The sequence below is a fragment of the Aythya marila genome (genome assembly GCF_965140915.1).
Source record: "Aythya marila genome assembly, chromosome: 5".
NCBI lineage: Eukaryota > Metazoa > Chordata > Aves > Anseriformes > Anatidae > Aythya > Aythya marila.
The window spans coordinates 48,220,197-48,508,554 of NC_139046.1; the positions used below are offsets into that span (position 1 = coordinate 48,220,197).

The 288,358-nt window shown below is 40.4% G+C and overlaps 5 protein-coding genes across 9 annotated transcripts; 3 read left to right on the top strand and 2 right to left on the bottom strand.

Moving 5' to 3' along the window:
* Positions 1-566: 566 nt before the first annotated feature.
* Positions 567-34,010, top strand: CAPRIN1 (cell cycle associated protein 1). Of its 3 annotated transcripts, XM_082760726.1 has the most exons (19): positions 568-795; positions 1,094-1,296; positions 10,705-10,767; positions 12,081-12,167; positions 14,572-14,810; positions 14,920-15,002; positions 16,942-17,079; positions 18,308-18,360; positions 18,447-18,533; positions 22,803-22,958; positions 23,879-23,987; positions 24,447-24,508; positions 26,177-26,287; positions 26,815-26,964; positions 27,167-27,317; positions 29,257-29,451; positions 30,647-30,747; positions 31,633-31,696; positions 32,768-34,010. In XM_082760726.1, exons 2-19 carry the CDS (start codon positions 1,096-1,098, stop codon positions 32,830-32,832), a joined length of 2,115 nt encoding a protein of 704 aa, XP_082616852.1. In that variant the 5' UTR covers positions 568-795; positions 1,094-1,095; the 3' UTR covers positions 32,833-34,010. The 3 variants fall into 3 exon arrangements, with proteins under 3 accessions (XP_082616853.1, XP_082616852.1, XP_082616854.1); XM_082760727.1 differs by lacking the exon at positions 18,447-18,533 and having other exon boundaries at positions 567-795; XM_082760728.1 differs by lacking the exon at positions 26,177-26,287 and having other exon boundaries at positions 570-795.
* A 5,626-nt stretch (positions 34,011-39,636) lies between these two features.
* NAT10 (N-acetyltransferase 10) lies at positions 39,637-63,971 on the top strand. The gene is made up of 28 exons (XM_082760425.1): positions 39,637-39,834; positions 40,207-40,298; positions 40,863-41,034; positions 41,364-41,486; positions 42,172-42,233; positions 43,009-43,123; positions 44,416-44,523; positions 45,333-45,466; positions 45,841-45,934; positions 46,230-46,328; positions 46,862-46,998; positions 47,513-47,637; positions 48,050-48,200; positions 48,664-48,760; positions 49,532-49,648; positions 50,583-50,684; positions 50,798-50,872; positions 51,291-51,407; positions 51,595-51,728; positions 53,639-53,687; positions 54,299-54,392; positions 54,480-54,590; positions 55,684-55,856; positions 56,374-56,493; positions 57,461-57,559; positions 57,953-58,026; positions 60,447-60,530; positions 61,708-63,971. The coding sequence occupies exons 1-28, from the start codon at positions 39,727-39,729 to the stop codon at positions 61,799-61,801; spliced, it is 3,060 nt and encodes a 1,019-aa protein (XP_082616551.1). The 5' UTR covers positions 39,637-39,726; the 3' UTR covers positions 61,802-63,971.
* Positions 63,972-68,208: 4,237 nt separating this feature from the next.
* On the bottom strand, positions 68,209-209,223 carry ABTB2 (ankyrin repeat and BTB domain containing 2). The gene is made up of 17 exons (XM_082761993.1): positions 208,175-209,223; positions 121,249-121,395; positions 118,345-118,555; positions 92,904-93,056; positions 87,443-87,608; positions 83,955-84,044; positions 83,366-83,467; positions 81,655-81,751; positions 80,340-80,475; positions 78,263-78,489; positions 77,365-77,543; positions 76,213-76,318; positions 76,001-76,103; positions 75,232-75,322; positions 73,349-73,417; positions 72,320-72,433; positions 68,209-70,960 (listed from the first exon to the last, which is right to left on the bottom strand). The coding sequence occupies exons 1-17, from the start codon at positions 209,034-209,036 to the stop codon at positions 70,763-70,765; spliced, it is 3,051 nt and encodes a 1,016-aa protein (XP_082618119.1). The 5' UTR covers positions 209,037-209,223; the 3' UTR covers positions 68,209-70,762.
* A 24,149-nt stretch (positions 209,224-233,372) lies between these two features.
* CAT (catalase) lies at positions 233,373-252,551 on the top strand. Its single transcript, XM_082761681.1, has 13 exons — positions 233,373-233,591; positions 237,875-238,046; positions 238,835-238,945; positions 240,401-240,531; positions 241,382-241,486; positions 242,355-242,480; positions 243,961-244,152; positions 245,169-245,321; positions 246,594-246,732; positions 248,285-248,415; positions 249,021-249,128; positions 249,822-249,908; positions 250,397-252,551. Exons 1-13 carry the CDS (start codon positions 233,526-233,528, stop codon positions 250,460-250,462), a joined length of 1,587 nt encoding a protein of 528 aa, XP_082617807.1. The 5' UTR covers positions 233,373-233,525; the 3' UTR covers positions 250,463-252,551.
* A 12,630-nt stretch (positions 252,552-265,181) lies between these two features.
* ELF5 (E74 like ETS transcription factor 5) lies at positions 265,182-282,856 on the bottom strand. 3 transcript variants are annotated; one of them, XM_082761210.1, is made up of 7 exons: positions 282,786-282,856; positions 278,695-278,821; positions 272,710-272,943; positions 271,416-271,466; positions 269,684-269,830; positions 268,462-268,657; positions 265,182-267,869 (listed from the first exon to the last, which is right to left on the bottom strand). In XM_082761210.1, exons 2-7 carry the CDS (start codon positions 278,816-278,818, stop codon positions 267,773-267,775), a joined length of 849 nt encoding a protein of 282 aa, XP_082617336.1. In that variant the 5' UTR covers positions 278,819-278,821; positions 282,786-282,856; the 3' UTR covers positions 265,182-267,772. The 3 variants fall into 3 exon arrangements, with proteins under 3 accessions (XP_082617336.1, XP_082617338.1, XP_082617337.1); XM_082761212.1 differs by lacking the exon at positions 272,710-272,943; XM_082761211.1 differs by lacking the exon at positions 269,684-269,830.
* Between the last annotated feature and the right edge of the window lie 5,502 nt (positions 282,857-288,358).

Here is a 288,358-nt window from a genome sequence, read left to right on the forward strand (position 1 = left end):
GTACTAAACTTGGCTCAACGTTGGTTAGCCCCTGGCCTGCTGCAGGCAGCGATGTTTCATTTTCCAATTGCCTCAGTAAGGAGCTATCTTTCCAAGTTTTCTTTCACTTCTCAAAAAAAAAACAGGAAAAATAAGGAAAAGAGGAAAAACCACTTCAGCGTGGCTTCCCCAGCCGCTGAGGCGATTATCGGCTGCTGGCCAACAGGTCAAGGTTCACACAGCTTTGGGTCAAGGGAGTGTAACGTGTAGGGATATTTCAGTTTGTTGCGCTCGGGGGCTGTGCTTGGGGAACGCAGCGCCGTGTAGCGCTAATCCCGGCCCAACGACCGACCCGCGGCCGTTAACGCCCGGTTGACTCCAGCGGCCCGGCCCGTGCCCTAAGGGCGGGAGCTGTGTGTGTGTGTGAGGGGGTGATGGCGCCCGGGGTCCTCGCCGCGCCCCGCCCCGCTATTGTGTCCGGCGCTCAGGCGCCCCAGCGCGCGCCTGCAAGCCCCGCGCCAGGCGAGCCGCAGGGCAGGCGGCGCGGCGCCGGCGGGCTCAGGCGTTCTGGGCGGGCAGCCGCGGGCGGCGAGGACCCGGCGCCGCTCGCTCCCGGGGCCGCCTGCCTGACGCGCTCGCGTGCGCGCTCCCGCCCCTCTCTCTCTCTCTCTCTGTCTCTGCCTCTCTTCCCCCGGCGGCGGCGGCGGCGGCGGCAGGAGCAGCGCGGGCGGCGGGGCCGGAGTCGGCTGAAGCGGCCATCCCCTGACAGACAGCGCGGCGCACCCACACCCCTGGCGCGGGCCGGTCACGCACACGGTGAGGGGACTGAGGGGGTTGGGGGGAGGTGAGGCGAGGCCGGGCGGTGACCGTTGGCTGGGCGAGAGGCCGCCCGTCACGTGACCGCGCCCGCGCGCGCCCGAGGCCGTTCAGCGGCGGGGGGGGGGGGGGGGGGAGCGCGCGCGCGGCAGGTGCGGCTCCGGCTCCGGGCTCGTGCGCGCGCACTGGGCGTGGGGAAGCGGCGGCGAGAGCGCGCCCGCCCTCCCGCGTGTCCCCTCCGGCGGCCCGTTCGCCCGTAACGCGCGCCCGCTTCTCTGCCTCGTTCCCTCCCGCACAGAGATGCCCTCGGCTACCAACAGCACCGCGGCGAGCAGCAGCAGCGGCAAGGCCGGCACGGCCACCGAGCCCGCCCCGGCGGCGGCGGCGGCGGCAGCGGCCCCTCAGGCGTCGGGCGGCAGCATCACCTCGGTGCAGACCGAGGCCATGAAGCAGATCCTGGGCGTGATCGACAAGAAGCTGCGCAACCTGGAGAAGAAAAAGGTGCCCGCACGGCGGCCCCCCCCGCGCTCACCGCCCCCCTCCCGGCCCTCACGGCGGGGTTCGGCCCCCGGGGCTCTCCCCCCCCCCCCCCAGGCCGAGGGCACGCGGGGCCCCTTCCCCAGCCGTGTCCTCCCGCTGCCGGCTCCGGGTTGTTCCCGGCCTCGCCCCCAGGGGCCGCCCGCTGGAAGGTTCCAGAAGGGCGAGCTGCTCTCTCTCGGCCTTCCCCCTTCCTCTTTCGGGGGTCCCCGGGCCCCTTTTCCTGGGGCTCCCCCCGCCTGGGCCCTGCTGCCCCCCGGGTTAACCCCCCGGCCGCTCCCCCTCCTCCTTTCACCGCAGCGGCCGGGGGGCGATGGGGGGCGGCGGGGGGGCCCCGCAGGCTGCCGGCGAGACCCCCGTGCGGCGCGGTCCCTCCCCCCCCTTCCGCCTTTTGTTCGCCGCGGCGGGGCCTTGCCCGGCGGCTCCCCCCTTCCCCCCCCTCCTTCCCCGGGCCCTGCTCTCGCTGCCGCCTTCCCCCGGCTCCGCTCCCCCTTCCCCATCCCCATCCTCGTCCCCTCCCGGCCTCGGGGCGAGCGGGCGGCGCTGCCGGCCCCGGGGCCGCGCACATGGAAGCGGCAGCTAACATGGCGGCGGCGGCCCCAGCCTCAGCCTCCCCGGCGGAGCCGCATTGTGCCAGCTGCCTGCACAAAGCCGGGGGCCGCCCGCGGCTCTCAGCTCGCCCCTGCGGGAGGCTGAGGTCAGCTGGAAGCGGCCTCCGAGCGGTTATTTATAGAAAGAGCCGCTGCTAAAGCGGCCGGCCTCGGAGGGTTCGAGGTTGTGGTAGAGGAGAAGAGAATAGAGGGTGCTGGAGCTGCTCGCGATTTATATGGCACCCGCTCCGTGTTGTCAGGTGAAACGAACCTCGGAGGGGTTTCCAACCTACAGAGCATGAGGTGTCCGGCAGTAAAATACTACCAGACGCATAGCCTACAGACTTGTTTAAAAGCACTGTGTTACTAGACTAAAAATTGGGAGCACTAAAATAAAATTTTAGGCCTGCGCTGAGGCCCTATATCTCTTTCTTCTATTAACAGTGAATAGGAGCAGTTACTCTATTAATTTTTTTTACCTAGCCCTTCAGGTTCTAGTAGTCTAGACTGGTATTCTGTATTTATAGAAAGCAAAACCATTAGCCTGTACAGGTGAGTCAAAAATGAAGAAATCCATGCTTTACTTTGTAGCTGTAAATCTGCATGGTGTGTGGTTTCTCACTTAAAAAAAAAAAAAAAAAAGTTGGATTTCCCTTTTCTTCAGCAAACAAAGCAACAAAAAGAAGCAAGCCAGGAGCTTTTAGATAAGCTTTAGAATTGGAAGATCTCTTCTTGAGCCTTGTCTGAACACTGTTGTGTATATAGAGGACAAAATATTTTTCTTAGTGCATGCAAATGTGTGCACACAGAATAATTCTGGTCCTCAACTTGAAAAAGAATGCAAATCCTTCAGTCCCAAATGGTTTAGAACAATCGACTTCCACATCCAAAAAACAACAACAAAAAAAACCTCAGGAAATAGTCTTCTGTGATGTTGAAAATCTGTATTTTTAAAATAAAGGTCTTCTGATCTATTTTGTGGCTTGGAAGAAATAAAGAGGATAAGCACACTTACTGGTGTGCAAGTCAGCTTTCCTTTCTAGTAGTGTTTTTATTCACCTTTTAAAATAAATAATTTATACCTAATTTATATTTGGTGTAGCCATTCCCTTTTATTTGAATGGACCTTTTGGATGGCTTCTATAGTACCTTAAGTTAGAAGGATGTGTGGAAGGCCATTACTCCAGAGAGAATGCAGTGAAAATTACTGGTCTCATTAAAGCCCTAGGTTTTTGTTATTTTTTGTGTATCTGTGGCTGCTGTCACTATGTTTTTGTAACTATGGTGTCATTGCAGGTATATGCAGGGAAAATGCCTTTTTTTCTGGAAATGGCTTGAAGGAAGATCTTCTATTAAAATTACTTAGAGCCTCTCTGTAGGGAGATTTGGTGTTAAACAGTGTGACACTAAAAACAGACAAACAAAAAGCTAGGTCTTTCTTTAAAAAAAAAAAAAAAAAAGGAAAAAAAAAGTGGTAGGTATTCTCTTAGAGAGATGAATGAAAATTCAAAGATTTCTGTAAGTCATTTTGGCTGAAAGCATTCTGAAACTTACTGGAGTAAGATTCTAATGTAAACTCTGTCATAATCATGGGATAATTTTGCTTAAATACATCAAGATGAATTTAGTAATTTGTGGACTTGAGCTTGCCCTTTAGTGGGGGAAACAACAGTTCTTTACTAAATCATCATTCCTTATTAAAGAGAACATCAAATGCTTAAAACAAAACTTGCTGTACACATGGACTTCATTAATTTTATTGTTACTTGATAAATTTACGCAAGTACACAAATTCGTTCTCCTTTATTTTCAATCTTTTGATGAGAATGTCTTTTTTGGGGGAGATAAAAAAAAAAAAATCAGGAAGAAATCTTTCTTCATGAAAGACTAGCTTGCAGAAAGCTCCTGCTTAGCTGAACGTTTAGTTCTTTGTGAGCAGCTGATAACAAAGGCCTGTAGAGATGATTTTGAGGGCTTTATTTTTGAGAACAAATATAAAAATATATTTGACACTACAACGTGCTTCTAGTGCACAAAAAATACTATGTAAAAAGTACCATCTTAGCTCGTAAATGATATGTGCAGCTTTTGGTTAAATACAGGTCATTCTTTATGAAAAAATAGAAAGATGGAAGTAAATTGTTGTAATGTTCCCTTTTAAGCTCTGAGGATAAAATGATGTGAAGGGAAAAATACAGAATTCAAAATCATAATACTCCTGAGTTCTGTGCTGTTTTTGAGTATTCATAAATTAAGAATACTAAATTCTTAGTTATGCTTTTTTCTTTTTGTAAAAGAGACCTTATTATTTTAAATAATTAGTCTGGTTTGTATTAAAAAGGATTAGGATAAGTTGAATTACTGTTCCTAAACGTATATAGGAACATGGCCTGAAAATGTCTGTGCTCTCTTTATATTTGGAACTGATAGGAGTGGTACTCTTGTTTTTTTCCTCTGTTCTTAGATGAGTAGATCCTTTCCAAATGAAGCTGACTGAATGTAGATCAAACTCTCACGTCTTTGTACAATGGGGAATGAAAAAACAAAGAGCTGTTTGATTTCAGCTCAAATAATATAGCATGAGTTATATGAGAACGGTTTTTAAAACCAAATGTTCTGTAAGATGGACAAAATGCCTCATTTGCTAACATGTTTTAAGGTATGGGCCAGTGATCACAAAGGTTATTCTTGAGCGACTGCACATATGAAGTATGTTAGCTTGAGCTACCTAACATGAGTTGGGCTTGGTGTATTCAGGTTACAGTTGTGAAGATGGGGCGCTTTAGCTGTAGATGGTAACTTAAGATGCAGTTGCTTTATCAGCTTGTCTCTGAATTCCTGAATAAGTAAAATTGAGACCGGGTTAAAAAACTAGCACTTAAAATTGCCTCTGATGTTATTACACATGAACTTGCTTTGGAGCAGTAGTTGGGTATTTCAGGTTGATCTGACTTAAGAGGCAGCTGTCTCCCCATTCAGTGAAGTGTTGGATTAACAGCTAGCAACCTGTAGCGAAAGCTGAGATCAGTTTTCTATTCCTGTAGGTGCAGCTAGTGATAGCAGGAAGGTGCTGTGTTCCAAGTTACTTGTCAGCGCTCCCAAGTGCTTTTGCACCGTTCCGTGGGCCTCTCGCATGTTCAGGGCTTGTGAGTGTCTCTCCAGAACCTCTCCTTGGAAACCTGGTTCTGTCAGTAGTTTGTCCTCTGAGTGAGCCGTTGGGTTTTATGGCATCAGATCAGCCCTAGGGGTAGCCTACATTTGCAGTGTGTGTAGGTCCTGTCCTGTTAGGATGGAAGCAGTCACCTCCCTGTTACTGGCATGGCACCACAGTCTTCTCTCTGCAATCTAAATAACGCTTGAGGGATGCAAGGTGTATTGCTGTTCCCAGCAGTTACTGTGGTCTATCACTGTTACACGCTGTTTTTTAAAGAACGAATTCTTTTATCACCTCCTCTTCTCCCCCCTTCTACCCCCACACATGTAAGTTGGTTCTTCTGGAATGCTGATCTAGAATTTCCTTTAGAACAAGTACTGCTTCAGAAGGGTCTGGTTACAGTCTATGCTGGGTTCAAATCTCTCTTCAGAGAGGAAACAATTTTGAAAGCAAGGAACCATAAAACTCTTTGAAACTGTATTGAAAGTCTGAAACTTTCTCTGAAACCTCTTTTCATACCAGTTTTGGATAACCAAGCTTCATCTTCTAAAAACCGAGCAGATTTATCAGTGAAATTATTTGGTGTTTGGTAGATTTTGGTTTCAACTTACTCCATTTTTTTTTTTTGAACCATTTCATATAGCATAGGGATTATTTCTGTTAGCAAGTTCTGTTAACTAGGTTTATGTTGACCCTTAGAAGCTGTCTAAGGTCTTCCAGTTGTTCAAGTCCTGCTGCTGCTGACTTGATGCTTTGCTTTTCCTGTTCTTTCAGAAGGAAAAGATAAACAGAATGTACCGGGAGAAGGTTGTACCGGTGGTGTTGTTTCTACACTGCAGTAGGGGTAAAGAAATAAAGTACTGTAAAGCAAATATGCAAATAGAGTGTATTGATAATGTAGAAGATGAGACAAAAGTAGGAACTTTTATAGCTTTATTCACAAATAAAAGCCTGTGTTGTGGAGTTTCCTTGGTGTTGTAAAAGCAGCTCATGTGGAACAAAATCCAGGTCTCCTGCAATATAGACAGCTTATTTATTAATTCATAGTGTTTACATAGGAAACGGGTAATTTGGAAGGAGAATATACATCCATATGCAGTTGACAGAGCTTTTAGGAGTTTCACTGATTTGTGACTTAACTTATTCCAGGTAACTAAGAAGCAGGTTTTCTCTTTGTCAACTCATTTGCATTTGAAAGTTTTCAAAGAATGCACAGTTCTGCATTGCTTTGGGATGGAGTGGGTCCCGCTCCTCACTGTTCTTACATCTCTTATCACTATACATGTTTGGCTGGATCAGGTTCCTGACCCAGCTGTCAGTCTGGCCATGTTGGTGTGTAGGCAGGGCTAACAGTGTGGCACCCAGAGAAGGAGAACACCCCTTTTGTGATCAGTCTCGGCTGGAGTAAGCTGATCATGAGGCTCCTGTCCTGGAATGGGCACATATCGTTCACTTCAAGCTTGTCTAATGTGTCATGGAGATGCTTTTTTCTAAACTGTCAGACTTAGTTTTGGGCAAAAAGAATCATAAAAATGCTTAAAACTGTTACTTCAAAAATTATTTGTTTTAAAATGAAGAGCTCTAAGCATGCCTGTTTTGGAATACTGGAGTACTTCATTACCTCTCTTTGGTTATAAATCAAGACTGAGACAGCTTCTTGGGACTTCTGTTAGGTGTGTATATATAATTTAAAGTATGTATATTATATATAAAATATGTAATAAAGTGAATGTGAGAATTGTGGGATGTTTTTTGAGAGATTTTGAACTTCTGTTTTTCATTCATTATACCATTCAATTATTTCACATTTTTCCTTTTTTTTTTCTCTCTATTTTTCTGAGGAGGTAGGAAGACTGATTTTTTTGATCATTTCTGAACAGGCTTTGCTTGGAAGCTAAGCTGTTATGTGACTAGAGAATGATGGTGGGGGAAAATAAAGTATAATGTGCAAATGTAAAAGGTTAACAAAACTGAATTTCATAGCTTGGCTTTTTTTGGTCGAGTGGGAGAGGTCTAAGAGCTGTGTGAAGTTTTGAATTTTCTTAATTGCTTAATGATGATTTAAAAAAAAATACATGCAATTTTTGAGGTATCTTTGAAAACAGACTTGAAGTAGTCATACCACCCCATCTTTTCTTGGCTTGTAGGGAAGTGTGCATTGCAGTGCTTGCCTCACTGGGTTGAAGAGTTTACCCTCTTCCCTTCCACACTGCAGCTTGTCACGTACAGTTGTGCTGATGGAACTGGTATAAACCATATCATTGAAATTATCTGGTTAAATATAGTGCCTCCTCCTGCTCCCTGCACCCCCCCCCCCCCCTTTTTTTTTGAGGGTTATTTTTAATCAGATCATTCCAGTGATCCGGTTTATAGCATAGCACTGAAAATGACTGTAACAGCACAGCTGAGTGGTCAGGCATTTTGAAACTAGTGTCATGTAACTGCACTTCTTTCACTTCAGGCTGACATTTTGGAGGCAGTTCAGGTAATGAGAACCTGAATCTGAGGGGAAGGTAACTGTTACCATAGAGAAGTAACTCAATTTTGGATTCCTATTAAAATAAGATACAGGGTTTATAGTTAAACAGCTAACACCATCATCTCCCTGCCTTCCCCCAGCCCAAGCATGTAGCCTGTATGTAGTGCTTTTCTCCTAGGGACCTCCAAAATAGTTCAAGAATCTCAGTGGAAAAAGAGCTGTAGCATGTTGGTTTTGTCTGCAGAACTGGGGTCTGATGACTTGTGAGCTGTTTAATAGACAATTTATAAATTCACTTTGCCACCTGATTTTTTTTTTTGTGCTGGTTTAGCTTTTATGCTTCATCATGAGTAAGGGTGAAGTTGTGGAAGGGGTAAAATTAAGAAAATCTTGCAAACGCTGCAGTAGGTTGCTAAGTGGGAATTTTACTGCAGTTATTTCACAGCACTAATGCTGCTGTTATATTGGTGTTAGTTGACAGTGCAGATTAAAAAGAAAGCTTTGTGCTTCCTTAATGCTTCTGTGTAGTGCAACATTTTGATCTTACTGTGTCTTTGGGATGATAGAAAAATGCTTACCTTGGCACTTGAGATCTTTCTGATAACGTGTAATGAACTGCACATTGACTTTGTCCTCTGCATTGCAGCTGAAAGGGATTTCCTTCTTTTGCTTTTCCTTTTCTGATAGGGACGTTCTCAGGGAAGAAAAGGTGAAGAGAATTAGCTGCTCTGCAGTTCCTAAAGGCTAGAAATAGGCATGTTATCCTTTGCCTTTTAGCTGATAGAACCGCAGAATGAAAAACAGATGAATAAAGAATGTACGTTAGACTTTAAGATATTCAACCATTTAAGAAAAGCTTGTATCCTATTTGAATAGGTTATTGCAATGTGCTTAATCTGAAGATACAAGCCATGCTGAAGTAAGGCTGTGTGGAAAAACTATGCTGAAACAATTGTAGTAGTCAGGGGTATTTTCATCTCATTCCTCCCCTGTGTCCCTAGCCAGCAAAATAGATTATGTGAGTGTTATGCAGCATTATTTTGCAATATGTTTTCTTCAACAATGCTGATCTAAGTAGTGTTCTTCTATATTTTGGTGTTCCATCCTATTGGTTTTACTGTTTCGATATTTTATGGGCTTGTGTTGGAAATTAGATCACTGAAATTGTGTTTTTTAAGGCTTTTTAGTAGACACTTTTTGAACAGGCTGATATTAGCAGTCAAATTTACTGTGCAGCCTCACAAACAATTGCATCAGTGTGACTGAGGGAATGGTAAAACTGCAGCATGGGGGTAAGTGGCTTAAGCAAATAAAAACTTACTGAAATATGTTTGTGATGCCAGTTTAGCGTAGGGCTTAAGCCACCTTAAGCAGAGAGCTTCAGTTAACCTGGCTGGCATTGCAATGTGGCATTGGCTTGTGTGAGCTCTTTATCCTGCCTTTTCGACTCTTCACAGCTCAGCTAGGATCTCTGAAATCATGAAAACTACTACTTTTGGTATGCAGCAACATCATAATCTATTTTAAAAGAAGACAGTATGTGGAAGAGTCAAATGCCCTTATTTCGTGCTGTGGTAGATTTCCAATATGCCGAATGCTTTTCAGAGTCATTTTTAATGTATTTCCAACCGTGGCTGCTGCATTTCACAACTGTTGCAGTGCTAGTGTCTGTCTCCAGCATGAACTTCCAAGTAATGTATTTCTGGAGTTCAGGAAGTTGTTCTTTGATTTTGCTTAGGCCTTTATTAACTCTAATGCAGTGAAAGACAAAGTAGTAAAAATGTTAAATGTGTAAGATTTTCAAAGAAATAAATTGCTTTGTCTGTGGGTAATGATCAGAGGACCAAGTTGGGTAATGTGGTTCTGTGTTTGACTAAGTGATGCTGGGCATCGAGTAAGATGAGCTTTGTTGTTAAACTGTTTCACAGACTTAAGCCATTCCCAAAGGTTGATCGTGAGCACAGAAGGTGAATTAGCTAGAAAAATATCAATGAAATATTTTAACTGAAATGTCATGAAGCAAAAGAAGTTAGAAGAAAAAAAAAAAAAGGAAAACAATCAACTAACTAACCATCCAAAACTAAGCCACTGCCACCACCAAAAAAAAATAAAATCTGTCATTCGGTGACAAGTATAAACTCGAAAACAGTGGTTGCACTAGGGTTTTAATTCTTTTACATTCAGAAGGAAGTGTTTCTTTTTGTTACATTGTTGTTATACTAGATTGGAAAGATAATTATTAAGGACTCATGGTAATGCTTTCAATAAGATCAGGGCAAGCTTCATAAAATTAAAACCAGTTTTGATGTAGATATAGTGAAAACTTAGAGATTAGTGGGAAATGTTATCCTTAAAGACTTTGCTTCCATTCTAAGACCCTTAAAACCTACCCCTGTAGATCCTTTGTCACTTAGGGCATCCATAAGTTTTACCTGCTTTTGGTAAACTTGTCAGTGTTTTGCATGGTTTTGTATTTAAGCAGATCAGAGAACTGTTCCTGTTGAAAATTAACCTAATGATTCCCTTTCTTTTTTTTTTTTTTTATACTGAAAAAGAAAGTCTTTTTCTCCTGAAAAAGAAAGTCTTGATGTTTTTAAGCTAAAATATTCCAGAGCTATTAATATGAGTTGTGTTGGTGGGCATTCTTGCAGAAAGGATTGGAAACTATTTTAAATTCTTTGTGACTATCTTAACTGATGCCAGCACAAAGAATTAGAGCTCTGAATTTTATTAGCAGTGGCTTTTTATTTTTATTTTTTTTTTTGCAGTCATGTTTTTGGTATTGTAGTGATAGAGTGATGATAAGCTCAGGCTTAGAACTCTGTTCAGCTCTCTATCATTAGGACTAAAAGAAATGTACATTGAGAGCATTCTCTCCGTAAGGAGAAATGTCTTTCCTTAGAAATTAAGACTGTTCAGGAAGATGTATAGCGATAGTCCAAGCAAACAAGATTAAAATATTTGTCTCTTGGGAAAGTATTTACATTTTTAACCAAGTAGGCAAGTTTTCTCAGGTACGATTTGTACATGACAGTTGCATGTTTTGTGTAATAAGTTACAGTCAGTGTTTACTGTAATTTCTTAACAAAAGTAGAAGAAGCAGTAACCTGATTTTGCCTCTTTGTAATATCATTCTTCTTCCTTTTCAGAGTAAACTTGATGATTACCAGGAACGAATGAACAAGGGAGAACGTCTAAATCAAGATCAACTGGTAAAAGAAAAAAATATACTAACCAGATCTCTTGTAAAGTGTTTAGCGATGGTGGTGGGGAGGGAAAGGATGAATGAATTTCACTTTGTTTCCCTTGTTAAAATCTGGATTTTTATGAGTTCTAACTTGGATTCAGTTTCTTAGTGCTTACAACACCTCAGTTTTTCTGTTAATACGAAACTGAAAGAATCAGTAGAGGAATGTGTTGTAATGCTTTGTTATGCTTGTTGAGGTTAGGTTGTAAGTAAACTGTGGTGAAAATTGGCCTATGTTATAACCTAGTACTGTTGAAAGAGCTAAATGATACCTTTGAGGTTCTCTGGACATCATTCTTTTCTTCCCAGAAAATGTTCCTAGGGAGAACTTCAGGAGCTTAGTCACTTGGTGGTAACTGACAAATATCATGCAGTCTAGTTACAAGGGTAGCATGGACTGAGTTCTGTAGAGCTCTCATAAATAAGCTATGTCAGTGTGTATCACAGTTATCAGTGCAGCAGATATAACACTAGGTAAGCTGGGCTTATTGTACATATGTGTTTTTTCTCCTTGTTGAGGCTGTTTCTTAAAGTAGGTTATTGCAGAGCTCAACTCAGCAGCTATTTTCCAGTTGTAATAAATATGAAGCAAGTATCAAATTAAATTTGGTTGTATTATGCAAACATGCATGTTGATACTAAAGAGATTACCAGATGCTTGGTAATCAACAATATTTTGTTGATGATTTTCAGCGCTGAAAAGGACTAAGAAAAAAAATGTACTCTTCAGCAATTGCAGCTGCTCACACTGCAAGAATTAGCTGCTTCCCTTGGTCCATGTGATCTTTTTATCTGTCTGGGCTTCACGAATGATTTTTTGTCTGTGCCAACTGACAACTGAAATATCACCAATTTATATATTTTTATTTTTTAATGGTGTTAATGAAGTTATAAACCATGAGAAGTTTTCTGTTTGATGAGCAGGAGAGATAACTGAAATTGCTCTTCTCCCATCATGATCTTCTCCCATAACAGGCCTGTCTGTTAGTTTTTCTCAGAAACTGTATAAAGTCAAATCTTAAATTATATATGTCATGCTTGTGAGCATATAAGATGCATACATTTCAGTTTACTTACCTAACAAGTGCTGAAGATGTACAGAAGTCTCTTCCATATTTTGGATGGTGAAAGTCAATACTTAAGTTTGATGCAGTTCCATTCAGAGATAGTTACCTTTTTAAAGCTGGCTCACTTAGAAATTAAAAAGCAGGAAATAGTTTGTTGGAAGTGTATACTTTGTTCTATTTCTGATGGGTTACTTTTTTTTTTTTCTTCAAGGATGCAGTGTCAAAATACCAGGAAGTGACAAATAATCTGGAATTTGCTAAAGAACTGCAGAGGAGTTTTATGGCTCTGAGCCAAGACGTAAGTAAAGTCGTCCGATGTGGGCTATAAGATGCAGTGTGAAATGTGCTTTAAATTGTCTTTTGCTAATACTAGATGCATTAAAAACCTCTGTTAACGGAAGACAAAATGCTCGGTATCTGTATGTTTGGCTGTTTTCTCTTACTGTGTACTAGCTTGTATCGGGTTTCCTGAAGACTATTCCTAAAATATTTCTTCTGAAGGACTGCATAAAGATACGACAACAAAAATAACATGGCAATTTTCTGATAAAAGCTAACTGTTGAAAACAATGTGATCACAGAAGAGGCCTGCGGTACAACATTGTAGACTGCTTACTGCCAGTAGTAACAGTTTCTTTTAAAAGAGTGACTTCAGAGGTCTGCTTTTTTCTTTGGCAAGTGGCTGAGAGTTCTGCTTTTTTATATTACTATATATGATATCAAGTCTTATCAAATGAAAGGCATTGCAGTTGCATTGCAGTTCTTTTTTTTCAAGATTCATGCAGTCTTATTAATGGGAAATACAATCTTGAAACTTAGCCTATGCTATAGTTTAAGACTAAAATTATTTTCATAAAAGATAAGTTAATTGAATACTAGTAAAACAGGTAGACTGCAGCTGGTGTGTCATTAAGTGATGGTGTGATTAGGTTATAAAATTCAATAGACAATTCAGTTACATGAACAGCTGTGTTATTTTCCTTGTGACATGCTTCAAACAAAAACTTTAGACCTTTGCAATATTGTTGCAAGGAAGAATTCTGAGCAAGCTGAAAGCTTAATCCATCCTACAAGCTTGGAAGATTCTAAATGTAGTTAGAGTTGATGAGTTACAGAAAGAGCAGCAACACTGGTCTAACAAGTCTATTTAATTCATGAACCAAGCTATATGATAATTTTAAGGGCATTAGCATCCTTGCATTATTGGCTGCTTTCTGCGTTAGATTTGGTTGTAAATTTGTAGGCATCTAAGGCAAGCCATTTCTTTGCTTTTCTTGTGTCAGGTTTCCATGTATGTTTATGGAATGTTAGTAAAGAAGAACTTTCTTTCTCTGACAAGTCTGTCCTGAAATATTTTCTTGGTCAGCTGACTGCTAAAAGAAATGAGTGAATCCAGGAGTAACAAACTGATATTTTGCTTTAAAGTTTGCTTGCGTTTTTTTTCAGATCGGAGTTAGCTCTTACGCAGTTGAATATCAGATTAAGTTTTTGGCTTAAAAAAATAAATTTAGATGCTTCAAAATGCAAAAGTTACTATCCCAGATTACATTTCTTTGGAAAAGACTGTTAAAATATTGTGTACTTGCAGAGACCAAACTGAGTTTTGGATGCTAGAATTAGGAATAGAAGAAATACCCTGTGGGTTCAGAACAGTAATGCATTTTAACCAGTACTGTGACAGTGGTTGCAGAAGGTATTATGTAAAGTAGTACTTGGCTGACTGTTATCTGTCATCTGTTCCCTTCCAGCATCCATCATCATCAAACTGAGTAGAAAATATATCCCTTCCTGTTCCCTTTAGTATCTCTGGACCACTTGTCCAAGGTTTTGTTCAAATCCTTTTTCTAAATTTGCCGATAACTGCCTCTCCCCAGCATTTCATGGAAAAACACTCCATGAGTTACACGCTCCCGTGGGGTGTACAAAACAAGAGTACTCTTGTTTATCTGTTTTAAGCTGATCTCCTAGTAGTTTCAATAAATGCCTCCTACTATGATGCGATATGGTAAATAACTACTTTGTTCCTGTTATCTGCTGGCCTTTTTGACCTTTATAAAAGAAAACAAAATAATCTGGATTGCCCATACTTCTCCAAACAGTAGAGCCTGAAACTTGGTCTCTGCTCATAAAGCAGCTGCTCTATTGCATTAATTGAGTTGCCCTTTTCTTGTACCTTTTCTACTTGTATTTCCTCCCTGAGTTATGGAAGCCAGAAGCTGTAAATAGCCATAATGTTCCTTTAAAAGGTACATTTGTACATTCTTGCCACTTTAATCTGTGTCAAAATCATTTTCTGTTTATAGAATAATTCATAAAGGAAGCAAATAACAATTAGCTGGGCTTGTTTCATGTAACACAATGTCTGAAGCTTTAGACACTGTAACTGCAGTTGCTTGACTAAACTAGTTATAAGTCACACAGAAATACAGGCTTCAAGTAAGAATATGATAAAGACCCAATACAATCCAAGGTTTGTGGCATTGTTTGTAAAATTTGCCTTAACTTTGGGGCTTTTGATTTTGCTTAAGAGGTATTTCTTATACTTCACAGATTATTCTGCTGTAATGTTGAATTGATAAGTGGCAGTTCGATACCAACATCCATCTTTATGTATCAATAAAAGACATTTCAAGTCTACATTTTCCCTTGAATTCACTGCATTGAAGTTGAAACATGCTGAATTCATTTTTCTTCTTGAACAGATCCAGAAAACAATAAAAAAGACAGCTCGTAGGGAACAACTGATGCGAGAAGAAGCTGAGCAGAAGCGTTTAAAGACTGTACTAGAACTGCAGTTTATTTTGGACAAATTGGGTGACGATGAAGTGCGTAATGACTTGAAGCAAGGATCAAATGGAGTACCAGTGCTGACAGAGGAGGAACTGACAATGTTGGATGAATTTTACAAGTTAGTTTACCCTGAACGAGACATGAGCGTGAGGTAAACTTACAATAAAGTACTTTCCTTTGTAATTGTCAGTCAGCTGACGATATATTTATACTATGATAATATAAAGGCTCAGTAAGAAATTCTGTTACTGTTTTTCAAGGTTGAATGAGCAGTATGAGCAAGCATCTGTTCACCTGTGGGACTTACTGGAAGGGAAGGAGAAACCTGTTTGTGGAACAACCTGTAAGTATGTTCTCTTTATTAAAGGGGCAGTGCACCAAATTTATGTTTGAACTAAAATAGCCTGATATAAAAGAACTTAAGCAGTTAAATATCTTTCCAGCTTTTTAGAGTAGCTACTTTTTCCCGAACATTGTCTGTACTGTAACAATAATTGGAGAGTGAACTTACGATGTAGTGTATCTGTATTTTTGTCCACTGATACAGCATTATTCAGTATTTAGTTTAGTCTGTTCTTGCTGTTTTAGCAGTATTCTACTGCCATTGAGGCTTGGTAGCAATTCTTTGTTTTCTGGAAACGTGTGTGTGTGGACCAGGAGCTTAGTCAATAATACGACCTAATATATAAACTGTCCTGGCCTTATTTAGTGTGCTGTTCAGCTCTCTGCTGTCCCCTCCTACAGATGCATTTTATTTCTGTCCTAGTTTCATTAACTCTGCAAATTGGGGCATGATCATTCACATTGCATTTCCGCAAGAAAACAGTCAAATTTCCACAGATACTTAGCTTCTAACATTAGACCTTAAGAAAATGGCTCTGATAGACAGTTGTTTCTTGTATTGTAGGGAATTTCTGAGGTTTTTAGCTGGAAATAAATAAATAGCAAAATTTTAGGGAAGATTATCCTTCTTTGTAGGTAAAATGGCTAGCAACTTTTCTTACTTGCTTTTTAAATTTCCAGTATTCCTTATTATGTTACAATAATACAGAGCTGTTGAAAGAGTTTTTGTTCTCTTTGTAGAAAATGAAATAATGGCATTGCAGTTGTTATCTAGCCCACTTTACTGAGGAATGATACACAGAAGATTGTAAAATACTGTGTCTTTAATTAGTATAAGACTCTGCTTGTTAGTGGCAGAATACAAAACCTCAAACCATTTATATTGTTAAAATGAAATTTTGTGAAGAGATACCAGGCTATTGGGTTTTTGATTAATATAACCATTTCAGACTTAGAGTTCTTGCAGAACAAGTGATGTTGGATTTTTATGAGTGCCAGTAGATGTGTAGTGTATACGTTTTTAGAGAGAGACAAAAGAGGAAGGAGAAGGTATGGGGAGTAGTTTTGGGAGAGAGACTAGGTATGTTCCTTGGAGGCCTTGTCATTTTCTTACTGGATGAAGTTGGGCTTGGCATTACATCTGGACCTCAGGATGAGCTTTTAGTCCTGTCATTGGCAATATTACTACATTCTGTGCTCTCCTGTGTGTATGTATTGATTCATAAAGTGACCAACATCACTTGTGAAACACGCATTGTAAATCTTCTGTTTTGAGTCTATTTTTTGTTGGACTAAACAGACAGTATTGCTAACTTTCCAGTGTGGTTATACTGATTTGTTCTGGATTGAGATGGCCTTTGTATGAAGCACTGAGTGTAAGTTTGTGCTTGTTTCTCTTAAAAAGCCTGTTCTGAGCTGCTTACCTCATGGGAAAAATTTTTGTGATGGTGGTGCCAAATAATTAATTTGTACTGTTACTTGTTTCTATAAGACATTGACTTACAGTAAGGTTTCTTAGTTGGGAAATTGCAAAGAAATCAAGTTGAAACTTTTCAAAGTCAAAAGTGACCACCGATACAGAAGTAATACAAGTGTAATCAAAAATATAAACTCTACACTCACTTCAAAGCGTTTCACAAATCTTCTGAAGAGTATTGTATACTTCTAAGGTTCTTCCTGCCCTTCAGATTTTTCTGAAGTAAGGTAGAATACTTATTAAGGTAGATTACTTATTCATTTTAATATGATCTAGTAATGCAGGCAGTAGTTCTGTAGCAGTAGCGTCTGTGGACTAGATAGACACAGCAGCGTCTTCATAGCAAAAGGTCAATAAAATGTCCATGGTATCTTTGGGAAGAAAGGAAAAGGGTTAGTAAAAAGACGAGAATTAGAATTGAGTGCCTGTTCATTTTTAACTTTAAAATTTTTCCTTTTCCCAGATAAAGCCCTGAAGGAGATTGTTGAACGTATTCTTCAAACTAGTTACTTTGATAGCACCCATAACCATCAGAATGGGTTATGTGAGGAAGAAGAGGCAACACCCACACCTGCAGTAGAAGACGCTGTAGCAGAAGCTGGTAAGAGTATGAAGATCCATTGTGACTAGCATGTTTCTGTTGTAGTTTCTTGTTGCTTTGGATTCATCAGAATGATAAAATTGAAAATGTAATTTTAAGTGCAAATGGCACTTCATTTTTTTGAAATTCTTCATGCATACTAGTGTCTTGAATAGAAATGTAGTTATGTGATGATCAGATACACAAACAGCTGGGCAGTGTATATCGGAACAGTTAGCCATTCATTTGGCCCTGCTTTCAGCACTGACGAAAGAAGAGCAGAGCTGTGTTTCAGAAGATTTCTGTAAGAGTGTCTTATGTCAGCTACTTTTTTGGAAAGACCTTAGATCACTAAAGTCCTTTCTGATGATCACATTGTAAAATTTCCTTAGTCATCCACAGGGAAAGGCTTAAAATTCTAACTGTGGAGCATCACGTGAGTGAAGGAACAAAGTCACTTGATGGGACTTGCTTCTGAACACATCCTTCAGCATTTGCTGAAGAACCCCAACTAGAATGAAATGATTTGGAAGCAGTGTTAAGCAAACGAAAATTATTTCCAACATCTTTCCTATTCTTTTTTTCCTATAGAAATTCATGTTATGAACACTTACAAATAAAATTTTGTTTGTGGCATTAAAATAATCAAAGATTTAAGTTCTGGTTGCCAGAGGCTTTTCTGCTTTGTGGTGGTTCTTCCGCCAGTTAGTCCTTTTTTAGAACGCAAGAGCTTTTGAAGCCAAGAGTATGTTTACATGCTTAAAATTCGAATATGTTCTGGAGAAAATTTGAAATTTGGGGTAACTGAATGTAATTCTTTGTAGTAAGAATGCATTTTTTAGTTCATTTTCAAAACTTTGAGGATCTTTTTTATTGCTTAACTCTGTTAATATTCTGATACTTTTTATTTTCTTCATTTTGAGACAGAAGTTTATTTATAGCATCAGGTTTGTTTCAGAGCCCAGCAGATACTTAATGGAACAAGGCAGTGATATTGAGGTTCTGATTTTAGACCCAGTAGAATCCCATACCCTTTGTTATAGTAGGTTTCTAATGTTAGGTATTAATATGAATCAGGTGTAAATGTGTGTCTTCACTCTTACACCTAGCTGTAATTCCTGTGAACTAGTCATTTGTAGCACTTCTTTAAAGTAAATTTTTTTTTTTTTTTTGGTAAAGAAAATCTAATCTGTAATGTTTTGCTTCTGTCACATAAGTGGTGGGTGGCTTTTTTTTTTTTTTTTTTCAGAACCTGATCCAGCAGAGGAATTTACTGAACCGACTGAAGTTGAATCGACTGAGGTATTACTCATTGGAAAGACTGTCATTTTATATAGCTGTAATGCCACTTACTTTTACTTTCATACCCTTTCTTATTTTTATTTTAGTATGTAAACAGACAATTCATGGCAGAGACTCAGTTCAGCAGTAGTGAGAAGGAACAGGTAGATGAGTGGACAGTTGAAACGGTTGAGGTAAGATCTTGTGTACTGCAGGTAAAATTGCAATCCCTGTTTCCACTGAATCACAATTCATGACAGGTTTTAGTACTTCACCCTATCTCCCCCAACATGTATAAAAAATATATATATTTAAATAGGCTTGGGATGGCTATTCATTCTTCAATGGTATATTTAGTTCAGGAGTACTTAAAATAAAAACTATGCAGCCTGGCTAAGCTTGTGGAGATCTTGCTTTATTCAGTAGTAGCTTGTATGGGAAAATGGGACTTAAGTCTTAGACTTAAGAAGACTTGAGATTTGAAGACTTTTTTTTTCTAAGAGACTTTTGTTGCAAATGTAGAACTTAGGTTTACCTGCATAGCTGCTGACAGCATGGCATAGTTGTGTGTTTCCTTGCGCAGTTTCATGGAGAGCAAGCTGAATTTTAATACCTGTTCCAGATTGCGTATACACATAATACAGCATTAAAATATGCTTCTATATATACATCTCTGCTTTCAAGAAATACAGTACTTGACATTGTTTAACTCGTTGCTACCTTGCAGTTGAGTGATTGTTACTCGTGATGTTTGTGGTACATTGCTACTGGGATCTATTCCCAGCTAAGTAATTCAGACTCAGCTGTGTGTTCAAGTCGATCATTGTTATAGTAGAATTTGTGTCCTTTGTGCACTGGAAAGGAAAAGTCTCATGGAGTCATTCAAATCACTGGTATATTGGACTTTGGTTTGTGTCTGTTAGAGCCAGTTGTAAGCAACATCTTCCAAAAGCTGGAGGTTTAGATTTTGGTTCACCTTAACTTTTTGCAGCAGGAAATTCCAGATGATCACTTTTTTAGATTTCCTCCCCTTGCTTTCTTCAGCCTTTTAAAGTGTTGCACTGGAATGAGAATTCATCATCTCTTTAAGGGGTGTAAAAAAAAGGGACCATTTTGAAATGGTGATCTGTTCTGCCTGGTTTTAGTTTGTTTGGCCAAAATTCATATATTAGGGTGTTGGAGACCACTAAGAGATTTAATAATGCTTAGGATGGGTGTGAGGCTTTTATTGTTAACTAGACACTAACTAACATTGCTACATGTGAAAGATTTTAGTAGTATTTTCTCATAGTATTCCATTCCCTCACATAAACATGCTGTAAGGCATCACTGCTATTGAATATGTTTCAAGAAACCTCTTGTAAAGTAAAGAAACACTCCAAATAGCACACAAAAGAGGAATGCATATTTGAGGTATTTGTACTAGACACAATAGTTTAATGTTGAGGCTTGCTTGGCTTCAGTCTCTCTACCCAATTTAAGTCTGTGTTTGTACCAAGTGTCCAGAGTAGCTCAGAGGTTCAGTTCTCTGTAGTTCCTAAGGTAAGTAGTACGGATAAAGACATGATAGTATAGAAAGTGTTGTTATGATTGGAGCCTGGTGTGCTTCCCTCTGCTCTTCAGGTGTAAGACTATATATTGCACAGGTGAAAAATCTACCTCATGGGAATGATAATACGCAGTAATCGTATTAGTATGGTAAAATCATTGTAGTTTTGTATGAGACTGCTTTCAGAAACTCAATTTTCATAGCCCTTTTAGTCAGCTAAATCTGTGTTATATCAGTTTTGTTGCTGTAGAACAATACAAAGCAGTAAGAATTAGATATTTATCTCTCCTTTTTGTCTGAATTTCTTGTACTTTGTTTAAGTGAGAAATTTAGAAAAATCTGAAGTTGAAGACTACTTCATAATTAAGAACTTTATTTTCCCACATTTAACTCAAAAAGGGGTAATTGAGAACAACTGTCTTTGGAATGACTCTTGCTGTACTTGCTGGTGTCAAAATCTCACTCCTTCTGGAGAGAAAGAGAACTGTCCTTAGGAAAGATGATTGTATATACTGTATAGTTTTTCTGCGCCTCAGCTTACAGTAGCTGTGGTGGTATGAATGATAGCTCTTCGTTTTGGAAGCTGATAGCATTCTGAAAGAGAGAACTTATATTGATTTCCATAATTGTTTATGAAGAGGAAGAAGGCTATCACGAACTCATTTTTTCAGTAACTTTCAAATAGACACGATATATTCAAGTTCTCAGTGGTATGTTTATAGTTTGAGAACTGACAATATCTGGCATGACACGAGCCTTCCATAAGTTTTTAACTAAAGAACTTGCTTGTGAATTCTCGAAGTGTGCTTCTTTTTGAATTATGTGGTGTTCTAATTTTGGTGAAGGTGTCCTTTAATGGTAATAGTGTTTTTTCTTTTTTCCTTTCTCCCTTTGTACCAAGTACCTGAATCTGTGTCTGCTTATATACAAAGTTCTTTGAGGTTTAGGTTACAGAACATTGGATGAATGTGTGTGTATTTTGTGTAAAACTGGAAACTGTCCTATGATTGTCAAGAGCAGGTATTCATTCTGGCTGACTTTGTGGTCCCAAAAATGTTTGTTCTTTCATCCCCTTCTGTTGTTGGTTGCCCACTGGCCTTCTTGGTTAGCTCTGCCTAGTGAGCAGCTGGGCATACAGTTTGAGTCAAATACTGCACTGCAGAGGGAGGTTCAGCTCTCCTAAAAGAAAAGTTTCTTCTTGATGCTGCCCCACTAGGAATGAAGGGAGATATGTGATTGTGTAATAAGTTTCTGGGTGCTTTTTAAATAATGATTTTTATTTTTAAATAGTCTCTCATAGTTTCTCATGCAGCAGACTGTTAGAAAGCAGTTAACTTCAGACCTACCAGAGCTGTTGTGCTTGTTAACAGCCTTAGGGCATACTTCCATGGGAATTCTCAAGAGCTTCACTTTGTAGGGCTAGTAGTAGACATTTGGATATGAAGGGAGTCTTGAAGATGAATGTAGGTTGTGGTTGGCTTTTACTGTTGTTCAGAGATTTATCTTTATTATTTTTTATCACAGATGGCTAGGGATTTGGTAAGGGGAAGATCTACAGGAGTTTGTCAGGCACTTAGCCATGTAAATGTCACATGAGCAATGTGTGTATGATCAAGGAGTCAGCATGTTGAAAGATGCTTAAGGTTTCTTTTGAGAAGTTGAAAAGTAAATACAGACTTGAGAGAGTTTAAGTTTAAAGTCTAGATCTGTGATTATAGAACTGGACTAAAGTAAAGGTTTCATCATTTATCATGACTGCTGTACAAAATTAGTCTATTGCCGTTATATTAAACCAGATGTTTTACATAAATTTAATTTTTTCAGACTTAGATGCATGTATGCTAATTTATATCCTGTTCCACCGTAAGTTTAAGCCTTGCTTGCTTATCTGGAGGATGATTATTAATTAAACTCTTAGGATCATGGGATTAGAAAAACAATGGTCAATTTTTGTGACAGTTATCTTCTTAAAGGACAGTTGTTGATGTAAATGCAAATTGGAAATGGCATTTCTGTATTAGGGGAGTTACCTGAAAAGCAAAATTGGTTCAAATTGCAGAAATGCTACTTCTTGTGCACCTCAGCCATCCTTGTAACTCTTGGCTTTTGAGCTATTTGATGATGGCTGTGCTTAGATTTAGATGTTCACGTTCAGCTTCCCTGATTGCTTTGTTATCTTCAGCAAGGTGGTATGTGAAAGCATCTGTTGTCTTCTTGTTTGCACATGACATGCTGGAATATGTCTAGTAAATCCTGTCTGCTGTGCTATGTCTGATGAAGCTCTTACCATCTTTCAGTCTCAGCTTTCTTGCCTGCTATGAGTTGTACTACTTCTGGGCTTGTCTTGCAGTCTTTCCACCAGACAATGCTACTTGCTGTTCTCAGACCATAAATCAGTTTAGCTAGAATAACGGTTGTGAAAGACATGGCCATGAAAACTTAAAATTCTGTAGTCTTAAGAATGATCCGCAAGTTCAAACTCTGTTTATATTCACCAGAAAAAAAGGTAGAAGAAAACAATTGTTTTCCATGTGTAAATATTTCCAAAACTTGACTTTTCCCTTTATTTGAATTGCTAAATGTTGATAAATACGAGATAAATTGTCGCAAATTCCGTGCTTAAAAAAAAAACAACAACAAAAAATTAACATAGAACAAATTTTTGTTAGCACTTTAAAAAATGGAAAATAAGAGCAGATGGAAAGCAAATAGAATGCAGTCTAAGCTTTCTAATCCTGTGAATTGCTTAGATCATGTCTGTAGGAGGATATAGGATTTTTCCTTCAAGAACACTAGTAATTACGTCCATAATGAATACAGTGGTTCTTGTAATTTATGGCTATTGTCTCTTTTTTTTTTTCTGTGCATTGTTATCTTAAGCTGAAATTTCAGTTAGATGCTTGTTTCTTACTAGGTTGTAAATTCACTGCAGCAACAGACACAAGCTACATCTCCTCCAGTTCCTGAACCTCACACGCTCACTACTGTGGCTCAAGCAGATCCTCTTGTTAGAAGGCAGAGAGTACAGGACCTCATGGCGCAGATGCAGGGCCCATACAACTTCATGCAGGTATGACGAACCCACTGCAGTACTGTGAAACTGGAGCCAAAAAACGAAACACACAAAAAAAAGCACTTGCAGGCTTTTAATCATTTAAAGAGCCGCTGATGTTTGTTTGAAGAGTATGATGGTCTTGCAAACCTTATGGTGCTGTATGACAATATTTCATCCAAAGCCAGCAAACTTATTGTATTGCTATGGAAGTACAATTAGAATGCTATTGAGCTTTTCAGTTGTGTTTGTAGTAAATCTGCAGAGGACGTGGAAAGTCGTGGACCACTTAATTAAGTAATGTATGGTGCCTAAGTGAGACTTGCTATAAAATACCTCAAGTTCGTTTTAAATTGTGTTATGAAAAAAATCTGCAACACCCAAAGGGAATACTTTTTGGGTGGCTTCTTGAAAGTTTTTGAAACAAAAAGGTTTCCTGAAGTTTCTAGTGTCTTTTAACCTCTAAAATTCAACAACTAGAAATGCATTGGGAAGTACGTGAATGCATTTCTTCTTACTCCCTAAATAAAAACTAAACTTCACTAATAAATGAAGCATATACTTAAACTTGTGGTTTTGGTGTGTTTTCTGTTTGTTTGGTTTTTCCTTGTGTGTTTTTTTTTCTCTACAAAGAAAAATGCTAATTTAGGGTAAAGAATAAAGAACCACATCACCTCCTATTCTACCTGGCTATTAAAATCTGCCTCTATTTATATCAGATAAACTCTAGTTTTTGTATTTGGACTGAATTTTCATTGTGTTAAATACCTTTTGGAATTCTTAGTATTGATACAAGTTTTAAATGGTAAAATTAGCTGTTGGTTTGTGGACTAGGTTTCTTTTCTTGTGACCTGCTCATTTGTGCATTTGAACACTTTATCTTTTAAAAATCCAATAACCTAAATTTGGTTTTTCTGTTATTATTTTTTTTTTCCCAGGACTCCATGCTGGAGTTTGAGAACCAAACACTTGACCCTGCCATTGTATCTGCACAGCCCATGAATCCAGCACAGAACTTGGACATGCCACAAATGGTTTGCCCTCCAGGTTTGTAATGGTAAATCCTAAACATAAATACTGGGGAAGCCTGCAAGTCGTCTGTTAGAAATGCTTCAATTACGGCTACATAGTGAAGGGATCATTGCAGCTAATATTACAGTACTGTTCAGGTGTGTTTTTCTACAAATTTGGATTGTACTTCTGAGGCATACTATTTATACACTTCCAATCCTCCTTTTTGTTTTGAGTTGGAACATTTTAAATGTTTTTAAATAGGCAAATTAGATTTTTGCCTAGTCTTTTGGAAATACCTGGAGTGTTTTAGATTACTGAAAAAAGTATTTGTGTGGAAAATAAATGGGTATTTTGAATATAGTTTTTCCATGCTAGAGGGATAATCATCTCTGATGATGATGTATCAAATAACTGAATTTAGATAAGATTGCAATGATGTTCTGTAAAAAGCTTTGATTGTACTATATAATAAGTGAAATTATTTCATTTCAGTTCATACTGAATCAAGACTTGCCCAGCCTAACCAGGTCCCTGTGCAACCAGAAGCTACGCAGGTAAATTTGTAGTAAATTTACAATTGATTTTAGTCTTAATTAGTGCTGTAACAGGATATAATTCCAAACTACAGCAGAAACTCAAAGGTGAAATGCAAAGGTTTTTTTTAAGATCTAGTGGAAGAACTGTTTGGAAAGCTGCTTTGTGTAGTCCCACTCTTAAATACATGTAGTTGAAGGTTTCTCTGCATTCTGTTTGAGACAGATTAATAATTTGACACGCCAGTCTTTGCCTAGTAGCTTTCTCTTCTACGTCAGATATGTGGTATGCAGTATTTTTTAATATAGATAGAAGCAAGTTACTATTTATTCATTTATTTGCAGCAGAAATGCAAAGATCAGAATCACTTGGTTAAAGGGCAGTCTGTATCTGTTTAAGTGATCAAAACCAGATTTTACAGATTAATTGCATAGTTCCTGTTATTTTTGTCTTGCTCTGTTAAGAATTAGTCCCAGTTGCTTGCTTGGAGTATTTTATACTGGAGTTGTAGAGCTGCCAGAATGAGTTTGAATGCTGTTTTCAGTTGAGCTTTCCTGCAATTCTTTTTAAAGTAGGATTAATTAAACTTGGTTCAGTAATGTATATGTGATTTATTCTGCCTCTCATTAAGATGTGCAGTTTCTTACTGAGTTGCCTAGTGATTACAGAAATTCCTGACTTGGTATTAAGCACGTATGGCATCTCTGAGTATTCTGCTGATCTCAAGTAATGAATCTGATCCCTGTAGGTGTGTGGAAGCTAAAAGAAACAGATGTGTATCTTAAGAGTAATGACAGTATAAATGGCTGGCTTCATCTTTTAGAGATTAGCTCTGAAGCTTTTAAGTCACTTGTTTGTGTAAAAGCAGGAATATGTTTTCTTCTTTTTTCTTGAGAGTTTCCTCTGTATGAAAATGCTGAAATGCTAGTACTTGTGCAGTTTCCTTTGTTTGTAGATGTAGAATATCTTTTTTCATCAGTTCTCTCTGCCCTAGCTTTTTTTGTTGTTGTTGTTAAGTGTTCTGTAACTTACCCCTGTGGATTTTTTTTCTGATTTTCCTTGCTTCAACTAGTGCTGCCAATGATTCTCTCAGCAGTCTTGCAAGTGGTAGCTAAACTCAGTTCTTTTTAATATTCAACAAGACGTTCTGAACACGCCAGTAACTCAGTATCAATCAGTTGCCTCCTGAAGTCCTCAGTAGCCTTAAATGTAAAGTTTGCTGCTTTGTTAGTTTTCACTTACCCTGTGTAGGAGACCATAGGCTGTAAAAAGAGCAAATTCAGTCCACTGAATAACCAGTGCCTTTTCCATTTCTGTATGAGTTTGCCGTTCTCCCATATAAACTTACTTATTTTCCTCTCACTCCCTCATTTCCCAGGTTTATTGTAATGGTAGTTGTGGTTGTGTAAGGAAATTCTTCAATTAAAGCAAATGTCCAGCTGATAAAGAAATATTCACAGAATCAAATTTGGCAGGCGATTGGTGGCATGGCATGTCACAGTATGTTAAGCTGAGGTAGCTAAACCTCTGCTCATTACAAAGTACTTCATTTTTAATGGTTGTAAAGTTGTGCTGGAATAATTATTTTTACTAGAGAAAACTATTCATTCCAGAGTTCTGTGATATTTTTTATAAAACTCTGTGTGAGAATCAGCTGACTTGGGGGCATTTGGGGTTTATTTTGTCAGGTTCCCTTGGTTTCTTCTACAAGTGAGGGATATACAGCTTCCCAACCCATGTATCAGCCTTCTCATACAACAGAGCAACGGCCACAGAAAGAATCAATTGACCAGATTCAGGCAAGTCAGATTTCACAGAGGTGGGAAGGACTATGTTTGCAGGTGTGATCAAATGTTCTTCTGTGGTTTTTTGAAACTGAAGCTTGGTGATTTTCAGTTATCTACTGATAGGGCTGTTACAGTTCCATATAAGTTCAAAATTTTGAGCCTGTCTGTGACCAGAAAGTCAGTCCTTTATAGGGTTGTTAAGTTACTAGATTGTCTGTTTAGTTAGAAGTAACATGACAACATTAGCATATGAGCATCCATGTTATTAGTTTAGTTTACACACTGGCTACTAGTTAGTCCAGAAACCTGTTCATTTTGCCCCCTTTGTTTTTTTTTATAATTGTGTTTCAAGTTAATGAGGAAGAAGTCTGTTACATTTTCCCTCTCCCATTATGCCGTTGTGAAAGAAGCTGTTCAGCTGATGTAGAAAATGTTCGTTTGCTGGAGTGAATCCAGTGCCTTTCCATTTTTTTTTTTTTTTTAGTGAAGTTTTCACTACTATTCAAAAACTGCTAAAATGTCGTTTGTCTATTTATTAGGCTTCAATGTCACTGAACGCAGACCAGACCCCGTCGTCATCATCACTTCCCCCTGCATCCCAGCCCCAGGTTTTCCAGGCTGGATCTAGCAAACCTTTGCATAGCAGCGGAATCAATGTTAACGCAGCTCCATTCCAATCCATGCAAACAGTAAGTAGCAAATAGTTTTTGAATGACTTTATTTTGGTAGTCATTCCTTTTGTTGTTGTTACAACATCGGAATTGGTTATGTAATTGCAAAAATGGTCTTTGGTTACTCACATTTCTTAGTCTTGCATATTTCTTTACATGATCCAATGAGGGGTTATAAAAAAAATGCATTGGACCAGAAAGCTATCTTCCTATATTATAGGTATTCAACATGAATGCACCTGTTCCTCCTGTTAATGAGCCAGAAACCCTTAAGCAACAAAATCAGTACCAGGCCAGTTACAACCAGAGTTTCTCCAATCAGCCACACCAAGTAGAACAATCAGATCTTCAGCAAGAACAACTCCAGACAGGTAAACTTATTTTAGAGAAAATAAAAATGCTGAGAGTTTTACTAGATCAGATAATCAAGGCTGTGAAGTCCTAAGAGATACAGCAAAGCATGTCACATGTTCTCACATATACCTGGTCTTGCAAAGCTGCCCTTCACTGGGCAATGTCTGACTTCTGTTACTTCATTTTGCACCCCAATATTCTGTCTTGGTTTGAATATTGAGCAGGGGTTGAAATTCAATATTTCTCCAACTGTCAAAGTAATTTTGCCACTTGGTTCAGTTATAAATAGAATTATAAATCACAAACAGGATTAATGATTATTTGAAAGGTGAAAGCAGTATAGTGGAGTCCTTGCTCTGCTGATATTAAAGTTAAATGTGCCAAAGAAAAAGTTCATTGTACTAATTCAGATGACAAATTTTAAAAAATAAATGGTAAGATAAAATTGTGAGCAAATATGGACTGGTTCTCAGAGATGGTGGAATGTTCACAAAGGTCTAGAACCTTCTGCAAAAAAGGTTAGACAGTTGGAATATAGCAGGCAAAGTGGTTTCCAAGTTAGTAACTTAAGAAAAACAACTATAATACAAAGTCTATGTACAAAACTATTCTCCCAGCCTTCCTATTACTGCTTTCCACTCATAAAATGTGTAGATGCAGAGAGGGATTACAAGTGAAGGACATTGGAAAGAGATGGCAATGGTGAAGTGCTAACAGCTACTGGAGGTGTGGAGTAAAGGAAAAATGTGATCCTTATTCTCTGCAACTGATTATCATCATGAATTTTGTCTTCCTTGCAACCTGGGATAGGGAGGTGGGTAGATGAGAAGAGGGGGAACCAGATTTCCATTGTTGCCTTGCACTTTGTATGGCTCAAAAAACAACAACAACAAAACACCAAAAACGGAGTCTGGGGAACAGTACTGAAAGTGGGCCATGCGGTATTAAGTGCTTGTCATTCTGTAACATTTAAGTAAGTGTAACTGTTGACGCAAAAGAAATACAGTGCCCTTAGAATAAAACCCTGCCCATTGTAAAACCTCTAAAAAGGATGACCGCTTCATGCATTCCTCAAGAACAGAAAGGAAGTTGGAAGATCAGAGAAGTTCATAGCACCCTGTGGCTGAGTGAGCTTGAACTACAGTCATGCTCCCTGTTGAATGATGAAGTCTTCTTTTCGTGTATAGGAAATAGGAGGGGGACTTATCGCTTAAAATTGAGATCTTGCTTAAATATTTGTTGTCAAGCTGAAGTTTTGCAGCTGCTTCACTCTTATATACAGAATTCCACTTTGTGTTGTATTCCTAATCCATTTCTGATGATTGCTGTGATACAAAGATGTGACAAACATTGTTCCCAAGAATCAGACAGTTTTAAGCTATCTATGCTGCTTTTGCCTTGTGATTTATGTATCATATAGAAGGAAAGGATCCCCCCATCCTATACAGCCAAAGCGGCCTCTGTGTTAGAACGTTCCCACAACCTCACCTGTAGGCAGGACAGCTATGCCTAAGAGAATTTATTTAGTGATTGCAAGTATTTGTTAGTGGCCCTCCGCTCAGTTCAGAGGGGAGGAAGTTAGAGACATGGGCTAACTTATTCACATTGGTTTTTAGAGTGTGTGTGCGTGGCTGATTTTTTTTTTAAAGGGTTTGAAATAGCACAGGAAAACTTTACCTGCATTATGAATACTTATTTCTGAGCTTACAGTAGAGACTATTTGACATTGACTTAACCCAGAAATGGCAGACAGCTGATTTATCTTAATATTGTGGGATGGCTGACTAGTAAGCTCAACACTTAATTGTGCAGATTATTTTTTTTCAAATGGGTAAGCATTTATTGATGTGTACAATGGTACTTCAAAGCTTTGAACGTTGAGTTAGAAGGGGGTATGTGTGGGAGCATAAATACTCAGCCTTTATGCTCTGCTTTTTCCCCACTTGAAATATATAGTGGTTGGCACTTACCATGGCTCTCCGGACCAGACCCATCAAGTGGCAGGTAACCACCAGCAACCTCCCCAGCAGAATACTGGATTTCCACGGAACAGCCAGCCTTACTATAACAGTCGGGGAGTGTCTCGTGGTGGATCACGTGGGACTCGCGGCTTGATGAATGGTTACAGGGGACCGGCAAATGGATTTAGAGGTAAACAGCTTAATTAAACTCTCTCATCTGACTTTTATCTGGTCCTTTCTGGAAACACTGCGTCAAGAAACCATGTGTTATAAAAATGATGGTAGGTCATCTGTGCAAGCTGTTTATACTTGTAGTAAATATTCAGTTTGTTTTGGCTTACTTAAGCAGCTCAAATTTTAGATGCTTTGTTAGGCTTCCTACTAAGATGTAAATAAAGAAGCCTTTTCCCTGTTCTGTGCTTGAAGGCTTAATGTGTTTGACGAGGTATCTTAAGTTGTATTGCAAGCATAAACAAACATGGAAATATCCAACAGGATGTTTCACAACTATCAAGTGATGAATTCAGACATCAGTTGGTATTTCAAAAATGTTTTTTTTTTCTAGTCATGGTAGAAGTGGTATACTTTAGAGTTTCATCTTGCATCTTATTGAAAATGGGCTTTATAATTCAGAAATACAAGAACAAAAGATCCCAAAGTCATTATTCTGAAGGAATTAATAGGAGTGGAGGAATGATACTGGATTTTTGGATAAATAAGAACAATTTAATCAGATATTGTGGCACTTTCAGTGTTGCAGAGATGGCCGGGATGTGTGTTAGAATGAGGAAGACGTTGTTTCCTTGTTTGGTTTTCTGGGATTAGACTTGTAAATATAGCACTGAAGGCTGTTTTTTCTTGCTCTGGTCTTGTCCTCTCATGTGGTTGGAGAGTAGAGAAGAAACCTGTGTAACAGAAATGCAATTGATTGTAGTTGAGAGGAAGCGTTCACCATTTGTTTGCTTGGAATTGATCTGGAATTCTGAGTTTTGGACTTGGGACTGAAGCCATCCTTGGCCATACTTCCTGGCTTTCAGAGTATTCGCTCTGGAGGAGCTTGAGTTGGCTGTTGTGGCCTTGCAGGTCACAGCTGTTACGTTTAGATCACAGTGTTTAGCTGTGGGTTGAATGTTATCTAAATGAAACCTCAAATTACTAGAGAAACACATTGAATGGTTATCTCCTCCTCATTCTTACTAGATAGCTGTTCTTGTTACTTGTAATAGTACTAGCACTGATGCTGCATAGAGTTGCTTAAATTGCAGGTTAAACAGTGCTTTTTTTTTCTCTGAGAATTAGGTAGAAAGCTCTTAAGTTTTTCTTTGTGGTAGCATAATATAATAGGTTATTGTTTCTAAGTGAAGGATGTGCATTCTTTTCCATAGGAGGATACGATGGCTACCGTCCTTCATTTTCCAACACTCCAAACAGCGGTTACACGCAGCCCCAATTCAATGCTCCTCGAGATTATTCAAACTACCAGCGGGTAAGCTACCAGTATGTCACGTCAGTCTAGAAGTAGAAGAAAAATACATGCATCAACAAAAGCACTGATGCAAGTCAATAAGTGAAAACATTTCCCTGTGACTTTTTTATTTCTAATGAAGACAAAAGTTTTAGATACTGAACAGATATTTGGAAATTGCTGAATTGGAGATGGCTAGTTATAATTGGGAAGCCGAGTGATTTTTGAAGTAGCTATAGCAAAGTTGAATGAATTATAAAGAATTCTCTTAAATACAATTATCATCACAACTTTGTGAGAAAGAATGATACTTAAAGAACATAAATCCACTGAAATCATCTTTTCAAACTTGTAAGGGACTGTCTATCTTCTGCAATACTGATTTGTTACTCTGAAATGGATATAAAATTTCAGTGTTCTGTAGGAAGTATGCTCTGTCTGCTCAAAGCTTAGTCTGACAGGAAAATATCTGTCTCTGCATTATCCCCATGCAAATATTCACCAACAAAGGAGAAGACTAGTTTTGATCCTACCATTAGAATGTCAATTCATTTTTTGACTGGTCCTTTATGGAAACCCATCTGTTTGATCTGTGTGGAGTTGGAAGAAATCAAACACTAAACAGTTCTGTTCGCCTTTATTACTTATATTGAAAAAATATTCTGTAACTGGAGAGAGGATTTGTCATTGTACATTTTTATTACAGTTGCTAAATGCTAGGAGGACTAAGACTTCATTTTCCTCACATGAATTAAAGCTAGTAAAATGCTGTATGTTGAAGTTACAGGTGTTGCATCAGTGCAGATTGTTGTAAAAGCTCTTTATTTCACTGATGACTATTAACATCCTGAAACATTATACAATATTTGTTTTATGTCATAATGTTTTTCCATTTTTATACTTCAGGATGGATATCAACAGAATTTCAAACGTGGCTCTGGACAGAGTGGACCTCGGGGAGCTCCTCGAGGTAATTCCTGAGTAGTGTATACTTGATTTGGGCTAAATGGAAGCTTTTGATCCAAATTCTGAACTTTTGTATTTAAAAAGCAGCCTCAGTCCTTATTCAGCAGATCACAATTGAAGGATAAGCTTGCTTTCCTCTGACCTCATAGTTGACCCTGCTTTGGAACATGGTCTTGTACTTGTAGAAAACATCCTGAGGTCCTTTCTCACTTTAATTTTACTATGTAAGGGTATGGAAATATGTTGTCCTGTAGCTTGTTAGTGTCTGCTATGTGTACATCTGAGAAAACAGCAAAATATTTATCGTAAGGCTGTAATTGAGCTTACATGTTTTATTTTTCAACGCTGTTTTCCACATTTTTTTTTCAGTAGATACTGGGTGATAAGATTGTCTTCTGCCTCCTGCAGACATTTTTATGATAATTCAGGTTGAATTTTGAAGAGTTCTGTCCTTGACCCTCTTGGTACTGAGGGCCCCATAGTGTGGAACTGTGGCCTGGAGTTAAACGTTGCATCAGGCTGTGGTGAAGCTGAGAACATACTACAGAAACCATAGCTATAAATGAATAAAAGTCTTGAGGTTCATTGTCAGAGATGTGCAGGCAAGCATGAGAGGACTTCACCAAGTGACAGACAGTTCTCGTATATTGAGAGTGCAAGCTACAAACAAATCCTTTCTTAATGAGGGACGGAATGAATGGAAGTAAAAATGTGATTTAGTTAGCTTGCAGTATCTATATTCAAACACTTAAAACAAATAAACAAAAAAAACTATTGCCTTGCATTACTGCAGAGTTTCTTGTTTTAGTTTTCATACCTTCATGACATATTTTTTTAAATTTTTCTTGAAGTTAGTGCGGCATAGTGGTTCTGGGAAAAAAAGTTACTGGGCTGAAGTTGCAAACTACAGACAGGTTACATAATGCTGAAATTTGATTTAAAGGCGCTTTTAGAACCATATATAGCCTAGATACACACCAGGGACTTCTTACCCAGTTTATACTCAAGCTTTTAGGATTTTTTTTAACAACCTGACTTCATGCATAATTCAAGTGCTTTTTTATATTTTTTCTAGGTCGTGGAGGGCCCCCAAGACCAAACAGAGGGATGCCTCAAATGAATGCTCAGCAAGTGAATTAAACGAATTCACAGGATTACATGAAACGCCAAAACCACACTGGCCAGTGTACTATACATGTTACCAGAAGAGTTATTATCTATTTGTTCTCCCTTACAGGAAGTTTGTTGTAAAGGGACTATTTTCATTACCCATAATGACAGGACTACAGTTGCCAGCTTTATATTACCTGGATATGGAAAGAAATGAAACAACGTTTACTCTGCATGTTCTGTCCTAAGCATCATCTTGAGCCTTGCACATGAGATTCAGATTCCTCACCCTTGCTAAGAGTAAAGCAAAAAAGGCAATTTTCAGGGTGATCCAGTCTCCATGGTTAACTGAAGTGGCAGGAAAAAGCAAAGACTCACTTCTGACATTAAAGTGATGCAACAAATTTTGGATATAATCTGCAAATTCGTAAAGATTTTCTGTGGTGGCAGTTAACAAAATCTAATGTTCCCATGAAAGGATTGAAAAAGTGAAGTGTGGCTTGATAGAGCAACTGCATTTCAGCTTTTTCGTATTAAATTGAAGCACTGAACAGTTCAAGATGTGTAGTGATGCATATTTCCCCAAGTAGGCTTATAGCCAGTTTTTGACAAAGAAGAAGCACCCTTAGCTACAGCACTCCTCATCACCAGGGCCCTGTTTACTGTGGCTAAGGATTTAAGATCGCTTGCATAACTGCTAATGTAACTGTGTAATTTTTTAAAAAAAGAAAAAAGCTTTGATTTGGCACTTCAACAAAATTTTGCAACAAATGTGAGATTTAACCTGGATGGCCACTGTATATTTGATGTGAAGTATTTAGATATCTCTTTGAAACACATTTAAGTTTCTTTGATAGCAATGACTTTTGTAAGGATTGGTACTCTCTATCATTCCTTATAACTTGCACATTGTCTGTCACTAATACTTGACCTTGCTGTATTATCACCTAAATAACTGATGCCGGTACTGATGGAAATCTCTAATGGATAATCATAACACTTTTGGTCACATGTCCTTTTTGTCTTTCCTGCAGCCTTGAAGGTTTTAAGAAATCTCAAATGCCCGCTGCTGCTGCCCTTTTAATTGCTATCTTTTGAAAAGCACCAGTATGTGTTTGAATTGATTTCCCCTTTTAAGGGAAATGACAGCCAGCAGTTACAGTTCTAATGGTATAAGCAAGACAAATAAAACATGTTTATAAAAATTGTATCCTGGAACACTGGTTTTCAGCGACTGAAACAAATTTAAAGTAATGGGTTGACATTTCATAAGGTTTTTTCACTGAAAAGATTTTCTTTTTCCTGAATAGATGTAAACCTTCCTCCTGTTTTTCTGATTTTATTTGAATATCTCTTGTGACTTCTTCTGGCAAACTTTTCTTTTTATGGAGACTTTCCTTTTCATCAAGGCAGCAATGTATAGAAGAAATGGCATAAGACTAGGAGCTGGAAATAACCAAGTCTTATTCAAGTTTTACTGCATACTCGTAGTATAATCTTTGGAAAATCACTTGTGCCTAACTTTTGTGCACATGCACTCTCTCTGCAGTGGGGAGAATATATTGATAGCTGCCTCCATAGAGGTGTTGGTAGTTCTGTTGCATTTATAGCACATGCAAGAAGAAAAGTGCTATAGTGCTCATCAAATAATTTGTGTGTGTGGAAAGGTGAAATTAAAGAACAGCTACCTGTTGTATAACTGTTATATACAAAACTGAAGGTTGTTTTCACTCAGAGGTTCACTCAGAGGGCCATTTCTACTTTGTATCACAACCGAACTTTCTGAATTTGTAGTCAGATTTTTGACTTCATTGTGAAATAATCTGAAACTCCATATAAATAGGTGGTAACATCACTTTTCCTTGTTGCGTGTGAAGAGCACAAATGAGAAATGTTTTTACTGAGAGAAGTGAAAAGCTTTTGAAGACAATACTACACAGCAAACATCTTGAAACAATGCTGATGGTTAGAAGCGCAGCAGTTTTAGTCAAGGCCTAGAAACATTCCATACCAGTATAACGATATAACCTGCAGTCCGGTAAGAAATTGCTGTTCTGTGTCTTTTTTAGGAAGCTATTACTGAAATAATAGTCCCAACTGTTTTTTTAACTGGAAAAAAATAAAAGATGAACCTTTTAATGCTGAACTGACATAGGAAAATAGTGAATTCTTTTTTGTTTTGTGCATCAGCTTACTTTTAAATGGTTGGTAGAACACAAGCTATTCAGCCTTTTCTATTGCACACCAAATGCGAATTCAAAAGCTAATTGTAGTTTGATAGTAAACTTGCAGCGTACTGAATTAAAGACCACTGAATGGATCAGAACATTCCAGTTAAGTTTTTTTTTTTTAAAGCATAATTTAAATTTATTAATAAAATGTGGGTATCTGAGAGGCCTCTTATTTCAGGTACGCAACCTTGTGAGCTTTTCAATGTATGATAACGGTCTTTAGAATAGCTGCTCTGCTGTATGCTGATAGAGGGAGATGTGTTTTAGTAATAACTACAAAACAAGTACTTAATACATGTTTGATCTGGGAATTTGCACTGATTCCTTTAATCTCAATTCATGCAGCTAATAAACAGTATACTGAAAAATTGCTTTGAGTCACAGTGTGGCGCACAGATCCACAAACTGGTTTTCTGGCCTGCTCAGGGGGTTCTGTTTGTCAGCCTAATGGTTAATTGTAAGGGTCCAGATTGTTTTCTTCTCTGCTTGATCCACTGCAGTGCGAGTGTGGAGCTATGCATTTTAAAGAACTATATTTAGAGAACTAAAAGAGCTTTTAGATATCTTCACTCCCTAACTTTAGTTCAAGATCTGAGTCACATTCAGATCACAAGCACTCCTAGATAACTTTAATTTGAAAAAGATCGTCTTTAGAACAATGACTGTTATAAAAAGTGATGATACTGGGGTAAAAAGGGGGGCAGTTCTGGCTTAGTTGTGTTGCAGAGTCCTTTCTGGATGCCGGGGGGGGGAAAGGAATTTATTTCAGTGAGCGGCTGCTTTAGGCTTAGCTGGCTTTAATGCCTGTGGTTGTAAAGAGTTGAGTGAGTGTAGTACACTCCTTCTGAGCAAGTATATAAGCACATTGATTGTCCTCTTCTGGTGGTTTTACTTGATTCTTCTGTGAATTAGTCTCCTGAGAGCATAACACGCTTGTAATGACTGCCTTTCATAGAGTCAGCTAAGAGAGATACAGATTTTTATTTTTGGCTGGGGCTTCGTTAATATTGGTAGGCTGTGATGATATGCAATGGTATGCATTTGGGAGCTGACTTTTAGCATCAGTGTCTGTAATATAAGGATTCTTGAGTAAATCATTTACAGATGGCTCCAGAGTTTCCAGATGTTTCCACCTAATGTTACTCTGGCAATCTTGGATCCTTTCTAGACATCCTATAAGTTTTAACTCAGAAGTCATGAGTTGCTTCTCATACCCGAGGACACTTTTTTCCTACTTTTTACTTAGTTCTCCGTGTGTATGGGCTCTCTTCTTAAGAAGAGTTCACTAGTACAAATTTTGTATTTTGCTGTGGAGTTAGTTGAAGACTTAATCACTATTTTCTTTCCAAGATACTGTTTCATGTGTAGCAATATCTGAAGCACTGAATTCTGGTGGCTCTAAACATCATCCAGAGTAGCTGCAAGAGTAATGTTGATGACTTTTAATAGCTAGTAATGTATTCTTCTGGGACTTTCTAACTTTCAGAGAATTCACGACCTTGAAAGTATGTTGTATCAAACTGTTCTGCATATCTTATTAGGTAGATTTTTTTGATTGAATTACAGGTTACCTTCATACATGTTGTCTTTGTAGAATGAATCGAGCTTCCTTCTCTCACCAAATGGTACTCAGTAATTTTTCTGGAGAGGGAAAAGTGTTCAAATGGCTTTAACCCTAGACAGACGTTGAAAATAGGATTACTGCTTTCACGGTATTTACTTCCTGTGATTAACTGCAAATGGGACAAAAACTCTGTAATCCAGTAGAATAAGGTACATAAGTAATTAGAGGAGTTTTGATCTTCCTTTCCTTTATTTGAAAGATCCTGGTACTAGCTAAGCTGAGTAGTTGACTTTCACTTCTTTGCAAGAGCTATTCATTATAAATGCTCATCTGAGACATGTGTTTAGTGTCAGTGGACAAAATTGTGCTGTTCAGATTCTAACATCCCAAGTCTGCTGTGGACAGAAAGGGACATGAGGAAGCTGCTTATTAACCAGCCCTGTTAATGAGGCTGCCAGAGTTGCATCTTGAAAAACGAAGATTCTTCCTGTCATGCATGCAAAACTGTTCTTAAATGAACTGAACGCAAACTCAGGTACATGAAGTTACAGACTTACAGATGGAGTGGAGGAGGAGGTTTGCAACTATATGAATATGTCTGCTTGAGTCTTTCAGGTCCTTGTACCTGTTTATACAGTACTCTGCATCTGCATTGGACATGGATGGAATTTTAAAGGTTTTCAAGCATTTGAGCTAGCACCATTGAAGTTCTACAGATGGGGCAGATATTCACCACTGATTGACCTAAAAATCAGTGCGTCATCTGAAAAGCAAGCAGGAAACGATCCTAAACAATAAAATATTCATTTTGAACTTGGAAAGATGATTTTTTCTTTTTAAAACCTGGGCTTAAATACAGTTATGATTGTCCTCTGGAACATTGCTGGAAACTCGAGCACTGCAAAATTGTGTGGTTTCCTTGTGATTCTTTCTGTAGGTGACAATATCTTCGTTAAAGCTTCTTTGACTATGCCATCACCATATCAGCATCTGAGTGATCAGTCTCATACTAGTCTTGGGTCTCATATTCAGTGGCAAAACTACATACAAGGATCTTTAACATTAATTTTGAAAAATTAACATTGTTAATGTTTATTTAACATCAGGTTGACATATCCTGTACTCGTGAAGGGTAAACACTTTTTTGTTTTCAGAAGGAAAGGGGGATGGTTTTTCAAAATCTCCAGTTCGCAATTCCTGCTTTCTCTTGCATTCAGATGGGTTTTCTTCCAAATCAGTACCGTTTCGAGGAATAAAGCTTTCATGCATTTTTATAAGCACTACACTTGTCTGCTTAGGGACTGATACTGAATTTAAATCATCTAACATTTAAGAAGAAATCTAAGCTGATGAGAAGGCTCCAGTGGACTTTTAAACTTTATGTCCTTTCTTGTGTGAAAGAAATCCCTACCATCACTTGCTTCTATGAAAACTTAAAAAGTAGCATCTTGGGTTTCTACTGTATTTCTACAGAGTTTCAGAAACTGGACATCCTTGAATTTCTACTGTGATTTGACAGAGCCTCTGATAAATAGGAATTTCTGATGATAAACTAATTTTCTAAATGGTTTATTTAAGGGAAGAGGTGCTATTCTATTCATTTTCTTAAGCTTTTTGAATATGATGCAGTTGAAGTTATTTGTGGCTCTGTAGATGTAGCCTTAATGGAGGGAAGGTAAACTCCCAAAATTCGCATCCTGAAGCCAGTTTGAGTGGTGTTAAAGAGAACTGTGTTAGCAAAACTAAAGTCTAACTTAACAATTGTAAGTAGTTTGTTCTGAGTGAAGTTTATCAGTTAGCTTTTGCTGCAATTATCATCCCTTTAACTTTAGAAGTTAGGTTACTTTCCTCCCTTTTAATGTTCATAAAATAATCAGATGGATGTAACTAGTTCAGTTCCAACTATGGTGTCCTATTTCTCCTTTGTATGAAATGTGCTCGAATACCTGATAATGGATCAAGATTACACCTGATTTTTTTGGGGATCGAGATAAAATTTTACTAATAATCCATTACATGTGTATTAAATAAAAAATATATTTTTAAAGCTATTCAATTTTAGAATAAATTTTAGTAATGCATCTACCATAAAGTAAGTTTTCACAATTACATTTTAGTTAATTGTTAGGTTCAAATTTTCTGATGGCCTTAAACATACTTGTATGTGTCTGCAGTTCTTTAACTCTCCAAGACAAATTGGTCCATGGCTTATGTAAACACTTGAAAAATAAATTATTTAAACGTTTTATGTCCTTTTAAGCAAATATTTCATACCTATACCTTAAGGACTTGGTTTGCTCCACTTACATTGCATGGGTGGTTTTGTCTCAGTAACTGGGGTCACCTCACCAGGAATTGTTTCACAGCCTGTATTATTTTTAATTCAATAGTTTTGTCATACTTTTGCTATACTTTAAAACTTAAAATATCCCAAAATACATCCCCTGGTATTAAACACATTTTTCTATCATGTTATCTGATTATTAAACTTCATTAATTATTTTTTTGGCAGTCTTAAAAGCTAAGAACAAATATGTCTATGCCCAGAGCCTGGTTCAGCTTTGGTAGGGGAGGGTTAAGCGTCCAGCTGTTAGGGTAGGGATAGTCGTGCTGTCATTTTGAGAAGGAACACAGAGTTTCTGCGATCCTGCAGGGATTGGAACCAGCTCAGAGCCACGAATTTTCGCTTTGCAACTTGTGATATTGTATGGAAAACTGCACCAGCTCTGGCTTTACTGCACAGCACAGCTTCAGGGCTACGAGCTGCTTCAGACTTATTGGGATTTCACACTTCGGCAGCACAAAGCACCCCACCGTGCCCCCGGGCTTTGCCCTTTTCACGTGCGTTGCGTTTTTATTTCGGACAAAAGCGGGGCGAGGGCTGCAGGCCTGAGGCGCTGAGGGCGGCTCGAGGCCGAGGCGCGCGCGCAGGCGCTCGGCGGGGGCAGCCCCGGCGCCCGGGGTCCTTTGCCGCGCTGCGGCGCGCGCGCGACCCAAGCCGCGCGGCTCCCACGTGGTGCGGCGCGTGCGGTGGCCGTTGGCGCCGGGAGAGCGGCCGTTGGCCGACCGTTAGGGACCGTTGGCGGCCGCCTGAGGGGCGGCGGCGGGGGAGAGGGGGGGGCCGCCGCCATGCAGCGCCGCAAGGTGGACAACCGCCTGCGGGTGCTGATCGAGAACGGCGTGGCCGAGCGGCAGCGGGCCCTCTTCGTGGTGGTCGGCGACCACGGCAAAGACCAGGTGAGCCCCCCAGGGGATAGCGCGGGCCGGGGGTGCGGTGAGCGTGAGGCTCCCGACGGCTGCGGAAAGGCGAAAGCGCTGGAAATGATTTCGGAGAATTGGTTGTTAACCGTCTGCCTGAGGAGCCTGCGAACGTTACATAAAAGCAATTAGAGGCAAATTGGGTTTATTTTTATTTTTTAATGAGGTAGAAAGACGTCTCGTTGCCTGCCTGGCAGGAGCTTGCTCTGTCCACCCGTACAGTTTTTCTCAAGCCGTGCCTTACCCAGTGAGTCATCTTGCAGATGTCACCGCAGCGCAGCTTGGACCGGAGGTACCCGGTAGCAGTCTGCCACTAAACCCCATTCTCTTTGTGTTTCTGTGCTTTGGCAGGTCGTTATACTTCACCACATGTTGTCTAAAGCGACTGTAAAGGCCAGACCCTCTGTCCTGTGGTGTTACAAGAAGGAGCTGGGCTTTAGCAGGTAAGATGCTCCTCATGTCTCGTGCTGCAGTAAGTGCCATTAGTGCTCTGTGTGAAGCAAAAGCTCTGCGGCTGGTCTGCGCAGTAGGGGTTGAGCAATTCGGTTGTCAGGAGAAACAAGATCTATTCTTGAAGGAGTTACAGGAAGTTCAGTTTTCCAGAATTGAAATTTGGCTTCAGTAATACAGTTGACATCAGCATGAGGTACTGTGTAGGAGTCAGTACAGATTAGGCATTGGAATTACTTTAATTTGAAAAAGGGTTTAAAATTTTAATTCTTAGATTTGCATGCATCCTTACAGTCTGGGCAGAAAGTCAGAAGGGAAGTGTTACATCAAACTACATGATTACTACCAAGTGGTTTCTTGCAAAAACAGCTGTTGTTCTTGTGTGACTTCCACCGCTTTGGGCTGAAGGCACATGGGAACATACCACGAATGCAGCATGTATGATACAAGATCCTTGGAGGCTGAGCTCTGAATTCCAATTAGACTTTGAAGTAGGATTTTGAGCAGTCTTCACAAACCTTTTCCCAAGAAAATTTCTGTATAATTTTGTTTTCTAGCCACCGTAAGAAGAGAATGAGACAACTACAGAAGAAGATTAAAAGTGGAACCTTGAACATAAAACATGATGATCCTTTTGAGTTATTTATAGCAGCCACAAACATTCGCTACTGCTATTACAATGAAACTCATAAGATCCTTGGTAACACTTTTGGCATGTGTGTACTTCAGGTAAGGAATTAAACTTTTGACATAACACCATTATCAGTTACTTTCAGTTTAAAGGCTGCAGGAAGGTTTAAAGTTTCAGTTTAAAGGCTGTTTGTTGCTCCTGTTATTTAAATTATGATGTTCTTTTGTATCTTTTATGAGTTTTGCAAGGATGAGATAGCCTTGTTGGCAGAATTTTAATGGGAAATGGGTTAATGCAAATATTAAGTTTGAATCAAACTTTGAGAAACTATGCATTTAGATTTTCTGTTCCTTTCAGTAGATGCTAATTGCACTAGTGAATTCTAGGCAACTTTGAAGTGTTTTTTTTTTTTTTTTGTATTTCCTAGGATTTTGAAGCCTTGACTCCAAACCTGCTAGCTAGAACTGTTGAAACAGTAGAAGGGGGCGGAATTGTGGTAATTCTCCTCAGATCTATGAACTCGCTGAAGCAGCTCTATACAATGACCATGGTATGTTCAGCGTAACACATCTGTTCTACATAGGCAGGTTCGGCTGGTGACTTAAGGGGTTATTTTTTTCTTTCTTTATGGGCTGTGGTCTTTCTGTCATTTTTCCAGCTTTCATTTGTTTATCATTGAAGGAGTCTTGTGGTCAGGCAGTTCTGCCAACAAGTGTAACTATGTTCTTTTGTTTCATAGTACTTTGAAAAAGTATTTATACTGTTGATCCATGCAAAAAAGTTAAGTGACAAACATGTTTTGCTGTTTTGTGACCCAACGCTATGCAAGATCTGCTTCACAGTTCCTATATATTTCTAAATATGATCTGTTCACCCTGAGCATACTTACCCCTAAAGCAGGAACAATTTCTATTAGTAACGATGCTAGTAGGGGAATTAAAGCAACGGACTTTTGTCTTAGTATGCCTTGGTTGTTTGAAGCATTCTGTATCTGGCAGAACTGACTTTTAAGTCTGGAAGAATACGTAAGACCACTGTGAAGAGTATTGGTGGGAAAGGTACACTTTAAACCAGTATTTGGAAAAAGTGGATGTCTCACAGCAAATAAAACTGGGGAGAGAGGGTGTGGTCCACAGGAGTGGAAAAGGTGTTGGATTATTCCATCAGTAATAACCTTGTACATGTCACGGTTACCACCTTTCCTTCTCCAGACTGACTTTTTCGTTTTGTTTCAGGATGTGCATTCCCGATACAGAACAGAGGCACACCAGGACGTGGTAGGACGGTTTAATGAAAGGTATGTTATTGTGAGTGTAAAGCATCTCGGCTGTGTGCTCAGTATAAGTTGTTGTTGGAGAAATGTTATACAAAATTTTGGCATGATGTTACAAGGGATGTGCAAAGGGGCCCTAATTTTTAAAGTATTCTGAGTCCTGTTCTTGGAATGCTCTGTAGCAATGTATGCTCCACATGACTAGTAAGTCAGATACCTTTGACGTTAGCTTGAAAGAGAAAACTGCTCACCGCGGGGTCTTTTCTGTAGTCTAGAACTTTCTTGTAAAGGTGTTTTCTTTCCTTTTGATGTACTGAATAGGCAGCTCTTCTTAACTGAGCCGTATCTATCCCTAGCCATTGAAGAAATGCAAAATTTGTTCTTTAGCATACAGGTGGTGGTTATGTGGTGTTAGAAGCTAGAAGGATGAAGAAGCAGCCGTAATTGACCACAATCTTTGGCGGTCTGCATGTGTCACAATTGCTGTAGATTCAAGTCTTAAGCTTTTATACAGCTGCCTCCCATTTAAATGCTGGGAGTCACTTTCTAGCTGTTTTAGGAGATTGTCTGAAATAAGCTGTCTTCATTAGAGGCGTCCTGGTAGGTGGATGTCTGTTCTGCATGGACCATCCTGATTCTATGGTAAGAGACGCACAGCTAGTTGTGTGAACTTAGCTCAGCTGTAAGCAGCTCTTGCTGTAAATACCATGTTTGGGGTTAGAAAAGAGAGTTAATTAACTACGAAAATGAAACAATGTTGGTACTGCTTTTACTGATTTGCCTTTGCTTGACTGCTCAGGTTCATTCTGTCTCTGGCCTCATGCAAGAACTGCATCGTGATTGATGATCAGCTGAACATCTTGCCCATCTCCAGTCATGTTGCAAATATCACGCCTGTTCCACCACGGTCACAGGTCAGTAGACTACATCAGCTAATTTTCTTTGAGAGAAACTGATCTGAGTAGAACAGTGTTAAAGAGAGGAAACTTTTCACCCTGATTGATATCAAATAATGGTCTTGCAAAGCAGATGAAGAATGATTTGCAAAAAATATACCTCACATGGGTGAAGTACGGGAAGCTGTCTTTTCTTTCCTCCTCTTTTTTTTTCCCTCAGCCTTTTTTTGTACTTGCCTGCGTTTATTTATTTTGCTGCATTGCCGTTTAGCCTCGTGAGGTGGAGCTTAACTGCTGTGGTTGCTGTTTCAGAAGAGCTTAAAGAGATTTTAGGCTGATGGACAGCTGGGAGGAGACAAATAAAAACACATTTCAGGGCCTGGAGAGTGAGAAAACACTCGGGGGAAAAAGCCCCTTACAAGTTCAGGAGACACCTGGTACCTCAGAACTGTGGTACTTACTTCAGTTTCGGACTGAGTTATGCATGTCAGATATAAGAAGGCATTCACTGAATACAAGCCAGACATAGAGCTTGCACTGTTAAAATGCATCCCTTCATGACTTTCAATTGTAGCTGAAAGTAAAGTGGTGTGCAATTTAAACAGAAATATTTGAGCTTTTGAACTGATTTGTGTGTCCAAGGAAATAACATCATTGATTCTGTCAGAGACGCTAAAAACATCTGAACAGAACACTGATGTAAAAAAACAAATAACAACCACTTAACATTCTAACTATGTTGGCAGTGGCACAAATGCTCATCTGTTGGATGGGTAAGCAGATGCTTTTGGTAATCAGTGACAATTGGCAATTCTTTTGTGTCCAAGTTCATTTATTGGCTTTGAAAATCCTGACATTAGCTTGAAAACTGATCTGTTGCTACAGTAGTTTTGCCCCCTAGTAGTTTTCCAGTATGCACCCCATATGACAGGTATAACAAAGATCATAACATTCTGGCATACCCTGAAGACTGAAAAATGAATTAAATTCTTTAGAAAACTTGTTCAAGGTCTCTTCTTCCTAGCACTACCATTATCCAGTTACCATCTACTGAAAAATACTTGACTTTTTTCTTCCAAACTTGGGGAAGCCAGGATACCTCTTGTGTATTTCTCTTGAAAATGCATTAAAGTCAGTATTAAATGCCTGTCTGTCCATTTAAACTTTTCTGTCTCTAGGGAGCATATTCAACTTGTTGTAAGTCTTTCTTTGAAATATCTCCCTGCCTGATAAAAGATATCACAAGACATCACAAAGGTATAATTGTGCTAAGGTGTCCTTTATTAATCTTTTAAATACTGTATTTATAGGAAGATAGCCTCCGGCCACAAGACTTGGAGTTGAAAGAGCTGAAGGAGAGCTTGCAGGATACACAACCTGTAGGAGTTTTGGTGGATGGCTGTAAAACCCTGGATCAGGTTGGTGTGGTGCTTAAACTGAAGAAACTGTGCATTTGACAAGTCAGTGTAGGTGCAGATGTTTGTCTCATTTTGCAAGTAATCATATCTGAGAGTATGAACATTGATGGGGGTTGTTTTAGGGAGAAAGCTGCCTTGAAATTAGTTGGACAGGGTAGCTCAAAGACAGTATCAGTGATTTTCTTTATGAAGTTGAGAACAGTGGAAGGACTAGAATGGAGACAGGAAGCTGATCTGGAGAAGTCCACATTTCGTCTATAATCCTCATAATCTATATCAGGTTGTGTTGTGCCCTCATTCCTGTCTCTGACACTTTTCCTGCTGTCATTTGAGAATCACTGACTAGTGCAAATCAAGGCCCTACAGCAATTTCTTTCAGAGTATTCACTGAGAAATTGCAGGTTGGTGTGGAGGCTCCCAGACCTGTGCACTGCTTTAAAACCCTTTCATAGTAGGCCTTCTCACTGCCCAGGTATGTTCATCCTCCTCCTCTGGTATCTCCCTAGGCATGTACATCATCCTGTTGTACTGAATATATTATGGGATCAGTGTCATGAAAGTAGTAATTGAGCTGTATTAGTTGTTATCTTTGTTTTTACCTTGCTAATTTCAAGAACTCACTGGGTCAAGATAACTGCTTCTTTCATTATTCATCTGGGATTTAATGTTCAGCTTGCCCATGTTGTCTTTTTCTCCTTCCTGTTCTAAGGAAAGGCTGCCTGGCATTAGTGGTAGGTCTAAGTAAATAAAGTTCTGAAAGCAGTTTAACAACAGCTGCTTTTTGTTTTCTACATTTTTCTGATCATCAGGCAAAAGCAGTTCTTAAATTCATTGAAGCCATTTCAGAGAAGACTCTGAGGAGCACTGTGGCATTAACAGCAGCCAGGGGACGTGGTAAATCTGCTGCTTTGGGACTGGCTATTGCTGGAGCAGTAGCTTTTGGGTGAGTAATGTGCCCCATCTCCAAGTTTCATTTGCATCCATGAGTTTTAAAAAAATGATGACCAGATTTGAATATATTTATAATTTCCAGACCTACGTCCTTCCCTTTTGTTGTTCTTACATCTTTCATTTGCTACTTAAACAAATGCTCAAGTTTTTCTGTTTTATAGTAATCAGAACTCCTCAGTCTTTAAAAATCAATTAATTACTCATACAAAAGTGAAATAAGTATCTAAGGGAACCTGCTGTGTTTTGGTAATTAAGTAAAATCAACCCCGCATATTAAACATATATATACTTATCCTTTCTGTGTATATGAAAAATCTCTTAGAAAAAAGAGTTAAACTCGTGTTGTTTTTTTTTTTTTGTGTGCAGTTACTCCAACATCTTTGTCACATCTCCAAGTCCTGATAACCTTCACACTCTCTTTGAGTTCATATTTAAAGGCTTTGATGCACTGCAGTATCAGGTAAGGAGAGCAAAACATTTTACAATATTTACTGTGAGCCTGAAAGTGGCTCACAGTACACTTGTATATACTTATTATAAGTCAGGAAAATCAGTTTCTTTATATGTGAAAATAGTTTTTAACAGGAGTAAATAATTCCTCAGTTCTCCTGCTTCTGAAGATTTTGTTACAAGAATTTTTATGTGTAATTTGAAAGGTCAGGACACATGTAGCAAACTTATTTTGATGATAATGGTAAACAATGTTTTTCTTACATCTTGGCCTGTTAATACTGTTTAACAATGTTTTCTTTCAGGAACATCTGGACTATGAGATCGTTCAGTCTTTAAATCCTGAGTTTAACAAGGCTGTTATCAGAGTGAATGTGTTCAAGGAGCACAGACAAACCATTCAGGTAACCAGCTTTGTTTGCACACTTGCCTTTTTGCTTTTTGTTTGTAATTGTTGACATTATTGGTTGCTGTAGTTGTTTGCATTTAAAACATGTTAATTTTATGTAATATGTAACTATACTGATTAATTTTGCTTTAAGGCAGACCCTCTTTTTGACATGTGAGTTTCACAAAATGTTTTAGTTCTTTCTGTGAATAACTTGTAGGTTACAAAGCCTCCATGGTTATCGTGTGTTCCTTCTTGAAACTAAAGGAAGGTGAAACAAACAGTGAAGGAAGAGCATATGTTTCCAGTGATTAGGTTTCCTATATTTTTGTGGTCTATCCAAAAAAGTGTCTGTGGAAATGTTTAAAACAATATGTGTTACCTAGCCCTTGGTAGAGAACATGCACCCTCTGCCATGGGTTCTCTTATCTGTTCATGATGAACAGGGAAAACAAACAGCTTTTCGGTGCTCCATCTCTGCCAGTTTTGGCCTTTCCCTACATCCCAGAGCTGTTGTTGACAGTGATGATATCCTCTCATTCCTTACAGTACATACACCCTGCTGATTCTGTGAAACTGGGTCAGGCTGAACTTGTTGTGATTGATGAAGCTGCTGCCATTCCTCTCCCCCTGGTGAAAAATCTGCTAGGCCCTTACCTGGTTTTTATGGCTTCTACAATCAATGGGTAAGGCTTGAGCACCAGCTGTCTACCTGTGAAAGCAGTTGTGCGAGTGCTAATGGACTGTTTCGTATCTACAGTGCTTCTCTTTTTACTGCGCACTATCATAATCAGGTCATGCTGATACCTGATCGCATGGAACTGCTCTTCAGAATAACCAGGAGTAGGAGTCGGTCGGTGCTTTACTTTTGGTTCCACTGCAGGTTCATTGAGCATACACACCTCTTCTGTTCTGCTGCAGGGAGCATGCAGATAAACATTCTGTAGTCTGTTAGGAGACAGGGAAGAGTGCCGCCTTACTTCCAGTATGCTGAGCGTAAGAAAGTGACAGAGGAAGCTGCTCTGTCCTGCATGTGCAAGAACATCAAGAGGCAACAATTCTCAGAAATGTCTGGGGCCATTACAGGCTTCAGAATGTCACACAGCTCTGGATAGCAGCATAGTTCTCTGTTGGAGCTTCCCCATGGCTCAGGATTGCTTTTTAGTTATTTGCTTCAGGCTTTTGTCTTCTGCTTTTCAGATACGAGGGTACTGGTCGATCACTGTCTCTGAAGCTTATTCAGCAGCTCCGGCAGCAGAGTGCACAAGCCCAAGTCTCCATGACAGCAGAGAACAAATCTACAGCTACAGCTAAACTCACCTCAGGTACTCAATTGTATTCTGGGCTGCAGCGTGCAACCCTGATCCGTGGTGCTGCTGCCTGACAAGCCCTATGTGTGTCCCGTGTGTCCATGTACTTTGCAGCTGTAGGAAGGTAGTGGTTTGGGAAAATGAAGGAACTCTTTAAGTTTTTTCCTCATGATTTTCAGATGTAAAGTCATTTAGAGGATAACAGCTATGCAAGTAATGATTGCTGTACCTTCTTCCCGATGTTATATGAAGAAACAGGCTGTGAAGGCTCCAGTTAGAGCAGTTTCTTCTCAAGTGTCTTCTCTTCTGTTCAGATTTGGTGTGTTTCTAATCCCTCGGGAACTGTACATAGGACAGTGATCCTATTGGATTCTTTGCTAGCTGTAACTTCCCGTACTAGAGGTTCTTCTCTGAAATCTGTTTGCAGCTCGTACATTGCACGAAGTCTCCCTCCATGAGTCAATCAGATACGCCCCTGGTGACCCTGTTGAAAAGTGGCTGAATGATCTGCTATGTTTGGACTGTCTCAACATCACCAGAATTATCTCTGGCTGCCCGCTGCCTGAGACTTGTGACCTGTATCCTTACTCAAATAGTGTATTCTGATAAAATACATTGCTTTCAGGTGAAGGATGCTTTTCCAAACTGATTAGTAGTGGCTTCTCAGGCTATGACATGATTACCTCAGTGCACGATCTTTTGGCGAGAGACCACACTTCTGGAGCTGAACTGTTACCACTGCCTTGTAAGACTGGTGGCTTGTGTTACCAGGACATTACCAATGCATTTTATTGCAGAGACAATCCTAAGAATGTATTGAATGCAAGGAAATCTTGGTTTACGGATGAGGAGTGTGAAAGATAGGAGCACTATGCAGTCATTCTTACTTGTAGATAGAGCTGTAGGCTATAAGAACTTTAGCCAGCATATAGCCTAAGGCTGCATGGAAAATAACACCCCTAAACCAACAAAGAGCTCTTTTTCTTTTTTTTTTTTTTTTTTTTCCCCTCAGGAAAGTTGTTTCCTTAACCCTGTGTTTAGATATTATGTAAATAGAGACACACTTTTTTGTTACCACAAAGCATCAGAAGTTTTTCTACAGAGACTGATGGCCCTCTATGTGGCTTCACACTACAAGGTAAAGCTCATGCTACTTCTATCAAAAGTCCAGCTTGGAATTTTGTGGAGGGAGCACTGCTTGTTGAGGGCAGTCTAATTTCATTGGCCTAATTGAGATTTTCTGGACAGCTTCAGTTGTATTTTGTTACATACAGATCTGTATTCTCCTGAGAAGATTTCTGCCTTAGCCTTAGCTGAGTACACTGGATTTACAGATATCTAGAATATTTTAGTCTTGGGAAATCCTGGAGACTAAGTTCTAGATGATCCTGCAAGTTTGTTGGGGTTCATCAGTGATGAACCCTCTACTGTTCACTTCACAATATTTCAGTAGCCTCAAATTAACCAAAAGAGTAGTATCATTGTACTTTTGATAAAAGTAATAATTCATCTCAGTTTCAAGACCATGGGTGACTATTAAATTTGGCTGGTGAAGGCATTAAATGGTGAAGTAATGAGTACTAAAAGTCTGACACTTCAAAAAATATTTTAGATCTGGTAGTAGAGGTAAGTAGCTATGTGAAAGTAGAAATGTCAGTGTCAGTTCTACACATAGAAGAGCAAGAGATTTCACTTGAACAAAACAGATGTTGTCTGGTAGTACAACAGCCATGAGCTGTCCTGTGAGGAGCTTCATCCATCAGTACAGTACTAGTTCTAAGTCCCTTAATAGCCATAAATTGAGAAAAATGGAGGAATGTGTAGAAGTCAGCTACTAACACTATACAGGACTTTGAAGCTCTTCTCATGGAATAATACTTGAGCTTTCTGATGTGTATTTGCCCTCCAGAACTCTCCCAATGACCTCCAGATGCTATCTGACGCACCTGCCCATCATCTTTTTTGCCTTTTGCCTCCTGTTCCACCTACCCAGAACTCATTACCAGAAGTACTTGCTGTTGTCCAGGTGAGAAAGCGTCATATAACTGTGAACTGTTCAGTAATGAAGCAGTGATACACTGTGAGACATCAGTGTACTGTCTAGGAGTAGATGATATCTTCAGGCTGTGTTTTTATGTGCCACAGCAGTGCATTAAGGCTGTTGTTTTTTTTTCCACTTTTCTTTTGTTAAAACTAATTGCTCTATAAGTATATTGTGAAGCTAATCCCTTCATATAGACCTTCCAATCTCTAAAATAGTCTGTGCTGAGAAGCCTTCTGAGGAGATGAATTAATGGTTCAATAAATGACTTTCTCCTCTCATTTCAACTTCATGCTAAGGAGGGTTGATTCACTGGTTCATTCTACTTATTCTGTGTCTCCAGAATTCCTTTTATTTGCAACAGAACTGCAAAAATACAAATTCCTCAGATACAGATGTTCAGAGATGTAGAAATATTTCAGTCCTTGACTGTTAGATATCTGACTATATGCTTCCTTCCTTAAGAACATAGATTCTTAATTATCTGTGTTCAGTGCAACTAGTTAAGTCAACTATTTCTTAAAGGAAAAAAAAAAAAAAAAGCTGTATTTGACTCTTAAAACATTATCCCTCCCAGTATTTCTCTTTATGTTTGCTGCTGACAGACTGCAGAAAACACTTACAGCACATTGTATGCTTTAGTCTCTTCAGGCCTCTGTTGCACCGTGCTGTAGTGCCTGCTGTGCCAGATATACCTGGCTGGCTCACTGGTGTGCCTTTTGAGACTGCTTGTAGGGGTAGAGCCTGTTGTTTGGCTCATACACGTTTGTTTATCATGTTGCAGAGTAGGGGTCAGGTGACATGTCAATACTGCATAGTGGTCTCAGCAACTGAGGATAAATTTTGTTTACGCTGTATTGGAGTGACTCTGGGATAAAGCACTTTGTCTCCATTCACAGTCTTCTGCCTTTTCTGTCAGGTGTGCATGGAAGGGGAGATTTCTCGCCAGTCTATCATGAACAGCCTTTCTAGGGGAAAGAAGGCGTCTGGTGATCTTATTCCCTGGACCATTTCAGAACAGGTGAATAATGTGGCTGTGTACTCACACCCACACCCAAGACGTCTTTCAGCACTACTGCTTATTTCCAGGGCACCCTTCCGTGTACTTTAAATTGACTCTTGTCTCTTATGCAGTTCCAAGACCCGGACTTTGGCGGCCTCTCTGGTGGGCGTGTTGTTCGTATTGCAGTTCATCCAGATTATCAGGGGGTAAATATTTTGAAACCTATTGTAAGTAGTCAGCAGTGGTACCACGAGAGAATGGCTGTACAGGCAGAGCTAAGTTCTACTTGGCCCCGTGTACAATCAAGATCCAGTGACACTTTCTATGAGATTACCAGATGTTCACACTGGTGTTTGGTATTTTCAGAGTGCCAGAGATAATCAATGAGAATTATTATACTGTCTTGAGCTACCGACTGAGCTCTTATTGTGCTTTTGGTCACCCATCAGGGTCTATAGTTTTCTTCCCCATGGAGTTCCTGTGTAGTAAACAAAATGCATTTTTGCAGTGGCTGAGTAATTTCTAAACGGGTGATTGTTAATGGAATTTTAAGGGGAAAAGGTTGTCCTGCTTTAAAAAATAGATTTATCTCTTTGCTTATGTAGCATTGTTCATAATTCACAGATGGGCTATGGCAGCAGAGCTTTGAATTTACTGCAGATGTACTATGAAGGCCAATTCCCTTGTTTGGAAGAAAAAACAATTCAGAAGCCAAAAGAAATTGCAACTGTAAGCAGTGAGGTATGGAACTCAGTACATTTCTTGTATTTTCTGTTGTACTAAAGCTGTCTGCTTCTCACTAAATCTCAATATTGATTTCTCTGTGTAAGGATGAAATATTTGTATTTATTCTCTGTACAAAATATGAGATTTAATTTGCAAATTGCCATGAGGAATGCTACTAACCCACTTCCACTTTCTCTTTCAGACTGTTAGTTTATTGGAAGAGGTTGTGACGCCCCGGAAAGACTTGCCGCCTTTACTTCTCAAACTAAGTGAGAGACAAGCTGAGAGTCTAGACTATCTAGGGGTATCATATGGCCTAACACCAAGATTACTCAAGTAAGACCTTGTTCTGTTTAAACCCAGTGCAAAAATATAACTATATAAATAATAGAGTATCTGTAATTTGTAAATGATATGTAGATATAGATGTGGGTATTTTACATATCCATATCTTCCTCCTCTCTGCATGTTTCACTTGGTTTCCAAATCTGGGCAGCTCCAAGCCCTCTTCTCCTGCAAGGTCTTGTTTTGTGCAGTAGGGCTGAACCTAAGCACTTAATGCATTCTTCAGAGTAAATTTTCCTCAAACTGCTCCTGAGGGAAAACCCATTCCCTTCTTGATTTTCTCTGTGACCCTTCTGAAGAGTTAATTAGCTTTAATTGATCAGTTTTCCTAGGCTAGAGAAGAACATCTCTAGTAAGTAGGAAGTTAAATACTCCTTCTTGTGACCTGTAGAAACTTGAGCTGCTGCTAACTTCAAAGTTAGTTGTTTGTTTCCTGCCTTCTGTAAACACTTGCCAGTAGCAACTGCATCTACTTCTCTCTTTTTTTTTTTTTTTTTTCTCACCAAGGAGGAAGTGAATTACTGCAGCAAAAAAATCATTTATTAAAATTTTTAATTTTTCTCGACATTTCAAATTATAGTTCTGTATTAGAACTTAAAATTTTATAATAAATGTTAACTGTTTTTAAATATTATGAGAATCTGTAAAATATCTAGGTTTTTCAGACTTTCTCAGTGTGGTAAGTGTGGGAGAAAGTTTCAAAATAATGCAGAATTGTTTCTGTTACTAGCCTAACAGCAAAGCAGTCATTTATCACCTGAAACTTTGCTCCCTTGCTGGCTTATCCTTGTTTGCAGGGGACCATCTTACAAAAGATGAGATTGAGTCCAACAGAAGACCCAAGGAAGCCAGTTTGTGACTGACCCAATCAGAGCTGTTAGACAGCTGTGTGCAATTTGGCATTTCAGACACAGACTGTAGGCTGTTTTGTTCCATGGCAAGCATGCAGCAAAATTCATGCCAAAATGTGATGGTGAATTGTGGAAAAAGTCTTAATCTCTGCAAATTGTGAAGCAAATGGTTCAGATTTCTTTACTGAACAATGTCTCTCAGGGCAGAGGATGAGAATAAAGTGTTTGACTACTATGTTTTTAAAATTATTTGTCTGTTAGATTTGGTGGGATAGATAAGGAAGAATAGTGGGGTAAGGAGAGGCTGGGATGCATGTATAGGGCTTCCTGCTAAAATCTGCCTCATCCTGCACAGCTGATGGGTAGTCATCCTGTGGCCTGCGGAGGTGGGTTGCCAGTGACAGTTGCTGTGGGGCTTGGCTTCTTTCTTTTGTCTAGGATGCCATATATTTTGTCTCACCAGTTCTTTTTATTACTAGTCCTCCTTTTCCTGGGCAAAATGAATTGTAGTATCAGTTCACAATGAAGATGCAAGAAGGAAAAGGAGGATGGAGAGGGATGTTAGTAGGATTTTGCAGGTCAGATTGCGATTCTCTCTGGTCCACCAGTGATTGTGTGAAACCTGGAATTTGCCAGGGAAAGTCAGCATTCATTGTAGTCTGAAGTAAACTGTAAATCCTTCAGACCTTCCCCGGGGTATACTTTAGGAGTCTAGTATTTGTGATCAAAATCAGTTTGCATTTTTTTAAAGGAGGTCCTGGAAACATGCTGAATTCAAGAGTTCTTGTGTCTTATCTGTTAGTCTTTGAAAGCTCATTCATTTTCTGTTTTCACAGTCATCATTGTTTCACTCCTCAAATTTAGAATCTCAGTCAGTTTGATTGCTCTCGGAACTTCCTGTCAGTGGTAAATTTTATTAGCTGCTGGGGTAGTGCCTACCTTTCAACAGTTGTTATTGTGCAGTAGATAGATTTTATGTAACCACAAGTATTACTACAAAATCAACAGCTCCATAATTCTCAGTGTACTTTCTCTTATCCTTTTCCCTAGGTTTTGGAAACGTGCTGGATTTGTGCCAGTTTATCTAAGGCAAACACCAGTAAGTAGCATACTGTTTCTGAATGAAATCCAGCCCTATTGAAATCACTGGGCATCTTTTCATTAACTTCTGTGAGATGTGATTTGGGTAAAAAAATTTCTGAGACTACATTTGGGGTTTGTTTTGTGTTAATTTTTGTTCTTTGGTGTTTCAAATTTTAGGGTTTTGAATGTGGTCCTCTGAGTAGTTTGCACTTAAAAAATTATAACAAAGGTGCATCTGTTCAGTGTTGTTATTGGTAAAATATGCAATTGGCCCTTGAACTGAATGCTGTTGCTTTCCCTAGGTGTTTACCAAAAAAAGCACTAGCTGTTACAGTACTGTTGGAGAGAATAATTTGTCCCTTGTCATCCCACTTTCCTTTTGTTTTTTTGGCTCTTGAGCTATAACTGCGATTTGCAACACTGGTGAGTGGTGGTTATCTCAAGAAGCCAAAATCTCTCAGCACTGGGATTTACCAAATTATAGAAGTTCATCAGCTTATATTTGGTGGTGGTGATCAGTAGCAGTTGATATATGAGTTGTTGGTTTAGAAGACCCTTGCCTTCTTCAGTTTAGCATAGAGTATACACAGTTCATGGAGATGATGGGAAATGTATCTTCATTATTAGAATGACCTGACTGGTGAGCATTCATGCATCATGCTGAAGATGCTGAATGAAGAGGAGTCTGAACAGGAGCCTTGGCTTACAGCTTTCTGGAAAGGTAACTGAGCTAATGCTAGAAAAATATTCTGGAATATTTATTCTAGAGGTCCACAGGAGTCATTTGTTTCTTCATCTTGTCCTGTAGATTTTAGGAGGCGCTTCCTTTCTCTGCTTTCCTACCAGTTCAGCACGTTCTCTCCTTCGTTGGCATTGAATATTCTACAGAACAAAAATATCAAACAGCAGTCACAACCCCGTGAGTACCCTGGCTCATATATTCATTTAGAATGCAATTTAAAGTCTTTGTGTAGGTTTATCAGAGTTCTCAAGCACATGCATGGTATGATGCTTCTTGTGAGGTGCCACGAATTGTTCTTGGTGTTTTGTTTCCATCAAAAAAAAAAAAAAAAGCTTGTATTTTTGAGTAAAAACTAACAGGACATTTTCTGCCAATTAAAAACAGGTAGTGGTTTGGGGTGGTGGTGATTTTTTTTTTCTGTGCTTTTTTTATTTCAGTCAGAGATTTAAGTACTCCAAAATTAGAGGGCTCCTAACTCTGGCAGCTAAAGGCACGACAAAACAAAATCCAGTGAATGAATAAAGAAGTCTACTAAATCCAGTATGGAGTTAGAAGAGAAGCTTTGAGAATCAAAGGTCAATAGGCAAAGAAGCTAATTTAGGATCTTAGGGAGAATGTTGTCATCAGAAATTTGGAAATTCGAATTATATGTCTTTCTAAGAGAAAGGCTTTAGTTAACTGTGTGTTCTTTGGTCTTAGTGCAACACTTGCTAGGGTGAACACACAGGTAGTAACAAAAAGGGCCAGATAAGGCAAATACAACAGTCCCTCGTGGCTTAGAAGTCCTCTTTAAAAGCAAACTGATGTCTTCTCAGTAAGCCTAACAGAGGGTAGTCCTCTTGAGAGAACTTGGTAATCTGCGTTTTGTGGGTTTTAGTATCTGTCTTGGTGAAAGAGGTTTGGTTGCTGCTACAAAGAAAGTTTTTATCAGCAAAACCAGTGTAATCCATTGAAAGTCTGAGCAAACTGATTCCCAGTTTTCACTGTTTTTAGTTTCTCTGGCATGTTTGAGTTGATAAGCTGGTCTGTTTTGACAGTTGCAATGTTCTTCATATGGTTATATTTCTGTCTGAAAAGACTTGGAATAACCAAGCCAGTCCTAGTAGCAGTGTTATACCTAGTGAGTTGAATTCTGAAGTGTGTTGGAAAGTGAACTTCAGGGATAGCAGTTGGCCTTCAGTCAATGATGTGAAAAAGGAGTTAGTTAAATAATGAGATCCTAGAGAGCTGTGAAGAACAGTCTTGACAGTGATGTCTCTTTATCATTCAGCCATCAGCCGTGCTGAATTAGAATCTGTTTTCATCCCATATGACTTGAAGAGATTAGAGATGTATTCTCGCAACATGGTGGACTATCATCTCATCATGGATATGGTACCTACCATTGCCAGGATGTTTTTTCTCAACCAGCTGGGTGATATCTCTCTCTCAGCTGCACAGTCGGTATGTATCACTGTGAGAGCAAGCCATGCTTCATCTCTTTGTACTTTTCTGCTGTCTCCTAATTTTGGATTAGATTCCCATTTCATGTCATTTTTAAAAAGAAGCCTTTGCTTCAGTTGATTTATACTTTTGTGGTCCTCTTTATGATTTCTCCTGCTTGTGTTCTAACTTTAGTGCTTGCCTTGAATAAAATCTGCAGAGATCATACTGTTGCATGTTCAGTGAAGTACTTCATGTGTTTATAATATTGTGTGAACTACGGCTTAAAAGCACCTCAACATCTTTTGGTTCTTGAGCTGTACCTCAGGAGAGAGGTATTCATTTGCACTAAGTATGGAATGCTGCCAGCTGACATAGGGGTGTTCAGTGCATCTGAGTAAAGCTTGAGCTTGTACCAGAGGAGCCTTGTATTAGCTGAGTAGAGCAAGGACTTGGTAAAATGTCAGGGACATAGAAGATACTATGTATGTAAGTGTTTGCTCTAAAAGCCTCTCTAACTGAAATGTCATTTCCTCAGGCCCTTCTTTTAGGGATTGGCCTACAGCATAAATCTCTGGACCAACTGGAAAAGGAGGTAGAACTGCCCAGCAGTCAGTTGATGGGCCTCTTCAACAGAATCATCCGCAAAGTAGTCCAGGTAATTGCATCATGATGAGCTTTGCCTTGGGTGTATCAGACCAAAGTATAATTCCAGTACTGAGCCTGATGCTAGTAGAAAGCTGAATTGGAATTATGTATCTTTAACATGTCCACAAAAATTGACTGTAAACTTTGTTTGTAAGAGGGGAAAATCCTAGTGGAAAAAGCAGGTATTTATGGCTTTGATTTATATTGTGTTTTCCCAAATAAGAGTGCTAATGTTACGTTTTTAAGTGTTGAAATGATCCAAACCAAAATGCTGAACATACAGCTAGTGATGCCAGCTGAACTTGAGACATTTGTTTATGATGGTTCACTGCATTGACAGCATCTCTGCCTTTGTTTGCTTGTTGTTTTTTTTTATATCAACCAAACAAAAAAACTTTCTCTACTGTCATTTAGAGGTGGACCTAAGTCTAGTGAAATTACTGGGAAGTTTTGGGTCTATTTTTTCCCATGGTATCTGCAGTAAAGCGAGTAGCGTGATGAGTTACTAAGGAAAAAGACAGACATAAAAGTTGCTAGCTGCTTGCAATCACTTGTGCAGCCTATTGCCTCTAGTTCTCAAGGAACAGAATATGTTAGCGAAGGTTCTGTGGTGTGGCATAAGATGTTCATTGGAGAGATGCTATGCTCTGCATAACACTTAACTACAAATGTTCATCAAATCAGCGTATTGATATAGAATGTTGCTAACTGTGAGTTCTCTCCATTTATGCAAGTGACATTGTGTGCTGTTTTTATTTTTATACCTTTAATGAATGCTATGTGTAATTCTGCCTTCAGGAAGAAGCTTTGAGCTTTTTATTTTAGTATGATGGAATGTATGCATCAGAAGTAAACTGTGAAAATATTCGCAGGGTTACAAGAGTTTCATGGGGACAACCAGCATTCATTACTTATTTTTAAGCACAATTGTAGAAGAAACACTGAGTCTTACATGTGTTGGTTTATTTCATTTTCAGTTGTTCAACACTGTCCAGGAAAAGGCTGTGGAGGAACAGATGGTAGCAACAAAGGATATTGTAATGGAACCAACAATTAAATCTTTAAATGATGATTTGGTAATTATGAACTTTCTTCTTAATACATATATAAGCACTCTTCATGGAACTCCTTTGAGCATAGAAGCCTTGTAATCTAAATTTTCTTGGATTAGAGTTGTGTGTCACCTCTGTCACTATGTGGTAGTTATAAAACCAGCTTTTGCCGTTACATTCTTAGTCATGCTTTGTTAATCTGCCATATGGATTTTCACAGAACCCACAAAGATTTTGGAGTTATGCATTACAACTATATATATATCGATTACATAAAAATGCAGTTACAGAAAAAAGCTTTGTAGGATCATCTAGTATTTGTTTTTTCTCTTTAGTGGGGAAACAAGTTTTGCTTGTATTATATGATTACTGTTGCAGTCAGAACTTAATGCATCTGTTCTGCTATCCTTTTTGTAGGAAGAAGCCGCAAAGGAATTCCAAGAAAAACACAAGCAAGAAGTGGTGAAGCTAAAAGAAATGGACCTTACACAGTAAGAACTCATCTGTATGAGTGTCAAATCCACTTTTCCTCTGGTATCTATTTGAATGCTGGGTCACCAGCACTAGTACATCTTGCTGAGTCATGTGCAGAAGGCTGTAGTCACAAAATGATGATCTCACACCATCGATAAGTGAGAAATAGCAGTGTTTCTTCAATGGTAGCCACGTGGGATAAGCATATGCTGCTACTCTAATGGAAGTGTTAGATATTATGTGCCTGATAGCCAATAATTGTCTTGATCAGCTCTGCTAGCAGTTCCTTTGTTTCATACTCGCAACATTCTTTCCAGTATGAGTTAAATTCAGTAACAGAACTTATCTGTTCAGTGTCATTCACCCGCTTAACTCAATACATGAACTATTTTCCTGAAAAGTGTGTCATAGTCATGAATTTTACTTTTTGCCAAGCATGAGGTTACTGATGCCCCTTTTTGAACAAAAAGCAAAAGACCACACCCAATCATCAGTGAGATCTGTCTTTGGAACCATAGAACTGAATTATTAAAGTTGGGGCTGGTTCATCATTGCAGCACTGCACACAGCAGATGTGGAAATGCCAGTTCAATTCTCAGTACCTTGGACATGGTCTTGAGCACTTTATTTTACTTGTGTTCTCCTTTGTCTTTTATTTAAATTACTCTTATTGTGGCAAGAACTCTTACTATGTATCTATAGGGCAGTCTTGATCCTGACTGTGTATGGTATGTATGTTGCACATGTAACTTCTATAGTTCTGTAATTTGGAGTAATGAAAAAACTGCCTGGCTTTGGATTGTTTATAATTTGACAGTTATTGTGCTTCTAGGAATGGTCATTAGTTTCCTCAAACCAGGATACACAGGTCCTGTTGTCTGCTGTCCAGCTTTTCTGTATTCAGCTGTCTTAAACTCAAGTAAAAATTAGTACCTGGCTAATGTTAGTATTCTCTTCTTTAATAAGAAAAAGAAACCCCACACATAAAATACCCCAAAACCAACATAAAAGAACAAGAGAGAGCTTCCTTTACTAACTGCAGCGTGAAGATGCTTTTAGCTGTTGTAGAGCTGGACAGTTTGTAGAATACAGAATTGCCAAACCAGCAACTTCCTTGAAATGTCAGCAGATGTCTCTCTTTCTGGGCCAATGGGAGTTGCACATGCCACTGTGATCCTCTCCCTTTTCTCTCTAGTTTGTTAGATCTGAGAAAAGGAATCTTTGGTCATCTCATTTGAGGGTCAGACAAAAATGGATGTGATTTGAAGTTACTTGTAAGTCAATCACACTAGGAAAACAAGATAACCAGAACTCCAGAACTTATAAAGAATTAAAATTCTAATTACTAGATTTGATAGTATGATATACCTGTTTGTGATTTTGGACTATGCTCCTTTTTTTATTTTATCCAGAAACAGATTCATGTTCTTCTTTATAAGGAAAGAGGGACAAAAATCTATTTTGAACACTTTTTAATACAGGTTATAGAAAGCTAATAGAACAGACAGAGCTGTTTGATGTCCAGTGTTGTTTCACCTTGTATAACCAAAGATTAATCTAATCTGAATCTCTAAGAACTTGAGATACAGAGCAACCACTTAGCCTTGCTATGTGACTGCTTTGCCTAGTTAAATTTGTGTTATTTTGAGGGTACTTGAACATAATGACAAGAACCACAACACATGAGTTTAGCTGAATAGCAGTTGCTGTTTTAGTTTCTTTCCAAAAGAAACCTGCAGGTCTTCAGTTTTTCCTGGATGGATGCAGAAAAACTACCATTCAAGCTTACTGCTGGCTAAGAGCAGCTGCTAATTTACCTTTCTGTTATAAGCCGTTGCTTTTTGCAGCCTCTTCCTTTACTACCACAGACATCCATCTCCTTTGTGGGGGAGGAAAAAAAGAAAAAGCAATCAACCTTTTAGAAACAAAATCTATATAGTGAATATAGTTCTGATTGTGTTTGTCAGTCTTAGAGCTGTAATGTTTGAAAGTGTGTGTTTTAGGAAATCTAGTGGGCAGAGAAGTATACGCCACTGCTATGGAAACTAACACCTTTGTGGCCTTATTTTTTACATTCATAAAAGATATACTCTGTTAAGCATTCTGCTTTTCTGATGAGAAGCTTTCATAGAACAGTTTCGTGATGTTTACAATAGCAGATCCTGAGAGAGCTTCATCTGCTATTGACCAGCTTTGGATGAAGACAATTGTTGGTTGCTATCGACCTAGTTCAGATTGAGTCTGCTGACAAAGTTGTGACGAGCTGTCGTATCTCTTTGCCAGTCTAGTTTTGTATGCATTTCTACATACTGGTTTTGTTGGGTGCTAATGCAGTAGCTTTGTTTGAAGTATACTGTGTATCTGACAATATAATCACTTTTTTTCCTGCTTTGAGCTGGCAATTTTACTTGAATTTTCCTTTACCCTTTTCACTTAGATATATTATCCGGGGGGATGATGAAGAATGGAATGAGGTGCTGAGTAAAGCAGGACAGAACGCTTCCATCGTCAGTGTGAAAAGGTTAGGGAAGTTGAAATACTCTACAGTCTCTCTTGTCCTGCTAGCTTTACTGCATTTTTTTTCCCAAAAGGGTGAAGCTGAAGAGCTAATTCAGATAACAATGAATGTAATGTCCTTAATATTTTCCCAGTTTTCCAGAGAAATCAGGGTATGAGCATTCCTCTAATGGAGAGTGCTTCTGTGGCTTGTGTGTTTGTTGCTCTAGATTATAGTCTTGTCTGCATATAACTCAATTGCTTATAGCAACTCTTTCTATTGACGTGGTTAAGTCTTGATCTTGGCCACACAAATTGGTGCTATTTCTCCCTGGGGACACTTCTAAAGAACAAACTCATTTCACATTACTGTCCTGTTGCCTTGGGGGCTAGCACCGGGTGGAAGCCTTTGATAATCCCATTGGAGAAAATAGGAATTCAGTTACAGAGAGTTCTTTCAAATTTGAGTTTAAGTCTGTAAAATGCTGAGTGTGCCTTTCTGCAGTTCCTTCCTTTTCATCCATCTTATTTCTTTTACCTGGCCCAGCATGGAGTGTTTCCTCACCTTTTCCTTGGGAATTTATAATTGGGACTTGGCCTGCTTGCTTGTTGCCCCTTCCCTTGGTGTCTGAAGGTTGAAGTAATTATGTGATGTTTTTTGCATCTCTTTTCTACCTTGTGTGTATTCATGTTCTTTTCATGAATGCTGGAAGCTGAGAGTTTCTAAAAGCCTTACAGAAATGAGAGAATCTCATCAATGCTTATAAAGATTGGAGCCCTGTCATGTTTGCTGTACTCAGAATCTAATGCAGGAAAAAAATTGTATACTTAAATTTACAACTGTCAGTGATAATATTTTTTCTAGTTACTCCAACTTCCAGATGCCTTAAATGAATTGCCTTTAGGAGACTTAGTCTTGAAAAGCAACAACAAAATGCAGCTAAAAATCAAGATCTCATGGGATTCAAATTGGGTTAAAGAATCTCAAGACAGTGGGAAGCTAGGCCATACTCTTATTCATGCTTTCTGTAGCATTCTAAATGACCCAAGAAATTGGAAATATTTTCTCTCAGTCACTTTCTCTGGGAGGCCTTGAAGCAACCATTTCTACATAGATCCTTTCTGCTTTTTACAACAAGATTTTTGCAGCTGGATGGGCTTCCCAGTGTATTTTAAACAAATATTTTGTTCCTGTTTCCCAGTGAGAAGAAAAGAAAACTAGAAGCAGCAAGAGGACCCAAGCAACAGAAGAAATTTAAGAAGACTAAAGATATAAAGCAGAAGTGGAAGAAATGACTTAAAGACAATCAGTGAACTTGAATTAACAAGTGACTGGTCTGTACTCAAGAAGTACTATTCTCCTTTCAAATCAAAAGGCTTCCTTTTTTTTTGGGGGGGTGGGGAATGGGACAGGGGGGTGAGAGCTAGGGAAAAAGAAAAGCCTTAGAGGCACTTTAAAAATGTTTGTATTAAGGGAAGTGCAGTGATACTGCCAGGAGACAGTCTGTGGAGATTTTTTATGAAGTGTGATTGCAGAGCTTGAGTGAGGCACTGTGCAACACACTGGGATCTTATGAGGGTGCCTTAGCAACTACAAAGTTTTCATTCAGACAGGAGAGATCAGTCTGTAAACTTCATTGCTTCATAGTTGTTGGTGTCTTTATTAAAAAAAAAGAGTGGGCAAACGATAGAAATGCATTAGCCTGTGGTATGTGACTACATTTTAGCATTGCAGTACATCTTGATATATTCAGCTACTGATTCAGTAGTACTACCATTCCTTTGTAGCTCAAGGGGATTTTCAGTGTGGGCAACAGCTCACTTTTTTTAATTTGGAGCTGATTATTCAGTGAGCTCTAACCGTGTTGTCAATGATGTAGTCTTTGCTCACAAGAATTCAGGGTATACAATGAACACTTCTATTTTGGAAGGTGGTGTATAGTTCCTACTTACTGTGCTGCTCAAGCAGCTGTAATAAAAGGCTCTTTTGCATTCACACTTGCTTACAAGGTTTCAGCATTTCCATAGCTCAATAATTTACATTTCCTAGTTCTCAAGCAGGATAGGATGATTAACGGGTGCTGTAAGAGTGGCTCTGGCTGTTGTGTCTCCCTTGCAATCTGCTCACCTAGGCCTACTACTTGACTTTGTTGGAAAGCTTTGTGTAAAGGTTGCCAGGAAATCAGCACTATCATACTGACACCTGGTCCTAGTGATCTGCTTTTCCAGTTCAGGGGCCAGTCAAGCAGGTAAGTTTCAGCTCTGCTCTTTGGTGGTTCCTACTTGGCAGTGAAAATGTATGAGTCTAGAGTTAGGACTTTCTGGGACTGCAGTGCTCTAGTTCTGGTAGCTCTCAGAATCCAGGGGCATCAAAACCATGGCAAACTCTGACACAGAACCATTCCTGCCCCAAACCTTGCTGCCCTGGTGCATTAGCTTGATGCTCCAGCATAAAGATTTGGAAAAGAAAGGCTTACCTGCAGGTGATATGTAGCCATTTTCTATTTGTTTGTAGATCTCAGAGCTCCTATTTCCAGTAAATCTCTGAAGCACCAATTTTTTCTCAGTTAAAACACACTACGTGTTCTCTAGGAAGCTGTTTTATGAAGCATCTAAGTAAACATGAGCCTTGCGCAGCACAGCCTTTATATATACCTTTGGTTAACAGCCCACTTTGTGAGTCAGCAGCAGCAATACAGCCCCCATGCTGGGGGCAGTTAAGCCCTGAGATCTACAGCTGCAGCTTCTAAAGGCTTAATGAGGAGCCCCGTTATCTCCCAGCTGTGCTGAAAGAGTGGCGCTGGCACCCTGCAGCAATGATGTGGTGGCTAGCTGCACTGAACAGGCTCTAAAGAAGTTGTGAAAAGAGCAGACAGGGAAGACACAAAGTATGAGGTTCTTCACAGCTGCCTGGGAAGTTGTCAAGAAGAAAAGGTGAGTGTAAATTCTCTCTTTTTGCTGTTATTGTTAACAGTGGGACAACTGGTAAGGGGTGAAGAGCCTCCTTGCTTTAGGGAGTCTGCTGGATGTTATTGTCTAGTTGTCTGCCTGCCTTGGTCCTGGAAGAGACAAACAAGCAAGCTGTTATGTGGGACTGGGGTTAGTGCTGGAGCCCTTTTGGGGGACACTCCACAGCCAGCTGAGAAAGAAGCAGTTCTGTCGAGCATTGGTAGCCCAGAGGGGTGCTGGCTGGAAGGCTCTTCTCTAGTGGGGATCTGCTGTTTCAGTTGGGCTGGGGAAGCCACATGTAAGAAAAATATTTCGTATGGTTACCTGTAGGACTGTGGTTTTCCAGTGGCTTGTTTAGTTCAGTAAAGAAACCTCTGGAGTTGCTCACATTTGTCTGACGTATTATTGTAATAAAAGATAATTAATTTTTTTTAAGATTGTCCCAAGTTGGTCGCATCCTTTAGCTCTTTCAGGGAGGGTTTATAAAGATGCGCTTGACATGGTGGTCAAGTAAGAAACCGGTATCAAATATTTAGTGTGTGGTGTCTGGATAACATTGGCTTGCCTACTTTATTATGCTCAACACTGAGGGATTCAGCTGTGGTCTAACAGGCTGCAAGTCGAAGCTTTCAACGCTTGTAGAGTCTCTTCAAAGTGTGTTGAAACTTAGCACTGATACAGTACCAGCAGTTATTTCAGGTTCTGTGTGAGTTGTTGGTTTGTTCGCCTGCATGGTAGTGTTTTACTTGCTCTGGGTATTACTATCTAGTAGCTGACAGTATCTGAAGGCTTTTTTTTAATTGCAAGTTAGTTGTGATAATAAAACATTAATTCCTTAAGATGCAAACTACAATGCATGTCTGAGAGTGCTGCTAAACTCTAGTTCTAATAATGGGCTCAAAAGTAAGGTTTAAGAGAACTTGTGTTATAGAACAGCCATGTGTTAAGGCGCAGAAATTGGTTTGTGTTTCTAACGGCTAAATGGGGGATCAAGTGATTAGGAAGTTCAAAAATGTTTTGTGTTGCTTTTTTTTTAACTGAAAAATACTTCAAAGTGTCTATTTATTTAAAAGGCTATGCTAAATAGCTATTAATCAGCGTACAAATTGACTGTCCTCTGTTTCTGCTGTGACCTGTGTGGTCCTGGGGACTCCCCTTTACTTGGGGTTGTGATGTGAAGCTGTTCCATGCACCTCAAGCCAGATGAGGTGGTTGGCTGTTTCAGGAAATACGGCGTCACGCTAGTAGGCAGCAGTCTTGAAAACCTTGATGCCTGTCCTACTGGCACTGTCCTGGGGAAAGTACATTTACTTACACAGGAGCCAAACTGGCAGCGTGTCAAAATGAGCAACGTTCGGTGTGTTGTTAGAGCTTGGCAGTCTGTGGGTGCTCAGATGGTGGGGAGAAAGGCATGGGATACCTTCAGAAATAAAGGCAGATTAAGAATGGTGGTGTCATCACGGCTGTTTGTGTGCTTTTTCTGCAAAAAAAATCTGCAAACCATTGCTACTAAGTAGTGTGAAGTAAAATAGGAAGCTGGCATCTTCCCCACTCAATTTGGAAGCATTTGTGTTACGTAGGAGGTGATCAATGAACATAACTATGTAGTCTGGCAAAAATTCTTGTAAATTATCTGTAAATCAGTGTGGAAGGTAGTGGGCAAAACTAAACTGGGTTCTTCAAGCAAATCAGGATTTTGATATTTGGCTGACATCTTCATTGAGCTGCCTCTGCTGCTTTCTGTCTGTAATAGACTGTAGCAATTTCTGCTTTGTTATCTGTGAACTCAGTGTCCTTTAGTTGTAGTAAAAGACTTGAAGGATTTGAGCTTCGTGTTTATACTTGTACTTCTTAGGCATTATTAATGACTGTGCCCCTCCATTCCAGAGTGGGAGTTTGTTTAAACAGAATTTTGCTACTTCTACAGAAAATGTATGTATTCAGAGTTGAACCATTCTTTGTCAAGTTTTCCGTGTATGTTTTATGATTTCTGGCAGCTTTTTGGATTCCTCTGTCTGTTGATTGCCCTTTGAAGAGCAAAATGGAAAAAAGCCCACAAATACTAAAATAAGTGAGGGAGGTGGATATATATATATATATTTATTTTTAATATGTCTGTGCTTTAGATCAGTCAGGTTGTGTTAAAATTCCATCTAGAGTAAGGGCTAGTTGAATGCAGTCCAACCACAAGGCAGGAACACGTGTCTGTCCATAGCCAGCAGCACACTAAGAGCGTCGCAAAACGTGAGCTGAGAAGAGAGTGGGTTCTGCATCTTTAGATTTTAGGGTCTTTTGTGTGTTATTTGATATAAGTTTCCCTATGGTGAGCTGGTTCCTGTTTATTGTGTATGCAGGATCCCCTACAGAGGGGGCTGTGTATACTTGGTCTGGTGTACTGCTGATCGCAGTGCGTGCATTCATCCAAAGGCAAAGCCAGCTCGGCTTCCTATTCAGTGGGACAGCTCTTTGCCCAACCCAGTAACCAGATGCAGTAGTGTTTCAGGCCTGTTTCTAACCCACAAAGTCAGCTTACAGCCTTTTTCAGTGCTCCTGGGTTGCTGATCTAGTGCCTGTCACGTTGCTGCGCGTTCACTCTCCTCTCCTGTGCCCAGTGAGCTTGTCTGCCTGCAGTGACCGAGTGCTGCGGCTAATTGGAGGCAAATCGGGAAGCCGTGTATAGCTGAGCAGCTCCCTGCAGGTGGTGGGTAGATGTGACCTAGTTGTCAGTGGAATCATCCTGCTTGCTCGGAGACCCGTGAGCTATTTTGACAGCTGGAGGGGGCTGACCTCCGAGAGGTACCTGGGAGGAAGAGAACCAGTGGTGCTGAGGATCCGTACTGCTGCAGCAGGCTCTGTGTGCAGGGGGAGGTTTGCCTGCCACAGCTGTGGTGAGGTGCGGGGGGGCTGTCCGGAGAGGGTGAAAAAACAACCTCTAGTTGGTGTGCTGGGTATGCAAAGGCTGAGGAGGGAGAGAGGCGGTGAAAGGCACCGGCAGCTTTCTCATGGCTGAGCTGAAAGTGGAGTGCTGTGTGAAGTCCTGGCTAGTGAGCTGCCCGTCCAGTGGGCTTTTGGGAAGCAAAGAGCTTTGACTATGCACTCCCGCTGAACAGTTTTGAAGTGGCTTGCTTGTTTTCAAGTTATGACCAGTAGGAAAACAGACAGCACTGGCACTGACTCTAGCTCTGGGACTGGGCCAATCTGAGTTGCTGTGGTTAAGGCCTTTTTCCCTGCCATGCTGCAATTTTCATCATGCAACAGAAGCTTTTTTTGTGACCCCCTCTTTTGCTTGGGCAAATAGTGCTGTGAGGGCAATTTCTATTTTCTTTGCTGTACACTAATGGATCCCTTATACTCAAAACCTCCTGGGGAGCTGAGTCTAGCTTCTGAGTCCTCTTTCTCTGCTACAAGCAGCGGTGACAGCAGCTTGCTGCCCCGCTTCCTCAAGGGAGTCGCCTCTCTCCTTTTTCCTCTGGTGTCTCCCTGGTGGTCCCTGTTATGGCAGGTGCAGGAAGCACCGTCTGGCTGCTTGGGCAGCATTTGGTGAGGGCAAAGGGCCAGTTGGTAGCAGCACTACTTTAGCTGGTGCTTGCCTGCTGTGCAAAGGCTTATTGTAAAGCAATAAGGTTTTACTTTAGTCTGAAAGTCATTGCGCATGATCAGGCAGATGTGTAAACTCTGCTTCCTCAACTCCATGAAGTTATTGTAATAATGAGCAGCAGTTTTGTGCTTCCCAAAGCAAACTCTGCTACGTTACTTTCTAGGACTGCGAGGGAGGGGCAGTCCTGCATAAAATGGAGGTGGTGTGCAACTAGTTTCATGACAAATTTCTATTTAATCTACTTTTTAGACGGAAAGTGCTCCAAAGGGAATCCTAGGTCTTTGTTTGTATTCCATGATTCTTGAGAACAAGTCAATGTTTGTACTGGTTGGTTTCCAAGCATGCTGGTGTAATGGTACAACACAAGAGGAAAGCACCCCTCATGTATCAGTCCCAGCAGACTTCTTTCAGGTCATGTAAATCAAATGCTAAGAAGGGCTCATGAAGCTAATTTATTGTAGAGCTGGATTTCAAGTTTCGCTGCACCGGGGAGGTATGCCGCACAGTTCCCTTTGTTCCCATGTACAAAGGTGGGAAAGTGAAGGAACGAAACAACCACGAGTAGACTCTGGGCAGCCAGGTACAGGTTCTGGCTGTATTAATGGCTTCCTCTGAAATGGTCAGAATTAGCATCCTAAGAAACCAAGTATTTGAGTCTTCCTGTAGAGATGCACTAAATCCAGAGTTACAGTTCAGGCATTATTCCCAAACTCTGTAGGGGTCTGAAAGATTTATGGGGTAAACTTAAGAGGGGAAAAAAAAATAGTTATTTCTGGGTCAAATTCTTGCCCTGTCAGCAAAAAGAAACATCTATTTGTCTGACCTCATAGATAAGTAAATGCCCTTGCTCTTTACAGCCTGATTTGAGTGGACCGCTTTCTGATAAGCATGATAACAAGGAAGAGATGAGACCATAAATGGGTCTAGCAGCTTTCTGTTCAGGTTTCCCATGTCCTGGCATTACTGAAGTCACTGGCTTTATTAACCAAGGATAGGGGGTGAAACACATGCAGCTGTGGCTGCCTCCGTACCCTCCTCTTGGGGAGAGCTGTGCGCCTCTGGTGTGCGATGGTCACCGTGAGTTCTGAAGGGCTTCCTATGACATTGCACGCCTGACTGCGTGTGGTTGCTAGCATGCTCCTTTGCGAAGCAGCAGGCAGGGTGCTCCAGCCACTGCCACTTCAGCCCTCTGGGGTCTGTGGTGGCTGAAAAGGAAGCCCCAGAGAGGGCGTCTGCATGCGTGAGGGACTGAGTCAGGTGTTTGTTCTGAGGACTGTGTGGATACCTCCATGCTAACTAACAGTCATCTTAGCCTTATTGTGTGTCTGTGCTGAACAGGGGAAGAATCCTAGAATTGGGATTTTTCTCTGCTGCTTTTTGGTGAAAGGCAGGCAAACTTGTGTTCTCCGTAGCTGAAGTGTAGTAAGTTAAGCTGATTAGTTCAAAAAATGCTTGAGCCCAGGAAAGGGAAATAAATGCCTCTTTATCCCTTGCTTTAAAGCATAATATGAGGTACATATACCAGAGCAATATAGGATGGTAAAACTGCAAGCATCTTTTCCACAGAAGTTTTTAAATGTGGTTTTCTCATTGTTAGAGAAGCGGAATAAATAACAGCAGCTGTGTTTTTTAAAATTACGTTGTTAATAAAATCCTGGTACATTTACATAAATGACAACATTAATGTACAATTAACAAAGCATTGTAATATTACAGCAACAAAGGAGGACCTACATTTTTGTACAGATAGCTGGAGCAGCTACTTGAAAATACCTTCCAAGATAATAGAGCCTTTTGTGGTATTTTTCAGGCAGACCAGTGATAATCTTGAAACATCTCTATGGCTTTCTGATAATAAATAGGGTTATTGAAGCTGGTGATCTTCAAAAGTGGATACGTACCTAAAACACACATTGGAGTGTGCTCTGACCAAGGTGTCTGTCAGATTACTGATCCTAGAGGAGTCATTCTTTGCTTTGCATGCAGTTTGCCTCTGATGCAAAGCAGCGATGTCACATTCTGGTGAATTTGTTGGGGATTCTGTAGTTCATTTTCCTTCACTTCATCCAGTTAAACTACCTCTATGCCTTGCATTGGAGATTGTGCCCAGCTGAGCCTATTTCTTCCAGTGTGTTTAGTTACAATACTAACGGTTGAATTCCTAAGAAGCAGTAGTTTCCCAAATGAAAACTTTTCTTCCTCTTCCCTTTTACCCATCTGTAACCAATGAAGGCATCTCAGCACATGCTTTTGGGGGGTGCTTACAAAGATTGATGGGAATGGCTGATGGTCTTTAAAGCTATTGGTGAGAACAAGGTGTGTGGTAAATGTATAAAATAACTAACTAGCTTCCTAAGGTTGGGCTTTTTTAAGAAAAGGAAAAAAAATAAGTTGCCTCAGACAAAACTGTATCTTGAACTATCTATCTGCTTTTAGTTCTCTAAGTCAGCTAGGAGAAGGTCTTTAAAGAGTCCTTCTTTAACAGAAACATGGCTGCTGCAAGCAAAGGAACAATGTGAATCTTGAGTGTTCAAGTTGAGACATCTTGTTTTGGTGCCGCAGCCTGGGTCTCGGACTGCAGCCTACCTCTAGGCAGCAGGCGGCCGTACGCGGTCTCCCCTGAGGTAGCCTATCTGTGGAAACATCACTGCATGGAGAGAGACTAGAGGTCAGGGCTTGTGCTCCCAACTAACTCCAGAGCGAACAAAGTAGCAAGCTGTATGTTTCTCATGGTCTTAGGGAGACTTTTATTGCTATTTATGCAATTGGACAGTTTTTCAGCATAGTGATAGCTCCTACTACACCTGAGTCTTTTAGCAAGCATCTCTTAAGATGTCAGGTCTCACAGATAATGTTCACAATCTTTTTTTCTTTTTTTTTAAGGTAAAAGTGACTTGGACTATCAAACCTTTATAGTGAAAGGGTAGGCAGTATTTTTCTTTCCTCAGACTGGATCCAGATTAAACAACTAGCACAGTGAAACCATATTAAAAAAAAATAAAGTTTTCTCCCCACCGTGCCCCAGCTCAGTTCTTCTTACTAGGCATAAAGAGTGAGTAATTCCAGAGTTAGTATTAGTTTCTACACAGCCTCATACATCTACAAAATCTCTCTCTCAAGGTGCAAACAGTTGAGGGGAAAATTTATGCTGGAGTCTCTTGCCATGAGCGGAAACTGGTGTTTATTACTGCAGTGAAGTAGTCTGTGTACACCAGCTTCTGTGTTCAGACAGATGACTTGTTGAATGGGCAGTGGTCCATAGGATCAGCACACTCCTTCTATGCAGCCTTTTTACAAGTAAAACATGAATGCGTATGAACTAGGTGGCCGTTACGGTGTGCAGACAGACACTTAAGACTACATATTAGGTGTTAGCTCTAGGTAAATTGCCTCACTTCTCTACAGCCCCACGATGTGCTTTGTGTGAATGGCAGTGTTGATCTCTTCGGTTCGGGTCTTCGCTTGCATCCTCCGTTCTTGTTTGTGCTGCCTGTGACAGTGTTATTCTCCGACAGTAGTAGCACAGAGAAGCCAGCTCCCCGCCGTCAGTGGGACAAGGCGCAGTACCCTTGCTGGCGGGGTATCTGTTGTAGGGGACTTCCAGCAAGAACTGATGACTCCAGAAGGCAAACAGGAAAGCCACGGCTTTGCCCGGTGGTGCACCCCAGTGTGGTTTGAACCAGTGCTTCTGCCGCTGCCTTGTTCTTGCCTCACACCCTCGAGGTGACGTACACCGAGTGCAGGCGGCCAGCCAGGGCTGTCTGCAAGTCCCGCAGAGGGTCCAAGCCTTGCACTTTGCTGTTCCTGCTGTAGATCAGCTGTTTGAATGAGTCCTGTTCTAGAAGAGAGCTCATGTGTTTGAGGAAGAAGCCTTCACAGAAAGAGGCTAGCTCAGGTGCATTGTGAATCTGCAGAAGAGAGTAAGATCAATTAGCTTTTTCTGTATGGCATCGACCTAAAGGACATGCCTGGGCCTCAGACAGAAAAAGGACAGTGATAACTGTGGAAAAGCACGAGGGTAGCACTGGTGGTGGCTGGTAATTTCTTTTGATGCTTTTTGCAGGCACAGGTGTGAGCAGAGAGGCATTCAAGCTTTTTTAATTTCTTCCCCTGATGGCCTGCTGTTGGCAGAGCCGCTCGCCTGCAGTCCAGTCTCTTCCTCTTAAAGGAAGAGAGCAGCTGGCTGATGAAGTGGCCAAGATACCTGTTTTGCTGTGCAGGCAGGGAGCTCGTGCTGCAACATAAAATTATGTGCTGCCAGATGGCGCACACAACTCATGGCAACAGGAATACGGCTCCTAGGATGCGAGTCTGACTGCTACAAAAAGGAGCTGAATGCAGGAGAGTGGGGGTAAACGTGCTGGGGGGGATTCGGCAGTGATCCGGTTCCCTTTGCTTCAGAACCTCTGGGGGAAGCTCAGTAATAGGAGAAAGATGAAACTTAGCTTCAGTATTTAGGAGCGCTGTGCACACACAGGTTCTGGGAGCTTTGTGCAAATGGTGATTTAATAAATAGTACTGAAGACCAGGTGATGAGAATGCTCCTTTCTATCTATTGCATATGGTTACATTTTAGGTCCTCGAACAGACCAGCCTGAGTTCCACAGAAAACATGGCCTGGCATGAGAGTCAGGAATCAAAAAAGATCAGTGTACCACTATGTGCAGAGTAAATATGCACATCGCTATTAGGTCATCTTTCTGCTCACCTTTTAAGGGGTCTGACCCTACATCTATCAAACTCCCAGGAATGGCAGACTATTTCCTTTAAGATTTTATTAATAATTTGGGTTAGGTTATTTGATATAGAGGTGAATATCTGTGTCACAACACAGCTGCTATTAGTTCTGGAGCTGTAAAATATGCGCTTTAGCGGTAGGAGTGCTGGGAAAGGGTTTGCTACTTAATTGCTGTACTGTGATCAAGTGCCCCTACTGCTCTGATAATTTGAATCTCTTGGGATTTGCTGGATGATGATGATGCTGTGTCAGCCAGCTAAGACCTCTCTACCTGCTCTGTAGGGTTCTCTCATCAATTTCATGCGTGACTGCTTTAGACAGAAGAACATACTGGTGCTGTGTAGGACTGCAGAGGCTGGAACCTTTCTATCTGAAAGTAGATCATCTCACTCGTGGCTGTGGTTGGGGCAGAGTTACCAGCATAGCAGGGATGCGCTCTACGCCCATTGTGTTTGGTTACCAAAATGAGGCTGCAGAAACACGCATGCTGCTTCATTGTGATGCTTAAATGAGACAGTTTGGCACATACCTTTGCATATTTATAGATGTTAACAGAGTTCTCCATGCTGATCGTCTGGGCACAGAGGATTTCACAGTGTCTCTGGAGGCCATCCAGTTGAAACAGGCTGGCAGCCGACAGCAGCTATTAGGACAAGAGAGGAGCTATTTGAGATCATGAGCCTTGAAAGGTTTACGGAGGGGAGACAGAACTGATGATTTCCTTTCTGAGTGGTCTGTGACTCCCTGGTTCAGCAGCTAATCCTTGTGAAGGAGCAGAAAGGCCGCTAGATGCCCAGCAATGGGCAGAACTCCACACTGAGCAAAGGCGTGCTTCTCCTGAAGGAGTGCATCTGTACTACTTTTTGTCCCTATGACAAAGGAGAACTAGACTGCTAAAAGCGTGCTTTCCTCAAAAGAAAACAAAGCAAACAAACAACAAAAAAAACTAATAACCAGTTAAGCGTACTCTTTAGCAGCAAGCTTTAATCCCACCAGACTGCTCATGACTGAACAGCATTACTGTAAGGGGATCTGTCTGTAATGCGAACTTGCTCCTAGCCTAGTCTTTGCTGTACCATTGTCAGCTGTGCAGAAGTGCAGCTTGAAATCAGCAGTCTGTCCATGATCTCTAGCCTCCTCGTGTTTGGCCTGCTGTGAGCACTGGGACTATCAGATCAGCTGCACTTTCTCTGTGCCACACCCTCCCCCCAACCCCCTCACCCCCCCCCCCAAAAAAAAAAATAATAGTGTACGACCTTATGGCTTCCTTCTCCCAGAAAAGAGAGGACAGACAAAGGAAGCTTCCACCCATCTCTGAGTACCAAAAGCACTTTAAGTGATGTGTTGTGTGTTCTTTTTTTTTTTTTTTTCCCCAGCGTATCATGGACATAATTTAATCAGTAGTTTTTAGTTCCAAGCAACTGTTTTGAAACTTTGAACTCTTTTTAAAGTGTTAAGTATACTCCTGGATTGAAAGTGTGTTGTTAGCTCCCAGATTTTTCCTTTCAAACCATTGACACCCCAGTGCACTTAGCAAGACTGAGAAGAAAACACTCACCTCTAAGATATCAGTGGTGGGAATTTCCATAGATTCTGTTCCTCCATAGTACAAATACTGCATCAGCATCTGAAATGGGAAGAAGGCCAGGCATGAGGCAGTTATCGCTGAAGTCACAAGGGGCTGTGAATGACTGCGCTCCCCTTCCTGCGCAGACAGGAATCGCATGGCTTGCTGGCTGTTGCCTCCACTTCTGGCTCTTTTCTAGTGTTGCAAATCTGCTGCTTTCTAATACCCCTTTCTTCCTTGGTCTTTGAAAAAGGCCCTGGTGAGGATTTTAGGCTGAGAGGGTGACAGTGTGTCTCTGAGCAACATGAATGTACTTGCAAAAACGTTCTTTGGATCCTGGTTTGTAAAGCCTTGCAGGCTGGTCACACACAGAGCTGCCAGCTAGCTGGAGCACTCTGACTGCCATGCCATGAGCATGTGTGTCAGGGACCTCCCAGCCACTTGCCTCCCCTGCTGTGCTTGTAATCAGCTTCCAGGCCTCCCCCTCTCCCCACCAGGGCCAGAGGAAAAAGACTAATTGTTTGCAGGGAGAGAGTCAGTTTTGGCTCTTTGATCTACATGTGCGCACCCCCAGCTAAACAATTACTCTTATCTGGGGAATGGCGTGATTTGGTATTGGAAAGTGAAGTCACTCCAGTGTCCTGGGTGTAGTGGAGAAGAGGTATGGAGACTATGCACTGTGCGCTTGTACCAGCAGTGGTAGCAAAATTAAGATTGTACTTCTAAATTTTTTTACTTGAGTAACGGAAGTACAGGGAAGGAAAGCTGCTTTCCAGCAGAGCCCTGAGCAGAACCTAGGTCTCCAGTGGCTCAGTTCACTTCCTCCTCCTCTGCGTGCTGTAACTGAAGTTGCTGTAGAATGCCATAACCTCCTTAACTTGCCTGCTTTTAATTACCATCAAATTGTCTAATTCCATGAAGTATTTCACTGGTTTACTTTTTAAATTTGTTGCACTGTCCAGTGAAGCAAAAGTTTATCTTCAAAAACTTTTTGATATAAAAAAATGTAAGGAGGCTTGTTTAGTTATACTTACTTACATTTTCTTTCTTTTGTCATGGCCTGAGCTGCAGAGTTTGTGTGTCTCTCACCCAGCACAAAACTTGTATAGCCCCTTCGAAGTAGGACAAAGATATTTTACCAGACCACTTCCATTTCCTCTATCCAAGATGCCACTACTGCTGACCAAGAGCTTTGTATGCATCACAGAGAAAAAGGAAAATTCTCAACCCTACAGTGAAACAGTTACACAACCTGTTCTGCACTTTGGATTTCCCTGTTCTGTACCTTTCTTCTGAATTTGAAATGCAGACCTGGAAAGCCGGAATAACTTAACTGACATGTTTCACAAACTTGTTTTTTTTCCCTGGGTGTGTGCTAAGTAACCTACCATCTCTTCATCATGAATGAAACTCCCTTAGGTCTGTTAAATACAGAAATGTCATAAAAGCAAAGTGAAATTCTCAATCTTGAGCCTTTCTTGAAAGGGGCACACCACTGACTTCTGATAATCTGATTTGAATTAGTATGAAGCCTGGCAATCCACCTGTTTAAGTAAGTTTACTTTTTGGTTAACAGAGTGTGAAATTGTGCCTGGGAACATCTTAAAAGTACAAAATTACTTTAAGTAGAAGATTTGCTTCTCTTGCTTTATGGAAGAGTCAATTGCCTAGTAAGATGACAAAAAGATATAGGGTGGAAGGTTGTTCCTAGCTGAAAAGCTTTGACAGAGATCAGAAGACACCTGAAATACAGACAGGTAGAAATTAAACCTGTCTCTAGCTGTAAATTACCTCTGATATTAAGCCTTGGTCCTCTCATCTTCAAATTATGTAAGAAGATGAACAGTAAAGAAGAGGGAGGGTAAGCTACATACCTTGAAAATGTTGTATTTCATATCGCTAATTTCAACAGTCTTGCTGCCATGGCTGTCATGTTCCGTTTTATTGGTCATTAGGGTCTTAAACCTGAGAATAGTTTTAACAGAATTCTTTATTAGTACTTTGCAAACTCATTGCCTATTGCCAAACAACTTAAGTAAGGTGAAAATAAAGATCCTTCTCTGTTATTGTTTGTAAACAGACAACTGAAACATTTCTTTCTATCTAATGACAATTACTTTGGAACTTCAGGGACAAATTAACCTGGAAATTGCTGGAGTCTGACTCAATCCCATGTTATAATTGTGGAAAACACTGTTACTTTACCAGGAACAGAGAAAGAAAGTAAATAACTACACATGTACCAGGTCAGGGGTGAAATCTCCAGGAAATGGGGAGCAATTACAGCTCCAGCTAGCAAACTGACCAGGAGAATGGAGAAGTTGTTGAATGGCTGGCTATGTGCATTCCAGCTACTGCACAGGTTCTTAGGGACAATTGCTGGTCAATTTATGTCAATAAAGCCCTGGGTATCTTTAATATATACTAAGAGTGGCTCAAAAAACTCATCTGTACTCTCTGCTCTTAAGATTAGCAAAGATGGTTTGGCCTGATCCTGCAGACCTGAATTACAGTCCGTACGTAGTCCTAGTGTTAGCAGCTGCTTTGCTACAGTGCGTGATTCAGAGCTAGTCACACAAATAAGGGAGTAAAGGGCCAAACCTTCCTCTACCAAAACGTACTGAGCTGTGGAAAGTGACTCACCTGTTAGATGCAGTAACCAGCAGGACTTTGTGTGCATAAAATAGCTTTCCTTCTACTAAGAAAGTTACATCAGACATTTCTTTATTGTTGAGAAAGTGAGGATCTGTTAAGGTAAGAAAAGAAAATGAGGGTGATTGGTTTTTGAAATTATGGATGCTTTTTTAAAAAAAAAAAAAATAGCAAAAGCTTTGCTGTTCAGGTGAGCATCTTACCAAGGCGTGCTGGCAGTGTCTTTCGGATTTCAGGAATACTGGGTATAGGACTGCTGCCATAGCAATGGGTGAAGATGGACGCAAGCTGCTGATTGATGGAATCATTCTGTAAGGAGGACAGAACAGGTATCATCAATTGGCACTTTGCTCTGAGCAGGTTTCAAACATACTGTAACAGTTCACTTGAGGTTTATAGCAACAGTACCCTAACAAGAACAACCTCAGAACAGAGGGACTAGCACAATCTAACACAAGTATGCTCTGATAGACACCGCAGTAACAGTTTACAGGCCACACTGCTGAGAAGAAGGGTAGCCCTGTCAGCAAAAGCTCATATTTCCACATGCTCTGTAACAGGTAAGCCCAGAAGCACGTTCTCAGCAACATTTGATTTATGGTGCCAGTTCATTGTCAGATATTGAGTTCTGGTTCCTAGTTTGCAATTGTTTTTCGTTAGCCAGATATACCTCTTGCTTTAAATTAAAATTATAGTTACGATGTATGTTGTAATGACCAATTATGGAGGCATCAGGGCAGTATATACGCCTCAGCATCCCCCTCTGTGCATTTTGAATGCGTCCTTTCCAGTCAGAAAGCAGGCACCCCCCTTCTTGTAATACAAAGGGCAACAGCCTCTTGAAACATGGTAGAAACAGGATGAACTTATCTGGAACACGGGACAGCTAAATTACAGACCATGGATAAATACATCCTATGCATGCCTTGAAAAGCAATGAAAAAAGAGTCCTAGGCAACCTTTAAATAAGAGAGAAAAGTAGAAAGAAAATGTTGCTGAACAAAAGCATTGTTCAGAAAGCTCCTGGAAGATACTATTGAAATAACCTGACTTGTCCAGTACTGCATTGATAATGATTCTTGTTGTAGTCACATTGTTTCAAAAAACAGTTACTGAACTAGACTTGAACAGAATAGAACACTTCTATTGAAATTAATACCTATATTCTGAGGGCTGCTTGTATGATTCTCTCTGCTATATGTGAATTTAGATGGATGCTGTCAGGGCCATCATACCATAGCTTACAGGGACGTTGCATACATGTTCGTTTGTTTTTGGTGTGCCCTGGCTTACACAATAGCAAAAGACATGGCTGGACTGCTCAGTTTTGATACTGTTACCAAAGTTATGATTACTTTGCTGGTTTTGAGGATATCAAACATGAGCTGCAACCCTTCATTAACCAGTTCTTCATTGTAGTCTTCTTCTTTAATGGTGACAAATTCCCGTAAGAGGGTCTGTACAACCGAGTAGCGAGACTGGTAGAAGGTTGTGCGTAGGGACTCGATCCACACATGGAGCTTCCATGGGACTCCTGCAGCCATAACGGAAAGAAAGATGATGAACACAGAAGTGAGTGAGTAGACACCTCTGTTAGTAGATACTAGCGCCTAGCAGCACTGAAGTAGAGCGTTACTTATTTCTTTACAGTAGATGCATTAAAGGTGACTGAGCAGGGTCACTGACAGGTTAAGTGACTTGTCTACAACAGCAGAGGACTGGTACCAGGACCACAAGCTAGAACTTGCTGCTGATCGTTAAGGGCCAGAGACTCCCTGTTGTATATTCAGCTTCATCAATAGTCAGAGCCACAAGTCAATTTGAATGGAACTTGTATGAATACCTAACCCTGCACAAAGTGTGAGGTCTCTTCTCCTAGTTGCCAGTAACAGTCTAGACACACGAACTTCAAAGCTTCTCTTTCCTACCTTTAGATCAAATCTGCTCTTTCAGTTTAAACCACTTAATCTCTGATGTTATCTTTGTTTTTGAGACTGGTCTCTCTAACACAGACTATCTGATGAAGGGATGTGCCTCTTGCTTTTGGTTATCGGAAACTGAGGGTCCAGCCAAAAATGATGGACAAACACTTAAAAATTTAAATTACATATAGCTGTTTCTTCCCATAAACTTAAGGTAGATCTGCAGTTGGGGTTATAGACTAAATGTAATGGACAAAGGAAAAAAGCTTTTCATTCCCTGAATGTGAGAACAACACTTTAAAAAATAGTAATAATAAAGAAAACCCCTTACCAAGTGCCCTGAGCTCCATGGTGATGTCTACGTAGCCGTGCTCAGCACTGTAGTACATGGCCTCCTGCAGGGCCTTCATTCTGGTTTTGCATAGCCTGACTTGTCCCTCGTTGGAGCTGCCCTGGCTGGAGGTATCGCTCTCCACCCCCTCAGCTAAAATCTCCTCCAGTGAGAGGACATCTCCCTTCAGTTGCTGGGGCTGGGTCAGGAGCTTGCGCAGAACATTCCTGAGGAAGAAAAAGTATCATTTATGAATAAATGGAATGGCAATAATTCAGGCAGGACTGTGGTGATTTAAGTTTAGAGGTCTAGCTTAGCAAATAATTTCCTTCCCAAAGAGTCGGGGTTTGACAGACATGTGGCAGATACAGAGATGCTTTAAGGTGCTTGTCCTTCCCCATCCCTCCAGCTAGAAATTGATGCCCTGGAAGCAAGGACAAAAGAATGCAATATGCTCTTGTACCTTAGCAGAAACAGGGCATGTTTCAGAGCACTGGGGGCAAACTGATTTTTATTGCAGTCTATACTTTGGAACACGTATAGAAGAAGCGCACTTCCTTCTGCCAGCTCTAAGTGTGGTAACATCCTAAGGCCTGAAGTAAGAATTACCAAAGACTGTCTGGTAGAACCCTTGCTGTTTCCCCAAATGACCATCTTCAAGCACTGTTCCTTTAGTCAGACTTGTTTCCTGTATCAGTAAATAGAAACCATAAAAAATGATCGTTCTGCATCGCTAAATCCAGAGAGAATTTTCTGGTTTGGAATTTCACACAGCAGTTGCAAGAAGGAGGCTTTCTTGTGTCCAAACAGTCACTTTAGAAAGCTTGCATCATTGGTCTTCCTACAGACAGCTGGAGCCATCTGCAACAGACATTCCCCATCCCAGGGAGTCCACCAGAAATACTCGGCTGTGACACTGAACTGCCGCTAGCTGGTGCTCTCTTTGCACCCACGTTACTCCATAGGGCTAAAACTGGCTAATTTTGTGCTTTACATCACCTTCCCCTACCTGACAGGAGAATAAGCCTTGGCTTTCAGTTTGCGTGGTTGGAAGTCCCAGCGGATTGTGGGAGCGGAACGGGGCTGGGAACAGAGTGGTGTTTGTGGAGTTCTCCACTGTAAATAACAGCATTCGGCTGTTCCAGCTTCACTGAGTTTGGGCCTCATTTGAACTGGAGATGTTTTTGCTGCTGTAGCCAGATGTGTGCTGTACCTGGAGGTGCAGTTTTGGCACTACGGCAAAGCACATCTGTGCACAAGCAAGATAGCTGCTATTTAGCCTGTTGCTAGAAAAGCAGGCTGTAATGCTGCGAGACCCTCTGGATATCACGTACCCCAGCTACATGGGCGGTTTGGGCCTGTTTTAATTGGCTCATTGTGCTGACATTTTTTCCAGGAACAAAAGGATTTCTCGATGAGTTTTTAAGTAATGTCTTATTTCTAAACAACCACCCTGCAAAGCAGGGGTTGAAAGCCCAGTCTAGTTTTTCAGTGTTTAAAATGACTGATCTCTTGGTTGGTTATCCAGAAACCAGAGATGCAGCCAACTGAAATCTGTAGTAGTTTATTTTTCCCACCTCCTTAACGTGATTAGGTTCTGTCTTAGCATGTGAACTGCTATTTTATGTTTCTAACCAGCCCATAAGTGGAACTCACATTGCCACAAAGATAGTCCAGCAAATGAGTGAAAAAGCAAACAAAAACATTTCTTTTGCATTTTGTGCTTTTGACTAAGATGTAGTCCCTTTTTTCAAAGTTATTGTTACTAAAAAATGAAAATCTTGCATACTTTTTTTCCCTCAAAGTGATATAACAGAAAGCATCTACCAGTTTAAAGATTCATTCAGTTCCCCCAAATGCTCACAACCAGTACTATCTACATCAGAATCAGAATAACCTGAGATACTGACCTGCCCAAGAAAAAAAATGGTTGCTATCAGCAGAGCCTTAATACCATCTTCTGAACTGCACGCCCAGGGATTAGTGCATAAGACACGCAATACAAAGTCAGGTAGGAATACCTACAGTGCGTTAGCCTTAGGCAAAACCACTCTTCTGAGCATGAATGGAGCTTTACCTGTGCCCGTGCGCAGCTGAATGACTGAAACAATTCATGTCTTCGTGAAGCGATGAAGACATACTGTTGACTTCCAGCATGCTCAGGAGGGGATCAGCACCCCTGCTTAGTAATAAGCTGACCAACTCGTAGTTCCCTAGGAAACAATTGACAGAAATACAGTGGTGACTTTCAGCATAACATGGGACTGTTAGCAGGCAGGCTGTACTAGCAACTTCTGTGCTGACAGCTAGTGCTTTCAGAGCATCCTGCAAGCATGCGTTAGGCTTCATAGCATCTCTGAGAGGGAGAAACAGTCACAAAGCAGCCAACCTATGTAAGAGTGCACAGCTAGCTACAGGTAGGAAGAGAAATTGGTCTGGTGCTTTCAGTACGCACAAGCAGAGTCTCAGCTGTTCAGTTGCTGGTGGGTGAGCTTAACAGAGAAGGTCAGAAGGCAGCTGCTGTATGCTGCACTTGCTGACCACAGCTTCTATAAAATCACCTTGCAGACAAGATGTGTTGGTGCAGTTCACATTCAGCTGGGCCTCTTTTCCACTGTTTTCATTATAGTAGTGAGTGGTGGCAAGAGACCTAGCACAATGTGTATCTGTCGCTGGGAAGGGAAGAGGCCATTTTTTTTTATCCCTTCAGTAAAGCTCGGAGCAGAGTAAAGCAGAGACTCATCTTCATGAAGACACAAAGATGAAGCAGAAAAAAAAAGGCTAGAAGTGTTGAAAAACAACAGGTACTTTTAGGCTAGCACAGACTTGTTCATAGAATGCTAAACTTCTCTTATGACAGCAAAGTAGAAGAAATGTAGAATTTTACATTTAATAAATTAATAAAACAAATTTATATAAAAGCTATTCTTTCCCTAGGCTGAATTTAAACTTGTTGATTTTTGCATCTGGAAGTTATTTGGTCAGAGACATGCCTAGGCTAGACAGTAGCTGTTTTATCTTTCTTGACAGTGCCCTGTGCAAAGGAGTTGTTTTAGCTTTACTGTGGAGGCCACTGGCAGGAGATGAGTGTTGGCACTACTGGCAAAAGCAGACAGTCGTTCAGTGCCCATCAGCTCCTGCATGCAATAACTGCTGTTAATCAATGCCAGTGCCAACCCAGGCTGGGTTTCTACTGGTGGTTTATAAATTAAAAAAATGCTGGCTCTTTAGTATCCAGCTCGTGGATACTGAACTTGATATCTTTACTGTATCCACAGTACTTTCAAAATGCAGTGAATCCTAACATTTTACAGATACCTGACCCACGCATCAATCAGTTGTGGTTCTGTGGTAGCAGAAGATGGAGTGTGCTGAGGTTGTGCATAACTTACCTGCTGCTGAAGCCAGTTGGAGCGGGGTCTCAGCATAGTTGTCTTCTCCACTGTTGACAGCAGAGCCCTCAACATGGGCACCAGCATCCAAGAGCAGCTGCAACAGACACATTAAAGACAAGGAGTTGAGAAAAGAACAATTTAGGAAGACTTAACAGAAGAGGCTGTGTGTAAGAAAAGAACACCAGTAAATTCATAATGAAGAGTGCATGCATGCAAAAGGAACATCTCAAAGGCTAAAGCAAAGTGTTGATTGCAAGGCAAGTTTCTCATGCATTTCTTTAATCAGCCTAGGGCTAAAGCCTCTGCTTGAATGTCAGTTTAGAGACTTCTCATTTTCTGTTGTTTTACTGTACTTTGAATTGTGAGTTTATGCTGGGAAAAAAATCTCATCTGGCAGCTTGAGGAATATATTTTTTCTTTTTTTTAAATCTCATTTATGAATCTGGATTTGCTATTGTAATTTCCCAGCTCCAAAGAGCTCTGCAATCAGAGCTTCTCTTGAGCGCAGGGAGTCCATCATTTGGCTTCATGCTGTGTGCAGGAAACAGCGCACACCTTCAGGGAGTTAGCCCTGGAGGCCAAACATCCCCCTTGGTCTCTCGGCCCCATGGAGCCTGCATAAGGAGGCCCTGGCAGCCTCAGTGAGTTGCCACACACAGAACCGGCTTTCTTTGAACACAACGAGCTACTCACAAGGGCAATTACACATCTCCCAGATGCAGGGGAGAAGGCTACACGGCGGTGAGATCTCTCACGGCTGAGCAGTGCGGGCAGCCAGCAGCAGGGCACCCAGACAGCACTGCTTCCCCATGCGGCCCCGTGGGTGCCGTCCCTCTCCCCTGGCAGCAAAGATGAGCGCTGGGCTCCTGCCTGCGGCAGAGGCTCTTCCACTGAGGGTGGGTCCAGATGGCTGTTGTGTAACACTGTCATGACTGAACAGCTTCAGCCATCCCCGGTTGACAGTGGCCTCGGCACTAACAGCACATACATTCACACTGATTTTAAACCTGTTCGTAGAGCTTGACAGCTGCCCACGGGCTGGTTTGTTTCTCTTGAGATGCCAACTACTCCATGCAATGACCACAGGGCAGACCTTAACTGCAAAGGTAATTTCATACACAGATTCCAGAAAGCATCATCTACCCTTTAAGGAATGGTTGCCAAATGAGATTTTTTTTTTTGTAATCTTTATAAGTTTTAAACAAAATAAGAGAAACAAACACTGTGGGTATGCAGTCCAGCAGGAGCTTTGATATACCTGGCTACATCTCCTGGGAGAATCACTCTTACCACACCTGTAAATTAAGGCTGTCCAACCTTTGTAATACCAAAGGCTGTACTGGCAATTTGCCAGGTGGGATCTAATCTTTGTAATTATTTACAAACATACACAAACAAAAAATGACTGTATGCAACCTCTATTTGCTTACATCTTTTTTTTTTTCTCTTTAAGCAGAAGGCAAATTAAATTAGCAGCTGCTGACTACCTGCTGTGATTAGTTTTGAGATCCCCTTGAAGTTTAGGTAGGATTTCTGGTATTTCATACTGTTCTGCTACTCCCTGCATTAATTGCATAGAAAAGGGAGTGGGGCAGATACTCGAGCCACCTGGCAGTGAGGGTGCTGCTCAGCACTCAGCTCAGTGCTGCCCGCCAGTCCCTCAGTGTCTGCCTTAATGGTTCCCGACCGGAGGATCTCCGCAGCTTACCTGCACAACCGAAATGTGCCCATGTAGTACAGCAAAGGTGAGAGCAGTCCAGTGCCGGCTGTCAGGATGGACTGAAGGGTAGCGCGGAGAGGTGCTGGGAACCTGGGCAAAGGAAACCAGGTAGTTATTAACCATTGCAGCATATCTTAAGACTTCTATGTAACTGGCTTTTCCCTTTGTAAATGACAGCCCCAGGGAATGGTACCTAATGTCATTTAGAAAATGCTGCCAGCGCTGCTCACTCCGTCCAGTCCCCTGGGCCTTTTTAATGGGCTCGCTGGTTTCTCCTAGTGGCAGCTCTTTCAGAAAGGAAGCCCCTTTACCCGCACCGTGCCTATTAGGCTTGCCAATGCCAATCATAATTGCAGCCACTGAGCGCTCCAAGATATCTTGACATTTTTTCTCCCCCTCCTAAATCCCTGAAGCAGTGATTTATGAAAGAAATGCCTTGCTTTGAGTCCAATGTAAGAGCTTCCAGAAGGGAAGACTTCAGTTGCTACAAGAGATTTCATAGTGATTTCTTAGCTGCTCTTGTTAATTTACAGATCAAGAATGAATAATTTTGGGGAGAGTTTCCTCCATTACTTACTGGGATGTCTAAATTTGCTCCGGCATCTATAAGCATTTGGACCATAGCTTCATCTCCAGCAGCACAGGCGTACATTAGCGGGGTCATACCCTTCAGGAAAAGAAAAAAAAACGTTACCTTTCTATACCTTGCAACAGTGAATCTGTCATGGACACTGAGTTTGAATCTCACAGTGTGTATGTGTGTGCAGGCATGTGTAGGGACAGCACACGCACATGTTGAAAACATTTTGGTTTCTGTGTAGAGCTGGCACAGGAAAGCAATGTGGACAAAAAATCAGGGGACAAGACTGAAAGAATACAAAAGGATCACTGAAAATCCCAGCCATGTATTGTCCACAATTCTTGAGCTTTCCAGAGGCTGCCAAAAAAGAAATAGCATTTCTTGGATCATTTGTAGCTAGATGAACTGAAAGCAGAAAACAACACAAAAGTATGCAGATGAATTTATTTGGCAACATATCCCCATTGCTAAAATCCTATTTGCCACAATATTTCAGCATTTCAATCCCATAAATCTGCCTCTCTCTTTCTACTTAACCAACAAACTGTGACGGCTCAGAGATGAATTATGAGAGAAATGAGCCTTACTTACAGAGCTAATTTCAGGAGTAGCCAAGGACAGAAAGGAAACAGCCTAGTAAAATTCATTCCTGCTCACATCCTACAGCATTTCTCTTTGCCTAATTACTTTGTTTGAATTTTTCACAGGTAGCATTTCTGCAGTGCATTGTGTATAATATAACTGCACGAACTGAATGAATAATACAGCTTTGTCTTTAGACAGCCACGTATCATAAAATAGAAGTAAAGTTCACAGAAAGGAGTTCTGGTCCTGTATCTGCAAAGGCATCTTTTCAGAACAGCCTCAATTCCTATCCTCCTGCACCTGAGACAGCCGTATGCACTTGCAAAGATATTTCAGGGGTGGGAGGGTGGGTGGGTTTGGTTTTCTGGGGCTGTGAGAGGGAGACCAGCTCTAATATAGACAGGTAACATGAGAATCCTAAACTTGAGTCTGCAGGCACAAGCCCGTACTTGCTGCCACGGTCAGGGTTCTAAAGCTACCAGGTTAACATAGATGCATTTTTTTCCCCTCCTCCAATATCAGCTTTGCATCCCCTGCTTGCCAGTCAGTATTCATAGGGAAGAAGAGATTGTTTTCCTAACCCTTCAGATTGCATGAAACCAGGGAGCTGCTTCATACCAGCTAGAAGCGAATACAAGGAAGGTCCTGCTCCAAGTTCAGGTTTCTGAAGCTGTTCAGAGTTCTCTCTCTCTTGAAATTTGTGTACACACACAGATGTGTAGAAATGGGTCTGAACACAGACCTTAATGCTGGATATACTCACAGTCTGGGAGCGATCAAAACCTGAACCTGGATATAAAGGCTATATGCTAAATTAGTCCAACAATTCCACTTGTAGGATTTGCAAAAAACCTTTTGCTGTAGTTGCCACACAAGAGGCAGTCACACCTGTTTGCAGTGACTCAGTGCTGCCTGCTTACCGTGCACTGTTTGAAAAAGACTCATTGTGACCAAAGGAAATCAAAATACATCAACTGAGTTTACCAGGTGCCAGTGTCCAATGTTTTATCCTACAACGGGACATATAGACCTGCTTTCTATTGCTGTGCCTACATCAGTTATCCCTGAATCGGGCATACTGGCATTACAGGAAGGGGAAAACAAGCTAGCTGCAAAGTTCAGATGGGGTTTCATATTCCAGTTACGTCAGAGTTCACTGCTAAGAGTCTGGATTTAATTCTCTGTGCTTGGTAGTGTGATGGAGGTTGCTTCGGAATCACTGATGGGGAGAATTTCAGAGCAACTCTGTCTCCAAAGAGAAGTGTGTTGCCCTCCTTGATCGCTACCAACACGCTGTTTTGAAACATGGGAGCAGCACTCTGCAAAGGCAACGGAGCGGCCGGTGTTGTACGACCCCCCTTTTCACAGTAGGACTGGCTAGAAGAAGACAGCAGAATGATAACAAGACCATAAATAAGTGACACAAGTGATAAATAAGGTCCTCAACCTTTCCAGCGAGTTGCCTACAACGCAGGGTCCTTATGCATAAAAAAGTGAAACAGCTGGCTTACTGTAGACAAGTAAAAAATGTCCCTCAGTGAGAACTGATTGGCTTGGCACCAGTGCCAGGATTCTAAGGTGCACAGTGCAAAATACCAGAGCAAGAACACAGCAGTTCTGCTTTTGGCAGAACAAAAGTCCTTAGGTCTACATAAGCCAAAACTGCAAAACTTAAGAAAAAAAAAAAATAAAGGAAGTAAGTGGCAGACTTACTTTATTCATAATATAAATCTGCCACCAGTGTCACTTCAATAAAGTCAATGTCAAGGGCACCTGTGAGTGCCCTACCTCTGTGACCACAAAACTCGTTATATGGGGTATGTAAATAAGGCAACTATGTACCTAAATGGAAGCTTGTGCAGGAGCAATTCTGATCGTATTTGCATACATATTTCTACCTCCTTTTAAATTGCAGGATGGTAGAAAGAACCATGGAAGATGTGCCAATTTCAGAATTTGGTCTGAAATGTCACAGCACTAAAGCACAGTATCACACAGCCTATGAGAAAACCTCTCTACTTGAACGTAAATTCTTCCTCCTGATAAATATCCTATTGTTTCTGAGACATGACAGCTCATTCTCGTTGCTGTGACAGCTATAACGAGTGTTTATTTGGGGGAGGTGTTTTTTATTATTTTTTTTTTTTTTTAGTTAAAAGCTAATTCAATGCATTGAATTATGCCCCAGAGAACAGACTCTGCTGTTACTTGATGGGACTGACAGCAGAAGCAGCCAAAGACTTACCAGACTACGAAGTCCCCATACTTAAATCTAGCTGAGCAGGGAACACGTAAAAACAAACAAAAAAAAGACACATCGGCACACTGAGCTTTCAGCAAAGCTAATCCCAATGGATACCAATGCCACTGGGGTTCTCTGTGCTGTTTCCTATACCAAACTGTACCGAGAACACACAATTCACTTCACATGGGCAACCTGAAAGCCATCAGACAGCAACACCTTTTGGTCGCTCATCACTGACCCAGACAGGATTTCAGCTGTTGAACCAGAAGAGAGTGTCACTGGCAAAAACCACTTTGTTTTGACATAGTCTCAGCATTAAGACAACATCAGACTTTCCATTTGCAGCCAGCATATTAACCTGTCTTCCATCAGTGTCTGAGACAGGCCATCCAAGGAACAGCCCTGCATTCCAGCTGATAAAGAAACAATTCACTCTAGGCTTTGACTGGCTTTTCAGGAGGTGGCATGAGGGGGGACTTACTTTTTTTTTTTTTTCTTTTAAGAGGTACATTCTCAGAATAAAACACCAGATAGACTTAGAAAAGACACTAAGAGGCAACCAATGCTTAAGATTTCGCACATTGACTTGCTACACAGAAAGGAAAACGCAATTTGGTCATGCAAAGAATTTTTTGTGTGTGTGCGTGTGGCATACCTGATCATCCATGGTGTTAACTCCATCGGGTCCTAGCGCATCTATGGCTTGATTGATCAGATCTGTCCTTCCGCAGTTTAACATTCGGAAACCCAGATCCTGCTGGAATTTTTCGGTAGCAGCCTTAGCATCCAGTCTCCGGAAGGAACTAAAGCAGCATTCAGGTCTGTAAAGGATAAAATAATTTCTGGCTTTTGGTCTTTTTTTTTTTTTTTTTTTCCATGTCTCTCTCCCTGTCTCAGAAATCAGGCTTATTTAATGCCATAGTTTTTACCTAGTGTATACTTTCCCCACTGTGTAATCATTTCTGAAAAATCTGTCTATCTTCAATCATATTGGAGATAGAAGTTTTTGTTCTTAAAGACAGTAAATTCATGTAAATACTGAGAGAAGAGAGATGAGGCCAAGCAGAGGAACTTCACTGGTGCCCTTAAAGGCAGAAAGAAATCCTTATTCCTTGCCACTTGGCCCATCACTACAAGGGTAGCTCTGGACCAGGCACTGCTCGTGCCACAAATTCATCAGCAGAACAGCAAAGAGATGCCAGGATATGCCCGTTCTGAAATGGGCACTGAACACCCACGGCTTCTACAGCAGTGAGGTTGGCGTGGTGGGAGAAGGGTCACGGGATGCACACCTGCAGCAACCAGATTTCATCAATTCTGCTTCTTGTGATAAATAATTTTTTTTTTTAATAATTAGCTATACATCATTTGTGATATCACATTGTATATCATATCATGTAAATCATATATATCACATCGTAGTCCATCAAACATACACAAAAACATTCTAAGAAGGACAAAGGTAGAAAGAAGGTGTACATATACATAAAATATCAGTCAGCTGATAGTACCAGGATGAAACAGCTATGTTGTCTGACTACCAGACTATTATTTTAAAATAAAAGATATTTCTAAAATAAGATAATGATCCTTATTCCTCAGTTTCTTTTCTGGAGAAAAAAAAAATCAAATTCAAAATCAAAAACAAACCAAACAACCAAAAAGTCAAATCAAAATTACTCTCAACTCTCTTCCAATGCCTCAAAGGAAGTACGCTAACATTTCTATGAGTTTCTATTAAATCCTTATCCTCTAGCTGACTATCAAACAACCTTTATCTCATTTGGAAGGAGTTCAGAGATTACTGTAAATCATCTGGTTATCTGCTGAGAGACTTCTGAATTCCAAACCTGGAGATCTATCTCCCTTGCTGAAGAAACTTTCCCAAATTGGAGGCGTTTCCTATCTCAGCTGAGCGTTGATATGGCCAGCCCTTTGATGTTATTTCAGGGTGAGTGCCTCCTCTACTCGTTGTCTGGTTTTCAGCACAGGCTCTTGTGCGAACTCTCAGCGAGTGCAGTATTAGCCTGCCAAGTTCCTTTGAAAAATGAGACTCTTTCAACAGGGCTAACCTCTTCTGGAAACTTTGTATGGCCTGCCAGATAAGTAAAACACTCATCACTTCACTTAGAAGACTCAGGATGAATCTTATGCAAGTATTAATTCAGCTGGTCATTTTGTATGCTTCTGAACTTGCATTGATGACAAATGGTGACCAGATGCAACGAACAATATGCTGAGTTAACAAAACTCACTCCCAGCCTGGTGACCGGTCACACTGCACATGGGAAACCAGCATCTCACCGCAGCTGCTCTCAGAGAGGAACTACACCAGGGTGCAATTTGGGGAACAGTCAGCAGGGAAGCAGAGTGACAGCCCTGGAGTCACCAGCTCTTTGGAGATGCATCTGTGAGCAAATGTAGCTCCCAGGCAGCTGAGTGCAAGTATTTGATGGGAAGACAAGATCTCTGAAGCACCCAGGTACTAGCTTAGGACGCACAGAGCACAAGATGACAGGAAGGTAAGGCTTACTGTTAGACATGCACAGGTTCTCAAGCTAAGCTCACCAATTAATAGTCTCGTTCTGTCAAGGTAATTGGTACAGTATCACAATGCTACAATATTTTATAATTACGATACCATAGCTGTATTATAATAATCATAATTCTAATGCAAACAAGTGAAATAGAAAGACTTTATAAACTTGAAAGCCGTTGAACCTCAGAAAATAAATGAAGTTCTTAAAGAGATGGTACCTGTCTGTGCACACTGTTTCTGTTTTACTAACAGGCGCGATTCCACTCAGTGCTATTTACACACACTGGTGGAGCAGGGGGACATTTCACTGCTGAGCCCTGCTGAGCGAGCAGCAAAACAAAGCAGTTGCTTGGAGCTACCAGAGAGACAGGGCAAAAAGGTGGGCTGTAGTGCTTGGCGGCCTGGAGCTGCCAGCAGGCAGCTGCAGGCAGGCAAGTTCAGGTGCAGGAATTTGAAGTTCTGTGGGCTTTACTCCTGGGGCACAGCCTATGCAAAACTTCCCAGCACAAGTTTACTACACGCTTGCTGTTCTGCAGTAGTTGCTCTTGACAGCGTGCTCGTCTACAATCGAGGCAAAATCGCTTTTTATTTTAGAGTGTGATAAAAGTTAGAGCATCCTCCATGAGCCAGCGGGAAAGAGCTCACAGATGCACCACTGCTGTGCAGCAGCTGTACCCACAGCAGGTTTTCCATGCGTGAGTTGTTATCCTGTGGAGGAGAGAGGCAAACCCTTGCATGCTTCCTAGGGTAAAGCCTGTGCTCAAGCAGCTGCCCAGATGGCAGCTCCCAAGTGCTCTGAGCTGTGCCTGGGGATAAGTGGAGAACTGAAGCTGGACTGAGGAACCTGGGGGTGGCGCAGAGCCCAGATTGCAGTGAAGGGAAGGGGGCTGAGGTCTCAGTTTGGGACAGGATGGCTCAAAGAGGTAGGAGCAAGGAGCCCGGTGTGCTCCTTGGTCTTCACAAATGAGTTGCTCCACGCAGGGAAGCTATTGGTAGTGAGTGATTTAAGTTTGGCCTGCAGAGAGGAAACGATACAAAAAATAGTGTATGATAAAAGCAATATTAAAATTATATTTAAGTAGGTGGAAAAGAAACAAAGCTCTCTGCAATCTAGCATTTCCCCACTTACATTATTATTTAACCAGTAATAGGTGAGTACAGAAGATGTTTATAAATCATGTGGCAAACAAATTGAGAGCACCATATTTGAAGGCTTTATCCACTCAGACACAAACAGTAGCTCAGGATAACCATGCTGCCCAAGCAGTCTGTGTCAGAGAAGAGATATTAGAGGTCGACATTTCAGGTTATCCTAACTGCACTTTGTTCTTCTGCACAGCTTCTCTTTCAGGGATTTCAACATTCCCTATCTGATGCATTGCTGCTGCAAGGAACTATCACTACAGGACTTTGAGGCTGTGTGTCATAAAGAAAAGCTATTTGCAATTTGCCTGTTGCCACACAGCTAGCCAGGGATAAATTTGGCTTCCGTTCCAAGATTTCCTTTCCCTTAAAAGTGTTGTAATTGCTAGATACAGATGACTGCTTTACAAGATGATATAACAGGCACTTGCAAATGAGGCGCATCTCTCTCCTCATATTTTTTCTGTTAGTTTAATTCTTTCATGCAGCAGAAAGACAATGTTTTTTATCTCATGCCACACATCACAGAACTTCCTTAGGCCTCCCTCTGAAAATAATACTCAGGCAAGACAGTTCAGAACAAAGATCTGACCAAGCTTAACTTGATCAACGAAGTTAAGCAAGGCCATCTTTCCTTTTAGCTCGTATCAGAAGCAAAAACCAAAACCCAAATCCCTGCCTTCTTTTTTCTCTTTCCCCCTCCCCTCTTTTTTAAGGTAAATGCATCTTTTTTAAGGTATATGATCTATAAATTAAGGGACCACCTGTGTTCTGTATGCTTATGTGCACAAAAAGAAGCGCAGAGATAGAGTGGAAGGTGTGGATTCAGTTTTGAAAGGCAGCGTCTTTATAAAGGTGAGATCAAAAGAAAAATTATGGAACTGATTGGAAGTGCTTGTAATGAGTTTAGTTTTCTGTGGTCCTGTTCAACAGAGAATTTCAAAGGTTTTGGCAAGAACTAGGCACGTATGTAACATTAGCTTAGCCCATATTAACTGGCACCTACCATCCACACATAAACCTGAGCAACTCGTGCTTTACTTGACACTGAGCACACGTATACTGGCAGAGTAAAAGGAAAAGAAACGTGCTACAGGCTCCTGGCCTAAGTGCACAATTCACGCTTTGTGGACACGAAGCCCAGCTGCTTCCTTGCAGTTCACAGAGTTCCCACGGATCATCTGTTTAAGTTGGCTTTTAAAAAGACTGGCAGCACTGTCAGCCAGGTGCCACATCTGAGGAGAAAGGCGGCAAGTGGCAGCTGAGAACAGGACCAGGAGTCGGCTGCGGCCGAGGAAACATTCGGAGAGCCGCTCCTTCCTGCCACTCGGCCCTGAGGTACCAGCTCCCAGCAGAGACCCAGCGGGTCCGCAGCGCTTTGAGCTCATCCACCTGGCTGACCTGACGGGAGCAGCACGGGCAGCTACAGGGCAGATGTGGCGTCAAAGGGCACCACCTTGTAGCTTCCATAGCTGTGTCGCTTTGTCCCTTTAAAGTGCAGCTACATGGAACAGTCTTAGCCTGAATTATCATATCTGGCAGAGTCAGAAATAGCAGACATGCCACAAATGAGCTTGGAGCAGAGTTCAGTCATCTAATTGCACCAGCATACTTGCCAACTAATTTAGCTTTGCATTAGGTTTTGTGGCTAAGTAGTATCCCTCATTTCACAAATGGGGAGACAGAGATGTAGCAAAAAGCAAGAGCCTTCTTGGCTGCCAGGAGGTAAAGTAAAAAGCAACAAAAACAGATGGAGGACTCCTGATTAAAAGCCTCTCGTTGCTTCTCTTGTTCATGAAAAAGTATTCTAATAGAAATAATATAGATATCTCTTCAGCTAATCATTTCATCACTTAAGAGCGTGATAAAAGTACTATTCATTGTTATTAACGTGTCCAGCCCACTCATTTAACCCACAGTTAATATGGGGTGCAAAATTCATTTGAGAAGCAAGAATTTACCTTGCACTAATGTTCAAGATATAACTCTGATATCAAAAGCAGTGTTAATGAGAGCAACTTAAAGAGACTACAAACACTGAATAAAATATCTATGATGTGGTAATGAACCAAGCTAATTATAAATCCCTGTTCAATCCTTGTGAGTGGAGGAGGATTTTAAAAAGGTGCTTATACTTTTCATCAAGGTATCTCAGAAAGCAAAGAATTATCTTGTAATTAAGACCAAGGCATAAATGAACAGACACTTGTATTTCTATCTATATCTCATTCTTCCTACACAACTTTTGGCATGACAAAATCCTTCTATCCCAGCTGCAGCATTTGGCCAAAGCTCCTTTATCTCTGGAGCACTAAGAAGTTGGGCACGTGTTGCCCATGTAGTATTTTGAGATCCTGCTGTCATGAAATACAGAAAGAAGAACAATCTAAAGGTTACAATTACTTCAGCTGCTTATAAAGCTCATTCCACATACTTTAGCTGCCGGGGCTCGCAGTCCAGCCCAGGTAGGAGCAGTCTGGCTGTCTGCCTGATGTCGTCACTGTCCACTGTCAGACTGCGCCGGTGCTCAGCGTAGGTGATAGCTACTCGCATCCACTCCATCAGCGGTGGGAGAAGCATGAAGGGTCTGTGTAAACAAGGAAAAAAGGCATCGTAATTAACATCAGCCTGATATCTGCTCCTGAGAATCAGTGGCACACTTCACTGCTTCCTGGGCCTGCTTGGAGGAGGCAGAAGCAGGTAAAACCCATCCTGCAGAGGCAGACTCCGTCCCTCTGCTCGGCAGGTCGCAGCAGGTGAAAGAACTGGAACTGCTCAGCCCTGGTTATCTGAACTGCTTCTTATCCCAAACGGGGTCGTGTCAGGACATGTCGGCTTTGTGCAGCACGCTGCGCCCTGCGGGAAGCAGGCCCATACCGAACACAAGCAGCCTGCTGCTGCTAGTAGCTGGGCTCAGTTCCCCCAGCCCAAGTGGCCAGTGTGTTATTCTGGATCAGAAGTGCTGTCATCTCACCTGTGTACCTCCTATAGTACTTCCGCATAATCCAAATGCACAGGCTGCTCCACCCCTTACCTGATATCCTTGATTTTTAAAAAATATGGTTGATTATTTGACACTTCAATTGAGCCAGGCTATTTCAGTGCTCCCTCCTCTGATCTTTGTTATATTGTCACTATCCGGTGGCTTTTCACATTCTGCATTTCTTACATGCAGAGCTCCAGCCTCTGTTTTTGCACAACTGACCCTTTGAGACCACTGCAGAACTGTTGCAGCTTTGTTTTTCTGCCGTCCTCCCCAGCAAAAACAGTTGACATACTTTGGACTTAGGGATGAATGAGTAGAATCAAAGAGATGAGTAACATGGAGGCATTGCTGGGGAAGAATACCTGCATAGCATCACAACAAACTGTAAGCAACTTGCAGAAAAGCAATCTAGCTGCCCCTAATTTGTACAGCACCCAGTACAGTGAGGTTTTACTCTGCACGAGAGATTGTAAGCAATATAAATAAAGCAATATAGATAAATATAAAATAAAGCAATATAAAGTAATAACAATCGCAGGCACAGTCATTTTGGGCTAGTTTATGAAGAGTCACCCTTTGCTCCTGTATGAATGAACACAACACTGAAATTACACAATAATATATGGGTATCGTAATGCTCTCATACCCAATATATCTCATCTGTACTCTCGATACACAGTCAGAGTGACCTACTGTTTGCTTGATTTTTTTTCCCCAAGGATACCTGCCACCACGATGCAAGGCTCTGAAGTCCCAGCTGTAATTGAAAACACCTTTTCCCATTTCTGGTTATGAATTTATTAATGCTGAAAAAGCCCCTGTCATTTAAGCATTCAAAAGAAAATAAGTGAGGGTAGAAGATACCAGTTCCTTTAGAAAGTTCAGAGAAAAAAGATGCATACCAGAAAATATAAACTGATTTTGATATTCATGAAAGCAGCAGAATCCATGAAAGGCATTTTCAAAGCTGTGCATCTGTGCGCGCACACATACGCGAGCACAGTAAGAGTAAGCGGTGCCGATCCCATTAGAAACCATTACATCAATAATGGGATTTGTAGGCAGAACTGCCTTTGTATGGCTTTGAACAACCTTCAGGCTGGAATAACTCTACCCCATAAAATACGTGCTGTTTCCGTTCTGCCAGTTGCAAAGCACACTGACAAGGTGCCATTTTCTCTTCTCTCACACAGCCAAGTGTGCTGTTTTTCCCTCTGCTCCTTCCCTTCTCCTGAGTAGCAAAGAAGCATCTACAAAACCCCAGGTCCATTTAAACATCTGATCAATCCTGGATTGCCAGTGCAAGGGTGTTCTTAACAGGGCTTGGTCCTTCTGTGTCATAGTTTGCTTCTACATCAAGCAACCAAAATACTCGGGCTCCTGCATTCTTCACTTTGAAAGCTACCCAGTAGCTCATCAGCTGGAAGACCTTGGAGCTCAGCTTTAATTCCCCAACCCACTTAGGCTTTCTAAGTGCCCCAGATACGCAGATGAATCACTCCAGCCAATATGTAGCACAGCCAGTTCAGAGTTGACTGACTCCCCTAAGGGAAGAGCAGCAATCCCAAACAACTCGTGCTTGGGAGATGTATTCAGCAGTCAGAGAACTTCAACCTCTATCTGGCCTGCAGCAGAGCCAACGTAACACTAAGCACTGAAGGGGGGAGCCTAAGTTCTGGATCTGAACTCTCTCTGTACTCAGCAGAGCCTCTAGTAGAGGATTCAAAGCTCCCCGCATGGCGAGGACAGAAAGATAGGCTAAAAGCACCACAACAAAATACTCAGGAGCAATGAAAAACTCACCTTCCAAGCGACCGTATCTACCACGTTTTGTGGCCATGCTCAGTGTTGCTTTTCAAGCCACATCACAGTGTCCCTGACACTTTCATGCCAGGAACATCGCCAGACTGAACCGTGTCGATCCAGCACAGTCCTGATCATCTTATCAGGTAATGAGCAACCTGGTGATCTGCAGCAAGAGTCTGTGCTCAGCCAACAGAACATACCTTCGTGTCTGCACCAGAGATAACACACACCACAAAGAAATTTCCTTTCTGTAAAAATTAGCATGTGCCAGGGTTATAAGTGGCTTGCATGCACAAGCAGACCTGAAACATGCAACATGAAAACCTGGCTGGGGAGGAAAGGGAAGGAAAAAGATGATTTTTTTTTCTTTGTTTTTTAAAATCACAATATTTTTTTTTCCAAAGGCTTTAGAATTCACATCTCAACAGACTGCTTACTTATTCTGTGCCCAAAGGAGAGCAGATTTTAGGTTGTAATAAGAAGCGTCAGGAAGGATGCTTTTCTCTTGCTGCTATCCTAATCTGTCCCTGTCCCAGCACTCACATTACTGTGCAGGTTGGATAAATCATTATTCTATCCGGAGTGACTTATAACGACATCAGTTTCTACTTTGCTGCAGAGGCTTTACTTCTCCAGAAAATGTTGAGCTTGAGGATGGACTTCCCACTCTTCCTCCTGCCCCCTCCTTTTATCCAGCCATCCCCTTCCTTCACGCTGTGCTGGTCGGCCTGCCAGCAGGAACACCTCCGTGTTACTTTGCTCACTGCCGGTACCTCCGATGAGCTGTACTACTGCATGATCTGAGCAGAGAGAGAAAGATGCAGGTCAGCTGAAGGAAATGCCAACGCTGGGTTGCGCTGCACTACGAAAATAAACGCAATTACTCTTTTTCTAGAAAATACATGCCATTATCATCCCTGTGGCCCTTAACCTGGGCTTCCATCTGCCTCTAGGGAAACCCTGATCATTTCACAGTCTGAGAAGCACTGGAGGAGGAGGAAGGGGAGAAACCTTCATGGAAAATTAACCAGGAGATGCCGCAAGCTAAAAAACGAATTTCTATCTATGCATTTCTGTCCGCACCATGTTCTGTACTGTGCATTTTCCTCATGATTTTCTGACATTTAGAAGCATTTGGCAGCTCATTAAATTCTGCACATGAAGTGATCTGGCCCTGGGATAGTCCCAGTGGTAGTTCACTCTTTTCTCACACAGTTTTCTGTGAAGAATGCCACCGTTGCTTTGTTCAGCTTCTTGTCATTAATTGTCTTGTAAGAGAATAATGCCACACGTAAACTGGGAAAGTACACAGCGGCAGAAAGTAAAATGGACACTCCTCACTTACTGCATGCTCTGTAAAGAAGCTCAATAATGTCTGATGCCATCATGAGCTATCAATATTTTATCCATAGGTTCTCTGAAATTTTCTCCACTCAGAACTGGACAGCCACTTCATTCCCAAGGGGATCAGGTTGGAGATGGGCGAGATGTGCTCTGACAAAGAATGGAATCTATTGTTGGTGGTTTTTTCCCCTCATTTGAACAAAAATGCATTCTTTTATGTAGACATAATCAAGAAGGATGGTGGCAGCAGCACTTGGCAGAGAATTTACAGCGAGTTCATTTGTTGAAAGTGGTTGTAGCTTTTTCCTGGAAAATGCACTGCACTCATTTGATTAGAAATTGCCTAGGAAACAATTGGCATGTGGAGAGATCATGTGTGGCAGTCCTTGAGGATATGCTGTGGGATCACAGACTTGCAGTGTTAGGTCATCCATCACAAAGAAACTAGTCCCCAAAGTGAGCTCTTCGGAGGACTTTTAAGAGCCCTAGGGCCAAGGCATTTTGGCAGAGGGACGTTAATTGTATGCAAAAGAGGCAAGACCTCTACAGGAGTAAGAAGATTATGCCATCTTTTCTCCCCTCTTAGCTGAATGCTAAGAAAACGCAGTGGGAGCTCGACTTTCAGAGGTGAGGCACACCTGCCACCTCAGATGGAAACAGCCAGCAGTCCCACAGGGAGCAGCCACCTCGTCCAGTCCTGCCTCCTGCCTCGAGGTTCCAGCGACAAGACTGCTGAAGGCAGGGGGAGTGGGGGAAGGAGGAGACATTTTGCCTGTCGCCACCTCTCTTCTCCTCTTGTGCTAGTTCCCAGCCGCCTGTTTAGCTGCAGCAAGATGAAGAGGGGGCCAACACTGACAGCAAAAGCAATGCAGACAAATTGTCTTCTAACATATGAAAGAAAATATCCTAATGGCTGCAGGTGAGAATGACAAAATTTGTCTCTCTTGGCAGCCAGAGCTGGTCCTGAGGCACTCACGCAATAGCCTCCCATTGCGTTGTTCTGAATGGTTTGACAGAACAGCTTTTTCTTCCTTTCATCCACAACATCTGCTCTATAAGCCCCCGTTAACATTTTAAACACATCCAAACTCCAGCATTGCAAAGCACATCTAAGTATCAGAGCACACATCGTCTGGGTAGGGTAGGCCGTAACAACTCATCCCCATCTGATTTACTGAAACTACACCCAGGCTACAGGTACAGAGGAATCCCAAAGCTTTGGATCATTATTTTTTGCAAGGAACTGAGAAAGGAACAGGGGCTTCAGTGCAGTGCAATGAACTAACGTTTAAGTTTAATGCTAGAACCAAACTCTATGGTTCAGTCCCATTTTACTCTAAAATAATAAACCTCAAGGTCACCAACACAAACTGATTTACAAACAGCCATAAAAAGCTCTATCCCAGTCTCACCTTTCTCTCTCTTTTCGTAAAGGAATGAACTGAAAAGTCACTTTGCATGTGTATACAAAGAGAAGGGAGTACTGAGACAAGCAGGAGCACTGGGAGTGACTGAGTTAAGGGAAGGCCAAGTGGGTTTTTCATGGCTTTTTCCTAGCTAGGGAACCTGGGAGACAGATGTAGAATGAGCAGAACTGTCTAGGGGAAAAAAGGTGGGAATCAGACCGATCTGCAATTAAATGGTGAATCATGTAGGAGGCTGGCTACAAGATGCACTGTTTGAACTTTACACCCAGATGGAAAAACCCCAAGTATAGCAACAGAGTCCAAAAGAAAACAGAGTAAGGGCTGATTAATTGGAGAAGGCAAAGATTCTGAGGCAAGACAGAGTATCCAAAACCAAACCATGTAATGTCAATGTGGAAAACGGTGGTGTATTTACAGCTTGGATTCTCCAACATTAAACCCCTCTTCAAGTTGCAGAAAAGAAAATTCTCTGGGTATGTAATTATATGTGAATAAAATAACAAGATAAACACAAAATTTGTGCTCCAAAACACAACCAGCTTAAGACTGGAGCTGTTCCTTTCAGATTCAAAATATTTACTGAATTTGCAAAAAGCTACCACATTTACAGAGAAAAGATAGAAATTACTCTGCTGGTTCTGATCATCTCAACTAATGCCACGTCTTTCAAAGCAAACAGTCCCAGATATTCACAGAAAAGGAAAAAGAAATCTTATCACAGCCAACTGGCCCAAAGAGAAAGTTTTCTTCTCAATTCCCTTGAAACAATGATTGGCCCAGGTCTTACAAGATAAAGAGTTCTCAAATTTTAGTGGATCATTATCAGGCTGCTAAGGTCTTGGCTTGGATATGCCATGACACTAACTTCTAGAGTTTAGTGAGTTATCCTTCAGCCTTCAGACACAAACAGAATGAATAACATCTGGATGATATTACATTTATTGGGATCCTTTCTCCACTGAATCTGCCTTCACAATTTCCTCTGCTTTTAGACCATAAAACGGTACAAGAATAGTTTAAATCTAGAAATGGCAGCTCTGATCTTTCTTAGCAATCCTAGCAACCACGGATAACATTTTTTCTGCCCTTGTCTGCAAACTGCACTTACAAATGAAGTGCAGCAGACAAGCTTTACTCCACGTTAGCTGGAAATCAAAGTAAAAACTAAATTCAAGCTTAACAACAACAAAAAAGTGTGAAGAAATCATTAGGAACTCACTATGAACCTTAAAAGATCCTCAAGTCTATGGTTTATTATTTATCGTAATTGCATTTTATAAACTGTTTTAACAACAGGGAGAAGAATCACTTTTCAGTCTGAAAACAAATACTTCTGCTGCTCTAGAATGAGCAACGTGTACTCTAGAAAAAAACACATTTGTAACATCTGTGAGTTGCAGCAGAAGGAATTCTTTGGTTTACAGACAGATGTAAAATAATTAAAACCAACTTAAATCGTATGTAGGTGACGATAGGAGTCAGATAGATAATACATGATAGCTTTAAGTACAACAGTATGGTCATAGTGATGTGGTCAAGGATGTGACTTACATCCATCTGCCCCCTCCAAGCTCACACAGAGCTGTTTGATACCTGTCACTGCCAGTAACCACCTCAGCAGAGATGCGGGGGAACAGAGTACCGCTGCTTCTTCTCTTCTGGTTCCTCCTGAGTCTTCAACATCCTGAAATTCTCCATAAGCGGAAAGGCACTACTGCTAGCAATCAGGCAGATAAACTAAGAGGTGAATTCTTGCATGATTCTGGACCTAATTTCAGTCTTAAACTCAAATTAAAAGACAGCTGTATGTTTAAATTCCTTACACGAAGATCGGATGTAACTATGAGGACAGACTTGCTGTTACACCTGCTGAATCTCACGCTACTTACTGAAAATGGCACTTGCCAACAAGCTGTGCATGTGAGCTTACCTCCAGCCAAGCAGTGGTCAGTTCTACACGTCTCCTCCTAAGGACCTGGCTCTAAAATCTGCTCTCTGACCAGCAGTGAGCTTCCTCACACTGGCATTGAGACACGGGCCCTTCGCACAACAAGGCAACGGCTCTGGTTGGATCAGGACTTCTGGATGAACTGCTCCTTCGCATCGTGCCTGTTAAGCCCTTCCCAGGTCATAAAAAGAAGGTGGCCACCCTGGTCTCCAAGCCACCCATTTTGCCAGAAGACCTAATCGTGGCCCAGCCCTTTCAGAGCGGCTGCTGGGAAGGAAGCAGCGCTTACCTGGACAGGTAGGGCATGGGCATGGGCACACCTCCGCTGCCCCTCGGGCCCGCTGCAGCCAGCAGCAAGGACGCTTCAGGTCTGCCTGCCTCTCACACGTGCTGCTTGTTGGTTTTGATGTTACAGTTCAGCTTCCTACAAGCCCATGTGGCCTGTGCTTAGCTACACAGCAGGTCACAAACTGCTTCAAACTGTCCTTAAAAATCAATTTGTGTGGAAAATCTTAAAAATTCATTTTGTGACCTTAAATGTTGTGTTTTTTTTTTTTTTTTTTCCCCCCTTCCCCTGGGTTCTTCTGGGTTATTCACTCAAAGGGGCCCCAGGGAGTTTGCAGAATGACCAGAAATGGCCATCATGTATTGTTCCACCCCAAACCAGTTTGCCATCTGGGGCCCCACACTGGGACCCACCCCAAACGGACTGGCTGAGGAGACCCTGCCATGTGGTACGAGCACAATTCCTGCTGCAAAAGAAAACACTGATCCAGTTTGGAGCACAGCACGCATACAAACTACATGCATTAAAGAAAAGAGCCTGTAACAGCATGCTATGCGATAGGCAGAGATAAACACAGGCAGCAAGCCAGAATGGGTTGTCTGTTATTCTTGGATTAGCCTTGATCTTGTGGCCAGAAAAACCAAGAGGTAACTCCTATGGCTCATTCCAGGAGCTAGGCTGGCAAATTAAAAAAAAAAAACTAATAATAAAATAAAATACTGTGCTACCTGCAAGCAGATTTATCTGGGGTCACTGTGGCTCTTCACTATCTAGTGCTGCGACTCCTCCATAATTTTTTTTACCCATTATAGTTAATTCCCACAAGCACTAGTAGGATTGAGATAACAGGCCTGTTAGTTATGACTTCAATCTGATTTGCCAACATGCATATGTTAAAAACATATGCTGATTCTCAAGCCAAAACCAATCTGCCAGATTCAATCACAGAACTAATTTTCAGGGCCCAGTTGTAAAATCCTGAATGCAGAGCATTGCCATGCTTATGAAAACTGCCTGAAGCTCCCGAGTTGCAACTGTGTGAACAAAAAGCCAGGAAGAGAAATATTTTTGTGCAGTTCTGGAATACTCAAAACTGTTTAATTAATTACAACTGCAAAAGTTTGCTTTGCTAAACAAAGACAATCCTGACCAAAGCAAAGGGTTTTCACAGTAAATAGGGAAACGTTTCCATTTACCTTACAGCACAAGCCAAAACCTAATTAATATTTCAAAAGACAAATTTTCAAACACAAAATCACGTTATATAGAGGCTAAACATTTCAAGACTAAAAGATGACTCTTTTGTCTTCAGAACAATGGAAAGGTTGATGAAGTTTTTATTTTTTAGTTGCCTGACTGATGTTACACTTCCACGTCACGCTACTGTGAGCACAGCCTTCGTGTAAATGAAGCTCACCTGATGCTGACGTCAGTGTTTTCCTAATGAAATGGCTTTTCACATTCCTGCAATCTGAGAAGTTCCAGAAACTAATTTGGCATGAGGAACACACGAGCCCTGATTTTGGAGCTCTGTTAGGTACGCACCAAAACCAGGTATCCACTCCACCCAGTAGTGTAATTATGTAACTCAGGTTCCACCCGCTGTACTACGATCACAGAGGGTCTCACTAAATAGCCACAATTTCAGAATCCATTTTCTTGAATAAAAGGCAATCAAGCCCACAGGGTGTAGCATTTGTGAATGAATAGGCAGTACTCATCTCAAAGTCAGTGCCAGGTAAGACGCATGAGATAGGTCATTAATGAAATATTATAAGGAGGAATACCATCATAGATGAAATAGATGCCATTGTGGCATTCTTTAATTATTATTTTGCAAGAGAACACCATTTTGTCTTACTGGAAAGCTGTTCAATGACCATATTGCACTTGTATCTTCAAAGGGCTTCAATTTTGTGCCTCAGGTCTTGTCTTAAAATACTGAAAAGAGCTGCTGCTATGCAGAAATGAAGAGTCCTGTGACACCCAAAGATGTGTGTTACCACTGGTGAATGAATGTGTTTCTATGTGTACTGGAAACCGTAATGAGTTATATATTTTTCATTTTGCCTTAGCTAATTATGTAAATGGCACTACATCAGTTTATAGATACGGTAAGTGTAATAATAGCAATGGAAGAGTCCTGAATTTAAAGAAAACAACTAATTTGATCGAGGTACAGTCATTCTATGCCAGACTTGTGGCATAAACACTTCCATTATGTGTTTAATATTGCGAAATCTCCTAGTTTCAAACTCTTCCTGCTTATATAACCATGATTTTATGGTCATATCAATGGATATCAATGAACCCAAGTGGCACTAAAAATGGAGGACATAACTGCTTAATTATGAGATTCTGATAGGTGAACATAACTGGTAGAGCTCAAAGTCTTTTGGTTTCCAAATATCCTAAATTTAAAGCATTAATGCTTTCAATTTCAACATGTGGAGTTGCAGTGTTTCTCAGCAGATGCCATAAATTCCAGCTATTAAGTTTGCTTTCAGCATGGTTACTTAGATATGCTTAGAACTGCAGCTGAGCAGTTGCTTGTTTTGACTGTTGTTGTGTATGAACTCTCAGTAAATGTCAAACACTAATTTCGTGTTTCAGTACCTCAACATATACCTGAGCGAGATTTTTCAGCAGAAAATAGTTTGCTCTAATCAAGAACAACGTAGACAGCACATATCTAAAGTTAAACTAAGAGGATTTTTCCACCTTGGGTATTGCTAGCCTTCTGCCATCTCTACTGGATCATTGTTCATTTCAATGAATACTGAATCACTGTTGAAATCAGCATACCTTTCTCTTAGAAAGAGGTCCACAGATCCAAGTCAGATGTTGTAGAGTTCCCACTGGAATGAATTTATGTGCTACACACCTGCCATAGTTGACAAAATATGAACTTTGTCAAACCTGTTCTCTAGTCTGTCAAACACTGTCAGCTCATAAAGTTAACTCATTTGACTGCTCTCTCAGTTTTTCCAGGAGGACAACGTTGTCCACGTATGCTTTGCAGAATCTAGCAGGTAACTTGCATCTATTCCTCAAAACACACACATTTCTTTACCAAAAATTGGGGGAATCTTCACAAATTACCATCTTGCGAACAAGAGAGATGTAAAGGCTCTTACCCTCAAATCTTGACACAGTCGTACGTGCAGCTGCCGGCACAAATAGTAGCACAAACAGGCAGCCAGAAGCATGCACTGTGGCATAAGCAATACTTCCTACAGAGCAAGTTGTCATACTACCAAAGCTTTGTAGCTCATGTACTCTGAACTACAGAGTTGCAGATTTTATGCTGAGTTTGCAGATGACTAAGTAGAGCAGTGCAGTACAGGCTTGGAGGTAGGTTAGAAAGCCCAACTGTCATCCAGCTCTCCATACCAAGGCTATCTTGTATCCCATCTCTCTCTCTATAAAGGCACACTTCCACAGTCTTATATAAACAGATCAGATAAACATTCTAATGGAGGGCAGGAGAACCACGTTTTCCTATACACAGCTAAAACTCGCTCTTGTAACAGGTTCACCCTGCTTCATTTTGACCACTGTGAAGGGCGCAGCGCTGTGGCTACTGCAGGAACAGAGGGACTCCGAGCTGATAGGGCATAACAAAACATCGTGTTCTTGTTTCTAATACCAAGTTACAAGCCTATTTTTTTTTCTCCTTTTGGCACTTTTAAAACTCTCCTGTCAGAAAGCAGATCTAGAAACACAAACATCAAAGAATATGTTAAAAATAAAAAAGATAAACATACATCAACTCTAATGCCAACTACAATGTGCACAATTATTTTTCTTCAACTTGTTGAAAAACAAAATTATCATTCAAAATCTTTGCCTACTCTACACTTCATTACCTGTTGCTTGAATAAACCTTTCTGTCAACACCCAGTGCTCTGCATCCGAGGTACAAAGGAACAATAAAATGTATGTGAAAGATGGGAAACAGAAGTCTTTCTTCACAGACTTCTTTACCTTGAAGAAACAAAATTATTTGAGAAATAAACTAGTTTTCACTTGCCTTTCTTCACATCAGGTACTTCTGAGCCCTGACTATATGGATAAAGCTGTACTTAGCCAAAAATCTAACACATCACTATACCAGTGTGAACGAACCTTTCTACGTGTAGTCAATTTAAGTTATCTTGGTCACTTACCTTTGAGCAAAGGTTAAGCCTACTGAGTGTCTCAACATTGAGACTTTAGTAGACAAAAAGAGGTTCCAGAGTCAGCTAATTAAACTATTGTAACTTCTCTTGTATAAAGAAGAATGCCCAGATGGAAAGTCATTTAAGGAACATATGTTTCTGTGATGTTCTAATGCATTAACTCTTCAGAGAGATCCATCCTGAAGAATTTGGCAGTCACAACAGGGAACTTAGCACTGACTGCCTGGCACAGTGCTGCACAGAGGTAACCCTTAATCACACAGTCTGGATGCTGGAAGCAATATAATTGCAACAAGATGCGTCCTGAGCAGGTTATGTGAGTCCTGTTATAATTTCATGCTAATGTGCCTATACCCCTCTCAGATAGCTTGCCTGTCTTCTAGTGTTGTCTCACAGACAATTCATCCTTTCCTACTAGCGATTCTAAAACACCTGTGTCAGAAGACCCCATATTTCTCTGGAAGGATGTGTTGCATTTCTGAAGGGAGCTGAAGAGGTGAGGAGTGGCTAAGTGAAATACTTACAGTAGAAGAGTTTTCCAGCAAGCCTGGGAATAAAACCATACAGTTTCTGCCTCTCTTGCATGTTCTCTAGCCTTTATGATTTACTTTCTAATCCATACATTAAAGAACTTTAGGTGAAGATTTCAGTGGAACTGAAGGCCCCAGCACTTTGACTCCAGACAGAGAGTACCCCTTTTCAGCACATCACTCCAGATTTATGCTGATAAGCAGTGAGAGCAAAACATCGTTCAGCCTCTTTCCTTTCTGAGCAAACACGTTAGACCAGCATGCATTGTATCAGCACATGGTTTTTTAGCCCCAGAAGAATCCACAAACATGAGAGAATCCGCTCAGACATGTAACTCATTTAAATGGGATTTGTCTTGCAGAGCAGACAGGCTTTTAAAAACAGTTGGTTCAGCACTTACTGTTAAAACACTTGATGAAAACAGTACAGCTTAGCATCATAAGTGACCATCAGGTCATGACAGTACACGCACTTGCAGCTGTGGGACCAGGAAGAGCAAACTGCCAGGGTCTCCTTTAAGAAGGAAACAATGCAGAGACATTCAATCTAGGATTACCCCGGGGAAAGCTTAGTTTCTAATCTCCACGTGGTCAAAGAGAAGAATGATTGTTGCTATTACCATAAATTATACCCAGAAACATTTACTCTTCAGGAGAACTTAGCTCTTAGGTCTGTGTTGCAAAGATGTCAGCCACAATAAGAGAGAAAACCCCTACAACCTGCCAACCATGGCTGCTGCATAGCCAAAGCTCAGAATTACGTCTTTATTTAGCATGGCCCTTGTTAAAGCACCAGCTAACTCCTTCCTCAGGAAACAGGCAAGTTCTGCACGTCAGTAATTTAGTCCAATAGGAAATAATATTAACTTCAATTGGAAACAGCAATTACTGAAAAAGAAGTAACCTGTTGGCTTTTTACCATCCTTCTTTGCAACGTGTTCAGAACCTTTCATCCAGAGTTACTGCTCTGTATTTCTGTGAGTTACAAAAGCACTGCAGCTGTATCACGACACTGTCTTTTAAGAGCTATGTCTAGTAAAAACGGAGACAGGCTGATATTAAATGACGGCAAACCAGCAAGGATCAAGTAGAGAAATTTAGACTCAGTCGTCTCCCACTTTAATGGGCAGCCACTGTCCCAAAGCTGGAAAAAGAAGCCAGGAGACCTCACGTTATTCATCTCTGTATTTCTAAAATGCCTTTTTAGTGAAACATGCCGTAACAGTTCTGTTCTAAGTTTCCTGCATTACTGCTCCCTCCTTTTTCGTGCTCATTTGCTGCTTAGTCTTCTGATCATGAAATAGCAAACAATAAACAATGCACAACACAGGGTGCCCACAGGCACTAAAGATTTCTGTTTGTGCCAGCCCTGAGAATACAAGCAGCGAAGTTGCCAGGCTCTTATTTTCTTGCACCTTCTTTTTTATCTGAACAGATGGAAACCGAAGCACAGAAGCCAAGAACTTAACATTGAAATCTTTACAGTAGTTACAGTAATTACTGTAGCTGTAGTTATAGTAATTGCAGGGTGGTAGCATACACACACACACACTATCATCTCTTTGTTACTAAAGAGAGCCAAAGATTGTCTACCTAGTTTTTAAACATTTTTACAAACGGGGGATATTTGCCAGAAATGGCTTAGGTCAAAGATGGTCTTTCCAGGGATTTTCTGCAAGCATTGAGATCTACTGTAAAACACCTATGAAAGCAGGAAAAAGCACTTTTCAGAAGAATCTTTTGTAACTGCCAGGACAAAGACTGTCAAATGCCTTATTACTTCTCTAGGTAGGTGGTAAGGCTCGGCTACTGCCTGCTGTCTAACTGAATAGCCAGTTCTCAGAAACTATTTCTTGATACCTATCAATGACTGTGAAGTTAGCAGGCTGACACACACAAAACAACTTTAAGGGACAAATACTGCAACTGGAACCACAGAACAGCTGAGATGGACAGCACTTGTGGAGATTGTTTCACCCAAAACCCCTGATCAAGCCAAGATCCACTAAAGCAGGCTGCTCAGGGCCGTGTCCAGTTGGATTTTGATTACTTCCAAGGATGGAGACTACACAGCCAACGTGGGCAACCTGTTACAATGGTTTTATCATGGGAAAAAAAAAAAAAAAAAAAGCTTAATCATGTTCAAATAGACCTTTCTGTACATATATTCCAGGTAGTGCCCTTGTTCTTTCACTGGGCACCAATGGGAACAGTCTGGCTTTGTCTTTGTTCCCCTCCTACCAGGTATTTATAGACACCGATAAGATCTCTCTGAGCCATCTCTTCCCCAGACGAAGCAACCCCAGCTGTCTCAGGCATGCTTCAAATGAGAGAAACTCCACTCCCTTCATTATCTTTGTGGCCCTTTGCTGGACTGACTCCAGTACATCCATCTCCCTCATGTAGTGGGGAGCCCAGCACTGGACCCAGAACTCCAGGTGTGTCTCTCCAGTGCTGAGCAGAGGGGAAGGATCCCCTCTCCTCCTGCTGTCAATTTTCTCTCTAATGCAGCCCAGGATGTTGTTGACTGTCTTTGCAGCAAGGACCTCCTGTTCCTTTTCTGCAAAGCTGCTTTCCAGCTTGTCAGCCCCCAGCATGTACTGGTCTTATTCCTGCCCAGATACAGGATGGGATGGCATTTCCCTTTGCATAACTTAACCAAGATTCCTGTTGGACCAGTTCTCCAACTGCTGAGGTCCCTATGAACAGTCGAACAGCCATCAGCAGTATCAAGGCTTCTCCCAGTTTCATATCATCTGCAAGTCTGCTGAGGGTACGCCCTGTCTCGTCATCCAGGTCATTAATGAAGTTATTAAACAGTATTGATCCCACTATCGACCCGTGGGGTATGTCACTAGTGACTGACCTCCAGCTGGACTTCACAACGCTGATTACAAATGCAATGAGCCCAGCAGCTCAGCCAGCTCCCAAGTGTACCTCCCTGACCACTTGTCTAGCCCATACCTTATCAAATTTGTCGATAAGGATGTTTTGGGAGACGGTATTGAAAGTCTTACTAAGGTCAAGATACACATCGTCCAGTGCTCTCCCATCATTTAGCAAGGCAGGCATCTCATCATGAAAGGTTACCAGGTTGGTTACACACGATTTCCCCTTCATAATCCATACTGACTACTCCCACTCACTATCTCGAGTGATACACAATATCAGTATATTTTGAAATGGGTTCCATGTTTTTTTGCTCCTTCCCAGGGTCTGATATGAGGCTAACTGTAAATCCCTCCTCACTGTAAATCACATAACAAAGCACAGTATAACTCTCACTGGTACTCCACCAAACCAAACTACACAGTCTCATGGGAGAAAAGGGGAATGACATGAAGATTCTTCCATTTTACTTTCCCTTTATTTGCCCATTATCGTTTAACATACATGTTTTTCCTCTACTGCTTTCTCCAACTTTTTCGTTGTTACAGATCAGCAAATAGATAGGCAGGATTTGCATTTTGGTGTAAAATGTTAGATTGGTGAAGGCAATGAACTCCAGGAAGAGCTCCCAGGGATGTCAGTTCTTTATGCAAGAAACAACTGCTTCTTACAAATCCCTCATCTCTGATAGTTCCACAGCACTCAGTAAGCACATCTCTTCTGATAAATCTTCCTTGTGTCTTACCTGAGGGAATCACTTAGCTTGAAAGAGACCTCTGGAGATCATCCAGTCCAACCCTGGATATTCACAGCCCTGACATTCATTCAGTTTACATACTAATACAGTATTTAAAAATCACTTGCAGCTGCACAAAACATATCAGATATTTTTAGTTACATTTTAATAAAGTAGGCACCTTGATAATTTACCGCCAATCTTCAGATACGATCAGCAAATGTAGTTCATGCGACTCTCAGAGACTCTGTCAGTAATTCCTACTGGAGTGCTCCTCATTTACCTCCTGCATCCCTATTGTGTCAGATGAGCTGCGGCCTTTTGGGATCAAAGGAACATAATTGCAAATTGTTGAAAAGAAGCTCAGAGATAGGGTGGATTAGTAATGACAAGAAATATGAACATTTGGCTGGCATGGAAGCAGCACCAGATGTTGCTGCAGTATCTATCTATACTTCCAGTTCTCTGGCCCAGTGTCCACCCATCCAGGCTTCAGAAGCACAGTGGCCCTTCCAGTTGGGGAATCAGGCGAGTGCATCTGTTTTAGATTGTACTGCCAGCTTATCTGCTTACAGGTGGTTTTTTCTAACTATCAAGTCACACATTTGCACCTGGTAATCTTTTAGGTGACCTGTCCCCATGTATGTTTGTATCTATGACATCTGAGACTTTGCAGATCCTTTCTGATAAATTGTCTATCTATTGGAAACCAATGCACGTTCAGCAGCAAGGTTTCAAGACAGCCTAAAAGCCTGACTTTTTGGCACACAGCTTCAGATACAACTATTAAAGGCAAATATTTGTTTCACTGTAGATGCTCTTGTTTACCTATAATGCTTTTCCTCTGTGCCAAGGCTGGCATAGGGAAGCAGTCTCTTTACTCTTCGTGAAGTCTGCTGTGTACTGTTCAATTTGGTATAACAGTGAGATTCTTCTTGCGATTTTGCAGAGATTTTAAATAACCTCTGTTTGTACCACACCCCTACTCTGATACAGAAGATCAGAGGATACAGGCTACTTTGGAAACACCCTAGTAACACTACAAATTGCTTACAGCCAGTAACACGGCAGAAAGGCTAGTCTACCCAGGTGTGAGATACAGAGTTAAAAAAACAACAACAAAAAGCAGTGTTTGTTTATACAGGCAACATAAAAGACAGAAAAAGAATCTAATTCAGAGTAGACTGTATTGCCAGTTTCAGCAGTTACACTTGGATGAATCTGATCCTCAGGGTTAGCAATTAATTCCCTTCACTACTGGCAAGGTCACCTCACTTTCCAATTTTACAATCTTTGAACTATAAAGAAATGAACAATTAAAAAAAAGGGGGGAGAGAGAGAGAGAGAGAGAGAGAGAGACTTAAAAATATTCAAATGACAGACACAGGCAGGAATATTCCCTGAAAGCCAAATGTAAGTACTGTTACCTACTGACTTTTAACTAATATGACTTGTTTTTAATTCACTTCATGTGCCAGTGCTATGGTGCTCAGGGCATACATGTGTACGTATATGAGCATACATAACACATGGAGTAAGAAATATGACAAGTATTTATTTTAGATCCCTCTTCAGTCTTTCAGTTAGGACTTCATGAGCTCATACGTAGCATGAGATGTGACTCTGTTCAAAGTCAGTAGTTTTTAAATGTTTCTGTGTTTTGTTCTGGCTAGATGTTACTGCTGTAATGTGCTGTCACCATAAAAAGCAGAAAGGTGAAAGCTGTTCACCACAAGCATGATAAAGTTATGACTCCTAATAAATGATATAAATTCAATTCTCAAAATTGTGGAAGACGTTAAAATATATTGTGTAACTTTTTAGTATGGGCATAGCACATATTTTATCGTGCCTAAGGTCAGGAACAGCGCTGCCAACAAACAGTTAATTTTAGTCAACAGATGCATGTTGTTTGTAGCTCACTGGCCTCTGAAGCAAGGCCATTCACTCAATCTTGCTTGTGAATGAATATCTCAAAATCACAATCAAGACTGAAGTTAAATGGTCTATGACTCAAACAGGCAAAAGTACATGGTAACAGCCTCTCTCCTGAATGATAGTGAAGGAAGCTGGTCTTATCCGTTTATAGTCTTCTTATTCTTCTATTAAATCTACCAAACTAATCTTTCATCAACAGCAAATTTGCTCTTTTCCCCCCTCTTCAAAACAAAGAAAAACATATTTTTATGTCTACTCTAAACAAGCAATGCTATAATGGCACAATTCAATTTAAGAGTTACTTCTGTTTTAAGTAACTCTGTTACTTTCTGTTCTATTTTAATCAGTATATTTATATCTCAATAGCTCTGGGGGAAAAAGAAAAAATAAAAAAAAAGCAATGCGACTATGGCAGTGGGACTGGAATACGTTCACTGATGTGTCTTTCTAAAATCAACTTGTTGACTTCTGGGATTTAAACACTGTTAATCGTGAGTGTATGATTATAGCATCATGCTCTCTCAAGACAAATGCTTGAATCAGGGTTTGCTTTTAATTAATTCTTTATACCTAGACTTAACTGTAATCAATTCCAATCAGTCTGTATGTACACAATGAAAGTAAGCATGTCCATACACTATATAGTGATAACCTGGATATAGTGAGAGTCTGGATCACAAATTTCAAGATTCTGTCAAAATCCATCAGCTTTTCAGGCCTGAGGACAGAGAAGGGGAAAAAAAAAAAAAAAAGAGAGAGAGAAAAAAAGGCAAATGCCCTGACTCAAAAAGCCTACTTCTGTGTGTCTCTAAACAAGCAGAACAACAAACAAGTTGAACTACAGACAATAACCTTTACAAGACATACTCACACGGGGCTGCATCCCTATGTCAGAGCTAACAACCTGCAGCTGTGACAGGCCCTGAGCTGAGGTCAGACTTGGACCCAGCAGTGTGCACTGTAGAGCAGGATGCTGCCCTTAGTCTTTATGGAGGATACCAGACTTCAAAACAAGCTAAAGGGACATTTATCAGAAAACTGGTTTTACAGGGGAATGGCAGTAAGTCTTTCATGTGTTTAGTGAGGCAGCTGTAGAGAGAGCAGAAAGATACTATGATCTCCCAGAGAAGAGAACCCAGCACTTATTTTCTTGCAGACCTTTGCAAAAACACAGCTCATTGAACCAAGCGTATCAAGTTCTCTTCCTGATGAATCATGGTAACAATAGAATATGGCTGTAAGAGACAAGAATTCAGACATAAATATATAAAATCTGAATTAGGAAAGGCTAGGCCACAGATAAATCTAAAAGACAGACAATGATGTAGCTATTGCACTTAATAAAATTCCATAAACCTGCAGTTTAAAAGAGTAGAGGGGGAAAAAAGCCTCATGACAGACCAGTGAGAGTCTGGAAACATCCATCTGGAGAAAAGATTTGTCCTGAAAAGCCTTAGCTGAAGCACTGAAAGCAGTGATGTGGAGAACACAGCTCAAGCAAACACAGGTCTCAGCAGCAGGCTCTGCAGGTTATTCCTGATTTTCCTTCCTTCTCTGCCAGTTGGGTGCCCATGCAACACCAAGCAGGACTTTCTGGAGATAGTTCTCATTAGCAACTGGGTTGTTATTATTCTCTTTAATATGGATCGATACTGCTGTATAAATTGATCCGTGTGATCAAACCGCTCGTGTCTCAAGCCATTCCAGAATGAGCATGTAGTGTCCCAGGCATTTTCTGAGCAGAGGGGAAGAATGCAGCTAATCAAGAGGGAAAAAAATGAGGACTTTAATTATTTCTAACAAAGCACCTAGAGATCATCAAGAAAAAAAAAAAAAAGGTACTAAGTTAAGATCAAAGGAATGCTTTGTCAAAATAATAATAAAAAAAGAGATGAGAACATCTTCACCAGATACTCACTGGGGATTTAGGAAAAGCCATAGCACAGGATTTCTCTATTTGCGTCAAACACTGCAACGCTCTTGATAAGGAAACTAAGTGAGAAGACCCTTGAAAGCAGTGCTCTAGCAAAGCACAGGCACAAGCTACTTTGAGATTATTTTTTTCCCCAGTAAAACTGAGTGGCATTTCTCTGATGTATCTGAGAACAGACTGAATTTTGCAAAGTATGAAAAATAAAATAGGGCCATAAAGCCACTGCCCCACTCAATCCGGTTTGAACATGAGTATCTGAATCTGAAAGCATAATAGGCTCAGGTTACCATCAATAAAAAGGACAGGATCTTGAGACTGTACCAGGAACTATTAACATAGACCTAACCCTGGTTTCCATGCTAGCCAGAGTAAAGTTGGATTATATATCACAAGACAAATATCAAATGTTTTATTTAATGATGATTGAAACCAATAAGCCAAATATTGGATGAATATAGCATTTGAGCAAACAGTGCTCAGAAATGGCATGAAAGAGCTACAGTCTTCCTCCTGGCAGCTTCAGATGCGTATGCTTTCCCAACAGATTATGTTTTAGAGCAGGTGTTGCTGGAAATACAGCACAAATAAAACACAAGTAGATAACTCATCTCCTTTCTGCCCTGCTAACATGACTCAGGAGAGTAGGCACGAGCCCATTTCTCCTGCTTGAGCCTATTGAAGGAGGATTTGCATGCTTATTCATGGGTCCTGAATCACATGAGGTAGCAAGGTGTAATGGGAGCACTCTTGTTGAAGTAGGAAATTTTTAGGTCGCTTTTGAACCTTGTCAATAAAAACAGCCATCCAGCTAAAAGCAGAATGTGCAGCAGGCTTTCTGAAGGATTTCATGCAGAAAGGAAGCAATCCTTTGAGTGATGCCAGACTTGTTTACAATCGCTTCACAAACCAGAGTCCTCTCTAGAGAAGTAATAAAATCTGAGGCAAGTATTCTAGACCCCTCCACAGGGAAAAGAGAATGAAACTTTCCCTTTTCTCTTTTCTTATGAGGTGGCCCCCTGTGTGATTGCAGTTGGCTCCTTGCAGTGTCCACAGCTTTTCCAGCTGAAGAGCTGTGAATTTCCATCAAATTGGCAAGCCCTGAATTTTACTGTTGGCAGCTGACAAATTCTACATCAGCCCTGGAATTTCGCTAGTGTTTTACTGGATTTTCACCAACAGTCAGATGGGTACAGTCAGTGTGCTTCTGCTGATATAAATTGTTTAATACTCACTGATATTTGGAATAAAATGATGCACCAGCGAACTTAGACATGCAAAACTTGGCATGTCTGCAAGTCAGATAGCTCAGAAAGCTCTGGTGTGACCGGATCCATGAGCACTGATGAGCAAGCCTAGAATTACCTTTAGATCATTCTACATATCAACAATATCAGCAATAGGAAAACAATTTATTGATGTTTAAATAGGGTAGCTGGAACAGGAAGAAGACTAGCCTAGTCACCAAACACATATGGATAATAAGCGACACAACAGGAAGCAGGATCCCAGGATCCACCTTTTTTTTTTTTTTTTTTCCTCCCTTTTCTTAGCTATTAGGGTCATACTAAGTTTCCTACAATAAATGCTGTGCCCACACGATAATCTGTGCTTTTTAGATCTTGCATTCAAAAATAGAGAGGATGAGGGCAATGACTGGCCTCTATTTCTAGCTTTAAGGCTGGTCTGCTGCCCCGTCAATTAATCTTGGGTAGACTAGTCCACCCAGCTGTAAAATGAGACTAGAATATTGACCTCAATTTGTGCTCTACAGGGAGAAGACAAACACTCCCTATGATAACTATCACTGAGAGGGCAATCTTGCCTGGACACACCATTAAAAATCACACAAAAGCTTTATATTCCACTCAGGGAAAAAATGAAGGGAGAAAGAAACTTAGTTTACCTTTGGATGGCCCTTCTCAAGTCACAGTATCCCAAACAATGCCAGCAAACATGCTCTGCTGCTCTGGGACATGATCTCACACTGCAGAGTGCTCCCAAACTCAGCTAGCCTGACATAAGCAATGGGAAAAAAAACAGCAGAAACAGAGCGGAGAGAGGGAGTGCCACACGTCTGCTCACTCTCCATGGTCCAACAGCACATTGTCTGATCTCTGGCACAATATACACTATGATTCCTGAGAAACTAAAAAAAAAAAATATATATATATATATATATTTTTTTTTTATTGCCCAGCAGAGAGACTTTCTGCAGCAACAAAGACCGATGTGCTCTCTCGTGGCTTGGACAGGTTCTTAGCCTTCAGGCAGCCAGGCTACTGAGTAAAGCTGCTTGATCTCACCTTAGGGTCTAATTCATTTGCCAAAGTATTGCACAAGTGGCACTTTACTTGCAAAACACTTCCTCAGGTGGCTCACCTGACACCAAACGGCAGATAGCTTACTGCCCATGCAGCAAATGCAGTTTGGGGTTCCAGGTGGGTCACAGTTTGGTCATAGAGTCAGCAGCTACACATTCATTGTGGAAACGTTTCAAATGTTTTGCTAAAGATAGCTGGTTGCTTCCTGTCTAGTTCTGCCTCAGCTCATTCTTCCACTTCGGTGTCTTTGCCTGGAGGTAAGTGTCAGAACCAGACGAAACCAACAAAATTCCCAGAGTTTCAGTCTACTGATATCCCAAATCATTCATCCACTGGAGGCCAAACCAGAAAGGTTCTCTATCTGCCAAGCTCTAGGGAGATGGCTACATCCACGCCATTCCTGCAGGACTCTACAGATCACTATCCACAATTCGTTAGTTGCCAAGGTATTTAGTGAGGATAAGGTACATAACCTCTATGAGTTTAAACTGGCTCTGTGCATTGGGGTGCTTTGCATACCTAACTGCAATACGTACGTTTTCATGCTTTGTATAGTTTGCTGCAGGATATGTTCAGAAGCTTGGCTAGGTTTTTAAAAACCCTTTATGGCAGCCCAGGCATGACAGCCTCCATTAGGCATGGCTTCAGAATTTGAACTCTACACTTCCCTTCACATTGCAGGGAAGCACAGTAAAGGCCTTCCAGCCCCACAGACTCATGATTTTCATAGCTCTTTGCATCACAGCGTGACACACACAAAGCTCACATACAACAGTCAAGCAGGGTGGACAGTGGGCTGTCTGGTCCATCACTGCACTGCACAACTGCAGTTCCTACTACATGGCTTTGAATCTGTATGGCTCACAGATGTAACCAAGATCAAGACAGGGTTTTACCAAGCCTGCAGCTCAAACAGCCGTCCCTCTCTTTGCTAAACTTCAGACTGGTATTCAACGATGGTAGATTTATACAGCAGGCTATGAACCAAATCACAAGCAAATGCAGAATAGGTCAGCATTACTGTCCTTGTTTGTGACCGAGATGTTTTTCAGCAGAAAACAAACTAGGATTGCAGCATACATCACAAGTATATTCCAGAGAGGGAGCATAAACACACAAAAGAGTTTGCAGAGTCTGCAGCTGATTTAGCACAGCTCAGTAAAGAGTAAAAACTGGGCTGCACAGCTTTGCCAATGCACATTAGGTGGATCAGTACTCTCATCTATTTAGCCATGAGTCTGGCATCTCACATGCAGCCTCAACCATCTTTCCTCTTTAGCTAGGAAACTGTAAACTGTCTCCTGCATAAAGTGCTGCCAGCAGTATTTATCCCACTGGCTGTACTAAATAATGTGCACAGAGGTCAATACATTAAGACACATACGCATTTGGGGTAAACGAAAGGTAAGATTACATGTTCTTCCCTAGCATATTGGGCAGTATTAAGTTCATTTCCAGGTTTCATAAACTTTACAAAGCCAATTATTTAACCTGATAGTCCTCAAATTCTGTTTTTTCTTCCCTAATACCAGTTTTTGCTCCATTTTAATATATCCTCTTTCATTTCCTTTACAGCTAAATACTGGTCAGAAAAAAATGGCAGAAATTTCCCTTACACCAGCTGTTATAGGATCTAGTGCAGATTTTAAAACAGAATAGAGTTGCAGCCTGCATTCCAAACAAACTCCGGTAAACCATGTGAAAAGCATTGTTTGGGAGCAGTTGGAGAGATGACTGCGCTCCTGTTAACTCGTTTATTACCCTCTGTGTACAAAACAAGTAGCTGCAGTAACATCATCATACTGCGAACATTGAAAAGAGCACAACACAAAATAGAAAGTTTAATCTATGTTTCTGACACAAGCTGCTTATCAGCTTCAGCTGCACAGCTGTGGAAACTAATGGTACAACTTTACAGAATTTGGCACCATGAAAACTAATTTTTTGCACAGCCTGCAAACATTAAATGCAAAATAAATCGTCTTACACTAGGGAGGGCATTTGATTAAGATTAGCTACCATACTGCTGTTTCTATTGGGGGAGGATCAGACATAAGCAGAAGTAAAACCTTTTTTTTACTCCGCAAAACAGTTTTGCTCCCAGACTGAGACCTCAAAGTCACTCTAGTACAAACTACGATGAAGTACAGAAAGACAGTTAAGCAACCAAGAGAAAATGAAAAGCAACCAGTGGAGGTAGTTACACAGACCAGCCACATGTAAAATATTTTGGCAGAACAGAAAACTTAGGGGTGACAGCTTTATACTTCTCTCCTTATTTGAGGTTTTCCTTAAAGTAACTTACTGAGCCTGCAGTTACAAAGGCTGCCTTTTGTCCAGCCTGTTTTTCTGCACTTCAGCCTGAAAATTCAGAGCCTTAAAAGAAGACAGTTCAGTCGACTGCTTTTCTCAGGAAGTCTTCTCAGTCCTGACTTGCCAGGCTCTGGCCACAAAGCCGTCAGCCACAGCTTTGGTGGTGGTGAACACCTGGAGGCAGGCTTGGTGCAGGCCAGTGTAGGGCTGCATGAGATCTGAGGCTGACTTGCAGCATCAGAAACAAAGAGGGCCAGGATACAGCCATCTGCCTGATGTCCAGCAGGCTAAAAGAAATCTGAAGGTAAACTAGCATAAGTACTGGCTAGTGTTAATCAGAAACCAAAATTTTCGGTTCAGGTAAGATTTCTGAAATAAATACATAGTTCAATATGCATTTCAAACTGGGTAAACGTAAGTCCTGAGAGGCCTGGGTCTCTCTGCAGGATGCAACTGCAAGGCAGCCAGTTATCAGTCTGCCTTTGAGCCGAGGAGCACAAGGAGCAGGATCTCCCTGACCTGTCAAAGAACTCAACTTGTGGCCAGGGCTCTGAGGGCTCCTAGGCTCTCCGCTGCCACCCGCCTGTCAGGCAGGCTGCCAAGTTGCTGGGCAGGAAGGAAATCAGGGAGGTTTCTAACAGAAAAAACATCCCACTGGAAAATTTCTGACCCACTCTAATAATGAGCCTACTTTCAGAGTCAGGTATGATGCTGGAAAAAGGCAGGGCAACCCACTGCATTTTCTGTTCAGTTATTGGCTTCCTATATGAACTTCTTTGTGTACCATACACACAGCATCAACTGAAGTAATCATTACGATGGTTGGTCATAAATCCCTTCAAAACTCTGCACAGCAAATGACATTCCTGTTCCTGACAATGATGAATTGTTAATTGGTGCTATTCAGAAGGTAAGATTTTCTTTGGTAAGGTCTTTACTGCTTTAGGCAACCACATGTACTTTTGGCAGTGTCTCCAGACAAGCCTCGTTGGCAGCGTACAGTATATGCCTCGCTCGGAAAGATTGCATGAAAAAACAGCTCACTTTCCAGTTCCAATTCCAAGGCTTCGTAAACTTGGCAAGGCTGACAGCATAATCTGGCCTGACTGCAGGAATAACTGATGCCTGATAGGTAGCATCCTGCAGAACTGCCAGCGCTGCTCATACAAACACTGCACCTCTACAAAAGGAGACCTTAGCCTAACTCCCTGACCACTGAGCTCATCAGCCCACGTACCGTTCATTGTTCAGGGTCATTCTTGGAGGATCGAGGTTGGGGTTCTCCATGGACTCCATCTGAGGACAGCGCAGGAAGTAGTAGAGGGTATGGAGAGCATCAGGAGACCAGGAGATGGGTTGCTGCTGCCGCGTTTGCCGAATGGGGCTCATGCCTGGGCGGATGGTGTTCAAGCACTGCATGTGGTGCATTGCTCGTGAGACCAAATCACCTGCACAAGGAGAAAGAATGCAAAAGCGTCTCTTTACTATTCATCCATGGCCCTCTTAAGTACACTCTACCAGCTAAATGAAATCTCTCATAGCTAAGAGAAACGCCCTTTGTGTACCAATACACTTTTTCTTTAACTAAGCAAAAACCTGCCCTCAAACTGCCACTTTTTGCAGTTTGTTGTAAGGGAAATTTTGTTGCCACTTTCAAGTGGCAAGTTATCACTTAGAGATTTAAACTCCTCTCAGTCACCATACATTCAGAACAAGAGCTTTACAGTGATTTTTCCATCCTGTTTTAATGATGTTTTTCTTCTATTTCAAACCAGGTATTAATGTTTCTTACCTGCCTACAAAACTGATGATACCATTATGGTATCAGAATGATTTTACAATCAATTGCCTGAGCTGGGAGCATAGCTTACACAAGGCAAAGCCAGAACCACGAATATAAATATTTTGTTCTCATCTCCAGCATCAGTATTTTAGGTTATGAGATTACTCCCAATTCTTTCAACTGGGTTCTGAGGTTCAGGTGCCTGTGACTAATTAATGATACATTCAGTATAGAAACCCCTTCTCTGAGGGGTCTGATTTTCTCCTTCTCACTCTACCTGCAGGTTTCTCCAGAATAACAAGACCTGACTCTCTTATTAAAAAGCCAATCTTTATCATGCTGGCTGTCACAAGCGGCTCCAGGAATTTGCCCCTGAGCCTTGTAATAAGTGCAATCCAGGAGCTTTCAGAGCTGCTCAGTCCTCTTGGTCTTTGAATTTGAGCCAAACTGCCTCTGTTTCAGAGTACTGGTGGACTTGACAAGGCCTTGAAAAAGGCAACCTGTGTTACACCGTTTCTATGAGTAAAGAACTTTAAGGCTGCAGATTCATAAAAAGTTCACAGAGCAATGACCCCAAGACAGCAGCTATGCAGGGAGTCTTTAGTCACATAAAGCTGACATTTGTGTAATATGCTTGCTTTGGGCACACCCTGTTTACTCTCCTTTTATTGTGGTGCATTACAAACTCCATGAGCTTTGCAATAAAGGCTCCAGACATTACATCTTTGAGTAGTGTGACTACCATACCACCGGTCTGAATGATTACTATACATAGCTAGGGTCTATTTTTTCCTTGGGAGCATCTTCTGTTGCTTTATGCTTTACAGTCCCCTAAAACTCTCACAGGAAATGTCTGTCCATTGTGTCCCACAGCTACAATACTGGGAAAGGATGGAACTGAAATAGCCACCCCATCTCAAAGCTGGATCCTGAGAAAGCACCTTGAACTTACCCATGACGATATGAATTATTCGCACCTCCCTCTGAGATTCTTAGGAAGCTTTTTGTTCTTTTATATCACAGCAAGACTCTAAATTTGCCAAACAACTTCCAGCTGAAACCCTGAGGTCCTAGTGTTGCACAGGCGAGGGAGAAACCCCCACAAAGCTCCCGTATGTCTATACAACATTATTAGTGGTTCAGATCAATGAAGTACTAAAAATCTCTGTTTGCAGTGTAAAGTTGTGCCACTTGTTTGGTGCATAGTATGTTCAAGGACCCACTTCAGAATGCAAAAACCTTCCAACACCTCCGCCTTTCCACTTCAGTAGCTCCTGACTCTCTACAATCTAAAAGTTTTACAAGAATGTTGTGAATCCTCTAGCATCGGTACTAAACACAGAAGCCTGCACAATTATAGAAGAAATGCATCTGGAATTTAAATTTTCAGCACAGAATAACGTTCCTTCTCCTTTGCACACTCACTCTCTTTATTTTTTTGGCAACAAGCAGCAACATTAAAAAAAAATAAAAAATCAGTAGGCAACTGTATCAGGAGATCTATTCACTAGATGTAATGACCAAGTTGGCCAAAGCAGGCTGGGGGAAGAGAGAGAGAGGAAGCTGTATTCAATCATAGGCCCATGCTACAAATGTTCTCTTGTGTTCCAGGATAAATAGAGGTGTGTTAAAGGAATTTGAAAACCTCAAATTAAGGCAGGTTGCAAAATAAATGGTGAAACCCACAAACTCCTTGCTGGCCCCTGACATTCATTAGCATTCACGTGGTAGAGACTAAGAAAGTGATGCCAGCAGAAACGTTGCAAGGGAAAAGTAGACCGGGAAAACACAAATCATTTTTGTTTACTTTAAAGGGGCTTTGTGAGTAGTCTAGGAATGGAACATTTCATTTGGTTACCATTAAAAAAAGTTCTGAACAAGTTTTTGTTACTGAAGTGCTCTCAGATTTTTTTTTTCCCCTCCACTTTTTGTTTTTAAGTAACCAAAAAGCTTTTCCTTGAGTATCCTGTACCCTTGACATTTCCACTGTGTAAACTCTAAAAAAGGAACCCTCTCAGCCATCTGAGGGAGGTGCCACTGCTGTGGTCCACAGAAGTCCAGGAAAGCCTCCAGAAGTATCTAGGCAAAAGCATCCATCTTCTATTGGCACTAGTACCACTACCTACCAAAAGGCTAGAAAAAACGCATCTTATATACATTAATTAAGTATAAAGTAGTCTAATGAACCAACTTCATTTTCATAAACGGCACCATGAGACAATTAAATCTTACACAACATTGGCCACATACTCCTCACACTGTCAACAATGGCAACGCTCCCACTGACCTCAATAGCAGAGGGACCGGCTCTCCTGCTTCATTGAAAGAAACCCACATTCAATTACAACTGAAACTTACTCAGTTCAGAGATGCTTCCAACGCAAGTTGCCAACAGAGACTGCTCTAGAGTTCGGAGCTCCAGCTGGGCGTAAGCATCAGCCCGTCCATCGCTGCACACAGAGCCGTCATTGTAGGGGCTGAAGTAGGCAGGCAGAGACAGCACACCTGGAGAAGAGAGCAAGGAAAGGAACAGACCTGTTACAAGAGAAGTTACAGGAGCGGAAAAGCGAGTCTCCGTACTGATAGTAGCGATACGGAGCTGAAACACGTTTGCGCCTTAGTCAGGGGACTCGAGGTTTTTTGAACAGTTCAAACAAAATCAAGTAGTGCTGTAAATACCATTGGAATGAATAGAACACGGCAACTGGGCTCCAGGTAGCACAGATGGGTGTTTCCACAGCCCGTAAAAACTAGAAACAAATTGCAGTTGAGATAAAGCTACATGAAAAGCGTTAGTGAAGTCTCTAACATTGTTTATACAACAACTCAGCTGTGCACACACAGGTTGCCTTTGAACAGCTGTATGTAGATTGCTAGATATAAGGCCTGATTTTCAGAAGTGTGGAAGATAACCTCAAGTCCATCTAGGGTAAATGGTAGCTGCAATCTTTGCAGCTCTGAAAATAAAGCCAGGGGCTATGCCAGTTCTTTGAACCTGCATGCAGTTTCAAATGTGCAGACTGTGGTTTCTACATGCGTGAACCTTTGGCTTTGCCAAACTACGCCTACAAGTTTTGAGGTTGACTGTATTTTCATCTCTGTAAATGACCCCTTTATCAGAGATAGATTGGAAGGATAGTAACATTGCACACATGCAGTCACTGTACACGTACCCCTTCCATTCTGAAGGATTTTATCTTGCATACATGAGCACTAATGCACAGTAACCAAACACAACTAAGGATTTGCAAACAGTTTTCTGTCATTATTGGGACCTCGTCATGCTTTGTGCCTGTCCTTACAGCTCATTTGCACTGGTGACAAATTAGAGGCTTTTTGGGTGAACAGGCTGGGAATGGTAGTGACAACTGGGGAGAGTACAAAAAACCCCTGAGATACAGCTTCATGTTGATGTGCAAGCTGTCTCTAAAAGAGGCAGCCATTTACTTCTCCCCAGTCCCACTTTTCACCCCATAACTTTGCTTGAGCACAGCAAATCTGCAGCCCCATTGCAAGTCAGTGCCACGTAGATCCCCCAAATACAATTTTGCCTCCTCTGCTTTCCTCACAGAAACTCATTAGTTGATCTGCTTTTCTTCCAATTAGTGAGCTGAATGGTTTTACCCTGTGGCCACAGGACTGCTCGGAGTGGCACAGAGGGGAGAGGGGCTGTGACCTCTGTGGCTGTTGGGAGGCAGGGGGCAGGGACACGTGACCAGGGCGCGGGTGGGAGAGGGGACCTGCTTCCTCTGCTGGCGTCCTGATGAGCCACAGCGTGACACCACATCCACAGTGCAGGTGGACTCTGAAAAGCTTTTTGGAGTCCACTCACCCAGAGTTCCTGTATCCTGGTGTTCAGCTGCTGCCACATCATTAATTACAATTTATCCCACAATTGCAGCAACATATCCTCGAACTAAATTTTCTGTGATGTTAGACAAGGATGCTTACGGCCCCTTCTGCCTGTGCTCTTACCCTGCTGCATCCTGTATTTTGGATTTTTCCACTTTGATCCGCACAAAGCCATACCAACAGCTTTCAGGTTCGACCTGCATTTCCTTCCCACCCTCACCTCCTGACCCCGGCTCAGTGTTGGATGCGGAGATACTCTGCTCAAATTGCAGCGACCTCCTGTCACGTAGGTGCTCTGCAGTTTTGTCAAACAAAACCCTTGCCAGTTGAACTGCAGCGTATTGGGCAAGACCTTTGTTTCTTTGTCTTGATGTTTTCTTTGAAATTATATGCTGAATTGATCTCTCCTACCCTTTTCACATCCTCCTTGCATCCTGCTCGGTGGCAAAGCCAAGGACTGCATCAAAAACATCCTGGACATTTTGAGGATAAGGGAATGATTTATCCTGTTGTGCTTCTTCACTGTACTTCACTGTTAGTTAATGGAGAAAACTCTGCCAATGCCCTCTGTAACCTGAATAATTAGGAAGTCGAGGCTTTAAAAGCTAACAGAAGCGATGCATGCAAACTAGAAGAGCTTGCTAACTACACTGTAGCCTCCTATACAGAGCCTAAGCCACTTCCTTTTCCACGTTAAAGCTATGAAAGGATGTTTTAAGACATATGGATTGAATTTATGGCAGAGGGAGAACAAAAATAGACTGATTTGTCAAAAGTTTCAAATAGAGGCATATAATTCTACAGAGGCGAAAACAGAAACTGGCAGTTACGTTATTAAACCATGCAGAGCTAAAAAATGGTGCACGTTTCCTCTGCCAGCCTGCCTCACTTGGTTCCATTTTCTAAAGAGGAATTAAAAATCAAGGCTTGCAGACTGATTTAAGTTGGCTCACGTAGGAAACAACACCTTCTCAGTTTTTCAGTTAATTGTTTGCCAGGTGCTGTGGGTAAGACGAAAGAGGGATGATTTATTTACTTTTGGAAAAATTGCTCATACGAGACAGTCACGGGTGAGATTTATGTTCTCACCTGCCGTGGTACGGCTGAGGAGTATCCCCAGCGTACCAGGGAGCAGCGAGGAAGTTACCGAGACTCCAGCCCCGTGCCAAAGCCCAGTGATGTCACCAGGGATTTTCCCGGGGACCGCAGTGGGGGATGAATCAGGCCCTGCTTACCTAAGGCCTCGCAAAGGCTCACCAGGTCGGGCAGGTCTTGGTAGGTATGAGCAAGCCTGGGAAGGGGAAGCCACACCGCTCCCTGCAGCGCTGGAGGCAGACTGAGAGCAGTCCCTGGGCGGGCAGCAGAGCAGAACCGTACCCCACAAATTATTACTGAAGAGCTTTATGTCCCTCATCTCGCAGCACGCTGGCCGTGATTTCTCTTCCAATATATTGCCAGTAACTGCAGAGTTGGAAAAGCACTATGCTTGCTCTTCAGATCAGAAATTCAGGCACAAGGACATCTGCAGTCAAGCTTTGACTATTGGTATTATAATTAGGAACAGGACTTAAGTTTTAATACCAATTAAAAAAAAACTTTGACTGTAAAAACAACTGCACTGTGATGACTACTCGTACCCCAAATGGTGTTATCAGCTCTGCTCCCACCCAAACCAAGCAATTTGTAAGTAAAAGGTGTTACAAAGGTATAAACTGTAGAGGCAACTTCTACTTCTGTCTGGCATTCACATTTCTGTGTTTTTATATTTGTGGCAACGCTGGTTTTAATCACGACTAACTAAATAAGCAAAACTATAATTGAAATAAATCAATTCATGTCTAAACACTCTCTTTCTGTTTGGAATCACGTTAGAACTGCTGATTTACTTCCTGAAGCTCAAGAAAATGTTTTCTCCACAAAACAACAACGTGAACCAGCACCTAATTACTGTGCAGGAATGAGCCACTCAGGCATGCACACCACCGTTCTTAGAGCATTTTCTCTGATGTGGGTTACGCTGGGTTATATCTCAGGCTGTATCCTGGCATTCTGGTCACAATTTTTTTTTTGTTAATTACCCAAGATTTTCGGTATGGATCCAAGCCCAGGTGAAGTTAGTGAGCGCCTATTAATTTTAGTGGGCCTTAGATCAAGCCTCAAGAGCACAAGCTAAGAAGTCACCTCTGTAGAACGGCGTGAGGCAACACCCTGCAGCAGCCCGATTGAAAGCACGTTTGTAGTGCCGTGATTAAGGCACAGCTGGCTAACAATTTGTTTCTGGTATTTCCATAGCCTTTGAAATAGCAGCTGGAAATAAAGGCATATTTATTCTACCTCAGTTAATATATGAAACCGGTTCATGGGCACTTGCTGTCAATGATCTTGAAAGGCTTCACAACTGGGTAAAACTCCAGTTTAGTGTTCTTTAAACTGAAATCATTTGGCTTGCCCAAAGATTTTGAAATTGTTGTCTGTAATTTGATGCTAACAAGATATTAAAAAACAGCAACTGAAAATATTTCTGAAGTCTCACCTGGGTTCAAGGAAGAAGACCCTTCACACTCTTGGACACCTTTGTGCTTTAACAGTTGCTGCAGTCCTGCTGCGAGCTTTGCCTACGAGGTGACTGCCCATGAGCAGGGCTCTGCAACGTGCTGCTTGCTCTCCCTAAGCTGGGCAATTGGTCCAGCCCTCGAGCAAGGAACTTTCTGTAAGGAGCCCTGGTCCAGCTCAATGTCCTCTGATGATACCGAAGCTGGCATTAACTTCTGCTCTTTGGATACCAAACCACAAGGAAATGCAAAGACTTCTACCTGAGTTTTATTTTGAAATTTGAACGTTTAAAAATTAATTCAGGTAAGGTTTTCCACGTTATCTTCACCCTTTATGCTGTTTGCACATTACGTTCATGAAAAAGGACTAACCATCATTTTTACCCTGCCGTAGTCATTTTCTCAATGCTTTCTCTACTTTAATCTAAATCCTTCATGCTGGGACACAACTTCCTAACGATTAACACATCAGCCGTTTGAGGTCTTTCAAACACTTACATGATGTCTGGAGGTTAAGATGGGGCCACTCAAAAGTGGCAAAGGGCCAAGGAGGCTTGTCTGGAAAGTACTCCAATTCTGCTGTCTGGGATTCCTCACGGAAACTGCCCAGGGTACTAACTGTTATTTCAGAAAAGTGCAACTCAAAATCTCAAGAGCTGCCTGTATTCACAATAGGTTAGGTAATGAATTAGAAACATAATTAGGACAGGGTCATACACTGCAAACTACCAGGCCAGAAAAAGTGCACTTTCCCCCCCCCCCCCCCCCCCTAAGATAAACATAATTGAGCCTATGAGACAATACAATGTGCATTGATTTTTCCCTTTGGCCAGAACAAAAACAAGTTCTATGGGCAAGCATTCTCTTTGTGTATTGTGTTTGCATTGCACCTAACAGTGGGAATCATTACTGATTGCTACCACAACACAAATTGGTATGGGAGACGTGTATCTATTTGACAAAAACAAAAGCCCTCAGAACATGAAGGTTCGTCTTTAATGTTATAGATTGTTTCTAAAGGCTCCTAATGCAAAAAGCCATGTATGTGAAATCAGAACTACTGTGAATATGCTACAGAAATGTCTAAGGAAACCAAGCGTAAGGGAAAAAAAAGTCTCCAAAAAAAAAAAAAAAAAGTCTCCAGCCTCCAGCATCAACATACTTTTGCAATGTTTGGCTTGTGATAAATGCCGTAAGAAACTTTCTCAGAGGTGAGAATGATAGCTGCTCCCAATGAACTGAGCTGTGATTTAGAAGACCAAAATTTTGAAGGCAGACAGCAATGACCTGACTGTACTGAACAGCCAAATCCCACTCGTTTCAATGGACCTGGTAAAAACCTCATCCAACTGCAATTGCAGTTTCCCACATTGGAATTTGGCTGTGACAACAGGCTGGCTGTCACCTTGCACAAAGTCCTATAATTCTTCATGAGGAAAGCCTTGAATGCTTCTTGCCATTTTTTTTGTCTCCCATTCTATCAAGCAACACAATGCTGTGCAGTTCCCTCTTGCCAATCAACTCAGTACAGACCCAGAGTACAGAGCACCACCTAGAATTAATGCCAATTCCTGGAGCTCTCTATTTTCTCCTTGCCGAACCACCATTCAACTGCTTAGAAAGCTCATCCTTCCCTTGTTTTATGAAATAAGACAGGCTTATCCTGACAGAATATAAACAAACAAATAACAACAACAAAATATGAAATAACAGGCAACCAAAGTGTTTCTGATATCACATACCCAAATCTAAACACATCAGGCTATATAATCAAGTACAGTCATGCAATAGATGATGAGGAAGACTTGTGATCAGGAAACAATATGTATAATTGCTAACATATAGGAAAATAATACAGTGCTATAAAGCAGGCACGCATCCCTTTCAGTTTGTCTGTCGGCAGTACGAAAAATCAAACACAGTTGCTTGTATCTGCATCCACATTAAACAGCAATACCGTAATTGAAAACAGGAGGAAAAGCAGAAGGGGGGGAGCTTCAGCACAGAGAGAAAAGATCTTTAAATCTTCTGCAAGTGTTCAGCTGAGTCTCTCCATTGAAGTGCTGCTGTCCTAATGGCATAGTTCTGGACAGCTCTGATTGCTTCGCAGAGCCTTCACAGGAGCTAACTTAGCTCATTAACTTTCATCACTTAACTTTAAGGAAACTTCAGAGCTAACCCAGCAGGAGATCTGACACTGCCTGTGAGGACCAGGACTGGCACACCTTGGGTGCACTGTGGCAAAATCACCCAGCTGTCAGTTGTGCCTAGCTGCAGAGCAGCAGCCCACCTGGCACCAAGACCAGCTGCAAGGCTGCACAGCAGGGAGAGGTGAAAACAAAAGATGAGGTACTGGGCAGGGCTGCATGAAGGAACTTGGACAACACCCGCATACAGCATCTTGGGCTTGAAACTCGAGCACAACCATTGCTTGCCTGTACTTCAGGAATGTTACCAGAGATGTGTTCTTAAAACATGCAGTCTGGTCCTTGCTGTTCCTCGTTGTCAGCAGGCATTACTTGACTTCAGTATCAAAATGCCCCCAAACAGAGTTTTAAAGCAGTTTTGAAGTTGCAAAATCCACTTTTCTGGGGTCCAGGTCACTTCAATACCTTGCGTCCCAAAGCCATGTGAAAGCAGCAGAGCTCCCAGAACTACAGGAGCTCAGACTCTGCCTTTCTCTGTACACTGACGGGGCAAGAGCAGAAGCCTACTATTACCACTACTACCAATCCTTAAATGTTTCCTTACTCCTAAGTTACTAACTATATTCATAAGGCCCTTTCAAACATGCTACATACTTTGCCTCACTTTTGCCATGAAAATTATGGAATTGGGATGAAAGTTGGAGGAGAGAAGGTAGGAAGTATCTACATGAACTACTACATTTGAATTCAGCTGTGACAGACAGGATTGCAAATGACTATAAATGTAGGAGAAAGGCCTGGGTTTAGTACTGAGTCAGTATTTATTGAGTCATTAATCCCACTTCCATATCCCTGTGGTCTTCTGGACAACCACTAACCTGGCCTGGACCCAAGCGCTTAATTGAACATGAGCTCAAGGGAACATATCCTAGGCTTATATTTTAATGACTGCCAAAAAAACATAGCAAATTTTATCTTTAGCAGCAGCAGCGTACTTTGGAAGATAAAAGGTATCGGTGCTTTTATGAGCTGGTGATTATCCTCATTTCCATTTCTTCACTGGGGAAACAAGAGACAAAAGAAGGAGAAACAACTTTCCAAACTCATGCATCAGAACCAGGGCTTTGTGAGATCCAAACGGCCCAGTTCAGAAACCCTGTGGCATTAGACTTTTCCTGCATGAAATTGGCCAACACCGAGCCAAATACGAAATACAAAACCAGAATCCTGTGCCAAAATAAATGAACACAGTCCAAGAGGCAGAGAAGACTTACCATTAACTAGTTGTGTAAACCCTGACCAACCAATTTAGTCCATCTTGGTGTCCCAGTTCACTTACCTGTGAAATGGGGATATTGCTTTAGTCCTGCTAAGGGCAGTCTGACAGAAGCAGCTTAATTGCTTCATTTCTCCCATTTTACTCCTTCATCCTACTCAACACTTCAGCAGTGTCCCCATTTCCTCTGTGTGTCAATAGCATGCCTTTTGTCCCTTAGCAACAGCACATCTTTCATTTACATAGCCCCTTTTACCTTCAGCAATCCCACAGCCCTGAGATGCAGCAGCTTCCGAGATGAAAGAACTCAGTACTGTGACGATGTGCAATGCCACCTCGGTGTGGCTTATGGTACAAGAAGAGAAGCTTTAACTAAGTGAGAAGGTTAAGAAACGTAAAATGGATTTTAACCTAATAGGGATTCTGGTGTGGATGTAATGGTGGGATGGTTATTCTGGCAAATGTAGCAAAAATGCAGTTCAAAATAATAATAAAAAGAAACAATATACGAAAACCTAAACCAAACCAATAAATAAATATACGTGCCAGGTAAACAATGGCAACTCCAGAAACACTAAATCATTTAGTACCATTACTACAGGGATTAGAAAGCTTAGGAGGAAGAGTTTACTATCCCTTTCTCTACCACCTTGGAATTCCTTCCATGTCCTCAGCTTAGATGCTTCTGCAGTAAAACAGCTTCACTTGGAGTAACCAGTGGGAGGGCAGCTTAGGCCTAACAAAACTGCAGGCACTAGCTAGAGACCCAATACTATCTACAATACCCTCTTCTAAACCATTCCTTATTGTTCACTGTCCTTCCTGAAATATGGTCTTTGAATCATGCCCAGTTCTCCAGATGTGGTCTGACTAAGCTCTTTGTACATGCCATAATGACCTCTCTTTATTTGCGTTCAATTCTTCTATTTATACATCCCGTGATCTGTATGCTTGCCAAACACAAAGAGGATAGTAAATTTATATCCACTGTCACTCCCAGTTCCTTTTCTTGGGGAATATCTAGAAAGAGAATCTGCCCAGGACAGTGCTCCAGAATAACTTGCTTCCACTGTCAAACAGTTTCTCTGGACAAGAAGGGCTTTTTCTCCCGAGCAGAGGGCAGGGCAGATGTGGCTGCTGTAGAACTGGCAGTGTGAGCAGGGCATGGAGCGAGGGCTCAGGCGTGCCTCCCCGGGCAGGGCTGGTGACTGGGCAGGCTACAGTGCTCTGCCAGCCTGAGGATGTTGGCCTGCATGGCACCCTGTGGCTCTTGCAGAGAAATAGCTTACTCTACGTGATCGCTGCCCATGAATGTCTTTGAACAGGTGAGCCTTTGGCCTGATAAAATCTGCCCTCCTTAGACTCTCCTGGCTGTAGTAAACGTGCCATTAAAGTAAAATTTTAGAATCTGTGGTCACTTAATAAACATGAAGACTACAATTACATTGGTTAATGATTTCAAATATCAGAGCTGCTTATTACATGTGCATTTTAAAAGCCATGAGGAAATAGGAACTCAACAGTAAGCAAACGACTGCTCCTAAAGGAAAGGTCTCTCTTTACATGAGTCAAGGGTTGTCTCCATTAGCTGCCAGCAACACAGGCCCTCTGATGCACGGCTGAGCAGTTTTGATTTTTGCTAGGGTGAAATATGCATCTGTCACTCAGCATAAGATTAAAATTTTATCTGAGTGAAACACAGCCTGGTTCTGAGACCATAAAGTCTGACCTCAGGAGGGCAAGGGTTTGGAGTCTCGCTAAGATGATCACATGCATGCTGTGCTTGTGGGTGATAATGATTCAGGTTTTAGTCAGCGAGCAGACAACACAAAACTTAGGGCGGGTGCATCCTGGACAGTCTGCAATAAAAATGGCAATAAAGTGCAGATTTCATACCTAGAGCTAATCTCCAACGTTGTCATCAACGCTGCTTCAATAAACTACTGGTCACACCACTATTAATCTGCATGAGCTTTGTCATCTTCACCCCAAATTTTTACCCACTCTTGCCTAACATTAGTTTTAGCCAGCATAAATTTTCAGACAATTACAAAGACAAACCTCCACCGCACAGATAACAATGTTTGTGTTTGACATGTTAGACAGGGTTTATTTTCTAGGAGTGTTTTGATAGCACTAAGTTTCTGATAGCACTAGAGACAAGCCACAGTTCTGCCTCAGCATAGAAGCTGTCACTCTTTTAATTCGAATTCCCTCAAGTAAACAGTTGGATGTATTTGGCATTTTTTTCCCCACAGTACAGCAAATCCTTCTCTTACTATTATTAACATTTTGCAATTCTCCGTTTCCTCACATCAAAGCACCCTGGAGATCTTTTCAACAATGACCAATTGTTTTGAGCGACTCAGAAGTAGAGTTGAGGAATTCCACTTATTCACCAACTGATGAATTTTGTCCTCTATCTTTGCAATACCTTAGACTATTTCTCACACCATCTGCGGTGCTAAACCCATACCATCTACATTCATGCCTGGCTTTCTTCCATGCTGTGTCTCACTTGCTCTGGCTTCTAGCACCTATGTTACTCTCTACTTTGACACCTGCAGTCTTCTTTCTTGCCCCTCCATCGTCACCGTGCTTGTAGTTTCCCCAGGATGCAGTTTTTCAAGGCTCAGTGCCAATTACCAACAGAAGTAGATACAATCCCTATTTTTGAACGTACCCTTTGGGGGTAGCAACACCATAAGAATTTGGCAATATTTTTAAAGCCTGCAGGGAAGGAAAAAAATATCCACTACAAGGCTCTGTCCTGTATCTCACATTGCATAAATGCCAAATGCATTTCAAAGTCGGTCTAAGTCTCTTGGTTGTAGCCATTTATAGTTTGTATAAAAAGCATAACTTGTACACTTCCATTACAGCCCTAAATATAACTGCCCCAAGCAAGTATTCACTTTTCAAACAGTACCTCTTTGAATTTTGTTTTCAAAAGAATGTTGTTGCCATTACATTATTTATAGACATTTACGTTAAGATCTAAATACTTGGTTAGGAAACCACTCAGATTAATGGATCCCCAGCACTGTTTTAAAACTCTGAAGAAAAACAGGTTGCCTATATTTTTATTATACAACATCTTTTTTGCATAAGCATAAATAGCAGCACTGTTTGCAGCTCTCAGACTGAATGGGCGTGGTTCTTTGAAGAATCTTGAAATGCTACCACATGGCTGTTTTGGGGGGTTTTGTTGTTATTGTTTTAATATGGCATCTGTGTAGAGGATGAAAATGAGAATCTCAATGTTCTGATGTTTTTAAACAGGGAAAATACATTTTGATGTCCTTATTGTGCACATGCACCATATCTGTAACAGATTCAGACATCCAGAAATTGATTTTCCTGGTGGGCTATTTTCCTAAATCTTTTGTGCACCAGAATTTCCATTATACCATTTTATAGCACGCAATATCCCCAAAAGCCAAACTCGGTAACAGAGAGAATCACGCCACTGCCAGCAAGTCTTTTCTTGACCCTTGGAATCTAACTATTTGCTGAAGTGACCTCCTTCAGGTAATATGATGAAAAAACAAGAAAAATTGCTTTTTGGCAGAAGTAAAAGGAAAAGGTGGTTTTTTATTATTTATTTATTTATTTTTTTTTAATAAGAACAAGGCAGGTTTTTGTTACTTGGTACTTGGTTCACAGAGGAACACTAACAGTGTCCCTAGAAGGAATAACACCACAGAGCTCTCAGAGAGAGCACGCATGTGCCAGAACAGCAAGAGCACAGTCAGCACTCCAAATACAGAAGTTCTCACAGACAACATGCAAAAATAATATCATGACTTTGTACCTCCAATTTCTATGAAAGAGAAAACCCAGATCATTTTCTTTAAATGTTGTAGAATCCCAGCTGCTAGCTATGAAGTGGCATTTCTTGTACTTCTGCCACAAAAGCAGCTCAGCCCCATCACCACTGGCAAATTCTGAGGGACCAGCAGCGTAGGAAACAGCCCCTGGAGCGCCTACATGCTTACCTGAGACTGTGAGGCCTGCTCTAAATACCTTTCAAAATCAGGAAAACCCAACTATCTTCCAGGTAATCTTGAATTATACTGTGACGAAATAACTTATCCATAGTCACAGTGATCATTCAGACAGCAAAACCACAATGTACTTACTAGAGATGACCTGAGGAAGGGCACAAAGTGGCTGCAACCAAACAAGCAGGCAGCTGTTACCATTCTGCATAGCTCTCTCCCTTTTCAATTAGCACCCATCTTCAACAATGAGGAAGCATGCTCCTAAATTCCTGTGGAGACATTCCTATGGCAGGATCTTGCGCACAGATTACATGGATTTTTTTATTTTTTTAAATAAACTATCATACCATTAACATTGCCTATAAAACTTCTGTAGTCATCAGGCTATAAGACAAAATTCATGTTTTTTATTTTGCTGGTTCTCTGCTGAAGCCAGGCTACGTTGCTCTGTTGCATTTCTCTCTCACATGGCAACACACAGCATCTCTACTGCTGTGCAGCAGAGATGCACAGCATGGAAGTACTTGAAAAGCAGAGGTCCATACCACATAAATAATCCCGTACCACATAAGTAAGCACTTTTTGGATCCAGCTGTTTGTATGCAACCACTATATCCTAGTAACATTAATAGCTTTGACTATTGCCAAGAAAAAAATGTCTTAGCAGACTTTTTAAATTTGTTGTGGAAGAAAGCAAAAGCTAGAACCATGGCAGATGCAGATCTGAGCAGGCTCAACTACTTAAGCATGTATTTTCCTCCAATGGCACTCTGTTCCTTTCACTAAATTAGTAAAGCAGTGATTTGAATAAGATTTGAATGTTAAAACAGGACAAGCTGGTAAAAGCTAGAACTAGACTCCACTGCCATACAATTTAGGGAATTTCAAAATGCAGATGTGGAATAAGTAAAGGTCGGAATAGGAGAAAGGACACATCACATGGATCTGAATCCCAGGTGCTCCACAGCATATGTGCAGTTGGCATTTTACTATAGACCCATCTTATCCCTAAAAGAAATAAAACAGTAAAGGGTGAAGAATAAAGACTCAAAGAGGCTGGAAACAGATGCAAAGAAGAAGGGCAGCAGGAAGGGAACTGAGAAAAAACAAACAAACCATTCCTTGATGGAGGAATTAGTGAAAGATTGGGAGAGCACTGGAAAACATTTCAAAAAGGAACAGCCACTGCTTTCTTAAGATATATCTTGAAAATACTTTATTTTTCCTAAAATTTTTTGGTGTTTTACACAACTTATCCTTTAGCCACCGATATCATTTGACTCCCTTCCCTTCGCCTCATTTCCTGAAAAGAGGAATAATAAGCAAAGGATCATCCAGCAGAGTTTGGACATGCTGCCTCTTAATATTGATGGAATCTGATATCCATGGTAGCTATCCGGGCAAAGTTGTTCAGTTTCCATGTGCACCTCTTGTGGGATAATTTCAAAGATCACCTTAATATGACATGAAGATAAAGGATTCCATTTTTGATACCCTTCTTTGAACACTGAAGATACTTGGCTTTGTTTTGTTTTTGCTGTTTTACAGTTTTTCAGGGCAAAGCAATCAGCCAAACACTAAGAGAAAAATGCTACAATCTCCTTACTACCTATTTTCTTCAACATCCTCTTCACTGCCTATTCTTATTAATAAATCACTGATTTACTGTTATGGCCCTCCAGGCCTGACCACTGCTGCTTCATCTCAGTGGGAACCAAATGATGATTGAGATGCCAATATATTAGGCTGCCCAGATTCAAAGAAGGATAAGGAACAAAGCATTTGTGCAGAGCAAAGATAAATGAATATAAATCAAGTCCTGAGCCATTTTCTGTGATGGATTAGCACCTTTCTTTGACCTAATAAAGTCAAGAGGTCTCTGTGCTGACAGCAACTAATGTGGAAATATCTGTGCTCTGTAAAGCCAGGAGGAATTCTGATCTCCTGCTCACTGCTACTCTATTTGTATTTTGCTGGCTGTCTCACTCAGGTGTAAGCATGTAGCCTCCTTCATCTCACCTTGAGGAATGTCATTACAGTGTCTACCAAACTGTCTGCAGAGTGCAAGAGAAAGGTTTCTTTCATCTCGCCTCGGAGTTTCTTGCCATAATCCTAGCTTTACCAGTAAATCAGCAGGTAACCCCTAGTATTTACCTGGCTAAGGACTGAACAGAAAAGGTCTCTTCAGTACCTGGGGATGTTGTATACGACTACACAAAGCCAGAAGCCAAAAGCAGATATTTTGATCAAATCTGGCAACTGCAATTTTACCGAGAAGACTGAGCAAGAAATTGGTACATGCAGAGAAAAATTCATTTGGAGTCAAGTCCAAACTTCTTGGTTTGGGCTATATGCAGTATCTAGAACTGTCTTACGTAGTGTTTGAAAAGCATTATTGCATTGACAGGTAGTAAATGCTACAGCTTTTGAGAGCAGGAAATACATCAAGGTCCTGCATCTATTGTAGCCTCTACTATTCTCATTTCCAAGATGCAGGAGTTGTGGGTTACTTGTGCAAAATTGTCAAGAGAAGAAAGAGCAGTGTCTCTCCTGTGTTTGTGTTCGCAACATGAGCCTCTGTGTTATGTCTCAGATGAGGTGCCTGGACACTCGAGTCAGTAAAAACAAGCTTTTTACCCCCCCAGCTGCTCTCACAGCTAGCTCAGGATCTGCAGTGCAAACAAACAGCATGGGATACTCAAGTCACAGCTCTCACATCATCCTACCCCAGAGGTGACTGGCACTTGTATAACCTGCTGTCTTTGTCCAGAGACTGAATCACCTTTCACCCTATTTAATGAGCTGACCCGATGAAAGATTGTCATTAGAACATGCCTCAGGCCAGATCGCACCCGTATGTCTCTGCATTACCCTTTCCATGCAGGCTCACCCAGCGAAGAGGTAGCATCTCAAAGACACCTAGGGCATTAAAAATGGGCTGGAGGCTTGGTACTCTCATTACCACCTACATGGCTTTAAACTTTCATTGAACTACCTCCAGTAATGGAGCTGCTGTGCTGCTGCCTCTCTCTTGACCCTGAGCTTTGTGTTCCTGGCGCCTGCTTCTGTCAGAATTGGCATTTGTGCAGTTGTATCACAAGATGCTTCAGGAAACACAGGGATGTCTCTCTTTTTTTGTTATCCCCTCTCTCAGCAGTCACATCAATTCCCTGAATCAGCGTAAGCACTGCATAAACACACAAATGCAAAGTGGGCATGACAGAGGCAGAGGGAGCATGTTTGGGGGCAAGAGGGGATGGGCAAGACTGCAGCAACGCCAATTTAGTTCGTCTTAAGCTGCCACGAAACTGCACCCTTACATTGCCACCACATCTTGCAGATGTAACATAAGCTGCAGAAATACAGAGAGTCATAAATTAAATAGGAACCTTTAAATGCATCTCTTTTGCTTTTATTTAAAAAAAAAAAAAAAAAAAAAAAAAAGGCTAAAAGATTTACTTTTAGAAATTAGTAGAAAACTTATCCGCAGTTTTGGCATTCTGAGACAAATTGAATTTGCCAAGTGCAAGAAGTTGTTTATAAGAAAAGAAACAGAGAACTGGAAATGGTTCCAGAAAATTTATTATGATCCACCTGACTGTAGCCAAAATATTACATCAGCCCAGATAGCCTGAGAACTGGAACAATATTACTCTCAAATTAGCAAGTTGCTTGGTACAACAGGCAGGGAGAAATGGTTTTGCAGGAGGTCTGGGTTCTCTCTCTAGCTCTGCTAGATACCATGGGCAAGTGTGCTTCTAAATCTATTACCCATAACTGATAAAAAAGACATTTTTTCTCTTTACTCCTCAGTTGTTTATTTTATTAGTTTTTTTTAAATAGGTCTTAAAATACTCAGGACTGTTAGCATATCTTGCTACCACTTCCAGAATTTGCAGTGCTTACCACAGGTCAGGGTCCCCAGCTGAACCTGCAGCCACTACGCGTTACCCCACTATGTGCTGTGCAATAAATGTGCAACCAGAGGTGGGATTTCTTGGTTCACACTTGAAGATGGATGAACGCGAGGTAGTTCCAACCCAAAGCTACACAGCCATTTTAGCATGGTGATGCTGACAAGTTAGACTTGAGTAGTGCCAGCATGCCAAGGAATTCTACACGTGGTGCTGTGTTTGAAAAAGGAAAATACAACAGAATGTGCAAAAAGGCCAGCTGATGTTTGAATATTTTAAGGATCCTAATTAAAGAGTACTTCCTCAATATTCAGTCTCATTCCAAACCAAAATACTGTGCTGAACTAGTTACAGTATGACAGCTCATCTAATAACGTTCTTCCTTCATCAATGCAATTAAAGCATGTATGTTCCTGACTTCAGCTGGAGGGTGATTTCTCTCATTTAGCAAAATTGATAAATTACACATTTTATGAGTCTAAGCTGCCAAGAATCATAAACTCTCTGAAGGAGCTGGCATGACATCATTAATTCTAAAGCACCTTTACAGATGCCTTTTACCTTGAAGCATCTAAAAGAACTTTCTTACACATCAAACGAGGTAGTTCATAGGCAGTGCTTCCCAGAAAAAGGAAATACAGCCACTGCTGAAGTGAAAGGAAAAAATAAAACCAACACACAGTAGCTGCCCACACACAGCAACGATGTCCTACCAATTAAGAAATGAAAACTGCTGACCTGTGGACATACAAACTGTTCTGCCGTTCTTAAGACTGATCTGGGGAATGATGAGAAATCAGGGCTGGACTAATGCATTTGGTAAGTTCACAGGTAAGTTCAGGACCCTTCCTCTCTCCTTCCCCGTAAAGATGGTCAGAGAGAGATGGGAAGTATGGAAGAGTCTACACTCAATGGCTACAGTACCTGTGCTGGGCCAGCCAAGAGACATACTGACAAGGCAGGCTTGGCTGCCATTTGTAGTTCAACATCACCTGAGTGTGTTGTTGATTCTCTGAGGGTCTTACCATGGCCTAAAATACTCGAGATAGAGCTATCATTTTAGACTCTCTTCAGTTAAGCAGCTGTTCCTATGATCCTTCAGTCACCGAGGACACAATTTAAAGCATATTCTTGTAACATCATTTTCAAATGAAAGTGAAAACTTTCATGTAGTTGTGCAGATGCAGGATTTACAAGCAAGCTTTCATGCTTGGGACTCAGTCTGGTCATGTCTGCTGAGGAGACAAATGCTACAGATTTTAACATAACCTACAGGCTACTTTTTCATAACTTTGAATGATTAATTTATTTTACTAATGTAGTGAATTTGCATGCCACATTCTCAGAGGTCCAACTGTTTGGCTCATGTCACTTGTTTTCTAAAAGCTGAAATTTTAATGAAGCATCCTGATACAGTTTTAACATGAACAGCACCTTTCCAACTGTTTTAACTCACTTGTGACACATGTAGTTCACAGTTTTCTTCATTTCCTGGCCTAAACTGTTGTGTAAAGTTGCTCCGGTGTGCTTCTTAACAGCTGCCATATTCAGCCCTGAAGGCTGCTACTATAGGGCAGTTCAGGAAACCTTCCACATTACTCACATTGGTCATCTTAAAACGTGTTGCAATACTTGGGTAAAAGCTGCAGAAGTACAAACATTGCTATTATATCATAGAAAAAAAAATCTGCAATTGAGGAAAGAGAGGTAGGAAATTCTCTGCTCACAAAACATGTATTTTTTGTTCCCTAGTACAGTGGCAAGTGTCCGAACACAGGAATACCAGTTTCCATGAAACTTACTGACACCCGCTGTGCAAGTTTTCCTTCCTCAAGATTTCTATCTATACAGAAATACTATTTGGCGATGTTACCTTTGCAGAAAGATCTTCAGGCAAATATAAAAGTTGTTTGTTTTTTTTTTTTGATAGACTTTTTCTACCTTTTCCACCTCTCCCAGACCCATACAGACCAGAGTGTTCTGATGAAAGAAGACCTTAAATAAGGTTCAGCTTCTGAAAATTCAGTTCTTACAATGGCGAATCCTCTTAAACAGCCCCAGTAATCTCCCATTAATCTCCCACCAGAGCTGACATTCTGGAAAAAAAAATATAATCATCTCTTAATCCTTTTGGGCTGGGGGAAGTTCCAGGGTACAATGCTGAAACAAAAACATTTAATATCTGAGCTTAAGTTTTCATTAAATCATAAGAAACCTGCCCAGGATAAAGAGGCTCCCCTTCCAAGTTATCAGCAAGTTTCCTCTCCATCAGATACCTCCATGAACACCTACGGCATCTCCAGATGGAAAAATACTATGCATACTAAGTATGCATACTAAGTATGCAAGGCAGAATGTTTCATTCAGACTCTCAGAAGTTGTAGGGCTTCATTGATTTCTGTTAAGTGATCTCAGGCACTGATTTGAGTAAGAACTGTTTCATCAACTCAGAAAGAGTCTCTCTTATAAGCCTAATCACATCATCCCTAAAGTCTACATTGAGTCTAAACCATACCATAGGTCATACTGTATATGTGTTTAATCTATACAGTATATAAACCTTATAAATAAAACAGCAAGTGAAAAGCAGAACACATGAAATTCTACCGGCCAAATACAGGTCATCTATCTCAAAGAGGCTATATATTTTATTTAGTCTTCTTGAATTTTGCTGCCAAATGCCTTTTCCACAAATAAAAGTCAAGTATATTTGTTGCATCAAGTTTTATTCCCAATTTTGCCTATTGTACCTTATAACAAAAGGAAGTGCACTTTAGATATATTAGGATTTTCCTTCTCCTCAGCAAGCACAAGGAAAGAAAATGCATTTTTGCCTACACCTGCAGGCTGCCTGAAACCTGAGAACTGGATCTTTGTTTTGCAGCTGGAGAAATGGAGGCACAGGCTTCAAAGGCCTTGCCCTGCATCGCTCCTCAGGACTGTGGCAGAGCAGGAAATCCAGAGCTCTGGAAGTCAGACGTGCTCCATTGAAGATGGTGGGAAAACAGGAGGGGTTACCCAACCATTCTTTTCCTGTTTTGGAGTGGTAGTTACTGGAGTAGTTAGACAGGCCACCTATGCAGTCCTCCGGTAAAATACTTCTCCACAGAGCAGCGTTACACAACATGCTGCACTGTACCTGGTTTACAGCTTAAAAGAGCAAGGCACTTCTACGTGGATGTAGTTTATTCAGTATATAAAGCTGGGAGGCATAAAAGAAAATCATCAGAAAGAATGCAAGAGTCCAGAAGGAACCGAAACATGAAGTATGCCATTTCTCCTATTCTCTCCCTTTATTAGAGCAGCATCACTGTTTTGCTTCATTGCTTCTGTGCACCAGACTAACAGCTTCCAAGATTTTTCCGCAACAGAATCCAAACCCGGCACAGTACTCTGGATGATTTTTCCAGTGCGCACACATTCCCCCAGCTGACTTCTTTCATTTCCAAGTTATTGTACCATTAGAATGACAACATGAGATTTATTAGATTGTAGATGTATCTTAAATAACCCAGAGAGGCGCTGACATTCCCTGCTCTCGATGGGGCCTATGCAAACCCCTCTCTCCTGCTGGAAGGGCAAGCTGAGATCAGATTGATGTGGAGTTTTTCAGCAGGGGATGATTAAAAATAAAAATTTGGGGGAGGTTAGATATTTTGAAGAAAAACTTCTCTATTCTCAAAAGAAAAGGGAAACTATTTTGAAGTAGCATTATAAACCATACAGCTGTGCTGAACCAGAGGTTATAGTGGGAAAAGACTTAGTAGGCTGTAAAGGCAACAGTAGGCTTAGTACATAGCTCATGGGACACAGCAGCAGAAATATTGAATTTAGTCCAGTCTGCCACTAAATCATGTGACTAAGGCATTTCCCTCAGTTTTCTCATCTGTTAAACAGTTAACAATACTGCTTCCCACTTACGAGGCCTCAGAGATGCCTGAAAAACGCTCTGAGAGGCAGAGGAAGGAAGCAGTATGGCAGACAAAAGCTCTCAGATCACTCTTCACAGAGGCGAGATCCTATTGTTGGGAGCACTGAATGCATGACCCACTGAGACGAAAGGCCAAGTGCTAGTTCACTGCTTTATATAAAGCACAGGACTATACATCAGCCTCAGAGCAAGGCTATTTCATAACTGTTTTTCCCCCAAAAAGCCTTCTTAAAAGAATAACCCAAACAGCAAGAAGAGCTTCAGCAAACAGATAGAGTTAGCAGTTTTCTCGATGGAAGCGTTAGACTGAAAAGCCAGCAGTTTGTTGTCTCTTCACTACAAGGTGGGTATGGCTGGAATTGCAGATTTCTGGTGTTTGCGACTGGGACCCAAACTGCCAGCCCAGGGGGCCACAGGGACGAGCAGTGGAACAGCCCAGAGGCTTTCTGTCCAAACCCACGTGTGGTACAGGGGCTGGACCTCGGCACTCGTGGTACCTTTTATGTCCCGATGAAAGTACAAGCTTTTCATACCGACATAAAACATTTCCAAAACCAATTATTAGACAAAGAAGCCATTTTACGATGAGTTATGAGATAAGGCCAAAACCTCTCTGTGCTCTCCAGCCTCTGAGAGGCTGCCAGGAGATGAAAGGCAAGCCTGGGCACGCAGTGGAGCAGCAAACTACTCCTAACGTCACCAGATCCACACATTGGAAGTTCTCCTCTTTGCCAGAGTGCGACTGGAGGGCAATAAATCTGTTGTGGTTAGACTAAAAGACACAGCTTCGCCAGTCATCTTCACTTGGTGTTTTATGCAAAGCTTCCCTTAGTTTGAAGCTTTGAGCCTTGCAGATCAGCAGATGAGCACGGGGCTGGGTTTGCCACAGGTAGGCTACAGAAGGATGTTGTTCCAGACATGGGAACGGGGTGCAAGACTTCCCTGATTATATCCTCAGTGGGGTCTTCTGTTCAGAGGGATTTTGAAGGAGACATATTACTCCTTGCCTTCTTTCCCCACCTATGAACAGGGGAATAATACGAACATTTTTATTAAATGTTCAGATTTTTAAAGGCATCTAGTATGGGAGGATATACTGTACATTTCTGCAGCACGGCTTCCAACCAAAGGCTTTTCCTGTTTCATATTTATGCTGCTTTTGAACAGCGGATGAGTCAGGTTAAATAGGGAAAGGAAAACGAGTACCCTGGAAAGAGGGCCACAGTGGATTAAGTAAGAGCCGAAGAGTGTCCCGCAGGAGAGCAGGTTCCTGCGGGTACGCAGACGGCAGAGGCTCCAGAGAGGATCGTTTACCATAATTCTGCAGTGAGTAATGAACCCACGTGGCTTCCAGCCGGGAGCACGTGATCCATTTAGCTTCTTAGCAGAGGAAAAGGCCTTTCCCCACCGCCGCCTGACGGGACTACACCAACAGATACTCAGATGGCTGAGCCACGTGCAGGTGCTCCGCTGTCCCCTCTTGTATGGAGCCCATCCATATGGAAACTGCACAGTGCCACTCACTCACCATTCTACCTGTTCCTGACCTAGGTTGTCATCTTGAGATGGAAGTTGTTCCTTTCCTTGAAGCTCTCCACATTCCCTGCCTGGTCCTGAGCAACTTCAGCCGCTGGCAGTGACATCAACCCAGCTGGGACCTGGGGATCCAGCCCCGTGGGGGTCTCTGGCACAGCGAGTCTGAGCTGCATCCAGGGTTGGGACAGGCAGAGCCATCCTTTCTCAAATAATAGCCAAAAATAATGGATTGTTTCGTCATGTACGAGAGTCAGATTTTTATTTTATTTTTATTCCAAACCCATTCCTTCCAAAAATAAAAGGCAAGTAAATGGTCAGTTCAGCTTCTCTGCTGCCTTTCACAAGGCCATGACTAAGGGCTGGCAGGCTCGCAGCCAGACTGTGAAATGGATGAATTTCCCCTCCCTGCTCTTTTAAAAAGCACAACATCTTGGCTCACCCTAACGCCTCTAATCTCTTTTCAACATTCATACATTCTCCCATCCAGCTAGAAAGCACATGCTGCTGTTGCGTAGCCTTAAAAAAAAATAATAATAAACATTCCTTGTTCATTTTGTTATTCAACATCTTCTGTTTGATCCTGCACAATGGAAGCAGAGTGATTCTGGAATGCCCATAAATCACACCACATAAAATAGTCTGAAATAAATTTTTCTTATTATTAATTTGTTTTACAGCATATCATTGCAACCAGCTTAGCCTGCCACGTATGAAGTCTGGATTGCTATCTGTAAAAGAATAAAAAAAAAAAAAAAAAAAAAAAAAAAAGAAAGAGAAGTGCATGAACATGAACTAGCTGTAGCACATACCACTGGAAGCAGGGGGTGAAGGAGTGGCAAGGAGACGGTCCTTGCTGTCGTTTTCACATTTGCAGTGCTCTAAAAATAATAGTAACATTTTAAAGATTGGGTGCTATGTCAAATTTTGAAAGAAGAAAAAAAAAAAGCAAACAGAGCTATTCATGAAATTGTAACACTGATCTTCTGCAGCTTCACACAATTACTGGTTACTCTGTCACAGCAAACATTTAGGAGAATAGAAGAGATGTTAAAGTTCCTCTGTTTGGCACAAGGAATGCCAGTTTCTCTTTCCCAATTCTTGATTTGGAGGCTTTGCTTTTAACCTGTCTCTTTCTCAAGATGTCATACACAGGCAGTGCAAGTGTCACAGCAATATATTCCACTTGATACCACTCTCAGCTCAAAGCAATTTTACATCAGATTCACCGGACCATCACTTGCTACCTACTGGCCAAAGAAAGCCAAATCGTGTTCTCAGTCTTTCACTAACTAAGCCGTAAGGGGCTGCCCAGTTCAGACCTACTTATACAGAAACTGGAAGTGAGAAGTGTCTTGATGTCACTACAGCTTCTGAAAAAACAAATACCAAGGTGAGAGTGGTTCTCTTCAAGTTCCTTAAGGCAACAAAAGCCTACCTGCGAATCTGTTGGTAATATCAAATTAGTGGGCTAAAATAAACTGATACAGTTACAGAAGAAATGGGGAAAAACAAACAAACAAACAAAAAAACAAAACAGCATCCTATTGAAAAAGTGCTTGCTTTGTTTCGCTACATAGATTCTATCAAACTGAAGCCTCATAGAAAGGGGAGGGAAAGTGTTGTTTCACACTCTTAATTCTTTTCCAGTTTTTGTGGTTTACCAGTCACATTTTTCTGCTTAACACTTAGCTTCTCTGCTCTTCCACTTGGAGACAGAGCCTTGCAAACAATAAAATGGCCTAAATGGTTACGCAGTTTCATTTTAAATAATGGGAGTTCACATTAGGCCAATAGCAAGGGCAGTGTACTAGTACTTGAGTCCTGCCCTGCAGTCCCTTGGCAGAGCTCTAGGTCTGGATCTCTGAGTGCCAGCTCTTGGGTTGAAGAGGCAGACGATGACCCATCCTGGGCTTGCTGCTCAGTCCTGTGAGGCATCCTTCTGCTCACTGATGGTTTGGTTTGGCTTCTTTACATTTGACACTCGATGTAAAAATCAGATGCAGAGGTTGGCCAGCAGCTGCAAGACCCTTGGACGTTTGACAAATGACACCGGCTGTACCCAGAGTCCCTCGAGGAACAGGCTCACAGTCCATGGCCAGGTGACCCGTGCCCGTGGCACCAACTCCATTCTCCCAGGGCTACGGCTGCAGCTTAAAGTTGCCCTAAATGATGGCCAGCTGGGTCACCAAAGATAAGGAGCAGGATCCCATCCGGCAAGTGAGCAATATACACAAACTCAAGCCCCAAGATAACAAGACATGGCAGGCAATATTTGATTTCTATGAGATACCACACCTCCCTGCTGCACTGGAACAGCTGGGGACAAAAGAGCAGCACGAGCAGTTTCGACAGACAGACAGACAGACAGGCTGTGCCACCAACTCCCTGTCAGCCTGCTTAGTGCTGCAGGACCAGCCAAACGGCCGCGTGTTTGCTTCTGCAGCATGGGCAGGAGCGACAGCATCTTTTACACAAGTTTCATAGACAAGACTGCAGTAAGGTAGAGAGCGCTCTCAAAGCTTGTATTAATAACTGGGTTTGTGTAATCGGCTGAGGGAGAGAGGGGATACAGAGTAATCAGATCCCAGCTTAGGCAGAAAGACAAGGCAGTGCTCTGTGTGTGTACATACACGAAGGAAGAGGGGAAGGAAAGCCAGAAAACCTTGTTGTAGTTGACCACACTTGCTTTCCACAACTGAGGTTTGCAGCCACTCTTTTCACTACAAAAGAAACAAAATAAATATAAGCAAATAGAGGATTTGTGTGAGCTCTGTGGGCGTGGGAGCAGGACACATGACATCAGCCAGTATCGCAGCAAGCCTGTGATTCATCTGGTAACCAAATGAGAAGTTCCTGCCCAAACAATACACGCAGTGTAAGACTGCAGGTCTTGCAGGCAAGAGCTCTGAGCTCACGGATTGAGAACTAGAAAAAGCCCACAGATCTGGCAGAATGGAAGCCCCTAACAGCCACATTTAACAACAGAATACGAAGGACACCCTGGGCTCTGCAGTGGTTGCATTTCATCTAACCCTGGGAACCAGAAGAACCTCAAATCTACAGAGAAATCCTTTGCTCCTGTTTCACCCCACCACCTCTCTGCCGAAAACTGGCCCCAAAACTTACACATAATAAATCAGAAAGATTTAAAGATCTTCCTAGACACTTTCGAGTGCCACCAAAGAGTTATTTATTATGTTAAGTAAAACCCCAAATGCCCTACTTAGGATCCTGGGAATCCAGCTCCGACCCAGATCTGGCCAACCAGGGCCACACACTCAGGAGCAAGACAAAGGCCTGGATGTCACCTCAAAACAATCCCACAACTCAGGGAACAGGAAGGTACTAACAGTCAACAAAATGCAAGGAATATGCGAACTTAAACAGTGAATGCCAGAGCAGAAGATTAAAATAAATCACAGCTGAAGCAAATCTAGTGAAAACCACAACTATAATAAAAAACAGACAGAAAAAACACAACATAGCTGGGTCACCAGCTATGAGTTTTCTCTATAGCATTTATTTTTCTCTGATAATATTTCCAGTAAGTCCCAGAAAAATATATCTCATTGTGAAAGCTATAAGAACAGTTCTGAGTTACAGGAATGTATACATGCACAGATGCATGACAGACTGAAAGGGGTTTTAGGAAACAACACAGTCTATGATTTCTACAAACCAGCGCAGTTGCATGGTCCTCTCTCAAATAACATCTGTAGGCACTGAGGGGAGGCAGAAAGGAAATACGCTCCTTAAAAACATGCTCCACTTCTTTTTACAAGCAAAACCACATACATACTCCACCACTGTTAGCCCATACTATAAGGCTAGTGTGATCAGCAGCCCCTGGGGCTCTCTTATTTGAGCATTCAGGAGTCATGAGAGACCTGCAGGAAAGGCCATGTCCAGAAGCTACAAAAGCAAACAAATCCCAAATTGTTATGCTCTTTACAGCAGTCCTGTGAGATGTTGCAGCACAAGCTACCACGATTCTGCAGTACAAACACTGGGAAAAATCAAGAGAGATACACCTGCCAGGGGCACACCTGGAGAAAAAGCAAGACTAATTTCTACTAATAGCAATTAGTTGAGTCGTTTTAGCCAAACAAGCAGCTGGAATTCTGCTTTTCTGTATATGCAGCTCCACCTTCTCCTCTCCTTTAGCCATCTCCATCCTCCTTCTTTCATCTGTGACAACAGAGCACACTGAGCTATTAAGCTTTCCGCCTGAACTATCCAAAACGGAACCACAGACATAGTTAAGCAGTGTATTAGTTGCATGGAATTGGCGTATTTAAGACAGCCCACTGCAACAACAGGACTGCCCCGATAGCAATCCTGAGAAAAGAAGACTGATATTTAACACAGGAATGAAAGAACTGTTTCTCCTCTTGCATACGGTAGGATGCCACTGCCTTATACAACTTGTGTACCAACACCAGGATGCACAAAAGGAGACCACGAGAGACTATTCTGGCACTTGAAAGGCTTTGCAGAAAAGCACAGGCAGAAGTTACGTTATGCAGTACACCTTCCACGATCTGCAAGCATGCCATTGCAGCCTCCAGATATCTTACCTTAAAGAAGGAAGAATACTAATGAACAGCGCAGTTTGGTAATTGACTCTGGGCAGAAAAAGTGTAAACTAAAGATGCACTTTTCTTGACCCTAAAAAACAGACAATCCCCTCAACTTGCTGTTAAATGGGGCAGGGGAAGCCGTACAGATACACCTACCCATCTTTCATGCATTGGGCATCCAGCCAGCACCACACTTCCAGGCCAGCCCGTGGCAGATTAACGAATCAGACTTGCTTTTGATGGCTTATATTCCTTTCTGCCTTACTTACATGTCACAACACAGGAAAACCCTGGTGAACCAAGTGAATTTCCCAGTAAACCATTTGCTCCTCTTGAAGAGACTGAGAGTCTGGGTTGTATTGGCAGGAGGAAATGGTGAGAGGCTTGCAAAGTAAGCCTTGCATAACCTCAGTGACATCAAAGGCTTGCCAGGGTTTTAAATCAGATCAAAATTTGACTATGCAGCATTTGCACTAGAACCAATCATAACTAAGATACCCTTAGAAGCAACTTATGATTCATACTCAAATGTTAACCAAGAACTTTTCTTTACAATTCCCATGTCTTTATTTTTGATAAAGGAGAGCAGTTTAAGGTAAGATTATTCCTATTTATGAAATCAATTTATAGGCCTTCCAAAGAAACCGCTTAAAACGTCTGAGCCCATGCAGAGAATTCCAGAATACTAAACATCCGACTGACATTCAGCGAAGCATTTCTGCAGAGAATTAAGAATAGATAAGAAGGGCACAAGGAAAGAGGATGAAGTGTGATCAGCAGAGGGGGGAAAAACCCAACCTATTACTTGCTAGGTTTTTTGAGAGGCAAATAACTGACCTGAATGAAAGCACAAATACCTGCTTCCTGCATTGCATTTTGCATCATAAATAATACATACACCTCCCCTCTGTATTGAAAATAAAACTCTCACTTGAGCTTGCACGGTTACTGTGCATCCAGAGAGTCTCAAGATTAAATGACATCCTTAGGTTACAACCGGGAAACGTGCACAGTTTTGTAGCTCATGAGTAAAAGTTTTATATTTTAGCTGTTTCCCAATTCAAGAAAAGCTTGGGTTGTATCTAGAAGACATTCACTGTCTGTGGAGGGTCAGATCAAAGCAAGCAGAGATCACAGTCTTTAGAGCCAACCTAATCCAAAATCATGATAGCCCCCAGGCTCCAAATTCACAGTTCAGGGACAAAGCTCCCATATACAAGGTATGTCACTTGCTGCTCACGCGCAGGAACCACACCGCACCAGCAGACTGCGTCTCACCACCAGCTACTTGCATGGGCACCTGGCACCAACCTGTAGCTGAGAGGAACACCCAGTGCCGGCAGGAATGAGAGCACTGCCCCCTACTTTTCCACAGCCTATACACTGAGGGTGAACCTGTAGCCCTTAACTCCCTGCCATCACTCCAGCCAAAGGACAGGGGGCACGTCACATCCACAGCATCCGCTTCTTGCTGACACCAAGCTCACCTCAGCCAGGCTGTACGAAGCATGCACTGAAAATAAGTGTGCAGTATAAGTTACAGTAAAGGTAAATTATCGTGAACCAGCAGTATACATACTTCACAGCAGCAGAAGCGACAGACTGCCTAAGCTTAGGATTACATGGATAGTTTAGTTGGGGTCACTTTTTGCACAGACAACAGTTCCTAAATGCCTTTGTTCCTTAGGCAGCTAGGTAAGACAAATGTATTCAGATGGAACAGATATATGAACAGCAACAAGGATTAATTACCACATAATTAATTAATGGAAAAGTCTGGATGAAATGATAAACCAGTGGAAAGATTAAAACCATTTGAACTAGATCCCTAGTAAATAGATCCATTCATTACCATTAACACACGCAGACAGCATTACTCTCTCTCTGCCATATAAAGTTGTAATTAATTATGCAGTACAGCCATTGACACCTGAGATCTATTCAATAGCAGCTATACTCTTACAAGACCAGACTCTTTGAGAAGAGAGAACTTTGTGGATATCTGACACTGCCTCAACATCTGCTACCTTGGCATAGTATCTGCTTAACGTAGCAACAACCTCCCATGGCAAGTTACAGATGCAGAAAATAAACGGGGTGGTGGTGGTATACTTAATGTCGAAGGCATGAACTTCATATTTTAGCACATCCATTTTATGCATAAATACAATGGGGCACAAGAAGCTCACTGGCTCTTGGTGAAGCATTTACCGTGCCCCACTCTCAACATGAGCTTCCTTTTTGGAGTACAAAGTCCTGGAGTTTGTCAGACCAACGTGAATAGGCTATGCTGCACGTCACTGACATAACACACTTTCCCTCTTCAGTGGAAGATAAAACTTTCACCTCACAGAGTCCAAGAACGGAATAATGAAAGGGCTACGAGATTAAATCAACCCAAATTGATAATGAACTCCAGGTTTGTTTTGAATTGAGCTCACTCTTCAGTTGTGTCCTTTGCACTTAGTGACTCAGGGGATTGGTTTGGAATCAGGAATGTTTTGAATTGCTGTGTTCTGGATTTCATTACTCCCCTCTGGGCAAGTGGATGCATTTGAGAGCCTGAAACTTCATTTGCAGAAATCCTGCTATAGCTGGAAAAGCAGGAATTAAAGCAACCCGGACAGAATACGTGCTGATACCTCTGAGTCAGCATTCAAATTCCTGTTTCATTTCAACATTTACCAAGTCTGGAATGGAGGGGGGGGGGGGTGGGAAGGGGCAGCGAGAGGGAGAGAGGCTTTCCTTACAGTACCAGCGGCACACAACCATGTGTGTGGTACGGGAAACAGTCTTGGTTCTCTGCTTTTCACAAACTTCCCCCCCACGCACGCACACATGAAGCAGCTCATTGTACAATACTTACAATTCTATTCCTGTTCCTGGTTTACTCTGTTTCTCACCTTCCTACCAGCTGGTGGCTGTTACTGCTATCTCATCTGGAACTAGGGAGAGGTTCCCTTTTGACAGGAGACTTGTTGCTGCAAGTCTATATTTAACATTCTTTCTAACTGGTTCGTTTACTAACACACGATAATTAGCTTCCAGAAACAATTGGTGTAACTCAAAGAACTCACTCACCGAGATTTGTAACCAAAGTTTTCTTTCTTTTTTTTTTTTTTAACCAAAAGTAGGGCAAGAAAAAAAAAAAAAAGAAAGAAAAAGAAAAAGAAGAAGGTCAGAGCATATGTTCAAAACAAAACTTGAACCAAAGCCTCAGCCAGCTCCTGTGCAGTACTGAAACCCAGTTGATAACAACAGGTAATGAAGGAATGCACAGAAACAGAAAGCTAAATACTGCAGTACGAGTGGACCTCAAGTCGGGTTGCAATTATCTGAAAGATACAGTTTTCTACTCCTTATAACCATTGTTTCTCATCTCTCACTGCCAACAACAGTCATAGAGCTGTTAAAGGCAACTCAAATATGAGACCAAAAAATAATGGGGATACTGCCTTGGCACATACTGTACATTAATTTGATTTAAAAGACTACATTACAACTCTTATTTCCATGCCAACCTGCCTTCCCATGAAGCAGTCAGAAGACAGCACTTAAATCACAACTTTATGCTTCTTAAGGAGTTGAAATAAATAGACACACGTATGCCATACTTAAGACAGAAAAAGATAGATACCTATTTTGTGAGGGGTGGGGACAGAAAGAATATTCTCAGATATTCAAAGGCAGAGGTGGGAAAATAAGATGGTGAGGTGGCCCCCAGGTAGTGGTTTGCACAGTAAAAGACTGAAGCACTAAAATAAAACATTTGACTGAGATCACCATGAGGGCCAGTTCAACGAAGGCATTTCAAAAAGTACAAGCGAGAATAGCCCTTGTCTGGTTACAGCAGGCAAGTGCTGATTGTTGATAGACAGTCGTAGGTTGACTCTGAAGACAAAAGAGATGATGATATCGGAGTTAAAAAAAAAAAAAAGGAAAAAAAAAGTTAAAAAGGAAAAAAGTTCTCAGTTCTGGTTTTAGTTCTGTCACATGCCTTCTCCATCACCTCAGACACGGTTTCAGCTCCCACCCTATCACTAACTGCTGAATTTTCAGAATGCCTTACGTACAGCATCTTACATTGAAAGCAGCAAATGGCTGTTATGAATCAAGAAATTCAAGATCTAACTTTGCCTGTCTCTTTATGATTTCATTTAAAGCAGGGGCAATAAACACCTTACTACTACAAAGCATCGAAGTGCTTTGAGATCCTGCCTCATAACAAAAACACTAGGAAAACTACAGTTACTATGATCTGCTGTACAATCACTATATGGATGACACAATCTTGCTGTCTCAGACCATTCATTTTATTTTTTTTTGCCTTACAACTGAAGTAGCTGATGACTAGCTTAGAGAATGTAGAAATGCTACCGTACTCCTTGGAGTATTCCCTCCTGCATCTCTTTCCCCATGCCCAGACATATGTTAGTAGTTAGAAGCAGCTTGCTGAAGCTTAAGTTTGACTGAAGGGGAAAACAAGAAAAATCTGCATTCAAAACACAGCAGAATACCTAAAAAGACACCACCATTACCACCCCTGCCTCTTCTCTCTGCCTACTTGCTGCCTCTATATAAAGTTTCCAGTTGAGGCCAGGGGATCTCTAACCAATTAAAGCAGTAAATAATTGAAATGTCTCCCACTATATATGCACCCGTGCTTGAGAAAAAAATAAAGGTTAAATGATGAAAGAACTCAGATTTTGCTGAAGGACAAACACACAGAGTGCACTTATAAGGATGAGAAAGCTCTCAGCTTTAAGATGACAGTATCACCACTGTTAATTATTTTAGCATTTCCTGCCCTTACTGCCATAGGGGGAGCCTCACAGAAAGGCTGAGCCCTGCCCGTGAAGCTGTGCAGTAATCCCCTACAGAAGTTCAGAGAAGGAGCAGGGGACAATGTGCAGGATTAATAAATGGAAAGTAAGATTGGTATCACCTGCTGTCAGGAATCCCTAAAAAAAAACCACAGTTTTTCTGATTTCTCTTATGCCAGAGAAATGAAGAGTGTGGAAGGTAACAAAAGAGGTAAAGGAAAGCACCATTGACCTCTCTGAGCCAAGACCAGGAACGTGCAGTGGTCAGGAACCAAACAAGAAGAGTTTGGCTGGTGGCAAATATGCCAACTGGGCAGGGAATACCATCTGCAGAGTGCTAATTCCAGTCATCATCACTGTGACAAAAAGCAGTGCTTGCTAGCATCAAGCAGGCAACCATATAATTTGGTATGTATGACTTTAGAGCTGTAAGATGGTGAGGACCACAAGAACAGACACCAAATCGGTGCCTACTGTAGGATGGACTCGTACCTCATTCACATCCTCAGAAACACGTCTGTTACAGACTCCCAGAAACACTGGCATAATGCCCAAAGAGCACTTATTCAGCCAATTCAGTGAGCGTTATCATTAAGTCACAATACATCTAATGAATGGAGCAGACACATTACTACTGCTTATCACAGCGTTTCTCTTTGGAGCAGTGTTACTGATGGGATACAGAGAGCACATTCTGATGCGCGAGTGGCAGCGAGGGGATAAGGAAAGCTAGAACAGCCTGACAAGGCAGCTACTCTTCCCGACTGCCAGAGCTGTTCCTGGAAATAGAGTTTTCATGGTGGCTTTAATTTGCACGGCATCTACACCACACTTCCTCCTTGTAAGAAGCAAGTTTTAAGTGGAGAGCTCAATAAAAGCAAAATATTACAGCGTTTCAAATTCTCACATCATTTTTCATATTTGGTTGCGTGGCAGCACACGTCTCAATAAAAATGCTGCCTGCGTGAGGGTGGCAAGTGTTCAAGTGCTGGAATTGCTACGCACAGGAACAGCAGCAATTCTTTGATTTTAGAGTTCAGCAACTCTAACAACTTCAATGTTTTAATTCCACTGGGATCGTTTCACAAAGTCTAGTTACCTCCAATTTAATGTCCCAAAACAGAAGCATCCTGAAAAAAGATGACATGAAAATGTCAACCCTTCACACCGTCTTCTTTCAGGATTTCAGCTCCCTCTGTAGACCCTACTTCTGAGATGCCTTGAAGCCCTATGGCATGGGCTTTGTGCATGTCATAAAAACAACACGCTGCTAAACAGAAATCATGGACTTAGATACTAATAGTTGCTCTGCTATGGCCAAAGCTTGGCACAGCAAAATGCTGTAGACAAGCAATGAAACGATGACAGGGGAAGGGAATGGAACTGGAGTTTCTTGCTATCACTATACTACAGGTGGGGAACAAAATCCTGCAGGGTTCACCAGGGTAAGTAATGAAGCTTGGCAGAAACATTATTTATGTGACCTCACATATGCCTAAAACCACAGATGTAACAAGAATAGTCCAGGAAATCCTAGGTGTGATGTCAAGTGAAGAAGAACACTGTACTACAAAAGTCATCTTTGCCTAAGCATTTTTGAGATTTCTTCTGAAGAGCGGGGAGGCTTTAAGCACATGGCTGCGGGACGATGCAGGGTGGGCACCCATGGGACTGACAGACAGCAAGAAGTCAGCAAACCTTCTCTCCACTTCATTCAGCAGTGTGTAAGAAGCCTGCTGGTTTAGCAAAGCAGCAGCTTGTCAACAAGCTACACAATGCACACACTTTGCAGGATTTTGCCTAAAAGTCCTAGCTTCAGTCATTCTTCAGAAAAATAAGTGCTCCTAGTTCAGGGAATAATGTAGGTATTTCCCATTCAATATGATTAGGGCTTCATAACTATAATTTCTCACATGTGGTTTCTGAATGTACTGGTTTGTTTACAAAAGACATTTGATCCAATTCCCCGATCAAACCCAGTGCCTGGCAAGTTAAAAGTCACAAGCAAGGCTGACTTCTTCCTTAACTCTACAGACCAGAGTTCAGGATCTGTCTGGTCTAACTAAGCTGCACAATCAACACATTTTGATTTTAGCTTTCAATCTTATTTAAGTGGCAGAAATACCCATCATTTCTGTTATTTTTGCTGTTGCTATTTTCTAGGCAAAATGCTTAGCTGTCTGCTGAGCATTGTGGAGATGTTTGTGGTAAGTTTGAACAAGTTAGTCTTGATCACTGGAAGCACAGTAATTACAAGAGTACAGCAATAACATGGGTTAATATATGCTGCTAGGACTACCAGGATAAATTTGCCTGCAAGAAACATCAGGGTGCCACAGCTATCCTGCCTTAAATATTCAGGTTAGCTCTGGTATGTGTTGCAGCATAGGAACACCTGGAATCTAAGAGAAACAAAAATCATTTAAATTAGGAACATCTTTTTAAACTGCTAAGTTGAACTTTTTTCCCTTGAGTGAAGAACTGAAGTTTTCTCTATAGTTACCAAACCTTCCAATAGTAGTTCTTACACTCACAGATCAGGAGGACCTTGACAGCCTTAGGTAGCATTTTTGTGTTTGCCAACTCAAAAGGCACACAGCACTGCAATCCTGTGCATGGAGGATGACTCCGTAGGAGCTGTTGCAGCTGCTTTCCTGGGTACTCCAAGGGCAGCTCTGCTCTGATGGATGTGCTGTCCTTCCCAGGTGGGTGCCGCCTTTGTATCTCCACTGGGTGTGGAATAGAAAAGGGCAGACTGACTATGCTAGTGTCAGCTGTGGCCCTTCAGTACTCAGTTCTGATCTGGCCTAGAGCTTCCTGATTGCTCTACAGATTTTATAACAGATACAGAAAGTTTGTTTGTGTGTTTCTACAATGCTCATCTCTGATTTGAGTTACTGCTGTATCAATAATAGTATCTATGTCTCTAATTACAGTAATTGAGCCAGATGAGACTCAGTGGGTTACATCTTTATCACAGTTCAGGAGCTCTTCCTCATGCAGGAGACTTCCATGTTCCAAGCAGTGGGGTTTTCAGCGCTTCCCTGCAAGTCTGCGTGACAGAACACATCTACTGTCAGGAAATCCTTCTCCCCTGGTATTCAGCTTGAAATTCCTTTTTGCTTCCTCTATTCTCTGCCAATTACCTCTCTGGAGCACACTAAGCAAATCCATCAACATTTACATCTTTAAAATAATATGGCATAATTAACTCCAGGGAAACAGCTTTCACCAAGCTACACATATTTATCTTTTTTAATCTTACATCATTAATTTAACACCTCCAGCCGGTCCCTGAGTCATCTGTATTACTCTCCTCTAAGCTCATGCCAATTTGTTAGCTTTTTTTTTTACTGGCAATTCAAATGAATAACACTGAGAGCAGTACAGCAGGCGTGGTCTTCTCTGAGCCACAGAAAATCTCCACGGCTAAAGCCCATTCTGAACCATAATGAATTACAGCACATTAAGAAACCGTAAATAAATACAATAATGACATAATAAATAAAGGGACAGCTAATTCCAATACCATGTCTCTGAGGAAGGACAGCAAGCGTGTAACACATTTTAGATTGGAAACACGATGTTCTACCGATGGCCACAAGGGGCGACAGCCAGTGTGAGAACAACGTCTGAAATTCAGCATTTTCCTTTACTCTTGAGTTTAGGCCATTTCCACTGCTCTATAAAATAAACCCAAGCAGCTTCAGAGAGCAAATTTTCAGAGAGGAGTGACTTAGTCCCAGTTGTCCTGTAATTCTGCTCTCATATTGGCTCTGCTACCGAATACCATTTTGCTTCCCAGGGTTCAGATGCTGTTATGACACTTGACTTCCCTCCCTCATCCCCATCCATCTAAAAATGTACTCTGAATCTACAACCCTCTGGAGCCCAATCCACTTAAGCTTTGAAGCAACTGTCAAAATATAGTACATCAAAGCACAAGGCCGAGAACACGCAACGTCCCTGAAAAGCAAGAGTACAAAAGAAGAATGTTTCTCAAAAACTGGAAGTCAGGTGTAGCTTTGTTAAAAAGGAACCGAATGCAAAGCAGTTCAATGCAGGATCCTTCTATTTGGGTAAAAACTGTAACATTATAAAGTGTTGGCACTATTCAAGTCGTGCTTCATGTGTTTCAGCAGCGCTGTGTTGTTGTTGGTTTTGACAACCTAAGCAATGCCAATTCCTCAGTGAGTGCTCCAGTGAAACTGTTGCATGCCTGGCTGGAGAAGTAGCAGCTGCAGTGTGACTATACACGACTAAACCACAATCTACTACAGAGAACATGTCTCAGGTTAACTTTTTTTTTTTTTTTTTAAGCCATTTCTATGTTTTCTACGCTGTTTTTCCTTTGCACTCTCATTCATACTCCAAGAATGATGATTTTTGGTGCCTGTTTCCCATATGACTGCTTCCATAACACGTCTTTTTCCAAAAAGTTTAACAAAACTTTCTAAAATACAAACATCACAGTTCTCTTCAATCACCATATTAGTGACAACTGCAGACCTACTAAGTGGATGATCATATCTATATGCCTGATAATTAAACAGAATTTGAAAAACCAGAAACACTCCATAAGCCACAAGAAAATTTTGTGCAGCACTTACATGAGTTTCTGACGAACTATGACAATGAAAACACCAATGCTGAAGCAGACACAGTTAAAAAAAGCAAATAAGCATCTGACCTACCCCCATCAGCCTAACACAGATTTAATTACTGCAAATATTGTTCACAGTCAGGAGTTTAAAAAATAAGAAAGAAAAAATTATCTTGAGGTATTATTATAAGTTTTAGGTCCATCCAGGTTTCTGCATATACTTCATGTTTTAATTTTTTTTTTATCATTATCACAAGAGCTAGAACCCAACATGTTTTTGCAGTGAAAACTGAAATTTTCTGCAACTTACTAATTATAGCAGTAGTCACTTAAACAAAAACACAACTCTCAGAAAAGCCGAGCTTACCATGAAGTCAAGAGAATGCCACTGTAACACTGTACAGCTTTCCAGCCTCGGAGCAGGTTTTAAGAGGGGTCACATCTATTTCTTCCCTTCTCAGTCCTATCTACTTTTCACGGCAACCATGGCAACCAAGCATTTGTATATCCTCTACCTGTACCAACAAGGCAAGTCATGCCAAGGCTTCCAAAACCAGCACTTTTCCATTTACACCCCCTTTCCAAACCAGCTTTTTCTTTCCACACCATTGCTCTGGTACTTGCCATGCAACTACCTAACAGCAGACACCCTTCAGTCTCTTCACCTGCCCGTGGGAGGCCCCACTCCTGATTGTTCTGATGTTTACAAGAGACCCAAGAAAAAGGCCCAAAAGCGATGGACCTTTTATCCTGCATTGGTTGCCATCTGCTACCCCCAGACCATGGGGAAATACCAAGCTGTGGAGACTTGCACAGTGTTGACTCTGCTCTCTAGATAAAGTTCTGTAGTAACTGTGGAAAAAGCCTACACCTTCCACCAATATCAAGTATAAAAAGCTGAAATTAAAATAACAATAACAACAACTAATAGAGGAGAAGCCTGAGAGATCCTCGAAGAAAATATTTTCCAGGAAGACAAAATCTCCTGGTAATGCAGCTTTCCAATCAAGGTAAAATAGAGCAGTTTCAGAACCACGTAAATTAGAATGGAAGTGATAAATACTCCAACTTCTGTTTCTTTACAGGTAATCATCATGCCTATATCTGGACAGGGTAGAATGCTATTTGAAGGGATATTTCATTTATCCTGGAACCTAACCTTTCCTTGGGGAATCTGTTCCGCCAAGTTGAATACAATACCTCTATTCATTCACCACTTTTTCCATTAGTTGCTTTGCTTTAGGGGGTCAATTCTCTGCTCAGTCCTTTCCTCCACATCCCCCTCCTCTGCCCTGGACTATCACACAGCTACTCTGTGAGCCACGTTACTTTCTTCCATTCTGTTATCCTTGCAATATATACTTGATGTGCTTGGTGTACAGAACCGACGTCTGTTTAGATTAAAACCATGTTGTAATTTGGAGTAAAAACATACAAAGCCATGGCTGAGCATGACAGAAGAAAGCTATTCCCAGTTTTGGAAGCTGCAGCATTTCCCTCCTGGGAATAGCCTCGTACCATATTTAGTACGTTAACCAGAAACAGGGGAAGCAGCTGAGGTTCAGCTGGTCTTTCCGCTCCATACCATACATAGCCAGTGCTCATCCCCACCAGCTACGCAGGGCAAACATTTTATACATACCCTCATTTCTATTTAATGGTTCTTCCATCCTCTCAAACAACTCTCTCCACTCTGGCAAGCATGTGATTTATGGAACCACAGCAGAAACGAATGGATTACACAGCTAATGAATGAATCAAACAAACCCAAGAGGCTAGATCATATGATCAGCTGAATGGGGCCGAGTTTGTTAAATGGCTCTTCTGCTACTTTTGTCTTTGCACTTGGTTATACTAAGGTTTCAAAGAGCCACAATCCAGACAGATACTGCATTGTTTAAAAAACACGGGATTTCTCAATGTGGATCTGCCTTCAATGACATCTTTCAGCAGGGTTGTCTCCATCTGAATTAGCTGCAACTGATGCAGAAACTTCTCCGTGACAGCATACACAAAACTGTGGACAGAACAACTTAGGGAGCATTTTCTTTCTGAAGTATAGCTATGGTACCTTGCACTTGAAACAAAATACTTCCCCTGGAAAGTGTTCAAAGCCGTAAAATTTCATCTGCTTGAATTTTGCCCTTTTAGTAACAACATCACCCTGAACTTCTAAGCTGGTTGCATACAAAGTATACTGCAAACATGGCCTAGAAAGGGTGGGATACCTGGATATTCCAGCAGAAACAGCAGGGTTTGCCCCAGACTTGAGTTCTGACAACTGCACTGACTTTTTTAAAAACGTCTTCCTGATAACAGCAGCCTGAAGAAGCTCTTTCACAAACACACCTAGAGATTTATGAGCTTAAAAATAGATAAATAATGATAAAAACTCTCCCTTCAGATGTAAGGGAGTAACAGTAGCCTTATTTTATAGACAGAGAATATGTTATAGACAAAGAAGACTGTCACTGTAAAGTGGTGGAACTTAGCTAAACCTTGTTGTGCCTCAGTCTTTTCACTAACTCTCTAACTTCACACGACTCAGTTTATAACATAAAAGGCTCCATCACAAGCAATTATTTTATTAAATGAGGTGACATCAGGGGCTGCATCTCACAGTTGTTACAATTTGATATCTCAGAAGTAGGAAAAATTCTGACGCATGCATTTTCTCAAAGTACTTCGTTTTTCCCCCCAGTATAACTTTTGCGTTTTTATCGGCAAACCACCAGAGATGCACAAAGCCAGTGGTTGGGTTGGATTTTCAGAAAGTTATCATACCATACACGTTCTGATTTTGAGTTATCAGGAACTGACATGGTCTGGATTCAGGCCTAATTTTAGTCAAAAACTGAAAGGTGCTTTTTCTCACTATGGAACTGAGGGTGATGGTTTAAATACAATTCAGTTTCTGATCTATTTTTGGACACCTGGTTCAAATGGTGGAGAAATCAAATAAGTCTAAGAAGAGTCCTGCTTCATCTTATCACAACACTACGTTACAGATAAATCAAGTTAGTAAATATTGGTGTGGAGACCACCTCTTGTTTGAGCTACATATATAACTCTTCTGGATTACTGCCTGATTATTTTTAAAGAGCAAAAAACTAGGTTTTTTTTTTTTTTTTTTTTTTTTTTTGAAAGTTTCCTTAGGCAATTTTTGACACTAAAATTTACCTTTTAAATATCAGCTCAAAACGTCTTAAAGTTTTCTAGCTTTTTGTCCTATCAGAACTATGCTCTGAATTTGATGAATACCCATTCAAATTATTTTGATGCCTGTTTTTAGCTAAATTGAAATTGCATTTGGGGGGAATAAATTGTTTGACAAATACTGCCTAGCATTACTCCGTATTCAGCCTCTGCCAAAGAAAGGTCCCCAGAGAGAGTGAGGAGATTTAGCTGAAAATTAGCTTAACTGTTATCTTTTAGGCTCTTCCAATAAAGAGAATAAATATTGCAGAAACAGAGCTAGTTTCATACACATAACTTGTGAGCATATTTTGGAGAACAAGTGAAATGCCCACATAGGATGCTGGAGCTCACTGATTCAGAACACACGCAGCAGCTGCTTACAAACCTTCTTCCACCCACTCTTTAGGGGTTCTTTGCCTTACACCAACTGGGTAACTCCAGCAGACCTAAAATCATTACATCAGTGGCTTTTTTATTACAACTACTAAGAGAGAAACATTTTCTATTTGAGTGGTGCCTTATGTTGATGGGAAGAGTGAGGTAATCAACATTTCACACATCACACTGCAGGGTTTGCATAATTGGACTTTACAGTTCTGAGCTGAAGAGCATTTCAGCAACTTAGGTGTAAATATTTATCAAGACTAGCCTTTTCACTGCCCAAACATAAATTGTTTTTACTTAACAAGTCTTGTAAATATGACTGATATAAAAAGGCTGAAATTCACCGTTACCTACCAGCACTGCAATGACAGAAACGACTTCTGTTCTTAAAGGCTACTGTCATTGATTGAACCCTGCTCTGCATTTTATGCCATGTGGAAAAATAATCGGCAAAGACTATTTCTCCCTTTCTCTCCCCACAAAGCCTGACATTTCATTTCATCAGACCTTTTTATTGGTTCTCACATCTGGATTATATAAATTTAAAGCACAGTTTTCAATATCTGCATTGCTTAAGGTTACAGTATTTGACAAATCCTATTCGCCAGGCTGTCAAATTAAATTAACATGGGCAATGATGGGGGAACAAAAGAATAAAGAGGCTAAGTTTTACTCCCTTGTGTTCAGAAAGTGAGACAAAATTAACCCCTCCGAAGGATCAGTGCTAGCTCTCACAGATCAGCTTGCTAGAGGGGTGTCTAGCAACACGACACAAATGCAGAAGTTACGCTGGCTGGCACCCCCCAGGTGGGCTGGCCTTATCAGGCCATCACACTCCTACAAACAGAAGCCAAGCTTCTGCTACTGTCAGCTCCTCGCCTAAAGCAGAAATTCTTTTCGCTATACAATCAACTTAAGTTTTAACCACAAATTAACAGTAAACATCGTAGGTAGGCTACATCTAACACTTCTTTCAAAGATCCCTACTTGCACTCAGACAGAAACTTCTAAAAGACGTGAACTCTGTAAAGAAAAATTAACTGATCCCATGTTTGTTTGGCTTATCAGGGGAGTTAAGTCTCAAGGGATGCTCTTCATAGAGCTCCTTTGAAGATGCATCCTATACAGTTGCCTATAGAAGATTTTTTTTATTTTTATTATTATTATTTTTTAATCTTACCCTCCTTCAGGGTGGCTTTTGTGCTGACACCATGTTTCAGCAGACATACCATGGAGGGCACTTACCATCAAACAGAAATGCATGCATGGCCCAGAAGAATAACAACAGTAGAAGTAAAAGAGTAAAAGGCAGGGGGACAGTCTGCATGGACCAGCTTAATTCACAACAGATGCTTAAATCCAGTACAGTGCTGATTAGACTTACAGGTGGGACAAACACCTACTTGTAGCTGTTAAGAACAAACCTTGGATCACAGTCTGCAACAAGATGGCATTTGAAGGTCTCTGCAGGGGGTGGGACTTTCCTCGGGGCTACATGGGGCTCCACCGTTACTGCTGCATTTCTGAGAAGATGAAATTGGGAAAGTCCTGCAAATCCCAAATCTTTACTAGTGAAGTAGCCAGGCCCCGGAGATAAGAACTGTTTGTTGTCTCATCTTCTCTTTGTTCTTCCTTGCAATTGCATTTTTACTCCCACTGGCTTCCTGCATCCCCCTCAGGTATAGATGGATGGAGACTCCATGCATTTCCCTCTTCCTGGGTGAAATTCTGCAATTCTTGTACCAGAACAGAGACTACAGCTCACGTACACTCCACAACACTCATCTAAGAAGAGCCAAACTTGCTCAGCACCTGACTCCACAATTGTCAGTGAGTAAAGTGACAAGACATCTCTTTAACATTAAACTGTAGCAGTAAAGCAATTTGAAAAAAAAAAAGGACAGAAAACATACTCCAAGACAGTTTCAATTTCTTCAGGAAGTTCAGCTTAACGAGGTTGTCAGCCCAGCTGAGCTTTGCTGACTCTTATCATGAGACAGAGATAGCTTTTAACTATTTATAGTGTATTTGACTGTCTGGCTCCCAGCGTTAACTTTCATATTACCTATTTAGAAGATTACAGAGAACATGTTCCCAGCTATTAAGGCGTTTTTTCCTAACCATCTACGGATAATTCTGAGGGAGTGACTCATTTAACAAGTTCTTCCAAAGCTCTATGTAAGTCAGTATTAAAATTGAGTAACATATTTGTATCTTAAACATTTTCATGATCAAGATGTATACAAGTTATACACCCACTATCGAGTGGCCTCATAAAATGAGGGCTTATATTTTAGGAGACAAAGGATACCACATGGCTGTACCAACAATCTTGTTAGGCACTTGAATACGGTCACTCACGATGTCAAAATGGTACCAAGTCCCTCTAGAAGCCCTAAAAACTACTAGTATGTTTCCCAGTGAACAAAACCAATTCTCAGGCAGGATCAGTTAAAGCTACAGCTACTCCTCGGGTATTTTTCTAGGTTTATGACAGTGACATAAACTGAGACATGAATCATGCTTTCTGTCCTCCCAACTCATCAAGTTTCTGCTTTTGCAAATAATGCCCTCCCACAGACCTGCAGGTTACACCGAGTCATCTGAACCCTCCAACAAACCAATTCTCATTAGATATCTATTTTCTATCTCTCAAATATCTACTTTCTCAGTGAAAAGAAGACAAAATTCAAATCACGTGCCACTGGACCAGCAGTCCAAAACTGAGCACTGCCAACTATGGGTGAAATCACAGAAGCGCACTGCTTTCCCTCACGCACAGCCACATGACACTTATCAGAAGTTGTTTCTACAACAAGCATGTTTCACATAAATGATCACCAAGGGCTTTTTATTGGCAAGAGACCACACTAGCAAAGAGACAAAGAACAAAACAAAGCAGCAAGAACCCAGTATGCTAATACTTGCAAATATGTGGAAAGGATCTATGAAAAAGCTAGAAAAGAAGTGAGTGAAGAGAGGAAGCCTACAAGGGAAGGAAAACAGCATCTGAGCAAGTTTGAAGGATAGAAGGAGGACAGCGGGAAGGTCACTGAGGTCAGTTCAGACTAAGGGCACACAGTTTGAAACATGGCCCAAATGCAATGGGTTTGTGATTGTGCTGAGAAGAAAGCCACGGAAGGCTCCTAGCTATGGAAAAGTAAGATTGATAATGGAAGGGAAGGGGGGTAACACCTACATTTGCAGGAGGGGAAACCTCGGTAGCACAAAAGGATTAGTGGCCAGTTTCTATGTCAAAGAGAAACTTTTGGACAGTGTTTAGCACTGCTTGTGCTTGCTCAGACTCTCATTTGAAAGTTACAGTAAGTGCAGGTGGACCAGTGTGTCAGATTAGACTTTTGTTTCCCAGAGAAAGCATAAAGGTAAAAACTGACTTCAGAAAGAAGCACGATTCTGCTCATTTCCTTATCAATGGTTCTTTGTCTTCGTGGGAGGGAGCGGCTCAAGTGGAGCTACATTCTGAGCTCAGCAGCTAGGAGCCCTGCCTCTCACAGATCTGTAGCATCTCTTCAGATGCTACAGCCTAAGCTCCCGGCCGTCAAGAGCTTTGTTTTATGCATCAAAGAGCTGCCTACACGCTCTCCTTTGCACCTCTTCTAATTACTGCAAACCTTTTGTGAAGGAAGGAATTACTCCGAACCTTTCAAAGTCCAAGGGACCCAGCTGATACAAGTAAGGATACTATAAAGCAGTGGCTAAGCTGTTCAGCATTTACTTCTGTGCAGGATTGCTTCTATGCAAGAACAGGAACACTTCAGTTAGGAGTAAAATAGAAACTGTCAAGCACACACAACAAACAGCTGATCAATTGGTATCTGAAATTGTTGAGGATGTAAAACTTCACAGTGAACGAGGCAGATCGCTCAAGCAAAATACAATCAGAAGTTACTCCCACACTCTGGCATGACAGATAATGTTACACTAGAGTTGCGCAGAACATTAATAAAGTTCAACATAATGATCATTTATCTGTCCAGATCAGCAATTATCTGGGGGCACTGCATTCGCTTGGCAAAAAGGAAACTCCACGAGATCTAGAGGAATATAAAATAAGAACAACACGTGGCAACGCCCATGTTTGTTTAGGACGAAAGATTTAAAATGAGATCACTTAATGGACTATTTATTCTAGAGCAATTTATTTTTCCATTAAAATCAGTTTTATTGTAGATTATTCAGAAAGGAAAAACCAGCCTTTCCCAAAGCAATGGAAAGCATTACAATTACTCAGCAAGAGAATTAACAGCACAACTAGAGAATGAGAAGTTTCAGAACGCAGGACTGACAGCAGCCTCAGCCACTCGTCCTAAGACCTTTAAATCTAAATTTGGAAAATGAAGGGGAAGGGGGAAAGGACAAAATCACCACTGCCACAACAAACCACAACCTACACTCGTACCCCCAAACCCTAAGCAGCGCTACAAAGCAGTGCCCTGTGACAGCAGCTACTCCTCCACGTTCTCATCCAGGCTATTATCAGTCCTATTGTCACAGAAGCATCAAAGAGAGAAGGCAAGATTTGTTCTTGTGTGGCTACCAAACCAAACGCTGCACATATAACAAGGTATTAAAAAAAAAAAGTCCTGATCCTATCACCCTCAGTTTAGAATCAACGATGTTTCCAAACCTGCTTTGAGTGGTTTGCTCTAATCTTACGGGAAAACACACATCCTCCAGAAAAAAATAAAAATAAACTGTATTTGGGATGGACTGAACAAGGAAAAAGGGGAAGGTCAAAATGCAAAGAAACAATAGAAAATATTCCTGGTTTTGAAATGATCCATATACCAGCTCTTTATACTACAACGCACATATGTCATGAAATGCAAGTGCAACACCATTAGGCATTTCATGTTTCTCTTAGACATTTATTATTTAGACATCATTTCTCTTTTATGGCTTCCCTGGAAGGTCAAGACAAATTTTCTCCCATCACCTCCAAGGTCCAGGTTGGTAATGAAACACCTACCCAACAAAATAATTGCTGCATTATATGCTGTAATGCTCCATTTGAAAAGGGGAACATGAAATTGCTCTATCCTTCAGGGAGCAGGGCTTCCACATACAACACCAATAGCTTTCACATTTCTCTCATTTTTTTCTTCCTGTTTCGCAACATCATGCATTTCCCACATTATACTAAAAGAAACCAAAACAGCTTTTACTTGTTCTACTCTTCTCATTGATGGAAAATTGAAAATTAAGAAATCTGGTAACTCTCAGGAAATAAACTTATGGAATAGACTCACCAGGGAAAATTGCAGTTCTATAAAATAATTTGATTTGCTGAATGTTACAGTAAAATTCAGTACTGGTAAGCAATACTCCTAATCTTCCAGCATGCAAAGGACCGAAAAAATCCATCTGAATATTCTGTTCTCATTCAAGAGTAAAAGTGCACGATCTGTTTCTGCTTACACTGTTGTGACTGATTTCTTTCTGTTTACTATTTTCATAAAAATGCCTGGAGTTGGGCCTTCCTATTTATATTTGCTCCTTGTGTAGTAATAATGAACTATACTGCATCCGAGCATTAAAACACAGCCTGAAAAATGTGCCTGTGTACATTAATAAAGCCACGAGATGCAGTTTATTATTGTTAGCCCCTGATTCTATAAGTGAAGTAAGTGGGCAAGTATGAGGTTGTGGTTTGGTTTTGGTTGTTGCAGCTGTTTTGTTTGTTTTAAAGCACCACCATAACATACTTTTGCAAAGACACTTTTTACACCAAGGTATGACTGCACTTTTTGATTCCCAGTGCAAAGTCAGCTCCTATTTGATATGATTTTGAGAGGATTTACTGGCAAGCTCTCACAATGTTGTTCAATGCAAGCCCTTGTTTGTATGATACATCTATGCTTCTGTTGCTACACAGCTGCCCTCATAGCCACATGACTGGATTGCCCTTGCAGAAAATGGGGAAATGCTTAACAGAGACAGATGTAAGAACCAGCCACAAAGCAAGGTAACCTGATAAAGCTCTTTTTATTAGCTACTGTAATAAAGAACATTGATCTGCAGAGCTCCAGCTCCTGAATGCACAAAACAGAGTGAATGTCTGTAACAGTCCTCCTAAACACATTAGGTCTGGTAAGCATGGCCTTACTCCTCACAGTGATAACAATTTCCCTGGAGAGCCGTAGCAGACTGGCGCTGCAAACAGGTCAGCAGTGGTAGCAGGGCCATTCCTCTCTTGAATGCGGAAAAGGAATTTCTCTGTTTTCCACTGTCAAGGGGCAGGAGAGTGACACAGACAGTATTTATGACAGGCAACAATTTTAAGTACTATAACACGGTTGCTGCTGCATACTATTTCTGCAGTACCTGCACCAAGCAGAAATACAACTTGGTCCAACAAACCACAGCTTTCACTGACTTCAGGTTTGATTCTGCAGCGTGTATCCCACCAGCTTACCTGCAGGGACCAGTTCCATGATTAAACTAAAGGATAATGAACCATGCAAAAGCCCATACAAAGTCCTGTGTTCTCTGGTCCCCCCCAAAGAGCACCAGGCTTACATTTCCTGACTGCAGAGACCAGCAGAAATAGTTAAGGGAAGCCATGCAACAGTCTCAAAAACAGAGCACTCCAGGCTGCCAGAGGATGGGCACGTAAGAGTTTAGGAGTTAGGAGGCAGGACAACCAAATATTTGGTGTAAAAACTGGCTACAGAGTTTTCTTTCTTGGTCAATCCCAACATTGCCTTTAAACTCAGCTTACCAGGTAAATACATGGTTATGATGGGACACCTCAGCACAAAGACTGACAAACTCTGTACAAATGCTCTCATTAGTAGACTTGAATATATATATGTATATACACATACAACTCCTGTCTTTCAGAAATGACAATCTGCAAACAGCTAAAAGACACCCGTACCTTTTAGTCACCACACAGACCCAGGTGACCCATATTTTTCTCCAGTGTACAACTGGTATTTGTGGGATAAAATCAGAGAATAAAGCAGACCAGCAGTTTAAAGAGAACAATAACATGGGATGCTAAAAAAACATTGTGTTGGAAAACACTCTATCAGCAGTCAGTACCGCAGCAAATGCAATGATCTGCAAATAAATAAAACTCAGACTAAGCAGAGAAGGCTGGATGGAATGAGATGCTAGAAGTGGTTGCTAGAAGGTAGGAGTGAGACTGGGCAAGGCAGCAAGCAGCTACCCTGAGATCAGTTGCTGCAGCTTCGTTCCAAGGCAGACCCCATGCAACACAGAATAAAGAAACAGACCTAGCTACTAAGTTGTCATACAAGAATCAACCATATTTCTTCCCTGGAGAACTCTGACTGGAAAAAAAGGCATAAAATTCTCCTGTTAAAGCACCTGCATCATGTGCTAGTCAAAAGATCCCTTTTAAAGCATCTGCATAGGAAAGTGCTATTTACAACTGTGTGACCCGTGAAAACTGATTCTGAAGATCAGATGTTCCTTTGGACCACATTTCTGTACTTCCTATACTCAGGATTCCTCATTATGACTTGTATGAATTTATGACTTGAATGAATTTCAAATCGAAGTCAACGTCAGACACATCCCAGCAGGAGCACTTCTGATATATACACGTACAATACCTAGATAACCTAGCATCTTAAGATGACAAGAGTTTCATTTCCATACAAGCTCAGAAGATCCTTTGATGTTCTTACCCACCAAACAGCTCTTCCTGCTGTTGGCTGCCCTTAAACTTTAAACTGATTAAACTAATAAATATACTGCACACACCAGTTACTAGAAGTGGAAGCAAATCTGTTCCTAAGGTAAGAAACAAGAACACATGCCAAATTTATTATTAGTTGGGTAAGTCTGTAATGTGTCCTTTAGCTACATGTAGCTATATTGCCACATCCACCAACGTAGCTATGTAAAGACATTGTTTCCAGCTCACAAGCGTGCAGACCCTTCTGTGCTTCAGAAAAGCAAAGAGCTAGAAAAACTAAAATGCATCATCACTTTCTATTAACATGCTTCAGCTCTGTACAAATGGAGCAAACATCACTGGGAAATTTCTGGCAAGTGCCCTTTTATGGATCATGCTGACTTGGCGTGATCAAACCTGGTAAGGAAAAAGGTTGGCTTTCAAATTTCTGTGCAGAAAAAGCTGAGCAAAAAAGTTAAAAAACAAACAAGCAAACAACAACAAAACAGTGCTTTCTTAAGTTCTGAAACCCTACATTTCAGCCTCTTGGGGTGAAGTTTAAGGGAAAGGTAAAGAAATACTCAAGATGAAAACTGTTGTCACTGCTCTGAATAGAAAACTTGGGTCAGGTTCTTTAGTTCATAAGAATTTGGAATAGATAGAAAGAATTAGGAAGAAGGCTTCTTCCTCTTGACTGAGTCAGAGGTGTTTAAAGTTTTGTTCCACGCCCTCTGATAAGAGGTTACACCATCGGGAAGTTCCATGTTTATCTCCTTTTTCTCTAGGAAATACCCACAGCGTAACAGATGCACAGCACTGCCAGTAAAGCCTCTGCAGTGAGTCAGCGACACCAAGGATGTTACATTTGGCCATCTGAATTTTGCTAATTTCAGTGTTTTGACACACAGTGCTGTAACCACAGAGGGTACAGCTCACACCCAGTAATGCAGGGTCAGGGTTGCACCCTGTAGATGCTCACCAATGGTTTAAAAAGATCCTAAGTACTCTGTACATTTAAACTAGATGGAATCAGTTTAAGTATAATCTAAGGACACTGTTTTACGCTACACTGGCTGCTGTTGAAAGGTGAAGTCCTATTTTCTTTTTCCCTGAGGTACATATTCTTACCCCCAAGTCCTGCAGAGGGTTATGCAGCCTTGCATCTCAGTCAGGTCAACAAACCAACCCAATAGAGAACTTGCTTTTATGACTGCAAACAAGATTTCCATTAGGTCAGCAAACTGATCCGAGAGGTCCCCAGTCACACAACTGCCAGAGCAAACTCAAACAGTGGCACACAGCTGCCTGGGGAGAGAGGGATCCCGTTTCACTGGCAGCCTAGCCTTAGACTGAATTCAGTGCAACAGAAACCTGCACCTTCAGCTTTCTGTGACACCATTTCCTAGCTGTGTTCTGTGACTCAGAATATTGAGCTGTATCTCAACACTACTATGAGGAAGTACCTGTTTGTATGGTGCTGATTTTTCTTCCTATTTGAAAAAACTAAATATATGGGAACTATTTTGCCAGAACAGTTTTGGTATGTAAGCAGTAACATAACAGAAAACTGGTCCACATACTGTAAAAATAACATTTTATTTCCTCATGTAAGCTAACAATCAGTAATAAATAAATAAATAAATAAATTACCCAAGTTACTCACTATTATTATTACTAGGTCTTAACATCCTCTAAAGTAAACTCAGGACTCAAGACAATTGTTTTGTCAATTCTTGTCATTCTATTGCAAATCAGGAAGTTTTTTGATTTTCTCAAGTACATCTCCCAGAGCTTTTTTTATTAAATCAGCAGAAGAATGTCCCTTAAAACAAAACAAAAAGAAAACTAAACATCCTTCCATTCTTTACAGTTGAGAAGAATAACTTACACATTGTAAGCTAAAAATACCACAAAGCAAACCTAACCCAAATTGGTTATAAATAAATAAATAATAATAATAAAAGAAGAAAGAAAAATCACCCAGAAGCAACCAACAAAGAAAGGTGCTAGAAAGAGTCCTTGCTCCAACACATTAGAACACGTAAATTAGAATATTCCAGGACCGTGTTCAATATCAAAACTATATATAATATATTTTCTGCTAGAAAGGCCCTTCTAAAATAATTGGGTTTAAAATGCTTCAGTGATTCACAACAAGCTCCTGAGATTAGTGCTTCTTTCTTCCGTGGTTAATAACTGTAATATTAGGATGAGCACAACTACAGACATGAAAACTGTTTTATATTATTGCCTATTTGTTTCTTTTTGGATTGATTTCTGCATCTTATGCAAGCTCTGAGAAGAAAAATTGCAATTTAAGAACTCATTCTGTAGTTCCTTTACTTCTGCCAGGCAGATCTGCAATTAAAATTTTTTGTGAACTAATCCACCTGACTTCTGGTAAATCAAAACTTGTTGAGATTGAGTTAAGTGATAGAAGCAACTTGGGTTGTCATCTTCAAAACTGAGCAAAAGATAAATTGGTAGAAAATGGAGTAAAGATGGCAGTTTTGTACTGTTATTGAAAGCTGGCCTAGAAATTCGGTAGGGATGTTGCAGCGAGTATTACAAATAACAAACCGCTAGTCTGATGTCTACAGCCTGAGCAGCATTTGTCAACCAGGCCAATTTCAGCACACTCTTGCAGCAAAGAAGAAATCCCCAACTGTAGCAGATGCTCATTGTTTAGATGTATCATTCTGTTGCAGAATATTGAAGTTCTTTTTTAAACTCAGTTTCTAAAGCTGAAAAGAACTCTCAAGATTAGAAACAAACCAGTCAATCTAACAACAAAGTCTGATTTGGCATCTAATTCTAAAGGACAACATCTTTTAACAAACTTGCAATTTTTATGCAAGCTTTTTAAATGGCTTTCACATTTATTTTCCTCTACCCATCACTGACAATACAAAACTGTCAATTTAAAATATGCATTTAATTTCCACTACAATGGATTTATCTTTCTAGCAGATGCTGTTTGGAATATCTAGAGACTGCAAAATGTACCAACCTAAAATGAAACCTAAACGTGTACCAACCACTTTTTTTTTTCTTTTTCCTTTCTTTCTTTCTTTCCCAGTGAGACTGTTTTTTTTCACAAATCTAGTTCCAATTGTAATACACACACATCAAATGTGAGAAGCCATTTGTGGGACAGCCTTAAAGCTCAAATGGCCAAGAGGAAGCATCGATACTACCGTATATTCAAAAACAATAGTGATTAGTGAGCAGTCCTTCTGATCTCTAAGCCAAGATTTCTCAGCATATCAGGTTTCCTTATTTGGAGCAATGGCTTATTTAGAAAACTGGAGTAATATTCCTCCTGGAAAACAACGAAGGCAGTTGTTTGAAAAGCAGAAACTGACCTGGGCTGTTTGAGTGTCAGAACAAGAACTTCAGCTGCTTGATGTAATTTTTAGTACGCAGTGCAAAGTAAATGCAGAGTTGTAACAACAAGATCGTAAGTTTGTAATAACAATTGCACAAACACTACTAAGTTGTTGTTTACTTGGTCTTTGAAAACTTCTAGGCTTCAAAACATAGTAGTTTTGAATGTCCATATTTGTGTGGTCTACCCCATATTAATATGGTGTCTTATTTGCACTGACTGTTGTAACAGTTTGGGAGAATCCTGCATTCACTACAGTGAATGACATAAAACCTATAGACTGAATAGTGTACAATCAAGCTTTCAAAATTTTCACCTGTTAACAGCTGTCTACATTAAAAAAAAAAAAAAAAAAAAAAAAAAAGACTGCCTTTGTTTTTGGTATTTCACTCTTGGCATTTTTTCCTCCAAACCCTCTCACCTATTTTAATAAACAAGAAAACATTATTCATCTTCTCGCATTCATACACCTGTAACTCTTAATTTGGTTTCTATTGTTGTATGCTGCCTGAAAATTTCATATCTGTTCTTCATACAAATACATAGAATTTGAAAACAGCTTAAAGACTTAAGAAAAGCAATTTGCCTTTTCTTGATCACTGAGATTTTTTTCTGAGGCATTTTAATTGCTTTTGCTAGTAGCTATTTGATGCTCCTCTGATAATTTATCTTTGTCCAATATTAGTCTAGCAAGCCCTCATCCTTAACAGACTGCTAAGGCTAAAAAAAAATAAATTGTGAAGCAAATCATGCTCTTATTTTTCAAGTTCAAAGCTACTTTAAAAAAAAATCAGACTGAAATCAGCTAAAGCCATGATCAGAATTAAATTAACTTCCATCAAGAACTTAACATCTGGATTTCAATTAAGCTTGGAGTTAATTGTTAACTGTCTTAACTCATAAGACATCAATGAGTTAAAAAAGAAAAAAAAAAAAGATCAGCCTTTGATGTTAGTCTGAAAGTTGCTGAGCTATTAATCAGTAGTTATCAGTTTGCCTTAGATGACTAAAACTCATTAATATAAACGAGAAGCCTGAAAGGATCACATTAGTGTGCTATCAGTTTCATAATTTACAACACTGAAATAGCTAAAATAGTTAAGCCATCACACACTGCATAGAAGGATAATTTGGCACCATTAATTTTATTCTGCCATTTGCCAAACATAATTGGGAATGATACAGGCTTGTAAATGTGAGTTCCAGTAGCTTTCACCCACGCTCTTTTATTTTTTCCCCCAGAGTGCTGGCATTTAATGAATGAAACAGCACCAAAAGCATCCAAATATTCTAATACCTTGAGCTTTGGCAATACACCAGTGCCACCCATCTCTGTTCCCCTTCTGCTCATTTCCAGAGGCCACAGTATTCAGTGTTTAAGCCTCTCATCCGCAGATACTCATCCACTAAAGTGAGCCTGCTTTTTTCTAAGGCGATCAGAAGATAAGGGTGCTCCAGAGTTGTCAGCAAAGATACAGAAGGTCTCAGCAGAGATGACAGAAGCCATTTAGCCTGAGGAAAGTTTTACATTCCTTTTGATTTCAGTGGATACATACTCCATAAAAGCACAGCATTTGTCAATTACTTCCAAAGCTTGTTTTTTGTTTCTCTTGCCTTTCTATGTGCAGGGTAAATATTTTCCTTATATATAATATGCTGCTTCTCAGATAAAGACCTTTTTAGTGTTGGCCAATTCCTAACCAGCACACAACTTGGCCATTCACCAGTTCCACTTAATATTGCTCGCCGGCCAAACTGCTCACTCCTAAAAGGACTTTTGGTGCACAAATGGTATTACGAAAATGAAACAGATTTTCCCTTGTTTAATAAAAGCAACAAGAACAACAGCAACAAAAACTAAAATAGTAATACCCCACAATCAGTCTTCAGAAAAAGAGAAAAAACATGTCCCTTGTCATCAAACGGTTAACGCACTAAAAGCAAGAAACTGATTTCTCATTTTCAGTGAGAGATCTGCTCAGTTTGTGCATATGGCTGATAGTGAGCAAAAATGCAGTCTCTCCTCAGCCTCACTACAAAGTCATTCAGACATCATTGGAATCTGTGCCTCTGAGTAAGAGCTTGTCAGTTAGGTAATTCACAAATAGCAAGCGATCTATAAACAGTGAGTATTGGTATGACTATGAGTAATTTAAATATTCAGATCCAACCTACTTCTGATTTTAGGCTTGCAAACACTGAGTTAGTTTAGGGAGAGCAATCCTTAAGTAAATTCACATGTGGATATGGTTATTCTTATGTAGTCTTTGTTTCTGGTCAGTTCAATTCACCTGGAAGTACTGACAGAGCTAAGAGAAAGCTGTTCCAATTCCAGAGGTGGATAGCTATATGCTGAATCAGGCTTACCTATTTACACTTGGTATCTCTTAGCCTTCAACTGTAGATATATCCTTTAGATCTGAAAAGCTCCACTAACTTTAAGGAATGATGTTCATTTTGAACCACTCCTAGGGAGGAGTAACTTGTACCTGTGCTTTCTAAAGAGATGTCATTCCCTACACCGAAGGAAAGCATTCTTTTATTATTTTTATCATTTTTACTTCACAGGTAATCCCTTTTGTCTTTTAGTTGACATACTTCACAGAATTTCAAAATAACCAGAGACTAGACTTATTTCATCCTGCAGCCCTTTATGAAGCTCTTCAAAGAAGGTTCTTACTCCAGAGAGATAAGAGAGTTCTTTTGTCACATTGACACCTAGACTTTATTATCCTGTAATGGAAACCTCATCATTAATGGCAGTTTTGAACCTAAGGAGGTTGTGCTATTAGACACAACAGACACGCTCTTTTTAACAGTAAAAAGCTACAATTCCACCAGCTGTTTCCATGGCTCTTGATATACTGTGATGTGTGGTGGTGTTACATGATGTTACAGAAGATGTTTGTTCTTTTCTTGCCCGTTCCTTTCATCACAAGAGCAACCAAGCAGAGCCCTCATACCAAAACTTTTTAGTGAAAAATGCCATTTTTAAAGACAAAGGGAAAACATGGGATTTCCAGTAATGGGTCCTGAAAGATAGTATCATTAGCTCCACATCACACACTGTGAAATAATGATCTGCAAGCCAATAAAGAACTAAATCTAAAATAGAAGCATCTTCAGAGAATGGTTCCGATCATGGACCTGACAGAAAACTCTCTCTCCAAGTTAAAATTATCTTCTGTGAATATTACTTTTAAGCCCCAGGTCAATGCTGTCTACCCATTATGAAATATTGCCTAATAATAAATTATTTTTCACTTTGAATCAGCTTAAAACTGCTATGTGCTAATAAATTAAATTTCAGTTTTGCAGGTGAGCAACATGAAGCAAAAGTCTCTCTCCTCCCCCTGCCTTCCTTCCCCTAACAATCCAGATAGGTTATCAGTCACATAAACCCTTCAGGCATGAAAATTAACGAAACTTTCCTGGTGAAAGTCCAGAATTCTGTTAAACTGAACCCCTCACTAAAATTTCTAGCTTAACTTTCTGGTGTTTGATACATTCTTAATTCAGATGAAATATAAAAGCACCGATCTAACACACGAGTGCAGGTTTACAGGGCCTCTCTTCTCCCTGCTGTGCTAGTGTAAAAGCATCACAGAAACACAGAAGGGTTGAGGCAGGAAGGGACCTTTGGAGGTGCCGGGTCCAACCCACCATGAGCAGAGGGGCAGGATCACCTCCACACACTCACACCATTTCTCCGAATGCAGCTCCGGATGCCTTCAGCCTCCTTTGCTTCAAGGGCATGTTACGGACTCACAGACAACTTCTCACCCACCAGGACGCCCAGGTCCTTTTCTGCAAAGCTGCTTTCTAGCTGGTCAGCCTCCAGCGTGTGCTGGGGCACAGGGTTATTCTTCTGCAGGTGCAGGGCTGTGCACTTCCCTTCACTGAACTTCATGAGGAACACACTAAATAATGCCTTTTTTTTTTGGGGGGGGGGAGGGGGGGGGTTGGGGAAGGTGCTGACATAAAGGAAAGAACGCAGGATTTAAAATAATAAATAATGGATAGTAATTCTTCCAGCATCTTCCAAGCCAACATACATCTACGTACTCCTAGACCTAAAATAAGCCTACAAAAGCAGAAGGATATTTCCTACACTATAGAAGGATATTTCTTGGAGCTACCACCAGCAGTAGCCACCTGTTCCCTCCACTCCCAGAGGTTCTGTTTTGTTTGTTTAATTACTATGCTTAATAAGGAAAACCAGCAGACCTTTCCTCTCACCCAGCAAAAAGAATAAGCAGGACAGGAGAAGTACAGTGTTTTTCAAACCAAACAAACAGACAAAACTTTTCACAAGTCCATAAAACAGGAACATCCTGAATTACCACCTTGCTGCTCTGCAAGGGCACACTGCTTCCCCACCATTAGCAATGGGGACTTTCTGTGGCCGTCCAAGCTGCAGAGTGTGGAAAGAGGGAGTCTTCTGCGATGTGCCTTACTCCAAACGCCCCCTGTGACTGACTAGGAGTGTCTCTGTGCATTCATGCGCTCAGGAGCCTTCAGAAAGCAGACACCAGTTTGTCAACTGAAATTCAGTGCAGTGAGATCTTGAGTGGCTAATGATACAAGAGAGCTTAGATAGTAATTCTCTTCTGTGTGTGCATGCACATGGACATGTTGAAAACTCAAGAGACAGTACGTTTTCCTTTCTTTAAAAACATCTGAATTCAACAGCAATGTCTATTTTACTCCAATTCCTTTTTCAGCCCCTCAGGTTACAACTCTGTCCTTCAACTGGAAGGATTAATCACTAAATTCTGCTTTGTGATGTGAGCAATCAGGCTGTCCTGTGAAACCTCAGCTTACAGCTCACAGAGGGTGTGCCTCTGCAGGCAGCCTCGGCCAGCACCCTGGACATGGCAGCAGTGCCTTGCAAGGAAACACGGCCCCACAGCCTCCAGTTTGTGAGCCCAGGGGTCACAGAGGCTCTGCTGCTGTAAGGTTGCTCTTCTCAGAGCAATACTGCTAGAGCTGTAATGCTTGTCAATTAGGAGGCCCCAGCAGATGCACCTCAACAACAACAAAAGGTTCTCAGATGAGGCTTCTAACCTAGGTGTTGATCATCTGTGATCACTAAAGATGAGCAGCATGACTGCAAGATTACTTTGGGCATGTTTGCAGAGCAATGCAGTTGATAAATAAGTTCAGCCCACCTGCTGGCCTCATTTATGGCACAGGTCTGCACAGTTAAAATTCACACGTGCAGCTGAAGATTGCGAAGCAGATCACGAAGGCAGGTTCATTAATATTCTCAACATATTTACAGCAGATACAACTACCTGAAAAGCAGATGTATTCATGAAACTGATGTTACCACGTACAGTAATAGATGGACTGTTTATGATTCCTTCTGACATTGCCATGGATTACGTATCAGGTAGAAAAAAAAGTTATCTTCTGCTCAGTACTTACACAACTGTACGTAACTCCCAACTTACATCATAATGTAACTTGTTTAAGGAGGGACAGATTTGTTCCCAGCAATTCACCACCCACGAAGGTTAACTTCTTGAATCTATATAATCACAGACTGAAAAACGTGAAAAAGCATACACAATCAGGGTGATATCTGTGGAAGCCTCTCAAAGGAATAATTTTGCAACCTGCTGGATTGCATAGACAAGACTGCATAGATATTGGGTATTTTTTAAAATAAATAAAAAACAAAACAATAACAGAAAATCCCCACACTTCTGGTGTGTTTTTCCTCTGGCCAGGTAACACACCACATGCAGAAACACTGAGGGTGGGGAGGGTTACAGAAACACCCTGCAATGTCCTGTTTTATGTAAAGATGTGTTCAGTTAATAGTAGAGTGTTCCTTCTAGCTGTAGGAACTACAATAGCAGGAAAAGAATAAAACTCTGTAATAGTCCCACAGTAGTAACAATAAAACAACAAGCAGAATTTAGATAAGCAAGGATCAACCTGATAAACTGGATGCAACAGATTCTGGAAGACCCACAAAGTGTTTTATTTTCACTGATAAATGGGTTGAAGGAGCACAGACAGTTGTTCTGAGATCTTCAAAGGGTTTTGTGTATGACAGAGGAAATATTCATCTTCATCTCCCACTCATACTGGAGCTCCTGTGAAGAGGCTATCCAAACCCTGCATCTTTGCACGCAGCAGAGATTAGGGCTAGGCTTCCAAAGATAAAGAACTAACCTCCCCAAACCTGCTTACAAGCTGATCATGTTTTACAACCACACAAACACTTTAAGCCACAGTGCTAACCATGACAAAGGGGTGGTAGCAGAACTGCCACGGGTTAATGAAGAGGTCGATAAGTGTCAGTCAGCATGGTCAGAACAGCATTCACACCCATTATTGTTTTACACAGCATTGGCGATCACTTTTTGCACAGGATGATAACTGCTTTGATCAAGAAAAATTAAGTTCTCAGTTGCTTCTTTAAAATCACTTTTTTTTCCTCCCCCTACATTTGCACAGTAGGTAAAGCAGAAGCTAGACTCCTCAGTCCACATAGTTACATTTCCTATCACTTGAGAGGATCCAAGTCCTGCAGAAACAGAACAGGCAGGGCAAAAGGCAAGAATAAACCCTGACCACACTGTAAACAAACAGGTTTTGGTATACAGGGGACAAGAAGGGAACACATAGAGAGAAAAGAAATAAAAATCAGAAAATGGAAATCTGGAAAATGAGAAGCTTCCAAAAGCAGCAAACTCTGCTCACAACACAGCCAAGAAAGCACGAGGGTTCGAAGCAGTGAGTGTATTGTTTAGTACAGACAAAGACATCTAGGCTGGGCTAAAACTCAAATTATATCTAGAGGCAAGCTTGCCACTTGGATATACAATTAAAATCTTTGTCAGAAGATAAAGTCATGTTCGAGATGTGACATACTGGAGTAACAAATATAACAGATGACAATAGTGGCTTTTCCTTGCAGAGGGAAAAATGAAGGTGCGTAAATTGCAAATATCATGAGGAGCATCCTATTTTTCACAAATGAAAGATTCAAAACCAAAATTTCACTGCTGCATTTCCCTGTGTTGTTAGAACACAAAGCCTCCCACACTGCTACATCGGGTCTGCCAAACACATCAACTCAGCGCATAATCTCAAGCCAAGGAACAGCATTCAGAAACTGCTCACACGATATGCCTCTAATTCTTCTACTCTGGTACTAGTAATATGTCTGTTTGGAGTATAAATCCATTCTGGAAACACACCTGATTATAAAAGATGACAGCCTCTATTCTGAACGCAATTATTATTTGAAAGGTGCTCATTACCACTGATTCCTCTTTGATAAAGCTCGTACCTGCAACACACACTGGTATTCAACACTTCCAATGGTGAACAGTTCTCTAAACTGCTAATTAACGTGATAACCCAACTGCCCCTCTCAGATACACTGTAATTACATTTAGGGTATATGAAGAATAAGCTTTAGCATCTGCGTTTGTGGAGAGGGAAGTGTTTTATTTGGATAGCAATGGGGATTTTTATTCTCTTTAGCCAAAGGGGGAACCCTCTACTAGAGGGCTGCTTTCTGAGAACTTGAGCCCAACGTGTTTATGCTGATGGCGTGCTACTCCCTGTCACGCTTAATGGGAAGTCTGTCAAGCTTCATTTGCAATAGTAGCAGGGGTGTTTTTTAAAACAACACAAATAAACAACAACAAAAAATCACACAGGATTTGTGCCACTGTTTTTCCCCCCAGCAGTTCTGAATAATTAACGTGTTTTACAAATTTTGTAATTAAAAGACCTACTGGAGTTACTATAGTAACAGGGGCCTTTAGAAATCAATTGAATAAAACAAAAAAAAAAAAAGGGTTGATTGGTTGGCTTTGATCTTTTCTCTTTGTTCAGTGGTATTAAGAATATTCTGAAAGATAATCTTTTTTTCACAACCACATCAGAGTTCAGTTATGTTCTGTGCTCACACAGTGGAAGCAGTAGTATTCATCATCAAGCCACGCCACAAATGCATGCAACTTTCTGCATGTGATTTTCTGCCTTGGGACAGCCCTACCAAATGCAGGGCAGCTCTGCTTACACTGCTCTAAGATAGCCTAATGTGATCCAAAGTCTTACCACTGCTTGCTTAGCATCCAAGTCCCTGGATGGAAAGAACTCTGAACAGCAGTGCTTGCTTCAATAAATATTTCTGCAGTACTCCTACCCGATTTGAGTTACAAGACCAAAACAAAGCATTTGTTGATTTCAAAGCAAGGCTCAACTTCCTGGTGCAGTTAGTTTGTTTGTTTGCAAGTGTTTCATTTAGTTTTGGTTCCACTAGTATCTGCCTCTTCAAGTTTCAGTTTGAAGAGTGTTTCCACTTTGAAAAAAATATTACAAAGAAATTACAAGCTCCTAGTCAACAGCTCTGTTCCTTCTCATGCTATGTTCAGAGCCAGACCATCGGATCTGAAGTCACAGATCAAGCCTTTCTGGCTTTTCCGTTCTGTTAGCAGTTCACAGATCAACCCAACTGACCGTGTGTTTATGCTAACTGTACCTTATACACTGTCAGCTCTCTCGACAGACACTGTAAGCCCTTGTACGCTAACATCATGGTACGTTACTTTATAAAAACTCTTCCAATATAGAGGAGGAATAGTAGTACCTGTGCAACCTTTATCTCATTATCAACTTCACCTGGTTTTTAGTCAGTCAACTTAAATCCAGTGAAAGAAATCATGCCAGAAATTCTCACTAGGAAAGGCACTCCACCAGATATAGACCACGAGTCACAAAGAGACAGCAGTACTCTAGATGATGGATGCGTGAGAAGGATGAGACTGTATTTACCAAGTTGTATCGCATACCACCTAAACACAGGTGTTGCATTAGGATTACAAGCACATCAACAACAGAAAAACACAACACGATGCAGTTGCTGCCCACATGAGAAGGGCAGCATTTGCACTCAAGAACCTTTCTTGGGAAAGAATGAACGCAGCTCAGTTCTTAGAGCTAAGATCCAGAGCCAATTGTGGACTCTGATGCAAGCAGCCACCTACGCCACAGTTTCAATTCGCAGTGATGAAAATGAAACCTTTTTGCCCCATAACAGGCAATTACCTTCTCTTAAGCTCTCCATATTATTTACTGGTATCTGCTTGAAAAACACCTCCTTTTATAAACAATTGTCTCACTGCCTTGCAAACTAAAATGAAACTATGAATCTGAATGTCAAATACCTATCCAAAGATATGGAAAGTTTTTCACCTATCTGGTGTAACCACTACCCTATTGTGGTATGGCCCAATTTTGTCCTTAAAAATCATGCCTAGCCTACAAAACAGGTCCACTCTAGGGACTCCTGGAGTCTTATTTCCCCAATTACACAGCCACAAAGCTACTGGAAACTCCTGTTTCCCTTAGCAGAAAACTCAGGTACCCAGGCAACCAGGCAGACTTGGGAGGAGGAGGTGAGATGCATGCTCAAGTCTTGTCCTGCCTTGTGGTAGGAACATCAGTAAGGTGTTAGACCAGATCTGCAAGGCACACTGAAGAATAAATCCACCCCACAGCTTATGCATAACTAGCAGGACCAACCTTTCAAATGATACAGAATCATTTTTCTCAAGAGAGAAAATTTAGCAACCAGGAAATTCAGCCACTCGTAAATCAATGACATTTCCAGAGCCTTAAAACATTTTATTTCAAATCTGTTCTTTAGCATGTCTAATTTAAGACTGTTGCAATAAATTTACTAAACCAGGTAAATTTATGGTCCCATACCTTGGAATCAGCCTAAGTTCTCCTATTTCCTAACAGGACTCGCCCCACATTCTCCATGAAGATGGTCACTTCTGTCTTTTTCATTACTTTTCAAACGCTTTAAAATGGGTATTTCTTCATAGTGAACTGTGGTAGCTAAAATCATTTTCTGCCACACTGCTGTTGCTCAGTTTCCATAAAGAAGAACCTGGCCTTTACCTTAAGTAACTGAGTTTACTAAGTAACTGATGTTTATTGGTCTCAAGGGCCATTGCTTAAAACAGGTTTCATTGTAGACAAGAGATGTGAGTCCAGATGCTCACTTTAGATATACTGCTGTAACTAAGATGAACATCAGATCCATTTTCTGAAATTAGAGACAATTTGGAAGTCATAAATTGTAGCTTTTTTGTTTTACATTTAAGTTATGCTAGTAAACTTCCTCAAGTCGTCAGATTTTTCTATTCGTAGTTAAAAGAAATATAATTCCCAACAGATAAATGACAGAACCTGTTTTTACCTAAGCTCAAACAGTTCTCATTTAACATAACACTAAGTCCTTTCTGGTCCTAAAAGGAGCCATAAACACAACAAAGGATCTGTTTCATGCCTTTTTTTTTTTTTTTTTTTTTTTTTTAAATTTTGGTATATATATTTTTAATGAAATAGAATAGAGAGCTCTGTCTGCAGTCCCACTCATGCAGTAGGCATAAAAAGACAAAATGCACTAGCATATACATCCCTCCATCTTCAACATCTACCACTGGGCAGTACAAACTGAAAGTTTTTCTTCTGGGAAGAACTGAAAAGAAACAGAGATTGCCATTTTCAACATAGAAAGGAGTTTTGTAACCAATGTGTGTGTGATACACTATGAATTTGTTTGATGTGAGAAGATGGCCCCCATTCTCAACTCACATGCAAGAGCACATCTGTCTCTCCAGCACAATTTACTGCGAGACCTCTAATCATACTAACTCCTTAAAACGTGTTGTGCATGCTCTGTGGACTAGGCATAGCAAAACTTGTCCGCAGATCTCAAGCAGACTATCTGTTAATAAGCTACTTGATACCAGAGGGCGTTTCAGGAAGACAGCACCCCATTTCTTCCTTGGCAGTGTCACAAAATGCTGAAGATGCTTTGCTGACCGCCCAGCCCTCACTCACTGGGCTGCAAGTTCAAGCAGCCCTGGGGCTGCTCTGGGAACTCCTCCATTTGCTGCAATCTCAGACTGGCTGCTGCACTGCTCAGAGAGCGCAGCGTGTTACACAAGCAGGTCACAGCTATTTCAACTCATGATGAGCTTGTGAGGAAGCCTGGCCGAAGCTCTAGGCCAACAACACACCTGTCCATTAGGTACACCACAATGTCAACAGAAACAAATGTTAGGATTTTTGTTTTATGCCACTTCAAGCAAATCATTTCTCCTGCTAGGTTTCAAATTCTCCTTTTTTAAAAAAAATTTTGACTTCATAATATTTTTCTGTCTTTATAATGCGCTACAAGGCTTACTTAGTACTTGTAAGATACTAACAGAAGATATTTTATAAAAATCTCAAGTTACTTATTATAATGACAGTAAGCTTTATAGCTCCTGGCTTGAGTCCTTGCAATATTTTGTAAGCGGGGTGTGAAGTAGAAGCAGCATACCGAAACTCATGTGTCATCTTCTTCACAAGAACTTCTCCATCTCGTATTACACTACCTGCAATGCTGGGTGACCTGTACAAACACACAGTGAACTAATACAGTTTTTCAGCATAGCTGAAAGGGAAAAGAGAGAGGGTTTGCTCATGTCTATGGTATGCCCTAATTCTACTCAGCTGTACACCATTTAAAAAAAGCATGATGACAAGCCTTCTGACGTACCCCGCAAGAATCATCATGAATGTGATACAAACCAAATCCAAAAATAGATGACTATGTGCTTCAGAAAGAAACAGAAAGAGAGCTTCCCATAATTTGCTATAAGGAAGCCACCTTAGTTTATCATAAAACAGAAGTCAGACTGCTGCAGGGCTGAGCAATCATTTGTCACCAGACGGGAATGTGTAGGTTGTTGCTGGATATGATCTATGGTGAGCTGCACAAACACGTTTCTGTAACGAGTACGCACAGTGGTTTGCCTTCCTACAACATGGGAATGTTACTCAAATGTGGGTGACAGCACAGTGAAAAGTAGTCCTTAAAATCATTTCATCATGATCCACTAAATTCATTTCTGACGACTGCCGAGTAGAACAGAAATCCTTCGAGTTTATCGGCTACTTGTGCCTTCACTGCTCCCCTTGATAACTGTCCCAACTTAAAGGCTAGAGAAAAGCATCTGACAAACCAGCAGTTAAAAGAACTCGAGGAAAGTATTCCAAACACCAAGGATTTTTATTTAGTTATTTATTTATTTTACAGCAGAGAAGTCTTGTAGTATCAGTGAAGGCTTGGAAGTCCTGGTATAATACCACTGTTGAAGAAACTCATCATCAACTGGTGCTGTGCTGCGTGCATCTTACCCTCTGTGATCACAAGCTTTAAAATTGCAGCTGGGCAGCAAAGGATACAGCAGGAGCACAAAAGCTCAAAGCTTTTAAAACAGCCAGGACACCTAGAATTCAATCCCAACTTTAACACTGACTCAGAAGATGGCTTTGTAAATTTTCTGTGTCACACCAATACAATGGGTATAATGTTCTACTACAAGCAGCAATACTCAAAGTCAAGCCTCAGAAAAACCCGACAACAAGCAAAGCCATGCCATTTAGTGTGCTTATTTTCACTTCCTTTTCTCTTTTAGTGAGCTTCTATCAGCCTCTCAATGGCATCTGCTTTCTTTTTCCTTCTTCCAACAGGACAGCCACAGGTGCTGCACTGGAACAGTCCTTCCAGTGGGTGCTTGCCTACTGTGTGATGGTAATAATTCTCATTCTCACTCATCCTTCCCTTCTTTTGGTGAGAAGCACGAAGGCAGAGAAGAATTCTGAGTTTTTGTGGGTCTTTTTTGGAATCTCTAACTCCTTACGGGCTTCCAACCTACAGTCTCTATTCACACAGCAGATCTCCTACAGCATTTAGAAGCAAAATGTATTTTTAAAAGAACTTACGTATCCATATTTCATTCACAAAAGAAAGCTGAATCTGTTATAAGTGTACGTGATGGTTTTGTGTCTAGAGGAAGTGCAGGCTTAGAGTTAAGCTGCTGTTAGTAGACTGTTATTGGTACCAGTTAAACAGGTTTCTTACAATGCATTGTAATATGCTTTCCCATTAAATCTGTTTAAAGCACATTTTTATTTCTTAAATTTTGTTATTTAAGTTAAAACCATAAAGATGAAACCCCTCAGTTTTAAAGTCGCGGCTAATTTAAGTATCCAAATTTGTAAGCTGTTATGCTTTAGAACAGCTGAGCTACGGAGAAACACTGACAACAGAATAAAAGCAAGAAGTGCCAAGCAAGATCAAAGAAGTGGGGGAACAAGCCTGGAAAGAGACCTAGTTAAGTAGGAATCTACACAGCTTCCCAGACAAATAAGAAGAGATACCACTCCAGTCAGAACACAACACACCTTCATCCTAACATTGTATTTCTATAACAGTGGCATTTGCACATTTACCAGTATTCCTAAAGAAGAGCAAAACCAAACTAATTTTAGCCACAATCATGGTTTCAGAGACTTTTAAAGCCATTTGGGAGTAAGCCCACGTTTAGGAATCAAAGCTCATGTGCCAGTTGCCCAGGCTAGCCACGTCCTCTCCTGACCCCAATTCACTCTGGCTAATGACTTGTGCCTGTCTGCAACCAAAAACGTTTAAATCTCTCAGATTAATTTACTCTGAGATGTACACAGGGCACAATAAAATATATTCTTCTTCATAATCCAAAAGCTCATATGGTTACACTCAAGCCTTACCCTATCTCAGTTTCATCACTTCAGTGGTCATGTTTTGGGGAAGGCATTTTGGTTTTCCATTCACAGAAAAGAAGCACCAGAAACCCATAACGCGACGTGTTTCTGGTTTCACAGCAGTTCTAAGAGCACGATGTGCTGGATAAACCCTGACAAGTTCCCTCTTAATGTTGGTGAAGGGATAAGAATTAGCAGCAAACCTCAGTTCTGCAATGGGAAAGGTTTAATTAGTAGGTTTCAGCATAATATAAAGGTAGTTTCTCTGCAATTCCTTTGCTAAAGTCTGGGACCTGGGAAGTCTGGGAGAAGCTTACTCCTTCTGTCTGGTTTTACGAGCAGTATACCTGTATAAACCAGCAACTGAGACTCAAATCACAAACATTCCACTAGCTAAATCCCAGGGCACATATGACTAGTCATACAGGGAGTCTGGGTGATGTTGTATTGCTTTATAAATGGTTTTTACTAGCACACATTTCGGATGACTTGAAAACTCAGTAGTGGCTTCCTGAGTAATGTGGCGAGCCTAAACTTATACCAATAAAACTTTTATATCAGACCAAACTACCACCTAGTATTTTAACATCACATATTATGCAGGGAAGCTGTTTTAGAGAGCTTTAAATGCTACGCATTTGTTCTGCTTCCTCAGGTCTCCAGCGATTCCCTAAGTGCCAGGAGCAAATGGCAAGCAGCCGTACCCATGTACGAACACTTCTCGGGTCACTTTCAGAGAGTTACCCATTAAGCATAAAGGTGAGAAGCCTGCTGTAACCTCATCTCCACTGATGTGCTCCTTGTAGCCAGAGGAAGCAACTGCCCATTTCTTGACCTGTCTTCAAATAAGCCTCTCCATAGCCAATTCACAGTCTGAATCTGATTTCAGGTACGTACTTTCAAATTAGCAAAGCTGTATCCAGTGGGACACCAAAGACCAGCCAATCCTGGCTCTCAGCCCTCTTCAGCTTCCGAATCCTTGTGTGCAAGAAATGAAAGAGCTGGTCACATCCACAGAGTGGAATGAATTAGCTGCTCACAAAAGACAGCATTTTACTCAAGAACACTGTTCTCTGAATAAGAAAGTGCTGAAAAAGTCTGCATTTCTGCAATGTGAGTGTGTGTTTAAGAGTCCCCTCAGGATAATCTGCATGTAAATGAGGCAGCACTAGTTGCAAGCATCTCTGGGAACTTAAACTGGCTACACATTCTGAGAGTTAAGTAAAAACAGAACCATGGGAGAGAACCCCTAATTACCACATAGCAAGGGAACTGATTAAAACCATCAGGGCAAGGATCCTGTGTTTCATTAAATAAATACACCAAGTTCAGCTTTATTGTTATTTTAGCTGATGAAGGAAAAATAAAGTCTACCTCTGCATTCATGAAATTACCTAAATTCAAAGACTCTCTGGCAGCAGACTTCGAATAGTGCAGGATTTCTTCCCTAATGTTTGTACTTAAGTAGCCCACTACGGTTACTCGGGTTAACATGAAATGCTGAAAAAGAGTTAACCTCTTAGCATTTTAATATTCTACGTGGAGCCATTTCTTCGGACTTCAGATGGCAGGGTGTAACTAATAAATGCAACATTAAAATACTATTTTAATAATTTATTGAATCAAAAGCAGAGAAAAGCCAGACAAGATTATGGTATAATGGACAACACCACCTCATTTATTCTCTAGCTTATATGTTTTTTTTTGCTGCTCTCTGGCTACTGCATTCAGTATTCAAAACGAATTGCCAAGAGCTTGAGCAAACAACCTTAGTGAGGTCATTTCTGGGTAGCAATTTCACAGAGGCTTTACTTCAATTAGAGAAAGACGGACGTGAATTTGTAAGTAGGGAGCAAGTTTCCTCTTGCTAGTAGCAAACTCAATTTAGTTGCACCACTTGAGACAGGAGTGCGCCATTTTCTCAGGTATACCCACGTTTGCAGTCTGTAGTTCTTTGGTAAATAAAGCCTAGTAGCCAAAATTATCTCTGCTGATATTTCTGAGTTTATAAGCATGTTGAAAAAATGTCTTTATTTTCTTTTCCCTCCCATACTGCCAGCCTCAGAGGGGACCCCACGCCCAGAACCAATACTGCTGGCTAATGGCATTCAACCTCTTTTAAGAACACGTTTCAGGAAATCCTCAACATTTTCAAGGAAGAGAAAGTGACAAGTCTGATCAGATATTTTTACTATTTATTGAAGAGCACAAGGTACACAGGAACAGAACAAACTTAATACAGAGTAGTTTTCAGTGTCCTGGTCTCCACCTCATTCTCTCTCTGAAAGTATATAATCCAAAAATAAAACTGAGAAGATGGAAAACGAGAGGCATAGGTACACTGAAACTTGCACAATCACAGTGGCATTGCATTTTAGTTGGTGCAAAACTCACTTCAACCTATATATGAACAATAATTTCATTTTTGTGGGTGACATTCTATTTTTCAGGGTTATGTAAGGTTACGACATGAGCCAGTGCCTATTTTCCTGGGCAAGTGGTGTAGGAGGATGGGGCAGCTAGTGTTTAAAGCCCCATTTTCAGAAGAAATATCGAATAAGTTTCTGGTTCGTGAATGCTCCACGTCATGAAGCAGTAGGTAGTGAAAAAAAGTGATTTGCTTCTCAGTACTTCATTTGCATAGGACACAGTGATTCTCATGTGTTTTCATACAAGCACAGCTCATGTAAGTGATGGCAACTTTAAAGAGGTCAGTCAGTGAGAAAGAACAATGACATATTTAAGCCTGCAGTCTGCCATAACCAACAGATCACACTTTCCCATCTCCCAAGTTTAAAATGATAAGGCAGCTTGTACCTTCAGCACTGGTTGGGGTGGGGAGGGAGGAGTCACCATCACCAAAACACAAGACTCGATCTCAGGCAGAAGGAGACCTCATGGCCAGACTTCAAAGTCTTGATTTTGCAGAGGTGTCTGTACACTGAAAACATTGGTGTTTTCACATGCTGAAATAATATTGACACTACAGCTGAACTCAGCTGAGAGTTAAAGGAGTCTGCAAGAAGCGTGTAGTAGTATTTGACTGCAACTCAGAAGACTTCAGCTCTTTTTTTAAAAACAAAAAACAAAAACACAAGACTTTAAAACATGAGAAATAGTTTTAACTGGATGAATGGCTATAAGGGAACTCAAACACTGCTCGCACTAGCAGTAAGCTCACGCTCTAATGATGATTTCATTTCTCTTTGGACACTCCCTAGAGCAAGCAATGTCTCAGTTTTGTGCTCTGGCAGACCAAAAATTCTGCCCTTTTTGCCGTACACTCCGCATAAAGTCACAGTCTATCCCACTGCAGTCCGTCAAGCTTAGCTCAGCAGTGCTGCACGTGTCACTCCCCAGCCCCAGCAGCTGGGAGCAGTAAGCCAGACCCGAGCAGCCAGGGCTCACTCTCAGTTTGCCATTAGGGACATCCCACGACACCCCAATCCTCCCACGCTTGTTTCTGTCTGGCTGCACTGGAAGCTCTCCGGCCCGAAGACGATGCCTAATATAGGGCTGGCATCCAAGTCAGGGCAAGCATGCTCTGAAGTCAGGGTTTCTGGGTGTTTCTCCGGTACAAACAACAGCATGCCAAATTATCTACGGTGATGTGGTACAAACACATGACGTGAGGCATTCTGTAAGTAACTGGTTTAGGCTCCCAGACTCAAGAGGAATGCAGATAAACTGCACGGAGACCAGCAGAGGGTCTCTCCCTGAATACAGTCAGGTAGCTAGAGAAAGAAGCTTGCAAGAGGAAGTTGAGGGAGCTGGACTTGCATACGCTGGCTATGATGACGCTAAGAGGCAATTTTAAGGCAGCCTACATCTACTGGAAGAGTAACTATAAAAATTATGGAATCAAATTCTCAGGAGGACCAAACGGTGCACCCAGGGGCACCGGTCACAGTCTGTGGCTTGGGAGGCTCAGGACAGACATTAGGAGAAAATTCTTTGTTAAAGAGTGGGCAGGTTGCTCAGGGAGGCTGTGGAATCCACCATAAGGATATTTTCAAGGTTCGGCAAGGCAAAGCCTTTGCTTTCTCAATCTACTTCTGGCAGGAGTCCAGCTCTGGGTGGGAAGTTGGACTAGATGACCTTCAGGAGTTTCTTCTAACCAGCATTTCAGTGATTCTAATGTGACCAAGGAGTGATGCAGAGCAGTCACAATCACCAGCTCCCAATATATTCATTTATATTCCTCCTCCTTCCGCCCCTTCCTGGGTCTAATTCAGAGGCTCGCAGTACTTTCACAATGAATGAAGCAAAGTTACTTAAGATTTTTTTTTATTTTTTTTTTTTTTCTGAGAACTGCTTGCTCATGCAACTTCCTCAATGTCAATGGGGATGCTGGATGTGACAGAGCATGTATCCAAGACATAAAAAACAAAACAAAACAAACAAAAAAACACCCACAAAATATAGTGGTATGAAACACTTCATTCCTTTCTTAAGTGCTGCTTTTGCCTTAACTTGTTATAAGCTGAGAAAAAGATGGGGAGGAAGTTCATAATTCACTGCCCATAAAAATAAACCTACTCTTCATTAAAGGCCTGAACGTTTTGAGCAGAAGCAATGCTTAATGCCTTCAACACCACAGCCTGCTCTGTCTGAGTGTTGTTACCAAAGAGTGGCTGATTAGGAAGTTGAGGCCAAAGAATAATGTCTCCCAAAGCAGCCAATTGGAAAAGGTCTGCGAACAGCTGTGATATTGCTGCACAACAGTTGTGGGAACGCCGTGCTACAAGGTCAGATTCTGATCTACTACATCACTAAATTGAGACGAGCTCTATAGCAGACAGAAGTCACTCTAGATGTAAAACAAACTCCAAGTCCAGTCCACAATCTGTAGCATAGACAGCAAACTATAGCTCATTAGCATGGCTACATGAATGCCATTATTCAAACAAAATTATTACTACATTGCTCTTGACTTCAGCTACTAACTGCGACAAGCCATGCGTATTTTAAGAGAAGAGGCAATTCAGACCCCAAGAGACCTCATTCTGGTTCACCCCATATGCTTCTACTAACTCTTACATCCAATTAAGGCTGCCAATTTTATGAACTACTGTGTATTAAAGAACACCACAAACCTGACTGTACCCTCCCAATAAAATGGAAATGATGGTTGTATACCTTTCTTAAAAGCTGAATGAAAGCTCGATCCTGTGCTTCTGACTATGTTTTGGTTTCCAGGAATAGCAGATTGTGTTATGTTCCTATGTAATCACAGAGCAGGTCTCTGAACAAATCAATCTTCTCAAAAATTGTCTACTGACCCCTTCTTCCCTCTCAAACCTAATCAGCTTTAATAGTTGATCATCTAGCATTTGCCCACAGCATTCAAAAATCACTGTGACAAGTTAACATGATTATAACACAGTAAGCTCTTGCGGTGTATTTTCCCTGTGTAGTCCTAATCGTAAGGAAGACTCTGCCCCATGAAACTTCAGAATACAGAGTGAATCATCTTGTAAACAGAAAGATGGGATTTTTGAGGAGAGAGGGGAGGGAGGTGTTGGTTTACTTCTCTTTTTTTTTTTTCCCCCCTGAAAGACTTGCTGGAGAGAGAGGGCTTTTGTGTTGGCAAGGACCGAACGAAGAGAAGCCGCTATCCCTGGACAAAAATTTATACATGACAACTACAGGACAAGATGAGAATTCCCAGCAGCTCTGTATGTGCAGGTATTTACACAGCCTTCTTCTACTCCTAAAAATGAGTAAAGGGGAAACCAATACTTCAACAGGAATTCACTGTGGTTTTGCTCCCTATTACAACTTAATTTGATGCTCTTAACCTGCAGATCTGAATACGTAATATATTTCTTAGCATCTCTGGCATTCTGAACCAAACAATAGATGCAAAAACTATTTCAAATAATGAATTAAGGTCAAACTAAGTGATTAATGGGTTCCTTAATGTGTTATGCTGACTTTGTTCCAAAGTAAGCAGCTGCTTTATATAAACTGCTTCATTTCTCTTCAACAGCAAATCACAAGAAGTAAAAGAAATCACTCCCACACGAGTCCTTTAAGGCTCATGCTGTTCATCACTTAACAAGCGCAGAAAAGTAACCTGTTGTCCCTGAACAACAGAAAAGTGTCCTCAGATGAACCAGACCTGTACAACGAATACTGTACATTTTTACAGATGTTCACTGAGCCATCTCCTTACAAGCAGGTATGAAAATAGCCAGGTTAGGAAAGCAACTGATTATTAATTCATATACACACTCAGACCCAAAATCCAAAATGGAATTTGTCCTGCAATCCCCAAGTAAGACAAACATCAAATACAGCTTCACAATTTTCTTGTAACATCACTGTAGGTGACAAAGTCAGACAAAGCTAGGCCATGAAAGCTTCATGAATATTTTTAAGCAAGAAGTATTGTATGCCCCTCTCTACCCCACCCCCAGCTGGCCCGAGGGACTTGACAACAATAGCTCTTGCCCCTCTAAGCAAAACACAGGCTGAAAATACAAGTGACAGTAGCTTCTCACAATTGTGGAATATCAGAGAGATGTATAATCCACAACAGATTGTTCAAATCAGCCTTACTCAATCACTCGAGCACTTCTTTGTTATGTACTCTCATCAGAGAAATGCTTGGCAGTGTTCACATGTAAATCATCATCAGCTTTTTGGATCACCTCTTTTTATGTAGAATCAGCTCAAACTTTTCAGAATTATGAGGCTTCGCTAGAACGCTTTTCAGAAATACAATGCACTGCTGAAGACTCAGGCAGATGGCTTGGCTGAGACAGTTTGCAATTTGAAAATTGTCTCCAGTCAGATTTAAAAAAAAAAAAAAAAAAGCCAGCAAATCATTTCCAGATTATATTACACCAAAAAAAAAAAAAAAAAAAAAAAAAAGCATCAGCTTAGAGGAAGATACAGGGTCATGAAACAGACTGCCTTATTCACTGATCCCTTCCCCAGGGTTATATACTTCCTAGGTTATTTAATTCCTAAATGGGATTAATTGGTAGCTCCAGTCTGATTCTTGACAGATATATCACCACTGCATCCAGCAACGTCTGATACTACCATGCAGACCTCGCCTTACTCCTGCTCATAGTTCTGCTCTTCCATGCAGCTGAAAGGGGACTACATACACAACTAAGGCAAGCAGAAATTGGTTCTTACAGACAAATAAAAGCTATGGTTGGAGCTGGCCTGGAGAATGAACCAGCCTCTCATATAGTTTCCTTCAGTCAGAATTAGAAACACAGATGGCCCTGTGAGAAGAAGATTAAGTTCAGGTTTTTGCCACAAAAAAGTTTGCTAAACTCCTATTCTGTCAATCCAGAACGTGCTACTAGCATGACACTCAGTGTTATTGTTATTTTTCAGTTAAGGAACATCCTCTCTACAAAAGATTAAATTAAAAACTGATGGAAAAGTGAACCTCCCCCATCATCTGTCAAGGCAGCATTAGTTGAAGAGTTGTACACTAATCTTTCGGCGTATCAAAAGCATTGCAAACAGCACGGTTCACTACCCGTGGGTTATTGTGTTAAATGTCTCAATCACAGATAAGAAAACTGTTGTCCAAAGCGAGTCACCTCAGTACTCCCTGTTTCAACCTACAGTTCAAAGAAAATACATTCATAATTCTGACTCTATGATCTATCCAGACGCCTTACTTGGGATTCAATTCAGCCAAACTCAGCTATTATCATCAATCCTGCTTTATTTTAGCAGGCCAAAATTTAAGCTACAGCTGTAACTATCTGAAATAGCAGACCATCAGGGCTGTGTTCCAGAACTCTTTTTCCTCTACAGTAAATGCCAACGCAGTGGTCACACAGAATTAAGAGTAACTGTGACACTGACTGCTCAGGGCTGTAAGAAGGCAATAGTGGAATTAGTCTAGATGCATGCCAATCAGAGGTCAGAGACATACAGCCTGCTAAACAGAAATGTCACATCACTCATGGAATATAACAACTTAAACGAATTTGGAAGACTATGTAGAATAAACAACGTAATAAACTTTCTTTTGCAAATGAGGTCCTGTATCTCCTTTCGCAATCTGTTCAGACTCTAGATAAATTCATGTTGACCAACCTTTTCAAAACACCAATAATAAAATTTCACTATTCACTTCTGTGCAGAAAGCCGCATGCAAATAATTCATCAACACCTCTGAATACTAAATGATAAAAAGGGGATTAAGCATTGTTTTCCTTTTAAGTGTCTACAGTTACCTTCATCTGGCAACTACTTCAAATCTTTACTCATAATCAAGTCTCACATAGAGGCTATAACATCCTTGTTTTATTGGCAGACATTACACACTATTCTCCTACTAACTGATTTTCCTGTGTTCTTTCTTCCAAGAATATGAAATTGCCATTAAATAAAAAGTAGTTTCAGATGAAAAGCTCTTTTCTTCTCCTTTAGCGATTTATAATGTAGAAGAAACGTTTCAGAATAATACCAAGTGACTACCCAGACCCCAATATTGTCAGAATTGTACCAGAAACATTAAACAAGCTCTAAAATGGTCACACTGTATATTATTATAACATCCTCCCCTTCTCTTCTAAATAGCACTTCTCTAAGGCAGGCCTGAGACACAGGAGAACTTAGGAGCCAAAACATTTTCCTGACCTAGTGTCCACTTTGTGAAAATATACTCAAGTGTGTATTACTGACCCAGAATCCAGCAGGAAACACTCTTACATTTCCATCTGAACCTATGTAGCTATGTAGGGAGCTTTAATCCAACCTTTTTTTTTTTTTTTTATATATAAATTGAAGTATTAGGTCCACAGCCTCAAATTCACGCTGAACTGCTTCTCAAGTACACTGTCATGAAATGTGACCTTACAATGTCACTAGAAAGGTCCTAGAAAGCTTTTGTTCAAATACAGTCTCTAATGATAGACAAGAGTACTGAAGAATTTATGAAGCAAGATTAATAAAACCACATCAGTATCATGTATTAGAAACTACTCACACAGGAGAGTCTAGTTTGACTACTTCTACAACTACAGCTGTTGAACACAAGCATCATCTACTATCTCCAGTGGTTCCACTTTTATCTAGCATGATAAAAAGGTATGATTATGACTGGTAATTGTTGGAGAACCGGCTGTATGTTCCCAAATACTAGAAGCACAGTAGTCTTCAATGTAAGGTAAGTTAAGGACTTTTTTTTTCTCTTCCCTCCACATGTACTGCACATACAGAAGAACTATCTGATAACATAAATAAAACCAACATCACCCACTGAATCTTGCCTTGTACAGTTGTTCATGCTAAGCACACAGCACAACAAACTGATCAGGAGAAATGAGATTTGCTATGTATTTGAAATGCTGCTACATGGCTAAAGAGTTTCCTTAAAAAATGAGATTCACATAAGAATGATACTTAAGACCCTGGATACTTTGGAGATACAGCGATGCTCTGTGCTACTCCTCATCTGTGTTGTCCTGTGCTTCCTGGCCAGAAGGGCTCCTAGCTTTCCTCCATCATGTGTTCTGCACTTGGTGTGGCCGAAGTCCTGACCGCAGCTCCATGCAGGCAAGCTCTGGCAGCACTCACATAAAAGCTTTCTGCTGCACACTGCAGCAGCTCACAGCATCCAGGCAGAGGACTAGATTCACATAAACACTAGATGAGGAAACCTAGGCTGCCTGAGGAATCAGTAGCGAGACAGACAGCATTAGAGACTGATTCAGTTCTGCTAACCTAACACCTCCTGTGCCCCCATCTCTTCACAGACCACATGCGGGGGGCTGCTCTTTTGTCTGATGTGCAGAGACAAAACTCTGTGTGGTTATTTCACATACGTTGGGGGCCTGATTCTCCACTGCTTTACACTTTCAGGCCAACGTGGCCAATTAAGTGTGGCTTGAATCTGGCCCCTCATATAAATGGATCATTTGAAATTATACGCATTACTTTACATGGAAAAAATTCAAGCTTTCAAAAATAAGCATATAAAACATAAAAAGACATTTAAAGTACGCACGCGCGCACACACACAAGCCAGTTTTACTTTACACTGCCTGTTCAGTAGAACAGATAGCCTGTTCTCTGACTCTCTTAACTGCAAACCTTATACTGGCTGTGTATATTTTGGACCCTTTCCCATCCTACCATGATTTCCTGTCTGAGTCTGCAGCCCATGGCAACAGCAGAAAATTGGAGTACAGGCTTTGCAGATGGTGGTAGGCCAAACGCCCTGTGCCAATTTAGTATCTTCTTCCATAACATATGTGTTATCTAAGTCTTGGTTATAGGGAAGGGTTACCTTCCGGCTAATAAATTACAATTATTTTGATTTATAAATTCTGCTTGCTTTAGGGAAGTTCTGGTCTTTTACAGTGCACATAAAGAAAAGAAAAAAAAAGACAAAAACAAAGCAAACCAAAAAAACCCACAATCACACAGCCTTATGTATACATCATCGTACTATAAAAGGAAAATGATATTCTGAACTGCTGTCAAGGAATAATAAAATCCTTGGTTTTATGACTCCATTCCAGCTGGTGACAGGTCACTGGGACTGTTTAAAACCAAAGCATAGCAGTCCCCTCCCCAGCTTTACTGATGTGCTGCACACACACCATCCCGCAGAATAACCTATGATGAAAACTGCAATTCCACGTCGGCAACGGAACTATGAGAGCCAAGATTATATGCTCAGGGAAAAGGCGCCAGAAACAACTCCAGAGTTGCTTTCCATCAGGAAATCCAGCATTAACATGAATCTTCCTTGAGTGGCTTTCATAAAAGACTGCATCGGGCATTGCCTTGCCCTGACAGAACGGGTTGCAGGGGGGCAAGGGAAACCACACACGCTTTTCAAGGCGTAATATTAAACAAGCACACACCGCTGCAGTCACCTGCTCACTGGTGCATCTACAGAACTCCTTCAGCATACAGATGCTTTAAATCCCACTGGCCCCTGGCACGAAATGAAGTATTACCCATGACGACCATCAAAGCTGCTCTCACTTGGAGGTGTAAAGCCCTGCAGTTTTCACTAAAACAAAACGACCTCAGAGAGACACGTGGCCTCAATCCAAGTGATTTCAGTGGAAGATCCCAGGCAAACACTTAGGAAAGAATCCACTCTTTTGTGATGCGCAAAATCATACCTTAGCTACTGTAATAAATCACAGACTAAAGTCACTGAGCCACTGCCACATTCCATAATGAAAGTCTCTGGTTTCACAGCACTGGTAAACAAACACAGTACTGAGATTCAGCTTTTACACTGCATCCTTCCATCAAGCCTCTTCACAACAATTACCCATTTCCTTGACAGCTTGCCTCCCTCTTCTTCTGCTTATGCCACAATAGTAAAATCATTATTCAGAACCAAGTCATTCACAAAACTGTCTTCTGGGAGAAAATGCAAGGTCCTCAGCATCTTTCCAAATGTCTGTTTTTCCTGAGTAGAAGTTGGACTTGCTTTTTCAAAAAGACGGAGATAAACACAACTTGCAAAGAGTAGATGCTCCAGAACTTCCAACATGCAGCACGGTGCTCAGCATTTCCGAGCTTGACACTGCACCTTTCACGTCCTCCTTATACTCTCTCAGCTGACCCCATGGAAGCTCAGAGGAACACAGCACTTTCAGCTTCCCAACCTTCCCCACAGTACCTGCACTGAGCAAGCACAGAACAGCAACCAGATCAATTGTCCTTCCTTTTTCCTTCTACTCATGCAATTGCAGCCCAGGAAGCAAACAGCTCACTTTGTCATAATGTGGTTATAGCCAAAAGCGTGCCTATGCACACTGCCTAGAGATTTAGGAGAGTATGCTTGGAGTCCTGTTTTTGAGTCAGTTGTGCAATGAACAAGGTAACTGTGTCTGTGCCAAATGCTCAAACTGAAAATTCTCTGCATTTTCTACACAGTGAAAGGCATAGCAAGATCAAATAGATAAACCTAAATTATCAATCAAATCCAAATTTGTGGGGCTTTAAGAGAAAACTAGCTCTTTTTTTTTCTGAACATCTCAATTCATTATCACGAGTAACATGGATTTATTATGTATTGAATATTCACTACTGAAGTCAAAAGAAGCATGAAACTCCTTGATGAATAACACATTTTAAACTTTTTTTTTCTTTATTGCAGATGTACCACCACTGCCTCAAGAGAAGAAAAACCCCAATAATAATGGGGGAGAATGAGTAGTATTTGCTATTCTAGATACTGATCAAAGACCCATTAAAGCTAGCCAAAACAATTCCTTTCCCCTCCAGCTAGATTGAACTTGAAGGTAAGCAGCATTTCCCATAGAGATGCTGAGCTTGCTTTCAGTAGCAGTTCATTGGGAGTAATTCTGACGATTTTCCTATTTGCTGATCTTACTTTCATCACTCTCAAGTATCGTATCAGTTCAGACAAAACTGATAAGGCGATACTCACTAAAGCCAAAGTTTCCACATGTACTGTCCGAGCAAAAGAACTCTGCATAACGCTTCTTGGAAAAAAATAATCCATAAACACATAGACGAGCTTTAGATGTCTTCATATATTGACAATAGAAGGAAGTGGTTTATTACAAACAACTAATAAAGATATGTGTCAGTTGCTTACTATTATAGCTTTCCATCTTCTTCCTCCCATTCTAAATTGTTCAATCACTTTAGTGAAATTACCCAAAGCCTCTTTATCAACTTGAAATAAAAACATAAAAGCATTAAAATGCATACTAAGAGCATAGCAAAACTGTATCCATTCAACTCTGGAGAGATTTTTATGATCCTTATGCTGACAGCTTTGTTTAGTCTAAGCTGAGCACAAAAATGGTGTGGGTGTGTGTGTGTGTAGAAAAGAAAAAAGGGGAAAGATAACATTCAAAACTAAAAAGCCAAAATTTTGTATGCAATTAACCAGACATTATAACCACCCCCAAAAAGGGAATACATTTTGTTACATAGCATCTCTTATATTATTATAACTTAAACACACATCCTTAATGTTTTGCTTAGACCTGGGTTACTGCAGCATGTGGTAACACATGTATTACTCACACAGTTTTCCGAAATCTGGAGTAACTATGGCAGCAATACACCATACAGGCTTCCACATAGTATCAAGCAAAAGTTACTTAGACCGGAATAACATTTTGAGAAAGCATTAAGGAGTTCCAAACTGGTTTCAGTGAAAGTCACGCTCACATGTAACAAAAAGACACCTCTGAAGACAGCACTGATGTAATGGTGCACAGGCGGGTGCTCTCTGCCTGCCTGCATGCATATGTAGGCAGAAACACCACACCTCCTCACAAGCCTCAGAAGCGTGCCACTTCCCAACACCACCTCCTCGCCCAGCAGGGATGACTGAGACAGGCTCTGTTTCAACTGGAAGAGAGAGGTCAATAAAGGCTGCAGGACTGTCAGCAGATCATGCAAGTGGAATCAATGTTAAAGATGAGTGACCTGTTCAAAAGCAACTAGAAAACTGTTATTTTGCTTTAATCTACTATTTTTCACATCAGTCTGAACTGCATGGCATATTGGATAGTCATCTAACTAAAACAAACAAGAAGTCAATTTATAATAAATTCTATTAGAACAACAACAAAAAGCAAAACAGTTTGAAGAAAGAATAAGAGACAGAACTGGCCACCTTCCCTACTTTAGCAATTTCACAATATTCAGTTCTTGGCTGTTAGCTGAAAGAGTAATGTGCTTTATTCAACAGCAATAAAATGTAAATATTAGAAGAAAATCTATTCACTGTCATCTTGGACTTGAACAGAAAAAAAAAAAGCCACACACAAAATAAGAGCTTATAGAGGGCCAAGAAAATAATAATTAGGTCTCTCTATGTTTAGCTTTTTAATGTAGAAAAAGTTCCAGCATAAACACACAGTCATAATTTCTTCTTTATTCTTCAGGTCCCAGTCAACAGTCTGCAGATTGGGCTAGAAATGAAAGTAACACAAGCATCCAACATGGGCTGCAGAATTATAAACACTGAAGAAAGGGACAAGCAGATTATGTCTTCCGTAGTGTTCCTTCCCTCTCATCCCTGGAATATCATAAACAACATTTACTTTGATCTTACACAACCCCCAGCAAAACTCACCAGTTGTTATAAGTCTACATGAATGAAATGAAAAGCTGGTCTAAAATGCTTAGTTGGCTCCAGTCCTTAGTTTCTAGCCCATTATTATATTACAGATACTCTTCATCATCTCAAGCATTTTGGTAGCACTACAGGAGACCTACAGCAATGACTTCAGTAAAAACATGGAAAAAACGGGGAAAAATGTGCTCAGGTCAAGAATTTTCATTTTTTCAGACAGGGAGAAACAAATGCAGTCTCTTGACAGACTGTGATGCTGCAGTGTTACAAAAAGTATCCCTTCAAAGCATCTCTAACTGCTCCCTAAAACAAACAAACAAACCACCACCACCAACAGGGCTTAGCCATCAATTTCACTTTCACAGCCCTCCCTGAAAGCCTGGCAAACAGCATATCTTATGCACAAGCAACAAATCAGCTAAGAAGTTGAGCTTCACATTCTCAGGGTAAGACAGCAGAGTTTGCAGAAGGGAAAGCCTGCCATGAAATCTCTGAGTGACGTACACTGACCCAAGATGATTCAGCTGCTTTCCTTTATACTGTCCCTATCATCCCACGACCTGACAGGTCTTTATACAAATGAACGAAAGAAGTTTTGCCGCATCCTCCAGAAGCTGGTGTTTCACTCAGTTCAGACATGAAGCAGGTTAAGTAAGCTGGTGAGCATCAAACAAGTTTTAAGAAATGGTTTAGGTGTACTATTAGGACAACCACAACAAGATGGACAAGCACTCAGGCTTACAACTAATCTATGAGTTGTCTGGGTTAAATGCATACACAGAACACCAGACAGTATTCGTTTACTCGATGGCAAGTTAAATATATTCACAACAATCCACGTGACCTGATGTAATTATTCTTGTGGGTCACAGCCCACAACCTGGGCTTTGCTGAGCATCCACTTCAGAGAAACGTTTCATGTTAAAAACTATAACAATAACCAACCCAAACAAGTATCTCCTAGGGGACCACCAGAAAAGCCATCAGCCAGATTATAGTTCATGAAATCACATAATTAAATAATAGGTTTCAAGCAAACGAGGAAGGAAGTTTACAATTCTAAGGGACTTTCATCTGCAAGTAACATATGAGCAAGCAGCTTTTAATAGACAAGGACTTAATAGCTCACAGTTCCACTTAACTTGTATTTAAAGGACTGATCCTTAGTTTCCAGTCCTAAAGACAACAGCAGTTACAGCACATCCTTCCCTCAAAAGCTACTTTCAAACTACTAATTCCATCCCACATATTCCGTGCTCACGGAAGCTGCAACAACCACCCCAGCAGGCTGCAGCCAGGTATAATGCAGGCAGACACTTTAATTACATGGTGACACCCCTCAGCCCTGCCCTACCCATAGCTGGCCTGTCCCAGTGCTGGTCTCTCCTCGCTCCAGTTGCCAAGTGTACCAAACCATACCCGCTGAAGCCAAACACTTCCTGAGCACTCGAATGAGATCACAATCCCGGCTTTATTTGTGACCTAAGACAGCAGGCAAGTCTGGATGCGTCTGGGTGAAAGGAACAAACCTTAACTTTGTCTATCAGCATTTGTGTGTCTTTTCCTCTCTCTGTTGGTGCTTTCAGGCCTGCACGACCAACAACAAGACTTCATTTAAGAGGCTTCCCTCACTCACAAATGCACTACTTAGTCCTTAAATTGAGAGATGCTCCAAAAAAAAAAATAAAAAAATACTGCTAGACCTTGTTAAGCTCTTGTTCTCTAAGGGAAGGAATCCAAGTTCTGTTGAAATATTTGTCCCAATGTATAAATTAAGAAATTATGAAGTCACCTTAGTACTGGTTTTAACGCTGTCTCAGGTTTGCTTAGATTTAAGCAGATGTTAAGTGTTAGATACTTACATGTTCAAACCAACATGGAATTTAATCCCAATAAAACAGGAGCATCAGAAATGATTGCTTTGATTTCATCTATCACCCTGTGTTCTCATGGCTCAGAGAGAGCAAACGAGCATTTTCTCATGTTGACTACTTGTGAAGCTGACCTTACTACATGAGGTATTTTCCCCTCAATGTCCAGAGGGTAAGATTGCAAAGCTGGAGACTCCTGAGCCTGTAATGATGCGAAGATGTTTATAAATAAATAACAACCACATATACTGACTTGAAAAGCTCAGCATTTACTAAATGAAAGCTAAAATGTAAGCAAAAGAAAGAACTACTTTGACCTTGTTTCCAAACATTCAGAAGAATAAAGTTTGCTGAGGAATTTGCTGGACACAGTGTAGCTAGTGGATTCATTGTATTTAGAAACCTCTTTTGCCCTTTTGAATCCTGCTGGCACAACAGACAAATTGCTCAAGATAAACACCTGTTGATTTTATATTTTACATTAAGGACAACACAGCAACACAGTGAATGTTAATATTTCCTTTGGCCTTATTTATTTATTTACTTATTTTTTACATTGCAGTAAGATGAATTACTTTTAAAAACAAAACTTAAAGTTCAATACTAAGATCCTGGGTTTAAGCTTCCAAGTGCAAACAAGCACTTCTGAACTTCCTTTCTAAAGTTCCTTCAGTCCTAAGCGCATGCCCTTCTGCAACCTGGTAATTGCGTAAATGAACATCACAAATCTATTGTAGACTACTAGGCAAGTATTTTCAGAACTTTACTTTTTGCATTTCGTATAACTCAAGGCTTTATGAATGTAAACACCCGCCTTTCAATGTTGTATACCCATGCACTGCATGGGTAACACCAGGCTAGCAAGAGGAACAGAAAAATGAAACAGATGAGGCGGGAAGCTCGAAATGGACGAGCACCTAGACTAATGGAATCATACTAGGCACAGGAGCAGAAATAAGCTATTAGAACACAGAAGTGTTACAGCAACATTAACACCCAAACAAGATTTTTCAGTGTAAAAAACAGTGCTTACCTCAAGCCCATTAACACGATTTATTCAGAACTCACTCTCTCCCTGTGTTACAACTAAAATTAGGTTTGGTAAGGCCCCAAACTAGGTAGGATTAAGATTTCTGAATAATATATATGACAATTATACACTGGGTGAGTGCTTATCTTCTCAAGAAAGAGGAGGAAGTTTGTCATGATAAAAGTCAATTACGGAAGTTCACAGACAATCATCAGCTCTCCCTGGATTAGTTGAGTTTAGGCTTCAGATTGCCTGAGAAATCATAGTGCATATATATGCATATATAAAAAAAGAAAGAATAAGAATAAAACAATAATAGCAAAACAAAAGATCACTCTAGTGGTATGGTTGAGGAAGCACAGCAGACTATGCTGTGTGACTTTCTAGACAGGAGACAAGACAATTTAATTTACATTAAATTATTCCAGTAACAGAAGATATGTAGATCAACTACGCAATATTTTACGATTGAGAAAATGAGCACTCAAAGCTCATTCCGCGTTTTTCTGTCCACAAAAAAATGAAAGAGCATGCTAAATATTGTGCAGGCACTCACTGCTAAACCTTGAGTTAAAGCAGTTTGATTTTTCATCTGAAATGAAAAACCAAAACCCTGCTGTAACTTCAGGTTTCACATACCAAGGGGGAAAAAAAAAATAAAAAAAAATCTATCTTGGTCTCAAAGGCAGTTCAAACCCCTGGCTTTTGCGGCAACTCAAACAGCAACAGACTCCAGCCTGAACACCGCAGGGAACAGACCTTTTTCTCCAGAGGTTTCTTCTGCACAGACCTGGCTCCCCGGTTTAACAGGGATATGCTGGCACCAACACTGATTCCACTTGAAATCTAAACATCTGCATTCACTAGTCGTAGTTACACACTGAGGGAGTTTCAACACTTGGTCTTCAACCAACTGAATTGAAAGGACCCAAATTTTATTGCCATGGTGTAATATCAGCAATTTGAAGGATTAATTTGAGGCAGCATTACTACATTGTCTGTTTCACTAAATGAAAAATACGTACATACATAAAAACCCACTATAAAGAAAGAAATAACAGGCATTTTAGCTCTACTTGATCTCCCCCTCAACATAAGCAAGATGTGTATCTGCAGATGTTTGTATTTTTAATTGTGCATCCAGTGGTTTGCATTTGTAGGAGACGAGAGCATGTACGTGTATATGCAAGTACCGACAGTCAAGCTTAGAGAATTTGTCCCTGTGGGTTTGTGGGTCCAAACCCAGGCTCTTGAGTATGCAGGAGTAGAAGCACATGAGGTATGCTGCAGGTACATTTGTACAGAGACGAATGACACTACAATCCAAGTAAAATTGTAGCTACAACCAGCTCATCCGCACAGAAACAGGCACGTCGATCTCTCATGTTCCTGCCCGGGAACCCCAGTGAGCAAGGTGCGCAAGGTGAGCAGAGCGCGGTGCACTCAGCCAGACCCAGTGAGCAAAAGCGACACAGCGGGGCCAGTGCATCACATGTGCTACATGCAGGCTGGAAAGTGAGCAGCCATTTCAGAATCATAGAACCAGCTAGGTTGGAAAATATCTTCAAGATCACCAAGTCTAACCATCACCTGCCAAGTACCATCAGTAAACCGTGCCCCTTAGTGCCACCTCTGCACGTCTCTTAAATGCCTCCAGGGATGGGGACTCCACTACTTCCCTGGGCAGCCCGTTCCAATGCTCAATCATCCTCTCTGTGAAGAAATTATTCCCAATATCCCATCTAAGCCTCCCCAGCACAACTTGAGACTGTTTGCTCTCACCCTATCACTTGTCACCTTTTCTCTAGGCTTCTAGATTTTCAGCCACTGTGCTGGCAGGTCTGCCAGATGGCCAGAAACCTAAAGGATGCTTTCCTGTCTGTACCAGAGGAGGGACTGAAGGCTTTTTATCCCCCCTGCACCTGAGCCTGGCCCCCATGCAATCAGGGGCACTACAGGAGAGCATCCCAGTACAAAGCCATTTATTCGTGGTAGCACGGGCAGGAAAGGTCCCCAGCCCACTGGAAGCTTTCATCCAGTGCACCGTTAACAGAAAATTGCTCAGCCTGCCAGTAGGTGCAAATGAGTTCCTGTCCCCAATCTACTAAGCACACTGAGCGGGTATTAGGGGAGGCCAGAGCAGAGATTAGACACAGCTGTGTGATTCACAGCTATAACCAAGCAGCTTCAAACCACTGCTTAAGATGTATGCATTTCTGTTGGACCCTGATATGACACAGAAGAGGTGATTTCTTAAACGATTAGCGCACAACCTGAGGTACAGCTGTAGTAACCTTGTATTTCTACTCAGCTTAGCTTATTGATTGCTTTTGCAGCTCTCCACCCCCAAAATGCACCCTCCCAACACGCAGTTCTTCTGAGTAATTGTGAAGCTGATACCTTATTAAAATTGATGAGGCTCTTTATGAGCACATCACTTTGTTCAATTCAGATAACAAAAGAGACGTTTATTGAAAAGTCAATGATTTATTTTTTCAGCGCTGGATTTTGGTACAGTACCACGAGTACACTGAAATAAAAGTTTTATCAGACCAGTTAGACAACCGTAAGAAATAATTGTTAAGAATGGCATAACCCCCCCCAACCCCGAAGTTAAAATCAGCTGTAATTCTTAAGATATATTAGTGCAGTGAGAAATAAAAAAAAATCATGTTAGTCAGATCCTAAGCCCAAAGTCAACCCCCACACTCGATAATTGATAGACTGTTCCAAGGTGTTTAGTATCACAGAGAGCAGAGGACTCATCCCTGGACTAATTCTACACAAGTTCAAACCAGTTTTTTTCCTGTGAGGAAAGGTTATACATTTTCCCCCCTCTGCCCCTTTCAAAGAAAAAATATCTCAAGACACACGTAGAGCTTACTTCAGACTCAGTTTCTGCTGCTCATTGGCTGAGCAATCAACAGGCTAATTTGTTGATTAGTTCATCCACAGAGACTTACAAGTGTTTCAGCTAAGAGCTATGTGAAAAAACAGCATTATTGAGTTAAATCCCCCCCCTTTTTTTTCCAAGCAACATCTGTCAACACTTATATCCACAGAACATCGGGATGTGCTGATGCATTAAATAGCACAGCAGGTGTATTGGCTGTCACAGTAGTGTTCGGCAATAACCAGAGAGTTCAGTACAACTTAAGTGCTGTAGTTAATAGGGCAGTAATATCAAAACGCATTTGAAGTGTTGACAGTTCAGGTTCTAATGAACCGTGCATCAGTCAAATATAGGAACATCAAGTTGAAGAATCACATTTCCAAGGTAAGTTCACGTTTCTCCTCATCTCACTACAAACATTTTAAATGAGTAGGCTCTGATATTCCAAACTAGAAAGTGTCAAAATCCCTGTGAAACCACTGGCTGCATTCTCTACTTTTGCTTTACCAAGACATATCATACATGTACATCTCTACCTAATTTAAAGTAGAAAATAAAATTTTAAAAATATACACATATTTTTATATTATATATACACATTATAATGCATATAATGTATATATATAATATATATTATATATAGTATATAAAAATATTAAAAATATAAAATAAAAATATTCTAAGTCATATGGCTTTTTTTTTTTTTTTTTTTAATGTTCCAGTTGCTACGTTGTTCAGTAGCTGCTTATCATTTCTGTTGCTTTTAAAGATGTTTCATTTTCTTTTCAACTTCCATTGCATTATTTTTGCAACACGTCACCCAGATTCTGTCTGAAAAGACTTAGCCCTTGGAGGCGCCCATATACCCAGAGAGCCTCACAGACCTCCTTTTGGCCACAAGCTCAGATGGCATCCCTCCTTCCAAAGCAGGAACTGAGTCTCAAGCACGAAGTCAGAGCTCACACCAACAGCAGAAAGTACCTCAGAGGCGCTGCAAATAGTTGATTAAAGAACACCTTCACAGAAAGGGTAAAGTAAATAAACAAACCACAGATTATTATTTATCTAAAAATAAAACTAAAATCCCCCTTAAGCGCTTACAGAGTTTTCAGCTTTACTCTTGACACACCAGGTGTTAATTAGAACGTTTGTTATAATAAATATTAAGCTTTCAGCCTCCAAAGTCATTAAGAATAGCAACTGGACTACTTTATTTGATGGGAGATTAATCACAGAAGGAATCCAGGTCTAAATCTCAGTCTCTTGGGAATTTACAAAGATTTATCTATTTACTTACTGTTTCTTAGACTCCAAGGAAGCATGCTACCCTGATCTAATAATGAAAATTGTATTTGATAGATCTTAATGCCAGAAAGGTCCATTATGATAATCCAGCACAATCTTCTGTGCAGTACACTGCCAAGGATTGCATCCAGAGACTGCAGTGCTTGACTGGAGTTGAAACTTAACCTCTAAGAGCTTTTTATCTCTAGCATCAAACTCAGTACTATAAAACAAAACCCGCCAAACATGCGCCAAGTTCAGAATTTACAAGTACTCCACTAAAATGTTCTTACTATAAAAAGAAACAAAGATGACAGTAAAGCAGTAAAGACTGTTCCTTTCACTGGAACAAAACCAGTTATTTTACCACTAGATCTAACTCAGATTTAAATTAATGTAAAGGACAAAATCATTTGAGAGCACTGTGGAGAACATGAATGCTACTAATTTACAATTCCTATGGGAGGAAATAATAAAGTTTTTTCAAGCTTTTTGAGCCTATATTGTGGTCTTACAATTGCAAGGAAAGCCATTTAGAAGATTCACTGACTTGTGTCAGGTAAAGCAGTAGTGACAGACTGTCACAGGAAATCATAGTATACATTCATGTGCACTTTATTCGATTTTCAGACTTAAAAAAAATGCATTCAATTATTGACAGAATTGATCTGAAAGAGAGGAACAATAAGAGAGGCAACAGAAGCCAACCCCTTCTGTGGCCAATGACTGCTTGGTATTACACCACGCAAGCGTTATCATAACTGACCATTTGGTGTTTTGAATATTTATAAGCATTTCCCTGCACAGTCACTCATGTTTCCATTGAACAACAGCTTCCATTCATTCATTGCACTTTTTCCAAGAAAGATTTCGCCTGATAGATAATAATAATAATAAAAAGCAGCAGCTCTGTGAGGGACTGACTCTTCCTCTCCATTTTACACACAGACACTGTGTGGCAGAAGCACTAAGCAGCCAACAGCGTGAGTGCATGCTTCACTTTATAGAGCCACAATATTTTACTCCAGCTCCCACGGATGAGGAACAAGAGAGGGAACATAGTCCTACTTTTGCACCTGGTGACAAATAGTCCCATGGTACACAAAGGATTATGACAAGTGTATTGGCAGAAGGCGTTCCTTTATAGTCTTGCATCAAATAGTTTGTACTTCAAAAAGTAGATCTCTGGGTTTGACTTTTGCTGTTACATCTTGTACCAACACCAAGCACACATCCTAGGCTCTTTGCATTTGTTTCACATATATTTGGTAATATCACTACGAGGACAGAGTGCAGGGAGAGCACATAAGAGAGGGTTTATGGGCAGCCATCCTCTTACGCAGTAAGGATGAACCAATGAACCAGGCTGACTCACTGCGGAGACACTGCAGCACTGAGGAGAGTCACTGCACCCATCCACTAGTGATGGGAACTGCTGCGGGATTCTCTGGATGGGGGGAACAGCAGGAAGTCAATGCACCTGGCAAGCAGAAGTCAAGGGAGCCAACCCTCCTCTGATTAAGCGTTTCATTAGCAGCATTCACTGAAGGCATCGTTCTTGCTCAGAGAAAGCCTGCTCCTTTACCTGTCTCTCACTGTGAGATCATCTTTTGAAGAGGACAGGTTTTTGCACACAGTTAAACCAGGAAGGTACTCTGCATGGAACACCTGACTGTAACTCCAAGGCCAGCAAAAGTCATGAAACCACATGGCACACAGAGTAGTTTTCAGAAATCACATTCCTCTAAGTTTTCCAGGGGGAAAAAAATAAAAAATAAAAAAATATGGTGCTCCTCAGCGTGATGATGAAAAACAAACTGTGCAGCTTCTTAACAGAAACAGAAAGACTTCAGCATTTCAAATTGCTCCTCAGTCTCGTTGGAAGAGTCCAACATTCCTCTATCTGCTTATTTGCTTAACTGCTCAAAAAGTCTGCTTTCTAAACAAATTACAGAGGTAAGTATCTTAATGCTATGTTATTCTCATTACTGAGGCACCATTCTACATGCTCACTTTGGCAAGGCAAGCACAAGCTCTCATTTATTACACAAGTGTAATTACAACACAGGTTTCTGCTAAACTAGAAGGAAGTCTAAGTAACATGGAGTTATAAGTTTTTGCTCAGAAACTGAATTTCACTACCACAAAGGAAAAAAGATCTCAATGTTGTTTTCCCTCTCCAGGCTGTATGTGGGAATAACATATTCAAGAGGAAACTGCAAAACTGTCAGTGTAACTCATTACACACTGGTTGGAGGCCCAAGTAAATTTTGTTTAAAAACAATAACTGTATTTCTGGAAAGTGGCTTGTAATGCACATTTCTTCTGAGCACAGAGAAGTTGTTCACATGCCAGTTATAGCAGAAACACTCAAAACAGCAGCTGGTAGAAAGTCAGGAGACATCTGTTAAGTCAACAGGGCTTTGGTTTCCCATCACTTCAGCACCTTATAGAAACTGATACACCTTAAGAAGAAAGCACTATCATTGCTGCCTGGTGAAGACATCTGCTTTATGCACGCACAAACCACTACCAAGATGCAATTCAGGTGAAAAGACAGACAAACAAACAGAAGAACCAAATCCAAAAACACCAGCTACTTTACTACAAAGCTTGCTGGTGTGAAGAAGAGCAATCATAAGGGCTGGATCTTACCGTTAGCATTTTTCCCACAGATGAGATGCTCGTAGGGTTGCAGCACTCCCCAAAGTTCAGCATCATTGTTGATAACCATCTCCAGGATTTCAGCTGAGATCTCTCCTCCTCCGTCGGGGCTCTGACTTGCCAAAACCCTAGCCTTAATCTCTTCTACAAGGTTTTCCATGCAAGCGGTTAAAGAGATGGCCGCATATTCGTGAATCCTGACCGAGATCCTAGTGTCCACCATCCACCTGAAGAACCTCCCCACGGAGAGGGTGAGGCCGCATCTAGCCGATTTGCCCTTCCTCAGCCCATCTCCAGCACTCATGCTGTAGAGGGAGAGAGCCTTGACCGTGGCCAGGACGCAGCTTTCTGACAGCGACCAGCTCTGGATGAGCTTGATGGCACTCTGCACCTCGAACCTGGTGCACTTGGAGTGCATCACGCTGAGGCGCTGAGCTTCCCGGGCGATGCGGATCAGGGCGCGCCTCAGTAACTGGGAGAGCCGCCTGACAGCTTCCTGAGAAAAGGGCCTGCTCTTTCCATCTCCCTTCACTTTTCGGAGTATTTTTCCGATGTCTTCATCGGTCCAGGGGTACTCCTCTAGATCCGGCAGCTTAGGACACTTGGAAAAGATATCTGCAACCTCCGGGTCCTCCGGCAGAACCGTGTTCACTGTATCCCAGCTGTTATTCCTACTGTTCATGGAGCCCGAGTAGTACCACCAGTTGCCTCGGTGCTGAGAAGAGGTGAAGGCTTGGGAGTTGGACTTGGACGAGGAGAGACTAAGGGACCTGCAGGAATCCCCTGCCCCATAACCAGAGTCCAGAGTCAGATCCTCCAGGGTCTTCAGAGTAGAGCTGTATATCCCAGCCATAGGAAAGGCTGGCGAGCCAAGCGCCGGCAGCGCGACGAGGCGAGGCTGCAGCGGATCCCTAGCGAGCCGGAGCCGCCTGCCCCCGGGGCGGCCGAGCAGCGGGGCGAGCGGGAGCCGTGCGGGCAGCTACCTCCATGCCGCGGGGGGGCCGCCCCCGGCCGTCTCCTGCCCGCGGCGGGGCGCGGGGCGCTCGGCGGGACACTCGCGGCGGCTCGGGCTCAACTTCTCCGCCGCCGCTCCGCCGGGCGCCCCGCCCCGCCTCATGCAAATGAGCTGCGCCCGGACGCGCCAATCGGCGGCGCCCAAGCCGAGCCGGGCGGGCGCTATGCAAACGAGGCCGGGCGGGCGGGGCGCCGAGGGGACGCGAGGACAGCGGCTGCGGGGCTGGAGGCGGCGCGCGGGGCCCGAGCGCTGCCTCTGGGCGGTGTCTGCACGGCCCCGGCCCGGCCCGGCCCCGCCCGCTGCCCGCGGGCACTGCCCGGCCCCCCGCGGAGCGGCCGCGCGGGACGACGGCGCCGCCCGGCGGCAGCAGCCTGGCGGCACGGCGCGGGCCGGCGCTCCGCTCCCTGCCCTAAGCGCGTTTAGAACTCAGAAATAAGCTGACCAACTTGGCACTGTACTGATCCACAGACTTGGCTCCTGTTTAGGATACAAGAGGTTTCCTAGCTTGACATCTTAACGCCTTACTTTGGTGGGATCTTGTTTTCAATCTTTGTACTGCAGTATATACGCTTAGTGTCAATAAAAATACATTAGAACAACTACAAAAATTTCATTTATGTATAATACATGAACGCAGTTAAAAATCATGGTGTTTTCTATTTTTTGTTTCCTCCCCCCACCTGCTGGGTAAGCAGCTTCCATTCATGTTAGAAGCCAAAGTACTTAAAAAGGCATATGAAATTCCAACCAGTTCATCCCCCAAACTGCTTTCTCTACATTGCATCTTCTTTTATCTTTCTTAGATCTAAGCCCAACTATAAGTGAGCTCTGTTTATTCAGGGCTTCTCCCTAAAAAAAAAAAACATCCACATGAAGCATAAGTTGTCTAAAAAATGCCATACATGATTCTCTCCTTAAAGTCACTCCAATTTATCACAAGAACAATGTTTCAACACTTCATTTGTGCTCCACTGATGGTTCAAAAATAGTTGTTCCCCCCACCCCCCACCCATGGTTCTAATACTCTGTTATTTTAGAAATCAAAGCTAACTGCAATTTTTACCCTATGATCTTTCAAGGTCCCTTCCAACCCCTTCAATTCTGTGATTTTTGTCATATTTTGCAGGCTTGAGTTTCAAGCCTGCATATACATATGCATATACATAGTATATGCATATATACTATATGAATACATAGTATATACATATATAGTATATACTATGTATATGTATAGTACATATGTAGTATATATAGTATATATATATTATATACTATGTATACTAGTATATATATACTATATATAGTATATACTATGTATGCATATACATAGTATATGCATATACTGTTGAGTATATGAGTTTCAAGCCTGGTAAAGACAATACAGCCAACAGTGCACGTGGAATGTAGGACCAGGCAGTACTGATTCAAAGTACACAGTTTAATTCTCATGCCTTCAGTGCATTCAATCACTATACTTTTTCTAAAATATTATCTTTCCACTTTTACATCTGTATTTCATCCCGTATGTTACGTACCATGGGCTACTGGAAGCTTCTTAACCTTGACTTTTGCTAGGTTCCCACTCATGCCTGGGCCCATTCAGACAATTGCTGCTAAGGTTGTGTTGCTCACTTGCCACACAATGCACTCATGTCCTAACCCCCTACATCTTTCCACCACCTCTCCAAATGAAGGGGAATTCACTGTTAATTCCTTGTTCAAACCCTTAGGGTCAGACAGACATCTCCCTTTCACATCCACCCCTATTTTCACACTGAACTCTTCTGTGAGCGGGAAGCAGGCAGAGAGAACCACCCCTGTAATCTCTTTCACACTAAAAGGCCTTGGTGCTTTATTCCATGATGCCCACTTGCAAAATAAATAAATAAATAAATCTACTGTTCTACATACTTCCTATGACTTATTTAATCATAAACACAAGCGTGAATTGCCATGGATAGCTGCTACACAGTTGGCCAATATCAACTTGATTTTTATTTGGGAAAAATGCAGTCGTGCACTTCTGTACAGCTTGACATATTTCTACAAACCATTTCTATTCTTCTCCTTATCACTCTTCTCCAATACTCCCACACAGTTTGTTATTCCTACCAGTCCAAGTAATTTAACAACACAAAATTCCTCCAACTTCACAGCAACATCTGCTTTCTCTATCCCCTCGTGAATTAGGGGAGTTTTTTTCTCGTTGTTAGGAGATACACTACTGGCCACTCCTAGAATTTCATGTGCAGTATTTCATTATAAAATAATACTTTGCCTGATAAATCTTTTTCTCCCTTTACTGCAAAGCTATCACCAACCTTTACTCAAAGCAGACAAGCCATGGAACAGAAGTCCCCCAAGAGTACAGGGGATGGGATATTCCTTACTGTAAGAGCTTCAAGCTCCAAGATTTCCAACACAATCAAAACAAACCTTCCTGGAATGAAAGTTTTAGAAAATATAAATAAAAAAGAGGACTAGACAAATATGGGTTCTCTACTAGCGCTTCCCAGTTTCACAGGTATTACTTATCCTTGACACAACAAGATCATCACATGTTCTGTGTTCTCCAATGTTAATTCATTATCTGTCACAAAACTAGAAACAGCCAATTTTGCAATAGATTTCTAAGAACAGCTGAAAGAAGAAGAGAGTTGAAGGAAGCAATCAAATTATTTTCTTTATATGAGGGAAAAGGAAATAGTTTGCTTTCGGTGTTTGTAACTGAACACTGTAACTGTTTATAACTTAACTGTAAACTGTTATGAAAACTAAGTTATATTTCCAGAAAGCAATTACTATACTGGCTAACTCAAATAGACAATGCCAAAAAATGAAAATGACATACTCAAAGCACTGATAAGAACAAGTTAGCACATCTTGATTTATAAGACATGACAAGTATCGTATTCTTTTTAAATATTTTTAAACCAGAGCCATTAGGAATCACATTTTTTCAGACACCCGAAGTCAGCTTTCAACAGATTTTCTTATAATCACATCTCTCTAAAATTGAAGCATTAAGAATAGAGAAAATATCTAGAAATTTAGGCTTAAAATGTCTAACTAGGGAAATCCTGTGACAAACCAAAAAAATACCACCACACTCTTCATCATTCTTTCATTTAAAGAACTCAGATGCTGAAGCATATCAGAATTAATTAGAATTGAAATGCATCATCCTTCTCTGATACAGAGATAGCAATTTGGCAAATATCAAAGTCATTTTTAAGTAGGGTTTTGTTTTTTTTTTTTTTATTTAAAAAAACATAACACTTAAAGTAAATGCAAACCCCCAATAAATTTAACCTGTACCAAAGACTCCAAATCAATACTTTTTAAAGCAGAAAATAGCTATATTAATCTATTACTTTTCCAGGCATAACATTCAATGTTCTTCTAATACAAAGCATTCATGCACACGCTAGCGAGTAGCAAAAACTTCCCTTACCAGCAAGTCCCATGTGAGCTAATTCCAATCACTCTGAAGTAAAGAAGAGTCAAGTTGTTCCAACAGTGGGGAAGAATGAAAAAAATAAAATAAAATAGGATTACAATTGTCCTCAACACAGCACTCAGAAAAGCTGTTAACATGGTGTAACCAAAACCCTGAAGTAGTACCTCCAGAGCACCTGGCAGGGGAGCCATTTCCAAGCCTTATTTATTGCAGCTGTGCCTGGTGGTGACTGTTAATTAGCCAAGAGGCCCAACAGCCAGCTGGGCTTCTCCCCGGGACATTAACTGCTGTGATAGTTATTGCTAGAAATTTCATTTTTACACTACTATTTCTATTCAAGAAAGTGTTAATTCTGTTGCCCCCACTGTAAAAAGATTTTCCTTATGTAGCTATTTAACTACATTTTACCTGCAATGATTAAAAAATATTTTTAATAAACTAGGTTTGATAACAGATACTGCCCAATACCTGAAGATCAGAGCCCATGCAACAGAATGTTTGAGGAGAAAGAAGAGATGAAACATGACTGGGGTGGTGAATTACATATCAGGTCTAAATCAAATGCCAAAATGTCTACTGCAGGTACGGGAATATGTTCTGCACATTTTCAAAGCAACTTTGATGAAGAGCTAACACACATCTGGTGCATTTTCTATATGTAGCAAAATCTCTATCCAGCAAAGGTCCTCAATTTATTGCCTAACAGCAGCTGAGAGACCCTTCCAGCAAATTACTGAACACTAGATTCTGATCTCACCAGCCTCCTTTATTAGCAAGTAATAATGGAATATCAAGTGCACCTTCCCACCTGGACACTTTTTCCTAAGTAAAGAAGTAATGTTCTTCCCCATCCACTTTGATGCAGAGCACCTTTTCAAAACTTACAATGTGGAAAACCTCAGAATATGGTAGCTGATAATTCATAGGTAAATTTACTAGGTAGTAATACTTAAACTTTAAAAAGAGAATAAAAAGAATCTTTACAAAATAATAGAATAAAAGTTCTTTAAAAAAAATCAAAAAACAAACAACAAAAAAAAACCCACAAACATATAGAATCTTATGCCAATCCTCTGGTCTTCAAAATCCTCAGAAATAACACTGTCTCTTGTGTAAACTCTTCAGGTAGTTAAAACTTACTGAAATTTTCTACAGAGACTGTACTGAAGAAATCTGCAGGCTTGTTGGTAACAAACCTTACCTACTACATTTCACAATTTTATCTGTGATTTAACTTAGACTAAAACAATTAACAGTGTTAATTGCTATTAACAATTCCACAGAAATGTTCTTGCCTAAAAAATCCTACCTATGTTTTTCTCCTGCACCAGTTAGACTAATAAAAGATGTTATCTGTTCTCCCAGATCTTGCCTCACTGATATCTTTAAGACTCTCAGTCAAAACTGAACTTCCTCTTCCAAAAGATCACTCTTAATTTTTTCTTTAAGAAATGCTTGCTTAGCATAGGAAATCAGCATTGGTTAGCTTTACTATAATTTGTAATGAAAGAGAAGTCACAACTGTTAAACATGATTACCAACTGCGTAGAAATAAGGAGTCAAGTCATCACAACCAATAGCAAATATTAAGCAAGACGATTTTGAAAAATTGAATTGGTTAAGATTTTATACAGCCTGTTTTTAACACATCTTCAAATATGAAAAGCATAAGAAACATTTAGAACTCCCCCCCCCCCCACTAATAATTTTTACTTCCAAAAGCTGCACTTGTAGTAGATACAACTAGAGCGAGAAGGAACCTTGAGTGAAATCTCTGTGCATATGTATATTAGGAGAAGAGTCTTGCATTAGGAGAAGAGATTCCTGAAATTAACAAAAAATTGTTTTCCTGCTGCTGTTTAGACGGGTTACCTGGCCAACTTTCATTTTGCTCCTCCAGGAGACATTAAAAACAACTAATATGTATCAGCAGCTGTTGCCATACAAGTCTGTGTATGCTATTTAATATTGGTAATTCAGACTGTCAAGCAATCGAAGTATCATGCAACAGTGTTTTCTTTAAGTTTATTTAATGTTATGGGAAATTTTATAAGAAGGAAAGATATATTTAGACAAGAATCCTCAACTGATAATACCGTGAAAAAGCTATCAGTGAAGGCTTAGAAAACATGTGGACCCAGAGGAGAGACTAGCTGTATCACAGCAGAGTAGTGAAATATTAAAACAAGTATTTACAATCCAAATATTAATCTTTAAAGGTTCTCTTCTCCATTTTTTTTTTTCTCCTCAGGTGTACTGTTTTAATCATGAGCCCAGCATATGTATCAGGTCCAAAGAGGACACTTTCAATACACCAGCACAAGAAATCACAGTCCCTAAGACCAGTGAGAAAGTCTGCAGTGATGAAGACTTATTCTAGCTAGAGGAGAATGAGGTTAGGGATTGAACATACACAGGTCTTTGGGATCTGATGGTATGTGTGCATGAGTGCTGAAGGATTTGGCTGCTGTCACTGCAAGACCATTCCCCATTGTCTGTGAAAGGTCACGGTGGCTAGGGGAAGGTTCCTGAGGACTGGAAGAAAAAAATGTCATTCATACCTCCAAAAAGAGCAAGAAGGAAGATTGAAAGAAATACAAACTGGTCTGCCTCACCTTTATTCTAAGAAAGTGGAAGGAACAAACAGTCCTGGAAACCATTTGCAAACACATTAGGAAAAGAAAATGATTTAGAGTAGCCAGCATTGACTTATGAAGGGGAAATGATGCCTGACTAACCTGACAGCCTTCTATGATGAAATGACTAGCATGATGGATTAGAGAAGAGAAGCTAATGTTGTTCATCTTCACTTTACCAAAGCTTTTGACACTTCTTCCTATAATATCCTCATTGGCAAACTGATGAAGTACAGCTAGATAAGTGGTCAGAGAGGTAGATGGAAAACTGACTGAGCTGTTGGACTTAAAGAGTTGGGATCAGCATTAAAAGCTCCAGCTGGAGGTCAGTTACTAGCGGTGTTCTGCAGGTGATAAAAAACTGGAAGGACTGATTGATACAAGTGGTTGTGCTGCTATTCAGGGGATCCTTGACAGGCTGAAGAAATGGTCATATAGGAATCTATTGAAGTTCATCAAGGGTAGGTGCCAAGTACTGCATTGAGGGATGAACAACTGCAGGCCCCAGTATGTGGCTGGCCAGCTGGGAAAAAAACACCGCACAGCAGAAGCATGGGGTCCTGGTGGACAGCATAGTGAACGTGGGTCAGCAGTGCGTCCTTGTGGCAATGAAAGCCAACAGCACCCTGTTAGGAAGAGAATTGCCAGCAGGTGGAGAGAGAGTATCTTTCACCTATACTCAGCATGGGTGAGACACACCAGTGCTGGGTCCAGTTCTGGGTTCCCCAGTGAAAGAAAGAGATGAACATACAGGAGGTAGTCCAATGATGGGATACAAAGATGATTAAAGGAGTGGAATTTCTGTCATATGAGGAGAGGCTGAGAGCTGGGACTGCTTAGCCTTAGGGAAGTAGGGGTAGGTCTTTGTTCATAAATACTTCATAGGAGGAATACTTCATACTTCATAGGAGGCAGAATAAAAGAGACAGAGCTAAGCTCTTCTCAGTGGCGCCTGGTGAAAATAACAATTAGCGATAGGCACAAACCAAAATACAAAATAAATAAATAAAAAAACCAATCCATTTAAACATATTAAAAAGTTCTTTTTACTGTGAGGGTAGGCAGACACTAGAACAGGTAGCTCAGGAAGGCTGTGGAGTCTTCATCCTTGGAGATATTCAAAAATAAACTGGATGTGGTCCTACGCAACCTACTGTACCTGATGCTGCTTTGAGAGTCAGGCTGGATGATCTCAAGAGGTGCCTCAACAATTGCAACCAATCTCAACAACCTCAACAATTCTGTGATTCTACGAATCCTGCTTGTCACATTGTGAAGAACACCTAGATGAACCCTTCTCAGCACAACTTCCCCTTTCCAAAATCACGCCCTCTTGTCTACATTTAGAATTCCTCTCTTCACTAACATTTCTAGCACTGCCGCTGAATCCTCTCATCTTTAAATACCTCTAGTTAATTTAATTTTCAGTCTGGCTTACATTGGCACATATTTTAAAGGTGAAGGCATCTTCAGAAGAAACACTGTTTAAGAATAAAAGGAGTATTGGAGATACATTCTCTTACCAATTCATGGAGGGAATAGTATTATACCATCTGAAATCGTATCAAGTGAAAAGGAATGGAACACTATGCACTTCACTAAAATAGCTGCAAATAATGATGCTATTCTCCAGATTCTATCAGCTATTATTTTTTAACATCCAGCTGTAGACTTATACTAGGATAAATTTTTATAATTACCTACCTACCAAGCTCTACTATAACAACAGGTCTCACAAGTCTATACATGATTAGCTGCCAGTACAAATAACTCCCTGGAGATACTTGCAATGATCTCAGTTACCTGGCCATGGGGTCATGTACCATGTTTCCACTACCACATCCTATATAGGTAGAAGGTTGCTATGGCTCCACATGGCAGAGTACTTACATATTTGGATGAACTTTGGATGTTAGAATTACAGTAATTACTTTAGCCATTCACTGGCTGTAATATTAATGTCTAATTAGACACCTGATAGAACAAATCATATAAAGATGGTAACGGATGTGTGTCACACTTCCTGGCACATGTGCACTGAAATGTTGTTCACATTTTCAACTCTCTTTTACTAGTCAATAATATAGTATTGACAATAACATTTATCAAGAGCCTATCACTACGATCACCGTAACAATAGAAAGAAAAGCCATATAGATAGACAGAGTTAAAGATTGTATTTGTCAGAATCCTTGTCAGTCAGACAACTCTAGGGGATCAGAAGGCTTTATTGTGTCAGAGTAACCCACTTGCCCCACGTTGAGGCTGGTTGTATGGAAATACCACAATGTTGTACTCAAACTGCTCCAGGATGTCTATCAAATGTCTATAAATTCAGTTCATTGCAAAAAGAAGAATGCTTAAGGAAAAGATGAATACCAGGTTTCCCATTGCTCTGTGAACAACTGCTGTTTGGCACATCCCATATAATGGGGGTGCACGTGAACACTGATGAGGCACTGCCTGTGGCACAGTTTCAAACAGATCAAGTCCTGTGATATGGCACTAGAAGCACAAGATGCCTTGCCGCACGGAGTAGTCAACAAGTGTGCAATGCCTTGCGTATGCAACTGCTTAGAATAGTTGCAGGATTGCCCAGCATAACATCTGAATTGCATGGTACTGAAGCCTCTGACTTTCTATTTATAAAACTAGAAACAGATCTTGTTTCTTTCCCTATCCCTAGCACCTCTTTCTGTTCACAATACAGTGACAAAACAGACACAGCATAGTTCACTGTTGCCCATCTTTCTGCAGACATCTGTTTCACAAAGAGAATGCCTGTGATTTTGAATGAAAATAGGAGATTTAAAACTTACTTATAGATCATTTACAGATCATAGTATTCCAGTCAGAAACAGAAAGGAAAAGGCTGAAGGGTAATGAGAGAAGATACATTTAAGTTAAGTCGCTCTGTTTCTGTCCATGTTTTGAGGTTGCCCTACACTAAATAGTCAATAGCGCCTACCCTGTCTTACACCAGACACTCTCCAATGCCTGGAGTTTTCTCTCTCCCCCCCTTGCTAACATGCCGTGTGTGGCCTAGGGAGGCTGTCAGAGTGACAGGACCATGAAAAGTTGTCTTCTGCAATTAGAAAGCTTGGAAACAGGGGTGGATAGGAAACACATGTGAAAGCATCAGTGGGAACAGAGAGAAGGAGCAATGATTATCACTTCACCACAAAGATTTGCTATATACATGTAGTTTATATAAATTGTATTCCAGCATGTTGCTGACATTGGTTCCGTAGGATGTATGTGGGTGGAATGGGGGTTGTACCCAGGGAGCACTGTGTTTTCTGATCTGTACAGAAAAGTTTCCAAGCAGGCATATGCATGCATGGAAACGTATGTGCACTTCTCAGAGCCACTTCTTGCCAGAAGGTGCATACTACTGTGTCTAGTGTAATCACATTCTCTCCTTTTAGCTTGCAGTGATCAAAACTGTAATATCACTAAACACAGCCCAGGAAGCTGTAAAGTTTAGATCTCTCATTCCTTTCTGTGGTTCTTGTCTCCTCTTTGGTATCAGCCACCTTACTGTTACACTGCCTAGGCCCCAAGACTAGCTAACCTGAGCATGAAAGAGTGGTCAGCATCTTCTAGGATCTTCTCAAATGGTTGTGAGGAAGAGAAGCTGACAAATTTCCTTCATTACATTTCTTCCCACAAATTATCTTTTTTTCTGCCTATTCCAAGCTAACCAGGAAAAGAGAATATAGTTGTCCAGCCCTCCAATGCCAGTTCATGAGGTGCTGTGCAGCCACCTTGCAACTGATGATCTTGAGAAGAGGGCATGTAGTACTCATATATACTAAATCACACAAGCTCTTTAACTCATGTTGCAGAAATTCACATATACGCTGCTTTCACTTTCTTAAATTTAAAATGGCACTGCTTACCACGACTGACAGCAATCAGAAGTGTCAGCTTCTTTACAGCCTGTGAACAGATTATTAGCCTGGTGGTGCTGGAAGGAACACCCCCATTCTAGACCATCTCCAGGCATACCAGAGCTATGCCTGAGTCTTCCCATGAAGTCAAGCACGTCTGCTGTAATTGAGAAGGTGGCTTGGCAACCCTTCCGAGCTAGATTTGCTAACTGAGCCATATTACTTAGGCTAGGTGTGGTGTACTCTTTAGCAGGGAGTAAGGCAGGGTATGAGGCATACAAAAGTATGATGTCTTCTGGGATGGCATTGGAGGGTAGTCAGGCAAAGGTGCACTCTTTGTGCAGTGCCCTCCACATTGTCTATGTGATTGTCTCTGAACTATTCTATCAGGCATATCAGGGCATTGTCAGCAAGGGACCGAGTCCAGAGAGGACTCAAGTCCAGGGAGACCTCGAGTCCAAAGAGACCTCAGGAGTGAACTGTACAGCTTAGACCATGGAAACCCAGACAAGCAGTGAGAGAGAGCTATGCAAAGGGACAGTGCAGATGTATCCAGGAAATCCTCTGTATCACAAAGGACCTAGTAGGCAAGGTAGTCATCTGGCACATGACTCAGTTTAAGTGTTGTCTAAATCTTGCATTTGAACTTGATTTCTCCCATATTCCATGGAACTCTTCTAGCCATCAACTATTTACTGTTCTGGTTTGGCAGTAAGTCAATAACACATTGTGCTAGCATAGCAGCAAAGGGCAAGCCAGAGACTGACTTGTAGTTGTAGTACTGTCACTATATTAATCACCTGAAAGATAGGAGAGAAAAGTTCAAACATGTTTCTGGAAAAAAAAAAAAAATCTAAATTTCAATATAATTACTAAATAGTTATCAGTAGTACATAGTCAGCATTTCCAAAATAATTACCTTAAGAATGTCTAGCATGATAGAATTAGGAAAAAACAACAACAATCTTCATTTACAGAATTCTCTCCTTGCTAAGAACTTCCTCTTTTTCCTTTGTGATCCTTAATTTTCTTTTCTCTGATAAACTCAGATGATAGCCATTTCCAGTATTCAGTAGAAAATCTTGCCTACATGCACATAAATCTAGAACAGTCTTGTAAATTCTTCAGTTTTAGTCTTCATATAACTTAAGCACTCCAGAGAGAATATCACATAATGCCTATTTAGGACATAAATGACTGATTATCCAAAGTTAAGCCAAAATGTGAGTAAAATTGTATCTAAAATCTATAAGGCACATGTGAAAATGCAACTCACCTAGCATAATCATTGAGAATGGCATTTTTATGAAAAATAAGACAGAAAACAAGACATCATGACTTTAGTAAACCATTGAAACATGAAAGTGTCAGAGGTAACATCTTCACGTTCCTCTCTTAAAGATTCTGTAACAGTTTCAAAAAATCTTCTTATATTAATAACTTCACAATAGCACAGTAACCAGTATTTTGTGAAAAATCATCACCAATTTGTAACTGCCAGCTATTAACATTAAGAAACCATCTTCAATTAGAAGATTTAATGTCTGTATATCAAAGGAGGTATTTGTCTTTTGACAATTTTTGCTCTAGTGAATGTACTAATGAAAACGTTCTGAATTTATATGCCAAAATACTTTACATAAGGCATAATTCATACTTTTTCAGTATGCTGTTTCCTAGTTTCTGTGGGAATGGACAATATTTTACAATCTCGTTACTATAGCTGTGATTATGCTGAATGTGTACACAACTGTGGTTTTGATTCAGAAGATTATGCGTACTTCCAATCCAAAACATAAAATCATGTGAAAAAAACAGTAGGGAAACAACCACGTAATAGAGTTCCAAAACCCACTGTCCATATAGTACATGCACATGTAACTTAGTTGCTAATTGGCACCATTGGTTCAAGAACTGCCTTGTCAACACAACGCCTTCATAAACAACACTGGCCAACTCCTTATATACCTAGTTCCAGTTATGACACAGGGTGGTTTATTATCATATAACCCAGGAATATTTTTCCAGCAAGGAGACCACTGACACAAGCCAATTTGTTATTGCCACTCAGGATGAAACATGCAGTGTAGGCAATGGGTAGATAATTACCAACTCCCTTTTTTTCCACCTGCGTCACTGGGAGGGCATACCTGTGACACATCATCTGTAATGGAAGTATCACAGTGCTGCATAATGTCTATATGCATAGCACATCTCAATAACTGCTCCTGAAAAAAAAAAAACAACACAGGAGAATAGTCTGCATGATTCAGTAAGAGTGGGGCTGCTGCCAGGATTATGAAGTATGGGATCCATCAGCACTCAATGAAAGGATGAATCAGAGATGTATCAGATCTTGACAAAACAATGAAATTGAATGATGAATAGAGGGTGGATGTCATAGGATAAGCCATTAGAATTGGATCACAACAAAAACCTCCTTGTTCAAATTTATTAAAATACAGGGGGATAAACACAAGTCTATTTCCTATCCTTAGGAATTAGTTTTGCACTTAACTCTCAGGTAGAATATAGCCTTTTACAACTACAATATATTGGTTAGAATCCCTGTGACAGGTAAGCAGAAAAAAGAGCACAAAATCAATATAGAAGGAGATGGTAAAAAGCCTCTAGAATCTGCTGTGCTGACAGAAAACTAAGATATATCAACCATCTTTATCTTGAAACCTATTTCCAGTTTTCAGAAAAATGTATGAGAAGCAATACCAAGCAGAAGAGATATTAACACACAGTAAAAACAACCAACCAACCAACCAGAATCCCCATTCCATATCAAATTATCAACAAATGAAAAAAATGTTAACCTCTTCAGCCACATAACATGATAATTAGAGGACTATTGAAAAATAGTTGTTTTCACAGTTAGTGAATCAGAAGTAGTTGGTGGTGAAAACTTGGCTTAATTTACACAGTTGCTATCATATCTTTCAACTGCTTTTTTTTGTTGTTTGTTTTCTTCACTTTTAGATTATAAATCTTGAAATAAATGAAGGCAACGTATTCTGTGAAAATGTGTATTCCATTGTGTTGTACAAACAAAATAAAAACTGCTCTTGACCTAAACATAAATAGGAAATGGGTAGGTAGGTAGAAATTCTGGTAGATCACTGCAGGTCTTTTTAGATGGTTTTAGGGTGTTTATAAATTTGGCGGCTTGTAAGTTATGTTTAGCTTAAGGAAATTATGTTTAACCTTAAGGAAATGTCAAGAGGAGAAAAAAAAAAAAAAGAGGTAGTAATAGCTATAATTCTGTAGAAATGGTGACATTCACCAGTCACAGACAGAACACCAATAAGGTTCACAAAATATAGTACAAGAAAGTTAGAGTAAAAATTAAATGTAAGCTGTCCAGAGACAGTATGGAGAATTATCTACCTCCATTTGTTATAATACTATCAATACATCTAACATTATAAATTAGGTAACAAAGGGATCTTCCCTGATGTTGTATTTCTCTGACACTGTACTAATGTTCATGACATCATGCCACTGCCCTTAGTGACAGAAAATAGCAGTTCCTTTACAATTTGTAATCTGAAATTGGGGTGAGATATATTATGAGTGTGCTAGTCATCCATCGGTGTTGGTTATTTTAGATCTTACCCATTCACAGTACTAAGATATCCGTCTTTCTGTTAAAATCATAAATAGGATATTGCATATACATTTTTATTTTTTGTGCTACATTACTGTAATTCATTTGCTATACTAAGTAGTTAATCCTTATAGCAAAGTATATTTATCACTGCTCCTTTTGTCTTCCTTGAAACAAGTTCCCAAGAAATCTCTTGGTTTTCAGGTTGGGTCTAGAATCCAATACTGGGGAAATTCAGTAATGAAAGAATGGCTCATCAGAATATATATAATCTGAGGAATGTTATAGGTAAACAGAGTTTCACTTGCAACTTCACCAGCAGACTCTGCTCCAGCAACAGACATCAGAACTGAGAGGGGGAGGATTTCTCTCCCAAGTTTTCAGTATAACAGGAGAAAGAGATGTGACCAGGAAATTAATAATGACGGCAAAACATACATAATGTATGTGTACATATACATATGAATATAACATGCATGTATAATAATATACATATAATGACTACTATAAAACATACAAAGCACTGAATAGACATTGCATGTGCATTCCCAAGGTTGTTATGTTTTTAATTGTTGAGTGTTTATTTTGAAGATAATCTATCCCTTTTGCTATAACTAGATATAAACTTACTTAGCTGAGCTGAAGATCTGCTGTTTATTATGATACCTTCCTTTGAATATAAAAAATAATTTAAGTAACATTATCTAAGGTTCTATTTCAGCCTTTTTAAGCCAAAATCTTTCCTTAGTCATTTTTGTGACAAAACAGCTTGTAACAACAATTAATATATATATTTATTTATTTATTTTCCCTACATGGTAAGTTTCCTGGCAATGCAAATGTCTTGCAAACCTCTTATAAATATCTTCTACATGGCTAGCCAGGGTACAAGGGAGAATTAGTAGCTAGAAAGAAACATACCAATATAATTAAGCTGGTAACTCAGAGCCAACCTCCAAGGAAACAACAACAACAACAAACAAACAGAAAGAATACCCTAATAATCTATTACAATTTCAAGACACCTTTCACCACTTCTTATATGTCATGAAACAACCCAGCTCTGTACTGATAAGTCAAAATAATTATTATCCCTTTTAGCAACTTCTATTTTTATAGAATACATTTTAAAAACATAACTCTCCATACCTTTCAAAAGCTGGAAATTTTTAGGATGCAAAAACTTGATGCCAATGTCTAAACGAATGCTCTAAAGACTACTACAGTTATGAAAGTATTTTGCTTTTTTAGTGTATTAGATGCTTCCATAATTTAAACTTAAATATTTAAGGCAATGCACTTTCTTTACAGAAAACTGTAGAAAACCTCAGAAAACAGGTAAATTTTACTTAAGAGAACTAAACGCAGAGGAAAAAACAAACAAACAAAACCAACCCCCCTCTTTATTTTTCATCTATCTATCTGTAATCACAACAGTCTAGGACTTGTCCAAAGCCTTTTATTCTACTTCAGCAGAAAGTAGTCCCTTGCAATTGTTTAAATCTTAAACAACAGCAGCAACAACAACAACAAAAATGGCCAATTTTGCAACCCATAATGATAAATAACTAGTCAATGTGAAAAGCTGCTTTTATCAGAATGACTCAAATGTCGCCATTACACAAGACAGCTGGAGCAAAGGGTATCAGCAAGCTGCTGGCCATATGGCAGACACTGTGATGGACCAATTATTCTAGGCTAGAAGAGCTTTTTTTTTTTAATATGCTACTAACACTGCTGCATTTCACTCTGACCGTGCCCCTTGCTTCAATGAATCTCATAAGAACTGTGCAATTTTTTGTGTTCTTTCTTATTGTCAAAATTAAGATATGTAAGCAGATGGTATACAGACTTGTTCTTAGTATTCCACCTTTAGCTTCCTCTTATTATGATGCAAAATATACTGAGAATGACAGCCACTTAAAATGGAAAAAAAAAAAAGGTTAAAATATTCACAGCAAAATAAAAGCAGATTTTCAAAGGAACTGAAAGCCTACAACTCCTATCAATTCAAACAATACTAATTAGCACGTTACTACCTTAGGCTTAATTACTCCCTTCATTCTTACTTGCAACCATCTCAAGGGGCAAACCTCATATCTTACATATATTGCTGTTATACCTCTTAAATAGGGCACCTAAAGAGACAGACGCACTTATTTTCCTATAATAAAACATATTTTTAAAACTACATTTCTTCCCCAATTCATTAAAATTATCTTTAAAAATCTGAGTTATACTCAGCATCTGAGCTAGGTTAAAGGCAATGAAAATGAAACAGTGACCAGCTAGCTTCCATGAAATATGCTAAAGTGTATTTGTATTTTTAGGTCAAAAAAAAAAAAAAAGAAAGAGAAAACATATTAAAGTACAAGTGGACTATATAAATATTAAACTTGGAAAATATTATTATCTGTAATGGAGTCCTGACAGGCAGTCTCTGCACTACAAATTTGCAACAATTACCTCCAGGTGATTCCATGGGAGACTGACCCATCAAGTCAGCACAGCAGATTATTACATATGTAAAATGCTTACTGATACCCTGGCACAAAAAAAAAAAAAAAAAAAAAAAAAAAAAAATCACATGTACGTTCATGTACATTTGTCACATGCAAGGTAAGTCTTTTGATATATCTTTGCTTATACAGACTCACATTTTCACAATTTACTTAAACAAAAAAGAAACCAGTCCAGCTTCTATTCAAACAATTAAATGTTATTCAGATGTCTAACATAAGTCCCTCAGGTTTAAAAATGTTTGGCTTGGTGACTAGATCATGTATAGAGAATTTCTTACTACTTGCTTCTTGGTTTCAAAGACAGCCACATTTTCTCACTTCACATTTTATAAATGCTACATACCTTCCTCTTCATCCTTCCTTGTTTTCCAGTGTCCACACGATCACAGCAAATCTGACTTTCTTGTTGCCATTCCACTGTCTGGTTTGGTTACTTTTTTCCCCCATAAGCTTCACGTGATCATATCGTTGTCTGTTCCAGTGATAGCCATGATACTATATTCAGAGGAAAATTCAGAAATCATCACTATCAAGAATTATATGTGACCAGATAGCACATCTTAAAATTGTTTTAGTACCCAAATTAACTGAAAGTTGAGGTATGAACTACACCTACAGCCATCATTACTGGTGTTGTTTACCTCACAACCTAAATGTCAGTCATGCACTCAAAATGCCACTAATGTGGATTTTTTTTTTTTTTGAAATTTGAGTGCTCAGATGATAAAGCAGTGTTGAGAGTACGAGGCTTATATGCAGCCTCTTTCATTCAGTACGCATTCCGTAGGCCTTTAACAAAGCATTTATCAAGTACACCTTCCCACTTGCAGCATGCAATTCTAATATTTAATCTGAAATATTACACTGATATTTTTCAACCCAGCATCCAACTGTTCTATCTTCTGCTTGTGCATCATAGAATGTAACATATAATGGCATAAAAACTCTGTTCATACATCCAAGTAGCAGCTTCAATTTGTTTTTTGTTGGTGGTGTTACTGTTGGTGGTTTGTTGTTGTTGGCACAGTAATGAATTGTACAAATAATCTCTGTATACCAGTCTAGAGACATACTGATGCATTTAGCTATGGACATATAACCAATATTTTCAAAACCATGTGTCTAATTTTCACTGACACTGAAATAGTCTGATTTTTGAGTGCAGCTCAGCAACCAACATTTTAAATTGCTTTTAAGTTCCTGAAAATGCAATTGGTTTGAAAAAAAAGTTCATTTAGGATTCTAAAATACAGTCTTTTTGTATTATAGCAATGCAGATTGTAAGTTTCTAAAATTTAGGAGCAGCACAAGGCCCAGGAGCTCCAAGTTGACTACCACTAGATACACCTAGGTGTATCAACTGATCAACTTTTTATGGAACCATGATCTTTAAGTACACCTTATTAGTTGGCACCTATCCTGAAGGTCTTAGGGTTGAAACCAACAAGAAAAACAAGAAAATGACAAATATAGGTACAGAAAAATTAACCCACATTTTCTGAACCTTTCTTTCACAAGGAAACACAATTTAGGCAGGAAAAAGCACATCAGACTATTTTATGCAATGTAGCAACCAAATGAGGCCAAAGATTCAATGTCCACTTTGACTTCCTCCATGTTATTTGCTTACTTATATATACATAAAAGTGTGTTTTGTTACGTTGTTTTTTGCAGTCATTGTACAGACCACTTTTGATGTTCTATTAAACATCACTGGATCATCATCGGTTCTCAGATTAGTACAAACAACATTGAGCTAACCTGCAGAATTATATACAGAAATCTGAACATAAGTTCTTCATTGTTAGTCCAGTCTCTTAAACAGACAATCACTCCTTTCTTTTCCTTCTGTCTTCAAAATCTTAGCCTAATATCACCACGATTTTGTAATGCAATGTTAATCCAGGGGTTTGAAAATGATACGTAGCTTTGAAAAAAAGGTATGGTGTACTAACTGTATGATAGTAGTTGTATATCTTCACATGCCAATTGGTAATATTGTCCTGTGGAATTTAATGATAATATTTCAATTTTATGGATAATGATAATTGAAATGATAATATTTCAGTTTTATCTCCTGAAGCCAAGATTTGGATGGTGCCACTTACATGGTCTCAATACTGTTTTGTGAATTTAAATTATATGTTATTAGCTCATCTAGAACTTATTTGTTGGTAACTACTAACTATAGTTGGCTGAATGGTATAACATTATCATGAACTCAGGAGAGCTCACTAGTTAAATAACTAATATGATTAATTTAATTAAACAATAGCATACATCTAAATGTATTTTAGCACGGCAATACTCTCAGATGTATAATAAAGGTAGGCAACTAAGGCTTATAGAATATTATAACTATTTTCTGTAGTAAATAACTATACTCATACAACAATATTTCAATTTTAGTATCTTAACCAGAATAATTCAATTTTATAAGGCCTATTGGTAAATATATCCAACTACTAGAGTTTCTTAAAACTTCCATGACATCATTGATTTTATTCTTGATGTAAAATGGTGACATGCTTGGATTTTTGGCCTACTCTTTTATTCTCTCTTACCAACAGGTATAGTATTGTTCATTGTATGAAAAATCATCTTATTTCTACAGAATTAGAACATCAAATAATATTATATCTATTATATCAAGGTATCTTTTAGATCAAGACTCTGTATTGTAGATGCAAACATCCAGCAAGCCAATTAAGTACTTGACTAATTCAAAATACATGTGACTGTCACACTGGATGGGTGACCCATTTTAAAGCTTAAGGGCTTCTGATTTTACCAACAGAAAAAAAACATTACATTATCTAGCTTTAAGTCTCTTCTTATTTGGAATGAAGCATTAATGGGCAAAATCAAGTTTCAAAATATATATTTTAATAACTACTGTTAGGTAAATGCTTCATACAGTGCTGCTAACATTACAGAGAACAACTTCAGGAAAACATTCATAAGCTTACTTATTGGTGCTCTAACTTGAAAGAAAATCAAATAAAAAATACATTAACAAAATAAAACTGTAGTCATATGATGTGAAATAATTTAATTAATGTGGCCTTTAGGAGTAAAAATATAAAACTGAGATATCCAAAATGTGAAATATGTGTTTGAGTATCTCACCATGTGAAAAAGGCTGCATTTCTTATTCTATAATTGTCTTTATTTCAGTTATTTTATTTTATTTCATTCAGTTATTTATTCAGTTATAAACATATTGCAACTTCTGTTTCAGTACTAAATACAAAACACAGCTTCTTGATAATGATGGTCAGGAATACGGCTTATGCGAATTAAGAAATTTCAAAAAAGAAAACCCTGTAGTTTGAACTTATAAACTATTACTAATCTAACACACTTTTCTATCTCTGAGGTTAGTCTCTTTCTCTAGTGGTTTAAATGAAGACTTTATGGCTGAAAATTACAAATAAATGAAAAAAGGGGGGTCCTGTTTTCCTTTTCCTGTCTCTCTTCTTTTCCTAGAGGTCCACATTTTCTCTCCACTATGCACCTCAGCATCTCAGTCTGTCAACTGACAGCCCAATACATGTGTTTCCCATAAAGGTTAGCTTCTACTTCCTAGATGCGTACTTTTTGCACTGATATTGTTCTCTTGGTCATTCCTTGAAGTACACCTCTACTAAAGACATTACATCTTTCACAGTGAGTGATCACTTTAGTGTTTTCCAGTAGATTGGATGGCTGAAAATATGAACTAAAAAAGGCAGCTTACAATGCAAGGTACTGAATGATAAACTTATCATCATGATAGTTTAAGTAGTAAAATGTTTTCAGACATAACTTCAAAAGCATATACACAAATTGACAGTTTACTATTCACTGTCTCATATTCCAACTCTACTTCTCTCCTTATACTATGTCTAATATCTTAGCACCTGTCACCCAGATATTGGTTGGCCTTTAATAGCATGGACTTCATGTCTATCTAATTGCAAGTCTGACATGTAAAATTGTTTTGGGTGTGCATTGTGACTTTGTAATCAAGACTGACAACATTATCTCATGCGTTCTGTCTGCTGTATTGGTGGACATCGATCAGTTATTTTTACTAAATTTCCTCTGTTTTCTAAAATATAATAGTAGTCATTTTCTTCAGTAATGGTATACACCATATCTACTCCCCAATCCACTGTACTGCAAGTGAACAGTTTGTTTGTTTACAGCATATGCTCTTCTTTTACTGCTCTTTCCATGCCCTGATGCTTACCTCAGTTATGACAAAAAAAGGATAGGTGGAAAACTTATTTGTAGGTGTTCCCAAGGTACTATAAATATCCCTAGGCTGTCTATCTAGAACAGGGCCCATTATTATTTCAAGTGTCAAAAATAATTTAACACTTCACAATTGGAGTATAAATAATAAAATCAAATAGTTTAAATAGGTAGACTCTAAAGAGTCTAAAATAGTTTACCTCACAACTGGAGTATATGCACTGCATTAATTTGTTTCATGACTGAAAATACATTCAGAATATCAACTATATTTTTATTATGTAAACCTAAAACACAGTCTTTATTTATTTTTTTCTGACCTTGTTCTTTATGGCACAGGTGAAGAGCATATCCAGGCCTTGTCTCTAGATAGATGGTTTGGATACTCTGAAAGATATAAGTTTGAATATCATTAGTAGAAGCAGGAAGAACTTAATTAAGTCTCCCAATCCTGCGATAAGCATTCTAGACATTAATCTGTTTCATTAAAAATTAGTATTAAAAAGAACAATCTTTGTGCTACTCTTTTCTAATCCTTTAAAGTAAAAGTCAGAGTGGTTTCCATGCTCTGTGTTGAAGGTAAATGCTCTGGCTGTGTAGCAGAGGTACTCCAAGTATACCTACTCAACAGATGTAGAGAACATGGGAACATTTTTGAGTCTGCCTTAATCATAAGCAGGAGGTAGGCACCAAGTCAGTCATCCAAGATGGCTGATATTTGTCATATGAAAGGTTTAGGTGCTTATGTAACTTAATTAGCAAATCAACAGATGCTACTGACCTTTTACTCAACTAACTCTAGATCATTCCCTTCGGTGTAAAGGACTGAAATAGGAGTGAAATTTGTGTACAGTACGATTGCGTGTGTGCACCTGTGTGAAACTGACCTTGTAGTTTGTGTTTAAACTCACTTTAAATACAGAAAACAAAACACAAATGCTAAGTATTATGAATTTTAATCTCACAAAATCTTAATTAAGGGTGAAGTGTGGTTTGGATTATGCCTCAGAAAGACACGCAGCTACAGAGAACCAGTCTCCCCAGGTAAATAGAGATGATTAATTTGAAATTGTTTGAAGTTTGTTTACTTAATGCATATATAACAGGAGGCTTACTCAGGCAAATAAAATGCCTCAGGAATCAAATATCAAAATAGATGGTGGCAGTGGTTGGGGAAACCAATTAACATACCCACAGTAAGCTACCAGTGGAATTTAAACCAATATTCGCTGCTTTACTGAAAAGGCAGAGGATTATTTTTTTTTATAAGATGAAATGAGAGAAAAATGTTGTGCATTTTCCACACTTAAGTTAGCCTTGGATGTGGCTTTTCATATCAAATGCAGTTTTTCAGTTTTAATAAATCTAAGGTGTTTTAATAAAGTTAACTCTTCTTGTTTATACACACACATGTATGTATATAGACGTACATATATTACTCTAGCATTACAGTTAAAAAACAAGGGTTATGGGGAATGAAAGAAAAGCACTTTCTCTAAGTTACTCTTATTTTGAACTAGGTTTGTATCAAACAACTTTATCTACGCAGATTTGTTGACAGGCGATGTTAAACTTTAAAGGAAAAGTAAAGAGAAAAATTTCATGTATGTTCACATTTCCCTCATTTTGCTGGATAAGCAAACTCATGTATCAACTGCCTGATTTTAACACATAATATCAAGTTCTTATGAAAAAAACTTTTTATATTAAAAGTAATTTTAAAAACGTAAAAACTGTATGGCAAAGCACCATTTAAGTCTGAATGAATATCTGAAATGGTCATTAAATGTTCTCAGAAATGTCTGATGCTGAGGCCTACAAACTTACTTGCAGAATGGGACCAACCGCATTGAAAATAAAGTTTTCTATAAGATGTTGTTATGAAGCTTGGCTACTTTGTTGTTGTTGTTTAACTTTAGCTGATATTATAGGGGATGTACCTGCACTGTACCAAGACTTCTTAAAACTTTGTAGATTTACTCCTGGTTTAGCTTTACCAAAAATCTTCTGAATACAGTGAAAATCTGATACACAGAGTTCATCAGTAGTTACACAGAAGATGCAGTAGTTTGATGTATATTTAGTATAAAAGTAGTAGAAACATTGGTAACCTTTCTTGCTCTTTATGATATTGGGTATTGTGTCAAAGAAGAAAAGATAGCAAGATTCAGAGACAGAAACAAACAAACAAAAAAAAAAAAAACACCACAGCAAACAAACAAACAAAATATTCCCAAGTGAGGCTGAAGAAGGAAACAGGTAGTTTGCTGAGCTTACCACTAAGAAAAAGAAGTACCATTAGTGATATTCCCTCTGTACTTACATACAACTGCAGATACTAGATAAAGAATTGTCTGGTTGAAATAATGAACTAGACTATTTTTATGTCTCTTGTAGGAGACAAAATACAGAAATAATCTTGCAAATAAGCGTTTTCCTCATTTCATTTCTTTCTGACAGGCTGTGGGTAAACAACGCAGCTCTGCTTCATTGTTGCAATATGTATTCTGAAAAGAGCTGTACCAGCATTCTTACCAAGAATGGTGGGGGAGAAGAAAACAACAACCAAAACACTAAAATCTTGCTGACTTGGATGCTTTTATAAACCAGTACTCCTGCAAACCCAGTTGTGTAATTTCTGTTTGTTTAGGCAACTCTTCTATCTACTATGATTACCCTCAGTCATTGCCATCAGAGAAGGGCTAATAAGAGGAAAGGTACATACACATTTTAGGATTCTAGAGTGCCTAAATAGTCTCTTCCACGTGTTCAGGTCTAGAAGCCCCATCCAGAACTATGCACCACAAAGAGCAAGGCCACAGAACAATTGCTGGATAGAGATCTTCATCTACCTTCTGAGTGCGCAATGTCATGTAATATAGTTGTTGAAGACAGATTATTCCTCTTGCTGAAAGGATTTACCTCACAAATAGGAAAAATACCCCCCTGCTAACCACTTTTACCCTCTGTAGCTCATCCGTAAGGCACGAAGGCAGAGCCCTGTGCTATTACTGTTGCAGTACAAGGGACACAACTGCGTGCTGTGGTTTAGAAAGCTCAGCACGCAAGGGCTGTAGGAGCAGAACTGCAAGTGCCTGAGAGGAGGGCTGTATTTACCTCATTTATAAATATAACCCAGGGTGTTTTCTTGTTTGTAACAGCGGTGAAAGTGTTTTTTTTTTTTTTTAGGTTACAACTTGAGGCGTCCGAAGAAATACTGTTTACAATTGGGCACACGTGAGTTATGAGTAATGTTAACTATCACCTACACCTCCTTTGAAGTACAGATGCAAGAATGAACATTTAACTATGCACCTGGGCACTTGGATTGTGCAAGCCAAGCCTTTCTCCCGCTGCAATCCTTGCCTCACAAACTCCCCGAGCGCGCTGCTTTTCCGTGCCCTTATCCTGCAACTTTCTTCGCTGCTGAGCAGCTTCTGCCCAGCTGGCAGCCTTGGACAGCTCTGACACCTCAAAAACGCGTGACAAAAATCGAGCTTACGCGCCGCGATGCGATTAATGACACGCGTTAGAGGCTGAGTAAGGAGCGAGCCCTCAGCAGCCTCCAGTCTCCCCTCAGAGCACCAACGGTCACCGCCTCGCGCACCCGCCCCGTCAGGGAAGGGGGGAACAGGGGAGGGGGAGGGGGAGGGAAGGGGGGGGGGTCTCGCTTCTGTGATTGACACCCCTCTGAGCCACTCAGAGCTGGCTCTGCCTGCAGGGCGCGGGGCTATTGGTCGGGGCGGCGGGGGTGGGTGGGCGCAGCTCCGTGGAGAGGGGTGGGTGGCGTAGGCGCGGTGGCTGCCGCTACTCGCAGGCGCTGCGGGGTCACCTCGCTGCTGCCTCCTGCCTGGGAGCGAGCCCGGCCCCGCCCCACCGCCCGCCATTCCCTCCCTCCCTGCCTCCTGCCCGCCCGCTCGGTCTCTCGGTTTTTCTCTCGGGGGGCTCCGCAGCTCGCAAGATGGCTGACGGCCGCGACGTCGCCGCGGAGCAGCTGAAGCAGTGGCAGAGCCAGCGGGGCTCGCAGGTGCGCGGCGGCGGGGCCGTAACGGTCGCGGGGCGCCCTGAGGGGAGAGGGGGGCGCCCTGAGGGGGGCTGGTGACCAGGGGTGATGGCAGCGGGGGGTGGTTGCGGGTAGGACCGGGGCGGGAGGTTGGTGCAAGGCGTGGGGATGGGTAGTGGGCTGCAGAGCCCTCCTGCACAAGTAAATGCCCACAGAAATGCTTGTTTAAGCGTGTAAGCGCTGCGATGCCTGGTGTCGTGGCTCTTCAGAGCCGCCGTGTCAGGTTCCACTAGGTGTGTTGACAGGAACGCGTTTGGGGCATTAAATACCCTTTGTGTTGCTCATGCTGGCCAGCCGTCTCATAAAACACTATGGGCTACTTTACTGAAGGGTTTTCGGAAGGGTTACTTCTTAAAAGAACAGTCCCCCCTGTTTGTAGTCGTTTTTATTTTCTTGTTTTCACCAAAAAAGTACTGTATGAAGACTATTTCAGTGGTGAGATATGCCATATTCTGCCATATTTCACAGTTCACTCTTGGACTGTTGATGATATTATTTATATAGATGGCAGCTTAGCTTTTCTGTAGTGAAACAATATTTAAATATAGGCCAAGGTTAATTTGGAGACTGGGAGGTAGCACAGAGCCTGTGTTGCATAAGGAGTCATGAGACCTTCAGATAGAGAGTAGGGAAGGCTTATTAGAATTTTAAAGTGACTTGTATAAGGTGCAAAGTATCAGTAATGCCTGGAAGTATGCACTTTGATGTATGGTGTTTACAACAGCTGTGACTAAAATTCTCCTGGCTTCGATTCCTGTGACAGTTGCTTTGAATCTGCATGTTCATCTCTTCAGGTTTTGGCTGTGTGCAGTTCCCAACCATATGAAAATACAGGCATCAAACTCAAAGCCAGGAGTAGTCTGAGGGTTCTTGTTGGAACTAACATGTTTCCTCCTCCTTCCTCACGTGGATGGACTTGTTTTGTGTGCCCTGCATGCCATTATCCTGAAACTAAGGGGAATATATCATACTGGTTGAAAAAGTGTTCGTACTTCTCATGCCAACATTGGAAAGAACATCTTAGAAAGTTTTCCTATACAAGAGACTTTACAGCTACAAAACTCTTCACTAAAATGTTTTTGATATGCTTTGTTTCAGAAAGATATATTTTTAGATATTGTTTCTAGCAGTCTTATATGCTAATGTTGTGGAAGAAATAGGTTTTTGGGCAACAATGTAGCTTGTTCATTTGAAAAAGGCTGCATTTACCAGCCTTCGTACTTTGTTGCATATATAGTTTTTAACTAACATGCAGTGTTTTTTTCCTTCAGGTACTTATGCTGAAGGTATTATAAAACCTTCAAAAGGTTTTATGGGCAAATCAAAAACTCCTTTTTAAAACTAAGGATACATGGTGGGTTTTTCCTGCTGTCTGTCCCTTACCAAGGGCTTTTGTGACCTGCTGCTCAGCAAAGCCCTCAGGAGTAGGTTTATGTGTTATAGTCCTACCCCTGTATGGTTAAACCTACTGGGCTTCTCAGAATCTGTAAACAATTCCAGATGAGCAGGGTAGCTCTCCATGACTTCTCTGTGCCTCAGTGGACTGGGTGGAGCTAGGTAGCTGCTCCACAAGGACATAAATATCAGTGACTTTAGAATCCCACTCTGTGGGCTGCAGGGGGGTGTAACAGGGACTGCAGAGGAGATGTGTTGTGTTAGAAATCCAGAATCCAATCACCAAGTTTCCTTCTTTTTGAATTGTAGTATGCAGAATTTATAAATGGTGTTTGAGCTGTGCACAGGGTTTGTATGTTGCAGTGCCACAGGCTGCTGTGGAGTGAGGATGCAGTGGAAGTCTCTGTATGTGTGGAACATGTAGGAAGGATGGACATGTCTTATCAATAGGAGTACAAGAAATGTGGAGAGAAAGATACAGAAGCTTAGGATGCCATCGGTGGGATCTTTTTTTTTTTCTCACGTTACAAAGAGCTTGCTCGTCTTGTATTGATGACTGTCATACTCATATATAAAAAAAAAAAAAGAAAAAGAACTTATGCTTGGTAAAATAAATGAATATTGTTTTTTAGCTTTTAGAAATGTGAAAACTTTAATCAGCAAAAATGATGAAAATCAAAGAAAACGTGCAGGAATTGGATTTTTAAGAAGTGTTTACCTAAGCAAAACTTTCTTGACTAAAAAGTTGAATTTAAAAAACAAGTTTTAAAAGTTGAATTTACAATCCTCTTATATTGTGACAAATTTTTGGTCTCACCTGTGGACATGTGTTTATTAGAATACTATTTTGAGATGTTAAACCTTTAGCATAACTAAGAATGAGAACTTTCAGTTCCATCTGCCCTGGTGACTGCTCAAAGTGAGCAGTGAAATCATTTTCTTTGGCCCATTTAAAACTGAACATAATATAAGGCAGGCAGAAGAGAAGCAGGGGAAAGAGTATTGAGAACAGCTTCCACTTCTCTTTATTTCCATTGACAAACTCTAGGTAATATTTTCATTGAAATAAAAGTTTCTTTAACTTGAGAGTACTCTAAATAAAGCTTAAATGGCAACTTTGTAAGTTTCCGAACATCTGTAAAGTTCCTGTTTGTAACTGTTTGAATGTTTGTAACATTCTTTAAAGTTTGTATCAACTGCAATGTAGGTTAGCATTTCAAATATCCTGAAGTAGTCTAGGAATTGAATATATGCTTATAGCTAATGAATTAGTGAATGAAGAATAAAGAACCTGGTTATTTTGTGATTTCAAGTCAGTTAGCACATGCTGCATATTAGTAAGAACACGTTGGAAATGCAGTTATCCTGTCAAATGTCTTTTATGTGGTTATTCATGTACAAGTGCTAAACAAAGGCAAATGACTCCTCCTGCGTGCTTCACCTCACCCAGAGCTCTGGGTGTAGATGTGAGTAATTGTTCTGCCCCTGTCTCTGAGCTGTCTCTTGGGAAGTATCTGGAGGCTAGTTGGGTGCAGCATACTCTTCCATGAGTTACAGGCTGGAATTTTGCCTGTTCAGTGATAGGATTAAAACACTTCAGGAAAAATGTGGATTGTCAGGATAAAGTTGGAACCCATGAACTCACTGATAGTAGTAAATGCCTCATCAAGGGTTACTTTGTTCATCCCATCCCTTTTCATTAACGAAACTGTAAAAGGGAGGGGATGAGTGGGTTTGTCCTGGTGCATTTCCCATGGTTCAGTTACGTGGATGCTTCTGGCAGAAAAAGGTGGGACGATACTGGTATCCTATGTGGATACATGCCAGTTTAGTGCAATGTATAAATGTGGATTTGGTGTTAAATAGCCATGGTCTGACTCAAATATTTGAGCTCAGATATCTGTTGCAAGTTCTTTGCTTATTCTTTTCTTGCCAACTTGAATTCTGTTCAATATCCTTGACCAACGCTGCCCCTGCTCCCAACAGTTAATAGATGTGCCCCAGGGACAAACCTGATGTCTGCCACCATCAGGTCTCTGGAGCTGATGGACTTTTGCTTGCTATGTTTTATGCAGTACTCAGCAAAATGGATCTGTCACCTTATAGGGGAGTATGAATGTAGATGTGATGCAGATAAATTCTTCTCTGCTGGATTTTTTTTTTTTTTTTTTTTTTTTAAGGGAAGTGGGAGGACACTAGTTAAATAACGCTACAGAATTCTAGCAGTGGAGTGATCTTGGGGTGTCTCTCATCTTTGGGTACAGGGTCACTCCCAGTGCACAAAGATGCTGCACTTGGAAGGAGCCTACAAGAATGGTTAACTTAGATGTGGTATGGAAGGGTGGGGCAAACATTGAATATGGGCTATTTCAGGCAATTCCTTTAAAAAGACAGTTCTGGTTTCCTGTCCTTTTGACAGATAATAACTTACAGTAGGGCTTCTGATAATCCTCTTCCTTCAATCACTCCAGGTTTGAATCTGGAGTGATTCCCTGGGTGTTCCTGCTTATGTCATTATCACAACTCTTTCAGACTAATGATGGTAGCAATGTGTGCCTTCTAGTCATTGCTGTGACTTCATATTTTCTTGAAGCAAGGTAAAGTCTTAATAAAATTTCTGAACCATTGAAAACATTCCGTGGTTATCTATGACATTAACTGCTGTTGTTAAGTAGCCTCAGACATAGGACTGTGCTGATGCAGCTGTGCCTCTAATTTCTGTAACAATTTCCAGAATCTTATGCTGTTTTCTAATGTACTTTCATATGTGATACAACTGTTGACCAGGTATGGGTGTTATGTGGCTTAGAGGATTTTTGGCTTCTGGTGTTGATCCTGACTTCCTTTTTCAGAGGCCAGATGTCTTGACCACTGGAGCTGGGAACCCAATTGGGGATAAGCTCAATCTTATGACAGTAGGGCCCCGTGGTCCTCTTCTGGTTCAAGATGTTGTTTTCACTGATGAGATGGCTCATTTTGACAGAGAGAGGATTCCTGAAAGAGTTGTGCATGCAAAAGGAGCAGGTATGTTTCATTAATACTTATTTGTGTTTTTCTTCATGCAGCACTAGGCTTTAAAAATCTTTGAGATAACCAATTCTTATAGATGCGTTGCATTACAATATAATCTATGATCTAGTTATACTAATAACAGCAAGAACAGGAATTAAAGCCTAGTTTAGAACCACTTGTAGTATCTTTGACCTGAAGGTAGATGGATCAAGCATGTGAAGCTTAAAGTGACTTTTTACTTTTTTTTTTTTTTTTTTTATAATTCAGTTTTAACATCTGCCTATATCTTCATAGTTGTGGAACTGGCATCTGTTTTGTTACATATAGCTTATAAACTATGGACTGAATCTTATTGTAATGTGAGTGTATACAGAAAAAATTCCTCTGTGGGAGTAAAAGTAACTGTGTTGCTTCATCTGGTTTAAAGATGGACCGACAGTGCTGCAACGCATGCCAGGATTGAAGAAATACATGTCTTGCTCAGAGATAAATATGTAAACTCTTGGCAGAAAAGCACTCAGAGTTACTGTTTATTTTGTAGAGCAGAAGTAAGGCCTGTATTGCTGCCAGGAACTGTTAACGATGTGTTCAAGATGGGGAGGGGGAAATGCTGTGCAAGCAGTATGTAGTGTGTGATATAAACTTTGTTCTTGGGTGATTTAGTGCATAGATTTAAACTGGTGTATTGCCATGATTTCTTTTGGTTTTATGATGTTCAAGCAGGCGGCACTGAATAATGTGCTTTGTGAGTGACAGGAAAGTATCCTGATAATCTGATATTTCTAAATGCTTTTTTTCAGGTGCTTTTGGCTATTTTGAAGTAACTCATGATATTACGAAGTATTGTAAGGCAAAAGTGTTTGAACACATTGGAAAAAGAACACCAATTGCTATACGGTTCTCAACTGTTGGTAAGGCTCTGAAGTTATTGTGTATCTTCTTACATGGGTACTAATAGTTAACACTGATATTGATATGTTTGCATTACAGAGCACTGAAATTGAACTTCAGATATTTTGAAATGTTATGGCACCTAATTCCTCTTCTGTCAATTTCATTTAATTTTTAAGACCTTAATGATAAGCAGGGTCTGTGCCTTCTGGCAAGAACCCACTGTAGGTACTTCTGTTGGTACTTTCTCCCTTACAATGTGGAAGAAAGAAATGGTAGTCTGCTATTTTTGGTTGTGATGGAAAGCTTACTTTGTTTCTGGATGGATCATAAAAACGAACTTGCATACTGCAGTTCTACGCTTGAAATTTGAAGGCTTGAAATCTTCTGCTGTATTAATGACTTTGAGATGAGTGGTGTGGAAAATAAACTCTAGGCAAATAATAATCTTCTCTAAACAAAATCTTCTTTCTTTTTCTAAAGAGCTGAATGAATGAATTTATAATCTTAAATGATATTAGGTAAAACGTGCATTATAAGAAATACCTTATACCTGATAGAAAAATGACCTTTAAAAAGGTATGTTACTATTTTATGTTTAAAAAAAATCTAATGAGAATTTAGTTCTGGAAAATTGTCTTGGAGAAAAGGGAAGGGGAGGAAGAGGACAAAGCTCAAGTAGCTGCTGTTTTTGGCCTACTAGCCTTTACTGTCACCAAAACTCAGGTGCTCATGGAATGTCCTCTGGGGGTTGGGGTAAAAAGCACACAGCTGAGCTTGATGAGCAAACTGTGCTAAAGAGGTATGTTGCACTGTTACCTTTCCTTTCCCTGCTATGTTTAAACATGTTTCTTCCTAGTTATTTCATAGTAAACAATGATTTTCCAAGAGAGATTGAGTGTCTTAATTATTTCAACATGCTGACTAGCATTAACTGTTTCTGAATACATATAGAATGCTTTTGATCAGGTATCGTGGTGGATGCTTTTGCTGTGGTGTAATCTACCCACTGAAAGGATTGTTTTGGGTAAAGCTGGGGGGTAATTAGAAGCATTGCAACTCTTCTATGAGTTGCATACACTACTTAGATTGCTACCTTCCAAACGAGAGCTTTCACAATGGGATTTAATACACAAGCTAATATACTTTTTGCCAATTCAGCCTTATCTGATGTCTGTTAGTGATAAAGCAAACAAGTACATCCACTCAAACCAATAAAGACTAGAATTTGCATCAACTATGGCCTGCATGCTTGGGTGGGTGTCTATTTACACTTTGGAAGCTTCAGGCACTGTCTGAAGTATTATGGCAAATATAACAAATTCCATAGTAAAGAAGAGACTTTAATCAAAAAAAAAAAAAAATCAAAGCCAAACACTCTCAGGATCTTATGGCATATTCTAAAGTTCCATAGTTTTATGCTTAGAATTGGTTTCATACTGTAACACTTGTATACATTCTTATGTTTCTTCAAGCTGGAGAATCTGGGTCAGCTGATACAGTTCGTGACCCTCGAGGCTTTGCAATGAAATTCTATACAGAAGAGGGTAACTGGGATCTTGTGGGAAACAATACTCCTATCTTCTTTATTCGGGATGCAATGTTGGTAAGTATGTACCAAAGACAATGGTACTTCGTGAAAGAGTCCAAAGGCTTGTTCACATCTTATTCTTGCTTCACTGAGAAGCAAAATTCCATGTTTTGACATGCTTACTCTATCCATTGGATGTTCCAATAGTTTTTGATTTGATAAGGTGGTATTTAAAAAAAACTTCAATAAGAGATAAAGCTTGATTACTTATGTTGGTACTTTGATACCACACGTGCTTAGCTGTTTGCTTTTGCACATGTCCCTGCGTAATAGCCATCAGGTAAATAATTGTGATTTTAACCCTCAAGTCATTTCAGCTTCACTGGTGTTAGAAATAGCTATTTACTCTGTAGATGTCTTAAATTTCAAGGCTATTCGAAGGAAAGCTGAAAAGCTTCTTATAAATTCTTTTGTATTAAATCTGATTATTTGTGTAAGTTTAACTGTACTTTGTAAGAAGAGGGGACTTTCCTAAGAATAGAGTTGTTCTGTATGACTTAAATTGATATTTTATAATATTATATTTTATATCTCTGTATTCATTTTGGAGTTAAATATCCAATAGTTTATATGAAATCTGAGTACTTGCCTTATTTTATTAGGCAGAAGTTGAAAGCATTGTCTGGCTCTGAGCATCCTGTTTATCATAATTGTAAATATTTTGCTTTTAGAGTCAAATCAGTGAAGTTATGGTAATTGAAAAACTTTCTCATCTTTCACTGTCTTGTTCCTTTTGTAGATAAAAAATGTATTAGGAAAAAAACCCTGTACATCTTATTCAGTACCAGAAGTTGCTTAGCATATCCTGTATGACTTGCAAAATGAAGTTAAACTTTTTTTCCCTCCCCTCCCCCTGACAAATTAGTTTCCATCCTTCATCCATAGCCAAAAGAGGAACCCTCAGACTCATTTGAAGGACGCAGATATGGTATGGGACTTTTGGAGTCTTCGCCCTGAGTCTTTGCATCAGGTAAGGTTCTCTTGAATATCATGGCAACATAAGTTTTTAACTGAAACTGCTTTATCTGGATCCAATGTAATCTTTTAAGAACTCTAAAGGTCAGAGGCCTACTATAGCTTTTAATGCTCTTGACATGTTTTTATGTTTTTCTAGTTTTGCCTTTTCTTTTATAGGCTATGAAATAGACAGGATTTTTGTTTCCATAATCATATTTTACATAGAGGTAAAGGGGAAGTTAGTGGACTTTCTTAGTATTAAAGTAGTGAGAATATCGATCGTCAGCAAACTGTATATTAACATTATGTATAGAGAAGAATGTTATACCAAAAGAAGCAAATACAAAATTCAGTATATGTATCCTTTTGAAAAAGAAAATGGATTAATCTGAAAGCCTTTCAGTTACTACTGCTTGGGAAGTGGTATCACAAGTATTGTTTGTGGTAATAAGCCTAAAGGAAGCTGCATTTGGAATAGCTTTGCATGGTGGTATGTTTATTGCTTGAGAAATCAGTTATTCAGGACTTCGCATTTCAGATGTTTTTTAAAACCTGTTGAAAATTGTATATTTAAATTATCCATGCTTATCTGCCCTGTGCTTATAGGGAGAATGATAACATTAATGTGCAATATTAACCTAAAGATAACGAATATTTCATGTGGCCATACTTCTTCACACAAGTTCAATTCACATCCTTGTATGTGGAAAGTCTAAGCAGTCTTAGTTTAAGTCTTAGAACCTTAAACTATAACATCCTAGAATATTTTCTCTCGTTAAGATGACTTCCAGTGATGCAGATGAATTTAAGTGACCTTTGACTCAAGTGGTCCTTTATTTGTACTGTTGAACGAGCAAATGTTGTTGGGTTCTTCTCTTTAGGTGTCTTTCTTGTTTAGTGACCGTGGTATTCCTGATGGATATCGCCATATGAATGGATATGGATCACATACTTTTAAACTGATTAATGCTAGTGGGAAAGCAGTTTATTGCAAGTTTCATGTGAAGGTATGTTCTTCTCTAGTTATCTCTTGGAAAGATATGTCATACTGAATTTAAAAAAATAACGAAGGTTGTCTGAATGTTCTGTAGTTAATTTTTAGTTCAGAAAACATTTATTCATGCATAGACCAAATGTAAATGGTGTATGTTTTTCATCAGTTGCATACATCTAATGAATGAAGGATGTTCCTGTTTAGGAATGTTTTAATGTATGTGATATGTTCATGGCTACAGCATAGTTCAGATTCAACAGCTGTTTCTTCAGGTAAAAATCCTCTGTCTGGCTCTGGTTATTGTTCCTGTTAGCATTCTGTATATGAGTCACACTGATACAGTATTTCCAAGTTGTATGTGAGTCAAGCAATATAATCCTCAATTCCTAAGAGCTCTGTGGCTGAAACTTACAGAACTTTTATGACTTTGTCAGAACGTACTTGGTAGTACATCTTGCTTGGAAACAACTTCCCATCAGTTTTAAAGACAACACAGATTCTTACTTTGTTAGATGTTAGTAGAGGCTGGACACGCCTTTGGAGCAAGACTTGAGAAACCATTATGTTAAACCAAGAAGGATTGCATAGCAGCTTTTACCTTTTGAGGTGTCAGAAGCTTATAAAAATGAGACTTCAGTGCTAAGTGTCAGAAATTAAGGGGAAGGAGAAAAAAGTTTAAAAATTACAGATCATGTAGGATGTTCAGCATTGAAGGTGGCCACCCTTTTATCAGTTTGTGTTGGCATGTGGTCTATAGGAAGGGATGGGATGGTAAGATAGTAAAGGAATACTCTGTCTGTAAAGGGAAACATCTCTATTTGATGTGCTGTATCATATTTTTGTTCTGTAGTATAGTATTACATTTATTTCACAGAATCAGAATGGTTTGGGTTGGAAGGGACCTTAAAGATCACTGAACTCCAATCCCCTCTTCCCCTTTCCACCATGGACAGGGACACCTTCAACTAGACCAGGTTGCTCAAAGCCCCATCCAACCTGGCCTTAAACACATTCAACTTACCTGGGCAACCTGTTCCAGTGCCTTTATCACCTTTCATGCTAAAGAATTTTTCTTATCGAAATTAAATCTACCCTTTTTTAGTTTATCTCCCCAGCTTTCTTGTGGGCTCTTGTTTAGATACTAAGAGGCCACCATATGATCTCCCTGCAGCCTTCTCTTTTCCAGGCTGAACAACCCCAACTCTGTCTGTCCTTGTAACAGAGGTGTTCCAGCCGTTTGATCATCTTTGTGGCCCTCATCTGGACTTGTTCTAATTTGCGCTTTATCATAGAACTAACTTTTATTTGGAAAGCAGCTGTTGAATGTAATGTGTACTACTGAATGTACTCTGAACCTAAATTGCTGGGGATTAGGAGATGGACAATCATGCTCTTAAATCTTGAGTCTTGTTAAAAACATGTTTTTGTGTGTTTTTTTTTTTTTTTGTAATTTCTGCATTTATAACTGGTTCTATTTCTCTCATTGCTTTTAGACTGATCAGGGCATCAAAAATCTTTCTGTTGAGGAAGCAGGAAGGCTGGCTTCTACTGATCCTGATTATGGAATACGTGATCTTTACAATGCCATAGCCCATGGCAACTACCCATCCTGGTCTTTCTACATTCAAGTTATGACATTTGAAGAAGCAGAGAAGTTTCCATTTAATCCTTTTGACTTAACTAAGGTATATCTGCTACAACTGTGAATATTTTATTTCAGTTTGTTTAAGAGGTCATGAGATGAAAACTTAGGAAATGCTGGAAACAAGCTTATCCATAAATAAAGCAAACAGGTTCCACAGAGTAGCACTGTTTAGGGTCCAGTTCTTATGACTACAGTTGGTCTGTCCCTTTTATTCCTATCACTTCATTTTTTTTTTTTTTTAAGTGTGCTGTTTATTACATGGTCAGGATGAGTCAGAAATTCCAGAGATGAAATCATATACCTGTAAAACATATTGGGGCATGGGATGGGGGGGAATATGTCCAGTTATTTAATTTTGAGTGCTGGGTATTTAATCCAGAAAGCTGGAAATCAGATCAAATTCCTGTGGTATAGTGTAAAATCTGATGTTGTTCTTCCTTGGAGAAATATGTTTAGGGCTTGATTTAGGCTTGTAGATTACAACTGTACTGCATTTCAAAAGTCTGATCTCAGATCATAGTCACACCCTGAGCTAGCTAGTTTTGAATGTTGTTGATCATGTAGTTTCTGATCTTGGTCTCATCTTTTGTCAGATTTCTATTTGCTATTCCAAAGAATGGCATGCTGAAAGACTAACAGAATTGTATTTTTTTCCTCAAATATTGCTCCCCTGAAATGGCCAAATAATTTTGACCTTGAAAGTTTAGGCCAAGAGGAGAAAGAAAAGGCTAGTTAAGCTGGTTATATTTTGTAGTAGCCGAAAACAATCATGCTACCAGTTCCACCTACAATATTGCATTCCTAGGCATCTCTTCAAGTGCCTGTGGGTATTTTATTTAAGTAGTCAAGTGCTGAGATTATGCTGTGATGAAATAAGTTGCATGAATACTCTGAATTGCAAAAGACTTGGACGTTCCTCAACATTTATTAGCAAAATAGAAATGACTTCAGTAATGTATTCTCTCAGTTGAGACTATTAGGTAGCTCTTGCCTGTTTTATTATTTAAGCTACATAATACAACATTTATTTTAATGCATGTGTTTAATGTCTTATAGATCTGGCCACATGGTGACTACCCTCTCATTCCTGTGGGAAAGCTTGTTTTGAACAGGAATCCTGTCAATTACTTTGCAGAGGTAGAACAGATGGCATATGATCCAAACAACATGCCACCTGGTATTGAACCTAGCCCTGATAAGATGCTGCAGGTAAACTATGGTCAAAATCTCATATTTCCTTGTTTATGGAAGTATTGCTATCACTGTATCATAGAATCACAGAATGGTTTGGGTTGGAAGGGACCTTAAAGACCATCTCATTACAGTCCCCTTGCCATGGGCAGGGACACCTTCCACTAGACCAGGTTGCTCAAAGCCTCATCCAACCTGGCCTTAAATGCTTCCAGGGATGGGGCATCCACAACCTCTCTGGGCAAGTCAGAGAGGTTGTGGATGTGCCTCATCACCCTCTTATAAAGCCATTACCCCTTGTCCTCTTGCTGCTTACCCTTGTAAAAAGTTCCTCTCCAGCTTTCTTGTAGACACTTTTATGTACTGGAAGGCCACTATAAGGTCTCCCTGCAGCCTTCTTTTCTCCAGGCTGAGCAACCCCAACTCCCTCAGCCTGTCTTCTAAGAAGAGTTGCTCCAGCACTCTCTTCCAGTGTTGTGGCCTTCCTCTGGAATCACTCCAGTGGGTCCGTGACTTTCTTGTGTTGAGGACCTAAGTGCAGGCTGCAGTACTCCAGGTGGGGTCTCATGAGAGTAGAGTGGAAGGGGAGAATCACCTCCCTCAAACTGCTGGCCATTCTTCTTTTGATGCAGCCCAGGATATGGCTGGCTTTCCGGGCTGTAAGCACACATTGAGAAGCCAAACGTGAGCCAGCATCAATCAACACCCTTCAATAAGCCCTTCTCCTTAGGGCTGCTCTTAATCCATTCTCGGCCCAGCCTGTATTTGTTCTTGAGATTGCCCTGATTCAGGTGCACAACCTTGCACTTGGTCTTGTTGAACTTCATGATTCTTACACGAGCCCACTTATCAAGCCTGTTTCAGGTCCCTCTGGATGGCATCCCTTCCCTACAGTGTGTTGACTGCATCACACAACTTGGTGTGGTGTCATTGGCAAATTTCCTGGGGGTGCACTCAATCCCACTGTCCGTGTTGCTGGCAAAGATGTTAAACTGCATAGGTCCCAATATCAATCCCTGAGAAATGCCACTTGTAACTGGTCTCCACTTGAACATTGAACTGTTTACTGCAACTGGTTGTGATGTTCCTTATCTACTGAGTGGTCCATCTGTTAAATCCGTGTCTCTCCCACTTATAGACAAGGATGTCATGCAGGGCAGTGTCACTTGCTTTGTGCACATGCAAACTGTCATGGGCAAGGACACTTTCCACTAGACCATATTTCAGATGGAATAAATTTTTAAGTCTAAGGTTGAAAGAGATCTATTAATGTTATGCATTTTTTTTAAGGGTCGTCTTTTTGCGTATGCTGATACACATAGACATCGTCTGGGACCTAACTACCTACAAATTCCTGTGAATTGCCCCTTCAGAGCTCGTGTAGCCAATTATCAGAGGGATGGACCAATGTGCGTGACTGACAACCAAGGTATTAATGAAAATCCTTTTAAATATGATGATACTTGCATGTACTGTTTCTTCTGTTCATAGGGGATATAAAATGTTTGCTAAATAAATATAAATAGCCAAAAGTTATTTTTACATGGTGAGAAACATAAGCATATATATATGTAGACTACAGAATGCGTTCTTTATACATTTTTTGATGTTCCAAAAGGATGTGGATGTTCATTCTTACTTCTGCCTTATATCAAATAATTGATAGTTCCTATCTGGGTTTTCAATTTGATGTATATAACTGTCACTTGTGACAAATACTCATTTGCAATTTGTGTGTATATATACATATATGTATACATACACCAATTATGTAAACATATAATGGCTCTATCTCTTGCATTACTTCTGAAAAGCAGAGTTTAGATATTTGTGTGGAGTAAATTCCACACAAAGTGGAGTAAACTCCACACAAAAAATCTCCTGTAAGAATGGAATTTTACTTAGTCTTAAATGAAGTGAAGCTTAAGATGTTTTTGAAAACTTACTGATAGGTCATCATCAGGGCATGTGCAGAATACCCCAAGTCAAATGAATTCAATTATGTCTCTAGCTTGTTCATTTAAGTATGTCTGGGAACATACTTGTTAAAAGGGACTTATTTCAAAAGTGCTGAAATATTAATTGTTTAAAATTCAGAAATATGCCTGACAACTGGTTTCACGGAACTTAATTGGTATTTTGTTTTTACGTATAGGCAAAAATCTGTTCTAACAAATAAAAGAGACTAAATCTGTTAAGAAGGCAAATACAGACTCATTAAAAAGTTGAACTGCTTTGCTTTCTGACTTCCAAGAAACTGAAAGCCAGGAGTATAAATGTCAAGACTGGAATTTTAACTTTACCTCTATTACATGATATGTTCTGTCAGTGTTTGTCCAATAGTGTCTGATTTATACCTAAGCGTAAGCCAGTATACACTTAAGCTATGCCTCATGCTGCAAACATGTATTCCTCCGGGCTATGGGTCCTAACGCTTCTTGAAGGAGGAGGCGGAAATACTTTAAAAAACAGGAACTTGAAAACAATTACTCCGATCCAAGAGCAGATTCTTAAATTTTTTTTTTTTTTGAAGCCTTGTAAGTTAATTGTGTTTAAAATACAGACCCTTACATAGTTCAATGTAACCCTATTTCAAATAAGCAGTTGGAAGTATATTTTTATATTGCCTTTGGACTAAAACTTGAATGACCTCCACAACTTCATTAAAATTCTGAGCAATGGTGTTTTGAAAATGGCCAGACCTCCTTATTTCTGAAACAAAGCCTGTTTTTTACCCAAAGACTTATGTAAATCCTGCTTGTAGTAAGTGCTTTTTTAAGCACTGTCTGAAAGATAGCTGATCTTGAGCTTTGGTCGACATATAATTGAGAACTGTTTTTAATAAAGTAAATTTTAATTGATTTTTTTTTAGGTTCTTTTAGGCGAAGTACACTTTCTCTTCTAAATTAACCTGAGATCTGATTTCTTTTCATCTGATTTCTTTTTTCCCCCTTCCATCCCTGTTTGTATTCACTTCTCAGGTGGTGCCCCAAACTATTATCCAAACAGTTTTACTGGTCCAGAAGATCAGCCTGTTGTGAAGGAGAGCCGCATGTGTATTTCAGGAGATGTGCAGCGTTTCAATAGTGCAAATGAAGATAATGTGTCTCAGGTATGATGTATGAGGCTTTTATGCTGCTTATTATAGAAGATGAGTGTATGGGCTGTCTAAAGAATACTAACAAGGAACATTCCATCACGGATCTCTTTGCTGAAGCATTTGGTCTAACCTGAAGTTCAGATACCATAGAACTTTGAAAGATCTCTGTATATTTTAATAATGATGAATAACTGTCCTTTTGCTGACAGGGCAGTTAATCAACTCTTACCGACCTCTCTGCCATCTATGTTTGAGCGTTGATATTTAGAGGTAGTGATTTTCAGTTTTCCTGCAACTGGTGTATGCAGATACTAAAACTAGAATTTACATGTAATGTCATGATCATCAATTCGTGAATTGGAGCCCAACAGCATATTTGTTTTCACTAGTTAGATAATGAGTGATTTCAAGCTTGAAATGAGTTGCTAGCAGGTTTGCTTGGAGAGAAAAAAAAAAAAAAAACAAACAACAACTTGCCAATTGGCTGCCTTTGGAGTTGTATTTAAGTGTTGCCTGACTAGTAAGTGAAAGCTATTTTTTCAGTAATAATGAATTTTAAGTCCAAGTACTATGGCTTAGTGTTCAGTTTTCAAGATAAAACTGTTTCTGTTTATAAGGTGCGAGATTTCTATATCAAAGTGCTGAAGGAGGATGAACGTCAAAGGCTGTGTAAAAATATTGCTGATCATCTTAAAGATGCTCAACTCTTCATTCAGAAGAGAGCTGTAAGTAGCCTAGATATTTTTTGTCTTTGCTCTTCTTTCCAGACTTCCATGCAGTGTAGCAACTTTTCATCAAAATATCAATATGCTTATGGAGAAGGTCAGGAATTCTAGATTTTCTTGTGCAGGAGTTATGAATACAGAACACTTACATGTGTGCATAGTTACAGGAATAAATAAACATGTTAAAATGACTTTGCTGCTGGAAATAATAAGATTGCTGAACATCGGGGATGTCATTATATGTTTACCTTAGTACTTTAAAAATCAGATGACTGCCAGTAGTGTTAGGCCAAAGGTTGGACTAGATGATCTTGGAAGTCTCTTCCAAGCTAGATGATTCTGTGATGTTTGTCTACGGAGAAGGAAGAGAGCCGGTGTCAGGGAGGAACTGGAACTTTCCTGATTTAAAACAAAATTCCACTGGGAAAGACCTCTAAATTTGGCATTATAGAAACAGTGAGTCATTGTACTCATTGCTCCTTTCTGGCTGGTCAGATTCAAATGTGTTTTTTTTTTTTTTTATTATTATTTTATTTTATTTTATTTTATTTTTTTTTTTTTGGAAAAGTGTTTTCCTCCTCCTGTTCCTCGTATGTCCTGGTATAGACCATGGAATATGAAAAAAAAAATTGAAGGGTATCTCACGGAGAGAAATCAAGTTCTTGTCTTGTTTTTTTTTTTTTTCCTGTTAAGGTGAAAAACTTCACTGATGTTCATCCTGACTATGGTGCCCGTATTCAATCATTACTGGACAAATACAATGCTGAAAGTGGGAAAAAGGTATGTTAATGACTTGCGTAGTTGAATTTTCATGGGTTGGATTTTTTCATTTTTTCCATAACTCCACCGAAGTGAGAGATCAGTTTTGATCTACATTTGATTTAAATCGGAGGAATTAATGCATGTGGTATCTAAAAAATGTGGAAGCATCACTCCTAACTACATTAAACATATCTTAACCAGTGATATAAGATAATCTTGTTTTAGTTGTTTCTTAAAGGTACTGGAAGATAACTGTAAGTGCAATGCAGGCTGTTCAGGTTGATCCTTAGACCAAATCATCTATTTTCTGTACTCTTTAAAAAAAAAAAAAAAAAAATGTATATATATATATATATACACACACACACTTATTTGAGACTCGCCTAGATGCTGTGCTTGCTACGTAGAATAACAAAATTGCTGCTATAAGTACGCAATTCTTTCTGAAGTGACTTATGACTACTTTCTGTGGAACTTGTTCTGAATATTTCTCTTATCATTTTTAGGATGTAATTAAGACGTACACACAAGCCACTTCTCGCATGTCTGCCAAAGAAAGATCCAACTTGTAAAGTGTGCTACAGAGATTTACCCTATGAATCTTGTTTCCACATGACTGCAGGACAACTTGTTGAACATGTTAATGAATGTAGCAGACTTCTGCACAAATACAGCAGTATTTTACAGGCTTGATTTATTAAGCTTTCAAGTGCCTGTATCTGTACTGAAAACAGTAAGTTACACTAGCTAACAATCCTAGTGCCTTTCAACACTAGTGCTTTACTGCTTGCTAACAATATAAAGTGTCTTCAAGGAAACTGATTAAGAAGTTTTTCTAGAAGGAAACATAAGTTTAATCAAAGTGTTTCTTTATTTTATAACTACTCTAGCTAAATCGCACAACGGAACTTGTCTAATGATACTGTGATTATCCTTGTGGATGAACTTGTTCACATTAAAAAGCTGATACTGCTTAGTATTGCTAATAAAATAGTTACCTGTAGGTATTTGTAGACACTTTGAGTTTAATTTTTGCCTTCCAGAAGGAAAGTACATATGCAGTAATTCTACTAAAACTGGTTCTTTCTCATTCATTATAAAAAAAAAAATAAAATAAAAATGAAGCTGAATAGGAAGTTGATCCTAACTGAAGTTAATCTCAACATATGTAAGTTTTATTCCTAATAATACTTTAAGGTAATAAATCCATGCATATTAGTGCTGGGTCAGAGATCACCATCTCCCTTGGATCATTTGAGGTAGATATTTTTCTAATTGTATACGTTTTACAACAAAACTGATTTACATCTTACAAGTCCTTGGGGTGGGGGGGATGCGGAAGTGTCCTTCCTAGTTTACAGGAATTTAAATAGAGAGACTAATTTAATAAAAACTATTCCCAATAGATATAGGTATAAAACCTGATTTTAGATGTCAGAATTTTGTCTACTGCTTGTAAACTAATTAATTGGTACAAAAAAAAAATGGAAACCTTTGAACTATAAAGTAATCACTCTTGGATCCAAAGGTGTTTCTTTAGCTTAGAGATACTTTTTGTCTACAATCTTGGAGTATAATCTTTAATAATGTCTTATGAACCAATGAAAAATTAATGTTTATATTAGAATTTAAAGTTCAGAGTGCAGTTAAATGATAATTATGTAATTTCTGGTCTTATCTCACTTGAATATGTATGGTGTTAGCCTAAGGAAGTACGCTGTCGGCATCTGAATGCTTTACCATATGTGCATAAAACAAAGCCAAGGCTTAAGCTATTGTTTTATAAGGGTTGAAATCCCACCGAGTTTTTTCCTCAATTATTTGGAAAGTGTTTCCGAGTTATGGGATAACTAGTGTTCAAGCTAACTATTGCAGTTTAGAACAAAAATCCGTCCTACCCATTACATGTTGAAGTTAGTCCTAACAGTCCAAGAAATGTTTCTGAACTGTGCTCAGTAGGATCAGGCAATCTGCCATGCATCTAAAATCCTGGCAAGTTTTAATAACTACTTTGCCTGTTATTTCTCCCTCTTCCTTTGCCAAAGAGAAAGATCAGTGCACATGTGTAACTGGTCCAGATTCTAGTTATACAGCATTACTTCCTTTTCCTTTCCTTGTTTGTCTGCTAATGTTGCTTTACTAGCATTCACATTGGAAGAAACATGATGATACAAAGGATTTCAGAGCCCAGCTAATAGATCTTAAGCAAGTATGTCAACTTCAATTCATAAAATCAAAATTTGATTCTTCTGAGGATCTATCTTGAGTTGTATTTTGAATAGGTATACTTCTTGATTCAACTTTCAAGTATGGGTTCACGTTATGAGAACTGATAGCAGATTTTTATTAAAAAGTTGTTAATGCTTTCACTAAATAGAAACATAGAAAGCTGTTAGAATGCTGTCTACTGATCTGTTGTGAAAAGCCATCTGTGATGCAGTAAAATAAAATAAAATGTCAGTTTATTTTACCCTATTTGCCTGATCAGGCTGGTGGGAGCTGGAAGAGCTGTGTGGATTGGTGGGAGTATTTCTCTGGCAGATGGAATCCTAATGAGTCTCGGAAAAGAGTAAGCAAGACTTAATCTTTAATTTTGGTGGTCTCTGCTGAATGGATAATACTGTCTTTCTCTTATTTCTGAAATAAAACAATTTAAACAACTCTGGGCTACATGTTGTCTTTTTTTGTGAGCATGTCTTCAATTTATTTTAATCTAGCAAGTTCATGCCTTCATTTGTGTGGTTTCCTTGTGCAGAAGCTGTTGAAGTTTTTGGGGAACTGGTGTTTATTTCAGAACACAAGCTATTTAGACTGCACAGACCCTGGTGGCATACAAAGGCCTTGGTCTCAAGGCTGACACTGGGAATTAATGGGGGAGGAGAGGGAGTGGCAGTGTCTTAAGTTTTTCTGTTCAGCTTTAGCATGGCAAAACTCCTGTTCAGAACTTCATTTAAAACTTGCGGAGTCTTCAGAAGAGTGCTGCTCAAATCTCTGATACAGCAGTGCCTGGGACCATGTACCATATGAATGGGAAAAAGCTGCTTTCCTACTACAATGTGAGTTTTGTTCATGATAACGTTTCTTAATGTTCTTAAGCTTCTAGTTGCTAACCAATCTTCTGTTATTTTCATTTAAAATCTTCAGTTGCAATTTGCAGAATTGTCAGTTCATCCAGTTTTTCACTGTTCAAAAATTCTATTGAAGGAGAGTTATTTGTAGTTCATATAGTACCCAAATAAGTTATATTACCCAGAAGTTCAGTTTATTGCAGTTGCTTGCCTCACCCTCCCCCCCCAGCTCTACTTTTTGCTTTACAGGCAAGGAACAGTGTGCCTCATGCCTCATTGCATGTTGTAAAGTAATATTTACAAAATAATGGCTAATGACACATACTGACGATGTTGTAGAAAGGGCATTGTGACACAGGATTTGTGGAGGTTTTAATAGAATGTTTAACACAAACACTATTTTTAATTTTACTGATATGGGCAGATAACCTTTATCTGGACAATATCACTAATTCTACTGTAAATTGTACTAGTTTAGGGTAGAGGCTAGGCTGAAGAAACTTGAATGCTGTTAAGTCAGAGTAACACTAAACTCCAGGTGAAGAAGAATGAGGAAACATCTTCCACAGTAATATTGAAATGATGTAGAATGGGTTAGGCAGTTAGTATGTACCTTCTGCGGCTGTCTTTTGTTTTAATTCAAATGGTGTGGTTGCACTTAAGGTTGACCACTTTGTGCTTATAAGCTGATCGTGACAGTTATTACAAAGTAAAATCTTGTTTTTAAAGGGGGGTATAGGCAACACTGGAAGGATAAGATGCTGTTTTTCAAGCAAAGTAATAAAATCCAGTTATGGCTATGTATTATGAGAATTAAGAGTGTTACGTGACTTGACACAATCTCACTTATGTTTTGACTGTTCTGCTCTAGTAAAATCAAATACTTGTTCAGTAGGTTGTTGCAATAAAATTTACGGTTACGTGTTAGAGAATTGCTCAACCTCTTCCAATTATTTTTTTAGATGTGTATCTGTAATAGTACAAAGAATTTGAAATGCGTGTTTTGAAAACTAAAGCTTCTTCAGGAGTATGTCTTCTCATTTCCCTTTATTCCTAGACTGTTTTCTGAAGTGTTAGGACTTGTCAAAGAACATAGCAGATTCCATTATTGCAGTGTGTTTGTTGAAGTAGGCTGTAGCAAGAGATGAGTGAGTATACGGAATTACTACATCTTTTCTGGGGAAAAGTGTAAGGTAGGTTTGGATCAGATAGTTATTGCCTCAAGTACACTGCAAAAATTAAGACCTGAATTCCTTTCTTGAACCAGCTAGCTCCATGTCTGGTGAAAGCCAGTCATGGTAACTGTCTACTAAGCAGTGTGTAGGTAACCATGACTTAGCATCCATAAAATCAGTCGTGCTGAATTGCCAAATAATGCTATATGTATACTCATCTTGGAGAAAAAGGCTGTTTGAATACTTGAACCCACAATTCACCTGTGAGTGCCTGAGTATATTGTGAGTTTCGGTTCCACTAATTAATCTTTCTTTTTAAACTGTTTTATTTTTATCTGTAAGTAATTGCTGGCTGAGAAGGAATGTAAAGGAACATCTACCCCTTACAAATTATGGGCCTTAGTTCGTGATGTCAAAAAAATATTTTGACTGCAAACAGTGTAATAGATCTATAGTAGAGGTGAATCTCCAGGTACTAAACTGTTCTACAGTTTGCATTGTTTCAAAGTACGAGGTTGTAATAATACTAGTTTTGAGACCTTAAATAGCTTAATTTGGAAGTTTGCTGTGAGGAGAACTTCAAAGATGCACATAGCTCGGGAATTCAGTAGCAGCTTGGCATTCTTACAAGATGTATTTTCAGGTGTGTTAAGAGGTACTTTTTTAAAATCACAGATATGAATTTCAGACAATGAACACTTAGTCATGAAAAATGCATTCATTGTGTTACAACCAGGCCTTTATAACATACTTTACTTGGATGGTTGGGAAGGGGGAAGGTGCCATAGATTTTTTTTTTTTTTTTCCACTGATAATAAGCTTTTAACTGAATTATCAACAGTAACCACCATAGTGAAAAAGAAAAGCAATGTTCTCAATGTTTTATTGTAATAAACATTCGATATGCAAAAGATTTTCACTCGAACTTCCCTCACTTCTCCTAATTATTTGGTCTTCATTCTGTTTGTGGGCTGGCTTGTGTTTGGGGAGAAGACAAATGTGTGCCTGGTGACTGTATTTCCCAGTTCTAGCTACTCAAGGAGGCTGGGCTGACTTGGATGCATGTGTACTATATGGTCTGTGTCACAGAATACCAGTGCAAGTAATGAAAACTCATATTTAAGCCTTATTGTACCTTAATTCTTGAAGTTTTAAAAGCACTTCTACCCTTACCTCAACTCAAAACTTTCTGCACTTAGAGTTTTGTTTGCTGTAGGGTTGCGGATGTCAAACCAACACTGCAGAAGTGGATCAGTAGTGATACGCTGTGTGTTCTTATCACTTGTTAATGCTAGACTACATGAAGTCATGCAGTCTATGGTAAAGCTTGACCTTTCTTCATTGGCAGTGTTCCAGAATCCAGCTGGAACTGAGTTTTGAGCTCACAGTTGTGTGGTGATGAGACAGGTCATGACACACAAAGCTGTACTCGAGCATAGCTTGACTCAACTGGCACGGAGGATGTAACTTAAGTGATTGCTTACAGCCATTTTGGACAGAACTGGGAAAAGATGCAGAGCTCCATTTTAATGACGATAAGCAAAACTAAAGCAACTTTGCCAAATACGTGGTTTGTCTCAGTAATTGGTAGATTCCCACTTAACTCTTTGATCAGGAATCAGAGGTAGACCTTTTATAATCTGCTTTACCATGACCTTACAAATAGTGGCTAAATGTACTGCCAAAACACGTGTCACATTCTCTTTCTATTTTGTCTGATTAGGATGAAAGTAGTACATACCAATGTACATTTCCTCTGAGAACTTCTCGTATGTGAAGTTCTGATGTCCTCCTCTTGCTCAGCTCAGGATGATTTCAGCTGTAGGGGTAGATCATGTATTGATTCTGTGTAGACTAAAGATTACTTTAAAAAAAAAAAAAGCCCTGTGTGCGCAAATAATTGTATGTTTGCATTCTTTAGCTTTGGTTAGCTTTCAGACTATGAAGCAGTGGTGTAAAAATAGCAAGTAAAGAAGCTTGATACTTAACTCACTGGCGATGACACTTTTACAGCCTGGCTTGCTGTGTAGAGCCCATGTGACTTAGTAAGATAAAAGCTTGAACTTTGTCATGGTGAAGTTCCACCCAGTCGAGCTTCAACTCTAGTCAACTCTAGTACAGTTGGAAATCCTAGCTCTGTGGTGTTCTGAGAGTAAACAGGCCTTCAGGAGCTGTGGTGAAGCTTATTTTCAGTCATCTACAGAGGCTTGGTAAATGTTTTTTTTTTTCTCCCTGTGGAAAAAATACAGCTCAGTATTCTCTTACATCTTGCTTGCCAGAGCAAAATAGCTGTATTTTAGCCTAGAACTTACAGCCTGACTTGTTTTAAGTGACTGCATTACTGTGTCACAAAACATTAGGCACAGGTTACTTCACATACTTCACACTTCTCTCAGAGGAACTTGCAAACAGTATTTTTATGATTTCTTAAACCCTGAAATGTTCACTTTAATCTTATTCCATCTCATTTAAATCATTATAAGATTATGAAATGTATCTTACCTAATTACTGTAGTCAAAATTGGATCTAAGGTTTCAATTCAAATACTGTAAAACTATAATGGAACCTCTCAGATGTTAACATCTGAAATTTCAAACAGATTTTTCCCATACTGGGAATTCTTTTGATTTTTAGTGCAATAAACCTTGACAGTAACAATCTCATTGTTAAGACAATTCTGAGTCAACAGTATCGACACAGGTGGATATGCTCTTCCACAAACAAATGGCTGGGGAAGAATTGTTCCTTTTCTGTTTTCTGCACGTAGGTCTCAAGACTCTGTTTGACCTCGTGCATGATGTATATTGTGAGAGTCACTGAGGAATAAGAGTGATGGAAGGCAGTGTTTACAGGCTAAGTTGCAACACTACCAAATAGAATGGGAAGGTAATGTGCCTTAAGGCATTTCCCTGGCTCTGTGCTAGGGGTGGGAGCTGTGCATGTTCTCAGCTTGATGTTGATGTCTATCTGTGTCTCAGCTGCAGGTTCTGATAGAGTAGTGGCTGTCAGGAATGGCCACTGAAAATGCGTGAATGAGACTGAGTTCTTGTGGAAGCTGACATAACCTTGTATTTATTTGGACTGTACTGTTGTGCAAGACTGTGTGAGGGTGTCTAAAGGACAAACCACCAGAAGAATTGAACCCAAATGCTAGTCTCTCACTTCCCCTCAGCTTGTTTTATTCAGTCCACAGAGTTCCTTCATCCTCCTAGATCGTATCCAGCCTTGGTTCCTTAGTAAAGTAAAAACTCAAATGTTTTGTTCCTTCACCTTAACACTGCCTTTACATAACAGATCAAAGGAAACGAAGCACAGTAATTGGCTGTTTGATCAAACATCTTTTGACTGCTTTAGTGGATGTTTGCCCAAATGCAGCATGACTAACCCTCTGTCTGGGCAGAGGTCTGTATGACCTGTTCCCTTACTGGCTCTGCTGAAGTAGCAGGTGCTAGAATCCAGCAAGTGAGCTGGCCAAACCAGTGCTGCTCTAAATTGCACAATTGTTGCTCTGCCTAAAGGTGTAACCTTTAACAGAAGTCTAACGTATTTTGCCTTACTTGCATTTTTTCTTGTGATCTTTGTTAAACACAGTTAAATAAGGTGGTAAGTCTGGTGTTCCTATTTATGTAGCCTGAGCTGAAGGAAAAATCAAAATTGGCACGTATTAAACTTAAACCACATAGCCACGTAGCTCTACCTAATCATAGCTCTCACACGGTGTACAGGTTTTTGTCAATGTTCCAAACTTTGTGGAGGGAAGTTGGAAAAGAGAATGAAGAAATGCATAGCCATTTCCCCTGCTTTACTTATTGCATGTTATTGTGTGGTCAAAGGTGCTTTTGACAATGTTTTCTTTTTCTTCTTAAATGCTTCTTTCTTTCTTGAGGTCTAAAATAAATTATAAGCTATTTTTAGTGGTTATACATCTGACTGGTGTATATGCTCAAGTTTATAAAGAATGTGGGATGAAAGTATTATCACACAAGTGTTGAAATTTCCTTAACTTTTTGGCTGAGATCTGTCAGTATTTTAATAGGTGCAGCTTTTTGCTCTCAGGTTAATGCTTATTATTTACTATTCAGTGTTATAACAAAAGACACTGGATTTACTTACTTCACTAATTTCTAGCTATTGATCTGAGGTGCTAAATATAAAGTGAAGTTTGTCACCAACACTGGCATTTCTTAAAACATGATTTTTCAGAGAAAACATAGGGAAAAAAATACTTCACTTTAAATTCAAATTTTCAGTATAATTTCCAGTGGGAATTCTGTCCTGGACTTCCTATTTCAAGATATGATTACTGGAAAACAATAAAACTTGAATTTCAAAGTAACTGGAATAAAAGTTATATTTTAGGATGTCCATTGACTATACTGTATTTCCATTGTTCTTCAGACATTTAGAGGAGATAGTCTAGGTGGTGCTGATTTCACTTCCATTCTGTTTTTTCACATGCCATAACTTTTTTTTACTTAAGAGTCATTTTTATGCTTTTCTGTTGGGTTGCATAACTGTAATTTGTACACTTTCCTTCTTTGGCCTTCACAGTGATTATCTTGTGTAAAATCTCACCAAGCTATTAAATATTTTGCTGAGGTAATACAGACAGCCTTTCATCCAAACCTATGTTATATGCTATTTAAAAGTACCGATAAGATTGATAAAAGATAGCTGCAGAAAAGTTTGGCAGCTCCTCGTGTTTGCTCTGGCACTGATCCATACTGCTTAGGCTTTATTCCATGCTTATCCACAACCCTCCATGCCAGTCTTGCTCAACCTTGCGTACTGTTCTGTGCAAATGGTTTTCACCTAATGGAAGCACTTGCAGCTCATTTTTCCTATTGTAATTTTACTGGACTGCTGACTGTTAATTGCACTAGAACCAAGCACTGTTGCAGGGTACAAAACCAAATGTCATTCTACAAAATCAGACGTTCTTATCTACCTAAAGAAGATATTTTAAAAGATTACTTCCAGTAATTTTAAAAGGCTATTCAAAACAATGGTGGTGACTTATAGAGGACTACTAACTGTATCTTCTTAAGGTGTGTTTCTATGAATAATGGTTTGTGAATGATAGAGAAGTGGTGGCATTTTGAGTCCTGTTTCACTCTTTTTCTTCCTAGTTTTCAGAAATTACTTTTACTTCCATGGTCCTGGAATTGCACTTTGTGCTGTTAACCTCTAAACATGATTGCACACTTTCCAGGACAGAAAATAGTTTAATTAATAACAAATCTCTTAGGTTCTGGCTGACTGTAGCGGGTTGAAGGTTTTCAAGTAAAAGTCAGTGCTGAATATTGCTTAGTCTGAAGTATATAATTCAGGCAATCATTATACAAACAGTACAAAGTCCATTCATTATCTAATCAGAGGCTTTCTTGTATTCTTGTATCTTTTTACCAGGTGAGATTTTCCTTTATTAACCTCTCAAATTACATTGTTGCAAGCAAGTGGTATTAACAGCCAATATTCAAATGAATATTTCATTCACAAGGTCCCTCTTCCAAAAGTATGCCTTTTATTTCAGGGTCTGAAGATGTACTTGCAATGGACATGCTCTCTTATTGACTCCTGAGAAGACACTGGCTCCTCTCAAGAGTGGACTCAAAGTACCTAGATTAGTCTCCTTCTCTGCCTTCACCTCCTGACTGGTAGAGCCACAATCCATATCTGCTCAGGCAATAGTTTACTATTGCACTCTCAAAGGTGCCTTAGGCTTGATGTTGACAGGCAAGTCTGTTGCTCACTTAAAACCTTGAGTTTGGATCCTGCCCTCTTGCACTCCACATGTTCAGTATTGAGACCAAATAGCTGCCTCAACCTTGTTTGAATCCAAATCAAAAAGTAGCTAGGCTGTATTCTGGAGCAAGAGCTCAGCCTCACGTGACTGTTATTCCTGCAAACCAAACTTGCACAAACAACTCTGTAACTTTGCACTTTTACCTGCTTTCTTCAAGATATCAACAGTGGTAGACTTTTCACAAAGGTGTCCAGGTGATTAAAGGATAAACAGCAATGTAAGGCCTACTGCTAGTCATTAAGATTTTTGAACCTATAAAATACAAACACATGTCTTCACCTTAGTTATAATTTTTCCTTGTTGATGTTACAGCTATAGAGAAGGTGAAATCCAAGTTACCATGGACTTGGACCTGGTTGTGACAGGCATTACAGGGCATTTTTTATGTGCTGGTACAGCTATTGTGTAAGCATCAGTTGCATATAAGTTGTCTTTACGAAGCTGGTGTGGAGAGTACTCTCTTGTGTTATGGGTAAAAAGTGCAACTGCTGTAAAAAAAAAAAATAAAAAAATAAAAAAATCCATCCAGCGCTCCTGCAATTTACAGTCGTTCAGAAGAGCTTTGGAGTAAATGCAAAACACGGTAAATAACTTGTGAAGCTTTATTTATAAGGAAAAAAAATGTTCTGAGAGGTGACACACAAAGTTTTCCTAATGGTAAAATTTAACAAGAATTATTTTAATGTTTCCATTTATTATATTTTATTCATAACACGTAACCATCTTTCAAACTGAAGGAAGAAATAATTCCAAGCTAAACAGTAGGAACACGTGCGAAAAATTTACGAGTGTTCAAGGTACCGGAGTTTTGGTTGAGACCCAAGTTTTGCCTAGCACACGGCTGTTTTAGCTCAATTGTGGCCTCTGCTGGAATATCCCGGTATTGCAAGTCGGCTATGAATAAACTGAAAATAAGATGGATTTATGTATCCTTCTAATGTAAGGAATCTTCATTGTGATGCAAAGCAACTCAGAATATGGTTGTATTGCACAGTTTCAGTCTTACAGAGCCTCAGAATGATTTATGTAAAGAGTTCTTCATTTCTGATGTCATGATGGCTGCTACATTGTGCCTTGCTCATGCATGTAACCCAAGAGCTGCACTTTGTGCTGTAGAATGTAATAGAGGTAAACACTCGGTGACTTTTTTTTTGTTTTGTTTAAAATGTGTATAGATGGAAATAGCTTCTTCACATATCTGGATATGCATTGAATATCCTGGAGACCTCCAAAGGAATCTGTAGATGATCCATGTTTGAAGACAAGATGTGGATGTTCTTCTGTACTACTAAGACTTGCTGCTCTTGTTTTGTGTTCCTGTTTTCCCGTGGATGAGAGAATAACTGGCTGCGCTTTAGGACCCTGTACAAACAACGTCCTACAAAAAGCCCACCAGGGTGAAGAGCATGGAAGCTGTGATTACTAGTGCCATTTCAACAGCAGACATGGGTTATCTGTACAGAGAGGGTAATGGGGAGGGATGAGTGAATTTAGTCCTGGAGACATATAAGGTCAGCAATATGAAGCTCAGTGGGAGAGCACTGCTGAGAAAAAACATTGGCAGATCTTAATTTTCTCCTTCTCCTTGCCATGCAAATGTTTGTGCAAATGACAACTTATCTTGGTTCAGAGACACACAAAGTCAAAGCTTGAATCTACTTTTGGTCTGATAATCTGTTTAGCTGTACCAGCATGAAGCTCATCACCCCTCTCCTTCATTGAATCTATTGTATAGCTTGGAGGGTTTGCGATGTGAGTACAATCAAGTGTGTGTCTGGAGCTGATAAATTCCTGTCTGTTCCTCTACTAATTCATCTTACCATTTCAGATAAAAGTTCTTCTAATATTTGCCTGGCGACAGCACCTGTATGCAAGCTCTTTGGTATAAATAGTGGTGAAAAGGTCAACTCAGGGTGAAGGAAAATTCTTCCTTACAGGATTTTCACTGGATAAACAACCTACTTTGTTCTGAGACTTTTTCTTTTAGTGATTTTAATGTTTTCTTTAAATAAGAAGAATGTAGTATTTGGCAAATTGTCAGTGTGAGAATGTCACTCCAACTTTGATATTCAGTCCAAATTAAATCTTGGTTAAAAAAAAAAAATAAAGGATTTTTCCCAGTTTTATATTCTGGGAAGTGACAGCACATATGCAGAATACTGTAATTAGGTTATATGACCGCTTACTAAAACTAGATCAAAAGAAAGGGAATAATGTTATAGTTAGATTTTTACTTTGTATTTAATGAGAACTTGTGTAATGTAGAAAATGTATAAAGAAATATTCTACAAAATCCTTTCTAACTCTTCTGTAGCTCAGTTTGTAAAGGATTTCTCTGGATCTTGTGATGCAATTAGCGCATCTGCACGTTTTGCACCTTGCGCCTCCAGGAGAAAGGTTAAACATTTCAAAGAATGTTGTTCAAGATCAGGCTGCTCAAACTTGCTGTATGCTGAGCTTATAGAGTGAATCTTCAAAGACATTACTATATGGAGCAGTAGTCTAATTCTTTTTCAAGCTTGAAGCAGTAATATGCAATGTATGTATTTCCATTTGTGACAGAAAGTTGCTGAGTAAGAAACAGGTCTCTTTTTTTCAAGACTTGACAGGCTTTTACAGAACCGACTGTGAGAGCTGAGGTTCTTCCAACTAGTTCTGGTTGGTGCTGCAGTTCATAACAAAGTCCTTGGCTTCCTTATTTCCACTGTGTTAGAGGCAAGTAGTGATGGGGATCATCATGCCTGAATGATAGAACTGCATTCTTATTTAAGTGTTGTGTAGAGGCATAATCAGCTTGAAATCCTTGCTTCAATTAGTAAAACATTTATCAATTATTGCTGAAATAGGCTAAGGCACTTTTCTGGCATGTGGAAGGGCCGACGTATGGGTTCAATTTTTGCTTCAACTCGGCAAAATGCAGGTTGAACCCAGATGTCACTAAGAGTGGTGTTATGTGGAATTTTTCTTGAAAAGCTGTGATTCGGCTTAGATGATGCTTTGCAAGAGAGAATCCCAAATGGCAAAGACACTGCTGCAGAATTGCATGCTTCTGAAGACACCATAATCCTGTGCAGTGCTTGTGCCTCCCTTGCAGATCTCTGTGCTCTCTGTCAGCTTAGGATAGTACTAGGTGAGAAGCAGGAAGTAAAAGTTAGTGTATTTTTGGCTGAGAGCCTTAATAATGATCATAGAATCATTAAGGTTGGAAAAGACCTTCAATATCATCTGGTCCAACCATCACCCTACTACCAATGTCCCTAAGCTCTAAGTCGAACCATTCCTTGAACACCCCCATGGATGGTGACTTCATCAATTTCTCAGGCACCCCCTTCCAATGTCAGACTACTCCTTCTGAGAAGAAGTGTCTCTTAATTTCCAACATGAACCTCTCCTGGAGCAATTTGAGGCCATTCCCTCTAGTCCTATTGCTAGTGATCTGTGAGAAGAGGCTGACCCCCAGCTCCCCACAACTTCCTTTCAGGTCCTTGTAGAGAGCAGCAAGGTTACCCCTGAGCCTCCCCTTCTCCAGACTCAACACCCCCAGTTCCCTCAGGTGCTCCTGGCAGGACTTGTGCTCCAGGCCCTTCAACAGCTTTGTAGCCCTTCTCTGGGCATGCTGCATGGCCTTAACGTCCTTCTTGTACTGAGGGGCCCAAAGCTGAACAGAGCACTCGAGGTGCGGCCTCACCGGTGCAGAGTACAGGGGGATGATCACCTTCCTGGTTCTCCTGGGTACACTGCTCCTGATACAAGCCAGGATGCTGTTGGCTTTCTTGACCACATGGGCACACTGTCAGCTCATGTTCAGGTGATCATCAATCAGCACCACCAGATTCTCTGTGCAGCTTTTGTGCCACTCTCCCCCAGGCTTGTAGCACTTTATGGGGTTGTTGTGGCCAAAGTGCAGGACCCAGCACTTAGCCATGTTGAACCTCATCCCACTGGCCTCTGCCCGTTGACCCATCCTGTCTAGGTCCCTCTGCAAGGACTTCCTATCCTCCAGTAGACTGACGCTTCCCTCCAACTTGGTGTCATCTGCGAACTTACTGAGGGTGCCCTCAGTTCTCTTGTCCAAACCATCAATAAATATATTAAAGAGGATGGGCCCTAATGCTGACACCTGGGGAACACCACTTGTGACCGGTTGCCAGCTGGATTTCACTCCATTCACCACCACTCTGGGCTTGGCCATCCAGCCAGTTTTTAACCCAGCAGAGTGTGCCTGTCCAGGCCATGGGCTGCCAGCTTCTCCAGAATACTGTGGGAGACTGTGTCAAAGGCCTTGCTGAAGTCTAGGTAGGCTACATCAACAGCTTTTTCTTTATGAATAAAATAGGTTTTGAAATCTGTTTTGAGATTTTAAAAAAATGACACTTGAATTGGCACTTTAATGACAATAGCTGAACAGTTTCCACTCTTAGAGACATTTAAGATCTTTATTCTGTCATGCATAGACACTTCAGTGGCACAAGAAGGCAGCATATGAGAAATAAAGTTGTATCTTTTTTACCCTACTTTAGTCTTAGAAATAAGTGCTTTATCTGCTTCAGGACGAGTATTAAGTTGCTTTGGTGTTTGATTATACACTACATTCATGAGCGTGGGGGAACAGCTGAACAACTTTTGTTCCTGGCTGAAATTGCACACAGACATAGTTAGAATAAATTATGTCAGCACCATCAGAGTCACAACACTGGCAATTTGCAGTAGTCTTTTTAAGATAGTCTTTTTAAGACTTTCAGACTTTTTTAACACATTCTTTCTGAACCATGCTTAAACAGGCCACAGGGACGGGCTTTTTTTTTTCTTTTTTTTTTTTTTTTTCTCTTTTACAATTTAATACATAATAAAAAGGAGTTACAGGCTGTGTGCTCAGCCTTATGGCTAACAGTATCTGAAATAGCTTATGATGTTGGCCATGTCTGTGTGGTGGCTGCGGGCAGACAGTGCCCGGGGCCTCAGTGATAGCCCGGTCTTGACGGTCCCTGTCCCCATTGCAATGCCCAGATAGCAATGCCCAGATATCTGGGGCTGTGTCTAACCCTTGGCCCGGCCCCAGGGAGATGCCTGACCCAGACAGGTGGGAGAGGTGGGACAGGCCTAGGCTGCCAGGCTCTGTCGCCATGGGGAGCTGCTGGAGACCTCAGCCCTGAGCCATGCTGTGTCCTGGCTTAAAGGTAGACTTTGTTTCCCTCTGGCATCCTTCTTGTAGGCTTATAGTACTGTTAACCCAGAGGTGTGTGTTAGCCTCCAGCCATGTGGTGAGAAGAGGCTGTTTTGTGCGTATGCTTCAGAGCCTGCACAGGTTGTGAATCACATCACCTGTGAGTGCGGCTTTTCTCTTTAAATCGAGCAGTTACTTGAAACACAAATGCATCAAAGGAAGGACTGTAGAAGTGTTTCTGTTAATGGCTCATAAATACTTGTTTTTAAACATCCAAGGGTGTTCTGGGTATCCCTGATATGAGTTAGGGAAACACAAATGGAAGAAAGCCATGGGTCTTGCATATTAAATATTTCATTCACATTGTTAACAAATTGCAGTTGGCAGAAAGCTATACAAATCCAGAAGTAGGTATTTTACAGTCATTCACATTTTAAGAACATGTTTTCGGTAAATCCGCATAACTGTGTTGGGGCCTTGTGGTTTGCTGATGTCCCTTTTGATGTGGCACAGGTGTGGTAAAAATGAGGGCCACGTGGCTGGTTTTTGTCAGTGATGGTGGCAGAACATCATAGAACTAGGAAACAGCGGGTAATTCCTGATGGTTTTCAAAAATCTGAATATTTGACTTTTTTTTTAGCAGCCTAAACTGAATGTTTTTTTCTCTATCTAACAAGGGTATAATTTAGGTAGTAAAATATATTTAAAAGTGTGCATCTCCCAGTTCTCCCTTGTCATAGACTGAAGAATATTTCTATGTGGGGTTTTGTGCCTTTGTTTTCTTTGTGACTGATGACTTTTCTTTCAGCAAAGTCAATCTTCCATATTACAAAATAGGAAGCTGCAATAAACTTTGAGCATTTTTCACAGTATGCCCTTGAAACCATGTTTGTATCCCTAAGGGGGTTATTTCCCAACATGAGTGTCTGTTGCTGTTACAGAGAGAAAAATAAACAAATGGCTGGAAAACTGAAGAGAGGTCTTTCCAAACAGATAACTTCTGGAAGAAACTTCAGTGATAGACATCTCTAATCTGAATTTTGCAGTCTTTGATGGGTAGAGATGTAGCCAGGACACGATCTAGGTTCTAAAGTCATTAATTACCATTCTCTATCCCAACTGTTGCCCACTAATCCTGTGTAGTGTGGTACAAACCTAAAATGGGGTTGCAGTAGCAGTGCTTAATTTGATAATCTGAGTCCTTAAACACTTGCCACAAAACCTAATTCGCATTGCAAACAATAACATAGTTTTCTGAGTTGCAAGAAAAAGACTCTTAGGGTTAATCAACAAAGGAGCTCAACAGTGAACAGCGATTATGCAAAGTAATGTGCTACAGAGCTGTCCATTGGAAAGCAAGGCCAAAGCCCCATTGAAATTCCTTGAACACCCCTTGCAGTAAGCCTAGAATGGTTGATAGATTTACAGTTGCTGCTTATATTTATTATGTGGAAGAAACAATCCCTGTAAAACTACTGAATAGTTATGATATGTTCAAAAACCGCAATTGAATTCTCATATACCTACCGCCTTTCTTTCTAACCAATTTACTTATTGTAGGGTTGATCTATGGAGCAGCTGAGGGCACGCACCGCACATTAATTTTGTTGGTGTATGTACAACTGTATGTCATGGGATGCTTTGAAGAATTCATCCTATTTCTGTACAGATGTGGGCAAAAGCTCCATAGAAACCTTTCCACAAATATTCATTTGCATTTCAAAACTAACCTGCTTGTACCCTTTCCAGAACTGCTTCTTCCAAATACAGCAGTGAATTCACCTTCGTGAAGGTTAATAGCAGGAAAATTCAAGCTTCCCTGCATGAGAGTTTGTAGATAGTGAACTTGTATTATACAGGAGTGAGTATTTGCCTTCAGCATTCTTTATTATGAAAATCACGTTCTGCCAAATAGCAGAACTGATACTGTGATCAGTTGCAACTCACCAATATAGAACAACGATAAATAACTGCAGTGAACTCTTTTTTAAAAGTGAACTCTTAAATTAAAAAGAAATACACCAAGTATATATGAATTATATATCTTTGCATAGCTGGAGTTAGTAGCTAAAGCAGGTAACTGCTTGATAAATATTTCAGATTTGAGTTGTATTTCTTTGCTAACTGGGTTGACTGGGCATATTAAATCCAGGCATGTAGAAGGGATTGAATTGTTCATTTTGGACAACACATTGATTTCTAGCATATCTGAGAAATGCAGTGGTTCAGAGTGGAATGGATCAGAAGAGTATTTTTATCAAATGAAAAATAAACTTTTTTGTATTCTTCAGAAATATAGTAACCTAACTGGGAGATATCCATAAAGAATCTCCTTTAAATGGCAGCAGAATGGTGAGGAATTTCATACTGGTCAGTGATCATACTGGTTGAGACAGGGAGACAGGCAGGTCACCTGAGCAGCAGTAAAGATATTCCTAAAGGCTTACTAGGAGACAGTGCTTGGCAGAAAGCACGGAGGGGAAGTTGACTCCAAAATTCAAGTGCTCTTTTTGTTGCTGTAGCCTGTCTCTTGAAGCGGACTGCAATGAATTTGTCCAGACGGGCAGAGGGGAGAGAGGGAGAGGACAACTTCTCTCTCAGGTGTCCATTGCAGCTGGACTATTCAGGCTGTGGTGTCTTTTGTGCCGAGGTGGAAGCACAGGGCAGTTCATATCTTGTTTTCCTGCCATCCATGGGCATTCTTCCCAAATTTGTATACCAGCCTTCTGTCCACTCGTTCCAAAATGCCTGTTTTATAATAGTATCTGCAGGGGAAAAACAAGCAAACAAAAACAATGGAGAAAGTAGTAGAACTCTGATTACAGGAGCTCTTTATGTGGGCTCCATGGTCAGAGAACAGCACAGGAGTCAATGTGTTCTTTCCAGTCTTTATTTCTGTTAAATGGCTATTTTGTGACTTTAGAGGGCAATAGCTTTCCCAAGTGCTTTGGATTATACCTTCCACTGTTTGAAAAATAGAAGGAATACAAAGAAGTGTTTCCTTTGGTTGGTTGGCTGTATTTTTACCTACGATTACCACAGTTCAGAAGAAACTGCCAATGTTACTGCTAGAGCAAGATGGGTCATTTTGCAAATGTAATCTAAATTCTCAGCTGGGTTAAAGTGTGATAGCTTCACTGCTATCGATAGAGTTAAAACTCTGTACTAGTTTAAATTTAGCCCTGTGATCTTATTTAGAAATAAAGGGAACTGGGTGCTATCTCTGACATATAGAATAACCTGGAAGAAAGAAAGTAACCCCCATCTGCCCAATCTGAGTTTTCAGGATAATTATGAGAAGTGGATGCCGAGGTAGAAGTCAACTGCAGTGAGGGGCCCTTCCACCTGTTAACTCACCGGAGAGCTCTGCTCAGTTTTTCATATGTCATTCTATCATTTTTCTTCCTTTGTCCCCACATCTTTGCCAGAGCTTCTGATTTAACAACCCGAAAAATGCCTTGTCCCCTGTCCTCCCATTCCAGAATGCCTCCATTTTCTTCAGGAGAAAGGAGAAGGTCTCTTACAAATTCCCACAAATGAGAACTCTGCAGGTCTGGAACAGGAAGAAGACAGCTATTTAGTAGATTTTTTTCTTATTCATGCCAAAGTACCAAGACAGAATTGTATTTACAGTACACTCTGTCAGCAGGTAGTCAATCTCACTGTCTGGTTGCATTTACCAGGCTATAACTTTCGAAATTTTAGTGCATCCACTCTGTCAGTGGATTCACATTACTTGCTCCAGGAAAAAATAAATCAGGGCTTTTCAAATGCCTGTTGTGTTAGAATCTGTCTCTACTCCAGGAATTTTATTGTCTTGCACAGTTTAAGTTGTCATTCATTGGTTCTGTTCCACTCATCGTTGACAGCTTCCACATAGTATTAACTTGATGCTTTTAAAGCATTTTTCAAGTTCATGTAAAGTATTTGGAGTGAAAGATTGTAAAAAATATTGGGTTGACTAAAAATGGGATGATAGAATGAGGAGTTGCAGCATTTCCTAGCATTGATGGATCCCTCTCTATTGCTTCAACTCGATTCAGAGGCTTCTTTGGGCATCAGATGTGCCATAAGTAGAGGGACTCTACTAAGTCAGTAGGCATAGCTGTTACATGTAGCTATTGCCTTAACTTCAGATTGGTTGGATAGTAGCTAATCAAGGTACCAGGAATTAAATGAATGCCAAATCCCAACACAGACCCCGAGCATTTAAAAATCATGAGTCTGCCCCTCCAAAGACCAGGGAGCAATAGAAGAATAATGGAAGTTATAATAATATCTGAGGTCTCATACTTGGTTTTCTGTGTTTAGAACCTTTAGGTTATTTTCAGTTTATGCTCTCCAATCATTCTGCAACTGAGATGGCTAGAAATACAAACAGAAAAAGAGATGTGGCTTTAAGAAAAACGCCAAGTACCTCAAGTCTCATGATAAAATCATGAGACATTTCCCTCAGTGAAATTCTATTTATTTGTGGTATCGTTAAAGTCTCTTTTGATAACCACATGGAGCTGGAGATTTAGACCCATGTGGCCTGTGCAATCTTAACTCCTGTTTCGAGTTTCTGATATGTACTTACTTGTTCTACCATGACTGTGACATTCCTGGCCGTTGATGCCACCTGCCCTCACGCATGCCTTATCACGCGCTGGGACTGAACTGCAGAATAACGTGAGAAGTGAAGAAGGAACTCCTGAGTCTGGTGGCAACTTGGTCAAAAGGTCACCTATTCAAATGTCATGCAACATTAAGTCAAAGTGGGTATGGGAGCTACTGACTTTATCTCTTTAATAAAGCTCTAGCACAAAGGTAAACCCAGGTGAATAATTAATGCAACTGGATGGCTTGCAGCACAACAACACACATGACGTTTTTGTCAATGCTATATTCAAAATGCTTGGATTCTGTAGGCTTATGGAATTGGGTGCCTGGCGTGCACGGATGAAGGCTGTTCCCTGTGATGTGCAGTCTGAAGGTTTCGTGGCTTCGTGCCATGTGATGGTTCTGAGAGGTCAAAACCACTTCGGAGAGGATTATGATATTTGCCAATATACTTGCACAGGTGGTCAGCACTTGAATCAACACTTCAGAAGTGTCTGTCTCAACACCGTAGTGATGAGAGAACAACTAGAAGAGGATATTGATTGACCCAAACTGGAAGGATTATCAAAGTCTGCTAAGAACAGCAATATGCAGACTGTGGCTGTAAAAATATCTGTCTATTGAGTACACATCTGGAGAGAAGGGTGATCAGTGAAACCCTATGAAAGTTCACAGATCTATTTCACTGGATAAATAGTAGTGGGCTAAAAGTAGCAAAATAGGGGAACTTTTGTGAAGAAGAAACACAGTTTTATGTTGTTATTATCTTGTTGCGTTTCTAAAAGCTGTCTACCTGAGTCTATTTTGCTGCACGTCCAACAGTAACATGCACTGAAAGGTGGAAGCAAACCATCTAAATACATGCGAGACTATCTGAAGCTGAAAGAGTTATGCTTTTAGCTATGAAGGTTTCATAGCTTATGCAGAATCTGCTGGTGACCCAAAAAACCATCAGCTAGAATTTGTAAGAAGTTTTCCTGGAATATATTTTTTCTGACTGCTGCTTTTCACTGGAGTCTTTCATGTCAGTGAGCGTGCTCAGTATTCTTTTACTGGCTCAAGGGTTTTGCTGATGGAGCATCCAACGTTGCCCAAATCCTAGTGGGAAACACGAGTAAATCCAGCCAGAAACACTAATTCCCCAGAGCTGACAGGGAGTTATTAAAGTAGGTCATGGTCAGAACTGAGTGATTACAAAATATTCTGACTGTGCTTAGAGGTAGTCAGACACCTGATTTTCTTACTAGCATACCTGTTTGCCTTCTCAGAAGATGAGCAGCCAGCTCGGCTGTGGTTAGGATCCAGCGGGATCTCTAATTGTGTCTGTGTGTTACTGTGCCAACTGTGCCACCTCCCTCAGAAATTCACAGTGTTCTCATGTGAATGGAGCCTTGCTTCTGCCTTTGGGAATCTGTGCATGAAAGAACAGCTTTGCTCTGCACGGTGCATGGCTTGCAGCCTCAGTGAAATTACAAAGGCTCCTGGGATCCTACTTCCCTTCAAAACAGCAGTTCAGAAATGTTGGGATCTGTTAGCATTTCCTTCTCCGCATGCTGCAGGTGTTTCAGGAAGGGCATTAGAGTAGGAATAAATGGCCTGGATTTTCTTGGTTTTAGAAATCTCTTGAACTGTTGAATATTGCTAATCTTTGAATACCCTGCATGTTTCCTGTTGAATGGAGCTTAGTGTGTACAAGCAAGTTTACTTACAGTCCTTGTTGGTTGGCTTTGTTTCTTCTACATCAGTGAAAAAGGATATGCCTGTGAGGGAAAAACATAATCCAGTGTTGAGTTCTTTTCTGCAGAAGAGCAATGACTGAAGTGAAATTTAAAGCCAAGTTGCACCATTGCTTGTGATTAGAGCTCAGAGTAAAATTGTAGAAAGTGCAGACTATAAAACCATGAAATAATTTTTCAGTTTCTCTGCTGCTAAAATGATTTGTCTTTCCCACTGCTCTTCCTATGTCTATTTTTATCCTTTATTTTTTTTTTTATTTTATTTTTTATTTTTTTTCCATGCAATTTGCATCGCATCTTTGTCTGATAGAATCAGGTTAGAACTAAGCCTGCTTGTGCAGGTGTAGGTCTGTTGTACTTCATTTACACTCAACTGTTCAATCTCAGCACTGAATACAAAATGTTGATTTTCTTAATGAGCTTTTCCTCCCAGCTCTGTATTCTTTAATTCCCCTAATGACATCCTTATCTCCTGCATTTAATAATCTTCTTCTGCCTGGCCTCAGGCTTGAGCCCCAGAGGGCTCCAAGCTGCCCAAATGCCCCTCAATGCCTCATCTGCCAGGGCGGATTTCCTTCCTGAATTTCCTTCCTTGAACGCTGGTAGAAGTACCCTGGCATGGCACATCCACTGATTAATCTGTGGAAAGTAATGGATGTAGAGAAAGGGTACCTGCAGAAGAGGTTTTAATCCTATTTTGCTTAGACAAAACCATCAATAGCTTAGACAGTTTTTGAAGTTAAATTCATTTAAGCAGTGATAAATCTTTCAAGACAAGGTTGAAAACAGCAAAAATATTTGTATTCAAGACCATCATGGAGCCTACTAGGTGGATTTGCAGGGCATAAAATCCTAGAATGGTTTGGGCTGGTTCCACCCCCCTGCATGGGCGGGGATATCTCCCACTGGACCACTGGACCAGGTTGCTCAAAGCCCCATCCAGCCTGGCCTTGAACATTTCCAGGGATCCACAACTTCTCTGGGCCAAATAACCCCATGAAGCCAAAACTTGCTTACTTTCTGAGAAGCAGAGCAACCTTCAGTATTTTGGGTTGCAGGAATAAATATGCACTGTGTCTTTCTATATGCAGCGTGGATGTAACCCCTCCCAGGACAGTGCAGGATAAGCACAGCGTGGCACCTAAGCAGCCCTTTGTTTTGCCATCCTGCAGTTCTGGAGGCTGTGAATCCCACATTTTCTGCTAGCATGAAACTCACACAAAAACACAATGCTTTTGCTTTTGCATTTGGTTTCTGGGACACTAACCGTGCGTCCTGATATTCTGTAAGATGAAATACAAGTATTCGCCACAAATGCCTGCAGCATCCAGGAACTCTTCCTGGGTCATGTTGCACAGCTGTAAGCCGTTGATATTAAAATGGGAAAAGGAAATGCAGTTGGCATCTAGTTTGTACTGGTCACAGCAAAACTGCAACCACTCACAGACGTTGTGCTTACTCCAATACTCCGGGTGGATGGATGTCCAGAAAGAATCAGAATCTGCAACATATTTGGCAAGAAAGGGGAACATTGCAATGCAAAGCTCATTGTGCACTTCATTTTAGTAAGCATGTTTTAAGCAAAACTGATCCCTCTTCCTTCTTCTCTTCTGACTGCAAACTTCCTTCCCTATTCCTTAAGAAAACATCAGGCCCTGCCTTGAGCATTTTACCGTCTCCTTTTGTCACACAAAAGTGTCACACACTCTTATTAATTCTCAGGCATATTGAGAGAAACTGCTTGCACGTACAAAGAAAGATAACACACCTTTTAAAAAAGCAATTAAAAAATATGAAAAGGTCAGAGTACAGAATTTGTGAGAACTTGGTGGTGTGTGATAAAAATGAGTGATGCATTCCTAGACTGAGCTAACCTTTGGGCTCAGGCGTTGAAGCACTCCTTGATGACACCCGACTGCGCTCCTTGGCAGATGGGTAAATGCCACTCATTTGTTGCTTGCTTTTATCATAATTCCAGCAAGTTCCTTCACTCCTTTAATCTAAAATGATGTTATTAATGTCGCGGTAGGGAATGCTTTTTGTTAGGTTAGAAATTGAAAAACGCATTACTCTTAACACGCCTTCCACTGGAGAAACATTTCTGACAGGTAAGGGGAAGCGTGAAAGAGCTCCTGAGTAAAATGGCCAGGGAACTGAAACCTGCAGCTACTTTGCCAAATAAATTAGCAGGCAGCTCTCCTCAGCAATGCAGGTACCAAGCGAACATGTAGAAATATGTATGTATTTACTTTTTTTTTTTTTTTTTTTTTTTTTTTTTTTTTTTTTCCTATAAGAACCTATTTTAAATATTCCTGATGTAAAATCTTGGTCTGGTGTGATGAACCTGTACACTGCAGCTAGCAAGCACAATCTGTGACTCACACTTTTTTCTCTAGAAACAAAACACAGGGTCGCAATTTCTCTCAGGTGATATTCTCAATAGTTGCAGGAACACCAGCCTTGAGAGATTATTGATTTCAGAGCCTATCAATTTAGGGGCTCTAAATTGATTTAGAATATATGATCTGTATTATTTCTTTTACTCTTAATAACATCAGGAGAGCAATCAAATATCGTGTGAATTAAAGTAGTACAATAGAAGCAGAAATAGTTTAGTTTATTTTTACCTCTCACAGCATCTTATTCTGGACTTCTATTTAATGATTTTTTAGTCCAGCCACCCTTTTTTCATTACTTCATTTTCAAATGAATCCTGAACTTTTGATTTTAGGCACTGCTTGTATGACATCGTCATTCAAATTAGATTATGATCGCACTGCAAGCAAGGTGGATTGTACCTGTCCTTTTTCTAGACAACCAGTTCAGAGTGCAAAGTGATGCAAATTGGCTGGATGAGTTTCCACAGTGAAATTAATTCAAAGGGTTTGAAATTGTGACAGAATACCTGAAATATGGATCTTGCATCCTACGTGGGCTTCTGTAAAATAATTAATACTTCTAATTATAAGTCCTAAAAGTTTACAGGGGAATTTGTGGTTGCTTTCATGAATCATTCCCATGCTATAAATATCTTCATCTGTATGCACATACAGAATTAATGTAATCCTGAGTGCTGTGTTTTAAGCCCTGAGATGCTACTGTGACATCCCGGTAAAGCAAAGAGGTGGGCAGAAGATCTGGGTCTGGCTTTTGGGCCCCATTGCTCGAGGATATTTGAAGCTGAGATTTTATTCAGCTCCTTATTTAAAAGGGAAATCTGGTGAGCTTGACATTGGATCAGCTCCTCCGAGCCCTGCGGAGTGCACACACCTGGCTGTGTCAGAGGCTTCCTTGGGGGAGAATGGGAGTGCTGGAAACACCAGGCTCACAGGGCTTCTGCCAGCAAAAAAAAAAAAAAAATCACTTCAAAATCAGGCTTGAGCTCTGCAGGAATCCCAACTGTAGAGGCTGCTCAAGAAAAGCAGAAGGCTGAATTGATCCCTTTCTGGACCGGGCAGACTTTTTTATTTTTATTTTTTTTAATCCTGTGCCAGCAGCCTCCATCTCCCCTAGGAAACCTGGAGCACCACCAGGTCCCCAGCTAGACAGACGGACTGCGGAGGGGCCTCGCTGTGCGACCAGGCGTGAATCCAGTCCCAGGCTGTGCTGTGAGCTGCAGCAGCAAGCGATCCCAGACCCTTTTGCTGCATTTGTCTGCAATATGCAGCCGAATGACAAGGTGATGGCACTGTCTGTCTGTCTGCAAGAGCATTTGATGGCTCTTGTTTTCATAGAATCATGTCATGAAAGAAAAGCACGACTGTTTGTTGTGCTATTCCACAGGTAGACTGAATAATCTTGAAATATTTTGGCCAGTGGTCTTGAAACTTTGACTTGACTGTGATAAACATCAGCTTTGCTGGCAATATAAATGCCACAGCATGTTTCTTTCATGGAGCAGCACTCATCTGGTCTCATTTCCTTGTTTGCTTTGGCTTTGGGAAGGCTCAGATATTTTTTTTTTGGAATATTCCAGGGCTCTATGAAGCACTAATGTATATGGTGAGCATTCAAAACGTGCTGACACCAAGCCGTCCTATTTGCATGTGCTCTTGCCTTTTGGTTCTTACATCTGAGCTATGCATTCAGGGCAGCTTCCCCTGCTCGGCAATGGACGTGACCAAGGTACCGTGCCACTTCCAACACCCTGCTGGAAGAAAAGGTTGGCCAAAGACAAAGCCTCTGAGGGATTTTCAGGTTTTCTTTTAGTGAAAAAGAAAGGGACAGGTAGAATTTCATAGCAAAGTGCTAAAGTGCAAGGGGAAAGCCCTCCAGCAGGAGAGGAGGGGACAGGTAGCTCCCTCGGTGGCAGGGGCCTGCCAGGAGCCTGCTTAAAGGAAGGTACCTGGAAGGAGAATGGTGAAGAAGAGAGCCTGGGATTCACACCTGGCCCTTCCCACCATGTTGAGGTGATTTCCACTGCCTGTTCCATTGCATTGGCTATTTTACCGCGGTTCTCCTTAAACCTGAATATTGGAACCCTATTGTGCTGGCCAGTACCAGCTGCTGGGGAACGGCATTTGCAGACATCACCTCCCTAGGCTGCACCTGTTGTTTCAGTCCGTGGGCTTTATTCATGTCTACCACTAAAACTGCACCCCAAAAATGAGCCTCCTGCCATTTATTGGGGATAAATGTACATTTTTACATATTATTTTCCCTACATTGATATTTCTGTATTATTTTCAAGCACTCAAGTGCTGTAAAAAATGAAGAAAAGAAATGAAAATGACACAATATTTTTGTGTCACGGATTTTAGCTTCTTCCACTTTGTATAAAACAAAAAGGATGCCCCCTAAAATACAAGTCCTGATATGTTCTGCTTGCCAGAAAATAAATACACTAAAACAACCAATGTGGGATGTGTAAGGGGTGACTGACCCTGCAGTTCTCCTCCTGGGAAAGCCAGGATGGCTGCCTCAGACTGAAGGTCCCACTAAGCCAGGGTTCTCTCTCTGCTTGCGTTTGCAGGAACATTTTCACATTTTCAGAGAAAATATTTTACTTGGACTTGTACAAATATTAATTTAGGCTTGTACATAAAAATACTGGTGTCCTGTTTAGCACAGGAGCTGAGCCCAGCTATGGGCTGTAAATCAGTGATCTTCATCTGACTCTTGAGGCAGACTTGCCATCACTTTCATCCAAATATATAGGTTTTATACATAGTTCTGTACTTGAATAACATATTTCCATGTGGAATATGTTTAAACTTGACCTTATACTTTGCTTCTAGTGAGTACAAAGCAGGTTTTCAAGAGTCGCATGGATCCCAGTCCTTCAGCCTGGTACTGTGACAGTGTAGGCAGTGTAGGCTGAGTGTTGTGCTGACCTACGTTTTTCTCTGGCTGCCCTAGGACTGCCTGGGCAAAGTTGGTGGCACTGCGGGAGTGGTTTTATTTGTGTGTATTAGACATGTTCAGTGTGCTCCCTGGCTGCTGTGGAAGAAAGGAAGGAAATGATAAGAGGACTCACAGGTTCTACAAGGTTGGATTAAATGTAATACAGGAAAGAAATTATTGTAAGCATCAAGAGAGTATAGAAAGCCTAAAAGCATCAAAAAATGAGCCATAGAAAACATGTGGAAAAGGAAATGTAGCTTTTACCATAGTCAGCAAAGGCTAATTATCTCCCCAGCTCAGCTGTGCTTAGCAAGAGGGATTCTGACCTGATTGCTGCACAGGACCCTGCGTCTTTGAGCTGAGGAAGCTTTGCGCGTAGCTCCAGGTGGAGCTTGCTTTAACACAACTGCGGGGTACACACGCTGCACTGCTCTTCACCTGCCTGAATGCAGGGCTGAGCAGCTGCTGAGTCACAGAGCTTGCACTGATAACAGGGATCACACAGCAGGAACACTAGAAATTGTCAAAATGACTCTGAAGGGATGACTCTGAATGATTCTGAAGGGCAAAGCCCTTGGAAAATGCTGATCTGCTGGTATCAGAACTCCCCTTGGGATTATTTCAATTTCAGGTGTTTTTGTTTGTTTGTTTTGATGTTGAAAAAAAAAAAAAAAAAAAAAAAAAAAAAAAAAAAAAGAGGATGCAATAGCAGGCAAATCTTAAGTAGAGCTTAGGGATATGGTTTAGTGGGGACTGTTAGCGTTAGATCAGAGGTTGGACTCGATGATCTCGAGGTCTCTTCCAACCTAGAAATTCTGTGATTCTGTGATTAAGTAAAAATCAATGCAAAATAAGAATTATTGTGACTGATCCAAAAGTAAATTGAATTGCATGAGGTATTTTGAAATGCAATTTAAATTCTAAACGAGAATACTTTCTATGACTTTTGTCATTTCAAATGTACTTTAGAATTTCATTCTAAATTGGAATGAAAACTAATATTAAAACTCTCTATCTCTCTATATATTTGAATAAAAATCAATTTCTGCAGGGCTTTGAAGACAAGCATTTAGTTGAAGCAAGAAGATTTATGGTCTACCTCATATGTCATGCAAACATTGAATGGACAAATTCAGCAATATTGAAGCAAAACACTAAGTCCTCAATGGTCAGGGATTAGCACCAGGAGAAGCCATGTGGAAAGTTTTTTTCTTTATTACTCCAACTGTGCCTTGGCAGGAAAGGACTTTTCCTTAAGACCAACAGTGTTCTCATTTAAAAGGACAAAAATAGCTTTGTAAGAGAAAAATACTGCATAAAACCATAAATCTTCCTCAGCCACAAGTTTGGCTCAGTAACCTGACTGGGTTGTGCTACCTTTCTTTCCAGAGCCAGTTGAACGATTTAGCCTGAGTGCAGAGAAGAGTATCAGCACTGTTTAGGAGTTTAAAGCAACTGTTTCAAAGGGAGAAGATTTGGAATGAGTTCCTTTGGACAGCTGGGATGCCCGTGTGAGATGCGTGGCCTGGAGCAGAACGGGGCTTCTAAATGCAGAGGTAGAGAATTGCACAGTTCCCCATGCATAGCCCATAGCTCCCTGCCCCAGTTAATGAACCACACCGTCCTTTGGGAGCTCCTGCTTGCATGATGTGTATCACCTTGCCACACGAGGGGAAAACATCACTGAAACACACAGCACTGTAGAACTAAAGCCACTACTAGTTAATATTATTCCTTTATCTTGCATGGCTAGTTATAGGTTTTAGGTTAGTCAGACTAGAAAAAAGAAAGGCTATAATAGTGGGCTCAGCCTGTTTCCTACATGATCAGAACTGAAGTAAATTAAATTCAAACCAGCCATAAGTTTTTGATATTGTACATTCTTTTCAATTGGAGTCTGTCTACATACCTGTCTGATGATCGCAGGTGGGATAGCCATCTTCAGTTGTCCCAAATAACTCTGTCCAAGACATCAGGGGATCACAAACCATTGTGTTTGACAGAAATGTGCTGTGGGTTACTGAATCCAGCATCACCTTGAGATATTAATACATTAGTTGAAGATGAAAAGATAATATTAAGAACCTACTTTATAAGGTGACAGGCATTATTTCCTTGTTGTGGATATATAAATCTGTGATGTCCCATTGGCCACCATCACCTAAACTTCGACCAAAGCTAATGATTACCTTCTGAAACCTGCAGTTGAAGGAGCTAAGAAATTTAAGAGCAATGTAGCTGACAAACATACCATAGGTAGTTTTACAGTAAAGATGATTGGAATCACACATTCCTAGGGAGTAAAGGATAAACCATAAAAATAACATTATAATTAACATTATGATTTAATGAGATTGGTGTTAAAAAATATTTGAGCAAGTCCCTATACAGTCCCCATGATGAAAAACATCATTCTGGCCATAAGGATGCTCCTTGTGTCCATAAGACACAGCCACAAATCTTAGCCAGTCTAGAGTGTGAGGAGATTAAGGTCTGAGAAAGAAATGCACTTTCAAAGAAGATTAGAAAGTGAAAATTTATGTGGAAAATTGGGAAACTATTTCAGAGGTTGTACGCTTTAGGGAAGATGATTCTTGCACCAAAAGTGAGACAACTGGTTATATTTCAGTGAAGAAGATGAAAAAAATGCATATCTATGACATGAACTAAAGCTGGGACAGAAAAAGAGAATTTGTGGTCCACCCCCCTTCTTTATGCATGTATCACATATGTACGTGCAAGTACGCACACATGCATTTCGCTGTTCTTCGTGGCTGAGACTACTGATACCCAAGACCCTGGACCACCTCATATGCAGCTTAGTAGAAATGGTGAAATGGTGATTGTTTAGGAGATGTGAAGGAAAGAATTAAGTGGAATTTAAACCCACAGCTCTTTATGTCCTAGTTTCTTTTCTGGGAGAGACAGGAATTGTTCCATGGACTAGCTGCTGTGAATACATAAATGGACCTGATTTTGGCTCTTGCCTTTCAGAGTTCAGACAAAACTGCTCAAGCCAGTTTGGCTCTTTTCTTCAGACCTAAGCTGCTTCTGCCTTTCATAACTAATTCCAGCTTGGGTAATTTCTAGCAGCAAGACATCTGAGCTAGTTAATAGGATAATATAGTCTTAGAGATCAACCCCAAATCAAAAGTTGTCCAAGTAGCTGCATATAGTGAGAAAATGTGAAGGATTCAAAAGTTTTCACAGATAAATTACAGAATTGAAAGATAAGTCCTATCTTAGTGTAGGTGATGTACTGATGAGATATTGAATATGGAAACATTTGGGAGTCTTCTGCAATCTTTTGATATACAGGAATTTAGATGTAGGGCAAAGCAGTATTTCAAAAACATCACATTTCCACTTAATCATGTCATTATGAATAGAACATATGAGGATTTAAACCATTAATCATTTTAGTGAATGTATCCAAAGAGTCTCTCCTCTGTGCATCTCTGCCAAAAGATTTAGTGTGGAATAGTTCCCGCGTGTATATATATACACACACATATATAAATGTATATATATATGTATATATATGTGGGTATATACATGTAAATATAATTGTGCTTTTGGATGAACCCCATATATTCAGTGAGCAATAAAGAATTTTACTGAATTAATGCAAAGTGATCCATATAAGTCTACCATGTCCCGTCTCAGATACAGCAGGATTGCCAGAATATAATATTAGAGTTTAGGATGTGATTTTTTTTATTCCTTTGAGTTACTGGCCCACACAGAAAAAGTTTCCCAATGTCATATCTGTTCACAGATAATTTAGAAAGTCAAAACAGTGGCACTGAATTGCTGCAGAATATAATCCAAATGAAAAGAAGCACATAATGCTTATTTAACTTTTTTCTTCAATTGTGTTTATGTTTAATTCGATTGCTGGCATGAGATGATGCTGGCTAATGATACCCAGAATTCTGAAATTCACAGTGTCTGGTAGAAAGAAGCCAAGCATTCTGTACTGTGGTGCCAGTGTATTGACACAAGTGTCTCTGTAAAACAAGGGATTTGACACCTATTCATGTTTACTACCTGTGCAAAAGGAAATGAGTGTTTGACACAGCAGAAAATCAATTCTGTCTCTCTTGAAATCAATGCAATTTTTTTTTCCACAAACTTCAACGGAAGAGTTTCACCTCTCATTCCTCACCAAGGGGTGGCAGGACAGACACACGCAGAAGAGCTGGATAGAAACAGTGAAGAAGGGAGGGAGAACTACAGGTCGCTGATAGCCCACTTCTGTAATGCTGGATGTTGCCAGAGATGTACCTACATCTGTGCAGCCAGTGATCCCAGTCTGGCACTGCTGAAAAAGGTAGAGACCTCCAGGACACGTGTAGAGACAATGATCTTCCCAACCATGCCCTCGGCAGCCAGCATACCCCATTTCCCTGCAACTGTCACCCCCCAGGCAGCACAACGAGCAGCCGGCTGTGAATATACCCCACCACCAACTGAGTAGGCAGAAATAACTCCCCGAAAGCCAACTGCAATTTTGGAGAAGTGAATAGAATATCTCTGCAGATAATTGGTGAGACGTGTTTTAGAAATGATTGCTAAGATAACCTGTTCAAAGCATCTCCACAACTCTCCATACCTGCCTACCCGCAAATAAGGTTTCACACAGAGAAACGTCTGGAGTGAAATCCCAGTCCTACTCAAGACAATTTTCCCCTCAAATTCTTCAAGGACAGAATTTCCCTGTTTATTTCTACTGCTTCTCAGCAGAAAATAATTTCTTTCTGACAGTTTCACAAATTTAAGAGTTACTTTTGCTTGAAATTCAATTGAAAAAATGTGAGAGGAAGGTGAATTCAACACATTCTCTGCAGTACAAATCATTTCTCATTTGACTTTGACTTTTTTAGGCTATTGCTTTTAGTGGAAAGAAAAATTAGTTGGAAATAGTGATGGCTTAGATAAAATAATATGTTACATTGCAAGGCTATAATCATTTCTCCATCTGGGTAAGATTTAGCTAGAAAAGGATGAAGTTATTAGTATTTGCATTATTGCTGTCTGAATGGTAACGACAGTTTAGTAGATTTAGTGCCTTGCTTCTGAATTTTCATTGCGATTTTTTCCGAGGTGGAAAGTCAATTTGCACAGGGTAAATGATACTTGGGAAGATGGATGAACTATTGCAAGAGAAGGGGAATCTGAAACAGAGCCAAAGCCACTGGATCTGGGAAAGTTCAGAACTCAGCACATGCTTGGTTTCATACTTTACTGTGAGGAAAACCTGTTTGTCCAAACTGGAAAACTAATTTTGTGAAGTGGACAGGAAGCCTCAGTCCCTGCTGAGGACTGGACCTGGACTCACAGGTGTGGGGCAAAGCTGCCAGCCCCACGTCCCAGCAACAGGTTTGACCACATGCTGTGACAGGCAGCAAAAGCCATTTAGGAAGGAAAAATCCTGTTTTACCCATGTGCAGTTTATGCTGTTACTCATATATAGAGCTATGCGTGTTCCAGAAAATAATGTTAATTCTTAATATCATTAGCAAAGGTAATCTCTTTTAAATATTTATGCAAACAGGATATTGGTTTGGGTCACATCAAATAGTATTTCACTGCTTATGTACACACACACATATCTGCTTAAATACACTCTTGGGACACAGAAAGGGGAAGAGGCAGTCTGTTTAAACAACAGGAGGGCTTTACAATATTGGTTTTGCTCCAGCTGGTGCCTGGTTGGAAGAAGCAATTAATTAGCTGTCACATTACAAACATTCTTTTTTGATTTAATGAGACAGGTTTGGTTCGTTAATTTATTAAAAAGCATTTGTTGGGGTTCATGCATGTCTCCTCTATTAATTCATTAAACCAAAGTCAATTGTTTATCATTGAGAAAACAGGTGATGCACAAATAGGAATGGCAGGCAGTACATCAGTTGGGTGCCTGATAAATCATCACAGCAAAAGGGCAGCTGACAGCCCTTTAGAAAATAGAGACTTCAATAAAGAAATGGAGCTTACTTGTAGGCAGACGCTTACTCCTGAAGCAGCAGCTAAATCCAGAAGGTCTTGGGAGCAAGGGGGAGCAGGAGGCTTTAACAGCAGCACAGCCCGGCACTTTGGAAATAAAGCCACCTGCAGGACTGTGATATACGGAACACCTTACAGACAGGTTTGTTTGGTTTTTCAAGTTCTTATACACACCCCTTCTGATGACAGTGATAATATATAGTATAACACAGCCCAGAGAATGGGGGAGAAACATTCTGAAGTGCAGAAAGTTTACCTTCATTCTGTATTGTTTTTTTCTGCTCCTCTAAAGTGTTGATTTACGTAAGCCTGACTCTTGGACCACCTTAAGCAAACCTGGTGTGTGTAAGTACTTGAACTGGGGAGACTCTTTCACTCTTTCTTTTACATCCTTAGCACGTAGGAAGGACTATTGCATTATGCTTAGAGATCTCAAAGCCCGGGGAAGTGGCATCCTCACCATTTGCTTCTGACAAGGACCAGGATGCAGTAAAGTGGCTGGCTTAAAATCATGGAGCAAACCACTGACAGTGTTAGAGGAAGGACATTGTTCACCTGATGCCAAGCAACATCTCTGCCTGGTACATCTCACAGTGCTTCTGAGATCCACGAAAACCTACTGGGCTCTAGCCCAGATGCAGCTGCCTTTAGGTCTTAAATGACTGCAAACTGATTTGAATTTTCATGAGGAGGATGCTTGGCGTTATTAGAAGCAACAGATCAGAGACACTGACAGTGGAGAGAATGAATTGGAAAATAAAATGAGCATATCTAATATAAAAGGGCACTTCTTTTAAATATAAATGAGGAAGAGCTTTGGTCAGCCTAGATCAAAATATTTTTGTGCCCCAGAGCTCCACGTTAATTAGTAGTCTCTTGAGGATGCCTGCGTAAACAGCTTGAGTTAAAGGTTTAGGCAAGTATGACACCTCAGTTCTCCCGAGAGGTGCTATTTCTAATACTGAAAATACCTCGTCTTTTATGTTTTAGGTGGGCTTTTGACTGAGGTTTTCCTGTCTTCAGAAACTCCTCAGCTGGAATTGTCATTCGGGGAGGAGAGGGGGAGACATTAATTGAGACAAATACTGTGGCATTAGCTCCCAGGATCCCTTTGGCTTAGTCTTCTGCTTGCCTTTTATGCTCCTGCTCCAAGCAGAGGCACTTATTTGCCCCATTACTGTGGTGTCAGGGAGCCTTCCCAGCTTCATGCTGCTGCTCCTGCGCATGCCTCGCTGTGAGGGAGCTGCACACTGTGGCCCTACAGAGAGGTGGCCCTGCTGCAAGGCAGCGCTGTTGTGTGTGTGAAGGAGGGCAGAAGTGACTCAGAGGGACGTGGGAGCTTCACGATGCATGTCCCCAGCGCAGAGAGGCACAGCATGCCAGGACACACTGCTGATGGGGCTGGTGGCAGCCACCCAGGGGCAGTGTCCTGGCCAGCCGGGTCAGGGCAGCACGATGTACCGGCACATTTGCCTTCAGCTACCCAGGAACATCACTGGGGCTTGGTCTGAGTGCTCCTGTGGGGTCCCGTTCTTTTTTCTTGCTTATTTTATTTTCCTGACTTTATTTATTTATTAACTGACTAGGTTACCTGTCTTTCCTCATTGTTTCTTTCCTATTTCCTTCTCACCATTCTTCCATCTTTCCTCACATTCCTTTAAAAACAGCCAAATGCTAGAGTTTGCTTCTTCCAACAGGGAAGATGCCTGTGTACTGTGACAGCTTCATTGCAAGCAGATCTTTTCAGAAACCCAGCCTACCATGTGTGTAAGGCCAAATAAATTAGGTTGTGCTGTAGCTAATCAGTTTGTCCAGAGCAATGGTCCTGGGTTCCTGCAGTGTGACTTTTGCATTGATACAGCAGGATACAGACTGTGAGATCATCCTGACAGGAAATGCTTGCTAACCTTATAAACATCATTAACTGTATAAATAAGGAGTAATAGTTACTATGTCAAATAACAAAGAGATCTGCAAGGCTGTGTAAACACAGTATGATTGGTATATCCCAAAGAAAAGAGCCACAAGAAAAGATGATTTTTCCTTCTCTTTCCCTCCAACAAAAATAAAATAATTAAAACCAACTCAGTTTGCGAGGGTGTAGAAAAAGACTTCTCTCTTGATGCTGTTCTGAAGACGTCTCTGCACTGCTGAAGTCTCAAGGCAGCACTGGTCCGTGCTGTGTGCTTTGTCTTGCACTGAACTGCCTGAGCCTGGGCACTGAGCACATGAACAAAGACTTTGCAGGTTTAAATAAGATTGACTGGGCTCCTGAGAGTAGCAGGAAGAAGTTATTATTGGATTAGCCCGTGACACCATCTTTCACAATTTTTAATAAAAGTGCCACTCACAGAGCTTTGCAGACTGATCAGGGAAGTATTGCTGACAAGTGCAAATGGACACTACAGATTTCCACAGTGAGATGTTTCTGATCCAAATGTAGCTCAGATTTCCACTGGCTACAATGAACTTTGTTCACAGTCTATTAAGCTGGGTTCGCCTGATATTCCCTCACTTTATGGCCCATTATTATTTTTTATCTCTTGCAATCATCTGAGTGACTCCACAGAGACTTTGGCTTATATTAGATGGTCTGGAGAGTGTGCAGGTGAAACAAGAATGATAATGCTTACCGTAAATACTAACCTCGTTTTTTTTTCTTTCAGCTATGGCAGCATAACCTTGAATAACTGTTTCTTCCACTCTGAAATAATGAACACCAAACAACACAGGACCAGCTGCCCTGCCGTAATGAACACACCTCTACATTAGCATGGTCTAACTGTGTGCACCTTGGGCCATACATCAACCAGGCACCATGGCCCATCCCAGTGAGGTCTGCATTGCCTGTAGCGGCAAAGCAAACTTTCCCTCCATCAGTTTTTCCTTCAGACTACCAGTCAAAATGTCAACGGAAACAATCAAGTACCAATGAGATACCAAATATCAGTGAAAAGACCCTTATCAGCTCTCAGCATATCTGAGACCATAATGACTTCATGGTTTCTTTCATCCTGATATAAAACTAATCTGAGTGTCTTTTTCCATAGCAGACATCAAAATGGGCAAGGTAAGAGAAAAAGCTTCTATCAGCATTTTTAAAAGAGAGGCAACATTAAGGGTAAGTGACAATATAACAGAGAGTACAGTAAATTTCACAACCAGTCTCTAAAATGAAAGATAGGCATTAAAAGCACATTTACTGTTAACAAAATGGATGAGATTTCTTGGAACAGCTTGGAGGGATCTTTTAAAGGGATAATACTTAAAGTACATGAAAATATTTTTTTTTTCTTCCAGCTACAATAGCAAAAAAAAACCCCTATGATTAACTTTGTTTCCTCCATTCAGAACTGACCAACACCAAACAAGTCAATGTCAGCTGCTGGTCATAGCAGAGGATGTGCTGAACACTCTGTATCACATCTTTAACCCTACATGTGTAGATCCTCCAAACAAGAATCATGCCAATTTTCCCAGAATATGTAGAAGTTTCTGAGACATCTATCTGGAAATACATTTACTGAAAAAAGACATCCTACTTAACCAGGAGACAGACTGACTGTATTAATTAAAGCTTTTTCTCTCTCACAGAGATGCCCTCACAGATCCTGACATACTTCTGAAGAACTGTAAGAGAAACAAACATCTGGAGGTTTAGCAACATGCATGAAATACATTAAATAAATATTGCATCACTGCCTCTTCAAGTGTGCAACCCCACCGTGAGCTGCCGTCAGGGATCCCGCCCTGACATTTGCAGTGAGGGTAAGTAACAATGTTCAAAGAATTTAAGTAGACTTTAATGTTACTGGGATATTGCTGTGATGTGATTGTGCATTGAATTTCTTAGGCACCTAGGCTGGCACAGATGTGGTGTTCACACAGTTGACATAACTCTCTGTGAATTTGTTCCATGGCCACCAATGGGGATGGCAATTCAGAGCACGAACCAGCCACTGATGATGTGCACAGTCACGTGCAAAAGAGACTAACTTGCACTGGCTCAATGTGCAGCTCCCTAAAGAGCTGGAGCCTGATGATCAGATCAATAGATGGGGGAAAAAAAAAAAAAAAAAAAAACACAGCAACAACACTACCAAAAAAAAAAAACAGCAAACAAACAGAATTTTAGATTTTTTTTTTTTTTTCACATTCCTGTGTTTCTAAACCTACTCCAAGCATCATTGTATTCCTGCCATGATCTGCTGATTTCTGACAGTGATTCAGTGTGTTTACCTTTTGCAGCACTACAACCAAAATGTGATCAGATCATAGGTAGATATGCCCAGACTATCTCATTTCTTTTAACACCTTGGTTCTCAGCATTGACCAGAGGCATGAACAGTTAGTTATCCAGGTTTTGGTGGGTTTTATAGTATATGCTGGTCTCCAGCAAGTTTTCAGTCTCCTAAAAAGGTACCAATTTTCCATGTTCTTGTTTATGTAATCCCAGAGCCAATACTACTGACTAGAGACAAATGAGTCTGTTAGTGATGATTATTAATAACATCTTTAAACAAAGCTGCAGAACACCTCAAGTTCCCAGCATTTCCTCTGACATACCATTCCCTTGTATCCTAGAGATCTTCTCCACCAAACAGGGTGGGGTTGGAGAACGATGGAAGCTCTAACAATCTCCTCAGCATTAGCTGAGATGATTGCTGTATGTTAAAAATTCACATTCTGCACGTTTTCTGCTCTAGAAGATTTTTTGTGAGAAGCCATGGTTGAATATTTTCAACATTAAAATCAAAACTGGTGGCATAAATAAATATTGAGAAAAACAAAGCCTGACTACAGAATCACAGAATTTCTAGGTTGGAAGAGACCTCAAGATCATCGAGTCCAACCTCTGACCTAATGCTAGCAGTCCCCACTAAACCATATCCCTAAGCTCTACATCTAAACGTCTTTTGAAGACTTCCAGGGATGGTGACTCCACCACTTCCCTGGGCAGCCTGTTCCAATGCCTCACAACCCTTTCAGTGAAGAAGTTCTTCCTAACATCTAACCTAAAACTCCCCTGGCTCAACTTAAGCCCATTCCCCCTCGTCCTGTTACCAGGCACGTGGGAGAACAGACCAACCCCCACCTCGCTACAGCCTCCCTTGAGGTACCCATAGAGAACGATAAGGTCGCCCCTGAGCCTCCTCTTCTCCAGGCTGAACAAGCCCAGCTCCCTCAGCCACTCCTCGTAGGACTTGTTCTCCAGGCCCCTCACCAGCTTCGTAGCCCTTCTCTGGACCCGCTCAAGTACCTCGATGTCCTTCTTGCAGTGAGGGGCCCAAAACTGAACACAGTACTCGAGGTGCGGCCTCACCAGAGCTCAGTACAGGGGGAAAGAGACTAGAGACTTGGTGGTGCAGACTAAGCAGCAACTGGGCCTTTTGAGTTCAGAGCTGGTGACAGGTCCATAGCTGAAGACAGGCCAGAACAGAAACATTGGTTTTCCAGACAGTTCAGCAGCATGATTTTGACTTCTCTGTAGCAATGGCTGCTGTGCTAGATTCACTTTAGTGAAGAAATGTCTTTGTGCACTTTGTAACTCAAGAAATGGGATT

Coding starts and splice junctions, on each gene's coding strand:
- NAT10 (XM_082760425.1), top strand. CDS start 39,727: ATGCAGCGCCGCAAGGTGGACAACCGCCTGCGGGTGCTGATCGAGAAC. Junction 43,124..44,415: donor CTGTTCCACCACGGTCACAG/GTCAGTAGACTA, acceptor CTGTATTTATAG/GAAGATAGCCTCCGGCCACA. Junction 51,729..53,638: donor CTAACACCAAGATTACTCAA/GTAAGACCTTGT, acceptor CCTTTTCCCTAG/GTTTTGGAAACGTGCTGGAT.
- ABTB2 (XM_082761993.1), bottom strand. CDS start 209,036: ATGGCTGGGATATACAGCTCTACTCTGAAGACCCTGGAGGATCTGACT. Junction 84,045..87,442: donor TTAACACCATGGATGATCAG/GTATGCCACACG, acceptor CTTTTCCTGAAG/GGTATGACCCCGCTAATGTA. Junction 72,434..73,348: donor CCACCACTGATATCTTAGAG/GTGAGTGTTTTC, acceptor TTGTCCTAATAG/CTGCTGTCGGCTGCCAGCCT.
- ELF5 (XM_082761210.1), bottom strand. CDS start 278,818: ATGCTGGATTCAGTAACCCACAGCACATTTCTGTCAAACACAATGGTT. Junction 272,944..278,694: donor CACCTGCGATCATCAGACAG/GTATGTAGACAG, acceptor AATATGTTGCAG/ATTCTGATTCTTTCTGGACA. Junction 271,467..272,709: donor ACAGAATATCAGGACGCACG/GTTAGTGTCCCA, acceptor TTTCCCTCACAG/GCATATCCTTTTTCACTGAT.
- CAT (XM_082761681.1), top strand. CDS start 233,526: ATGGCTGACGGCCGCGACGTCGCCGCGGAGCAGCTGAAGCAGTGGCAG. Junction 238,946..240,400: donor TATACGGTTCTCAACTGTTG/GTAAGGCTCTGA, acceptor TGTTTCTTCAAG/CTGGAGAATCTGGGTCAGCT. Junction 246,733..248,284: donor GTGCGTGACTGACAACCAAG/GTATTAATGAAA, acceptor TTCACTTCTCAG/GTGGTGCCCCAAACTATTAT.
- CAPRIN1 (XM_082760726.1), top strand. CDS start 1,096: ATGCCCTCGGCTACCAACAGCACCGCGGCGAGCAGCAGCAGCGGCAAG. Junction 14,811..14,919: donor GAACGAGACATGAGCGTGAG/GTAAACTTACAA, acceptor CTGTTTTTCAAG/GTTGAATGAGCAGTATGAGC. Junction 29,452..30,646: donor ACCGGCAAATGGATTTAGAG/GTAAACAGCTTA, acceptor TCTTTTCCATAG/GAGGATACGATGGCTACCGT.